This window comes from Meleagris gallopavo, chromosome 8 (assembly GCF_905368555.1).
Source record: "Meleagris gallopavo chromosome 8, MGAL_WU_HG_1.1, whole genome shotgun sequence".
Taxonomy (NCBI): domain Eukaryota; kingdom Metazoa; phylum Chordata; class Aves; order Galliformes; family Phasianidae; genus Meleagris; species Meleagris gallopavo.
This window is the reverse complement of record NC_139411.1, coordinates 25,366,092-25,613,299: the sequence shown is the minus strand read 5'-3', so window position 1 is coordinate 25,613,299 and position 247,208 is coordinate 25,366,092. Positions and strand designations below refer to the sequence as shown.

The window sequence follows — 247,208 nt, the reverse complement described above, 5'->3', positions numbered from 1 at the left end:
TGCCATTTGAAAGACAAGTGCCCTGAAAATTCCTGAACAGAAGACGTTTAGATACTATCAGGAGACACACACAAAAATCCTGCCACCAGAAAGTCAGGGAAATTTCTTAATTGAAATGTTCAGAATGATACCATAAGCTAAGACATATGAGGGAACAGAATGATAGGCAGCGCAGAGCCAAAGATAAGTGATGACTCTCTAACCACCCAGCTGCAGCTGAATAGCTGAGTACAGAAAATCACACCATATACAGTGAAAATAATGCTTCCTGATGTGCAGGAAAAATCTCTCTCCAGTGCTCTTCTGCATGTCCGGATCTCAGATGAATTCAGGTCAAATGCCCATTTCATACTACAGTCACTCCAGATCCATTCAAAGATGCTGCCCATGTGAGGGTTATTATTCAGAGAATAGCAAAGTCTGTTCCCCTAAAATGTTCCAGTACTGAGGGCTACTTGTGTTCTTTGCCTGATTCCTGGCAGAGGCCTATAGCCTCAGTATTTGGTAGAAGCTGCGATGGTGGCTTTCTGACAAAAGTTCCTACTGCTCTGCTACTGCAGGAAGGAATGGTAACACAGACACTTCTCTGGGAAGGGAGAAAATCTCACACATTCTTACTGCTAAGCTGTATATGCTGTAGCAAATTGAACTTGACACGGCCTCCTATAAATCCAACATGAAGTTCTTATCTCAGTGCATCCAGCTAGGCAATGGAATAGCTAAATGCAGAGCTGATCTTCAACTTCCTAGGGATCTGGTAGCTTAGCTGGAGAAGTAAAAGGGGAGAGCATGTGCTGTACAACGCACACATGCAATCTCCATGGCCTTTGGTCAGTACAGAAGTTTTCAGCACATTCTCTTGAGCAAAAAGTTCATGCCTATGGGGGTTCAAATACTTCAGTTTAAAGGAAGCTATATAAAGAAAACACTTGATCTCTGAAAATAATATAATCTCAACCGTTTTTGACTTAAAGGAAAAATAAAAGGGGATGGGATGGGATGGGATGGGATGGGATGGGATGGGATGGGATGGGATGGGATGGGATGGGATGGGATGGGATGGGAGAATTGCTGCCCTTCTCTCTGTTGTAAAATTCATGTATGTGGAGGGTTACACCCCACTTTTACTCCAGAGTGGCCCTTGGCCTTAGGAACAAAACTGCCTAGAAACCATGATCTTGTTGCCACAGTTTGCAGTACAGTGGTAAATGTAAATGATGAGATCTCGAGTGCTCTCTGGTGCTGAGAGACAGCTTATCTTGCTGTCCTTATCTAGTGACCCAAAAAAAAAAGAAGAAAAATAGATGTGCTGGTGGTTGTTTCATTCAGTGCAAATATTCTTGCTTGCATTTCCCTCACCTTTAAAGCATTTTATAGGCATACAAAAATCAGAAGTATTATGTCTGGATTGGGTAGACTGTTTAGGTGCTTCAACACTGTTTATATTGGACTCAGATCTTCAGCTAAAGCTCCTCATATCCTGGATGACCCAGAGAATATTATATTCCAGTTCACATTGCACAGTTGAGGAGATTGACAACAGTAATCTTTGCTCTGACCCGTACCCGTACACGGTAACCCTGATTTTTGAAGTTTCTGATTATTGTAGCTCCTCTCCTATGAAGAACAATTTGCCCTTGGAAGCATTTCAGACCACCCTCAAAAAAAGTTACTGCAAGACTAATATATACAGATACAAGGATTTTATTTGCTGCTGCACAATTTTATGAGTGTGTACCGCAGAGCCTAACTTTGTGGCAAGAAGATTTATGGTGTAATTACCTTAGTATATTATTGTACAATTTGCAACTAATGGAAAATAAATTTACCGGCTACACTTCAACTGTCAGAAAGTCTGTCTGCAGAATATTATGAGAGTGGAAGGAATAAGTGCTTCTCTTCATGAGTGGGAATGCTAAATGACAGACATCACTTAACCTGCTCAAACATTTTAAACTTGATCAGTTACCCATACCCAAATAAGCAAAGTTTGATGCAAAGAAAATTAATTATGGCTCATAAAAGAATTAGAAGCATTTGATCTTAAGAAGCAAATAAAAAACTGCCCAGAACACCCACACTCAGGAGAGTTAAGACGAGTCAATCACCTTTCAAGCCAAGTGTAAGAATTAAGAGTTCCATATCCTCTTTTAATTGCTTTAATTGACAGTGTTTCCCAGTGGACTGATGTTTCACTTGGCCTTTTCTTTTTCCAAGTCGAAAAAAATGCATCTGATAAATAATCATGTAATTAGATTTCCAGTTCACTGATTGATGTCTAACATTCAGTACTTAAGAAGAGCGAAAGCAGAGAACTTGTCTTCAATTTTGACATAAGACCTTTTGATGGAGAAAACTTCATTCCTATCGAATGTTTTGCAAATGCATTTCTCAGCAACTTGCCAGATCAGTTCAACTTAGATGTCTGGTGGTAAGCATCCCTTCCATTAGAAACAGAGAAATTAGAAGCAAGAAGTTGAATGGAGAAGGATGGAAGAGTTCAGTAATGGTTTTCAGAAGCACTAACACTTTAGCACCTTAATTAAGTAGGAACCCTAGCTCAAGTTCCTTGGAAAGCAAATGAAAGTTTCCTGTTGCAGTGGAGACGCATAAGCTGCTACAATCTGTTGGGCACCTGAGTGAATTTAATGCGTTAAAAATCAGAATGAATGTGATTTTTTTTGTTGTTTATTTTTTGAAAGGACGGATGGACTGAAACAGAGCAGACAACTCAGACTGTGCCAGTTCCTTCCCACAATTTCTACCCATAGTTCACTGTGTTTGGGCAATCCTAGTTAATAGCTCTGGAATCCTACCACACTGTTGCTAAATAATTGGTAATACAATACATCTACACCATAAAAACTTCCTCCCACCTAATAAAATTGTATCTATTAAGAAATAAAAACACAGAACAACCTATGTTCCATACTGAAAATGCAATGAAATGAAAGTAGACTTGGAAAAATGCTAAGTCAGACTCTCGTGCAGGATCATGCATAGTATTAGCATTCTCTACTTTATAGATAATACACTATACATAATAGACTAATAATAAAATGATGCTGTATCTCATATCAGTAAGACCAGTGGCAAGTTTTTCCATCCTAAATATCTAAAAAAAAAAAACATATTCAGGTCACTTTAAGTAATCAGCTATCATCTCACCCCGTGTTCAGCAAATAGAAGATAAACACTTCATATGCTAATACATCTTGAATTCAAGTGTAACGGTGACTGTCTGTTCTTTGAGAAAGTCATCACCCTATACAACAGGAATATTTGCATTGCCTTCAGTAAGTTTTCAATAAAGACCCTTCTAAAGGCAGTAAAGCATTTACCTTGGTTTCTCATTACTTGCTTACCTCTCCAGGCTTCTCAGCTCTTCATGCATGCGGACTATTAAGCAGCAATCACAGATCACAGAGCTGTAGGGGTTGGAAGAGAACTCTAGAGATTATCAAGTCCAATCCCACAGTCCTTTACCCTTACCCTAATATGAAGCGTCCCTGCATGGGATCAGCGGCAATCCTAAATACTCATCGAAGAATTCAGATATGAAATTCCCAAGCAAAACAAATTGTTATTGGATGATGATGATAGTAATAATAATCATAATAATAGTAGCAGCAACATGACTTCTATTTGTCTCTGGGCAATAGTTTGTGTATTCCTTTATTGTATCTTGTAGGTACATTTTAGTGGGATATACATAGATGACAACGCTTTTACAACTTCTTGTCTCCTCTCACTAAGTTACTTCAATTTCATGACATTTTTCGGAGAAGGGATCGTAACTCATACAGAAGAAAGCACAGCACTAAGTTCCATTACCCTGCAGTCTGAGACATGCTGGATACTAAAGCATATTTTAGCATGCACGGTATGTTACAGGGGTGCAGGAGCCTGTGACCTGAGACATTTCAAAGCTGTGTAAGACAGCCTGTTCTCTCATGCTTGGTCCTACTTCTCTGCAGCCAGAGAACTCCAGGGTGCCCAGAACATCAGTATCCAAGGCCACATCTGCCAGCATACACATCTCTCTCATTGCTACCCTACCAGAAACAAAAATAAATTATTAACCTCTTCCTTGTCTGAGTTTCCTTTCTGTTGAAAAAAGCAATGGCTTCTTGATGTCTCTTCTAAAATAAGTTTTCCATTCAAGTGTGTGCACAAAAAGAAAGGCCTTTTGTGGTAAAAATGGAAAATATTTTAGAGAGAAGGATCTTCCCTTCTGTAAGCTTATTGATGGTGATTACATCAAACACATTTTATCTATCAAGGCAACCAAAAATTACATGAGCCTAGTGCCTGAAACAGCAAGCCAACCATTTTCTAACTGATTTTTAACAGTTTTAACTGAGTTTTAACAGTTTTAGCAACAGTTACTTAAGAAAGATATTTAAGGATATGTTATAAGTCCCCATGGTTCTATAAACTTAACTATGACGAGCATGTATAAATACACGAAATTCTTGGAAGAAATAGGATTGTTAATGTGGGCACAGAGATAAAAACACACATTCAAGTTGTGAGACTTTTATGTGCTGCTTTTCTCTGAGTTAGCTTTCACAAAGTAAAGTACTTGAGTTGGGTTTCAGAGAGGGAGTGGGTCTCTTTTGTGCTCCACTGAGCTGGAGGCAAAGAAATGAAAAACAAGTGATACCTCCCAAAGGGTTAATTTCTTTTAAACTGCAGGTTGCTGTGAGGCAGCCTTTCATAAAGCAGTCTTCTCTGCTTCCTATGAATTTAAATATGGGTCTTAAAAATAAAGTGATTTTGGGGGTGAATAGATCTAAATAATCTTGCATTGCTGAAATTATTCACATAAAATTAGTCCATTCCTGAGTGTGATACTAACAAGCATCATGCTCAGATAGGGAATATTTATGTGTGCAATATTGACTTGCATGCCAAATATCTGAGCCTCCTGCTTTAACAAGCTGTACCCTAAATGAGTGCTATTATAATAATTATGTCAAATAAACCAAAGCTGACTTTGAAGATCTGATTACGAAATGAGAGCATAGAACATAAGAATTGATGAATTCTGCTGCTGCGCAGAAGCTTATTCTGTGTTAAACCCTTGTAACCATTTTATTTCTGTATTGCTTATGGGATATTGCAAATGACAAAAAATTCTGTGCTTCTTTCACAATGCAGAGCACTCCTGGCTAGGAGGTGGTCAGCTCAGTTGTAGAAATGGGGAAGCAGGTAAGAGAAAAGCTCTGCATCCTGATGTGGCTTCTGACTCAGATTTCAAGGGGACACCAACGTCTTCCCCTTTGCCCACACTTATTTTAGTGTACCATGTGTAGGTCTCCACATCCGTGCAGTGAAGAGCTCCAAAGAGCATTTCTGTATTTGCTGCCTCTTGGGCTAACCTGAGTTATAAGACTCAGTAGGGGCTTTTTCTTCCTCAGGAGAAGAAGTAAGATCCCTTTCTGCTTGAGTTTCTTCATGAGCAAGCTTGCTTGTGGAGTCCATGCAGCCCACATACAAGCTCCACGAAACGAAGCCTGGAAAGATGGAGAGTTAATAATCTCTTGACAAAAATAGCTGTATCTCTTTTGTCTAGCTATAACCCAGTAGACAATGCTGTGATCTGTGGAGATTTTATTCTGCCCAATCCCTGATCCAGACTGACTTGCTAGCTAAGGAATAAATCAGATTCACACTCAGAAAATGTTGCCTTTTTGAAGATCCCACTCAGTTCTCTCTGTATCAAATAGAAACACAGCCCAACATCACTAATCTGCATTGACAAATTTTGGCAAGAACTCTTCCACAAGCAGTGGACCTCTAGAAGACCCTTTTGTTTACTGTTATATAAATTCAAGTAATGATCCAGACTTACTGTTGCTGTGAAGGACAGTGACAGTGCCCAGTAAAGACACTAGCACTCACTCCTGCTTATGCCCTTGAAGGTGTATAATGCACTAAAGATTCCCATCTGCAGCCCTCTCCTACCCACTTCTTTGTTCTTGAAGAAGTTGCTTGCTTTGATTGCTTTTAAGGCTCACATCTTTCATTACAAAAGGGTGACCATCAGTTTTCAGTCCTGTAAATCAGTGATCGTCAGTCTTTCCTAGAACCCATAACTCAAGCTGAAGAAGCACCTCCACAAGAGCTGTCCTTGCCACCCAGTAGCTGTAAGGCAGCATTATGTAACCAGCCTGGTCTCTTGCAGGAGTGAGGAATGAAGACAAAGCACCCCTCAGAATTGTACTGGGGTGACTGAAGTAATTCACACATCAAAAAATGGGGGGTGCCAGAGAAAGACCGTGTGCTTTCTCATCCTATGTGCATCTGTATTTTCATTTCCCATCCATTATTTAATCAAGTGACTCCAGGGCAGTACATATATGCTATCCAGGAAATTCAGTTTCCCCATTAGGTGGCTGTGGCTTTACAAACAAAGGCTGTCAACTAAAAATTATCACTTTAATCCCTTTTTTATTATCATTATTTTGTTTTCCAGATTGCAATACTAAATTCCCTGCTGTTGCCTTTCTATTTTATCGGCCCAGAGTGAGTCTGGTTTACTGCAGACAGCTTTTCTCTTTCATCTCATTCATGTTAGGCAGACGCCAGTAAGTAGCAAAGGAAATTCTCGCTTTGGACAAATGCAAACCAGATCTGACTGGCTGTCTTCCATGAAGTTCCCCATGCAGATTTCTTCTCCATTACCAGCACGATAATAGGGGATGACCTACATCTCATGCACTGGAAGTTTGCTAATAGCTGGAGGGACAGCACCTCAGTAATCCGAAATAAAAATTAAAACTGCCCAAGTCTTTTGCCCAGTGTAAAAATCTGGCCTCAGAGATCTAATCAAATCACGCTTGTTATATTTCAATGGACTTTTTTTTCATCAGTATTCTCTCCTTGGTCTTCCACTCCTCCCTCAGCTGAGCATTCCTCATATTGTCAGGGCCCTGTCTGGCAGTGATCCATCAATACCTACTCTCTGTTGAGGTCAATACACCCGAGCCACACTAAACCAACAAGTTTATATTACTTGAAATGAAATCCCAAAGCCATCCTCTCCCACTTCCTTCGGGCTTATGTAAATTCCCAAAAATATTAATTAGGCTTTTTTTTAATGGATTAGTGAAACCGTACTAACAACTTGTATGAATGTTTCTGTTCAGAATCAACATACTTTTCATGCACTGAAAATATTGTTTTGGGAATGGCAGAAGCGAAGCCAAATTCAGATCTGCATAGATCTAAATTACTCAGAATTTGCATTTGCAGTCCTTTGCTTCTGCTGTAGATCAGACTCTTAATTCCCTTTCAGTTATTTTGCTGCTTTCCAAAAGAAATAGGAGCTACATGATTTTGTGCATTACCTGTACTCAGGAGAATATGATGCACTGGAATGCAAGTTAAAGTAAAGCAGAAGGAATGTTTGACTGATACTTCATCCCTTCTCTTTTATATATATATTGCTTCAATTGCAAGTCTGGATACTGCCCACTGGACTGTTAGCAGGATCCTTCCAGATTTTGCACTCTTAATTGACAGATATCTAAACAGAAAAAGAAAATATTAAACAATATGTCATTTTTCCCCAGGCCTCATACTCAGAGAAGTTATATGCCAGAGCCCAAACTGAAAATGAAGTCCTCCAAATTCCACGGTCGCTGGGTATCTGACAGCCCTTTTGCAGGAGATTACTAAGCCCTGGGGAGTGGCTGTACTCTCATTACATGCTCTCTGCTAATATCTCCCCCCTGCCAGCATCCAACAGATGCTACACTCCTCTAGCTCCAAAGAGTTGCTTCATTTGCTGTGCTCCATTAAACAGGTGCAGTCTTCCACCCCAGAACCCGCTGTATTCAGTGAATAAAGTGATCCTTGTTGATAAGCTGCAGTTCGTAAAGTCCTTTGAGAAAGCAAGATGCTACAGAGATATGACTACGTCCCCCAGTAATACAGCAGGGCTTCATGATCTCCAACTTTCTCTCTTGTTTCTGAGTCACTCCTATCCTAAATTTTTAACACCCATAAAGACCTTCTTTTTCCATAGAAAAAAACACTACCAGACACTATTATATCTTGACAAAAACATCCCCAAAACTCTCATCTCCCTCAAAATCCAAGGGTGAATGCCATCTCTTAATGAAATGAATCCTGTGATTTGTTCTTGACAAGGTAAAAAGGTCCATGACTCATCTGTTGCACGTCACCTCTTCCCACATCCTACCAAGCCATTCCTCCAAGTTACTTGAAAAGCCTGTCCCAGGAAAAGGATCACAGAGCTGCCAGAGAGGCATGAAATTGGTTTTCCAATTAAAGCGATGACTCCATGACAACTTAGCTGAAGGTCTGCTCTGGTATGTTTGCACAGCACTCTGCACAGCAGAACATGACATATTTTAACACTAGATACTAATGGGATCAAAGGGATAAGCAATAAGAGTCAAAATTACTGGTGTTGGTCCATAAGGTTTTCAGCCTGGAAATATAATCATTATCACAAGAAATCCTTTTCCTTTCTACTGGTTCCAAACTTATATGTTAAAAGTATCAGCGATATTGATTATAGCATTGCTATGAGGCATAAAGCAGGTCTTTAGCATGACACTCACCAGAAAATAGGAAAGATCTTTTTCCCAGTTCCTCTTTCCTCCAGCCTAGGTCAATTTGCATTGCTCTCTCTGATTTATTCATCATTTATTCATTGCCTTTCCATGAAACATCCCAAATGAAATTGAATTGCAACTCCTGCAAGAAGGAAAAAAGAAAAAACAGGAAGAAAAAACAAACAAACAAACAAAAAAGAAAAATAAACCTCTGGCTTTGTTCCTGCACTCACTCTACTTAATGTTACTACAGCTCCAAGACAAGATCCTTCTTCACATTGCCATGCCAATAGTTGCTCTCAGCCAAAGTCCTGTCTGCACTGAGTGGCCAACGCTGAAAGTCTCAGAAAAGGTTACAAAATTGCCATAATTGTGTAATAATTCCCCCTAAGGGAAGTCTGTTCCTAGTTACAGGATGTTAGTAGTCAGCTTAATCATTCACGTACAGGGCTAATGGAAGTAAGGACAAGAACACCCATCCGCAGTGTTTAAGTGAAGGAATCAAAGAGATGCTTAAAAAGCATCTTGCATCCCAGACACATTTTCTTGTTTTTAAGCATTCATTCTGTTCCTCTCAATAATTCATGCCAAGGTGATCAGGGTCTTCAGAATTTGCACAGCCAGAAGGCAGAAAAGCTGTGGTATGTACAATCTTAACAGCACGATGCAAGTTTGTGTTTTCTGGACCCTTATGTCCCCATAAAAGACCACGCTTTTCCCTTCCTGAAGGCATAGCTTTCTTCCAAAGAGTGATTTTTACATTGCCAGCAAAGGCTCACCCAGGTCCTCCACTTGGGAATGTCAAGGGCTCTAGACAATGCCATTGCAATCGCACTGAAGAATGAAGATACCAGTAGGCTGGTGGTTCGTTCTGAAACCAGCAATGTCTGATGAGGTGGAATCATGCTTATATTTTTTTTATCATGGATTGCAGGTTTGTCAGTAAGCCCTCAGAGTAAGCCCTCAGTGTAACTCCACGTTAGCCTAGAGTTCTTTCCAACTGCATCACAGAAAGTACAAACGAAAGCTGCCATATCCTGTTCCCTGGCCTGTCATATAGCATAGAAAATGAGCACAGCTGAACTGGGCTGGACAAGCAGTTCATCAATCGCATTGCCTGTCACCAATAGGCAGAGCCTCCAGCTGTTTGTGTCCTGCGTGCACACTGACTTCACCCAACAGCACCTTGCAGCAGGGAGTCCGACAGCAAACATGCCCTGAACTACATGACCTTTGCTTAAGGTGATGGTAAGTAACTAAGACTTCCAAGGGAAATCTGAAAGGCTCAGATTACACACAAACTATAAAATGAGTAATATGCACTTATGCATCTTAATGGGACTGCCAGTGGCCAATTTGGTGCACTTTAGACCCCTATTAATAGCCGGACTCCACAGACAGATGAATAAAACACACTTCTCTGGAGTAATAAAACAGCAAGGGAAGACTGACTGGGGATGGATCCTGTTCATCTGTGTTGCTCAGTAACACGTAACTACTCCATAAACATTGTTGTTGCTTTATCAGCTCCTTCTGGTGTTATCTGTGGCACAGAATGTTAAACATATTGACCAGGTGGTGCCTTTTGTGATACATCTATTAGTACATGTCCTTGAACTAACACCATGTTTTGCAGGTACCTCCCAAGTAAGTGACTGAAGGAGCACTTCATCAGGGAACGGGGTGGCAGGAGAGCAAGGGAGGGAGAACAGAAGGGAGGGAGGCTGAGTCTCAGTGCAGATAAGGAGCTGCAGTTCTCATACACAAAGAGTAGGAACAGAAGTGGCTCACCTTGAAGCCAATATGGTTGGACAGACTTCACCCTTCGAAACTGGGCTGGAGTTGGATCCCATTTCAAAATCTGCCTTTTCTTCCCAGGTGGACCCAGGCCTGCTCCAAGACCTGCAAAGCTCCCTCTGAGTCAGCGCTTTCTTCACCCTCTTACTCAGGTCAGACTGCCTTTCTCTCAGACCTGACTTCTTCAGCAACCCCATATGGCTTCCTCGGTTCTCTTTTCCCTGTGCTGCAAATGTAAGGGTTGTAAGGGAAACCTCAAACAGTCCCAAGAGTCATCTTTGAACTTACATTGCTGCTTTGTTGCAGAATTAGAAAACACCTTCTATTAAAAAAAAAAAACAAACATTCTCATCAGACACATATTTTAGAGGTCACTGCAATGCATCTGTAAATTGTAAATGATGTTGTCTGCACGCATAGAGACAGCTAGCAACCAGAGTGATTCGCCCCATCCATTTTCTTACTCCTTTTCCCCTTCCCAATTGCCCTCAGCAAGCCTCCTCACCCACCTCCGCTCCCATCCTTCATCAGTGTGAGGGCTCAGCTTCACATTTTTCCAGCAGAAATTAACGCTGAGCTTACACAGAGCTGCTCAGCTGGGAAACACTCTACTTCTGGTTTTGTGGCAGCTGGTGCTGTTAGAAAATGGACACAGTGACCATCAGCTCGTTTCCCATCAATCACTAAGCATCTTGATAGAAAAACAGCCTTCCCCAGCAAGTGCTCTGGAACGTGCTTTCAGCCCCTGAATGCAATCAGGGCTGAAGTTTTATGCTTATTATAAACCTAGAGCAATTAGCACACAGCAGTCATATCTGTGATCCTGCAGCATCAATATCTCCCCCGCTTTCCTTTAGTTTCTATTTTCTCTCTTCCTCCCCCTCAACACTGCTTTCCTTCCACTTCCTTCCCTTCGCCCTAGGGAAGACCCTGTTTTGTTTTTCTTTCTAGTCTTTACAAAGGATTTGCCCTCCTCCTATCAATTCTCTTCCCTGACTTCAACATGCTAGCCAAGAAATTCCTGACAGCTGCTCTCCCCATCTTGTGTTTTGCTGTAGTTGTCATTTTGTTTGTGTGCACACGAGTGTGAGAGAGAAACAGTGCCACAAGCCAGCGACATGGTTTGAATCTGACACTAACTGGAGGCAGAATGAAGCTCTCCATCTCCCCTTGCAGCAGCTGCTTCCCTGAAAGCCAGTGGCAGAGAGCAGGTTCACAGTGCTGGGAGCACCTGGGAGAGCCCTGAGCTGTGCTGTGACACATAACTCACCGCTGGATTTAGTGATGCCGTACACCTGCAATTCTATCTGCATGGCTCTGCTGTTGATCTGTGCTGGTTTTTCACCTTTGCAGTGGATTTAATGAAACTGTTGAAATTTTTCCACTTTTGCCTTTATTCCCTCTCCAGATCCACAGCACATCTCTCCCCACTACACGTACTGGTGTATGTTGCAGCTTATCTCCCTCTTGCCCTAAGATGTACAACAGCAGCTGCACAGCTGGTACAGTGCCAGGGCCAGAAGCTCTCCCACATTGACTAGAAATTTTAGGTGACAGCGATCTTAGGAAAACAAAGATGGTCATTGACATAAATCACCCGTTTTTTAATAAAAATAACTACTGAATCTTACAAACTTTATCCATAATCCATTACCTCTGAAACATCCCTCTCCTTCTTTATGACTCAGCATCTGGTAGACAGCTGAATCCAAGCTCCTATAGTATCACATTAAACCCTTCACCCAAATGATTTCTTCATGCATTTCCTAGCACTGAACAAAACCACAAAGAGTAGTTGAGTAAAAAAGGCCATAATTCAGAGTATCATAGCAACAATGGTAAAATATGTGCTTCCTGCTTGTTCATTTTCATTAAGAAAATTATTCAGAAGGCATCAGATGTTTGGAAAGAAATCCATCTTGTGGTTTGTTAATCGGAAGAACAATACACTCCAGACCATCGAGAGAAGTAGCTTTCAAAGCTGAAAGGCACTGCCAATTGCTTTCCATAGGAAGCTGATAAGACTTACAAGCACTTGTCAGCCTGACATTTCACACTGCCTATCAGTTAGTACTCACATCCAGAAAGGTCTTTAAGTATGCACTTAATTTTAAGCATGTAAGCACTAAATTTAAGATGAGTACATTGGCCTTCAAGATGAGTGCGTTTGTAATACTTTTAATATTTTTAATTGCTTTCAATTGTGGAAATCCAGCTTAGATAAGTAACAACGTGCTTACAGGTTTAGCAGACAAAGGAGGTCCATTGCCTCCCCTCAGTATCTCCCCTCTCACCACCTTGCTCTGCACCCCCACACAACCCACCCTGAGACCACCACCATCCCGTCCCTCTTTGGGCTCCTGTGCTGCTCCCACCAACTTCACAGTATTTTTTGAGATCCTACCTTCCCGTGCAGCCATCTCCCCTTAGCTCCATGTCCTTGGGTTCACTCCCATGCATCAGCACCTTGAAATGCCTCAGGAATTGTGCTTAGAAGTTTTGTATTGACTCTTGCACGTGCAGATGACATCTCAGTTGAGGAAAGGCTGCATTTTAGCTGTCTTTGCATAGTTTATCAACCTGATGTTACTCTGGGTTTCCTGGTAAAGTTGCCCCATCGATGTTAATTGTTAATAATCTAGTATAAATTACTGTTTGCACAAGAGTATCACACGTGGCAGATGTTGCTAGCTCTGCTAGCTGTCCATTTTAGCACAACAATCAGCTCAAAGCATTAAAGGCAAGTATGTTCCCGTCCTACTGCATGGCTTGATCAGAATGAGGCAGGTGCCTTTTTTCAGTATGCCTTTCTTTGGGAAACAAGACAGTTAAGGACAGGACGCAGTCATATGGGGAGGGTGAGCAGATCAGCTCAGTCTTGTTCATCGCTCAGGAGAGAGAATAACTTCAGTTCTTCTCCCAGCTTCTGGGAGATCCAGTACTGTTAGAAGGACGCATGTCTTATAAATCAGGAATGGCAGATAGAAAGCAATTGAATTAGATCCCCAAAGCTTTACTAAGATAGATGATCCCTGAAAGTACAGCTAGGATATTAAACGTAGTGAGAGTATAATTCTTAATTTCTAGGCATCTGTGAGAATAGTTACCAGCCTTTGGGGAGTATTGTAGTGACTGTAGCTGGTAGATCTCTAAATGAGACAATATTTCCTTCTGATATTGCATCATTAAGATAACTGATTCCTATACGAAGCCAAATGTTTCATATAACTCTTTCCTCCCCTTTCTTAATGTGTGCAATTGTGAAAGAGCAGCACTGGAGGGATTTAGTGGTTCTATCTCTTTATGAGTCTGAACTGTGACACGGAGAACTCAGTGAGTTTATTGATTTTAATTTCTTATATTTGGGATTTATCCTCTCAGTTTTTATTTAATGGCTGAAAATAATCACAGGGTTGATATAGGACATTGGTTACCCAAGGGCAAATTTCAGAACCTCATTTCTTCACCTGCATTTGTTTGTTTGCTTCTGGAGGATATCAGTTGCTGGGCTTTGATCCAGGCTTTGATCAAGAGTGGCTAAAGGGTGCACTGTGAGAGAGCAGTCCTCTCTCAGCCTCAATAGCCAGAGCTGAGAGTAGCAGGGCCCTTAAGTGGATTTCCCTGAGCATCAGAGTGAAAGATCAGGCATTCCCTTTGAAGATCCTTTGTTATTGAAATCTAGATTCTGATCCTTGATTTGGTCTGAAGACCCTGAGCCACAAGACACACAGTAGGGTCTCCTAGAGTGTGGAGGGATTTGAGAGACTAGGTTTGCTATCTGTGGGTGGTTGGGTATTTTCTTTTTTCTTCCCTAGGAAAACAGTTGGAATGGCCCTGAATGCAAAGAATAAAAAAGCGTGGTGAGGAAATCCACTTTCTTGGGTTGTTACAAAAATACCAGCATCCTTCCTTGTAGTAGTGAGAAAAAGCTTACAGAGTTATTGGTCTAAACCAGAGTCAGCATTTCTTGGGCTATTTCAGTGTAGTAGGGATTGCTCAGCCAGGTTGTTTCCTTCCTGGAGCATTTAAGGACTGAGCTAATAAAGTGCTTTATGACTGAGAGTTCCTGTGGCAACACAGGGAGGATGAGCTATGAAACAAGAGATGGAGAGTATCTGTCATCCTTGGAAGAAGTGTTTTCTCCTGTGGATGCAGCACTGAACTTTGGTGCCAAGAGGATTCATCTCTGCCAACAATTTGTTGTTTCCCCTTTCCCACTTAACTGTTTTCTTTCCTGTGGCACTGTTTTCATCTTCTTCAATTTTCTTAACATCTATAAGGCAAGTATTTGTACCCTGCTATGTCTCTTCTCTGCATTCCAGCATGCAGAGCTGTAGCCACAAGCTGGACACTGCTGTAAGGTATTGCTGGCAGAGAGAATTAATTGCCATAGGTTGCTAGGAGTAAGAATTCTCATAATGATTTTTGCACTTGACTGTGTTGTTCCAGTAATACAGGGATTGATGTAAATCTTTCTTTAAAGACTGCTCTCCTTCTGCCCTTCCTTGTTTCTTTGTCTTTCTATCCTCTCTTCCTTTCCCTTCTTTCTTCCTGCACCCACAGAGAGGCTTTTACAGCTTCCTCCATCTTCTTCTTAGAGACGAGATCAAAAATAGCCACTTGAAGGGCAGGGCTATGTCCAGTGCCCATTTTCAGTTTCCCCACACATGTGAAGGGCCAGCATACATTCACGAACTCATTTCTTCTTGCTGTGAGACTTCCTTGTTCGAGCACTCTGTTTTCCTTGGCTCGGGGCATAAGACAAGAAGGAATCTTTACATGGAAATCTCTCACCACATATCCTAGCAAGAGATCTACTGCATCCATAATTGCAGTCAGAACTTGGAATGTGGTGACAAATCCACATTTCATGACCAAACATAGCCTTTGCCATTGCGGAAGGATAAAGTAGACTCTAACAGCATTAAACTATGGTCTCTTATCTACTGCTTTTATCAAGCTGTCCATTTGTATGCACCTAAAGAAAAGTTGCGTTGTCTGCTTCTCATGATGCCAAGTTTCCTGGCGAAGGAGTTTGGGTGTATTTGTGGCACTTCTGCTCTTAGCCTTCCAGCTTATAATTCAGGCAGCAGCAAGTCAGTCTTTTGCTCTTTGGTTCTCAGCTTCACAGCTTTTTTAATCTTGGAGAAGACCTTCCTAAAACCCAGAGATGTCTATTGCACACTGATCCACAAGTGCTCAGTGCTTAAGCTTTGCTTTCTTCCAAGAACCATTTAAATGAAGACAAGGCACAGACTTGTCCAACGGCAGGATAATGCACATGGGGACAGTTCTGCCACATTGTCTTCCAGCCCAGATGTCACACCTGAGACCTGTGTCACCTTAAGCATCTTGTCAAAAGTGCCAGAATACTCTCTTCGAGCAGTAGCTTTGGATTAATCCTAGTATTAATTAATCCTGAAATCAACCACAGCATATTTTAATTAAACAAAGCACAAGCAGAGTAGGAGGGGAAGCGATGAGTATGATTTCATCCATCCATGTCAAATGCAGGCTATGACAGGTGGAGAAATCATGGGGAATACTAATGAAATGGGAAAGGATGAGATTGGTTCCTTCACTGCCCGGAATGCCTGACCACTTGGTTATCCTTCACCCCAGGTAGCTTTCAGGCTGTTCAACAGCACTCACTTGCTTTTGCAGCCACGACCTCAAGCAGCTCCTCCCACAAACTGGTTGCATGCTGGCTCCTATCCAGCTCAGCACTTCTCACACATTAGGATTTCCTCGGACAAAGCTGCTCTAAGTCTTCCTGCCCCTAAAAAAAATACTTCTATTTCCAGTATCAGAGTGAACATACTCATTGCCCATGGACTGAACTGTATAACTACAGTGAATACTACCTGCTTTTAAATGCAGATGTAAAGTATCCTTTTTGCTCTAGGACTACAAAAATTGCAATTATAAAACAAGAGCCTTCTCTTCACTCTTTTTTTTTTTTTTTTTTTTTTTTTTTTTTCCTTAAGACTTGTCTCTGCTGATCTGTTTCTAGTAGGGGTAAATTACCTTTAGCAGCCCCATGGTAGCTCAGCTAAACTGCTTATTGTGCTGACTAAATTCACTTACGCTTAGTTTGATAGGTCTCCGCTACACTGTGCAATGTAGATATAATTCAAGACAATGGAGCATCATTAGCCTTTATGATTGCACTTGAATCAGATCGTAGGTGGGTTCATGGGCTGAAGTCCAGGAAAAGCTGTTTGCTCCAGGTATCTCTGCAGAAAGATAAAGCAGGCAGCTGGATAGGGCAGTAGAGACACATCATTCTGGGAGGGTTCTCAGAGGGGCTTCAGGTAGAACAAAAGAAGAGGTTTGGTAGCAGAGAGGAGAAACAGCTGAGGACTGAACAAAGAGGAAACAATCACTGTCAGAAACATTCTCATGGTCCAGAAGTCAGACATCCTTCTCGCATCAAGCCCCAGTACCCTATGCCACACTTTCATGGAATCATAAAACCATGGAATGGCTTGGGTTGGAAGGGACCTCAAAGACGATTTAGTTCCAACCCCCCTGCCACGGGCAGTGTGGCCAACCACTAATTCAGGCACTAGATGAGGTGGTTGCCCAGGGAACAACCTGCTCACAAGACACACTTGAGAGAAGCAGCTGTACATGTGTACCAACAGAGATGCTTCCTTAATGTGGTCCTGCTGGAACATGCCCAGCCCTGACTCCTCCACAGGGGTTAAGCCCCACAAGAAGGCTGGGGCAGCCCAGAGCAGGCTGCAGGGAAGACATTTCCCTGCACCACCAGACCAGATCAGACCAGACCAGGCCAGCAGTTATGCAGCAAGTGTATTTCAAATGCTAAGCACTGACAAATAATTGCTTAAAGGAAAAAAAAAGAAGGAAAAAAAAAACAGATCTAGGAGATACAAATCTAAGGAGAAACAAACAGCTCCTTAGTGCATAACATGACAGAGTCAGATGCTATCAGATGCATAAAAATAACCAATTCCTTTATTTGACCACTGTTCTCTCCCCAGTATTTACAGCCGTACATTTCATTCACCTCCCAAGCAGCCTGCAGCCCAGCTCCACATCATGCTGGGAAAGAAATATTCTTCCTGTGCAAAGAAAACCAGGAGTTCTGCACGTGAACTCAGCTGAAAACTAACCACATTTTTCTTTCTGCTATGGTTGATTTTTTGGCAGATTAGTGAGTTGAATCAGCATAAAGGGAGTCCTACAGGTGCCAGAACTTGCACTGATAACTGGCAGCATATTACCAGCCACTTTAAAGATGAGGGATCAGTGAGCAGTAGTCAGCAAGAAGATGATCTTAACTCATTTTATGGCACCTTTGGCTTATAAACCTAGTAAGACAGTGGCAATACTTCAGCATTTCTTGATCTGAACCTTCATATATAGCAAACAGAATTTATACATTAGCTGTAATAAATTATGATCTATGAGACGTACAATACAGTTTCTACATAAAGGAGCACAATATAATCTATATATGTGTATAATATGCAATATATTGTATAATTGTATATATATAACCTACTGTATATTATGTATGTGTGTGTGTGAAGCAGCACATGGCCACATGGCTGATCGCATCATGAAACCCAGCCAGCAGTCCCCACGGTGCCATTAGCCCTGCTAATTAAGGAGTGAGTCACAGCCTCGGCCATGGCTTCTCTCTCTTCCAGAGAGCCCCAGTGTGGAAGTTCGATGCTTGCTCTCTGGATTCTTGGAGATTTTCTCCCTTTCTTAGTCTTTTCTTCTTTTTAACTATGCAGAGAACCATATGGTGCAACGCCATCTGATTAGCTAACAGCTTTGGAGCCTGTGGGAATTACTGTATCCAATGCTTTTATAGCAAGTGTTTGCACTACTTTGACCTGCCACTCTTCACATTGATTAATTCCTGCCCTCAGGATTTTATTTACTTTACCTTTATAAATAAATTTTTATTTACTTTTTTTCTTTTTTTTTAACTTTCAATTAACTCTACCTCCTGGATACGTGTCAGCAAGAGAAGTGTGGATTGTGTTGTGTTTTCTTTCACTTTTATTATATATTAAAAGAAGATTGATAATAATGGCTGTTTAAAATGGGGTGGTACAGCAAGAGGACTTACAGTTCACTTAAGATAACGTACTTAAGGCTACTCCCGTCATATTCTGCATTTGCTTGCTTGTTTTCTTGTCATTTTTTCCCTTCAGCAATATATCTTTCTGAAGAAGACTGCTGGGCAGCAGCTCTGGAACCTGCAGGATGATGTCTGCAGACCAGCTCTCCCTCACTTACCTCTCAGAAAGTATCCCTGCAGGAAAGCGACTGCTGACGAGTGCTATCCTGAGGAAGAAGGCAGGGTGCCTCCCCCAGGCCCTTACAATTCCTCCCACACATAGTGTCCTAAAACTTGGTCAAAACTTAGTCACCAAGAACTTGGTGACTTTACTCCAAGCCTGCTTCTCAATACTTTCTAATACTGAAATGCGTAAATTTCTCTTCAACTTTTAAAAACACTGATAAGCACAGTCATTACTACTTGGCCACTCACCATTCTAGGCAGAATGTTGCTCAGGAAGGAAGATTTAAGCATTGCAATCATGCTGGCAGGAGACATTTGTCCAAGGCGTAGGCCTTCCTGAAGCCAACAGCAATACATCTGGGATAAACTCATCTGTTGGACAAAGACTTTAACAGCCCTAGCAGGCTCTGGCAGGGAGCTCCCAAGGACTCAGCGCTGACCTAATTTTTTTCCTCTTGGTATGAGTGGCAGTAGGTTCACCAAGCATGAAGTGGGAAAGAAAGCTTTGTAAAATACCATGCCCTCCTCAAGCGGAAACATGGAAAATTGCTGGCCTGGATTCATTTCAGAATGTGTGCAAAAATCTGGTGTAAGCAAGATTTCAAATTTTGATGAGAAGCAGAATAAGCCAAAACAAAACAAAACAAAACAAAAACAAAAAAGAAAAAAAAAACAGTAAAAATAGCCTAATTTTAAAACTACATGTAAAATGTATATATGCTTAAAATTGAAGTCTTGCAGATATAGTATCTTCCAAGCCAGTTATTGCAAATAAGCTGAGTGTAATTGCCTGCGGAGTATCCAGGATATGTTGTTTTATTTGTTGATGTTAAAGAAAAAAAATCCAACAAATTGAGAGCATGGTGCAGGGAGAAACTTCCTGGGTCATAATGTCCAGACTTCTAGTATCCCAGGCACCACATAATTGACTCCTTTTCATCTGAGTTATCTCCGGTCTACTAGATGGATGTGGAAAAAATATAAAACAAGTGAAGTAATACTAGCAGTCAGAAAATAAAAAATGACATGTTCTAGTTTTGTTTTTCTTTTCTGTATCATAAACAAAGCAACATTGGCAGTGCAGAGCAGCTGTAAACACAGCAATCTGTATGGTTCCAGTAGATAAGACAAGGACTAAAGGATCGTGAAGGATCTGATTAATTTTTAAACAAGTGGTTGTAGTCCTAACTACACCTCTTTTACAGGAGGGTCTGACGGTCCCCAGGACAGAGGCACTGATGAACAGGGCTGTGGCTGGGGACTGCTGTGGTCAGGGTTTTCTATCTCCTGCCTGATACTATGTGAACATGATCTTGTGTTCAACCTACAGTGATAAAATTCCAAGTGCAATGCAACCAGAGTTACATTAATACAAATGGGAACACAGCTGTGTCCTGCAGGGTTCAACATATCTGACTTTCTGACTTATAAAGCCTTTCCAGACCTATGCTCAGGACAAGACTATTTTTAAATATACAGAATTGTTAAACAGATACTTGCCTGGAAGAAACTGAGTTTTGGAAATCATTGTTTAACTGTGGCCTGCTAGCAAGAGCATTGCTTTAGGCATTAGGAAAGCTAGAGCCCAGCCTCTCTGCAACAAACTTTCCAGGTTATCTTTGGCAAATAGAGTCATTATCGCTTTCTCTGACCCAAATATGTTGATGTGGGCACATAATGAGTGCATAGCAGAAAAATAAGGAAGGGCACTGATTTCCCTCTTCCTTAATCTGAGCTTAGTTGCATTCTCCTCACTCTGTGTGCACTGCTTGGGGCTTTTGATGAGTATTCATTTCCATAAGTTGCTCCTGTTAAGCAGGTGGGTTCACATGGGAGCTGGCTGTGTCTCTTTTCCAGCCCACGGGGGAGATGAGAATCGGCCCCATTTATTTTACAGGAAGGGAAAAGAAAGGAGAAGCAAACTGCACGAGTCAGAGAGAATTGATTGCAACCAACCAGATATAATTACATTGTGGAGGACATTTAATGTTTCATCTTGATCACTGCTGTATCAGGAGAGGAAAGAAAATCACAATATGAGGGAGAGAGGCTGCAACTTCTCTTGATTTGAATTGTAAATTCCCACAAGCAAACCCATGAGTTACTTTCAGACAATCTGAACAGAATGTATGTGACCCAGATTGCAGGGAGAATCAGAAAGCTACTCCACCTGCTTGGAGACAACGGTGGCACTAAGCCATGATGGCAGGTCCCCAGCACAGCAGGTATTTAATCCAATCATACTAATGAATTTCTCTCCTCCCTTCACTCCTGGATAGCTGCAGTCATGCTGGCATAAGGCTCTTTGGTTAACCACTGCAAGGAGGAGAGAGCTTTATATCCCACAATCTTAAATAGCTCTTTCCTCAAAGCCAGACCTTTTAAAAAGCACAGCATGGTTTTTGGTAATGATCGGTGTAATTGAGGTACACACACATATATGAAGAGACTGCCAAAAAAAAAATTTAGTGTTGAAAGGAAAAGATGGCCCAGAGGTTCTGGCCAAGGCTTTACTGAGATTTACTACACATCAGAGCAGCCCCTTATAACTCTGACCAGACCAGCTTGTCTCAAGCAGCTCAGACATCCACCTCAATCCAGACCTCATAGCAAGAAGGGAAAAATTATCCCAGCTGCTCCATGTGTTTATCCTCCTAGCCTTAAGGTGCCAAACAGCTCTCAGTTTGCCTTGATCGCTTCCACCCTCAGCCAACTGTGATCTGGCTCTACATATTAATTATCATTAAAAAAGTGGAAGATTTGCTCATTGCTCCAGATGATTAATCAGCTATTCAGACATAACACCTCCCATGCTATTGTGATTGCAGTCAAATAATGATGTTATACACGCTGTAATCATAACCACCATCAAACACCAGAGGAGTCTGGTAATACAAGCAACTTGGTCTCTTCACAGCCCATACAACTAGAAATGATCTGCAGTCAGGAACAAGGACTTAAGGACAGCTCATGAGGTGTGTCCTGCATTATTTAACAGAATTTTCCTGTTTTGCTTTACATATACACAATAAGCAAAGGCACTGTCTACCCATTAGCCTCAAACCCTCTCAGCCTCCAAGGCTGCTTTCACAGAATCATAAAGGCTGGAAGAGATCACTAAGACCACCAAGTCCAACCCCAACCCACCCCCCCTTGCCCACTAACCCCTCAGTGCCACATCTCCATGGCTGAACACCTCTGGGGATGGTGACTCTCCTCCTCCCTGGGCAGCCTGTGTCAGTACCTCACTGTTCTTTTAGAGACTAAACTTCTCAAAATATCCAACCTTAAAACACTCTGTGAACTTGTGGAAAGATTTTACACACACTGTAAGTTTGATCCAAGCCTTTGGGCTTGAACTCACCACTCAAGACCGGCTAGACAAAAAACATTTGGCTATCAGCCTCATAGTGCTAATTCCCACCTCCTAGCACTGAAGCCAAAAATGATGCGGCCAGAGCCCAGAAGAAAGGATTTAACATAGAAGCAGCATGAGAACTTACAGTCATTATGTCAGCTGTAAAAAAAGTCTTGCTTTGTTGGTTTTTTTTCCAGGATTTTACTCGATGTGGGTGATGTTCACTTGTTGAGCAGCTCTTTAGCAGCCTGTGGGAAGCTGATCAGTCTTCTCAGTGGGGCAGTTTTGGTTCAGAAGGGATAATTTAAGACAAAGGCTATCAGCCTGTTGTCTGTCCTGGGAAAAGTGGCTGAACCCTCCCAGGGGCTGCCTTCCAGTGGAATGAGGAGCTGCTTGACATAGGGATCTTTTCTCAGGTAAGTAATGAGCTATATTGATTTTCCTCAAAAAGAAAATTGGACTTTTACAAACAACGCAACGAGCTGCTTGAGTTGCTGGAGTGATCTTGTGACCACCACGGGCTCCTGTGCTTGACATGAAAGAGAAGAAAAAAAGTCAGCAGGGTTTATCTAGTGAGGGCAGGTTTCTCCAATAAAAAACACCTCCCCCTTCAGATACATTTAGCAAATATGGGACCAACGTGCCCTACAGAGGCAATAGACCCAATTGGAAAACAGCTGCACAGAAAACCCGTGTACTTGTTCTTGTGGCTGGAGGTCTGAAGTCTGCAGCAGGAGCCAACATCTCTTTCCACGTGGATTCTTTGAGGGGATCAAAGGGATGGTCTCACTGCCACCAGATGCCATTTCAGCAAGGTGCTCTAAGCTGTCCTTTGGCTACCCAAGGGCACCTGGTAGCTCACTGCTGTCACCCAGGGCAAAACAACCACAGGGCAGTCCTTCAAAATGACTCTCCTCAATCCCAATCTGACCTCCTGAGAAAGTCTCATCATGTGGCAGAGCCTTTGGGTTCTCCTGTGGGTTCTCCACTGCAGAGCTGTGGATCAAGCTCTTCAGATCTGCTTGGCAGAGGTTTAGTTCCTATGTCCTAACCCTTAAAATGATGAGATATAACCTCCATCTCAATTCCCGTACCTGCTGCACATTCTTGAAGTTGATCTGAGAGGAGAAAAATATTCAGCCTATTTCTAAGCTCTCAGTAGAATGCGATTCCTTCCCTGACACCTCTCCAGAGGTCCTGAAGTTTGGCTTTGCTGTAACTGGCTTGGAAAAGCTTCAGTCCTACCTGTCCCAGTGCAGTGGCAGAAGGACACAGCTCCTTCAGAATCTCTCACCCTGCTCTTCAAGAAGAGGAGCCTCCAGAAGCCAGGTCTAGCACCCTCACTGGCAAGGATGAGTTAACAGCAAAGGCAAATTTCCATTGTGTGGTCAAAAATGGACCATAGCAGAGCTGTGAAAGAAAGAAACCTAACCATGATGTCCCCAGAAACCCAGCCCTAGCACAGTCTGTGCTAGGTCCCAGCCCCCTGGGGGAAACCACCTCCCCAGGCAGCAGCATCATTCCCAGCTACACACTGCAAATCCCACCCGGAGCCCCACCAGCATCACAGCGGGCCCAGTGCTGGAGGGATTGCTCCCTTGATGCACCACCCCCAAGTCTTCTCCGTGCCCCAAAAGGCAGCTGACACCCACATTACCACCAGATCTCCAGCAAAGCAAGAGCATCCCAGACCTTGGACTCCAATATCCAAGAGTCTGACTGCTAAATGCTATAGCACCCCATTACTCTTGATTACTCAATTCAGAGATCAAAAGATCTGTCTCTATTTTCAGTGAGATTATGGACTCTGGTACTAAGCAGTTATGGGCAATAATTTCTCTAATCAGACATGGGCACCAGTAGGAATGCACCATGCTAGAACTCTAGCTACTGTTTGCAAAATTAGAAAACTGAAAGAAAAAAAAAATCAACAGCAGTAAGCTCAGCAGGGACAAGGGGTGTTAATTTTGTGTTGGTAAATGGGAATTATCAGAAATGGAAAATAAATAAAAATGCAAATTGAAAGTAATAAAAAAAACGCACAATTAAAAAAAGCAGCCAACATAGTTTTTTGAATCAGAAAGAAATGCAATTACAATCACAGAACAGGATTTTCTAATATTTTTCATATCAGTCATTTCTGTGTTTATTTAGTGCATTATAAAAGCAGGAGAAATATGACAATCTCTCCAGTAAGCCAATGTTTCATTATTTAACTTAAAGAGTGGTGAGGCACTGGCACAGGTTGCCCGGAAAGGTGCTGATGCCCCATCCCTGGAGACACCCAGGGTCAGACTGGAGGGGCTCTGAGCACTGATGGAGCTGTAGGTGTCCCTGTTCAGTGCAGGGGGTTGGACTTGATGGCCTTCAAAGGTCCCTTCTAAATCGAAGGATTCTATGATTTAATGATATATCTGAACTAGGTTTACACAAAATAGATTTGGGGATGAGTGTAAGAAAGAGGGGCACTCAAAGTTGCTCAGCTGACCCCAGTAAATCAGCCGGAAGTAAAGCAGCACTGAGTGAGCAAAGTGCATGCCAAGGGTAAGACTTCTGTGGCAGATAATAGGAGCAGAGAGCCTTGTTCTTTCCCTCCCAGATCCCTCAGCCCCTCAGGGGCAGGTCTGCTAGGGTCAGGGATCCCTCTCTGCATTCCCCACAGCATCTGAGATTGGCATCACTGCAAACTGCCTTGTCCAGAAAAAAAAAAAAAAGGAAAAAAAAACATCAGTGACAAATTTTACTCTGCTTGAGATCACTACCGTCACCCAGCCATGTTCACACAACATCCGACCTCCTTCCTGAAGGGGGATAAAATAAGAAAAATCTCTTCTTTTTCCCCTGCTCTCATCCCTTTAATAATTTGACAGAATTAAGCTGAATGTGCTGATTATTTTCCACGTGCATTAATCATGGGCAAATCATGTTAGAGAAGAAAAATGCACAGCCTGCTGTTCCCTCTCAGCACCCTCCTCTCACCCTGCTCCCAGAATAGCCTTCAGCCTGGAGGGCATCCTGCCGGTGCAATTAGCAGTGTGAAATGGGGAAGAGAAGATGGGAAGATGCAGGAAAAGGAACTTTTTTCAGAACTCAGACATGGCTTTTGGCTTATCAGAGCAAGCAAGAAAAAACTGGAGAGCATAACATACTTGCACACTAGAGCTCATGAAAATCCAGAGAAGTGATAAGCAATTGCTGTCATCTTCTGTGGTTTCATTCTAGTCCCTGGCCAGAGCTCCACTCCTGACCGCTCCCCCCAAAGCTGGCCAGGAGGTTCCCTTCACCACCTGCCAACACTGAGTGCTCCAAGTGATTCAGCCTGCCTTCCTGCTGACAGCTAAGGCTGAATCCCTCAAGCCCGGGATCAACCCATCACGTCACTGAGGAGGTTTCTTGCAAGAGCATCATCCACTTGGCCTGGATTCTGGAGGCAAGGTGAAACTGCATGTGTCTAATTTAGAGCTGTGAATGTCACATTTCAGGCTTGATTTGGCCATCACCAGAGGGAGGCAGCTTGTGCTACCAAGCATGGGCAGAAGCACAAGCTCTGATCTTCAGCCTACAGACTCCTCCAGAGAGAAGCCCTGCTGCTAGGGAGCTCTCCTCCCTAGCAGCTGCTACATCACAAGAAAGGATTCTGCCAGGAAGATTTTTCCTTTCCCTTTTTTTTTTTTTTTTTTTTTTTTTTTTTGTGCCAAAATCCATGAGGCTACTGTCACTTTAAAAAAAATTTCCTCCAGAAGAAAGCAGATACAAAGCAGAAATAACTTGGCAGAAGGGATTTGGTGACAAGGCCAGGAAGCAAACAGAGTTGGGCTGTTTCCAGATGCATCGTGGCCATGCCATACATTAATAATCTGTGACATGCATAAAGATGGGTGAGTATTTGCTTCTGAAGCCAGCTGCTTCATGCATAGATACAGCCATTGAGAACCTCAGGAGCATGTTTCTAGCCCCTGCCTTCGCAGAACAGAACCAGGAGAGGGGAAACCCAAAGCTCAAATAAGAAACCCCCCAAGGGTCTTACTGCAGCTGAGCACATACATTCCATATGAAAGGGCAAAAGGGTTAAGATGTCAGCACATGAGAACTGAGTACACAGCACCTACGTCCTTCCCAGGTAAGTGCAGAAGCCTCTCCTCCTGCAGGCAGTCTGAGAAAGGCCAGGCCCTGGGGATGTTTCTGCTGAAGGATGTTTCTACTCCTCCCACCTGGAAATCCATACCTCATAAGGATCAGGCCAGTATCAGGTAAGCAACAAGACCTGACATCTCAGACCTGCAGCTTTGGTTTTCTGGGCAAACAGAAGCATGCAGCAATCTGCTGTGACAGCAGGTGGCTCGAAGAGTATTTACTGAAAGATGGATTTTCCTCCCCGTCATGGCCCAAACAAGGCAGTCAGGCACAACAAAGCAATCACAAAAATTACACCCAGTGACAGGACCAAAACACGTCACAAGAAAAACGTCTTCTGGTGCTGTTTTGTTGGTTTTGTGAGGGGCAGCCCAGCTGGGCTCTGAGAGTCTCCCAGCACTCCCATTAGTTATTCAATCTGTTTAAAATGGCTTAAAGGAATATTGCAGCTTTTTCCCTATGATCAGGTGTGGTTTTGGCTGAAATGACTCTTCTCCTCAGGAATGAGATTTTCTCTGAGGACATCCAGCTCACAGGACATGGGATGTTCCAGGGTCTACTTAAGTCCCATAAAGGTGCTCCTGGGCCCGTCACCTGGGCGCCAGTACACCAGGCAATTGCACAGAGCGTGCTCTGAGCTGCCAAATGAGAACATGCTTTGCTCACCGCCCTCAGCCCAAGGAACTGAGTAGATATGGCAGTCCAACCCTCCCCATTCCACCTTACTTCTCTCTTGCTCTGATGCATGATACCAAAGGATTTGTGTAATGGTCTAACCAAGGTGAGACCCCGATAAAGCCCCTTGGGAAATACAGGTGACAACTACCGACCTCCTCCATTAGATCATGTATTACTGACTCTTGATGCCATCTGGACCTCTTGGTCCCATCATGACATCATCTACGTTCTTACACAGGCAGAAGCAGATGAACTGATTTCCATCAATCAGGACTAAGAGAACATTTTCCCTGTGGAGCCATACTCTGCTCCAAGTCACTTAGGAAAGCCCCCAGTGCCATGATGAGTGTGCTCTGTGGGCTGGTAACCTCATTTCCTCCTCGTCACCACATTCTCCTGAGGTAAAGGCAGCAGGCAGGACTTTCCTTGACACACAGAAGATGAAATGGAGCCATCAGACAGGAATGAAGAAGTGTGCACTTCGTAGGACGTGTTTTTCTGTGCTGCTTAGAGTGCTCAGTATGTTTCAAATAAAACATACTCACATTTGTCAACTCCAAAGGAAAAAAAAATCCCCTGTAAGATTTTAGGAGACCCACAGGACTTCTGGATCACTGCTTGGAAAGGGCAAAACTGTAGCAGAGATTAATATTGTATTAGTGAGAACTTCAGACAGAAGACAATCCAAACCCACTTGTACACTCTCTGAGTTAATACCAAAGGGTACCCTGCAGGTTTCAATCATTCGCAGGGCTTTAGCACCAGCATCTACGTTTGCAACCTGAATTCACTTTGAACACGGTGTTGGCAGCATTGCTGCAGCTACCGGCTTAGGAAGGAAATTGCTTGGGAAGCTAAGGCAAAGAAATATGTGAAAAGGATGAAAAAAACCCACCTTGTTGCTTCTGCGAGTCTCAGGCAGGGCACAGAGAGGGAAGGATTGCAAAAAGGAGATGAGTGGTTTGCAGAAGGACAGCTTTGCTCTCGCCTCTCTTGCAAGGATCATTCCTTCTTCTTCCGCATCCACTGATATTGCCTCTGCTTTAAAAGTAATAATAATAATAAATAAACAGAATGAACAGTGTGACTCCTCTTTTTGAGTAAGCAGACACCACTGCCTATGCGAACTCATAGCTATCCACATGCCATTCTCCTTATTCTGAGACACTCTTACATACTCCAGATGGTTCCAACTCACCAAAGTGGGAACCTGCCCTTCTGCTGCACGTAGGCAATCCCTGCTTGCCAGCATCCCTGTTTCTCTCTGAAGCTAGCAGCTATGGACTGTGCCCAGCCATGGCTCTGGGTACCCATAAGAACATCTCCTGCCACAGTGAGGTCCCCATCTCCTCCTCTTCTGAAGTGGCAGCTGTGTTAGACTGTTCGGAATCACATTTGGTTCAGTAGCAGACATTCTCTAGCAGACATTCAAGATAATATTTTTAGAAGAAGCTATACTGGTATTTGCAAAAAATAGCCTTCTTTGCTTTTATCCCGAATGGGGTCTTTTCCAACTTTCTTTTCCCACTTTAGTCATAGTTCTAAAACTGTTTGCATCAGACAACCCAATCCTGGAAGAGCATTAATCAGACTGTCCTTGGGCTCCTGTTGCACAGGGGTCAGACGGCAAAAACACAGTCAGCTCAGCCACAGCCTTCTTCTCTTACAGAGCAGATGGAGCCCCAAGCTGAGGGCCACTTATGGGTGATAGTGATCCCTTCATGGTGCCACTGAAGTCCGTGCAACAAGAGGAGCTGCCCAGTACTGCAGGGAGCCCTACCTGTCCTTTGCAGTTAAACATGGATTGACAACCTAACATGAGAAGGAAAAGTGAGCTGCAGCGCCAGGTTGTGACCTGTCCTCCTGGCTGTGTCATTCCAGGGGCACTCACAAATCTGCTTTGGGAACCATTTTCTCTGCCTGGCTGGAAGCCTGGCGGGGTGAGGTAGAAGAGAACTCTGGCGGCTATTGGGGCTCTGTTGCCTGCTGGCAACTGAACTGGAGGAGGCCCTGCAGCACGGAGGTGATCGATGGAAACAAAGACAAGGTTGGGTATTTTTTATCAGATCCCTGGAAAAAGGGCCTAGGTTTAATAAGGTGCTGCAGCAGCATCCCGCTGCAAGGGAGAAATCAGAAGAAGGGAGTTTGGCTTCTTCCCTGCATCCCTAAAGGTGCACACACACATGCTGCAGTGTGGAGATGCCTACAGGCCCATCAACTCCTCTGGTGATGTTGTAAGCCTTGGGGACATCCCTGCCAACCCAGGATGGCATTCAAAGTCCTCTTAGGAGCTCAAACAGCTCCCACAGGCTGTGCACATCCTATTACTTCTGTGCCTTGCACACTCTTTTAACATCAATCTGTGAGGATCACCGGCTATGGCATGTAAAGGGACACTTCCATGTGACATGTGATGAGGAATGAGACCTCAAAGACATCATCCAGCAAAAGGTAGGGGTGACCATTGGACATAAAACCTATATATCTTCCTCTATGTTCCAGATGGCTGAAGAGAGGCCATGGCTGCCCATCTAGCATGCTCTAACTTGCATGAAAAATTCTAAATAATTTAACTAAGTACCCTTGTGCTAACAAACGAAACCATATCTACTCCTGCAGGAACAGAATGGATTTGTCACTCTAGGTTATAAAGCAATGCCAGGCTCTTACAGATAAAGCAAGGTGTTGCAATATTTATAAGATATTTGAATTTGGTGTATGTGGAGTGTGACATGAATTCCTCTCTATTCTACAGGGAACTTCAGTCAGCATGCAGGTGGGCAGCACCTTCAGCTCCATGCAGATCTTTGGTTTGACCAAACGACGGGCTCTCTGTCAGCCTACTCTCACCAGCAGGTATATTTTGGCTTCCCTGAAGGCCTAGCAGCTGATTTCTGATAGCGGCATAGAGACCTGGGCAGGGTGAATGTAGAGGTCACAGTCCTAATCCTTCCAAAGGCAATAAAGCACTCACAGCACAAGTCAATAAATAAATAACCCAACCAGCACCAACAAACCAGCACAAAAGGTACAAGGGCACTCTCCAAGGGGCCCACGTCTAATTTACAAGACCATTCACACAGATCATAATGAATTTCCAGATACTCTGGTTTACCACTGGCCTTTTCAAACTGTGCTGCAAACAGAAAGCCAAGGGCTGAGAGCTTGGTTTTGCTGCGGTTTTCTTTCTCAGGTCTGAGAAAGAGGGAAATGCCAACTGCATTAAGTTTTATTGTTTTCTTCCCCAATTAAGCCACAGCCACCCACGCAGGGCCATTCCTGGGGACCTGCTGGCTGGCAGCAGTGCCTCCAAGAGCAGTGCAGCTGTTCACATGGCCACACTTACAGTCCTGCACTGAGACCAGTAGCCGCAGGGGGAAAAAAAGCACAGTGCATGTTGCAGGATTTTCTATCACAGGGAGAAAGCCCGTCCCCACCACAAAGCCTCTCAGCTGGTTCGAAAGGGACGTGGCAGAAGAGCAGAGAGACAGCCACTCATGTGGGATCTGAGGTCCCAGTGGGACAGACCTCCATAATAAGGAGGGTCATATTCTCATGCAGACTGATAAGGATCCCAGAGCAATGTAATTCCCATCTGCAGGTGATGCTCCCTTGCAGCTTGGGTCTTTAACACTCCCTGATGCTCAGAAGATGCCCACACAAACATCCACTGAGGCTGCAGTCCTGGGGGGAAGAGGGAGCTAAATATTTAATTTCAGGCTCTTTCATCAAATATTTAATCTATTTAATATTAATTAAATCTCGGTCTGAATAAACAACAGCTAAAAACTCACCTCTTCCTCCAAACATTTGATAACTTGAACATGACAGCTTACACCATCCCAACTGAGATGGCAATGAATAAGGGTTTTTTTTCCACCTTTAACGTCTTAACAGCAATGGCAGATAGCTGACCTCCTTGTTGGCCTCCTCCAGCCCTTTAAGACAGAATCTTTTGTGTCAATATACAGTAACATCATCTGGTTTACACCAACATTTGCACACCCTGCTTGGTAACCTCTCATCTTTGAAGGACTTCATTTGTACTCCCCACAAATGCACACACCCAGGCAATGCAGCAGGAATCCATGAAGCTCAGCTGGAGGAAGGGGAATTTCAGGGTGAGGTGGTGGTGAGGGAGGGCTAAAATAGGAACAGATCATTTCTACCCCAAAGGATTTAATCCACTAAACGCCAGGCCGTGAAGTCAGCTGCCACCATTGCACTTGCAGCCACTACTGCCCTATATTACTGAAGGAAAGCCTATTTGGATCAAGGTCCATTCACACCAGTCGCACCAACCAGAACTCATTTTCTAATTAACCCTGGTAGAGCAGTCAGCAATGAAGGATTGCCTTGCACACAGCACTGCTTACCTTGCTTTCCTCAGTGCACGGCCCGTTGAGCAGAGCAGCTTTGAGCTTCTTTTCCTCTCTGCTGCGCTGCCTTAAAGCCATCCCACTCAAATGATAGGAAACAGCAATGAAAACAATTATACTGCTGTTCAAGATGGAATGGATGCATCTCCAACTGTCCTGAGACAGCAATGCTGAAGGCCCCGATCCCAGTGGAGATAAAGCCTCCAATGTAAGCAAGTCAGGTTATTCTGCCAGTCATTTTAACTCCTCTGGCCCCACAAAATCTGAGGCTTAAAAGTCATTGAAAATAATAAGTGCAGGATTGGTTTTAAATAGCTGAATGCTTTGCAGCAACTCAGTGCATGCACATGGAAGGCAAGGCAGCCTCCAGCAGGCGTTGCTTTCTCAGAGATGGTTGTGGTGGAGAGCTCTTTCCTTTTTTTCTTGTAGAGAGTAATTGAAAAGCAAACAGGAAAAAGGCCATAAAGTCACGGCCCAGCAAATCACCACTATTTCAATCAGCAAAGGAGCAATCAATTCTCCATGTAGCACTTGATTAAAAACAAAAGTTTCTCATCTCTGGGAGCAAACTCTACAGCAAGCGAGTCTCAGAGCTCTGAAGGACTGCAGGGCTCCTCCTGCCAATGCCATGTCCCAGCTGTGCCCGAGCCAATGCAGGTCAGATGCTGCAAGAATGGCAAATGGGGAAGGAGGGATGTTTAGGTTAACTCACCTCCCAACGAGTCCCGCTTCCACTGTTACTTTTGTATTTGACTTAAAACACATTTTTGAGAGCTTTTCCTCCTGATTGGAGCAATGCTGAAGGGAAACACATGTCAGTGGAATTTCTACCTTAGCACTTCCTGGCCCCAGGAAGTCCCTGAACACCCAGCAGCTCCCGAGCTTCCTGGCAGGGGTCCTTGTTGCTCTGTGTTCCCTGACATCAAAGCCATGCAGGACTTCAGAGCCCTCCCATGAACACAGTGTCCCTTCACCTGATCAATATGGAGTTGACCACCACATGGACAAACCCATTGCCAGTTTAAGCCCTTTGAAGCCAGTAAAAGCCAGCAAGTTTATGCCTTTGCTGACAAAACCTATGCCTCTGCTCAAGTAGTGGAAAGGTCTTCTTGTTCCATTTCCAGTTTATCCTCACACTGCTTTGTAGAGTTTGGGTACCACACCCCACTCAGCTCAGCAGCCCCTGGTGTGAGATGCTGGCTTCACACACTGGTGGTCCCGTGTGGGAAATCAGCACTGCTGGGGGACTGCTCAAATGCCCAAAAAGGTCCCCTCAGAAGAAAAGGATGTTGAACAACCAGCTCACGTGTCAGCATCTCCATTCAACATCTCCTGGCATCTCCTGCCCCAAGCAGAGGTTGAGACCTGCTGCCATGAAACAAACTCAACAACAACTCAAACTTGTTCAAGCCAAGGCAGATCTGAAAAGCTGGGCATGGCACAAAGTGGGAGAAAACCCAGAAGCCATCTCTGCATTAGCAGGACACAGGATGGCAGAAGTAAAGTGCCTGGGCCCAGCTCCCTCCCCACTCAGAGAAGCCCAAAATTGGGGCTGTGCTGGGCCCCATAGCCACCTGCTGCACAGGTCCATTGGACCCTAGGACCAGCCAGGCTCAGAAGCCGCAGCCCAACCCAAGGAAGGTGTGATTAAAGGTGCTTCCCACAACTGTAAACTCATCTGTACTTCTGAGACTCAGCCCGCTGCCCTTGCAGTTCACAGAGCAGTCAGCATCTGCTCCATTTGTGAGCTGAGCTCTCTGCTGACCTGGCAGTAAGGCTCAGCAGCTGCACAGACCTGGCAACTCACAGAGCATCACCACAAACCAGCTGCACAGCAAGGTCTGCAGCAGGAGCGGTGCCACATCTGCCAGGGCACTGCCTGTAACCCAGATGCAATCTCTGTAGACTTTGAACTTTTCCAGCAGTGAAAAAGCAAGGAATATTCAGAAATAAAATAACACAAAGAGCCACAAGAAGAGCTTCCCAGGCTGCCTCCCAGCCACCCGACCCAAGAGGAACAGCATGGGGCACCAGCACCAGTGAGCCCTGGAATAGGAGATACTGTGTGGGGAGGGGCACTTCTGGCACAGCGTGGTTGAGGGACATGGGCTGAAACCCACAGGAACTTTCTCAGGCCTGAAAAATGCATGATTTGTGAGTGGAGTGACTGGGACCAAGTCCAGCTCTCCTTGGGTCACTGTGGAAAGGTTCCTCAATATGACCAGCCCCTTGTGCCTCAGCAAATAGGGGCAAAACCCCACAGCAGTAAGTGTGAGTGCCAGCAGAAAGGGGTCAGAGACAAGCTCTGGGCAGGCTGTCAGCTGGCTCTGCAGAAAAAACCTGCAGCTCACCCATAGGGACATCTTGGAGCTGAGCCTTGCCAGCTCCAATGCCTCAGACCACTCCTCATCCACCACAGCATCTTCATGACACAGCCTGCGGGGCCCTGCAGCTTGGACACATCCCCCCAGCCAACAAAAAGGGCTCAAGACAGATCTGAAAACAAATGTCCAGCAGCTCAGGGAAATGCAACACAAAAGAATCAGCAGGCAGCAGGCAAAGGCAGCAGGATGGTGGAAATTGAGACACCAGCCACAGGGATGGACAGACAGCTCTGCATGGCAGATGAAAAAGTCACTGCCTGCACCCACCACAGCTCCTGGGGCATTTTATTTGGCTGGGCTGAACCACAAGGGGTCAGGAAGAACATAACCCCAAAAGCACCTTGCTTTTGCATTTGATGGAAAACTGGGAGCAAGCTGCCATATTTAAGATGTGCACAGTGACAGCCCATCAAAGCCCTTGCCCCAAACCCACCAGAACACCAAATGTGCTAGAGACTTGGCCAGGAGGCCAGCAGGCAGAAGGATGGGGATGCGTTACTGATGGCCACTCAATTGCCAACTCCTACATCTCCCCTGGGGTCTGCTTGGGAAAACCTGCCAAAGCCAACAGGTATACCTGCAGCCAGAGGGGACAGCAGGTTACCTGCCTCCACCACACCCTCCAGGCCTGCAAAACACTCTGGCTACGTGGGCACTCCTGCATATATGCAGGAATATCTCCTTCCAGCCCAATCACTTCTAATCCCATCTGCGACCTAATTATTACAAACCTTCTCAACCAATCAGCTATAAAGCAGCCACAGCTGGGCAGCCCCAGTGAGAGGCAAAACCAGGGCCAGGCTGCATTTCTGAGGAATAAATCACACCTAAGCTCTTTTCTCTAAGAAACACATGAATGCTCTTACCATGCCATGAAAGGAGGTGGGAAGAACAAGAAACACCAAGGACTCATTTGTTGCTCTGCCCCTGCGCAATGAAGCGAGCCATTGTTCCCTACCTGCTGTCACAAAGCCTTTCAGAAAGCACCACTGCTTTTCCCAACGTGTTCTTGTAGCAGTGTCAAAAGCAAAGCTGCCTGAGAATCGGTGAGCAGCTGGAAAAAATACAACACAGCTAAACAGATTATTCAGAAGGCTTTCACGCTTGATCTGTAAACACTCCTTTATTTATTAAAAATAATCATCCATTGTAGCAACCTCTGCTTGTGATTTCTGCTTTGTTTTTACAGTCAAGCACAGTTTATTTGCTTTCCTCACCTTTTGAGGATTCAACTCTGAAAACGCAAGTGAACGTAAACACTGCTCACCAGGTCCCAGGGTGCGTCCAGGCACCCTCTGAGTGAATACAAAGTCAGAAGGGAGCAAAATCAACACAACACAACCAAAAGTAAAAAGGTGCTGCTTTAAAGTCTCTTCCTGTGCACCACACAACCCTACAGAAGGCAAATCCGTCCTATACGTAAACTTTGCTTTCTCCAAACAGTTCCTACGATCTGTCATCGCTGAAGAGCTGAATGGGTGGCATTAGGGAGGCTTGCAGACTTGTTTATTAAGAGAGATCAGGAAGTTTTTCCTTTCAGCATTCTCCAGAAATTTCTCTATGGCAGAAGGATGTGACATTTGTTCTCTTCGTGTTTTTAATTTTGAGCAGAAAAAGCTGAAAGACGTTTCAAGAGAGGAGCGTAAAGGCAGCATTAACTCCCTCTCTTGCTCCAACCTCACAATATTTACACTTTGTGTTTTTTTTTGTTTTTTTTTTTAATTAAAAAAAAAAGCTCACACTATAAAGTACAGGGGAACCTGCCGGGAAGTTCCCCCTTTCAGAGCTTTGCCATATGTAAGACTGCAAGAGGGATGCTCCAGCATTTCCTAGGGTGGATGAGAGCAGCAGATTGCAAACTTAACTCTCCCTCACTCAGGAAACACAGTGGGAGTTAAAACAGCAGAAAATCAATAGAAACAAGACAGCGTGATATACGGAGCGCTGACGTTTGCTTTGAAATGTTATCTATTTACAGTCGGGGGTGGGGGAACCGAGTTAGCATTGAACACGCTTGGTGCTTCAATAGGTGTAAAATCAGCCGAGGGGAAGTTGCTGGGAGCTTGGCTGGGTCCCAAGCTCTGCACGGCGTGAGAAAGAGCCCTCAGCAGCCCTTGGGTGCCCGCCTGCACGGCAACCGCCCCGCAGCTCTGCTCCAGCTGTAGGGACATGGAAGTTATAGCTCAGCCTTATCATACCGCGGGCAGCACCGACTTCAACAGAACCAGGTAGGACAGAGAGAAAAGGAAAAAAGAAAATAGAAAAATGAAACAAACAAACAAACAAACAAAAACTAGTCTGTTGGGGAGTGTGATCCTCAGCTCTATAGCCAAAAAAAAGAAAAAAAAAATAGAAAAAAGAATAGCAGGACATTGGAAATGCTGGTAATATTATCCACCTGTCAGGCAGGGGAAATTGCTCTAACTCTTTGTTGGTTTTGAGTAAGGAGGATTTCACGGAATGGGAAGAGAAGGAGTTTTCAAGTGTCAAACACAATTAAAGCATTCACAGTTTCAAAGCTGCTTGCCTTACAGAAATTAAGACATTCAAATGCAGAGATACAATACTGTATTTTACAAGGGGGTTAAAATTAATTACATATACAACAGGAGGGAGGGGAGGGAGGGGAAGATACAACAAAATAAAAAGCCAACACCTCTGAAGGGGCATACTCCCTCTTTGCTGTTCATCTGTTCATCTCACGGAGCTGTGCGTCATTTGTCTTTAAAGAGTCAAACTGAGCAGTCATGAAAATATCCACTGAGAGACTCTGTGGCAAAAGAAAAAAACCTCACAAAGTAAACCGAGCGAATCGAAAGTCATCCTCCCCTGGGAGCTGAGTGCCAGGCTCAGACCACCACTTGCCTGCCGCTCCTTGCTGCCGCTGTTGGGCATTTCAGTGGGCTCATCTCAGGTTTGGAAGGCTTCCTGATCACGAGCTGAAGGAAACCATCCCATGCAAGCACAGCCCAAGAAGCCCATGCCTTACTCTCTTGCAAAGTCTTGAATTATTAGTTCTGCCCACAGGTCCTTCAAACGATTCTTTTCCTCTCTATCCTGCAGAGGATCCTTTTGAAGGCCCGTCTGAAGTCGTGGTTGAAAATGGTGTAGATGACGGGGTTTAAGGAGCTATTGCAGTAACCGAACCAGAAGAAGAACTTGAAGAGGGTGGCAGGCACAGAGCAGCTCTTGCAGACTGCAGTCAGCGTGTAGGTAAAGAAGAATGGGAACCAGCAGATGACGAAGACCCCAATCACCACCGCCAGCACGAAGGTGAAACGCTTCTCCCGGTTCTGCCTGCCCCTCCACCGGGACCCTTTGGTGTTCCTCTCCTCCTCCGTCTTCCTGGGCAAAGCGTCCCCAGGTTTAATCTGGCTCAGCTTAGTCTTGGTCTTCCCCCGCAGGGGTCTCTCCGACTTCTTGGGCTGGTTGTTCTCCTGGTGCTCAGAGGAGGAGGTTTCCTCCATATCTATGCCGTTGACCTCTCCCTCCTGCCCATCTCCAGCTCCGGCCGCTTTCTCCCCATTGAGCTGGGCTGAAGCTGGCAGGTCCTCCTTGTCAGCCAAGCCGTTCTGCTTTTTCTCCGGGCGCTCCGCCCTCTTGTTCAGCGGGACCCTGGTTCGCCTCTTGGCTATCTGATAGATGCGCACGTAGACCAGGATCATGATGAGGCATGGGGTGAAGAAGGAGCCGATGCTCGACGAGATGATGTACCACTTCTCGTCATTGATCTTGCACCCTGCCGGCCACTGGTCCACCTTCTGCCCGCTCTTCTTTTCTATGGAGATGAGCGGTGGGAAGGAGATGACGGCCGAGATGACCCAGACGATGAAGATGATGCACTTGATGCGGCGCGGGGTGCGCTTGAGGTTGTACTCGATGGCTTGCGTGATGGACCAGTAGCGGTCCAGGCTGATGGCACACAAATGCACGATGGAGGAGGTGCAGAACAGCACGTCCAAGGCCAGGTAGATCTCGCACCAGACTTTGCCGAAGTACCAGTAGCCCATCACCTCGTTCGCCAGGGAGAAGGGGATGACCAGCGTGGCCACCAGGATGTCGGCCGAGGCTAAGGACACCAGGAAGAGGTTCTGGGGGGCCTTGAGCGCCCGGCTGGTGAAGACGGCAATGATGACCAGGACGTTGCCGAAGACGGTGAAGAGCATGAGCAAGCCCGCCAGGCTGATGAGGGTGACGGTGGTGTGCAGGGGGTACGGCATGCTCCATCCCAGCCCGGCCCCGCTGTCGTTGAAAGTTCCGTTGGCGCCGGGAGGGGGGTAGCCCTCCTCCTCCTCCAGCTGCCGCTGGTACTCCATGGAGGAGAAGTGGCCCCTCTCCGTGAACGGGCGCTCCGGGTTAAACATCAACTCCGCTACGCGGCCACCCCCGCCCTTCGCCCCCTGCCCCACCCGCGCCGCTCCCGGCTCTCCGCGGGGCTCCGCGCTCCTACAGCGGCGCCTCCCGGGCGGGGGCTGAGCGGCGGCGGCCGGGGGGGCGCGGACGGGCGCGGCTCATGCCGGGCGCGAAGCGGAGCGGAGCCGGGGCTGCAGCCGGCGGAGGCTGCTCTGCTTCGCTCGCCGCGGAGCCGTTTTATAGCCCCGGATCAGGCCGGGGCTGCCGCGTCAGCCCCACGTGGGGAGCTGCCCCCGGTGCGCGCACACGCACACACACACACACACACGGACGCGGGCAGACGCGCTGCGCACACACACACAGACGCACATGCACACACAGACACACACACAGACCCCGCAGCTTAGCCTCCAGCGCCGACGGGCTCAACCCGTCCTCGCCCTGCACGCTGCCCCCGGCACCCGCAGCCCCTCTCCCACCCGCAGCCCTGACTACGACCCCTCCCCCCTCCCCCCCGAACATCGCAACCTCGCGGCGCGGTGCCAACCCATCCCGCACGGGCTCCGGGCCCCGCACGGCTCCCTACCTCCTCCCCCTCCCTCCCCCCTCCCCGCACACGCGGCCGTGGGGCTGCTTCGGGCCGCCGCGAGTGGGGATAACGCGAGGCGGGGGGAAGCAGCCGGGCGGCGGCCCCAGGCAGCGCGGGGGGGCAGTGGCACCTGCTGGCCGTCGCACCGCACTGCACGCAGCGGCCCTCGTGGCCGCAGCACCCACGCGAGGTCCCGACCCGCGGCACCCGAACGCCAGCACCCGCAACCGGCCCCGGGGGCTTCCTCCTGCCTCACCCCAGCTCCCCGCAGGCTCTCGCAGTCCCCCCTCCACGCAGGAGGATGGAGGCGGGCGGCAGCCCCGTGTCTGCACCACGGAGGGGAGCAGCCTCAGATCTCCCGTGTGCTGGCTTTGCCCCCCTGGGTTGCAGCAGCATCACAGAGCTGCGTTAGCAGCAAAGAGCAGTGGTGGCACACCTGGTGGCCGCCAGGTCTCAGCACGCACAGAATGCTGACCCGTACAGCCCCAGCTTTTACACTCATGAGCTCTCTGCTCTCACTTTTAGATGTCTCTAAGGATGATCAGGGTTCAGGCAGCTCTCTGTTAATCACCATGCCAGGTGCTTGAGCCAATAAAGGTATTTCCTGTGCAGGAGGGAGAAAGCCCTGTTCCCTCATCCCCACACTGTGCTATAAGCAGTGACACAAAGTACAGCCTGGAATGTGGGAGCTGCTGGGCACAGCCTGCAGGGCTGACACGGGTGAGAAGGCAGTGGGGGAGATGCCCATTTTGCAGATGCCAGCTGCAGAGAGTGCCTTCAAGTCTGTAAAGTGAAGCCACAGTGACACACACACACACACTTTCCTGTGTTCACTGACCTCCATCAGAGTAGGTGCGATCTGTAAAATCTGACCTCACACCACGGGGCACATGGAGACAGAGGGTGCAGGGACTTACCTGGGGCTGCAGCGAGGCTGGGAGTGCTGTGCTGGGACCTCATGCCTTTCTGGAGCACACATCGCATCCTCATGAGCCAAATTCCTCAACCTGGGCAGAATGTAGATGTAAATGATGAAACCACAACAGCTGCTTCAATTTTCTCTCTCCTTTTGTAGCTGGAAACCCCTCAGTCCCCCCTGAAGCTCAACCCAGCCACATCCACTCTGAACCGTGTCATCGAGAAAGCAGAGTTGGAGCCCCAGCAGCACCTGTAAGCAGCTCAGTAGCATCACATCTCCCTTTCAGCCTCTGTCCAGGTCATCTCACAGCTCTGCCACGATGGTGGGAAGCACCAGGGCTGGTGCAGACCCCCAGGATAGCCCCCAAGCACACCCACTCCTGCAGGAGGGCTGTGGTAGGAGTTCATCCCACGTTATGGTAATTATAACCTCCTCAGCACTCGGAGTCCTGGGATTTGGTGCATTTGTAGTCTGTGGAAGACTGTAGAGAAAAAGCTTAGGGAGGGGGGGAGGGAGAGGGGGGATAACAGTAAATAAAATTTTGATGTCAGTCCCCCGACATCCAGCTGCTCAGCGTTTGGATACATGCTGCTAACAAGGCTGATGAGAGCAGGCAGGGCTCTGCAACCCTGACTCCGTCAGCATGTGCCAGTGGGACAGCCCAGGAAGCTGTTCAAGCACCGAGAGCTGCAGACTCAGGGCACAGCAGAGCCATGCCAGAACGAACACTGTTTTTCCCTTTTTCTTTTGCTCTTATACCTCAGAAGGTGCTGTGGAAGAGGCACAGACCTCCAGCACTCAGACCTGGCCCCAATAGGTGTATTGTTGCCCAACAGCACCATCAGCCAAAGCACTGCCCATTTCCAGGAGGGCGGTGTGAGTGCTGTGATTCATCTTCTTTCAAAGGAAAAACAGAACACACTTCAAAATGAAAAAATCATCACAAGTGCGGCAGGCCTGGCCACCCCCTGTTCATCCCTACCAGCTGCTCGGGCACTTTGCCCTGCACACACGTACAGCCCCACAGTCCTCCCCTTCCCCACCCACTGCTATGCCGCAGATGTGCATTTTGCTTCTTTCCCTCCACCTCCCAGCAGTGCCTTCTGCAGAGCTTTGCAACAGGGTTTGCTCAGCCTTGGCTGTTGGCTGTGTTTCCCTGAGTTATTTGAACAAATGTATATGGAAGGAGCCGCAGGGACGGCACCCTGCTGCTGGCTGTGCAGAGCAGTACGCTGAGTATCACCAACCGTGGCAGATCCTCACAGCTAGCTCACAGCGTGAGACAGTCCCCATGCAACCACCAGCTCCTTCCATACTGTTTTGCAAACAGCTTTAAAGCCTTGCTCGTGTTTCCCCATGGGCCACACTCAGGTTGCCAGCCCTGTCGGGCAGGATTCTAAGCAGCAGGTTGGGTTGCGCAGCCCAATGCTGACAGCCAAGACAAACACTGCCGTGCTACCAGCTGCAGCGTGGTGGAGCTTGGGGCACAGGCACAGCGCTCATGTGAGCGTCACGTTTGTCCACTGCTTTACCTCCCTGTAAAGTGCCACTCAGGCACTTCATGCTGAGTGGGGAAAGTGAAGAAGAGAGGCTGGGTGCTGCCAGCTTTCCCTGCAGCCTTCCCTCAATGGGAGCAATCCCGTCCCAGCAGGTCACCTTCCACCAGCAGAGCCAGCCCGTGTTTCAGGCAACATTGAGGCTTCCTCTCTATAAAGCTTTTTGTTTCACACCTGGGACAGGTTAGCATTCAATTACTCAGCTGAGAAGCCATAACTCATTCCATCAAGTTGCTCTCCCTTGGGTCCCAGCCACATCTTTACCCTTTCCCTCCCTGCTCTTCACCATCTCCATCCAAAGCCATGTCAGCCATGCTCTAAGGCTGCAGCCAGCAGCACCCCGAGGCTGCATTGCCAACCTGGCAGGTCCCTGTCTCTGGTTGCTGTGGGGAGGGAACTGCATCCTCCACCCCTTCACACCCCAGGCGAGAGTTCAGCACCAGCGTTCCGTGCACGCCCACAGCAGGCAGGTTTGCTCAGTTTAACCCAGCTTGGCCAAAATGAACCCAGCATGGCAGTGCTGCAGGCGGGGATCAAAGCACTCCGGGTGGCAGCAGCACTTCTCGAAGGCTGAGCTGCACTGAGCATAATTGCCTGGAATTGCCGGGTTCCCAGAAAGCAGAGCACATTGGCGCAGCTCCACGAGGAGGGAGGCCACCAGGGAACACGGCGAGACTTGAGGTGCTTTCGTTTATTACTTATTTCACCATCTAGTGGCAAAAGCAAATAGCGCTGAGATATCATGCAGGAGCTGCAGCTGGACCTGCAGGGAAGCATCTCTCTGCGCCCCTGTCTGTCTCCCACCCTCCTGTAGCAGAGGATGGGGACGAGGATGCAGGGCAGCATCCAGAGCTGTATCGTTCCCCCAGTCCTAAACCACAGCCCTGCACAAGGCCCCTCTGACAGCCACCCCAGGACACGGTTCGGTGGGCACAGTGGTGATGGGCTGATGGTTGGACTAGATGATCTCAGTGGGCTTAACCAACCCCGACTCTTCTCTCCAGAGGTGGGGCTTCCATCCTTGTGCTTGGTTTGCAGATCCTGCGTGCAGGAGGGGAATCCATCATCCTTACTGAGCCTGTTTCCTCCTTGGCTACAATACAATTAACCCTGTACAGATTGCAAGGTACAACATTTTTTTCCTGTGAGGCTCAAATTAAGTTTAAACACCAGCATGTGATTTATTTGCTTATTCAGTACTATGACCTGCTTTTCAGCTACACGAAATCTCTCTCTCCCCAGGAAACATTTATCCTACCTGGGAACTGTATACTGAGGGCAATAATGTGTAACCAGGATAAAGCTCTCAGAGAAGGCAGGCTGGTACACAAGATACTGAGAGAAGAGGTATAGTGCATCCACACTTGTGCCTTTTTGATTCCAGTTTTCTTTTTCCCCACGAACACCAAAGGCAGCAAGGTAAGCTGCCACACAGAACGAAAGAGCAAAATAATCCATGTCTTGCTCTGAAGCATCACAGGAAACTAAGCGCATACACGCAAACATGAATCTCTGCTGCTACAAACACTCTTCCCTGCTTCGCTGAGAAGACAGAGCAAAGGGGAGAGGGAAAAGAGACATGAGCCGTTCAGCCTTCAGCACGAATTAATGAAGGGCAGGGTCATAGAAACAGAATACCCCGAGTTGGAAGGGACCCAACAAGGAACATCAAAAGTCCAACACTCGGCCCCACACAGGACCACCCAAAAATCAGACCATACGCCTGAGAGTGTTGCCCAGATGCCTCCTGAACTCCAGCAGCTCAGTGCCACGACCATTTCCTTGGGGAGCCTGTCCTGTGCCCACCTGATACTCAACCTGACCCTCCTCATCACAGCTTCATGCCACTGGATAGAAAGGGAAAACAAATTTGAAGAGATGCTCGATCTCTCAAGAGATGGGGAATACCAAACTTTCCTAACTCCAGTTTCCTTTCATTAAGCCCAAGCAGTTTGCTGGTTCACACCCACAAAGAAGTAGAAATTGCCACACAGTGCCTGAGCATTACATGAGGCATATCCCAACTGCACTGACAGGAAAACTGCAACCGGAATCAGGACTTCACCTCACCCTTCCAGTTCAGCCAGGTTAGAGGCAGCCCCCAAAACCCCAGAAAGCTCACAGTACATTTCAGCCGCTTTAACCAACAGCCCTGCAAACCTTTCTTGGCCTCACAGCCAGGAACTGAGCCTGGGCCACCCCAGAAAGCTCTCAGGTCTCCGAGCACCTCGCCAGCACAGCCCAGCAGGCCTCAGCAGCTAAAAACCACCTCTGATCCATCGGTACCACCTGGTGTGAATTGTCCTTCAGCTGAGCTAGGAACACGAGTGATAAGCAATGCTTTCATACATATCTTGAGAAAATCTAATTTTTGAAAAATAAATATTTATGGAGAATTAAATGTCTCTATGAAATGAGAATGACATTTTCTCATTAATATTTCACTAACCATTTAATTGTGGGAGCATGTGGGTTTTCCCAAAGCAAAAGCGATGAGCTTTAAGCATCACACATATTCCAGACCTCCGAGTACTGCTTAGTGCTGTGTCATCTCATGAACTAAGCCATTCTTCCTAAAAGGTTTGGACCACAGAATTTCTGAATTCAAACACATTCCTATCTGAGCTTCAATAGACAAACCATCCATCCTGTAGGTGTTCATGCACCAAAACCTTCCAACACACGGCACAGGGGAGGGCTGGCTGCACGGACCCACTCACCACTTGGCCCAACTTTTTTCTAGGAGATTTCCTCCAGCTACCCCTTCTAGGCAAACTTCCAGCTGCCTGAGGCCACTGGGAAGTGCACTGGTCCCCACACCAGCACCATGTGGGACTCCACATCCTGGCAGGCTGGCACAGCTCAGCAGACCCAAAAAGCGCTTTACTTGCAGACTAAGCCTGACATCAGAGCTGCCTCTTACCAGCAGCTCCCTGCCCAGCTGAACTTCTTGCCCTTTGCTTTGCTTGCTGGCAAGGGCAGATGACTCAAACTTCTTAGTTGTAACTCCCCACCCAGTTAAAATACTTGGCAAGGACAAAAAATGAAAATAAATTGAAGGGCATCTAACAAAGCTTAGGTCATAAAGAGGGAAGAGTTTTGCAGTGCTGTTCGTACCATGCTGCTTTCAAGCAGTGTTTTGAGATTTTCTTGAAAAAAAGACGTTTCCATTAAAATCGCACATGCTAAGTTTGGAAATCACTTCACATAGCCAGCTGTAACAACACAGGACAAAAAGCAAAGCAGCCAATGGGTCAACTAAAGAAACTATCAAAGGACAGCAAATTAAGGATTCGTTATGAGCTTTAACAAAGAAATACTTTACCAACAGAAAGAAAAGGATGGTGTTGTGGAAAGAGCTTTTAAAACGGAACACTTGTGTGCAATTTTGCAGATAGCATCTTACTCAGAGGGAGTGGGGTAGATTGATCTCTAAAGACTCTTAAAAGGTTTTGCAGTGGAAAAATAGTTGCAAGGCATACAGTCAGATAATTAACTGTGCAGCCCAGGCTGCCAGCTGCTCACTCAAATACTCCAGATGGCTCCTCCTCTAAAACATCATCATTTGATCTTGGTAATCAAATTATCTCCCACTCTTACAATCCTAAGTGAGGCAAGGCTCGTATAAAGAGATGATATATTTTATTTGACTGAGACGGTTTGCAAAAGCAATATAAATGAGCTTTCAAGGCACTCTGTCTCTTCTAATTGTATCAAAGCTCACCATCTCCAGCCCTTTAACACCTTTTCTCTTCCTGGCATAGGCTGCTGTTGCCACCACATCCAACCCAAAAGCACTGTCTGTGCTTGCACACCAAACACCAAGGCACAGAAATCCATAACTTCCCAGTGGGAGATGGGACATGCCACCGGACAGCAGCACTGGGAGACTCAGTATCCTCAAGCATGTAGGCTGGATTCATTACACCAAAACGCAATCCATTTGTCTCAGCAGAGTTGCCCAAAGTGACCGCCTGCGTGCTTTTTGAGGCCTTAATACAAACCTTAGGATACAGCGTGCCAGAAACAGAAATTTTCTTCTCTTTTCACTCATCTGGAGCTCTTCTGAGGCCAGGCTCATCTGTAGATGCATTTGAATAGAAACTGATCATGGCTGGCAAGGTCTCATCCTGGGAAAATGGAACCCAACCAGTGCAGTGCCAATCTACAACTGAAAAGGAAAATTAAACAACGATACCAGAAATTTCTCAATGCTTTCAGAAAACGTTGAGCTTGGACAGTTTAAAAAAGCCAGCTGAAACACTCAAAGTCACATCTTCCCAAACCATGCACTCTTGCTGCTATGAATACAGTTTTAAACTCTGGCAATATTTAAATCAACATCCTCGCATAAAGTTTGGTATCAATTTTGCTTCTCAAACCTACTCACAAGAGACGATAAAATCAGCGCTACCGCTGATCAGAGGAAACCATTTATTATTGCAGTGGGTGGTTGGCATCTGAAATCTAAACCCCAATCGGATCATTCTGTAGTAGGATTATTCCCCACCGAAATTTTGCACTAAACTTTATCACCCACTCAATTCCAGTTTTTCGTAACAGCTGCACTTTCATGTTACAGACTGGAGTGCAAAGAACAAAGCAGCTTGCTAAAGACTATGAATGGGGAAAAGGAGTCGGACCTGGGCTGGAAAACTATGGAGAAAATTAACAAGAATTATCCCAGAATGGATGAGTGTTTGTTTGAGCATTAAAAAACCTAGAACATGGCTTGATGGAAAGCCACTCTCCTTCATGAAAAATTGTGAAGAACAGTAAAAAAGCAAATGAAGAAGAAAGATCCTTCATAAATTTCTCACAATACAAGAACTGGGGATTCTCCAGATGAAATCAGGTGGTGTGGTTTGAAACAAACAGAAGGAAGCACTTTTTCACCCAGCATATAATTATATTGTACCATTATTAGACACAGGATGTTGTAGAGGCTAGAAGTAAATAGATTTAGGGAAAAGAAAAAAAAAAAAAAGAAAAAAGCACTTCTGTGAATTTGCCAAATTTATCAAGGGCTACTGGAGCTGATTCACTCTTGGCAAGCTCAACAGGCTCTGGCTGGCAAGATCTCAGTGGTATTCTAGAGGTGCAAGAGAGTGCCCTCACAGACCTAACCACCACCCAGTGTTGTTAGATGGGGAGAGGTGGGACACGGCCATCACCATGGCACAGGACAGCCACTGCTGGGGTGCACTAGGGAGCCCTCTGGATTCACCGAGCTCAGATCCCTACATCACAGCAAGAGGGATGTCCTCCACTTGGACACGGACTGCTGGGCAGCTGGATCTGATTCCATGCTACCATAGCAAGTACTTTGGTGTACAAGTACAAGTACTTTGGTGTCGTCCTCATCAAGGCCACATCTAAAAAGCTGAAGCCTTTATACTCTGATTTCAAAAGATGACAACCTATTTCTTTGTTCACAGGACATGACATAACCATGGCCTTCTTGAAACAGCACCTATCTCAGTGAGTTGTACGGAGCAAAAAAAATGCATTTCAGGTCTCTGTCATGTCATCTTTGACATACCTCCTTTTATTAAGCCAGAAGTTTAAATGCAGGTGGCTGCCTTGTAGGCAGCAATTTTACACTTACCTCAATTTTGTCATTGCTCAAGTGCATTTTGCACTAAAACCTGAGATTTATTTCCCTTTTCAGAGAAAGTTCTGTAGTTATTTTGCTTTATGCCTTCCTGTACTGTAGAAGAGTAAAAGATTCTACCAACATCTGCTTTATAAGGGTGTGTAATTTATCTCTTATGAATAGTTACTGTGAAGCAATCCATTAAGTTTCCTCTAATTGCTATGCACGAAAAAAAAAAAAAAAACCTCTATTATATTTGAAAAACCATCTTGTGAAGAGTTACCAGTATATAATGAGGAAGCATTTCTTGATCACTTGGGGCACTGCAAAAAGACAACATCCATCCAGCTCACGTTGGACTAGAAATACTAGAAAACTTCCAAAAGACTCAGCAGCAGCTCATTTACAAATATACTATTTATAATGAATGCATTGATACAGAATGACTCTTATAAAAAAGCAAGGCAATCTTTTATATAGACATAACAATCAACATTACAATAATTCAGATTAAAAGTACATTTTTGTAGACTGTTTACACTCTTGTTTAGCTTTTTAACCACAAAATTAGCGTGGTCTGGTATTTTTCCACAGTAAAAGTCCTGTGCAGTCCTGGTTAAGACCTAAACATCAGAATATTAAACATCATTTTCTGACCTTCGTCAGCATAAAAACAAAAACGACTTGTAGATACTATCGGTTGTTTGTAATTGTCCTCACCGTGCCTTGAAGTTTGTGTTGTGCAAATTACTGCCAACTGCACATCTAATTAGAAGCTATTCTCAGCATGCCAATTGGATACAACTGAGGTGTGATTTGACCATACGAAAGTTCTTAGTTGAATCCAGATATGAAGATTCTCCAGCTAAGTCTGTACTGATTCAGAAATTTAAATTCAAAACAAAACAAAACAAAAAACACTCTGATAAAGCTCTGTGATTTTTAAATAAAAGCTATTTTTCCAACTCCCAGGATCAGAGATGATACTTGAATTTCACGTGATACAACGGGTTTAAGTGCTAACCAGCCAGACAGTTTGAGTACTACTTTACTAAATCATGTACAAACACGACCTTCAAGAAGTCTGAACATGCACTTTCTCACACAACATCAGCAAAAGATGGACAAACTGCAGGGAAAACCTAAACCAAAAAGAGGCACTGAAGCAAATATTTTACAGCATAAATCTCTTTCCAAAAAGAGGCGTATGAATTTAGAAGTCTCCAATAGCATCTGACAAACTACAAAGTGCCAATCATACAGCTTCGTGGCCCAGCTTTACACGCAGCCCTTCTGCTGCATTTAGACTAGAAAATTTGTTTAGGAAGTTAAATACGGGACAAGAAGAGACAGAACTGTAATGGTTCTATGTAATACTATCTGAACTTAAAGAAAACATTTTTGCAGGGAATAACAGCTTTCTATTTAGCAAATTTAAATGCAATGCAACCAAAATGAGTCATAATGGCAATAAAACCCTCTCTTTGTTATTTAACACATCCCTAATCTGTTTTATGCCTTACCAAATTTCCATAACACTGTGTAGTCTGTAAGTACAGCAATTCAGCTTCTGCTATGTCAAGGCATGATTCAGGACAGTGTCTTTATAGAGCATATGTATATGCACATATTTTTATGTACATTGCAGGGAGACATTCAAAACAGATATAAAGGTCATTATTTTCACCCAAAGCAAAGATTGTCACGTTTTACCCCTGTAAATTATTTGGGAGATAACAGTAGGACAAGGCAGACAAAAATATGAGTATTTGGGAATGACCTGTTTCTGCGTTCTGCTTTGGAAGAAGCCCTAAGAGTTCATTTCACCACTCTGTCAATGCTTTCACACAAACATAGATACATATATACATGTATGTATGCATACATACACTTGTCAGGATGAAGTTATTTCCGTTCATATTTTAATTGATTAGGCCCAACAAAATATTTAAACACGTTGAAATAAACCAGCATGTGCCCAGTGTCATCAGGCATTAAATGCCATTTAGAAACCACACCAGTTAACAAGCCAGCATCGTGGCAAATGTAGAAGTCTGTTATGATCAGAACAGCTGGATCTGTATGGCTCTATCAATAGATCTGGAAATAAATCCATGTGTGCACATATGGAGACTTATGTGTGCCTACTCCCAATCCATTCCATATGGTTAATGTTTAAACTTTGGGACAATTTTAAAGAACATTTCAAATTTTCCCTTCAGAATGCATAAAATTAAACTTCTAAAACAGGGCTCGGGATTATCTGGCGTTGCAACAACCATACTGATACAAAGAGTTTGAAAAAATATCCTGTTTTTAATATAGTAATGAATTAAAACATAGCTTTATTTATCCCTATAAGTGTAATGAAAAGAATACTTTGTTTTTAAGCGAGTGTAACGAGCACTATTTCGGTAGCCAACCCATCCACAAGAATTTATGTGAAAGAGGGTGAGCTGCAATCATACAGTCATGAACCATGTACCTTAACAAGGTGAATAACTGACGTATTTACAAACTAAGCAAATTTAATCCTGTCAGCTCTTATAAAAATGAGATTGAGGAGCAGACATGGAATGAGACCAAGATGCCTGACAACACAAGGGGTCGCCACTTTTGTTTCAAAGAACCATATTCATCAATCCATTTTCCCCCAGTGACCCGAGGGCACAAATGTGGGTTTAGAAGTATATTCCAAAGTTAGATTACAGTCTTGAAATTATGCATCTCGCAGCATCTTCATATTTTAACACCTTAATGCTGAGAAAGATTAACTTCAGGCAGAACTGTACGAAAATAGCCTTTTATAAACTAAATTCTAAACTGAAAAGCTACAGTAGATGTAAAAAAGAAACAAGGGGGAAGAGGGGAAGAGGTGGGGGCAGAGAGTGATTGTGTGAGAAAGAAAAGAATATTACTTAGTAAAATCCAGTGACATCTACAATAGTTTTACAGCACATTTAAGCCCTCTAAGGTTTTATATCTCCACCTGCCTTCCATTTAAAACTTACTCCTTGTTAATGAAAAGACATAAGACAAAACAGAATGCAGTGCTGGGGAAAAAAAAAAAAAAAAAAAAGCAAAACTAGATCAAGGCAATACATGTAAGTAAGCATGCCTGAAAGCCAGAAATAACATTCCCCCAAGCTTCTGCGCATGAAATACATTTCTCATAGCATCAGCTGATTTGATTTTGTTCAAAGTCCTCTAAACCACACTACCCCAGCAGCAACTCCAGCGAGTACGAACTGGACAGCTCTTTACTAAACGTGGAATGGTGGAATGCAACCGCCTCGAGCTCCTGCCCTCCTGGAAAAGGGCAACTGGCCCTGCAAGTGCAGCAACAGCATACGTTTCCCTGAAGTGTCTTCTGCCCTGTGAGCAACCAAGGAAGTTGCAGTAAAACTGAATGTCTACTACTCACAGTGTTTCTCTCGAGCTATCGACAGCGATGCACAAATGAAAAAGGTGCCTCTTTTTTAATAGATCGGTTTAATACTGAAACAGATAGGATGAAGTTAAAAAAAAAAAAAAAAAAAAAAGAATCATCAAGATACTGAACTGAATATTTTGAAGCAAGTGCCCCAGCTGTGGGGAAAAGTGCATTTAGTTCAGCAGCAAAACAGCACAGTGTGAAGATATTGTGCTTGGACACAGAAGTTCCATAATGGAAGGAGGTACAAGGCAAGTCAAGATATAAAACCATAGTACATTGTTACCAACTTTAAAACTTACATATATTGCAGTGTTCAAAAGTAAGACACATTCATTTATTGTACAAGGACTATAAGGAATCCTTAAAATTGCCTGTTGTAGTTTATGACTCAACACTGTAATAAAAGTGTACATATATATTATTTTTGCCACTTAACTGTACTGTTAGACCTCGTGGAGTCGTTACTTCACAAAAAAGAAAACCGCTTCTCGCTGAGTACACTCCGTGTTTTCACCAATCTGAAAAGGTTTACTTGTGCTAGAAAAGACCAATCGCAAAAGGCTCAGTTCAGATATGTTATGCCTGCAACTGATAATTCAGGGAAGCAAGACTTAAAAGAATTCAAGCTTTTTTTTTTTTTTTTTTTTTTTCTCCTTTTGTTTTGACTGCATCCTTTTCACCTGCCAGTTGTTCTGATGAGTATGTCTTTACTATACAAACCGGTTGATAAAAATTCATCAGCAGAGGCATATAAATTCTAGATATGATTGATTAAAACAGAGCAAATCAAAATAAAACAAAATCCAGTGATTTACTCTGACTGTAAACAATATAAAAACACCATTTGCTTCAAATCTCAAAATAAGTTAAAAGAAAATCCCAACCTCAGGACACGTGACCCTTTCAGGTTTTGACACACACAAAAAAAAAAAGAGGGATTAAAACAGAAAAGTTCATTATATAAAGGTTATATGTTTCTCTTAACTGAAAGTAAATCTAAGCAAAACTATCTTTGTCCCTTAAATTTAACTTTGAGTTCATTGGCAATTGCTTTAAATGAACTGGCATGTCCAGGTTACTCAACTTCCATCAAATTCAGCAAAGAAAACTTAGACAAGCATTTTTACAGATAAAAAAAAAAATCTAAATGGCTATGATTCCTCTATTAGCAGAAACACATAATGCAGTCTTAAATTTGCCGTTTTATATTATTTATATATTTATATATATATAATATAATATAAACCACATATATTATATTATATATACATATGCAGACAATTAAAACATTAATGCAGTTTGTATTTTTGTACAGTGTATTGGACAATCCGATTAGCATCAGACCATGGCACGGTATGGTCCCTGCATCTTTAGGAACTGAATGATGAAAGAGGGTCCTCCTGCAACAATCTGAGGCGGAAGGTGGCTGAGTGGGCAGTTCTCAATACTCATTATTGACAGTTTGCTGCAAAGAGCCAGCTCAAAGGGGAGGCTGTGCAGATTGGGGTTGTCATTCAAATACAGTTCTTCCAGATTCTCCAGTGTACCTGGTTAAAATAAAATAATACAGAGAAGAATGTTTTGGTTCACGCACTGTTAGAAGCTTTAAGTCCACTTGGAAACTTCACAATGTAAAATCTAGAGTCAGTTACTCATCTAAAGTCCTATTTTCAAGCCCAGTAAGTTCTCTGTTCGCAAGCATTCGAACGAGAGCCATATCTGCTTTAGTTTTCCTGTGAAAAGGGCCATTAAAATATCTCCTGTAGACAGCAATTGAAAATATGCAGAGTAACAGAGCAGATAGGGATTTTTACCTTAACTGTTCAGCCCAGCACTTTGCAAATGCAGGCAATGGTGAAGAGCTACCAAATTAGAAGGGTCTAGAAAACATTCATACTACATAGTAGCTACCATTGCTAATAAAATATCTATATCATAGCTATCACATTTATTAGAAGCTTAAGATATAATTGTGATGTGCCACAGGAAGAAAGCAGGAGAGATCACAGCAGTAGATTTACTAAATGCAAGAAACCCATGTGTGAAATTCCTTCTGAATCCAAATTTTACAACATCTCTACTACAGATACTGTAATACAGATTAACCAGATGTTTGAACATGGAGTAAAGTTTCTGAAGATTTCAATTACCACCACGGCAATCGATTATAAAAATAAACATACAACTTTGAAGTACACTGCAAACATACAAGTTTGCACACACACAATCCTCCCCCCATCTTACACCTATCACACCATATATGTCTTCTATGCCCTGATAATCTATTTCATTTCCCATAAGAGAAAGAGCAGAAGCCAGGGCTTGATGGCTGACTGAATAAAACAATCCCGTTTCTCCCCTTCTTTCCTTAGATCTCTTCCATTCCTACTCTTATCTCCTCAAGACAAAAAAAAAAGCAGTATGATGCTTTACAAACAGAATTATGTGCAGAGAGACTATCAGCAGAAATGTTTGCTTCAGTTGTCTACAACTTGCACAAGATTTTTGTCTAAACCACAGATTTAGAATATGACTTATACATTTCTTTTTAACGCTGACTTCTTTCCAAGAATAAGAGTAGGCCTTTGACGTGATCAATACTATGTAGAAAAATGGCATCTCACCATTCCAAGTTAGGTGTGTGTTTGGCAGCTCTTTGCGGAGCAGCTGAAAAAAGCTAGACCATTTATTTCAGTACAGTTCAGAGAGATAAAGATCACACATTTATAGTGCTGTTTCAGTGGCACATATTTCATGTCAGGTTGTGTATATCTGGAAGTTTCACATGAATTTTGCGGTCTCTACTTGTGAGTACAATAGATGTCTATCTTCTGTGTTAGTAACTGCTTTGGTTCAGCCACACTACACAAAAAGAAAAGGAACATTATTAAAGAAGAAAAAAAAAAAAAAACTTACCAATTTCCTCAGGAAGGTGTGTGAGAAGATTCTCTCCAAGCCCAAGGTGAGTCAGATTGGTAAGGTGACCGATACCTCTGGGAAGGGTGGTCAACTGATTATTAGTCAGAACCAATTTCTAAGGGAAAAAAACCCACATTTAAAAAAATTAACTTAACTTGTGTCTTCAAATAACAGCAAATAACAAGATATATAGCTTATCAAGTGACGAATTCTACCCTCCTGCATTTGAACCAAAAAAATCTTCTGCTCTGCAACATTTCAAACCTTTACTAAACATAAAAATAAAATAGTGCACAGTAAAACATACGCCTTCTATCTTAAATATGAAAGGTTCATGAACATGACTGAAACCACAGAAGCTATTCCTGTGGTAGAAGTGTACTCATAGGTTAAGCTCTTGAAAATTTGTTTGTTCAAAATTAACGGATTAATCTGTGGAAAGAATTAGTGGGGACAGACTGCAGAGGAAGTCACACAAGATTCTTAACTCTTGGTTCTATATCCAGTCCCATATAGTTTCCCTCATTAAACTAGCTGTAATTAAGTTAGTATGGTGTAAACTAAGGACATAAAATGTTAATCTCTGTCAATTATTGTTTCACCTGCAGATCCTTGAGGTAAGCTATTTCATTTGGCAAGGATTCCAGTTTGTTTTCCTCTAGGTCTAGCTCTCGGAGTTTCCGGAGATTTCCAATTCCATGGGGAAGTTTTTTTAGGAGATTATTTGACAATATAAGAACCTTAAAAAAGAGACAGAATTTCAGCAATGCAATAAGTAAATAAGAAGTCAGGATGTGTAACAAGATAGGATCTTTCTGAATTTTCAAGTAGTGAAGTCCAAGACTAGCCTACACTCAAATTATGTAAAAGATGTAAATACACACACACACACTTTTTAAATCTTACTGTTACAAATACATAATTCTATTATATAATTATTACAAATATTATTTTACATAACAATAATAAATGTAAGCCAAAAACAAAGCACACCTTATTTGTTCAAGGAAAGTAAAACTACTTTTTCCTGTACTTCCCTATCACTTTGATACCCTTTCTCACAGCTATTTCAAAGCCATACTTTACACACTTTGTTGTAATTTCCAGGTCCTCCTTGAAAAGCAACATGCTTCCTTTTTTTCCCTGCGTCTCTTTGGGTTGGAATAGCAGCAAGTAAATGCAAGGATCAGAGCACCTGAGCAGCACATTGCAAAGATATTCACTGGTCTGCTACTACACACTCACTTTTCCCTAAGTGTTATCTTCTTTTATTTCTCCTTTCTAAATTGGAAATCCTGCATTCAGGAAATGTATTCTTATTTGCAATGTCAATTAACAGAGTTACTCATTAAGCCACAACTCATACTAGTGTATTGTTTTTCACCAAAGAAGTCCAGTAGTCCTTAGAAGAAAAAAAAAAAAATCAAGCTTCATAACAACACAGCAAGAAGAAATGTAATCAATCACTGTCTAAACAATAGTATTATCTAGTGATTTAACAAGGCACACCAAGACACCAGTGTGTGAAAGTGCACCAGTGCAGACACTCATCCTGGCTAAGCCAGCCAGGGTTACAGATGCTGAGGATCTAACTATCCCAGTTTTCACTACTTCATGGAGACTGGAAAAACTGAGGGCAGGAAAGAATAAAAAACAAGGCCAAAATGAAAGTGAAAATCAAAGTGAATAAAAATAAAAAATTTAGCATTAGCACGAGCAGTGTTATGGTGGCTTTCCTTTATGTGCTAAGACACATAATGGTTAGAATAATAATGCTATATTCGCAAATCAAGAAACAAAGGCAGGAACAAAAAATATTACCTACATGCAGCACAGCTGACTTAGCACTGCTGTGGGAACCTTAACTTTAGAGTAAACACTGCCTAAATAGCTTTTCGCATTTATTCCTTAATTACAGAGAAAGCTAGCAGTAATGGCTTTGTGGACAGCCCAGCTCTCCAGCTTCAGCAGCCGGCAGAGCACTTGCAAATCCAGCTGTCAGGTGTTAACACCTTCCCCATCAAATCAGCCAGAGCCTTAAAGAAAGCTGAACTGCTTAATAGCTACTGCTCTGTCATATCCTTTTGCCACGACTCTGGGAATTATTAATCACTCAGAGCAGCCATCGCACTGGAAATCATTGTTTTCAAACATGATATTTGCTACTGTCCTTTAACAGACTTTTTCCAGTGACTCTCAGAGGCTGTGAAGTCACCTAATGACATGTCAGAGCTACCTGAACAAGGACCTCTGTCCTTACATCCCTCCAAGATGATTATGTTTGACTGTCTCTGCTGATGTTACCTTGGGAAACAGGACTAAGAGACAAGACAGGTCTAGTTCATGACTTCCAAGCTCTTCTCCCTTCAGGGTTGAGGCGATTTCCCACCCAGCTGCTTACAGGGTTCACAGTGCAGCCATCTCTGACTGCAGACCATTTCACTACGTTTTTCTGACCCCTTTGTTTCCATGCTGGTGTCCCCAGGAATCAAACCCAGCCCAGTGCCATTTCATTTCCAGCACTTTCTGTTGAAAATATTTTTCTTTCCACACAGTTGAAAATACATCTGCACTTAACCCTTTGTGCACATTCACCTAGAGCCTGAAGAAGAACATTCAAAAAGCCATACACAACAACCACAGACAGATTAAAAACAGCTATTCAAATTATTCAAATAGCATACCTGTACATACTTATTTGGTCTTATTTGACCAAAAAAAAAAAAACAAAAAAAAAAAAACATTACTTAAACCTGGAGTAGAAAATGTCTATTGGTAGGGATTCAAGTAGTCGTTCATATTCTTCTCACCTCAAGAGAAACAAGCCCAGACACATCCTCAGGGATCTTTGTGAGTTGGTTGGTTGCTAAGTTCAGTTCTACCATACTAGTCCAAGTCCCAAAGTCCAAGGGGAGAGAGGTCAGCTGATTGTCCTGAGATTTAACACAGCGAACAATTAAGGTCTGCATTTGCAAGAGACCAACAAGGCATTTGAGTCATTAAACTTCAAAAGAAAATAGCAGCTAATTACATTAGAATAAAATGGTAACAATTGGTCAAATAACTTTTAATTCCTCAGAATGTAATAAGCAGTCCGAATTTACAGTTGCAGAATTGATTGTGTGTTACCAACAAGAACTGAAATGGAAAACTTAGAAGTACATAATTCAAAACATTTCATGCTCCAGTAGTTAAAACATTTTTCATTTTGTTACAGAATACAATGGAGAGAAAAAAGAACTGCAAATTCACCGTAATGTACAAAGCTGTTATCAGCAATGCTGAAATACAAAGAATACACAGAGCTTGCTAGGAAAAAAAAAATTACAAAAAGTCCTCCTCTTTCAATCTGTTCAAAAAATAAGAAGTCGATAAACAACATAAGCAAAAACATTACTCAAGGCTCTGACTTGGCTGAGCTGGGGCACAAGGAGCAGCCAGCAATGCTTCATAGCTCAGTCTGGAAACAATAGATACATGGGGCTTAGGAGAGTAAAGAGAGAGGGGAGTAAAGAGAAAAAAAAAACACAGGGGAAATATACCTTAATGGCTCAGAATAAAAGCATCTTAAACTAAACATCTTTGTGCTCAAAATGCTGCTATATTTGATCTACATCAGACACCATGAAGTAATATATCTGCATGTATGTATGTATATATGTATGTCATACAAAGTACTGGTAAATGTGAAATTACAGATGGCTAAATGATTTAAAAAATGGTAATAAGGCAAATTGAGAATCCATGTGTGCCAAAAAATATTTAAAAAAAATAGTTGCTGAGCATAACTACTGCTCAAACATACCTTTTTAATAAGTTGTTTTAAAAACTTAAAACAAGCCCATTCATTGAAAGATGTCACCTCTTTTCCCAGGTTCTCATCACTCTGTGTGTACATAGCATACACATAAAGGTCCTCTTTCCTATGTGCTCTACAGCTACTGCCAAAATTCTCCGAATTTAGACTTTGAAATAAAATATTCCAAAGATATTTTACGTAATTTTGTTTTTAGCCTGAACTGCAACAGTGCAGAGAGGAGGAAAGAAGTGTGTTACTCTGCATGCTCATGCCCTATTTGAACATTAAAGAACTTTGCAGCCCACTTCATTGCTGTTCATATTCCTGCAAACATGATAACCGTGTAAGCAACAAAAATGAAGACAGATCAATAACAGTGTGACAGTACATTTTTTAAACTAATCCAGAATTGCTTCTATATCTAAGGGCAGCAGTATCTACTCAATCATGATAAATTCATTCCTTAAATCATTATGCTTGCCAGAATTAATGGAATAGGAAACAGTGCTCCTCATTGATTTTACAAACTGTAGCATGTTTCTGTGCCTCACCTTCATGTTCAGCTTACTTAATACTTTAGCTCTAGAGAAAATTCCAAAGGGGATTTTATTGATGCGGTTGTGCTCCATGTTGAGAGAGTAGATTGTGGAGAACTGGGACGGGCCACCCACAGGATAGGACTGGAAGCAGTTCCTGGCCAGCGTTAAACTAGTCAGCTTGACAAGGCTGGATAAAAGACCCTGTAGAGAGAAGAAAACCACCCAGGATCTTAGGACAGATTTATTTGAATACATCTCTTTTTCCTCATGGGTCTAACTAGAAATGCTATCCCCCAAGTCTAAATGAGCATTGCAACACTCAAACCACTGTTAAATCTGATAAAACTTCCAAGAGCAGCAAACTCCCCTTGCAGTTGTTAGCCTTCACCTTGTTTCCTCTGTTCTGCTTATATACTTCCATATATAAAAAAAGCAAACATATCACACCTGAAAGCTCAGGAGGTTTTGTAACTTTCTTGTCCTCCAAACGGAATTTTCTAATAACACACTGCTACCTCTTGGGCATCTCTGGCAGCGGTGTGCCCATCCTCATGTCCGGGCTCTGAAGGAGCGCGGCCTACACTGCCGAGCTGAGCTTCCCTTAACCTTGCTCACAGATGACGGCGAGGCCCAAAGAACCACCAAATCCAAGCACGACTTCTCAAAGGTGTATTTGATACTTCGAATTCCAACCTTTGTAATTTAATAACAACTCATACTGTGAATGCAGTATGGGCTGAGATAGAGGTTTCTTTTTAGGCCACAGCAGTTTCAGATACCTGGACAGACCAGAGAAGAATGCAAAGCTTTTGGAAATTCCCTTTTTTTTTTTTTTTTTCTTTCCTGTTTCAAAAATATCCCTAAATAGTTATTGCTCCACCTGTCTTGTCTTCAAAAATAAAAGCAAAACCCCAGAGCCAATTTGGTAGCAATGGTTGCCCAATGAGTCCACAGGCTCATTGTGCCCCTTCATAATCCAAGCACACTCTGAAATTTCAGCAGCAAAGATCAGAGTTTATGTTAGATACGTGCCAAGCACGCTGCTGGAACCATAGGGATGAATAATGAGAGCTAAATTACTGCTGAAGTGTCACCTTGGCTTATTACTATGCCAATTTGAATTCAGCTCCATTTGCTTAAGTATTACAGAAATTGGAGATTTATGCATGGCATTACATACCATAAATAATGCAACATCTGCAATCAGGAAAGAGCGGTAACAAGATAATGATTCCAACCCTATTTCCAATATCAGTATTTCTGAACTGCTCTACGTGCACTGTAAGAACTTTAAGAATATGGTTTTGTTGCCTTGATCAGGGAAGACTGGGTAATTTTTCTGTTCTAAGTTTATTAACATTACTGTTAGTAAAACGGGATTTAATAGGAATTTTCTACATGTCATGGCTAAAACATTTTAGCACTGAAATATAATTCTGGGGGCATCTCAGTAAGTGTCAATGAAGCAGTTCTGCCCCAAAGACAAAATAAACGATTGTTAAATCAGTATTAGTCATTCAAATCTAATAATTAACAACTACAATCTTTGATTAGGAAATACTCCTTCCAGCTGTACTTTCTTAATTAACTGATATTCTTTGTCCTAGGATTAAGCAGTCCCTGAGCTCCGTCACAAAAACACTTTATGGCTTCAGATGGATCTTGGCATTTCCAGAAGCCATTTTTTAAAGCCTGCATCCATGCAAAAAATATTAGAAATATGTTAGCTAATACACTCTAACAGCCTAGAGTAATTAACCACATTTGAAGGAAAGTAAGAAAGCTTTGGCAGTGCAAAAAGACAATGCTCTTATGTCTACGAAATCTGTAGCAATGCTGCCTTCTCCCAGTCCATCCTTTTAAGATAAAATATTTATTAGGCGTTTTGTCAGCAACCTCAGTTATGTTTGGAAATTCCAAAGTTTCTTTTACAAACGCAGTTCTTTATATTATAAGCAAGGAATGTTTTATTTTAAACAGATTACAGTATGAATTATACACTTCTGCAAGTTAGCAGCTTAAATGTTAACATATTGTTGGCAAATATGTGAAGAAGGCAGCATAGTCTCTAAGAGTTTTGTATTAGGATTGAACACATTTCAAAGCAAGTAATCACTCCCACATTATCTTTCTGTGATTACACTGTAGTTGCTTTTATAGTATGTATGGGTGGGATGGGCTAGCTTAGCTCTGATATTGAAAGCAGCCTGGTGGCTCTCACTTATTTGCATTTTACTAAATGACAGATATATCCAAACACTTATTAAATTCTCTGTTTCTTAGGGCTGTGTTTCAGGGAATTCCTGAGGAATAAAGAGGAACAAAGATGCACTCTCCACCTCAGAGTAAATGTGTTGCCTGAACGGACAGAAAATGTGGCTCCACAACCTCTAAATCTATGGTCTTTTTCTTTGCTCATGCACTAAAGCAAGAGAATAGGTAAAATAACCAAGGACAGCAATCATGAAACGAAAAGCACAAAAACTGATTCTCTTCCCCTTTCTCCTGAGATCCTTGCAGAGTCACTGCAAACTGTAAAAAAAAAAAAAAAAAAAAAAAAAAAAAAAAACACCACCACAAAAAAATACCTGTACAATTTTTTTATTTTTCATAGCTCATTAAATGAGCATCAGTTAGTTGCTGGATGATATCAGATGCATGTCAACAGCATACTTTTTTTCCAGGTTAAATGAGAATGCTAAGGCAAAGTATCTTTAGCAGGTTTTATCCATTCTTTCAAAGGTCATTCTTGACTTAACTAGATGCTGATAGAGATATCCCTTTTACTTTATTCTGCATCTTCCCCACCTCCATGAAACACTTTGTATCCATGATGGGAAGCTCTGCTCCTTATTTAAGGTTTCCTGAAGAGACTCAGGACAGCAAATACAATCACACATGCTAGTCCCACTTCTGACAGAAGCTGTGTAACATATATTCTTCCACAAAAGTTAGATATATCTAACGTGTACAGAATTGTTTTTTTTCATGTAACACATGTAGATTTAGGTGGAAGTTTTTCCACACAGAGGGTGGTGAAGTACTGGAACAGGTTGCCCAAGGAAGTCGTGGATGCCTCATCCCTGGCTGCATTCAAGGCCAGGTTGGATGTGGCTCTGGGCAGCCTGGTCTGATGGTTGGCGACCCTACTCAGGGCAGGGGGATAGAAACTAGATCATCATCATTATGGTCATTTTCAACCCAGGCCATTTTACGATTCTATGATTAAAACACATGGTGTTCCTCAGAATTGCAAGGAAAGATGAAATTATTTTATACGTTCCAATGTCTCTAAAAACAAAGACCCCTTCCAATACATTCTCTCCCAAATCCACTGCATCTCTCACCTCTGGTAAAGTAGAAATATTGTTGTTCTCCAGGTTCAGTTCATCAAGTTCACTGCATTTTGCTAAAGACTTCGGAATTGCTGACAGCCTATTGTACCTCAGGCCAAGACGACTTAAACTGGATAGATTTCCTACAGGGAGGAAGTAGTGATTAATACATTAATACATTAACACCAAAGAACAGAACAAGGTTTGATTTCTGATTCTTCTGTTGTCTCACACTCCACACTTCGCAGCTTTTCAAAAGGTGTAATGGGGCTATCATTCCCAAACAGGATGCACTTTAAAAAGTGATAGGAAAAAAAATTCTTCCAAGTTTTTCAAATCATTTAAGGAAAAGTCTGGAGGATGTCCTCGAATATCTGGACAATAGGACATTTTTTTAAATATATTTTTTGAATATTGCCAGGCCTGCAGTTCCTGTTGACATATATGTGAGTTAAAAAAAAAAAAAAAATCTAAAGAAGCTTTCAACTTAAGGATGTCTTCAGCCTTTCTAGCACTGGAGCATTTGGTACTCTTCTGCAGGTAAGAAGGTAATGAATTTCACTGAAATGTCAACTAGTACATAGTATGAAGAACAATGCAAAGTTTTCTGACTCAGTCATATATTTAGAAAGCATTTGTACACAAGTGCATGTTTGAGTAGCAGAAGGTTCTAAACAAATCCACATAATCAGTCCTTGCAAAACATTCCCTTTTATATTTTTACAGCCACTCATGGAACAATGTATTTCTTCCACAGACTGAAATACCAGAAAGATAATATTAGGAAAGAAATAGAAGGTTTAACAGCAGCAAGAATAATCAGAAGATTTTTTGCAAAAATGTGAAGGGAGCTTTATATGTATAGTTTAAGTAGTTATGCATTAACTGAAGGATAAATTAACATCCATACTTGTGTACTTGTACAGAGGTTACTGGAACACAGCAAAGAAACAAATGTAGTGTATCAAACTTGGAAGCAGCACATTAAACTAACTATATGGGGAATAGAGAATGAAAAGTAATACAAATGATGTGATGAGGTCCACTAGACAAGGGAAGAATCTCAGCAAAGGAACTGGCAAAATATCTTTCCTGAACTTCTGTGGACCGGTCAAACTATACTGTAAAAACGACCCTGCATCACTGAGTAGCTACATTGGGTGCATACCTAATAAGAACTGAACTTTGGGAGTTTGATGGTTTCAGAGCTACTAAAATGGAGATTCACAAGAACAGTGGAAAGGAAAAAAACATCAAAAAAAAAACCTCCAGGTCTTACAAATCAAGAGAGAAGAGAGGATAAGTTTTCAGTACATATCTGATAGCAACCTAACAAGCTTAGCAACAAATTTCACTTGCTATTGTCAATAATGAAACCAAAACTCAAACAGGTACCACATGAGCTGCTTACCCAGTTCTATCTCCCACTGGGATTTTTATTTTTAAGTGCTTTCTTTCCAAGTAAGTACGTAATTTGCTTTTGCAGAAGCAGCAAAGTATTCCCTTAATCAAAAAAGGCATTTAAAATCTAAGGCTATCAATATTGCTCTCCAGTACACAAATATTCATCTTCTGATGTTAAATCCTAGAGTACATACACATACAAGAGTAATTAAGAGCTGCTTTGATCCTATAATTCACCAATATCGATACGCGTATTTGTATGTAAAGTGGGATATTTCATGCCATATTCAGTACAATCTGTTTGCATAGGAACCTGTCCTCACCTCGAGAGATTCACATTCTATTGTAAGGAATGGAGAGCACCAGGATTCACTGATCTAGGGATGAACAAAGCATACCCTGACTGCACTCCTCTGAATTAGCATCTAACACACACTTCTCTTAGTAAACAAGTGACAAGCTTTACACAAATAAGATAATAATTTATTCTTTTTCAGCACATAAACCTTGAGCTAGGCTCCTGTATTGATTTTTCAGGCTCCCCCCAGGAGCACAAGCAGGGCACGGCTCTAGCAGTCAGCATGCTGCCAACTGTTGCTTAGCAATACGACGTCGCTGTGCCGACTCCAGATTGCGAGCACAGGTTGCATGGCTACAGCTCTGCTCTGTTCCTACAGCAATGTGGCATTTCAGAAAAATGCAACGAGGCAGCCATCGTGGAGTCAGACCCTTCACTCCTCACTGGGAACATACCACAGTGAGCAATCCTTTCATTGCCAGGCATTCACTTTTGCTGCCCAAAATTGCACTGTTGCTAGAAGGGGCCCCAGAGGAGCTGAAGAATGCTGCCACGTCCCTCAGCCAGCCCTGCAGTCACCTCATTGCCCCTCTGCCTTCTCCAGTTTGGTTACTGATGCCTTATACGGAGCCACATTAAGCTTTCCACTGACACGCAGTCAAGTTGCATATTCTGCAGGGTTGGTAACAGCTGATCATGATCCGTTCAGTCAGATGAGGATCTTCTGCAGTTGCGTTTTTGCTGCTGAAATTGTACCTCAGTGGTTGCTCTTCAGCAAGGTGGCAGGTAGGGTGACTCAGAAGAAGCAGAACTAGATGTTCACAAATGTGACAGTCTGATAACCACTTTTTTTTTTCCAGCCACTGGCAGAAAAAAATGCAACTAAAATCTCTTCCAATTTGTTTTTTTAGGAAACCCACTTAGAAAAAAGCTCTTCTAAATTGAATTGCCCCATGAAAAGATACTTCTAAAGTATCATGCTATAGACTAACTAGACCCTAAAATCAAGCCAGGCATAAGCAAGTATAAACAGCTGCCCTTGGGAGTCCCATTTCACATCACCACCTCTGCAGCAGCTCTGTTGGACTTGATCACAATTAAGGCACACAACATCCAGCAGCAGGCCTTGCATCACCCAGCACAACTCCTTGCCTCTCAGTGTTCAGCTCTGTCATTTCATTCGAGAGAAGACTAAATTGAAGCAGAACACCATGCTTATCCACACACTTTTTAGAAAGACCACCCAAAGCAGTTTCCTAATTAGGAGCAACACATCTCTTTCTTGAATATTTCAGAATCAAAGAGAAATGGGCTGTGTTGGATCAAATAAGATAAAGAAATCCAAATTCCTATTCCCAAATCCTACTACCACCTTTAAAGGAGTTGAAACATGCTCTCTTATTTGAAATTCATCATTCTTCTCTTCCTCCCTTATTTAAAATAATCCTTCAGATCCCCTGTCCTCAGATAAAGGGTCACTACTTAGTGCAAAATACTACTGCACCATTACTGAAAGATGGAGCCATTACTCTGATTTATGCAACTTAGTTTGCATCAAGCTAACTTGCTAGTTGCTTTTGCCCAAACATACAGATCAATTTAAAACCTGTTCAATAGAAAAAAAACACATTTTGCAGGTAACATTAACACACAGATTGGACTGACAAGAGCTTGCACCTCAAAAACCCTTAAGATTATGATAAAAGGCATACACAAAGTTCTTCATGGAGCAGATATTCACAAGAACATACTACAAACATGACATTAGTAAGTACTTTTCTACTCTGATAAATATTCTTAGATTTTTATTTGACTAAACCCCGCAAACAGCAGGTAACCACCTGAGAAAGATCTTACTTTCTATTACTACCTATCATTTCATAGGGCTCAGTTCACTTGATTCCTTGAGGAGTTTTTCTTCTCGGGAAAATGAATTCTCTTGCATACAAAAGGTACCAGATGTCACTGATTAACCTTAAAACATCACATTGAATTAATTTTGCATAAAATAACTACAATGGCAGTACAGAAGAAAAAGCCACAAGAGGTTCAGTGAGCACGTTAAAAATTATTGTAATACCCAAAGCAGGTGGGAACAAGGGCCATAGAAGAACTGAAAACTTCACAGGAGAGATTGGGCAAGCTAGAGATGGCCAACTAAAGACAGAGATTAAACACTGTGTTCAAATGTTTCAGCAGTGTTTGGAATCTAAAATAGATGCAAGACAGGCTAGAAGATGCCTGTGTCACATGTATTAGTTTTTCCAGATGTCAGCCATACTCCACAACAAATGTTGAACAGTTTCACAGATTTTTAAGTGAAAGGAGCTGTTGACATGTTTAATCTAATCTCTTGTCAAAAAGCAAAACATTTCTCCTGATAGCTACAGAGTAAAATAAAAGGCTACAGCTAAAACATTTCAATCTCCACTTTACTCCACAAGCAAAGGCTATGCCACTCAATGTCCAGCACTGCTCCAGCAAGAAGCTGGGCAGGCATGATGCCCTGGATGCGAGCTCAGTAAGCTCACTGCAGAGGAACGCAGAACACAACCCCATAGTTGTTCTCATCTGATCTGTGGGCAACTCCTCCCTAAACCAAAGCCCATAGATCTGTATGAATGTAGACGCACTTTACCCAAGAAAGGTCAAATCCTTTCTCTAACCTGCAGGGTTGGAACGTTCCTCACGTTTAAGATATCTTCTGCCTAATTATTGGTGCTTTAAGAAAACTGCAGATGGGCAACAAAAGTGATTTAAAGGGTGGGGACGTTAGGGTAGCAGTAGAACCCTTCCTAACCACTGCTACCAACTATCAAAGCCAAAGCAAGAAATATAGATGCATTTTTCAAAATGAAAAGGTACAGTGAGTTTAAGACCACTGAACAACACACAGTTTGACTTACAGACTCTGGATTTTACTGCCTTGATAGCAACATGATTTCAATGTATTGCTATTTTTCTTTCTGGCCACCAATGCCTCGTGATGCACGAGGACAGTGTAGGAGGCAGATTCAGGCTTCCAACTTATAAAGTCGACAAGGTCCACTGTTTCTTGTTCTGTTCAAACCAAAGCTTATTATCCTATTTACAGGAAGCCTAGAAATTCTCTAAAAAAACATCCATCTATTAAAAAACTACCTAACATCACTTTAAAATGCATCTCTACCATCCTTATCGAGTTAAATGCCATTTGGAGAGAGCAAAGAGATTCCTGCCTACTTTCAATCTGACAGTATCAACCAAAGACAAGTCTCCTCATTATTTCAAAAGTAAGACAAAAGCACGATCACATCACCAGATGTTTTTAAACTGTGATTCAATACCATAATCATTGCAAACTGCTTGTGTGAAAATGCTGGCAAGAATCAAGTGACAAAGGCTGAAGTACTGACATGTACCATACACAGCACCAGTGTAAGGCAGAAGAGCACAAATTTAGTGATGTGCTTCTGAAAATTCAGCTTTCTTAGCACGTGTTCAAAATGCACTTAGCTAATAGACCTGCTTGTCTCTGTTCTGATACGTTCCTTTGAAGCACTATTCCCTCACGCCTGCTTCTTACATATAAGATTATGGGCTTTTTTTCCCTACACTATACAAATCACTCTGAAAATGCTGAGCTGCAGTTATAACCCATCTCTGCATACTGGTTTCTGCATCTAGCTGCTGTGTGATGGCACATGCATTCACCAAAATAAGCAGTCTCATCCTAGTCCTAACAGAAAATCTAAAATACAATAAGAAACATTTTCATAAATATAGATCAAATCTATAATCTCAGAATTAATAAGCCAAAAGAAGCAAGTTTTTTTTTTTTAAACAGAATAGTATGTATGTATTCAACTGTATCTTTGTAACTTATCTCTAATTTCACGAAAAACGAAGATCACCAAGAACAATTTATACCCAGATCACAAATATCTTCTCTCTTAGAAAGAAGTACCCAACAGCCAACGCCAACAGAAGCAGCTGAGGAAAGGGAAAGCACCTCCTGACAGCGCTGCAGGAGCCTGGGACGATTCAGCAGCACGTGGCTCGATGACTGCCTGCATTTAGCAGCAACTGATACAGTTTTCTTCTGCAGAATTGTCAAGCTGTCCTTCGAGCTTTGGCATCCACCCCAAGCTGTGCAAACACTGATGCCCAGGCATTACCTGCGCTGCATTAAGGGAGCCTTAATGCCCAAACAAAGACGTTTGGAGGCTGCCAACTCCCGGCTCTGCCCCGTACCCTCTGGCTGTGCTGTGAGAGGACGCAGTGAGCTGTCACGTCCCACCTACCACCTCAGTGCTACCCAGGATTTTCTGAGCAGTTTCACTACTTTTTATTGACTAAACCTAGAAGCGAAGCTAACAAGAACCAGAAGCTCCATTCTCTTCATGAGAACGCTATGAAATCCAAAAAAGACATACAACAACTCAAAAACTAGAACAAAAGAGTGGGAGCCATTGCTTTCAAGGAGGTAAAGAAGGGGCAAAAAGGTTACTGTGATTGCCAAATAGTAACAGGATCCAATTAAAAATACATTAACAGCACAGCACAAGAAGAGTGAAATCTGACCAGACCTCTCATTCTGAGACTGGAAACAGGCTTGATCCTACAGAGCACCAAATGCTCAGACCTCGCCTGAGCGAAGCACCAGGTCAACACGCTTATATTTTAAGAACACAAACACTGCCATCAAAGCTGGAGTCTATACACGGCTCCATCGGGTTTTCATTAAGACCAGCACGTTTTTCTGAAAATTCAGAGCAAGACCTCTCAAGCTTTTGCTAAGCCTGCTATGCTTAAAAGCCCATTTACAAGTAGTTCCACTTTCTACAGAAAAATCTTTACGAGGACTTGTGGGGACTTTAAGCTTTCAGCAACAGTTTGTATAACCTAAGCTGTGCGAGTCACTGATGTCCAGCCCTGCTCAAAAGGGTTCCCATTTTATCAAGTATATGGCATAGAACTGCAACGGTGCTCTGAAAGGTGAATGAAGCTAAAGCAGCCAGCAGCACAGTTTGTGGTGCAATGTCGACCAACGCAAATGGCAAAGCTTCCCCAGAGAACATTTGCTTTCATGCAAGTTGTCATTTCAGTTTCTGAGCTCTTCAGTTGAAGCGAAGGGCATGAATTGTAGGCTCTGAATGTGCCTCTCATTTTCCTAACCATCTTTTAGGAACGGTGCCATGGCAGATACTGGAAAGCGCGTCCAGTGACAGAATTTTTTGTGCTTTTAAAGCATCATTTTGGAACATTTACAACTGACTATTCTTTTTCTTATTAAAACGTCTGTTGCCTTAAATGTCTACGAATATGCCACATTTGACTATAATCAAGCTGCAGACGTAAACACACAGAAGTGGAAAATTACAAAATAGGTGAAGAATCTGATTTTTTTAAAGTCGAAGTTCTGTTTTTGTTGAACTTCTCTCTCAAAAAAATCACTGCTGAGCTTTTAAATAAGAAATTACAAACACATTTATAGAGAGTGCTAAAATAAAATTTTCAAACGAGAGAGCACTCAACGTGCAATTTGCAGCACATTTTCTAAGCTAGCTTGTGATCCAATGAGCAGTTAACAGAAACACTTTACTCCACCCAAAATTTCCTCTCTTTCAGAAGTCCAATTACTAATTTTAATAATTTATCTCCTTTTATATATCTTCTGGATTTTTCCTCTTATTAGTGTCCCAGGTAAGCATATAGAGATAAGACACCAAAAACACAAGCGTACCGTAATTCACACACACACAGCAATCTGCAATGACACCACTGAGAAGTTAAGATCCCACTACGATTTTGATTCTAGACCTGAGACTCTTGGAATGTACTAAGCTGTTCCACAAAGCTCATTTTTCTTACAGGAAGTGACCTAATATACAAAGTACTTCACGGTTTTCAATCAAGAGAAATACAGATATGAATGCATTAAGCCAATATCTATAAAGCAAGACATGAGGTCACTTCCTGACAACTAATATCTAAAATTGACATTTGTTACTGCAAGAAGGCGTGCTTATGAAGTGTTAGTTGAAACAAGAACTTTGTATTTTTACAGAGTGAATATGTTGGCTGTGCTACCTCTGTAATCATTGCTGATGCATAATCCCTTCCCTGCCACTCCCCTGCATGTCACCCGCCAACGTCCCTGCCTTCCAATGCCACCTCGTTCCAGTACAGAGCTGGGAATTAGAAAACAAGGTTTAAAAAAAAAAAAAAAAAAAAAAACCTTAAAAGAATATTGGCACATTCAGAAATCTTTCAGTGGGAAAACCAAAACTTAATTAGACAGCGCAGCAGTAAATTTAAGCATCCTGCAAGTTTGGGTGCTTTTTTTTTTTTTTTTTTTTTTTTCCTTCCATCAGTTGGGAAGGAAGGAGCTGCTGGGTTTTCACAGCACTGTGACAAAACCCCCTTCACAAGCTGAAGCTGGCCTCCAGCAAAGGTATTGGTGCAGGAGGAGGGACAGCTCTGGCGGTAATGGAAAGTCTTCTCCATTGCAGGAGGCTCATAGGCTCAGAGTATTAAATATTTACAACGTGCAAAAGAGTTTGGTCTTTTTTGTAACAAGCGTGCAACCTCCACAGCACTTTCAGTAAACTGGTGAAACACTGATAGAGCTTCTACATGCAGCACTGTGAAAACTGACAGTGCTAAGTGTAGTGAGCAACGCCGAGCGCCAGGCCCATCTCGGTAAGGAAAGGAAAGGCCAAAACCTTTGGGAGTGTGAGGCTGGAAGACATGCCAGCCCAGCCCAGCCCCACACAGCAGCAGCACCCATGCCCTGGGTGTTTTTCTCAGTGCTCGCATTCTCTCACTGAACAATCGTAACCACAAAGTAAGCTGTAATACAGAAATCAAGCCACAACTTGCTTTAATGTTGAACCAAAACTGTGATGACTAAGAAATAAAGCCAACGTTGCTGAACTGGCTACAGCTGCCTTTTCTGTAAGAGGCAGAAATGTAGGTTGATCGTTATCATTTACGCTGGAGTTGAACATTTTTCCCTTTAAGTTTCCAAGTCTGGCTGCTCGGGAGCTATTTGTGGCACAAGTACTGATTTCTGACTTTAAGATTTACACTACAGTGTTCAGCTCCTAGACACGTTCCTCAGTGCAATAGGGGTTCTCCAGTGGCACACACTTAGCCGGTGCGCAGAGACAGGAGAGTGTGCTGTAATTATTCATCTGCCTTCGGTAGCTTGCTGAGCTGCACAGCAGTGATGTTCAGCTCTGATAAGCAACGTAAAGAGACAGTGTATACATTTAAAAATAATTGACTTCAAAACCTTATGAAAACACTGTGATGAGAAAATAAAACAAAGAAAACATGCAGAAATCCAGTTTGACTAGGTACAAACTCAACTCAGTGCAAACAATCTAGGCTTACAGTAACTTCCTAGAGAAACAGAAGAGTCCAAACTTGAGAGTCAGCAATCTCCTATGTATCACAAACAGCTCAACTGCTTAAGTAACTCTGTCTCTCTTACCCAGAAATCCTTCCTGTAAGCACAGTCACACAGCACATTATAAGTAAGATCTTTCAAGTCCTCTGAAAAGCTCAGTGACTGCTAGTACTGGCAGCTGGGTACATCTTCCTACTAAGAAGCAACAACAGTGGTCTATAAGCACTGATGATGGAAATCAACTTGCTCACAGAATTTTTTCCCATAATTAGCACTTTATCCAGAGAACTCTATTCCTAAATATGAAACTGATAATACACACAAGTGTTTTTAAAACAGTTTTCAGTAAGATTTACAAAATTGATACAAAAATAAAGGCTGTGCTTACAAAGTATGTAAGTTAAATGCAAACTCCAGATGGAATAAGACCTCCAGAGAATAAAAATATCATCAAACCAGGAAGGAAATCTAGCTACATTGGATAGTTCATCAATGTAAGTTCTGGTCAGGTCAAACTTTCTAAACCAGAAACCAGATCAACTCCACACCAAAATTTCTATACATAAAAGAAAACATTCAACAAAATTCAATATTAAATATTGTCTAAGTGATAAGGTACATTCTTTTGAGTATGCTGTGACAAATAAGGGCTTAAAATTGTAACTGTTTTGGTTTTTGTCTTTTCAAAACCACAACCTACATGAGATTCTGAAAATGACCAGGAAAGCAATTATTTCAGTCTGTTACTCCCAACCTATGTTGCAAACACTCTACTGTATTGCAGCAGGATTACTTTATGGATCAGGAGGGTTTTTAATTGTTTTAAAGTAAGATTGTTTAAAGACGCAAGCCTTCTTTGCAATTTCAAGCGTGAAGGCGCCTTGAGCAGAACGCCAGTCATTCGACAGCCACCAATCAACTTCTTATTCTTAAATTTATTCCTCTTACCAGACATTTTGAATAAGTCATCTATTTTCCCTTCCCCAACCTCTTGACATACCTATGGTTTCTGGCAGGTCCAAGAGCTCATTGTGCTGCAAGTCAAGGTTGGTGATCTGCGTGCAACTTCCAATCTCTTCTGGAAGATGTTCAAGCTGATTGTGCGCTACATCCAGCGTTATGAGGTTACACAGCTCACCTGAAAGCACACAGGAAAATCCAAACATCAAGATCTCCAACATACAGGCCTAGTTTCATACATGAATTGATAGTAGCAGAAGGATTTCATTATAATAATAAAAAAAAAAAAATCACCTATTGCTACCATAAATTTATAAAATAAGGCCTTAGGGAGTTGTAATTTTATCAGTCAGCTCTAAAACCTGATTAGCAATTTTTAAAAACTTGGATAAAGCTTTTCTTAGTCTCTGAAGAAACTTTATTTACTGGTTTTCTTTAGACAGTTCAAGCTGTAGAATATAGGAATATAAAATCTATACTGCACACCTGTTTCACGCTGACCAGAAATGTAGAACCTCAGAGTAAGTGGCTGTACTGAATTACAAGAAATCAAGATCTGCTTGTACAGCATATATTACTTTCAGACAGAAAATCAATACTTAAGAGATAGCAAAATTATTTGGCTGACATTTTTCATCATTTCTGGTCATCAGAAAAGGCAACAGTAAAACCGACCATGTAGATAATTACACAACATATATGTAAGCATAGGTATAGCTGGTGAAAGTTTGAAACAAAAGACATCTGTTAAGCCTTAAAAAGGACTGGACTTGCTTAGAGCTCAGAGCTGCTTCACACTGAACTGTTTCACCTCTGACTTTTACATACCAATCTAAAAGTACAACTAAGCACAGCTCCCAAAGCACAGTATTTCCACCTGTTTTAATGACAAACACACTGCGTTCTGAGCAACTGTTTGTTGGCTTTAAGAAAATGTGTACATGCACGAACAAAGGTGCAGACATCTGTATTTTCTGGAGCTGACAGATGTGAAATTAATGGAAATGGTTTGAATGACTTCAACTTTATCCAGTAAAGACCAGGTCACTGTTTCTGCGTTCTAGAGCATCACTCAGACAGTAGCAAACTTGGAAGAGCAGTAAATTCCTTTTGAGGGGCCAATGTCTATTTTTAAGTTTGATATCTTTAGCACAATCCTCTAAGGATTTTCCCACAAGCCTGCAAGTCCTGATGCATGGACTGTTCACCCAATAGGTCAGTGTGGGATCACAAACATTGATTTATTAAACCATAACAGATTTACGAACTCAGACTCTGTTTCTGAGCTGCAAGTGGCATTTATCCACAATACTTATTATGTATCTTAGAACAGTTGTTAAAGGCCAGCCAAAAAAAATTTTTTGCATAAACTGATCCTATTTCCTGTATTTATTGATCCAAACTGAAACATTTTTTCTAGAAGTCAGGCACATGGAAATGTAAAGGTGACACTTAACTGCCACCTCCATCACTGCTTGTGCTCACCTCTCAGGTGAGCATTCAAGTGGATTTCAGGTCAGCCATAGAGTCAAAAGTCAATCCTGCTGCACCCACAAATATGCAAATATAAGAAAAAGGCTGAGCAAGATTTAACATTCTGTGGTAGCAGCATCTGCTTGATAGTCATGAAAACAAGTGGGCAAAGCGTAGAAGGAGGAGAAAAAACTAGAGGAAGACTTTAACTCCTCTTTACACAAACCAAAAAGAACCCATACATCTTTAATAACATAACCCAAACATTTTCAAAGCACATTCAGGCAGTAGCTTCCACATCACGACTGCTGAATTTCAGTCCCGGTGATACTGGTTTCATTTGTTTTCACTGCAAATCTAAAGTAATGATGTCAAACTCAAGATGTGACACAAACTTCATTTCATCACACCGATTTCTCATTTACTTGACTCTTCCCACTCTACATCTGTTGAAGAAAGACGTGGATTTTTGCAGCACCATTTGCTGCACTTCCCTTTGGCACTTGCTGAAAACTTTGACAGTGAGATACGCATTGCCACAAACATCTCATAGCTAATGTTGGGAAGGAGGAAAAAGAAGTAAAGAGACACCTGTGGTTATTTAGTCAGCTACGGGTCAGCTAGTATTTTGGCTTGATTTGGACAGGCACACTTTACTGTTTCCATATTGAAGATGTAGGCATGGCAAACATATTTAATAAAAGTATTAAATGTTAAAATAGTTTGGAGATTGCCCAACAAATTTTAGATTTTAAAACGGAAACCAGGCAAAAGTTGAGGCCAGATCACATTCAAGTGATATTGTACTATTCAGCTTTTACTTCACAATGCTCTGTAAGGAATCTTGCTCTTGGACGCAGTGATATTTGTGGTTTGACAGCATCTCACCAAAATGTCCTTCTTAGCCTACAGGCAGGAGAGTAGGGAGGAAGCAAAATTCTTAACAATACTTTATCTGAGATTGCTGAGACAAAACTGATAATGTACAAGATAATAGAAAGCATGCAAAGTGAATGTACCCCGTGATATGAGTTCTTACATCAGATATGCTTCTCTTAGCAAGGGTAAAAATATTTAGGCAATGTGCTAGAGGCTCACCTGCATACATAAAGGCACATAGAGCTCCAGCACTGGAGGGGGAACCCTCGTGGTGCTCTGACACTTACCATGGATGCAAGGAAGAGCACCTGGGGACTGCAAGACTTACCGTGAGATCTCTAGGGGTGGGAAAAGGGAGGAGTCAGTCTGGGAAAAGTAAGAGTGGGAAAGAAGAAGGATAAGGAAAAAGGATTCACTCCTTTATAAACCAACACCAGCCATGCCCTCCACCCAACAAGGAGAACCTGGCCTGCCTTCTTGCTAACTTTGCTTCACTCTCTAGTTATGTCAGGAATCAAAACTAAAGTTTTACTAAGAAAAGATTGCACAGGGACAAAAAAAAAAAAAAAGAAAACAAAAATTGCTAATGAGAAGGGCACTCAAGACCTCATTCATATTAAGAGAACCAAAAAATTGTTCCATTCTACTTTACAACACTGATAAACTTTGCTGAAACATGTTTGTCTCTCAACTCAGTTAAGAAAAGAAGTGCACTGCCCACAACTGGAAAGAAGCCTCACCTTACCCATTCCCTGCCCCACTGCAAGTAATATCCAAAATACATGGATTTTAACATAAGAGTAGTAAGAAAGGATTCTCTATTGACCACTTGCAACTACATTGTAGAATTGGGAAACAAGCTAGACACAGTGTTGGGGTTGGACTGTTTGTTTTTAAGTACTAGACTTTGGTGCAATTGACTTGAAAAAAAGAAAAGCTATCTAAATAAAGTCTGCCAAGACAGCAGGCAGAAACTGCACGTACTAGTTGGTTTAGTAATGAGAAGTTTTAAATTAGGAGTAATGCCCATGTGAAACACATAAAAGAGATTGCCCATAAATAGTCTTCACAGAATGGTTAATTACACCACATTCTGTAGTTCTTAAAATCTTACAAATGGCAGACAATTCACACGCACTTTTAAGAGAACGTTTTTGTAGTCTTCCAACTAACTTCTGGTTAAAAACATGCCTAAAAATACAGCTAAGTGTGCAGCTCAAAAAAACCCTCAGCAAGGTGTTATGAGCAATCACCTCACTACTACTGAGAGGTACACAGAGACGAAATGTTACAGCATGACACAGCTAAATATACCTCCTGGAAAAACACAGCCTGATGAAGAGACAGCCTGGTGTTTTCCACCCAGTGAGGCAGAACAGCAGCCCCATAACACGGCCAGCCTCAAAAGCCTGTTGTGACAAGAGGACCAAGCTACTTGCCCTGCCTTACGTAACCCAGTGCTCCTCACAGCCATTTAAAACCAGCGTAAAGCTGCATTAAAAAAAATATCAAAGAACTCACAAATTAATAATAACGTAGGCAGGCAGTATAGGGCAATATCAAACAGGCTTCGGTGCCTCCAACCACCAACTCACCCAGTAGGCAATTCTCCTGGATGGCAAACGCAATTTGTAACAGAACCTGTTTTCCAGAGGATTAACTCCATGCCTGCCCATGCTTAAGCAGATTGAAAATTGTGAAATCCTTCGCAACATGACAAATCCTGGGCCAGACAGCAAGAGGATAAAGACTTGCAGAAAGCGCGAGGAAGAGGAGGATGCGGGCAGTAATGGAGGTGCACGCTGGTGTGCCGGTGCTCTGCCTGCAAGCTGGTCTGGAAGGGCAATCATCTGCAATCAGCTGCACTGTGAACTAATTTCAAATATTTCCCATTGCTGTGATAATCGTTCATCTCTCACTAGGCTCCCTGATCTGGGCAAAAAAGCAAAAGATTTTCTTAGCCTGTCTATAAATCTATTTGAAGGGTTCTGATTTTAGAAACAAAAGGATTACAATTTCAGAGCTTTCTGCCTCACTACAAGGGTTGAGTGCATCATTATAACTGACAGAATGGATTTTTTGCTGCACACAACCAACTGCCCAACAGTTAGGAAGTCACAGTTATTTTGAATTATTATTGACAACATATATCTTACAAGGAGGAATTAGGGAGTAGACAGAATGAAATCTTAACAAGGTCAGAAATCACATATCAAAGTTAAAATACTCATATAAATCAGTAATAAGTACGGTGCAATATTTACAATTTGCAGAATGCGTAACAGAATCTCGCTGTAGGAATCAAACAGACAGAAGCTAAGCTGAACCCAAGAGAAACCCTATAAATCTGGTTTAAAACAAGCCCTGACAAGACAACAGCAAAACCACTTCTTATTACTTTCAGTTATAAATAAAGAAATACAAACGAAAACGTGTTCAAACACCATTATGAGCGCATGAAACACGCAAGAGGGCTACAGATGGGCTTTGGGATGGGCAGTGTGGAGCAGCCCAGGATGCTCAGAACAGCCCCAGCCCTGCAAAGCAGAGCAGCCATGGAGGAGCCGGGGTCCCACGGAGGCTGAGCCCTGGGGTGTTGGGCATTCAGAGCGAGGAGCAGCAGGGTGCTCTGACATTTGGTAAGGGCTAACCACGTAGCACTGCAATAGCAAGGGCAGGCACAGAGAAGTTGAATGTTCCCCCTCTGGTCGGCACTTAAGAAGCATTCAAGAAGTTTAAATAATTGCAGCACTGATATTAAAAAATTGCTGGACTTCTAACAAGCTATTAGCGTTCACTGGAATAACATCCAGGGCATCGACCCAGTAAAGATCAAAGAGGCAGGACTACTTAATCATTATCATAAAGCCAGTCCAAAAATAAAAATAAATAAATAAAAAATAAAAAATAAAAAAAATGGCAAGGACAAATCTGACCAGCTGACAACACAACACCAAGGCCCCACAAGGGTCTGACAGGAATTGGAACCCAGACTCTAAAGCTGAAGCTAGCCAAAAGCAAGTGGTTCACCATTCCTGCAGCTCAAGAAAGCAACCAGAACCGCATCAGTCATTTTCTGACTCCTTGGGTACACGTAGCAGTGCCTCTATTTATTACACTCCAGTTCACAGCTCCAGGCTTTAACCACATTAGAATACAAACATATGAAAACACTCTCAACCACTGTGTTTGCAGGTATTAGCATGGCAGGCAAACCCAGGAACACAGCTGGGCATCTTTCAAATTGCTGAAACCAAAGAAGGGGCTTTTAGATAAAACCACAATAATTTTTTCTCAATATTGTTAGATCTGCTAAAAAAAAAAAAGGGAAATGAAATTAAAAGCATCACTGAGAAGCTTTGCAACTAACCAGCCATTGAATAAGGTAGCACTACTCTCAGTGTGAGATAAATACGAAGTAATGCAACTGCACACATCTGGTTTGCTTCCTATGCTACTGAGAACAGGTGCAAGTCTTGTGAAAACGTTTCAAAGTAGGGAAGAAACCACAAATGATCTAAATAATCGGTAGATGGGGGAAGGGAAGAACAGAAGAGAGCCTTAAGAGACATTCCAAGTCTGGTGTAGGCAGATTCCCTGAATTACAATCTAAAAATATTTCCCTTGCAGAACAGCCCTGGCCAGATTCTCCATAGAATAAAAGTTGCATTCACAGGCAGAAAACACAATATTTAGAGTGTTAAGAAACTTCCAGAAGCTGTGTAGATGCATTTCAACTGTGTCGACAACAGTAATTTTATTTGATTTCTACGTAAAAAAAGGAAAAAAAAAGTCAAACACTTGTACAAGATGCAACGGTCTTTGCAAAGAAAATATCAACTTGATTATGCAAAACAAGTCTTTCAATATAGCGTGGGGGAATGCAATAAAATCTAGATACAAGAAATGCAAAAGGGAAGCTGAAGTAACAGCCTGCAGATTGAAGCATTTGCTTGGCTTCAGCCCAAAGCAGTTCCTCTGGCTTTCATCCTTCTCATGCTCACTGCCTGACTCACAATAGCATTCACATTCTTCCATTCTAAACTTCAACTTTTGATCTCCCTGGAAAGGACAATTTACCAGATATGGTGATGAAGGCAGAGTCCACCTTGTGACCTCACTTCCACATTTATTCTTGGAGATTGTTTTGGCAAAGCTTCCACGTGGAATCCTTCCTGTTAACACTTTTTCCTATGGATGCGACCAGAGATTCAACAGCAAAGTGAACAGGTAAGTTCTTTTGCACTTGGAACATACACATGTTCAACAAGTGTAAGGCTGAGCAGCAGAGTTAATACCAAATTATTCAAGACTATAAGGACAAGCGCAAGGTCAAACACTTTAGAACTTCAAAAGACAAAGTCACTGAGCAACAAAATGACATACTGCTTTAGCAGGGGGCTCCAGAGGTCCCTTCCAACCCCTACAAATTCTGTGATTCTGTGAATTCAACCAACGTGACATGAAGTGATGCATATGGGGGACCAGGAGAAAGACAAATTTAGCTTCACGCGTGGAGTGATCAGCTTCAAACAATCCATTCATGGTCAGAAGCAGAACTTGGAAGGCCGATTTACACACTGTAAATGGCATGGAGATAAGGATGACAGCTGAGCACCTCTGAATGCAAGAGCTGGAGTTCATTAAATGTAGCAATCAAAAGCTGTGTCCAAAGCAAACTCGTGGACTTTGCCAAGGATGAGAAGAGTTTAAAGGAAAAAACGGTCAAGCCCCTGGACAAGGAGTCTATTGAGAATTCCTAAATAGAAAAGCTGCACCAGACTCAGGAAATCCCCAATATGAAAATAGTTTGGATCCGGGAAAGGGGTCAGGTTAAGTCTTGTATGTACAGTTGTCCTGGTTTTATGCAGACATTTTATTAGAGCCACAATTGGAGCAGGATGCACTCTTACAAGAATAAATAGGTACACAAAGAGAAAGGTAGAGCAGCTTTGCCATTAATAAACTTGCGTAAATAAATTCTCATTGCTAAGAACAAAAAAATATAAAAACACAAACACAACAAAAATTCCTTCAGGAAGGTGAAGTATAGCTATTGCTACCAGGACTCCTAGTGTCACACAGGATTTTCTGGACAGCAGGGATGAAAAGGAGAAGATTCTGAAATGATAAACTGGTGCATTTTCAATGGTTCTGTAGGCAGTAACTCATCTTTCCTCAAGCCACGTGCAGTGCATTTCACCTGCTGTCATCTAACCCGTGCAATCCTACCTGTAAGATTTCCCAAGCTGATCTAGCAGCTGAGTGCCAACAACAGCAGTGGTCCTGCTCTCCTGCTCCATGCCACTGGCCCTCTGCTCCTACACTAGTTCCACTTTGAGTAAAAACTTCCTTGTACTCAGCTAACTAAAGCAACAGAAAATAAAAGTAGAGAAATCACAAATGTTTCTGTTGGTTTAGTGAGATAAATCAGCTGACAAGGGAATCGTTCAGATGAAAGAGGCAGGATTGAGCATTGGTTCAGTCGCTCTTCAACACAGCTTTTAGCTAAACCTGCAAAACAGAATGAGTTAAAAAGGATGTTCCAAATGCTTTCAGTCAAACTCATTTTTAAGCATTTTTAGCTCTCATTCAAACAAATCCATTTATATTTTAAAGATAAAACGGTGCATATCAAGACCTCAGTTACCATGCAGCCTACTTAAAATCGCTTGCTTTAAAAACGTGGAGGCAATATATATGTTGCTGGAAAAGTGGTAAGGGAAGTCCAACAAATAACTGGTAGCAATGACTCGCTATGTACCTAGAGCCTGAATTTGCTGAGTTAAAAAAAAAAATCTTTTTCCAAATTACAGAGAATATTTTTACCATTTACTGGTTTACTGTGTGAGTGAGTACAGTAAGCTATTATTTGGAGTTAAGAAATCTTCTGAATACTGGAAAGACTGGAAAACCTAAATCATCATCCTCTCTATTACAAAGCAATTGGATGCAAGGGACCAAGCTGGTACTACATTCTGAACAGAAAAAAAGACCAGAAATGCACACATTTGTACACTAACTATAGATAATAACAATTCCTCTTTCATATAAAGACATTCTGAATGCAAAGCAACTTTTCCGCCTGCTGGAGTCACCTCATCTGAGTTTGTACTGCCTAATAACTAAGGACACCTTGAAGTCCCAAACAGAACCAAATACTAGATTGTACCCCAACAGCTCCATTTTTGAAGGTTCATCCCTTATAGATCCTTATCAAAACACTACTACACTAACAAACAATTGTTTCATAGCAGAGTCCACTTCAAATCTGATGGATTACATGCTTTACGAACGTTTTATAAAATATTTTACCTTCACTCGAGCTTTTAAGAAATGCTTTAGCATTATCTTTAGGTTTCCCTGAAAAGAATCTCCTAACAAATACTAGCACTTGCCAGCAGATAAGCATTTTTAGAACCTTATTTTGAAATCACACAACCAGCAGCACACTGTCAACGAGACATTTATCAAAGAAGGAACGCTACCGTAAGATCAAAGAGAAGATCAATTCAAAGTTTAAGAAAGGAGAAAAAACAAGAGGAGATTCTGAAGGGCACCTGAGTGCTATGCAGAGCATTGAGCCTCAGCTCTCTGAAAGCACTTCTCACTACCGAACAGTCACAGCAGGCCTCAACCTTGGGCTTTTTTTTTTTTTTTCCCCCCCAGAGCAACCTTTTGCATCAGATCTACCAGCAAAAGCAAACCATGGGTTCTTTGCACACTTGCCCACCAGGGTTGCTAAACCAGCACATCACAGCTAGGTGCTGCAAGACTTTTTGCAGAATCACAGAATGGCCCAGGTTGGAAGAGACCTCAAAGATCATGAATCTCCAACCCCCGACAAGTCAGCAGGTCACATAATCTGTGAGTTTTCAAAAACACAAAGAAGTGGACGAGCTTACCATCAGATATGTGAGCCTCAGGCCATAGAACAATGGGGTATTTTTGAAAAGAATTGGAAATGTTCCTCGTGATATTGCTTTATAAAAGATAATGGCCTCATTTTACTTCCTGCTTTGGAGCAATGAGAATTTCTGTGTTATTTACAAGTTGATAACACAAGAATGTTTACTGTTAAGTTCAGCTTGGCATGTAATATTTAGGCACTGTGCTATAAATGTAGAGATCAACATTGTTGGGACCAAAAAGACCAGCAGCTTTTAAAGCATTCACACAAAATGTAGAGAACTAAGAAGCATTTAAGGAAACAGAGAAATTCCATTGGAAAGTAAGAAATACATTTCTCAGCTGTGTCCAACTCAAACATTTCATCTTTGTACCAGAACAAAGACACATGAAAGCGAAAATCATAGAAGTGAAACCATCTTATCTGTTTTCACCACTTGAGGTTTTCAAACAGTTATTTTGTATGTTTGGCAACTGTAACTGTGTTACTTAAGCTTAACAATTCTTTAATTTTTCAACCAGTTTAATTACAGGCAACCTCATCAGAGAAGTGTGCTCTGCATCAAGTCTGCAGTTGAACATGGGAGCACCCCACTGAAGCTTAGCAGAGTGACAGCCTCCTTGTATTTGTGCTTCTAAAACACCTTCCATGCTGAGCTGCTGACCTGTAGCAATAAAAAGTAACACAGACATGCATTCATGGTTCACTTATCTAAGTTTCTCCACAAAATTGTTACATATCACCTCTTTCAAGACTCCTGTGAACAAGTACATACAAAAAGGACATACCTAAATGGAAACTTAACAGATAAACTCAGCAAACAAAACAGCTGAGAGACAAAGCACTCCCAGCAGCAACAATATCTGCAGTATCAAACACACCTACAAAAGGTTTTCAGAGGGCAACACCAAGCACTGGAATGCATCATAGAAAGGCTTTTTCCTCACACACTGCTAATTTAAACTTCTGCAGAACTATCCCCAGCTGAACTTCACAGCTGACTCTTTGCTGGATTTAATAACTGAGCCACAAAATAGAGATGGGTAAAACACTGACAAATGCATAACATAACTTAAGAAGCTAAGTCAGTCACAGTTTCTCCAATGGATGTAAGAACACACAGCATGTTTTGGTTGCAAACAGCAGCTCCATGGTTTCCAGTATGATTCTTCAATTAGTGAAAGATTCAGAGGCCGTGAGGTTTAAAGTGAAGTGTCAAATAATAGGTCAAAATTACCATTCCTTAGTTCTCTCAGGGGGAATTCCTAAAACTGCTGAAATGCCAGTGCCAACTGAGAAATCATTTCATCAGAAAACATAACACATTAACTATTTAATTTCTGCTTAGTAAAATCCTGCTTCTGTGGCTATGATAGAATCCATTCCAACAGCACCTGCAGGGAGCCAAAGACTGACTCCAGCAACATTACACTTCTTCCTTCATGCTGTACACGTTGTCTGTAGTGCACATAGCTGTAATTTGACAGGTGTTTAAGAAGTTCCAGGAGTTCCCACTATCCAGAAGAAGTGATATCCTCCAGATCAAAGTGCAGGAGGAGACAAATACTGCTGGCTTGAAAAAGATCAAAACAAAAACATTTCCCAACCTTTGTAAAAGTTGGTAAACATAGCAACCAACTTCAGTAACGTGTACCCAAGCCAGTGCAGAAGTGTTAACAGGAAGAAGTCCCACACCCACTTTAGAAATAAATAAACAAATAATGGTACAGGAATTTACTCGCATTGTTACAAGGGCTAAGCATATTGCAGGAGTTTTTTCTACCCACTTAAAGCTGCTTCAACTTTCTTCCATGCATGAAGTTCTGTGCCCCCTCCCTAACAGCACTAACCAGTGCTTGTATTGTAAAAACTGGAGCCACACAAGAAAAAAAAGAAAAAAAAAAAAAGCTTATCATACACTCTCCCTTTTATGAAGCACTTAAGATACTGAAATACTGCTTGAAAACAGTCTGATGAAGAGACGTATCCCACAGATCTGAAGCTATTAGGAACAATTTAGCAGTTATTGAAATACAGCCATTCCAGCACACTTTCTGTCATGGACTATTTAAATCAATACACCACTTGTATATCATTTCACGTAGCCATCTCTCATCGTTCTGTAACAACATTTGGAAAAAGCAAATATCATCCATTAAAAAGTCATAAGAATCAACAACCATGCATACAACATTTGGCCGTATTATACTGAGCTTCCACACATTAATATATTCAGAACTTGGAGAAAGGAGAGGCTTTCACAAATCATTAACCTGCATTATTAACTGTTATGGCATCCAACAGCTTGCTCATAGTAATAGCATGTGGCACCTTTTCTACCTTCTCTTACCATGGTCATATCCCTCTGTAACATGCCCATAATGTGTTTATAACTTGCAACAGCTCATAAATGATTTATAAAGAAATCTGAAAGTAAGATGTGCCCTTGTATCTTCTCTTTTTCTTTCAAACCATCTGGGCTCCAAAGACACAATATGTGGAAGCACAAGGCAAAGATGAAAACAAGATCTAGCTGGTTTTAAGATGATAGATGTAGAAAAAGGACGGTTGCTTTGTATGAAAAATTGTGTGCAGGATATTGATTACTCTCACTATAAGCCAACATTGCGACAGTATGATCAAGACAACAATTTTATGTACACTTTCAATGGAGCAGAGCACCTGAAAAAGGGGTAGTTTCCATATACCTAACTGAACTGCAAGATCAACTTCAGCACGGAATTAAGCCTTTAATCAGTGCAATCACTTACCAATTTCAGCAGGTAGTTGCTTGATTTTGTTCTCTCGTATGCTAAGCATGGTGAGTTTTGACAAGTTTTTGATATCCTTTTCCACAGTAGTTATACGATTAAAGCGTAGGTAAAGAGTGGCGAGAGAAGTCAGTCTGTACACCACCGAAGGAATCTCTCTCAGTTTGTTATGCCGCAGGTCAAGCATGCGCAGTTTCTTCAAGTTATCAAGAGAGTCAGGCAAACTGGTGAGTGAATTCTCACTCAGGGCCAGTGTCATCAGGTTCACAAGACAGCCCACCTCTGCCGGTAGAGACTGCAGTTTGTTACTGTATAAATAAAGTTCTGTTAACTGCGTTAACTCTTTGACAGCTGATGGAAGCATGTGTATAGACCTCTTGGACAAGTCCAAGCGCATTGAATTCTCTTCCCGGCATTTATTTAGCTCTTTGATCACTTCAGCATTGCTGGATTTTTTGCGGGTACCTGTGGCTGGATTAGGTCTTTTTATCGTATTGTCCACTGAAAAAGCCACCCCAGGCTGCGTGCTACTGGAGTCTTTCTTTCCATCTTTGGCATCTTTCCCTTTGGTCTTGGGCTCCTTCTCTTTGCTTTCTTTCCCAAATCCTCCAGAGGCTTTGGCCTCCTTCTCCCTTTCTTTTGACGACGGGACTTTTGGATCCTTCTCTTTACAGTCCTTTTCTTTTCCTAGATTACTACTCATGGTGATTCAACACTTAGCAAGCACCACATGAAATCCACTTCTGAAGTTAACAAGAGCAATTCACTGTTGTGGCTACAAGGATCCTTAAAACATGCAAGTGTTGAACCAAGGGAGGAGCTTCAGAGGTGCGATACCCATTTGCTACATATTGGTTCCGAAGGCACTCTTTTCCTAATCCTGGTCTCAGGAGATTCAGCTGCTAGAGATTAGAAGGTCAAGCGCTCCGTATTAGTACTTCTGTAACACAGGAGAGAAAAGAAGCCAAAGTTAGCATAAATATAAAATCTCTTCCAGTTAAGAGTTGAATGTTTCTACTTCAAGCCAGAGCTTTTTCAGGTTAATATTTGTCCATCACTTAAAGATCAGCAAAAAAACTGAAAAGCTCAGTGTTAATATAAAAATACTACATCCATGGCTCTGAAGACCCACTGCAGAAGACCTATAGTAATTAGTATACGTGAAAAAAAAAAACAAAACAACATAATTCTTAAACATAATACAGCCTTATGTATTTGTGTACAGTAGTACATTTCACTCATGAGCCACCCTCTGACGTCATCGCTAGTTCTCAACACAACACCCTGGTCATAAACATGAATGTTCTTTATTGACCTGATGGAAGAGAGATCTGCATTAATTTTAAGCACCTGTCTCTTCAAACAAACCTATGCAGCCTCATTCTTTCAGCACAAGAGAGCCTCGATTCAATCCGCAGTGAAATCTAACGCCGCGCTGCAACGCAGCACTGTGCTTTGAGATCTGCCTTCCGACCTGCTGAGCCACGAGCTGTGCTCTGCTTCCAGCACGGGACAGCATGCGGTCAGCACTCACCTGCAGAGCTGGAACATTGGAAAAAAAACAAAAAACAAAAAAAAACCTGAAGTTCATTTTCAAATAAACCTACTGAGAAGTCAACTGAGAGCTCTGCAGGAATAGATCATGTTATCCTTCCAGACAAGCAAAATTAGGAAGGAATTTCTCATAAGGATAGGTTATAGCACGTCTTTTAATGGTACCTTGACCTTTTCCACCAATGGCTATAATGCAGACTAACTGAAGAGATGTCTGAAACCTGCAGAGCTCCTTTTACCTTTCTACAAAATCATCATCACGTGTCACAGACAGTAGCACAGACTCACGTATGAATTCAGAACACCAGGCACCCCCCAAGGGCTTCACAATTCTGAATACTCCCAAGAGGTTTTTGAATTTATCTCCATGGAAGAAAATAAAAGGACAATCAACAGCAGCAAGAATTTCATGTTCCCACATCAGCCCACCATTTAACCTGGAAATAACTTTTCTTTGCAGGGCAGCATTCACTGACAGAGTTCTGCTGGCAATCCCCTTGCTTTTCCCAGGCACAGGAGCTGCTAGAATCTCCTTAAGGCCACTACAGGAGCTCTGCCTCTTCCCTGACATTCCATCCTCTGCATAAGTTCATAAAGCTGATAACCAAAATCAATTAAAGAATATTTTGCATGCTTGAACCATTAGCAAGAACTAGAACTACAAAACCTTTCCCAGCCCTCCACCCTCATTCATTCCTGTGGCAGCATCACAGACTGTGCTACAAAGCCCACAGCAAAACCCTGCTGCTCCCAGTGACCATATTCTGGAGCACTCTGCTGTAAAGGGCTACAGCAACCTGGGAGCAGCAGCTTTTAACTTCTCTCTAGCATGGAGATCCCCAAAGCAGAGGAAGCTGGTTCCTTACTACATACTTAAGATTTTATACCCAGCTTTTAAACCAGCCATTAACCTGTCCTAATCTCGAGATTACCAGCCTCACTACATTCTATTTTAAAACTTCTCTGTGCTGTATAATCTACATGCTTGCAAACCTCCAGCAATAGGAAATGCAATGGCTACATGCAAAAACCCAGCTGGCAGCAGGGTAAGAGCCTCCAGTGGCTGTCAGCTGGTCTTCAGCAATAACACACTCTGTTTCTAAATGTTTGTAAACTCGGCTCATGTAGCAGTGATCAACAGCTACAACACAGATCAGTGTTGTAAAGTGACAAAAAAAAAAAAAAAAAAAAAAAAAGAGAATATTTTTAAAGATAAAAAATAAACTTTAAAAAGGCTGCTGTTTTCAGTTCAATTGAATCTAAGAGACAACAGCGGAGACTCACAGTGAATGTCTCACGGGCAATGCAGAGCAGGTTTTGAAGGAGACTGAGAAAGGAGAGAGCTGGAGATAGGTGCTGGTGCAAGGAGCTCAGTGGAGCAAACAGGTCGCAGCATTTCACTGCCTTTACCAGCAAGGACATGTAGTTGTATCTGGGGAAAAAAAGCATGTGTGGTGCTCCCTGTTACAACATGCTGGCTTAATGTTTCATTTTCTATTAGAAAACAAACACTTTTGCCTATACAAAAGCATAAAAATTGAGAAAGAAGGATTGAAATCATCATCCAGAAGACGAAGACAATTCCTGGCACAAAATGGCAGCCATACAAAGACAGCTCAACCTTCCCTCCACATTCAGGATGCCAGGAGGCAGCTCGCAAGCAAGCAGCAGGCAGCTGTGGCTCTGTAGCAGAACCAGGAGCAGCGTGCAGAGTGCAGCACACCTCCAAAGCACCATGCCAAAGCCATGGCAGCAGGCTGACAGCTAAATGGACTGCACCTGCAGCATTTCTCTTCCTTTTCCAAGGATTCCAACTATCACCTAAGACCACAGAACACATCCCAAAACTTTCTGGATGGTCACATGTGGAGGCAGGAGATGAACTCGATGATGCTCTCAGGTCCCTTCCATCTCAGGGTATTCACACAGGCATCACCACACAACTTCACTGCTGCTGCCAACCCCTCAAGCCCATAGAGTGACACGTGCACCGAAGGTAAGCACCTATGTAAGGTGCTATGTAAGCTTACCCATGTGAGCTCCTGGAGGACACGAGCACAGCCATGAACTGCACAGAGGAAGCCGAGTGTTTTTCAAAAGGTTATTCATATTTTTCAAGCCCTTTTCATTAAAGGACAAGAGTCACCATCAATTCCAAACTACAGCCAAACAAGCACTCATTGTATTGCCAAAGGAGGGCTTCTTTTAAAGATATTTTTAGCAAAAGGAAACTCAGTGAAATTAGCCAGTTCTGCCAACCACTTCCATTTTCCAATGTTGCTCAAACTGACTTCCTGTCAATATTAATTGACATAAAGCCATTCAATTGACATAAAGCCATTCAACTATGATGCGCTGGAGAACTTGGAAAATGGAGTAAGGCTCCTGCGTGGTGCAGCACATAAAGGAAAATGCAGCTTTTAGAGAATATAATCCCTTTCCTGTCCCGAATATCTTTTTTTACTGTACAAATCTTTGTAAACAGATACAAATAACCAGCCCCAGAATTTTGATTCATCCCTTCTGGGGCCGGGCACACAGAACCAAAGTGCTCCTATTCTCCTGACAGCTGTAACTGCTGAAGTTACAGAAACAACTGATTGTAGCCTAAACTGCATCACCCTCCTCAGCTGCCTGAAACAGTAACACATCTGCCTTGCACATACTGAAATATGCAACTAACTGAAACAGATTTCTGTATCCCTGAAAAACACAACTTGAAACATTCAAGCAATAATTGATTTATAAGAAGCACACTGAAGGAGGAACAGTAACATTTGCAACCTTAGGAAGACTAAATCTGCAATCACCTGCAACCTGGTAAATAAATACTGTTTCCTGGATGTTATCTCATACAATATGATGCCTGAGCTAAAGGATCTCATCCAGCTGCTATTCAGAGAAGGCTGTAGAACTGTGTCCTACCTGCCACTGCAGAGCAATTTTACCTCCCTACCCACACCAGTATATACATATACATACATACATACATATATGTATGTATGTATGTATACACTGCTAATATCACCTCCCAGGTCAGCAAAGATTTCCCTCCATCTTTTAAATTTGTCTTTATGTGAATAACGAAAAGGAATTTCTAGTTTTAACAAGGTATTTAAAAGCAAAGCTCTGGTCCTAAAAGCTAACAGCAGACCTCTCACCAATTCCTTAGGTTTTCCCAGATCTCTAGTAGGCTTCATTCATACAGTATGAAAGCCAAGACTTCCAGAGGAAGAAATAGAGAGAAGTGAGAATATATATATATATATATATAAATAAGAGAAATTATTCTCATTGTAATAATGAATTTATCTCATGGAACAGGAATGATTTTTCTTTGTTCCAGCTGTACTCAACCAAACCCAACGAGGCACACGCCACAGCTCTGGCTTTTCAATCCAAATCTCAAAGATCACCAAATATTAAACGTGCCAAAGAAATAAGGAAACAGCAAACAGAGTTGGCAAACAGTGACTGCATTACACAGCAATTAAAAAAGAAATAAAAAATAAATTTGAGGTGGCAACTCTGCTCTAGGAAATGTTGATCAGCCAGAATGCGTGGCTTTTACCAACAAGGCAGAGTTCCCATGCTACTGAGTTATTGCAGCAACACCTGCTAACTCGCAAAGCATTGAAGAAAACCTATTTCTTCAGGTACTTTTTCTCTTAGAAAGCATATCAGAAACATTGCATCGCGTGCTACGCCACAAGCACAAATAAGCCATGGATGAAACTTCAAGTTTAGCCAAAGTGGCTACAAAGACTTTCCATTCCCCACACCGCATATGCAAAAAATGATGGCCACTACTTTCATTTCTAAACCCCAAAAGCCGAAGCCAACTGGTCCCTTGCAAACAAAGCAAATTCCCTCCTATGATTTATGAGCTTCAAACATCTGACCTACAGAGTTTTCATCTGTGTCAGTGCATTTGAGCTCTGCTGCTGCAGCCGCACAGATCAGCCGGGAGCAAAGTGCTGACTCAGTCAGCAAGCGGTTGCACTGCTCCTTGCACACAAAACCTCATTTCGAGGTACACAGACAGCAGAACAACGAGCCAGCATGCAGCCACAGATCAGAGAGCAGCCCAATCCGTATCGACGAAAGGAGCGCTCTTGAGAGATGCTGGCCAGACACTGCTTTGTTTTTCTTCTTCAGATAGAAATCTCCTTTATGTCAGAGCACGGGACTGTCAACAGCAGCAGCACAACACTGCAATGGTTGCCTTATCCTACAGAGAAAGGAAACTATTAAACTCGCCTCCATCCTGTAAGCAAACAGCTAGCAGATGGTAGCTTGCTGCCTATCCGTCTCTCCTGCTTTCAGTACACCTGCAGGTGATCCCACGTCCCCCCCAGTCCCTTCCACAGGCAGCCCAGGGACAGGCACGGACCACAGCTGCCCACCAAGCCCTTTGGGATATCCTAACTGCTAAAGGACCACAGCCAAGTCCATTCTGCCTGCCTGCACCTTCCATGCACACGGAGCAGCTGAGCAAACTTGAGTTTGCACTTGAAAAAAACCTGCAGGTATGGGGGAATAACCACACCAGCGTCACGGCAGAGCAGGGACGACAGACCATTTACAAAGGTTTCCTTATATCTTACTCATGGTTCTTAAATCTGTATATAAATCTGTAACCGTGGGCACATAATCACAAATCAATTTGCAATTAGAGCCAAAGGTACTGTGAATGAGCGACTCAGCTTCGCCAGGTGCTCAGATGCCAATCGCTTTGTACTGCAAGAAGGAGGCACATCTCCCAGGACATCCCACCCCAGAGTCTTACCCAGCCCAGCTCTGCAGCAAGCACCCAGGCACACGGATGGTGGTGTCGCTTACAAAGCTCCTGAGCTCACCTGCTCACTCACTGTGTGCTTGCACTCAGTGCCATGTCACATACCAAAGTCCAGATCTACCACAACAAAAAAAGCCACCTGCTAACAGATCAAAAAACCATCCACACCTTATGTTCCCAGGGATAATTTTTTGTGCCCTGCCTTTGAACACATCTAACTAGTACAAAAATATACATACCGTGATTCATGCTGCATGCTCCAACACTACTTTTAATGAAGCATTTGCTCTTTTTCTCCTTTACAGGAAAGAAAAAAAACCACTAGTTGTTAGCCAAGTTATAAAACGCCATTTCATGTTTGCAGAAATAGATTCCAAGAACAAGTACAAAGCATTCTGCTAACGCCATGAAGCAGCTTATTTTAAAAAGCAAAGAGTGCCAGTTCCCCCTCACAGACCTTTGGGGCTGCATGTCCCATTTTCAGGGGAACTCGTGGTGCCAGCAGGCAGTGCAACCCTGCATAGGATGTAGAATATGAACGTCTGAACTTGCTCAATAAAGCACGCTTCCTGGTCTTAGCACATGCCCTGAAAACTAGACGTGCCTAAAAAGTTATCCAAAATGGTCATCAGACTAGGAAAATCCAGAGAGCAAAACAGGAATGAATTCAGTTAATATAAACTAGGACTGAGATATGTGTAAGAATAAGCAATAAGCAGCATCTCCTTTACCTGCAGGTTATTTCATTTCTGCACCTATGATCACACACTACCTTCCATAAAAGCGAATGGTACAATCCGCCCACTACACTCATTTGATCAAAGGTTACTTTGTTGTGGCAAGAGCCAACATCTCCCCACAAAAAGCTCTGCTGTCACCATCACGCAGCACACAGATGCTATCGTTTCTCATCGGCAATTGGTGGTCCTTAGAAGGCAGAAGAGGTCCATCGCAGCTCCTCATCAAGTCCTACAAACAGGACAAAGTCACTCACTGCTTCGTTACAAACAGCACAGAAAATGTCATTGGTGTCTCCAGAGAGGACGGTGCAAGCTTTAAGCCAGCATCAAGGATCTTCTTTCCTATTCATCATCTCCTCTTTGCAATCAAGACAACACATCAAAATAAAACCAAACAGGAGACAAAACAAGAATGATGGGCAGCAGAGAAAGTAAACACATGATGCAACAATGGAGTGATGTATGAACTTACATTACGTTATCTTACAGAAATAGGAAGAAACCACAAATCTCAGCTCAGCTAAGTCAGCATTTCTCTATTACTACCTAGGGTAGCATCCTACCCAACTTTCTACCAGCAACACAATTACCTTACAAAAAAGCTAAATTATTGGTTTTGTTACCATTTCTCCTCATTTCTTTGCCTCTGAATTTGATCCAGTAAGTTTGCTCATCTTTTTCAACATGCTTTTATGTAATAATTATGACCATTTTGCAAAGTTCAGTGCTGGATGACTCTCAGTCCTTGCATTTTCTGACCATAATTAGTGACTGTGCAAGTCACAAGATCCCTTTGCAGAGGGTTACCATGCTAGGAAAAGAGCCTATCTGAAAATCTACTTAAAAGGCGCTTTTAACGTAATCCTGAAGATGAAAAGGAATGAAGTCTGCAAGAACACAGAACATGAAAAGCCAAAGCCACAATAAGTACATATGGCAGTTTGTTACTGCACACTGTCTGGCCCTCGTTAAATTTTTTTCCAGCTAAGATAATTTGCAGTTCTTGATGTTCAACTAAGAGAAAAGCCTGGATTTGTTTGAACACCTTGTATAAATATAACTCGGGTAGAGAAAAGGACATACGCAGTACGATTCACTTTCCAACCAACATACATGAGTTTGGAAGACAAGCAAGTCTCTGGTAGAGTCCAAAAAGTACATATTTACCTACAAGTTTCCAATTATAAATCTCCTTGCTTTTAAAAGTCAGTAGCACATTTTGCAGCTAACTTGCTCTCAGAAAATAGAACTCTTTGAAAAGATCTGCATTCTTGCCATAGAAAAGGGAACAACCATAACTGGAAACAAATTCACTCCCATTTAAATGTACATTTCCACTTCATTTACAACCAAATGAAATAAAAATTATTTGAAAACTGCTTAATCATGAGCTGGAGTTGTTTCCTTCAGAATGACATTTTTCAAAAGTTCATGCTATTTAAAACCACGGGGAAAAAAAAAAAAAGTAGAAAAAGTTTAAATGAAAAAGATCTACCCATATTCCCCCACTCCTGTTTAACCAATGTCTTTGCAGTGAGATTTTTCTGGTTGTTTTTGTTATCTGACCATGTCAGACAAATGCATTGGTCAAAGCAAAGTGATTCAGGCTAACTATTGTACTCTCCTATCTACATTGTAAGAGAGTGCTGTGCCTCAAACATCATTTGTAATACTCTCCTCTCTTTTTCCGGCAAACACTCGCCCTGCCATGATATGAGGGACCACTTCTACTTTCCAAGTATTCACACTGAGATGTAAGAACCACTGATGCCAAAAAGAGACATGGCATTTTTTCCCTGTTGTACGTGTGCCTGCTCCAGCTAAGTTGTCACTTGCTCTCTGTATTTCCATCACTTGTATTCTGCTCACCTGGACTCCCCACAGCCTCAGCCGGATGCTGCACTATGCCCCTCCTGTCCTCACCCCATGCTGCACAGCTCCAGGACTACAGGACTTCCACATTCCAAGGGACAGCCTGGCATCCTGTGACACCTCTGGGAATGGAACTCAGCCACAGCTGCAGAAACACAGCAACTCTAAGATACCTTGGGGAACCTGGTAAATTAGCAGCACCACACAAACGTAGGCTCATTATACACCATGATAAGGTGACGCAGAATAAAATTGCTCCCAAGGCTTTTCCAAAGCTTTCAAATGTTTCCCTCCCCCCAAGAGCAAAGCAAAATTAAATATAATGGCATAAAGCAGTGAAAGACTATTTAAGCAAATTGATGTATATCATAGGTGGTTCAGGTAGCACTGTGTGGAGCTACACACAGCAGTGCTCTCTGTGGTGAAAGCTCTTTTAAGTGTACTGACCTTCTTTAGACTTCACTCCTCAAAGCAGATGCTTACCTGTAGCTGCCTGCCAATCCTTGAGGCTTTAGGCTGATTGTTTTACAGTTTTTTTCACTGTTTGGAGGAAAAGACAGCAGTGGGACATTACTCGGTTCAGGGGGTTATGAGACCAAGGGCTGCTAAAAGCATGGTGTTCATATTGAACATAATGTTAAAATGATTTCACAAAACCCTATGGCGTACTCTTGTTTTACACCAGAGACTGGCAATCTGCTAAGAAGTCGCCTTGTGCAGTGCTGAATTTCACCACGTTCACTTCGGGCCACCTCAAAACCTGTAATAAGAAAGCTGCAAGGAATTCCTCTGGCAACAAAGGACTGAATATTTCATAAACCTCGAGCCTGTTTCACCTCCTCAACTCCTACACACCTATTTCTTTTGATATAAGGCATTCCCACAGAGCAAGTCAAAGGCACAGTGGCTGAACAGACCCTTCCTATATGGCTGAGAAGTGCTCTCCTACAGCCCTCCAGGCTTCCTGTGGGGTCACAGCAGCTGCGTCAAGGAAAAAAGCACCAACAACTTGCCTGGAGAGGCAGAACGAAAGGTAACAGCCTTAAGCTGAGACAGGGGAGGTTCAGGTTGGATATTAGGAACAATTTATTCTCAGAAAGAGCAGTGAGGCACTGTCAGAGGCTGCCCAGGGAAGGGGGGAGTCATCATTCCTGGGGCTCTTCAAGAACTGCAGGGATGTGACACTGAGGGACGTGAGCTAGTGGGCACGATGGGGGTGGGCTGATGGTTGGACTGGATGACCTTAGTGGTCTTTTCCAACCCTAATGATTCTCTGACTCTGCGGAGCAGGAGCATGCTGTAAAATATAGGCCTGGAAGCAGCACATGGGGCAGGAACGGGAACGGGGCATGGAAGGGACCAGAAACCATACCTAGGAGGGTATCACAAATGTAAAATTATCAAGACAGCAACCATCCCACAAGTGTCAATCCTGCACAACACTCAATGAAGGGGTCTTACAGAAGGCAGGTGCATGCAGTAACTGAAGAGCATTAAACAGTCCAACAAGCTCAGGCACCTAAAGCACCATCGTGCTCACACCTGGCTAATTTTAAGTGTACTTCACACTGCCAACCTAACTGTCATAATTTCTGTCATAACAATAATTTTATTCAGTTTTTACTTAAAAAAAAAAAAATCAACACTTAACACTAGCATCATAAAAACAAAGACAACATCTGAATTTCTTATATATGTATATACTTCATACAAAGTATAAAGTGGGTTTCCCAAGACTTAGGTTTTAGCTGCTATTTTTTGCCTGATGATCAGGACATCTATCAGCTAATGAGCTGAATGCTGTTTTTCTCATAACAAGCAGCCTGATTAAAAGATTATTTCATGCACTATCAATTCTGGAAAACATGATAAATTGGGTATCTTCACAGGAACAAGATGTTTTCCTTCAAAAGGAAACAAAAAAGAAAGAAAGGGAGAGAGGAGTAAACCATTGCAATCCCTTCCAAACAGATTCTTCAAAATCTGTTCAGATGAGGCATCCTTTCTTTTTTTTTTTTTAAATGACATTTTTATTAGAAATAGTGAAAAACATGATTTCTGCTTGCCAGAAATCAACTGCATGACACTGTCTTTAGCATGCTTGAAAGCTCTGTCTACTGCAAAAGCAGAAAGTAGCAGCAATGTTCATCTAAAAAAAGTCATGGGAAAAAAAAGCCAGACAAACTGAATTCATACTACAGGTATTATGCAATAATAAGCTTCATCACTTTCTAATGAATTAAATAAAATAACGGAAATTAGAAAAACTGATGAAAAGACAGCCAGGCTGAGAGCTGCATGGAAACTGAGAGCTGCTACAGCAGAACAGAAAGCACAAACCTTGTTCTGCATGCCTATTTATACCAGATAACATCCTTGCACCTTATTGCCCTTCATAATAGCAAACAGATGTCATTGACAGAGGTCTAAATAACTCACCAAGGAATCACCTGATCTGTCTGTGAGCATCTTAAAGTTGTAAAGCAAAGGAGTAAGGCAAATGCAACCTTTACAGCTCCTCAGGCACAACGCAGCATCCCCAAACATGCTTGTCTCTGCCATCCACATCCCAGGAACACAATGAGGATGCAAGCAGAACACCTGGAGATGCGAAAAAGAGCTCCTTGACAGAAAGACAAAGGACCTGAACCTCAATATATATTAATTATATTGATTGATTTTAACAAATACTTGATGTCTGCGTGTTCTTTTTTTACTTAACCATTCCTCAAATAGTGGGAACAGAAGAGGAAAGGACACAGAATGCCACTTCCAAGGAAGGAGAGAACAGGTCCCTATGGCAAGAAAGATACTTATCTGGGTTTCCCCACTGGAATCAGAAGTAATTGCAAATAGTAATTGTGTTTGATTACTGTTGGGGGACCCAATTTCAGGTGCTGAATGAAAGGGCGGAGAAAATGAGCAACTTAACAAATAGTGATTACTTGAGTGTAGTGACAATAAGGTAAAACAGAAGTGCAACATTTGAGTATTTCATGGAAGTTACACAGCACCTTTTTCCAAGATCAAAAATGCGTGTGCATCCTTGCACTCAAATGAAAAGCAAGCACAAAGCAGTCTGAGCTCTTTAACTGAACTTCAGTAGGAAGAACAGCCATTCACCATGGTTAATTCCAAGAAAAAAAATACTGAAGTCTGAGAATACTGCAAGAAAATGCAATTGTGCTTGGTTAAGGGGTTATTTCAAGCCACGAAATGCTGTGATTTAACTGAAATTTAACTATTAATAATCTAGTAGCTACAACATTTTCTAAGGAAAACTAAAGCAAGTAGAAGCTGCAGCCATAACCCAACACCTACCCAACATCCCCTGGAGCTTCCTTTTCATTTTTCAAGCACCTGGACGACAGCAGAGTGCTTAGCTTAAGGGATGGATTAAGCACAGAGCAAAACTGAGCGGAACTAAAAAAATGCCTTTTGTTTCAACTATAATTTCCCTTCTTAGAAGCTTTCGTTTCATTAGTCGTTATTTCCAGATATTTCTTCAAATATTAAAAGACCTGCTTAAAAGGCACCTTACTTCTTCAGAAATCACTATGTTCCACCATTAAAGAAATCAGGAAGCAACCCACAAGTGAATTCGACAGGCATCACAGCCCAGCACGTTGCAAAATCACCTTCTTTCCTCCCCTCCTTGTCTTTCTTTTTTAATTACGACAGCGTCAGCATACGAGAACACCTCACACTAAAGAACAAACCTTACAGACAAATGAAAAGCTGATTTGAAAGAACCAAATCAAACTCCTAATAACTCCGCCCTGTGATCACATGGTTAAGACTGAAAAAAATTCTATTATTTTTCAAGGTTAGGCATTTTATTTACACCAGGCTGTGAGCACTACACAGTGCTTCAAACTGTGTACTGCTAACACCCAAAGCCAGACAGTACTCTCAGATATACAGTGCCCTGAACACAGCAGATGAAGGATCACACAGCTTCCCCTTGATCTGATTGATAAAAGAATGCAGAGCTCAGGAGCTGCTACTTACTTTGACAGCAAGAAAAATCAGAGTTTGAATGAATGCTACATGTTGGAGCTGAGGAATTACCATTCAATTATGGTAAACCTCTTATGAGAGCAGCCACCTTAAAAAATCTGAGCAAAAAGGAACGTTTCCAGTGTTAAACTCTGACCATTTGCTTCTGGTAAGTGCAAACCAGCACATTTGTAGTGAATGAACACATACACACACCTGCAGCACACATGGAACAGCCAACAAAGCGCAACTGCAAAAATGTAAACTTGTTAACAAGTTCTGTAGTCTCTCATCTAGTCCATAAAACAGTTTATACAACACCAAGTTTAAATTAAAATCATAACAAAAATAGATAGGCAAGGCTGTCACCCTCCCCATCCCGCACTGCTTGAACAACGTGCTCAGATGGTAAGCATCCTGCTGACAGGGACACAAAGGTCTGAGCGCTCACTTTGCACTCCGTGCCGAAACAGGCAGCAACCTGAAAGTCAGCCCTTGAACTCCTTCAGCCACACACAGCCTGTGCACAACTCCGCAGCATCCTTGCTCGCCACCTCCGACTGTGGCAAAGTCACAGCTTTGCCGGTGAAAGAGCATGAAAGAGAAGCTCACATCGTTACTTAATGCCTTCTCTAAACAGCAGGCTAATTAATCAGCAGTATTTTGAAGCTAGAATTGGAGCACAAACCCTCTCCTTACTTCTGTTTGAAAACTCTACCCGCCCAATAGGCTCACAGACAACAACTTCATGGCTGAAGGCTCCAGCACTCCAGTTACCTGCAGAAAGTGGGAGCACACAACCACTCACTCCTGGTCAAGGTGCACACAGGCTGCACGCCTCGTGTTGTCCTGAGACATGGGAACACAGACAAGCAGCTGCAACTGCTTTCCTGCTCTAAATTCACACCGTCTGATCTTGCATTAACTCATCATAAGATCAGACATTTTCAACAAAGATTACACCAATTTGCTTTGGAGCATTTCTTATTTGTTGGAACTCTGTCTGCTGTATTTAAACTGTTGGTTAAGGGTCTTTAGAAACAAAGAGAGGCCAGAAATGAAAATGAACAAAACACAGTGGGAAGGTCAGTGGATACAACATAAAGCGTGCCTTAAATCAGCACAGCACACAACTGAATATATTCCATATTTCTGAAACTAACATGAAACACTTTTGTGTTAAGAAAAAAAAAAAAAATTCCATAGAAATTGAATTCACAGGGGTGAGAGCTGAGACAGGTTTCTGATTATGAGACTTTACAGATTGAGAACAACACAGATATGTCAGCCTAGAGACAGGAGTTGTACGTCCACATACAAATACATGTTTATGTACACTTTTAAACTGAGATGCCAGCTGATTCTTAGAGCACTTTTAAAAGAGGATTATCCCCTCAGATTCAAGCAGTTAGGAAGAAAAAAAATACTTCCAAAGAAGATGAGGTGGGTCGTGTTTGAGGGCAGCCAATCTTGGCAGGAAGCATTCTGGGCTACGATGAGAGTGAAGTACAAGAAACAGAAAGAGCCTTTCCCAGACACGCTAAAGGAACAAGAGGTCACTTACACACACGCACTACAACCACTTCAGGATCCTTGCAGCCAACACGACCACTTGTTATCCACACCACGCGCTGGGAGAGCCAGCACGTCACTGCATGGCTTTAATTGCTGATAAGATTTGGCAGCAGTAACTGCTGTGCACCCACCAGCTTTGCTCTGAGGCCGCAGCAGGAGCTGGGGGCAACCCGCCTTCGCTCCCTGCTCACCAGGACACAGCTGCACCCCGGCACTCGGCTCCACCAGCTCTCAGCAGGGAAACCACAGCATCCCATCTCCATTTCTGCCTGGCAGAAGCTTCCCTCTGATTGCCGTGCCTTCTTAGCGCCAGAGGGACAGCACGTATCACCAAAGGGCCAGAAGGTTAAGTCAAAGCTCTGAAAGTCTACAAGATGCCTTCGAATCTATAACAGCAAGTTTAGAAAGTACTTTGATATTTTTAGTGCCTTTGACACAGAAGGCTTCACCAAAACAAGTGTGTATCTTGAGAGATGAGAGAAGCTGCTACAGAAAAAAACAAACCAGTTCCTTATTCTCATCTCTTTTTCTTTCTTATTTTTACACGACGTGATTTTGAGCAAAGCCTTCGTGCTTTCATTGCCACAGGAGGGCAGGAGCATGGAATGCAGCTCCCGATTTCTCTGAGCAGAGCAAACAGCGGCAGCACGAGCGCAGGAAGAGCCAAGGCAGAGCGGAACACAGGGAGCCGCAGCCCCAGCAGCAGGGCAAACTGCTCACTAACGAAGGCGTGTGCACCCCATCTGCTTGCTGCAGAGGAGCTGGAATTGGTTCAGAAACATTCCAACAGAGGCATGCCTTCAGATGGGCGATGCAAGCGTGTGATCTGCGCTCAGAAGCGTACCCCGATGGCTTCATGAGAACCGGGCGCACGTACGGCGCGGCTGCGGGATGCGAGCCGTATCCCTGTCACACGCTGTCACTGTCTGTTAAGAGAAACCATTCCAGTCTAATTTGTTTATCCATTAACTCTGATTTCAGGAGAAAGTTCTGGCCTGCACCCAGCAGGTTAATTGGTTCAATACAGAGAATCTTGGTTTAGAAGAAGAAAGCCTGCAGTCGGAGCGTGCGGCTGAAACCCCTCTGCCTGCTGGGATGGGAGCAGGGCTGCTCCCAAGAGCCAGACACAGAACTGCACTTCTGAGAGGGAAGGCAGCAGACAGCCTGAGTGCAGGGAATGGCTCTGATACTTCTGTGAAGACTTCTTTTAGGGATGGGCTGAGAAATTGCTGTTGTAAAGATGTACTTAATAACAGCCTAAAGCACAGAAAATAAATTCGTGGATGAAGTCATGAAAAAAAATAAATAGGTCGTTGTATCTAGTATGTGAATTTCAACTCATGGTTCTAATATTTAAACTTCTGTTTCCTTCCTAACAAGGCCTGCCATACACAATATGCTGTCAAGAAAGCTGCCAAACAATTGTTTGAATATTCCAAAAAAGCAAACATGGAGCTCACCACAGCAAAACAAATCCGATAGCCTGAGATCTGCCCCAAGCTGCACTGCACAGGAGTTCAAAGGCGTCGGGGGGGACTTACCAGAACAAAACTCTGCTGCACAACCACAAGTTCCCATGCATCATAATTCGTATTTTTGAGCAATAAATTTCCCTCTTTAGGAAAACCGACCGCCAAACATCTTAAATTCACTGTAATCCATGTGACTGACGGTGTTAAAAAAGTCTCTTTAATAAGAAATGGTTTAGGTTTTGCAAACACTGTGCAATACGCATAGCCATTAGAATGTTTAAATTTATTAGGAAGGTAATTGCCACGGATGAAGTCTGTTAACATTTGAGCTAAGGCTTCCTTTAACCCATTCATCCCTTCAACAAGAAAACTACGCAGATCACTTCAAGCTATGCATAGGATTTTTTCTTGGCTTTAAAGCCTCTGATTGTACCATCACTGGTACAAGGAACCATGAAGACAGAAACCCCACATCCTAACTGCAGTGTCAGAAGCAAGCAACAGCAGGATGGGTTCCCATTACAAGTCCTTCATATTTCGCCACTATCAGCACTTTGCAGGACTACACAGATGGATTCTCCAGTTGACTTCCTCGATTAGGAGATCACTTCTTTGCACTGTTTCTTTTTGTAAGGACCCATGTCAGATCATTGTGTAATTGTGTTTACACATTCAGCCACCTGATGCCTCCAGGAGTTTGCCTGCAGTCATTTTCTCTCTGCTACACTCAGTGACTCCATGCAACTCAACACTTCTGAACAGAAGTCAGCATTTACAGAATACTGAAGAAGAATCCTCTGCATGGTTATCACTTAGAATTAAAAGAAAGGCACAGTTCTGCTTTTCTGCAGCAGCTGACTCAAGGCAGGGGGCAGGGAATACAAGAGCACCATCCAGAAAGCACACAACTACCATTGCAAGTTCAGAAATACAACTGTTCATCAAATGAGGAGAGCAAGGATTATTCACCCACTGCTGAGCTGGGGAGAGAGGAGGGACAGTTTACAGGCTTAGAGTTTTTATTATTACTTTGTTTTAAATGAAGATGAAATAAACTCCAGTATTTCAGGCTGGACCAGGCTCTGAGCAATCTGATGGGGTTGTAGCTGACCCTGCTCCTTACAGGGGAGCTGGATCAGATGACCTTTAAAGGTCACTTCCAACTCAAATGATTCTGTGATAGCAATGCAATAGATACAATATGATAATAAAGCAGGACCGGAGCTCAGAGAAGAATCTGAATGTTCCCACAGCACAGCACACCACTTGGTACCTCCAGCTGCACTGTATGCCAACTATTGACAAATTTACTAAGACTTTCGCTGTGGTGCTATACAAACTTTAAACCATAGCGACATACTGAATCTTCCTCTTTTGTTCAACTATATATGTATGTATATATGCATATACACACATATAAACACACATGTAATAGTTAAAGCAGAGAATATTTGTTTTTGCTTCAAATGTTTTGATACAACACGAATATTTCCACTCGAGACAATGATCAATAAACACAATGAATGCTGTGTACTACAAAACAGATCATAACCAAACTTTCAGCAACAAAAAAAGCACAGCAGCGACCGTCTCATTACCCAGCAGACCAGACAGCTCACGTGCTGTGGCACACAGGCTGCCATCAGTGCCAGGCACTGCAGAGAAGCCTTGCAGAGAGCCAAACCCTGCCTGCCAACGCCGAGACGACAGGACACAGATGAGAGGAAGGAAAAGGAAAAAGTTTGAGTCTCCATGACCACTGCTGCACCTTGCGTATGAATAAATATCAGGCCTCAGTCTTCTTGGCTGCCAGTCAAGTAATTCTTCACAAAAGTAATAAATATGCTTATTTTTGCTTCCTCATCAACACGCGACATCCCGATGGCTTCTTCTGGCCATTTAAGCAGTCATGAACCACCCCTTCAATTTCTTGGTTTATTACTAATTCCTATTAGAATGGAGACAGTGGAAGTGTAGATCTAAACTCACATCTGCATAATACTTCTAAACTTGAAGCAGACAAAGCACGAGCTCTTGGCGGTGTGTTAAAATTGCCGTGTTGCAGTAATGCTGTTTGCAGCACTACGTAGTGACACCTAAGAAGTGGAGGAGATCTGTGGTTTCTTGCAATAATATCACTGCTTCAGAAAACTGCATTTTCTTAACTATAGTTCCAACAAGGTCACTCATCATATCATTGCTGCTTCATTATGTGCTAACTGGAAACAAACTAACATCAGAGCCACACACACACACAAGGCACAACCACGTCTGATTTGAACACATCTCACTGCAGTTATCACAAACTACATCACACCAGGTAGCTGTCACTGGTTCACTCTGGCTAGCCAAAGACACAAACAGTAGCATAAAACTCTGCCCTTCCCTACATTTGACACCTAATGCATTAACAACCAGGTGGTAGAGACACAAAGTGAATCTGAACCTTTACAAGATGGTGTTGAACAAGGATAACAACATCTCTAGGCAACTACTGATCAGTAGGAGTTAGGTAAGTGTCACTAATCACTGCCCTGTTTAACAACTCTGTAAGGCAAAGTCATGAGGGAGAGGTGATGGCAATTTGCCACCAGTTCCCAAAACCAGACTCTGGTTGCAGTCACATCACTCTGTCGACACTTTCCAAGGAAATTCGGACTGGTTTTGGTGAAGTTACTCATAAGCCACCGAATGTTTCAGCACCAAAACAACGATGGCACAACATTTTGTATTCCTTACACGTAAAATATTCCCACAGACATCCAGAGGAGTTCTGCAGATAGAACACACGCAAAACCAAGTCTCAAGCAAGCGTGCTTTGTAACCCCAAATACAGTCCGTTTAGAAATAGTTGGTGAAAAGCGGCTCAACTGCTCGAGGTTACGCTTTGTTGGCAGTGGGTTTTTGCCTCCCAGTGCCTGTCCCAGCCTGCGGGCTGCACGAGTGGGAGACCAGAACACGAGCAAGTGAAAACCGCATCTCATCGCAAACGCATTTCGGCATTTAGGAAAGATGCGCTTCGGAACCTCTCTGCAAAGCAATCCCAGCCACAAACAAGATCCAGGCTCCAGAAAGAGCCTATTTTAAACCCCAGCAGTCAAAGCAGAGAGCGAACCGAGACGTGCTGCAGTACTTACGCAGCCATTCTAATGCAAATACGGAAGGTATTAGAAAGGCCATTTGCATTGGTGCCCAGCCCTTCAGCGCAGCACAACGCCAACAGAAGAACAATTAGGATGCATGCCTAACACAAAGCCTCCGACCACAGGGGAGGCAGGTCCGGATACAGTATCTACGGCATCACCGGGCTCCATTCCTCCCCCCCACACACACACCGTTAGGTTCAAGTCCCTCAAGTCTTCTTGGTTTATTTTATACGACCACCTCAACAGCAAAGCAGCACTAACGGAACCAAGAACAAACACGTGTCAGGTTGGTTTAAGAAGTTCTCTGGCCTCTCATAGCAGCGTGTGCCTGCACCAACCCACAGCCCCTCACCACACCACTATCAGCGCGGCCACCGTCTGTCACACTCCGTATTTCTCCTGTACAGCAACACAGACCAAGGGCTTCAGCTGCACAGAGCTTCGAACATGCCAACATCAACCACGTGCTACTGAACTATTAGAAAAGAAATCAACACTGCACAATTACAAAGCGTATCCATTACCTAGAGGTTAAGGATGGAAAAATTTGTAGTAATTAAAGTCCCCTTTCTACCAGGGGATCATTGTTTCACTGTACCCAAACTGCCTTTACTGAACAAAACTTTGTGTCAGGCAACGCTCAGATTTAATAGCACATTATTTGCATTTCACAATACAGTCAAGCCCAAGCAATGCAGCAAAAACAAAAGCCAAACAAATTAAGGTCAATGGCTAATACTGCAAACATTACTTTCTTGCTATACGTTTTATCTGGGTGGGTTTTGTAACATACCAGAACTACTGTATCAAACAAACTAAAATATGTCAGCAGTAGGATTTTAGTGTAAACAAGGGCTCTTCTTATCTCCACAATCTAGCTACAACTGGCTGCTTAATCTTCACTGCTGTGTCCTCCCCAGCCCTCTCTCATACAAACAAACCCACCAGGGAAAAAAAAAGAAAAGAAAAAAAAAAGGCAGAAATATCTCCGCCAATATGCAGAGCTGCATTCAATACAAATAAACAAGAGATATTACAGCAACAGAGGAGAACACGAAGCACTTCCATTAAAAGAGTATCTAAAAAGCTCTGCCATAAAAAAATACGTAGATATATATAAATATATATAATAATAAAAAGCAAGGAATGAGCCTCGGAGCACTGTGAGTGGAAGGGAAAGCTGAGCAGTGGGGCTAGCCACGGGCTGGGGGGCTGCCTGAGCACCAGCCCTCACCGGCGGAACTTCAGCCCACCCGAAGCCCACTGGGGAGCTCACAGTGATCCCCGAGTGCTGGAGGCAGAGCTGGGCCCAGGAGCACAGCACAGTGCCTGAGCTGAGGGCGAGCTGCAGGGCAGAGCGGGGCGAGGCAGCTCCTGTCCTCCGTGCACACTGCAATATAGGAGTTTTCTTCTTCAGACACCACTGGAAGAAAAAAGTGGCTTGTGTTTAGCACCTACCCAAATTCCGTACAGCGACGCGATAGAAACACGTGAAATCGTTTCGTTCAGTTTCATCTCCTCATCGCCCAGCAAAATCCTCCCAAAAGGGAGTGCAGTTATTTCCACAGCTTCCTCAGCCTTGTCAAGTGCAGATCACTCCGATCCCTCGCAGCAGAACAAACAGGGGATACTTTTACACAATTAACATGCACGAGCATTACGTATGCATCAAAGCACATGCATCCACCTATTTCACTGGCACTACACGGCACTGGGAGCAGCTGGCCACGGTGACAAGCAACGATCACTATGCAGAAACACACATTTCTAGAAAGCCACAGCCAAGGAACAATGAATCCAAGGCTTTCCTAAAAGGAACACACACAGGAATCTTCAGAGGAAATCATTTCTGTGTATGAACTAGGAGCACGTGAAGAGAAAACATCCATAGGCTGAAGGAATCCCCTGTGCCACGCACAATTCCTTGAGCAGAATGCGCTGTCAGGGCGATCTCTGTGTCACACAACAAAGAACGTCCCCTCCTGCATCTCCCGCCCCAGACGAGGCACACGGGGAAGGGAAGCTCCCAGCAGACTCTGCCTGCATCACCCCAGGATCACTCTGTGTTTCCAGAAAGAGCAGAAGAGGGACACAGCAGAAGGCAGCATCCTCACTGGGGATGTGTTCCTCAAAGGCTGCTGGTACAAGGAGAGCTTTGTCTGGAAGCATCGTGCTGTGCTACAAGGTTAGATAACAAATTAGTTCTGCCTGATGTACACGTTTTGCCTTGCCACAAGTACTCAAGTGCTGATGGCCGGCAAATATTAGCCTAAAATTTAAAAGGTAACCAGCCTCACGTTACGAAAATAGCCTTCCACTCTCCTTACCCAGAACAAAGAATAATCGCACAGAAAACCAAAATAGTCAAGCTCAAATCATTCAAAAGGAACTAAGAGGATAAGGGTACTACTAAATTTAAAACGTATGCACAACAGCGTATTAATAAATTCATAGCATACAGCAAATCTTCCCCAAAACCAGCCTAGGATTATATCGAGATCACCATACAACATATGTCTGAGATACGGCTGTAAATAAGTGTGACTTAATTTGAACACTTCCTACTTTAAGATCTCGATTTTATAAATAGAAGCATCCAATAATGCCTAGTGATTTAAAAGAAAACAGTTCAGAAGGCAAAAAGAAAACAGTAAGTAGAAAGTCAAACGTGAAAACAAGTAGACAGGGGAAAACCGAGAGCCTGAATCTAATTATTAAAGGCAACAGTCCAAAAAACGAAGACTGAGTGCCGCAGCAATGACACCACACATAATCACAACTCCTTATCAGCAACGCTCTGCCTTAGAAGTGCCTTTGTGTACGCACATGTGCACGCTGCACACCACGCAGAGCTTCCACAGCCCCATCCCAAACACATCCATCAAAAAATCACCGCTGACACTCCGGCATTCGGTGACGGCTTTGTCACACGCCGCGATTTTCGTTTCATTCCCACACCTACTGCTCCATCAGCAGCACTCGGCGGAACTTCAGCCCAGCGGATCTCCGCACCGCACCGCCGGGCGCTGCCACGGCCCTTCGCCTTCCCCGAGGCTCCCGCAGCTCCGCGCCCGCGTCGCACAGAGCCGCCGGGCAAAAACGCGCTCCGAACGCCGCGGAAAGCCGTCGGCGCGCCCTCGGTGCCAGCCGTACGTAGTGCGCTGTGCGCGCCGCCCGGCCACACGGGAGGGCGAGGACTTCAGAGGGACGCCGGCCGGCCGGAGCCGCCACGAGCAACAGCCGAGCGCGTGAAGCACGAGGAGAACCCCGCGCCCGTCCTGGGGCGGCACCCGGCCCGAAGCCCCGAGTTCCTCCCTGCCCGCAGCCCCCGGTACCGAGCAGGAGCAGAGGTGAGGCTGCGGAGCTTGGCTTCCTCCTTTCTTTCTTCTTTCTATGCCGCCTTTGGGGCGATGCCACCCCTCGGCGGCACGGCACGGCGCGGCGGAGCACCTCCTGCCCAACACCCCTTGCCCAACACCCCCAGGCTGCCCGCCCCCGCCCGGCCCGGTACCCGCCGCCCGGGCCCTCCCTCCCCGCCTTTGTGCCCGCGGCCTCCCGCCGCCAGGCCCGCCCCGCCCGCTGTCAGCCCCCACCGCCTCGGCGCGGCCCCACGGCCCCGCCGCGAGAGCCCCGGCCCCGCCGCCCGCCTACCGTGCGGCTCCGCCATCCTCCTAGCGGCTCGCTCGCTCGTTCGCTCGGCCCCCCCCTCCCCGCCCGACCCGGCCGCCCCTGCCGGCCACCGTCTGTGCGCACCGAGCCGTCACGGGACTCCCCGCCCACGGCCCTCCCGCGGCACCGTGGAGGCGGGCCCGCTGAGGCACGGGGCGCCCATCTACTTCCGGGTCGCGACGCCGCCGCCATCTTGGCCGCGGGCGGAAGTGGTCCCGTCGCCCCTGGCGACGCTGAGGCGCTGGCGGCCATCCGGTGGCTCCTTGAACCGCGCCCCGAGCCGGCCCGGTGCCTCACGGAGCGTTCCCGTTCCCGGGGAGCTCCGGCTGTGTTTTACCTGCGGGACCAGAGAGGTGGAGTTCGGGCGCCGTGCCCGCAGCACACAGCCCCGGCCCGCCCGGGCTCAGCAGGGCTGTGCACCCGGCTTACCTGCGGTCTGCCCGCTCCCCTCGGCTCGTTTCTCAGTTCAGTATGCGTGCACGCTCTTTTACTAATAAATGCTGGGCAGAGTTAGAAGCAGGATTGGCCCTTCTGTATCATGGGGCACAGGGCTGAAAACAGGTGAAACGTAAAACTGAAAATCTGAAATAAAGCGTGGCAGGACAACGGTCAGCCGGCAGGGAATCAGCCAACAAATGTACACTGTTAGCTCCACCCTTCTGCTGCAATTCCTTAAATATGTACTATGAGATTAGACTGATACTACAGTACTGCTTGTGCCAACAATCAAAACTAACAGATATTTCTGCAAAGGCAGAGTTCGTACACGCAAGATTTGTTTTTAATCTGCACAAATGGAGTAGTTAATTTTATACCCTCCCACTGGATGCTGGGTAGCTGAGCTCCAGCTCAATTTCAGCCTCTAGCAGCACCATTTCTTCCCAAATCTTCATTGACGCAGACATGAGCCAGGGGAGAAAACGAGTAGGGGAGGTCAGCATCCTAAGCAGTGTTAATTAGTCCCTTAGCATCAGATTACACCAGCTGGCCCATATTTTGAATCTCGTAGTGTTTACCTCTGAGTACCTCTCTGTAAGACAGATCCACAGACAGCAAGTCAAAGACTGCTCAGTCTCCATTTCTATAGGAAAAACCTATAGAACTGGGAGAGGCTCTTGAATTACTGCCATTCATGCTGAAATGAACAGCATGGCAAATATAATTAACAAGCATTTCATAACTGCATGTGTACACAGACTGAATTAAGGTTTCAGAGGCATTTCATTTGGACATTGCCTAACTTGTAAATGCCTGACTTTGCAACCATAATAATGTTCTTTTAAAGCATGTAGCATTCCCCATGTTCCTAAAAGGACTGCTGTGGTGCAGATCACACAGCATCACGGCACTTCCCTGGATACCCAGCAGTGCTGGTACCTCCTCATGTCTGACACAGACCTCTGCCCCCCCGCCTCAAAAAGAAGCAGATGACAGTGACTGTTATCCTATATCTAGATCAGCAGTGGAGGGGGAGGGTGCTGGAATTTGGATTATTCTGTGGATTCATAAGACCATTCCTAAGGCTATTTAGTATTTACACAGTTGTCTCAAGCATGTTTCTACAAAGCACTGTGATTTATTAGCTAGCTCTTACACAATGAACTAAAATACTGTAATTAATTTGTTAAGCTTGCTTAAGCTGACCACAAGATCAATCCAGCAACTTCAGAATCATCTTTGACTGAATTCAGATACCTCTGATATTATAGACCCCCCGCTGCCTTTTCTTAATTTAGTGGCTGTCGGGACTGATGAATCGACCTTTTCTCTCTTGTTCATGTGGCCTTTTCACTACCTCCTCCCAACTGTAATTTTATTTTTTCATCTAACTACAAGCAAGTCCTCTCCTCCCCCAGCAGGCAGCTGCTGTCGCCTCATCCCAGGACACTAAATTCTCGCTGTCTGGGGCAAACCAACAAGAGGCAAATTCTTCGCTGGCTGAGCCACAGTGAAGGCCAGCCTCGGGTAAGCTGTTTGGCTGCCAGCCTGGAGAGCAGAGATGGCCCAACAAGCACATCCCCCCATCCCGCAGCCTTCCCCGCTGCCCAGCCCGCAGCTCTCCCCAGTACTCCACTCCCTTCCCCTCTGCCTGTGCCCAGCTAACACCTTCAGATGTCCACCACCCGCCTCTCCTTTCTTAGCATCCAACAGCGCTTCCAGCTTCAGTTCCCTATGCCAGCTCTTCACTCAATCTCTTCTGTCCAGTTCTTCTTCTAACTTCTATCCCCTGTGACTTTCTCTGCACCGACAAACAATTCTGCTGACTGCTGACCCTCCCCTGCTACTGGTTCCTTGCACAGATGGTCTCAGCATAAAACTCCTCAAATTTCTGATTACACTTTCTTTGTGAATTTCAGCCTCCCTCCATCTCATCTCAAACCTCCAACTTCCCAGTTTAAGGTTTTACCTTCCTCTCATCTACACCTCACTCTGCCCAGACCTTCCCATCCTATCCTATTCCTATTCCTTTTCCTGAATTGTCAGTTTATGAGAAATTTGGCCTCAGTCTTTCAGCCGAGAGTTGCAGCGTGTTCATTTGTTCTGTGGGAAAGAAGAAAGCTTTGAAGGCTGATGGCACAACAACCACCTTTTCATTTTTGTGAGCATCACATCCATCATGAAAATAGCATAAGCCTTCATCATGGTTTTCCTGTCTTCACCTTAGATGTAATCCTGGCTGTACAGCCATGGTCATGGATATACAGAAAGTGGGGAGGCTGGGAGAGCTGGCACAGCCTAAAGGGGGAGAGAGGCAGAGTATGAGGCACAGAAAACGTACCTGGGGGATGCACATACAAATCCAGAACCACTGGCAATGCTAGGAACCAGCACTGGGACGAGATCCACCACACTGAAGAGAAAGACTGCCCACCAGAGCGAAAGCTTCTGTTGCAATATAAAAGACACAAAGAAGGGGAACCTCAAAATGTGGTTCTCTGCTGAGGGACGAGTACAGCAAGATGTTACTATTTTTTACCCTGTTCCTTCTCTGTGCTCAGTCAGGTCTGCTCAATTGAGAGACAAGAAATTCTTTCTATTTTTTCTTGCTGATGGTTCTACAAAGCAAACACATAAGAAAAAAAGGATGGAGTTTGTTCAACATGCCTGTGCCCTCAAAACCAAGCTTCATGGTTTGGGGTTGCAAAACTTCCACGTAAAAACAGTTCTGGGCCTGTCAGCTTCAACTTTAAACTCGTTAGCACTTATGTATGTTTGTCAGTTTCAGACACACATTCTAGGTCCTACAGGGGTTCTTCCAAATGGATCAATCCTGAAGCATCCAGGATGTCATGCATGAGATTATTTTCTCTGATTTACTAGTAAAAGTGACAATTTTTTTCAAGTATGTGCTGTGTCCTAACTGCCCCAGGACTGGCAGTTCTGCAGCTTATTTAGTGCAAGGGGAAACTGCAGATCCATCAGGCTACCAAGCAAGCTAATCTTCAGTTACACAAATGGAGAGTCAACCAGTTCAAACAATTTATCTTTCAAAGTCAACACTACAAATGAGAGAAACGAGCAAGAGCTTTTTCATTCATAATAGACAATACATTGTATATTTTTTTAGCATAGATTTTCTAGGTGGGATAGTATCAGCTGACAGAAACTTCTAATTTTCTCTACAGTAAAAGACAGGGCAAATTAAAGGCTTCGGTTGTCTGTACTTTGAAAAGGGAAAAAGGCTGGAATGAAAACTCATTTAAACTGAAACAGATGCTGATTATTCCAGCCCAGTCGGGCTATCCAGAAAGAAACCAACATTTCCTGACTCATTTCATTTCCCTGGTACCTGCTAACCTATTCCAGGATAAGCCAAAAGAATGAAGCAAGATGCAAAAGGACACGCTGTGCACTGGTAGACAAGCTTCTCTCAGCTTGGGTCTGCAGCACCTCAACCACAGTAAGCAATGTGCCTACCAGGGACAGCATAACTCTCAAAGCTAAGGAGGAGGAGGAGTTTGGTACTCACAAAAGTGGCTTTAAAACTACAGAGGTTAAATTTGCCTAAATTTGACTCCATAGTCAAAATGATAAGCATTTGTCAAGGCATTCTGGAACATATTCTGATTAAATCACTTTTTCCACTGATCTCATAGGGACCCTAGGGAGTTGAGCTTTTCAAGGGAAAAGCCACTTCCTCCCAAGGAAAGTGCATTCAAGTCGAATGTGGCCTTGGGTTCACCAGCTTCTTGCATGCCACACATTGCGGTTGGACTTGGATGCTGTAGCAGCACTGCAGATCTACATGCCTGCAGGTGATACATGGCATCTCCTGCCACGGTACCTGCTCCACCTGACTCTCACGTCAGACTACTAAAGTTGGCTGGCACCAGTGCTCTGGTGCAGCAAGGCTTAGATTTCATTCACACTGCATGTTGTTTCTTGCCTTCAAAGGTCCAGGAACATTAGTACTAGGCTGACTGGTATGGCACGGTGTGCAGCCCAACTTTTTCTTTGCTGAACTTCATAAAAGGCTGTATTCCTGCCCCTGCACTGTGTACAAGAGGGAACAGCCTTCCATCTCCCCCTCGTCCTTTGTGATCTTCCATTCCTCAGTAGGCACAAGCATAGCCTGTCCTGCAAAAAAGAAAGCCTGAAGCCAACCAATTCTGTAGTTTATCATTTCTAGCTGATAAAGGTCAGCAAAGCCAAAGGAAAGAAGCTATTGCAGAAGCCAAAAGGGGGAAAGGTCTCTGGGAGTGGTGGCCCCAGGAAGGCTGAACAGTTTTATTACATGTTTTTCTTAAGATTAATGGGTACAGTAATCTCAAGAAAAACAACTCGACTGTGTCCTAAAAGTTACTGGGAGTGGCAGCACATCCATGCTGAGTTGTGTGAAAAGCCAGTTGCCCCATGCCCAGGCAAGCACCATTGCCAACAGGTTAACCAAGGCCAGAAGTAGCAGCAGCTTTCCTTGGGATAACATCCTGTCACTGCTGAGCCTGCTGCCTGAAATGTGGAAGATGGAGATCAGCAAGAACAGGAGAGTCCTATGAAATAACATCGACAACAAACCATCACCACCAAAACAACCCCCCGCCCCCTCCCAAAAAAACACCAGTACCCACAACCTTCCTTCACGTTCTCTCAAACAAAAATATTTTCTTCAAAAGGCATTTGGGAATGGAAAATTGAGTTGGAATAAAACATGTGCCTGTTGGTCTTAATAGCTGCAGCTCTGCTATCTATTTTCTCTCCCCCTTTCAGACTGTCAGCAGGGACTGAGTGTTCTTCTGGAGCCAGAGATGGATTTCCTGAACGGTGACAAATAGCAGTAAAGCCTGAAGTCAATTCCACAGTGAAATCATTATATAAATTGCTCTTTCCTGCAGGAAAGAGATGGATGAAAAATAAAACAAATCAAAAAATAGTATGAAATGAATAATCTTACAGTTACGGGAAGCCGGAAAGTACAACCCCAAAAATGATGCTGGCTCAATCAAGGAGCCGAGCATTATAAGGAGCACACCTGCAAATGAAAATCTCAGTTGAGGATTTATGAAAAAATAAAATAGGATCCTGAAAGCTAGATCTGTTCAGATGTACAGTGATCTTCCAGGAGGACGTCATGAAACTCCTGCCAGGAGAGAGGCAAACTAGGCCAGAGTGAGTGCCAGCAACCCTAATATTTTGTGTTGGTGTAGGAGCACACAGCTGCCTTGATACTGATCTGGTGTGCTAGGTGCTGCACAAAGTGTTGTTCTGGCTCAGGGACTGAAAGCTGAACTGAAGACCAGAAAAACAATGTGCATTTGTCACTGACACAGGGAAGGGGAGAAAAGAAAAGCAGCCGACACACTGCCAAGTCTTTTACAGGCCAGACAGACAAGGAGAGTGTTGGAGAGATCTCAGAAAGATTTTTTTCTACACATTAATATTTGGTTAGTTGCAAGCTTGGTATAGAAGCATAGAGCTGTCTGAAATGGTGGTGGAACTGCCATGGGGGTGTTGCAGGGTGATCTTGGGACGGAACTGACATCTGGTACAGCACTAAAACAGATCCATAGGAATGGGCTGGGGAAAGAAGGCTTCTGGAGCTGAATGCATTCAATGTGGAAGAAAACAGAGCTGAGAGACAGAAAAGGAAGAAGTGGCACAGACAAAGCGACAGACTGAGAACAGTCCTGCACTGTGAGGACAAGGGCTTGGTTATTCGAGAGTTTTCTTTCCCTTTCTTGTTTCTCAGGGGCAGAGCCAAGTTTCAAAGGATAATAATACAATCATTGGACTGTGTTAAGAGCTTTATGGCCAGAGTTTACCATATGTTAAAATATTGATTCTATTTCTAACATACGCTTTTGACATGGACGTTATTTTTTCTGTATAGAAGACTGACTTCTGCATACAAAAGCTGGGACTTCAAAGCAGGATCCAGTGATGCTGGATAAATACAAAGTGACGTAAGTGAAGCACAAGTCTCAGACTTTTTCCACTCAATTAAATAAAGATAGCAGGAGAGACACTAAGCAGTGCGTGGCGGTGAGAAGCTGGAATAATTAAACAATGATATGACAGAAGGTGCGTTTACGGGCAATTACAGCATGTCTCTGCTGGCACTTCAAGGCACAAGGCCAAAGACTTAAGCGATTGAAACCTCACAAGTGGAGCAGTAACCTCCTAGAAATGCCATTCTGGAGCACCTAGCCTGGGAGCCCAGAGCGGGACTCTTACACAGCCACAGGACAGCAGTTAGCCTCTGCTTTCCCTGGATGTTATTGGTAGGGATAGAACAGAGAGAGCAGCTGGTCAGAAAGCTGTCTGTGCACCCTGAGGAGCGTATGGCCAGGCACTTGTACTTGCATCCATAGCAGGGAGAGACAGAACCTTTGAGCTGAGGAAGGATGTCTCCTCCTTGTCTTGATGTGTACAGCTTGAGAACAGCGCTGCAACAAACAGCAACGAATTTAAAATGAGTATATTCAGCAGCCTGAACTAGAAGAAATCATTTATACGTTAACAGCATTCCAAAAACAAGCATAGGATTAAACATCAGGCTACCAAGCTTAAGGCCTTGAAGGCATTTATGATTTCCTCAGGGAATCACAGAGGTTTTCTGCTCCTCCCAGGATGCCAGCCCACCTCCTCCTGCTGCCCTGAGGACGGCTCTGCACCCTCCCTACTGCTCAGCAGCTTAAGGGAACAACTGCATGAAATCTGTGCATGCATTTCTGAAAGCATTTGTATGCATTATTCAACACACGTTAGTCATGCTGGTACACTACGTTTCTGACTTCATCAGCACATATAGAGGTGAAACAAGCTCTAAATGTTCATAAAAGTAGGAAAGAGACCTCCCTGAAAAGCAAACAGAGATAGGTGTTGTTAAAAGCTTCTTAAACTGTCAACAAAGTATTTACTTAAATTACTTAAACTCAGAGCTGAAAACTGCTCTCAAGGTGAGCAATTCTCATCTTGAGTGTTTTTTTTTTTAAAACACCCTTTGTCTGGGGTTGCATGGTTATATGGGACGCTCAACCAGATTTTCCTTTTTAAAGGACTCAATCCAGACTTTCTTGTTGCATGGAAAGAAAAAAAAAAGAAAAAAAAAAGGAAAACACGATCTTGAAAGGCTCAAAAAATCAGAATACAAATGAAAAGCATTTAAAATGTATGAAGGCAAAAACCAAGACTTGTAAACAAATGGGACTGGCTTCACCTAAATGCTTTTTTCTTCTACTTAGAATGTTTCTCAGTACTTAAAATAAATGTTGTCTTATGTATGCAGTGGCACATGCAGCAAGTGACTGCCACATTATGAAACTCTGTATTCCAGCAATGCACATCTCTGCTGTCTGTCGCACTCAGAATATCTGGGTAGAGGAGGAGGAAAACAAGCTTATCATTTATACAATAATTGCTGGTTTTGTGGTCGTGAGGCTTTCTGCAGAGTACAAGAATAACTTGTTTGCAACACCAGTAAAAAAGGATGGAACCTAGAGTGCGTTGTCTCCCTCTGGAAGCCTACTCACGCAGTGTCAGACACCATCTGGCTTCACCCCAAGGCCAGCTCTCAGCACATAGTGAGGGCACAACTTCAGACCTGGGTGCCCCCCAAGGTCACAACCGATCGTGCCATCCCACTGCAAGCACGTCTTGCTACCATAAGAAAAAGAGTATGTATCAGAGTACAACAACCCCCAGATCCATAGGAAATGGAATAAACAAACTTAAACCAATATAACTATGCTTTCCTTAGCAGAACAAAAACAGAGTCCTTCATATATAACTGGAATATCGGTTAATTGCAGCTAATATCACTCTAGTGGATGAACACTAGTGTTATTCAAAGCAAAAACCATCACTGCTTTTCAGGCACCTTGAAAAATATGACCCTGAGCACCCAGCAATGCCCGTGCCTCTCTCTCATGCAGTTCTTCCAATCCTGAAGAACTGCATTTTCCTTAAAGAAAGAAGTTTCTTAAAAGCAGACTTACCAGAGACCGCCGAAAACAATCCTCATAATCACTCTGTCTCAGTGCTACCAGCTTTCCAGACAGGCTGCCAAGTCGGCATTTGACTAAGAAAATAGGTTTAGCACAAATCTAGATTCCTCTTCTCAAGCACTAAAATGCTTAAGTAGCACATCGAGTTGACCATTGTTTCTTATCACCAAGCAAACAAACCTCGTTGGCAGGAAAACTGCATTTACAAAGCGACTCCCTGCACGACTGAGATGGGCTCTGGTTGCTACAGATGCCGATCCTCATGGTCATCCGCAACGTCAAAAAACCTATCCCACAATTTGATTTCAACGTCTTGCTTTCAGTTCGTTTTCTGTTTCTCCACAGACCATATTTGTTACCACAGGAGTAACTGTTGGTTTCACAGCACACAATTTTCATTCATAACAGGCTGTCTTTTCCACTCATTTTTAACCAGAGTTAAGATGTTAGATGGATCTGTTAAAGCAAACTACCAAGTCACTGATCTACAAATTGTATGTGATGTGCAAAACGGCGTGGGCTGCAAACATTCACAATTTTCATAAATTAGACCCCAGTCCCTCATCCTTTCCCTTCCAATCAGTAGGAAATACTAATTGGCACACCAGAGAGCCTGCTTTTCCCACTGAAATCAGTGAGAACACTTCTGCGCACTTCAAAGGGTACAGAAGGATGTCCAAAGCAAGCACATCCATTTTGCAGTCTCACCAATGCCAATCTTTTGACCTGCAAGTGGAACGCATGAATCACAACAGAAGCGGCCCGCTTCTGGGCCGTCTGAAACCAAACCAAAAGTGTTATCTTTGGCTGACTCCACAAAAGCCAGGAAGTCGGGGACCCATTTTCAGCCTCTGCAGGTTGCTCTGCTGGCCCCAAATGCAACGAGCAGGCAAGACTTCAAGAGAAGTGAAAGCTGGCTACCTGAGGGACCGTCAGTTTCCTACTGTAGGTTGCCTTAGAGGAAAAAGGAAATAGTTCTGGAACAATGCAGACAGGCTTTAAATAACTGTCAGAGAATTCTGCTTACTGGAAGTTAAAGGTTTATCCCAGGTCTTACCGTAGACCCTAGAGTGCCTTAGGTTCCATAGCAGACAGCAGAGGGAAGCACACGGCCAGCACAGAAATCATCACAGAATCGTAAGAAGCTGGATTTGGAAGGGAGCTTTAAAGGCCATCGGGTCCAGCCCCCTGCACTGAACAGGGACACCTACAGCTCCATCAGTGCACAGAGCCCCATCCAGCCCGACCCTGGCCGTCTGCACGGGTGGGACACGCCGCCTCTTCGGGCAACCTGTGCCACTGCCTCACCGCCTTAATTGTGAAAACTTTGTTACCTGCAGACCCTCGAGGTAACCCACGGCCAACACAAACAGCGCGTGTGGGAACACAGGCAACCTCACTAGCGAGAGCTGGGGTACAGCAGCTCCGGAAGGTGGGCCGGGCCCGTCCGGCTGTGAGCCGAACGGCTGTGCGCCGAGCTGCTGCAGAGCAGCGGGAGGGAGCCTCGGAAATGCAAATCCGCGCTCTGCTGGGGGATCCCGGCGCACCGGCCGGGCTGGTTTGGCTGCATTTATGCCCTCAACCTTCGAGGCTTTTACCGGCGTTTACCTTCTAACCAGCAGCATGATTCACCCCACGAACCCTGAGGCGCTGCCCGGAGACGAACTCGGGAACGCGTCAGACCGGACAGAGCCCACCCGTCGATCGGTACCCGCTGGCTTTTTATGAAAAGCAGCGATCCCCGTGCCTCGCGGCCACGCCAAGTGCACGCACTCAGGCAGGCCGGCCGCAGCCGAGCCAGCCGGCATGGCGCCGCACTGCAGAACCACCTGCTTCCCCCTCCAGCGCCCACCGCGGAGGTGGGCGGCCGACGCCTTTCTCTCCCCTGTAAGAACTACAAGCCCCAGCATGCCCTGCGTGCGGGCGCGGCGCATGACGGGATTTGTGGCTTTCCGGGCAGCCCGGCGCATGTGCGGGCGGGCGGAAGCCGCCATGCCGGAGGGTAAGGGCCCGTTCCGGGAGGTGCTGCCCAAACAAGGTACGGCCGGCGGGCGGGATGCGGCCACGGGCACCGCCGCGAGGCGGCTGACGCGCTGCTCTGTCTCCTTCGCAGGGCAGCTGTCGGTGGAGGACACGGCCGGCATGGTGCTGTGCAAGCCGAAGGTGCTGCCCCTCAAATCGGTGTCGCTGGAGAGGCTGGAGCAGCTGCAGCGCGCGGCCATGGAGGCGTCGCGGCCGCCCGAGGGCACTGCGGGCCCCCAGCCGCAGCCCTAGGCGGGGCGCCAGGTACCGGCCGAGCGGCCCGGAGCCTCCTTTCGTCTCGTTCTTCCCTCACGGTTGCACTGCGAACGGACGCGCGGGGCCCGAGGAGGCGGCTTTCCTCCCGCAGAGGCGCAGCTGCGCCCCGGCGGCTTCAACGGCCTGAGGCCGCGGTGCAGCACCGAGAGGGAACAGCGGCACTGCGATAAAAGGCTTGTTAATAGCGCACCGTACGTTCGTACCGTTAGTTTAACTACTTCAGCCTTCAGCTGCTCCCAGGGAGCGGAGGGGCAGCGCCGAGCTCTGCTGCTCTGCGACGGCAGCGACAGAGCCCCAGGGAACGGCACAGAGCTGCGGCCGGGCAGGGGCGGGTAGAGAGAGGCTCTGCCTCCAGGGCAGCGGGCACGGCATGGCACAGCACGGAGCTGCTCTTAGAAACGCGGCTTGAACGTGGCGTGATCGCCTGCAGAGCCAGCAGTCGGACTCACCTTGTGGTCCCCCTCAGGACTGTCCGTCATTCTGTACTCACTACCTATTGTAATATACAAAAGGTTGGTGATAGAAGTGCTGTGCAGTGCACACACTTCAGAGATTTGAACACAGTAAAAGCAAAAGGCAGGAAGGAGAGCTTCACAAAAAATATTTTTAATATGTTTTTACCAGAATTTTTCACTTTTCCAGTTACATAGAAAAAAGGACTGGTTTGGTACGTGCTGGCTGGAACACCTAAAACCGACCAGTGGAACAGGTGAACTTGTCCAATGACCCAGCTCTCTTTTCTTGGGCTCTTTAAGACAAAGAAACAGCTATTTTTCCTCCCAAAGCACAATATTTCAGCAGCAGCAACGAAGGGGATCACAGCGGCTTAACCTGACCCTTCTAGAAAGCTCTGTATAAATCAGGGATTTTACAATGAAAACACTGTCCTTGAAAGAAACAGCGGCAGTCAGACGTGGATGCAAACATGGAATGATAGGTCATAAACATGGCACTTACAAAAAGATAGCTTATCTGAAGGCACCACCACAACAGAGTGGCCAGTTGGTCTACTGGATGCCCAAAGAAAGAACTTTTCTTTCTGAAATTTATAAAACTATTTTTAAAAAAAATGATCTGTACCCAAAACACGTGCTCTTAAAAAAATATGAACTGTGCTAAGCAACTCTTAGAAATTTGGTATATAATATATGCATATACATACATACATGCACACGTGCCAAAGAGGCCTGTGTGTTTGTATATATATATATAGATACCTATCTTTTTTCCCTTTCAACTTCTAAGGCTTCAGCAGTTGGTTCCAACATTCAGTAGCTTTCTAGTTTAAGCTGGCCTCCATCTCCTTCACTCACAAAACGCTTCCTGCCCCTGTAAAAAAAGTAGAAAGTATTTTTTCAGCAAGTGTACAGTAGCATCACCTCTTTTGCTCATCTGTCATTGTGAAGTCATCTGTCATCTTCTCTTGGTCCTGAGAGTCAAGTGTGAGGTGTATAAGATTGAGCAAAATGACAGTCTTGATCACTAGTAAACTAAGGCATCTGAATCCTACATCTAAAGTTATCAGGCTTTTCAAATTTCTATTTCCCTTACCTTTTAACGTTTAACATTACCATTCACACTTCCAAAAGCTGCTAGCTTGAAAGCCTGCAAATGACATTTTTCTTCCCCAAACTGAAATACAAGCTCAAAATACCTCAATATATTGATGAAAGTTGCAGTATAATCCAGTTTTTGTCGCAGCAACGACTTTCAGCCCTACCAAACCCTGCTGATAGTGAGGTACAGACAAACTGGAAAATATCTGACAGCATTTCTGATCCGTGAAATCATGAATAGTTTTAGCATCAAGTTTAAACTTTTACAAATTCCCCATAAGAAATGAAACTTACAGGTTTTATTCTGACTGAAAATACAGAATACTGATTAGTTACAGTAAAACAATAATAAAGCAGAGAACACTACAGTATGTGTGCATCTCATGGTTGTCTTTTTTTCTTTCTTTTAAATTGGGTATGTAGAGATTTTGCCACATAAATGCCTTGTTGCTTTGTGACAAAAACATTACAATTGGTTGTCTAATCCTGGAACTCAATTCAGTTTACAGTGTTTAAACTGTTTTAAAACGTTTGTTTTTTTTCCCCTCCAGGTTTGTCTGCATGGATCATTAAAACACCTGCATCTTCCAGCTCAGTACTGCGCTGACCTCTGCCAAGCAAATGAGCAAAACTGAGAGCAGAGGCAGGCCTTCATCTGCTGCAGCACATAAGCACACTGCCGGGGATTCCAGCAGAGGCTTACTTCCCTCAGATACGTATCCACCCTGCTCTTTTTATTCCTCCACCTTCCCTAGTCTCTGTACCAGCCTGTCATACCCAGGTTGTAAGATCCTGCTTTCAAACTGAGTGCCAGCACCTCTTTGTAATAAAACAAGTACCTTGAAGGACAGACGTCTCTCAGTGGTTTGGAGATGATTCCAGCCTGAAAACATTCCTCTACAAACCGCTCAAGCACAGAATAGGAGTGTGGCACATCCAGGTTAATGTCTGGTATTTCACAGTAAACTCGTTCATAGCCCTGTAGTTTAAGAATGCAAATAACGATTTGGTTGGTCTAGAATTACAATTTTCTAAACATCTTTTTGCATGTTTAGATGACTTCTTTTTAATGCAATTTCATGTATTCTTTAAGCAGTTTCAACAAACTGAAAGCAGAATACCTGCAAATTAGTGGCAAAGCAAGGTGTAATACCAGCCAGTTCCAAGAGCTGGTGTTACACAACGACGTATCTATATGAATACGCTAGCTGAGTATTTCAGCTTCTGAAAAAGTCAGAAATCCAGACAGTGCAGACTGCATACGATAGCCTAGCTGCTAGTAACACGAGGAAGAAGGATTAATTGCTCTGCCCTGTAGACAGAGTGAAGGCCACACATCTCAATGAGAGATGCAATAAATTACAAATAGCATTTAAAAGAAAATAGAAGCTACTTGAAGATCTTGCCCAGCGTTCTTTAAATGCCATTCTTACTCTTTTCATTTGGTCCATAGTAATGACAGAAGACCTCGAGAGAGATTTCAGCAAATCCAGCATCATTTTAAAGGTCTTTTCTCCAGTTGACTCCAAAACCATCACAATTGCCTAAAACAAATAATGCAAGGTTTTTTAACTAAAAAGAAAATAGTGGTACGAGTACATGTTGTGTAAGCACACCAAAGTGCAAAAAAGAGTGAATGCAATACTGTGTGTTTTCTGGGAGAAAGCCCATTTGCTACAAGCAGTCCCAATTCCAGGATATTATTATTTGAAAGGAAAGCCTGATAAAAAGTTATTTGCATAAAGATAAAAGGTATGAAAAAAGAGAAAGGACTAGACAGTAAAGAGCACTGCCTAGTTTGAGGGGTATATAGCTGTATCTGCATGGTTGCTGCAGCACTGATGACAATTAATTTTGTATCTAGGATTTTAGAAAAAGGACTCCTAAGTTTAAAATGTACCAGTCTCCACAAACCCCATCAACAAAAGGTGTCTGCTTTCTATTCTAGAATACTTTCTATCCTAGAATAAGGAGTCAATTTATTGAAAAGATAATTTTATAGACTTTGAGTGTTTGGCTTTCTTGGTAAACAACCATTTCAACTACTAGATACAGCAGAGTTCTTTCTCATATAGTGTGGTTCTGAATTATCTCAACCTTCTACATGTACTTAGATGGAACAGTTCCACACTGAAAAGGAAACTATAACTTATCAAAAACAGGTAACACCTGTTAGCATACCCAGATGTCTGAAATCTGTTGTAATGTGTATTTAAAAGGAAATAAACTCCAATACAACCTGGGGCTTTTGCTGGTATTCCTCAGCAGAAAGCAAGCTAGGCTCTTATTTGTCAGATGTCTGTCTGAACCCAACAAAGAAAAAGTAATTCTGGATCTTCCCAGAGGGACCAGCAGCTTGTTGCACTACGCACAAGTGAGCACATAAACTTTACATGAAACAATTTATTTAAATAACATCAAAACTTGCAACGGAGCTTCAAATTCCAGCTGCATGCATACCCACATCAAAACAAAACCTGTTGGTGTTACTGGCAGTCATTAAAGGGACTCGTTTCTCCTTACCTCATATACAAGTTCGTGGTGAAAATGGGGTACTTCCAGTTCCTGAAGGCAACGTTCAGCTTCCAGCAGGTCTCCAGAAAGCAAGTACTCTTTCAGCAGCATATCAATCTATTGCATTTTAAAACAAACAAAAAACCCATCACTAGTTAGGTACAAGATTTAAAAGCTGTCAACTGGTTTGGTGATCTGTGATCAACCTAGTAGCAAGCCAGCTCCTGAAACCTGCAGCTAGAGTTCTAGTAAATGTAATTAAGTTGAGGCATGAACAGCAACCTGAAACACAATGTAAGCCAAATACCTCTCTCTGTAGCATAATATAGATGTGCTAGCACTAAAAACTTTGCTGTAAGTGATGTCAGTTTATCTTAATGCCTGAATTCTTTATCATCTGCTACACTCACAAAAGAGATTACATCATGACTATTTTAAACCTTCCGCCTACTTCATAGAACAAATCTCTAAGTGTTCACAATCCTTCCAGCCTCGTTTATTTTCAAGTCATTGGTGCTTTTTGTCACTGACACCAAAAAATATACTTATTTTGTAATCTAAAATTACCTCACCATTTTGTACTATAAACTCTAATAAACCAAGAATAGCTGTGCACTTGCAATGCAGAATATGAGCCAGTATGTTTCCACCACTGGTCACTAAGGATAGCCACGTCTACCTACAAAATGATCATCAATTTTCAAAACCTACTTTGTATAAAACAAACTGAAATAAGAACATTTTTTTAATAAATGACACCAAACATCATTTAGCTGCAGGATATGTGTATTTCTCTGCTCCATCCCAAACAAGATAAGCTTTAAGAATAAACTCTGGAGAGAAGAGATTTGTAGAAGTCAGCTACCTCTTTAACAAGGTGTTTCACAGACTGCTGGCCACCTCCTGAGCCCCACACGTTGTCTATGCGATTTCCACCCTTTGTCACACTCAGCAACACGGTAGCTCGGTCCAGTGCAGCTCTAGAAAGTAAAGGTAGTGTTTTAGGAAGTTAGGAAACTTCAGTGAAAGACACCTGTAACATCCACAGCAACCCCCCCCCCACCACATCTATCACTTCTCTTCAGTCAAAGTGATCCTGTCTGGGAAGAGGTCACACCACCTTTACACTGTTGGTTATACTGAACTCAGGACAGCGGAGAATCCTGCAAAGGCAGTAAGGCTGAATCATGAATGCAGAACCTGAAGTGCTCCAAAGGAAAGAACAGTTTCTTTTCCAGAGATGAATTGTAGCTGGACTGCTCCAAGGATGCAGCTTGGCAGCTACATCTCAAAACAGAAGTGACTTTCATGCTGAAATGGATTTGCTATCTATGAAATTGTGGAACTTTAGAGTTCAAGCCAAAACAGTACTTCAGAAGGCAAATATGTAGTTGCAAAGAGATGAAAAACTAAAGTAGGTGAGCAAAAGAAGAAATGGCAGATCCAGTTAAGCACTATCCAGCTAAAGAAGGTCCAGTTATCTCCCAATGCTCATATTAATGCTAGTGAAAAAACAGCTATTCACTGAGATTTAACAGGCAGCAAAGACTGGCCAAAAAATGGCAGTGGCAGCAAAACATCCCAGATGTGGAATATACAGGCTAAAATCCTTCATGCCACAAGAGAAACTTGTGTAACATGTATCAATTTTCACAACTTTAACCCCCAAATTAGGCAACTCAGCACTGGCCTTCTTCCTAGAAGTATGCAGCATAACAAATGGAACTTTTCTAAGTTTTAGGAGCTCAGCACCTCATTATCCAAGTCTGAAACACTTATGGGAGAACAAACAATAAAAAAAAAACCATGGTTAATTATTACAGCGTCTCTACTCTCTGATGTTCCTTGAAACATCTCACCCTGGAACTGAAAACATTTATTGATGAATAAAGTGCCACATTCTAGGAAAACATACTGCACAAACTTGAAACCTTTATGAGGCAAAACACTTCATCCCTTGTGTGTTTCACAACATCTTTAAAGCAGCTGCGCTGACGCTGTGACTCATTAGCCACATTAAAACTTTTCCTAAAGGCAAAACCTTTTATAACCACTTCTTGTTTCAGCTCAGGCTCCCCATTCAAACTTCAGTGGGACAACAAACCCAACAAACTGACCTAAAACGTATCAATAAGTTTTCAAGGCGCTTCCAGCGTTTCTTAGCTGACCTGAGCAAATCTGGGCTTTGTTGTTATTGCAGACTGTGCGTTTTTGATCGCTTAAAATTAGAAATGAACTCTGAGAACCAAATGGTTTGTCCCCAAGTCCCAAATTCCTGATTTTCTTAGGCACTTGAAATAGAAAACCACAGCTATAGACCTCAAGAAACTTACCGAGCTTGGATGCAATCCACAGTGCCTTTGTAGCCATCTATGTAAGTACTGCTCAGAATCCCATCTCCAACAGCTCTAGCAATAAACTGGCCCACCAACTACAACAAAACAGAAGCATTTTTAAGTAAAAGTTGAACCTGAAAACAGTTTTAAGTAGACAAGTGTAATATGCTTGGTTTTCAGATTTTATTTATTTTTATCTCAAAGCATAGCCTGGGAAACTGGATACAGGGATTACAAACTGGAAGATTCTCCATAGCTATGTTTCAAAATACAGTCTTACTTCATTTTGCTTGATTAATTTTAGGACAATTTAAAAAGAAAAACTTTTGATGACCAACATAAAAATCTGTCAATATACCTGTGGTGCCCTGGGAGAATCCAACACTAATTCAGGCAGATCTTTAAGCAGTCTGTCAAATGACTTTTCCACATCAGTTTTGCTTACTACTGTCCCACAAAGGTCGGAGATAAGCTTAGATGTCATCTCCCTGTGACTGGCCTTCCCCTCTAGTGCCAAGGAAACAGCCAGCACTGGCACACTGTATTTCATTTCACCGAGGTTTAAATCCTTCAGCATCTCCTAAAATAAAATTTGTAAAACAGAACAGATTAAGATCTCACCATTATAGAAATGTACGTTATTAACAGATATTTCCACAATTACATACGTGCTTCTACCTATGTAATGAATTAACTGCTAAGGCATTCCTATGCACTTTTCTGGCAAACATTCATTTACAGCTAGCACTCGGGACTCACTTGTGCACTGTGAGTTTGCCCCTTAAAATAAGTGTAAAGCACATGACATACCGAAACCTCATTAGTATCTCCATGTTCAAAATATTCCTGTATGATCGGTGTTAAAGTTTTTTCAAATGCTCTTTCATCCAGAGGTAAAACTACTGTTTCATAGACACAATTCTCCTATTTCAAAAGGAAACAAAAACAAAGATTTTTATAAAGTGCTAACAGCATCAAAACACAATCTACACCTCTAATGCTTTAGTCCTCATAGCCAGTGTTCCACCAGAAAATATCAGATTATGTCTCTATGGTTGAAGTGTGGACAATGCTGGCTAAAAGTCATACTTCTTGTACTTTGAGTTTAGTGTTAACTGAATTCACTGTTAAATGACAGTAAATACTCCACAATCTGTTCCTAGCATTCTTCTGACACCATGTGAACACAGAATCAAGTACTCTGGTACTCAAGGGAGGGTGACAGAAACTCCTACCCCAGCCCCACAGGTATCAGGTCCACAAGATTAAACTTCTGGCAACCCTCCCTGCAACTGACACTTCTGTCCCTGCCAGCCTGCTTGTTTGCCCTCTTCCCCAGAGGGCCTTCGTGATCAGACAGGTGATAGCATGGTACAGATCTGGCAGACAGAGAAAAGCACTTCCAGAACATCTATAAGTCAAGTTATTCCCTAAGAGGAAAATGTTATGCAGCAACAGGTCCTGAAGAGTTCTAGCACTGCCAGGACTCCCCACTATGATTCAGTTCCTCACAGACTACAGAACATTCAGAGCAATATTACAGATTGCTGACGTTTCAAAGAAATTTCCAACTGATACTTAAGAAATATTCTAGGACCAAGAATTACAGCAGAAATCCAAAAGCCTACTCTTCTATCATATCATTTGTTTACAATCTTAGAAAAGCTAAGCAGGAGTTTAATGCAATTCTCAATTTTCATACAAATTTATTTTATGCAATCATCAACTTCATTTTCAATAGCTACCAGCTCATCTGTGATGAATTGGTGGAAGAAGTGATTCTAACATACCCACAGAGCATCTCAGCAGTTACGGCTACAGCAAAAAGCTACAGCTCAAAGTTCACCACCATCACTCTGCTGTTGTTACACAGGCTTTATTTATGGTCTCACAAATGCATCTGTCACAGAGACATCACTAATCTGTGCCTGTAATCTCAGAGATTTAATCTGATAAAAAAATTAGTGAGGAAATTGCTTTCTTTTTGTTGGTGTTTACATAGCTGTAAAGCAGAATCTTCCACAACATATCCTAAATAAATATATGTAAATAAACAGAAAATCCAGGTCCTCAACTTCACACTCCTTTAAGTGTTTGTACCAAGAAGATACAAGATATTGTATCCCCAGTGTTGGAGATACAAAGAAGAGAGAAATCCCTAGAAAATAACATCATGAGCTAAACTCCCAGCTGCAGTCCGTGTTGCACTTTAACACAGTGCCTGCTTGCAACTCGGAGCAGCACTGCAACATTCACCTCCATGAAAACCTGCAAGAGAAGAACACACCTGGGAAAAACACACTGTCTAGTCAGGCACAGAAGGAGGGTTTGGGTGTAAGATCTGTGCATACTAAATACTGCAACACTTCTACACCAGTCTTCTTTAAGTCAATAATCCATTCTCAAACAAACAAACAAACAAGAGTATTAAGCCAGCCAAACATCCATATAACTTAGGAGGTTAAGCATTTATTAATATGAGCATCACAGTAATTTTAATTAATATAAAATCAAAACAAGCACTGAGCAAAGAAGTTTGTTTGCCTACCTGGTCATCATCGTAATTAGGATCCTTAATATCTACTTCTTCCACATCATACACTTGACCTGGTGTTCCCCAGACTCCCTTACCACCTGCTCCACCTGGCAAAATGCAGAACAGTAAGAAATGAAGCCAGGACAGACAGTTTACAAACAAGACTTGGAACACAACCCAACATTCTTTCACTCACAGGTGTGCTTGTAGCCATTGACTCTGGCAACATATGCTGAAAGTGGCAGAAGCATTTGTATGACATGTTCAGCAACTAGTCTTTTCATTACTTTCCACTAAGATATTAAAAGCAGTGCACACAGAAGTGCACAAGAATTACTGAAGGTTGAAACAACCGTACTTTTAAATACGGTCAAGCCCTCAGTTTACACTGTTAACAGTTCTGTGAACCACTTGACCACAACAGTATTCAGTTTACTAATAAAAGATACTTAAAGTCTGAAGTTATTTAACAATACACACATTTTTTTCCTGGTAAGATTCCACCTACAACTAACTCCTATTGCCACTACCTAACAAAGAACCAAGTGCCTGCACAAAGACCGTGTGTTCTGAATACAATTCTCAATAAAACCACCACCACTACATTCTGGACAGAATCTTTATCCTGGTACTCTCATCAACAAACCACACCAACCTTTCTTTGGAAGACCTCTTCCTTTCCCAGAGCGGGAGCGTCTGTCCAGCACTTTCCCCTTAGGGCTTGTTGGTACAACCAGCCCAGCCTTCTGCGTCTCTCCATTCTCACTAACAGAGTCTCCTCTCCCAGAATCTCTTGAAGAATTCTTCCTCAACCGCCTCTTTGCTTTAGCATTTATTTTGGCTTCAGTAATTGAAGTTGCAGGAATCCAATTGCCATTGATTTCAGTCTTTCGTTCCTCAGACCCACCATTTTCTTCATCACCGGAGAACAGAGCATCACTCAGATTCTCCACTTCTTAAAAAGAAAACAAAGTGAAAAATCTGTTATTGTTTAGAACTGGTTTATGTTAAGATACCATAACACGCTGCATTTAAAATGGACTACATCATTATATAGTACTCTTACTTCCAACAGATAAATGGTGATGTTTTATTTAGACGTGTCCACACATCACAGTAATAAAGAGTTCCTTATCCCCCTACACTACCCACAATCTAAACAGAGCTTGTGTTAATAGCTGGAAAGCAAACGAATAAACCATTTATAAATAGATAAACCACAGAAAACTCCACCCTTGTTAAACTATTTATCAGAATTCCACAGTGCATAAGATCTATGTGACTGGTTATCACTCCACCCACTCAGTGCTTGTTTTGGAAAAAAACAACTGTCCATGCAGTGAATTTTGTAAGAACTCAGTGCCATTAACTGAATGGCCACCACAAATCATCAACCAACATTCCTCTCATTCGAGGAACTTCAAACATAGCTCACCGTCTGCAAAATCAATGACAGACACACAAGAGCCTGTGTATGAGACTGCTTTAATTTCTGTTTTTGAAGAAAGAAAAAAAAGCAGTTTAATACAAAACTTGGAGAGTTTGAAAACAAAGACTCCGAATAAATGTTCTGAAACAGCATGATCTCACTTCCCTAGAGATTGTTCCTTATTGTCTGCTAAGTGAAGACTGTTTCTAAAAGTCACCATGTTTTATTCCTCACTGCAGTCATATGTAACAGTTAACTAACTAGCTTGGTCTCCTTTTAAAACACCCTCTGTAGAATGAAAAAATCCCTCTTACAACACCCATAAATGTTTCAGAGCAACTGAAGTGCAATAATGTCACTCCTTTGTGAAGTCAGATCCAAATTTTATACGTGTATTAAGGTCTTAATTCACAAAGAATCTTCCCACACAAACTCTATGGATCAGTAGAACGTTTTAAGTGCCAAAGTCTTTGTAATTTCTTCATCTTCCTCAACTCATGAAGATGAATAATACATAATAATAAAGAAAAGCAATTGAAGACCTGCTTTATATTCCAGTGTGAATTAGAAGACACACACAAAGGCAACAACCTAAGCTGTTACGCAGCCTCCTTTTCTTGCAATCAGAAGACTCACAGATATAACTTCCAGCCACAGCCCAAGGATGCACACTGATGAGGCACACAGGAGCTGCTTTTCCAGCTGCGCCAAACCTGCTTCACAGAAACGTTCACAGCCATAAACCCACAATATGGAGAATATTTTAAACTGTGATTTGAACGTAGCTGAATATATTATTTTACCATTCCAATCCATTCTAATTAAAAATGTCCACTTGACAATAGCTCCAGAATTCTATTTTCTCATTTCAAAATAGGCTCATGACAATGGATTTTGAAAGCAAAGTACACTAATAAAATACTTCTAAGCTCAGAGTGCATATCCATATCAAAGAGGATGCTGCACTACAAAATGATGACAGCGTGATGCAACTGCCTCCTTCACGAGCAAAGAACCACCGCTCAGGAGCACACAGCTGTGAATGCTACAGCCGAACAGTAATGCAGGCACTCTTGTATAAGCTTCTACTCCCACCAAGTATTCCCTTTAAGCTTGCAGCAAGCTAAAAAGAGAAAAACCACGCACCCTGTACAGAAAAACATTCCCACAACAAGCATTCTCAGTTTGTCTCATATTTTAATACTACAATGAGAGATTTGCATAAAGCTAGCACAGGGCAAAAAAGCAAAACTGAAGAGAACAGGTTTCCTTCCGTGAATTCCCCAGGGAGCCCTCCTCAGAACCAGCTCATCTCAGATAATTGAACCGTAAACCCAGCCCAGCCTCCCATTCCTTTCTCCGGTTTAGACCCCACGCTTCACTGATCACTTCATTCTCCCTCAGTTTTCAAAGGAAATGGTCACCAATTAATGAAAACAAGTCACTCCTTGCTCTGACTCCTAAGGAAAGAAGTGAGGCTACAGGACAGTCTCCACACACCCTCCTGATCTCACATTTGAGACTAAATGCAATCCTTTGCAGCCTACGTGACTTAAAATTGCACACTGTATTATATTTCTTATTTAATATAGCAGTATACAACTTGGAGCTGCAGCCTCTTTCTCTACAACACTGTGACCTACTGCCCCTCACTATTAGTTACCTCATTACTCTGGAGAAAACAGATTAAACTTATACTAATTTTGAATACTTTTATTTTTAAAAAATCATTTTTTATAAAATGTATACATCAAATGATGTGCATTTTTTCAACTTCTCATTGTGGCATGATATCATCTATACACAGACATACAAGCAACAACATGTCCTGCACACTTTAAGGCTTTGCTTGCCATGTACTAAAAAGTTATCCAAATTGTTCTTGTTAATCTGCTATTAAACCATTTAAAATCTGAGGTACTCTGCAGCAAGAAGTATCAAAAAGAACACTCAGCAAATATTTCCCTACCCACAAGTTTCATCTGACCAAATTAGATCAGTTCAGATATCTCACAGCTTCTTCTCTACCACCCAAATATAATTCTAAAATGCTGAAAAGCAACCTACTACAGCGAACTGATTCTGGTTTAAAGTAGGAGTTCATAGGAAAAACGATGCAACTTCAGCTGTGTCACATATCATCTTAACCTATATGTATTTTTTTCTAAAAATCATTTAAAACCTACAAAAACTCATTGGTATAGAAAGATCAGTGCAGATCATCACAACTTGAAATTGCATTAATTGGACTAAGCATAATATAGCACTTTTTATATGGACAAAGTCATCAATTTCAAGACAGAGTAACATGCGTTCAGTAACGTTTTCCCACTGCAGCTCACTTTAGCCAAGCCTTTCTTCTAATCTTAAGCTAGACAGAAAGGTAAGGCTGAACCTGCACCTCTTAAATGTACCTTCATATTGCACATTTGAATTTACTTTTGTCTTCAAATTTGCACGACTGAAATATCATACAAGTAGTCCAGAGTCACTATCCAGCAACTTATTAGAGATATGTTAAATGTCTGATTGCTTTTAAAGAAGGTTCAAAATGAACATCATCAAGCAGGATATTGTAATACACAGGTGAAATAACAGTTCTGTAAATATGTGATGAAGATATATATATATAAGTAGTATTATTAAAAAATTAACAAGAAATGCAATTTACAACAGAGAACAGCTCAGATCAGATAAGCAATTTTAGGTAGAAAGAATACTGAATACATTACTTACCTACTGTGCTAACGTAAGCATGCTGCTTTTCTATTTCCATAGCTGCTGAACAGAACTGGCAATGAAATGTAGTCTTAACGATTTCCCTTCAAGGCCTAAGCAAAAATGGAGAAGCTTAGGGGGAAGAAAAGCACTAGACTAACTTCTGAAGGAATAAAGAGCTGCGAAAGCTTCACCTACAAAAATAAATGTTTTTTAAGTTATAATTAACTACCAGTATCCACTGAAAAATTCCTGGGAAGGTAGAAGATGTAACATGAGAAAGCACCACCCTTAAACACGTCTATTTAAGCCTTGATGTCTTAGCACTTGTCAGTTCTGCTGCTTACAGAGGTGGAACCAGGATAAAAGCCATTACGTTTAGGATAAAAACCCTCCATATGCAGCTTTCTTAAGTTGATAAGTCATCTCTATCAACTCGAGACTGTTCACTTCTGCAGAGCAGTTATCTATATTAGCATACAACATTAATGTTGTAATTGCATCTATAAGACAAACAGACCCCAGGTTGAAGTACAGTGATAAAATGATACCACTTTATCAAGTTCAGACAAACCTTTAGAAAACAAGACATTTTTAATTGCTCCTTTCAGGAACACAGTTTTCACATTTTACACTATGTTGATGTACAGCTATCAAATTTTCACAAGCTTCTGTGCCAATCAGCAAGGGATGCAGCCCAACACTTCTCTTTTTTCTGTTACTCTCTCTTCCTAGCAGCTGCTATTCAACAAATCACCACAGGTAACTGTGAAAAGGATCACCATCCATCTTTACATACACAAAATTAGTGAATCCCCACACACCTTTTTACCTGCAAGATTTTCACTAATCACCATTTAGCACTGCAAATAGCATTGGCACGTGTCCATCTCCCAAGAATTCAGATGCACTTCTTTCCCTTTCTTACCTTTTGCTACCCTAAAAACTGCTTACAGTTGAGCCATCAGAATGTGACACCAAATGACATCCCTCCCTTCCGCTTTTCTTTCCTTGTTTTCCCCCTCGTGCCCACTTTCCTACCACAGAACTATTAACTGCTCATGATTCAGCCCAGACCGTTGAAAATAAAGTAACCGTTTTAGAGCACAGCGCTGAGCTCTTGTGATCTGGTTATTTCTCAACATCTGTCTCAACAGTTATCAACTTAATGGACTATGAAGTCCTCCCCAGCCCACAGTTTTTTAAGTAAATACGCTCCCAACTTACCTCAGTTGATCACTCAGGAGTTCCCAGCGTTCCCAGTCACTGCTGACCGCAAGCCTCCTTGAGCAGACTTCAATCTAACCGGAGCAAATTACCTCGTAAGAACAGTTTTGTCCCTCCTAGTGGAATGTTCCATCTGTTGGTCCACCTCTTGTAAAAAGCAGACAAGACACAAAGCCTGCATTAAACAACCATCAAGAGGAAGGCATTCACCGTTAGTAACAACGCTCTACCTTCGAGGCAGAGGCATACTTTTTCCTCACGGAGCCCTAACTGAAATCCTCCCCATATGGTAGCATAACAGTCAGCATAGCCCCCGTACGCCGTGCCGCCGGGACGCAGCACCCCGCTTTGTCTGTAACTAGGACGTGGAATAACCGAGCTCCACCATCCCCGTTGCCATGCCGACCGCCCTCAGCCCCGCAACGCCTCCTCCCAGCCCGGGCTCTGTCCCGCTCCAATTTCAGCACGTCGGTTTTATCACCGTACGGATAAAATCCGTCTGTATCTCGCCGCGTTACGCCACGCGGAGCTGCTCAGCACCTCCCTCCCGCGCAAACCGCCCTCACAGCACTCACAGCCTCCGGCCGCTGCCGGACCGCCCCGCGCCGCAGGCCCAGCGCCGCCTCACGGCCTCCCGCCGCCCCCTTAGCGAGGGGTTACCTCAGTGGGGAGCCGCTCCTCACCGCGGCACCGGATACCCGGCGGGCAGCCTGCCGAGCCCCCTCACGCCGAGGAGGAACCGTTACCGCCAGCGGCTCGGCTCGGTTCGGCGGCACTCGGCTCGGCTCGGCTCGGCTCGGCCCGGCCCCGCCCCCAGGCCGCGCGCGCCCCGTCTCTACTTGTTTTTGTTTTCTTCCCCCCAGCGACACGGCGGAGAGCGGCGCCGCCGATTGGCTGACTCCCGCCCGCCGCCGCAGCCAATCGGCGAGCAGAAAAGGAGGCGAGTGGGTGGAGCATCGGCACACTGGAAAGGAAACGGACGGCGCGCGGGGGGAGCCATCTCGGCCGCGTCGGTGTGGGGGCGGGAAGGGAAGGGCCGCTCGTATGGAGAGCGGGATGGGGGGGGTGTGCTCAGCGGGGTTCCCTGTGCAACTGCCCTGCTTGCACAGAGCTTAGCCGCTCGGTAGCGTGTGCTCCTACTGTGAAAAATCAATATTTGCTAAATTTTAAACAAAACCACGAGAAAATCGGTGTATCGCCTCGTCTCCGGGTTGCTAACGGGGGAGGGGGAAGATTCGGGCCCTTTCCAGTCACACAGCACCTCTCTGCCCATCCTCTATGCGGGCGTCACAGGGGCTGCCCAGGAGCACCACGGCTGCCCCAGAGCCGATGGCTTTTTTGTGGGATCTGTCAGGAAAAGCTGCTAACACACGCTGATAACCAAACCGTGCGTACCATCCACCGCTCACAGATTTTCTACCTCAGATTAATTTGCAGTAACCTTCTTTATTCTATACACAGTGCCTAAGGCAAGGCACCTGATTACAGGTGACAGCCTGTTTTATTATCAAGTGCTCTTTATTGCCTCTGCTCGGCCCCTCCTAACGACTCCGTCAGCCGTTGTTCTCCCTTTGCAGTCCTGGGAGCCCTGAGCAGCCATTCTCCCTCAGTGCACAACACCACAGGGTTCTTCAGCTGCCAGCGAGGGAATTGCAACATTACGATTTGACTTTTGTTGGTTTTGGTGGTTTTTTTTTTTTTTTTAACATATCATTCCAATGTATTTCTACCCCAAATCAGTCTGAACTGCAGCCAAACTTCCCTTGTGTAAGAGCTGCTGAGTTCACTTATTGGCCCCGCTCGGCATGAATCATCAGAAGGAAGTTTAAGAACCAAAACAACAGTGATCTTTTAAAGGACTGTGCAGCATGATTGCTGTATTTTTAGTGATAAACACTTCCCCCACCAGACATGATAGAAAGAAAATCTTTCTTGTTCATGATAACTCTGGGTTCCAGCCATGTTCCAGGCAGGACAGTTTGGCATGCTCACATAAGCCTTTCTTCATATAAGGGGCAGCCTGAAAATATATTGTTTCTCTCATCAATCAAAAAATAATTCCTACTTTTCTCTTTGCACATTCGCTGCCTAGCGGGTGATGCTACAGCATCATCATTGAGATGTGGAAAATAGAATCTATCCATTAACAAAGATAGTGGAATTCAGCTTCCCCACAGCAAGACAGCAGATGAACTGAAAGATTCTGCAGCCAGGAGAGATGACAGAGAGATGATACTGTAACAGGAACCCGCGCAAGAGAAGATGCCACAAAATAACACTTCAGTGCATCCTGCCCGTTGCTACTACCTGTTTTAAAGCATTCAGTAAAATTGCAGGAGGATTTTCTTGTAATATTTAGGGCTGGATCACTTCCAAAGGCCCCAAAGCTATTTGATTAAATCAAAAGAGGAAAACTCCTGAACCAACCAGCACTTTTCCAGACAAGGAAACAGCGTTTTTCCTTTCTTCTGCTGCATGTCTCTATTAGCAGCCTGGTTATCAAACACTAAAAATCTTGTCTAGTTTTGACAGTACGAACTTTCTGATTTCTAAAACACTATGACCTGAAAAAGGACTGATGTGCATGCAAGATTACTTGCATCTTCCTGTTGTATCAAGCAGACTACTCGAAGATATCTCCATTTTGCCTTTTTTGCCTCAAAACCTTACTATTTAAAAGACATAGTCCATTGCATACTAATCTCCAGGCTGTCGGGAGCAGCTTGCTCCTTCCCTGCTTCCCTCCCTGGTGGTATGAGCAGCACTCAATGCCCATAAAAACAAGAGGCAGAATCCCACTCCCCCCTTTCCCATCTATCACTCAAACTCAGGGAAAAAAAAAAAAAAAAGAAAGAAAGAAAAAGAAAAAAAAAAACAAAACGAAAAAACCAAACCAGACCCAGTTCCTGACCAGTGCTGAGCTCCCACACAAGCTGTGGTGTGTCCGCCTGCAGCCCACGTTTACCTGAACTGCGAGCTCCACTGTGCCACGCCGTGCCTCGCCACGCAGGAACTGCAGGGATTCCTTCCCCTCCTGCCCTCCCACCTGGAGCAAACTGCTGGGAGAGAGGCGAGCAGGTCACTTCCCAGCTCTCTTCCTCCCTTAGCGCTGGCTGGGTTGTTTTCAAACTCTCCCCTCCCTTTCTCACATGTTGGCCAAGCCCTCCCAGAACACCCAGGGGAGGGATCCGTTGGCTGCAGTTCCTCAAAACACGTGGAGAACCCTTCCGCCAGCCCGGGGTCGGGGGCACACACACCCTGCATCCGCCTGCTGCCAGCCTTTGCTTTTCAGCCCACTTCAGCAAGATTCACGCTGTTTATCTGCCCTCCAGCACCCAGAGAGCAGTGAAAAGCAGAGAGGCTGTGTTTACTTAAAAACATCACCCAGCATTTTCTTTGTACTCCTCAATGTGGGTTTTTTCAGAGTTTTGCTTTCTGTTTTGGTTGTTTTCAAAAGCCAGCACCTGTGATGTTGACACCTCAGCAGTTCTGTTTCATTACAATCTACTCTGCTGCAGTGACAGAATATAGATTTCCACACAAAATGCAGACAGCAAATGCACACCAAGTCTGCTAAATCCATCTGCTCTGTTCACTTGCCTGTCTCTTGGCCTTCTGGTTTCTTTTCCCTCTTTGCACTTTCATTTGCATCTTTTGCACTGGCTTCAAGGTGCCTTCTTCAAACGAACTGCAAACACAGCAATCCCATTCCTCACCAGTCAGCATCAGCTTCAGGTTGAAAGGATACTGAAACACACCTTCGCTTTTTTAATGCTCATTAATTAGAGTTGCTTCTGAACATCCTCCTACAGCTCTATACATGAGGTGGCAACAGTGCTGCAGCTGCATCCTGCGTCTGCAGCCCCTGCCCAGGATGGGCAAACAGGGGAAATGCAGGTCATATCTGTCTGGATGTGGAAGCTCAAGTGTCACTTGCTGAGATGTTTCTGGACAAATGTTTTCATGAAACAGACTATCTCTGCCGTGGCTTTCCAGGACTTGCCCCTGACATTGCACAAAAACCTTTTCCCCTTTGTGTTTCTGAGTGCACCTCCCTGTCAGGCAATTTGGACTTGGGTTTGCTCTTTAAAACCGTTTCAGGCATGTCTCCTCTGTGTTACATTTGTCATCTGTTTATTCTTGCCTTAACAAAGACAATCATGCCTCTGAAAAGACATTTTACTGGGAAGGGCTGAATTTGTGAAATGTGCAAAGAAATGGAGCATTTGATTGGCCGTTAAGTGTTCCAGATAGTGAGTACAAGCTAGCAACAAGAAACATGTAATAGTGTAATACTTCAGAATAATTGTCCTTTTCTTACTGGTTTACTGTGGGAGAAAATCTTCAGGAGCCACTTGTAACAAACAAGCTGTGTTATTGCCTTGTAATTATTATTTGACAAACTGAGGTACTGTGATTAATAAATCACGTGCCTGCTTTTTGTGTGTGTATAATCACATGCTCCATACTTATATTGACAGAAGCTTACAAAATATTTACTTATGTGCATAGGACTGGCAGGAACTTTTGGGCCACTAGGTCTCCTATCACGGCAACACATGATGTAATTCCTTTAATAAGTTTGTCCTCAAAGCGATTCAATACTTTGCATGCATGACTGCAACTGGGAGGCTGTTCCTCCCAGATTATCAGATGGTTAGCAGCAGTCAAAATCTCTAATGCATCTTTTTGCTCATTTACTCTTTACCAGCACCGGCCTTTAGCACCACTAAGTCTTTCCTCACTCTCCCTGGGAGACACTTCCACGATGCATTTACAGAGAGAAATCCACCTGGTTGCAAAATCAAGCAGGAGAGCCTCTCCTTGGGTACACCCAGCTTTCACTGCAGCCTGGGCTGCACTTTTCCCATTGTTCTACAATTTCATTGCTTTTCTCATGCTTCCATGCTGTTGGCAGCTTAGTTATTCTGTGATTGAAGTATAAGCTGCCAGTTTGCATGTAGGTCATACCTATGACCTTCCCTTTCTGTTGATTGTTCTCCTTGCAGCTGGCTTTTTTTTTTTTTTTCCTACATATAACATTTCAAGTTTCCTTTAATCTGAGGTCACTTTGTATTTTCTGTCATTAGCAATTTTCACCAGTTCTCCAGAAGTGTTTGTGCCAGGCTCATTCCCAGGAGTGGTGCCTAATAGCCCCCAGTAGCCTCCTGCTAGGCTAGCAGCCTCCCACCCCTCCCACAGCAAGTTTCACTGCATTTACACCTTGTCCTAAATCTCTTCTCCCTGTTCCTAAGAACTTTCCATGTTGTACCATATGGAATCTAAATCCAGAGGGGTGAGATCCACCCCGGTTCTCTCACTAAGTAAATGCTTTTCCTCACCTAAGAAAGATAAACAGGTTTGGTAAATGCATTTAATCTCATGCTGTTTATCCCCCTTTCTTTAGCTATCCTTTCCTTCGCAGTTTGTGCTGGAGCTTTCCATACACCATTAAGCTGCAGTGTTCATGCCCGTTCTTGCCCACATCAGTTTGCTAGGTGCGCATAGGCCGTGTGCTCTGCTCCGGTCCCTGGCTGCAGGGATGTGCTGGAGATGCTGGGGCCAGTTCTGCAGGAGCTCTGGCATGTGGGTGAGCCCGTTCCTCTGCCTGCAGTGCATGAAGGATCCCTGGGATTTGCTTCTGTCCTGCCTGTGAACATTTCCCTTGCCCGTCCCACCAGCATGCTCATCTGCAGCCACATGATTAACATCCTCACCCTCAGTAAAAGCTAAAAGAATTTGGGTTTTGCACATCCCTAATGTACGTTCACCTCTATACCATTCTTCCTGGAGAGCAATCTCTCTCTTTTTTCTCCTTCCCTGTTTTCCTCAGCCATATGCAACTGGGAAAAATGTTTTCCCCTTTTCATTAATGCCATTTAGAAGAGCAAACTGCCTAACTTGTGAAACATAGGTTTTATGACCGATCAGTTATTTTGCTTTTATAAAATAACTCCTTGCAATGACTGCTTATTCTCAATAGCATTTCTACATTTGAAATTGATTTAACTGCAGCCTGTGCTTTCCACTTTTTCCCCTTGCTGGGTTTTATCTGCAGTGAGGTAATGCATAATGAACACTAGTCCTGGAGCTTCATCCCACCAGCGCTGAGACACGAAAATCCCCAGGCTCCTAGAACAGCTGATAAAATGGATTAGTTCTTGCTATTTACTTAAATATGTCCCTTGGAAAACTGAAGCTGTACCAGCGATGCCCATCTTCATCACAGAGATATAGTATTTAAGCAGAGCTTTGTTTATTATTAAAAAACCTGAAGCATTCTGAGTCTTCCATTAAAAAAAAAAAAAACAGAACAAAACAAAAAAAAACACAACTTGACAGAAGTAGATATTTCTGATATTTCTAGGGTGAATATCAGCAAGACAGAATGGAAGAGCAGATGTAGATTTGCTGCTCCTTTTGGAAATCAATTTTAACCTTAAAATATAGCTGCGTAGGTGGCCCTTTGTGGTAGTTCACAAAGTTCTTTGTGGTATTTTACTTCTGCAAGGCCTGGAGCTCAGCTGAAGCTCACCTGTCTCATCACTCTTCCTCTCCTCACCAGCCTTTCCTTTTTGGTCCCACCACGCTGCCCCAGAGTCTCAGCATGGAATGGGAAGATAGAGAAGGGACCGTGTACAAAGGCTTGGCTTTCTCAACTCATTTGCTGCAAGGCACACAAGTTTGGCACCTGATACTCCCTCTCTGCACAGCTGCAGTCAGTGCAGTGCTGATGTAAGCAGAACCACTCCTGCTCCCCTCCAGTTCCCGCACGACTTGTTCTGGGCTATCCAGCTCCAGGGGGCTCTGGAAAAGACATCCATGAAGGAAGATCCAGTGGGCTGAAGGGAGTGTGTTGGAGACAGGGCCACACCACATCTTGCCCATCTGCAGTGCTTCAAGCTGTGGCTGCTGCTGATGTAACAGTGATCTGGGCAACAGCCTCAGGCACAACAGGCCCCATGGTGTGGAGCAGATTTTGTCATGGCAGTACTGCCCCAGCCTCCCGAGGCCCCCAGGCTGGTGCCCTCATGACAAGGCCTGGCACAGCACAGTCAGCACCACAGGGCCAGGTTCCCATCTCTGACACTGACTTACTGCATGACCTAGGGCAAGTCACTTAGTTGCTCCCCTTCATTTCCTGACTCTGCTAAACGCCAGGGATAATAAGTAACTTTGCATGAGCGCTATGAAGCTTTGAAATCTTCAGATGAAAAGACGCTGTATAATTGCAAAGCATTTTTAATAATGCTCATCATTCGCTTCCCTCTGAGCTACCCGTCGGTCTCAGGCTGGAGCACTGCAGAAGCCACGAGCATGCAGCTACCAGCAGCAGGCTTTGGGGGAGTGCAGGATTCTCCCACATCCAGCTCCACCTGGGAATCTGACCTGAGCCTGGGTCCAACAAAAAGCCAAAAGCTCAGAGCTCCTTGCAGACAGAAGCTTTCTGGAAAGCATGGGGATTTGGGGGAAGGGATTTAAACAGCTGTGTTGACAACACAGACAATAGGGATCTGATTCAAGCTGAGGGGGACTACGTGAAAGGCAGCAGGGAGCCACAATTAAAGCAGTGATGAGGAGGAAGGAGAGGGAAGAAGGGAAGATTACTTGGGCTGAAATGCTCCCAGACTGCAAGCAGCCACAGCCACGTGTCCAGCTGGCACCCACCTGCATCCTCCTGTGCTCTGCATGTCCAGTGTGCTCCCCAGTGCAGTCTGCCAGGGTGGCAGGGGCCTTCCGGGGCCTTTCAGTATGAAAATTAATGTGGAGTTTTACAAAGGGAGCTGTTTTGTGCGGCACTGCAGATAAAAAGAGATGAGGTTGTCTTTGTAGCCAGGCCTGCAGAGCTTGCACTTAGCCAAGGGGTTCTTTCTATTTGACTCACTAACACAGCAGTAGCTGGAGCCGATGCCTGCAGCTCACTGCAGCCCAACACCTTTCCCAAACAGAGGAGACTCTGTGCACTGCTGGCAGCTCCTGTGATTTTATCACAGTTTTTGAGCTTTGGGGATTGTATCATAAAATCCCAGCTTCTTGAAGCAAGGGAACTGTAGCTTTCATTTATAAACGAGTTATGTTCCTAGCCCTCAAGGATGAAAGATTTGAAAATATGAAACTAGTGTAACTTAAAAAATTGGGAACTGAATAAAGAGATCCTGCATTACACTGGCTAATAAGATTTTTTTTTTGATTTTTTTTTAAGTTGGGAAAAGAAGTAGCTGGCAAATAACTTCTTGGGAAATGGGGCAGGGCTTGGGCTGACTCTGGCTTCTCAGGATTTGGAGGTTGCCAATCTGCCTTTGAAGTCTGCAGCCATTCATAAATCCTTACATAACAGCAGCAGCCACAGTGCAGTGGAGCTCCAGAAATGCTGACAAGAGGAAAGTGGTGGGAAAAAGATTATTTTAGCAACCTGTGACAACGCACACTGTGGCATTAATATTTAAAGACAAAAGACCTTGAGCATTAGCACCCTAGATCCTCTTAGAAAGGAGTGCTTTTTTGCTCTAGGTACTCATTCTGCCCTTGGTAAACCTCTTGTAGGCAGAGAGGAATTGAGAGGCTCCCCAAGATTACAGAAGGACATTTAATGTAACTAGATATATCTTGGTCCTTTGTATTTTAGGAAAGCAATTCTTTTCATTACAGTGGGTGGCCACGGCTGAAAGCCGCCAGGACCCAACAGGAACAGATGTGAGCTTCAAACGCCTCATGACCACTGCTGTGCTTTGTCCCAGCTGCATCTCCAGGTGCTTTCACACAGTCACAAGCAACCAAGATACAACAGCAGGGCAAGTGCTCGTGTGTCAGCTGCCCCATGTCAGCCCACGGTACACACCTCTCACCCCCTCTTCAGGGGTAACACTCACTTGTTCAGACCACCTGCATGCTGGTTTAAGCAAACACATTTTGCTTCTCACTTTGCTTGGCTGAGAAGTAATTCATGAAAGCGAGTTTGTGAGCATGCCCAGAGTGCCAAAAGATAGAGCAGCTCTCTAGAGGAAACATACCCAAATGGCATTTCTGACAGGTTTCTTTCACTTCATGTTTTTTATTATCATCTCACCGGGCTCTGCACTTTCTCATGCTGCGAGGCACTCCTTGCATTTGATGCTGCATTAAATGGGTACTTACTTAACCTCAAGCCTTCAGTGGCTCTCACTTCATCCAGACTTGCTCTAGTTTGGGGCTCAGAGCCTGTGTAGGAGGTTTGGGAAGAGGCAACAGTATATGCCTCTGCAGGAAGATGAAAGCAGAAGAGCAGGTGATACACAGCCTGTGAACACACAGCCACAGCCACCAGCCCGCTCCTGGGAAATGCCCATGAGCATGGGTCCTACTGGCCTCATTCAGAGCTCTTGGGTCCACACACAGCTCAGCAACAGTCACACAAGGAAAGAGATTATTTACAGCCTCTTGTTGTTCAGTTGGCAGGCTAATATCCAGCATATTGTGCTTGAGTTAACTTGTCCCACTTTCAGTCAGCTGGAAGCAGGCCCTGGAACAGCCCAGACAGAGCAGCGCTGATTGCCCTTAGTATCAGGACAGACTTGGGCTGACCCTCCTGTTTGTCTCAGTGCATTTTCCTTCTGTGGGCATGCCAGGTTAAGATCTGCCTTGTTTCTGAAGATCCCACACTTTTCAGTGGGGGCACCTTGGGAAACACAGGCACTGCTCCCCTCATATACTTCAGTGCACACACTGCTCTCCACGGCAGTGGATCCCTGCGTCAGGGAAGTAGCAGCCAACAGGGTAGATAGGGACGTTAGAAACACAATTTGGGCATGCACCAGAATATGACTTGCTATTGTAATACTGGCAAAGTGTGAGCCAAGTGCTTAATGCTAAAGTCCAGGCAAAGCAGTGCAAGCCTTGCTCTTGCACACACATGCACACACACATAGGTGCACCCCCATGCCCTGCAGTGTACCCATGCCTAGGGAGCTGGTGAGTGCTGCTAAGCACTCACTAATAGCACTGCTGTGAAACTGGTTTTAGCATCACAGCAGTGGTACAAGCAGGCAAATTTCTCCTAATTTCCCAGCACAGGTGTGCACAGCATTGCCTGGCTACACCCCCTGAGCACAAGGTGAAAGTTTGCTGCCAAGAACACGCTGCTCTGTGCTGAAGATAACCCAACTGCAATGCAAACACAAGCAAGCCGGAGTAGAAACCCACAAACAAAACAGGCTTCCTGTGCCCTCTTAAAGACACAAAGGCTTTGTTTGAGGAAGGTGGAACTCATATACATGTCCTCAAACAACATTATTGCAGCTTACAAACAGGATCCCTCACCGCTAAGGCACTGGTAAGAAACCAGGCTGGAAAAGCTGCCTCCAACCAGGGCTGCACCACCGGTGCTGTCTTACCTGGAGGGATATTGGCCAGTGCTCTGCCTAGCACTGATCTAAGAGGCTGGATACAGCCTGCCCTATGGGGCTTTCTAATACGCAAAAAGCTTTTGGACATGCCCATTCATTTAGATCTGACCCATTTAATTAAAAATTGACGTATGCTGCTATTTCAGCTTAAATGAAGCTTACTTCTGGTAGCTAAACACTGCTCCTGACAGAGGGCTGCTTAAGCAGAGTCAGCCTGATACAAACTGAAATGAGAGCTCCTCAGCTTTTTAATCATGGGTATCTGATCAGAAATCTCACCCTGCAGTAGGCTGATGCAATTGTGTGCAGATGAGCCCTAACAAGAAACCTTCGTGCATGGAAAATGGGTTCTGCTGGGCCTGCAGCTCTGATGCCTGCTACCCAGCTTGAGGTTGATTGATGCCTGTGGGTATTTCTTTAGTGCAAGGGAAAAGGATTCCACCACTGCACTACCCCATCCCACCGAGGATGGTCCAAAGAGGGCAGGGAAGATCCCTGGGTTTGCACAGTTCCCATCTTTTCCACAACACCTCTAGGTGCACACTTGCACAGCACAGCATTGCATCAGACAAGCCAAACACATGGGGAGCGCTCAGCATATTGACACAGATAAGCAGAGTTTGGTGGAGGGAGAGGTAGAAAAGCAAGCAAAGGCAAACCTGTTCTTCGGGGCTGTCCCACTGCCACCTGCACAAACACGGCAGGGTTCCTGCCACACTAACACTGATGTCCTCAGCGGCCTGCGCCCTGCAGTTTGGATTTCTGTTAGCTAAGGACATGTGATGCCAAATAAACACTTATAAAATTGACTTTCCTGATTTTTAGAGAGAGATTCATAGTTGTGAAGAGATGATACCACAATCACATGTATGAAGGTTTCAGTACATCCACAGCAGAAGAACCGAAACCATTTGTACTTAAAATACATTACACGTGTGCTTTGGCTGCAAAACACTTACTTAGAAAACATTAAAGTTCTGATTTAATGAACTGGAGAGTCAGAAAACCAGAGTGGCAGCCTTTTTGCCAATGACCCATTTCCCCAGCTGTTCAATGGCAGTGTGCCGAAAGAGGGAGTTTCAGCAAAAGGAGAGCACAGGAGAGAGGGGAAACAGGCAAACGGAGGGACTTAGGCTGCGATCGGGTAGGGAATGCTTAAGGCATGCTTAGCTTTGTTTGGGACAGTTATTTTCTATGGTACTTTCAGAAGGATGAAAAAACAGTCTGGGTGGAAACAGAGAAAAGCCAGTGGGGACAGCCAGTCTGCCAAATTTATTTTGAGAAAATAAAGAGAAAAGGGAAATGAGTGCATATCTGGAGGGACAGCAGGTAGTAACAGGTAGTAGGTATTAGAGCAGGTAGTAACAATTAAAAATAATTATGGAGTGCAATGCCAAGATGTGTTCACTTCAACTTCAGCACCTGATGACTGCAGTCACTCGTGGTGTGTGGCAAGAACCACCTGGTAAGAATCACAACTTCTAGAAATTATACTGAACAGCAAACACTTTGGTCTCCTATTTTCACTTTACTCCCCAGACTAGCTTTTATTCGTTTTGATTTGCAACAGATTTCCTGGAAAGCCAGAAGCACATTGTTGCTGGGACACTGCCCACCACTACTTACGCTTTTTCATTCTCTTTATTAAAATCTTTCTTTTTAGGAAACACAAATTGCAATCAGTTACACAGATCAGTTAATATTGATGACATTCCTACATAATTAAACAAGTACTAACAAATTCCAACTGTTTACAAGCCAAAACTTAAATTAACAAGATTATATAAGCTCAATAAATAATACATCTGGTCCAGTTCAAGTATAATTCAACAAATCACAGCCTTAATCCTTAGAGAATAGAAAAGCCCTGAATATAACCAGCCTAACACTAATTTAGTGTTAAAGCCAATGTGAAACTTTGTCTAATCTTATGGGGCAAATTTTTAATTGTTTTATTTTATACTTAAAGGAAAGTAAGTTGCAGATTGACATTAAAGACTACTTGAAATCAATACAGATTTCACAGAGATGAAAAGCACAGTCCCTATTCAAAAAGTGCAATCTTTGGTTAAGATGTGTTGAAATGGTTTGTATATATTAAGGAAGCTCTTTTTTGTTTTTTTAAATATCAATATATTTTTGGCTAGACCTAGCCTGCTTTGTGCTATATATATAAAATGTATATATATATATATATTTATGTATTAATAAACAGCGTGGATTATAGTGATGATGAATTCTGCCAACAAAAAAAGTAAAGATTTAAAATATAACAAACAAAAAAACCCCACATTTTTACATAAGCTGAGAAAGGCAAGCAACTGCCTACAGCGGCCTTCTTCCTCAGCAGAATAGGTAGTAGAAATTGAGTTGAGTGCCTGTCAGCACTGCATGATGGCCGTTTGGGGAGGGAAGAGATTATCTCTGAGATCTCAAGGTGAATCAGGCTGAAAAGTGATCGTAGGGATCAGCAGGAGTTAATTGAGACTTGAGATTGCTTTAAAGTGTTGAGTTCTAGGGTGAGAAAGGAGCTCCTCAGAAAGAAAACTGTCCCTTTGGCTGTACCTAAGATGTTACAGATTGCTGTTGTGTGGGACAATGCTCAGAGGAACGGGGCCACCAAACCATTTCTATAAATGTCTGGTTAGGTCCCATCTGTGGGGCTGGGCATGGCTCCTGCACCTCTCACTTGAGACACTTCCAGGAGAGGAAACTAAGTAGGGTAGAGATGCCACAGGGAGTGTCCTCCTCCTACTTCCTTCAGCTGCAAAACAGTAGCCTGGGCCCTGACCTAAACAAAGGACCTGGAGCCATGACAGGCCTTGGTGATCTTTGGTCAAGATTCTTGCTCCTGGAGTCCTGGATGGAGACCAAAACTTAAATGAGCACATCTTGATCAAGGACTGAAAGATACTGAAGTCTACTCTATCAAGAAGGAATTCTGCATATCTAATGCAACCAGACAGGAAAAAGGTTAAATATACAAGCTATGAATAATGAGAGTGATCCTGATTAAGAATTTGAGGAGGGGTGAAATATAACCTGATGGGCAAGCCCTCACTTTAGTATTTCTGCTGCTGCCAGTCAAAATCTTATTGCTTGCCTATTGCTTTCCCTGCCTGCCTGTATCCACCTGTTGTCTGTTTTCTGAAAGTTGGGTTTAAAGCTCCTTGGCCTGGGAAAGTCTTTGTTGTGGATTTGTGTCATGCCTATAATAAAGGCAGTGGACCTGTAGCTTCTGCTGCAATACAAATAAAGAATAATAACAGTGATACTTTTCTCATTTGAGGTTACCTGGGGATAAAGTTGCTGGAGGCATATGACTTTGATATACAGTCAGCTGTGTCTCACATCCAATTAAACTTAACCACATGGTCTAACAAGCTGCCATTAGAGCAGTGAGAGCTCTAGTTTGAGAGCAGGGTTAGCTTCAAAAATCTAGTGCTTGCATTTGGAGTGACTTCCTTCCCTCGTACCCAGATTGTGCTGAAGGGCATAAGGGGAGCTTCACATTCAGATGATACACGACCAGCCTGAGAGCTGTGCTTTAGAAGATGGTTGCACAATCTCTGCTGCCATTTTTGTAATCTTATAGCTTGCAATATAAGCTTTTGCCCTAACAGCTCTGTGCTCAAATTTCACTGCTATGTGAAAAACAAACAGCCAAAGGAAAGCTCAACCTTTGAAGGAAAAATTCTTTGTTTGCATTTTTTTCCCCTTTTATTTATTTATTTTACTTAGGGAAAAACAAAGGCTGTTTTAAATGACAGATGGACCCAAATCTTAAAAATACTTCAAGTGTGGATAAAGAAGGATTTATGCTGCAATGTTTTTCATTTCCCCTTGTCTTTTGGATAGGCCACATCTGAATCTGGGATGCAAAGAATCCCTCAGCTTGTAACAGGAATTCCAAATATGAAACCTGAACCCACTTCTGGTAAAAACGAGTGGAAAGCACAGGCCATGAAATGGAAGAGGGCTTCAGGCAACAACGCCAGACACCTCTAAGACACGCTGCCTGGCCACAGGATACTGCAGAGAACAAGCATGATTGCTGGCACAAGAAATAATGGAACGAATAATTTGGTGGAAGCGGTTTTGGCATTTTAGTCACTCTGTAATAGTTTGCAATGTCCATGCCATTCTTAGGGATGACGGGAACCTTCTGGGAAACTATTTCCACTTACAACATCTAAACAGGACATCTTGCACCAGCAATTTTTACAGAACATACTCTGATGAGTATGAGAGTCAGGCAAAGAACAGAATCACATCTGCAAATCCCCATCTGCCTAGATTACGTGGTGCACTTTATAAAAGCATAACTCTGGGATCAATTCTGGCAATGGTTTGCATACGCATTCACTATACAACACAAAAGCCCCATTGAAATGAACCAGAAACTTGTACAGCGCATTTCAAAGGGACTGAGCAAAATACTAAGTAACAACTGCACAGAAACAATAGCTCGTAATAATGCCAGAGCTGCTGGTGCATCCTGTGTTTTCAGGGCAGCCCTGTGAGCCATGAGTTGTGACATTCACCTTAAAAAAGTCAGGGAAATAAAATACGAAAACAATATTAAAAGTCTGGCATCTTTCCATGAAAACCAGGAAGATTCAACATCGCCAAGCCAAGGAAAAGCAGCTCTGAAAAGAAAACATACGACTCCAAAAGCAAGAGTCTCAAGTAAAATGTCTAAAAGCAACATGGTCCAAACACATGGCACTTTAAAAAGCTTCCCATGAGAGTTTCAAGTCTGTAAGACTCAAAGTTGGCACTCTTTAGAATCGTCAAAGAGAAGAGTTTTAAACAGAACAGTAGCTGGAGAACACCCTGATCACGCCATAGAAAATGCTGAAATCCAGAGCTGCCAGCACGTGTGTTTGAATTACTCTCGCTGTGCTGGGCTCAGGCTGTAAGGTCCCTGGGCAGAGACTGTGGCTCCCTCTGCATTCATACAACACTGTCAGTGCTTAACAACATAAATATCTATCATTTCACCCAGCTCCAAGGCACATGGAGATGGATGCTGATGGGGTTTACACGATGCCATCTACAGATTAGTTTTAGCACAATGGCTTTAGATGTCCGATGCAAATCCTACTCACTAATCCTACTCACTGGGGTAATGAGCAAAATGACTGCAGACACTTTAAGCAACATTAAAGCCTATTTATAGTCGCATCTCCTTTCCTTCCAGCGTCCACTGGAGGATGCTGAGTGCTTCTAAATACTCTGCCTGACCTGATGTGTCACATCAGAATTAAAACCTGAAGAATCCCTGAGAATTCTGATTTAATCTAGGAAACCACTCCCAACGTGCAGAGTGTGAGAAAGAATTGCTCCACTTGGTACAGATATGCCAGCTTTGCTTCACCGTGGGAAACAGTTTCAGGCATTTTGGTTTTTAATGGCACTCTGGGCATAGGTGCATGGAAGATGCTCTTTATTTCCCCTCCTCTGTACAGTGCAAATTGACAGTTATGTCAGAGAAAATAAAATTAAAAAATATATCAGCATTCACTCATTATGGCTCTTCCTGCTCATACGCATCATATTTTTTTCTTTGTAAAGTGAGGAACAATTCCAGTGTCATCCTGAAGCAGGTGGCTGTCTTCTTCCTTCATTTTCAGGCTCTCTTCTGCAAGCTGGGACAGATATTTCTGCAATCACAACAAAAACAAACCATCTCTATTAAAACTGAAAATACTCAACACAGAATGCTCCACTCCTTGTCAGAGCTCTTACACGATCCCAGCACCTCAGAATGGAAGAATATACATAGAACTCTGGTCAAAATTCAAGCCAGGTAAAATGCTTAATCCATGAATTTGAAAGTTCTGTTATTTACTCTTGTGCAAGAAGGGGAATTGCTGTCAGAATCAGAAAGATCACAACTCCCCATCAGTCTGTGTAACCACACCTCACTTCTCTTTGCAAGCAAACTCACAGCTCCTGTATGATACAGCACAGGAACTAACCCCACTGAGTCAACTAAATTATACCAGGGTAAGACTGCTGTGTTAGAAAGTAGATACAGATTCTGAGTCATAATTTAAAGCATATATATTTCATTTTCAGCACTTCCAGTTCAGACATGTATCTTGTGCACAAGAATATCTATATTAAGAGACAAATCAAACTCAATAATAGAGTATTTGTGTGTATTGTGTTACTCTAAGAAAAAGCATTTCAGTGTGATTTGAAAATACAGACATGGCTAGCGAGGCTTCCAATCTTCTGAAAACACTGTTAGTAGAAATGGAAGATAAATAATTGAATGTAGTTTGGAAAATGGTGCTCTAAGTATTTATTCATGGTCAACAGATTTAGAAATAGATGGAAAGAAGCTGCTTCTTCAGCAGCTAGTCTACACAAATACCCACACAGTAATGTAGAGGTAGTCATACTAACATTATCTATTGCAGGATTCCTACAGAGTAGAGTTTGATCTCCTCTTTGACCTCTAGAGTTTGACCTCTTTGACCTCCATGAGGAACAGGAGGAATGGGAAATGAATATAAAGAAATGAGGGGCTATGTTCTGACTGTCAGGCTGTATCACAGTTGTGGATGTAAAAGGTACGTCTGAAACAGACTCAGTAAATGTAAGAGTAGGTGTAACTGCAAGAAAATGATGACTGTACCCCCATTAACCTGACTTGGGAGTAGAAATTACACAACTCTTGATTGTGGCTCCCAGGTACAAAATTCCATGTGGCAGGAGGCCCACGTTACAGGAGTACAGAGATATAGAATCCATAAAGATTACAAGTGGTCTGTACATCATGAACTGTAACAAATCCCTAACACTTGTTGGATCAAATAACCCATACATGTCTGGGTTTTAATAATTACCCACCAAAATAAGACTGAGGTTTATCCATCACCTTTAGCTGATGTTAATGCCAGCTGTCACCATTTTTGAAGTTCACACAACAGACATTCACATTCATTTATAGGAAAATGAAAGTCTAGGAAAAAAAGGTTTCTTTTTTCCTTTAAATACAAGTTTTGATTAATACTGTATAAAGCCAGGGGTAAACAGGATAAAATGCTGCACTGAATTGCCAAAGGTAGCTTAAACCAGATGAATCTGACAGCTTGGTGTGATACTTGTAGGAGGTAAGGCCGAATGATAGATCTTTTGGACATGGAAAATGCAATGGATTGCAAATATAAATATCACTTGGGAAATTATGTATTAAGCCAAAGAGAATGGAAAAGTACAAAAAGGGTACAAGGCTGACAAGAAACAGCTGAAATTTGTTCACCGGTTGCTGTTCTTCAAGGGCAAGACAGAGATAAAGAGGTAAAGGTGACTCATTTACTCAACACTTAAGTGAGGTTTCTGGAAGAAAAAAACAAGACTGTTCAGTTTTGTGTTAAAATCCAAACACTGAATATATATTCTGGATATGGCTCCCAGAGGGTTGTGCAAAAGATAACATGTGGCAAATCAACTGGAAAAGACTCATATTCATGAAAGCATTTGGGACAGTGATGCTGGCATCAGACAGTGGCATTTGGCACATGGGCAAGACAACAGAATGACAGTCTGTAGGGCAGTCCCATAGCTTCACATACAGCTAGAGTCCACAGTTCTTATGTTGCTGGATACACTAAATTGCACCACCCTAAAAGATTGATGTTTCTTGCAAAGTACATAATTAATATGGATCTAGAAATACAAAGAAAAAAACTTGCTGAACTTCTATTTGAGTAGGTAAAAGTTGGATGGTTATTTATCAGATGTATACTTCCTCCATTTAAGAAGATAAGGTTCTACAGAACATTATGTTTTCATTGCCATATTTGACAGATTTAATTTTAACAGCTTTTGCCGTCTTTGTGCTTTCATCTCAAATCAGTGTTACATATCTACTACAGTGTTCCTGGGAAATATATCACAGGAGAAAAAGATCTTTTTCCACGATCTCCCAGTTTTATTTGGACTTTTTTTTTTTTCTATGACTTTGACAAAATAACTTAGAAAGTGAGAATTGCCTCTTCTTCCCATAGGACTGGTTACATGGGGCTGGAGTTGCAACCTTTGCTTAAGCAAAGTTTCTTTGGGACACACCTGCATGGGATACAGGGCAAGTACTGAGTGGAGCTACCTCTGGTCCATTTCTCTGGATTTTCTTGAAAGAAGCAAAAAAAGATATGTGAACTGGGCGCCCGCTCTTTGAGATTACATTTACAGGAACCATCATTAGCAAGGACAGCAGCTCTGCAGGCAGAGTCTTTGACAGTCAGAGGCCTGAAAAGAAAATTCTTCCAGAGAAACCACATGTCTCATTAAAAAAACTATTTTCAGAAAGGCTAGTGCCTACCAGCCAGCTAGGGAAAAATGGCTATTACCTGAAGAAAAGCAGAACTCCAGCATTTGCTATGGGCAGAGGGAAGGAACAGAGAAAGAAAGGACAGTCATATTCTCTCACGCTTTTTTTTTTTGTGAGCATGTGAATTCCAATAAAAGTGTCTAATAAGAACTCAACTGTCTGAAAGCATCCTAAATAAAAGTGTCTTCTGCAGTGTACACACCCTATACATGGGCATGGCCTCAAGGAGATGTGATGCAAGGCTGGCTCCTCCAGTGAGTCCTTAGCATTAGGCACGATGCTTGTGCTGTCATGACTGATACTATCAACTGTACATCTGAAAAGTGATAAAGGCAGGAAATTTTACTTAAAGGCAAGTGCCCGTGGTCTCTTCATGCTATTATCAAGGGCTGGTGGTATACACCTATGGAAACCACACGAGTGATTACGTGCCTCTGCATATCCTTACAGAAATTATTCAGTGGTGGTGTTCTCTGTGGCTGAACTGCCATGCTGTTCTGCAGCACAGGGAGGTGATTTCAGCAGGTCACAGCAGGAGAGCCTGTGCATCACAGAGTACTGCGTGCCGAAACATGCTGCAGGAGTTTATGCTCATACAAAGCAAGAATAGCAAATTTATTAAACAAGTGGCATGTTCTTCTCCTGAAACTAAGAAATAATAGAGACTGTTGCTGGGCTCACTCTCAACAACGCAAACATCTGGGACCATTAACAGTGGCTAATTAAACGTCTGAGTTGCTTGCTGAGCTGGTGACAAGGATCCAGGCTGTATGAGAAGATACAATTACCAGCTGGCCCCATTTTACTTATGATCCATAAGCAGGGACCTGGCAGTCAAAAATTAGGGTGTTAAAATTTGGAACTACTGAAAAGTTTTGTTTACTTAAATTTCACTTTGAATTCTGTCCTTGGCACAAAAACTGATTTTTGCTAGCATCTCTATCTTATACCCAGACCACCCCAAAATGTAGTTATTGGCTATTTTCACGTGTGCTTTTACCTGAAGATTTTTGTAGTGGACAGTACTTCTGCAGTGATTTGTCTTTGCCGTCTCTTCATTTGTGTAGAAGAGCCCGCAGAGCTTGCAGTAAAACCCAGTTCTAGGCACCACGAATTCCACGCCTATTGAGAAATTCAACATGTCAGTTGAAAACCTTCTCCTCCAAAACAAGCTTGTAAAATGGCATAGATATGAAGACTGATCCTAGATTCATAGAATGGCTTAGGTTGAAAGCTATCTTAAATATCACCAACCTCCAACGCTGTGCCATAGGCAGGGCAGCCAGGTGCCCATGGCCCCATCCTGCCTGGCTTTCAACTCCTTAGGTGCAGTATAAAATCCTGTGCATTGCAAATACACCTTGACTTCTCTGGCAGATATCACACACATGGACCTTCTCTCACATAATATTGACTAGAAATCTCACTGTGTAACTTCAAGGGCCAGAACAGCTACTGTAGTTATTAGCAGCAAATTCACACTGGCATCATGCAAATTACTCTTAAAAGATGCATTCTCCCAAGTGTTATACTTATGATCAGTGTTTACACAGTAAAGCAAATACTTCTTGTAATACTGAGAGTATAATCAACACTTTTATGACAGGCACTTTTTAAAATTACTAAGTATTTTTCATACCATACGTCTTAAGAATTCAACTCTCTAATTCCTAAAGAATTTCCTGGATGATCTTTCTGCCCTCAAGATCCCTTGACTTTGATCAGAGTATCTATCACAGCCTCACCATGAATGCAATGTGCCTGTGGGGTACACAAGGCTAAACCACACTAGTTTACTCTTCTTTCTGATTACTCCAGAGATCCCTTGCATCAGGCTCAGGTTTGAGACAAAGAAGCCCAAAGGAACTGATTTCATCAGCGACATTAACATCTTTTGCTATTCATCTGGAAAGAAATCGACAAAGATCTACAATGAAAAGCTTGTTTCTTTCAACAGCTCCCCTTCTGTCCTATGCGCTGCTCCCTCACTCTCCTCACATCTGTTCTGAGAAATAAATATAGCAAGTAGCCTTAAAGTGACATCTTGTTGTAAGCTCCAGGAACTGCAGTGGGAGCCATCTCAGCCACCTCGGCCTGAATGTCCCAACGTACCCAGGGGAATGCTGAGTTCAGTGAAGACATCTTCTTGTTCCCAGCCTGCCGGAGAGTGCCTCCTCCTAGGCTCTACTTCTGGGTATTCCAGAGATCTCATTTCCAGGTACCTAGAATTTGCTTAACAAATGAACAAATGTATTGAATGAAAACAGTTTATTAGTTTAAACAGACATCTGTAGAATTCTTAGAAGACTTTCTAGGTGGAGCTATGAGTGAAGCCCTTCTGTTCAAGCAAGATCCAACTCAGTGCTACTTCAAAGGCTGACACAGTTAATCCTATTTCTTCCAGATTATTTTTCTGTTTTTCATATCATGCTTGCAATGTTTTTTTAAAGTTAATATTTTAAATTCTAAACAGATCCATAATATTACACATGCCTCCAGCCCAGGCACAGTTGAATTGCAGCCCCACAGCCACCTATGGCATTGCGTGACGAGGGCTGGAGCTGGGCTGCACATGGGCAGCAGCACTGGCTGCGAGCAGCTCCCCTGCTGCAAACTCTCCACAGCAGGACTCCCATGGCATTGCTGCCATCTTCTTCCTGGAGCCACTCTTCTCCCATCCTCAGCTCCCCAAGGGATGGATTCTGCTTTATGGCTTTTGGCTGTTGGAATGTTTTGGCTTCTGGCCAGGAAGGAGAGATTTGATTCCTACTGATCAACATAAGTGGACTCAGACAAGATTTTTTTTTTTTTCTTTTTCCACAGAGCAACAGAATTACTGATAAATTGGTATCATTCCTACTCTTTGGTTCTTACATCAAGGAACCAGTTCCCTTAACCTAATGGAATTTCCACTGCATTGCAAATTTCACCTAGATAAGGGCTACATTTTCTTATAAAACAAATAAATTTCTGCCCAAACCAAGCCCTTCCTGCCTTTCAAGTCTGCAGTTCAAGGTTCTGCAATTTCTGACTATGAAAATGAATTCTCCCTCATAATTTTAAATGTGCGCATCACATGATTTAAAAGAAAATAATAAAAAAACCTGACTGATTGGCTTTCAAGTTAACTGTTAAGACCATTCCAAGTTTCCAAATGTGCTGAAGACATCCTGAAAAACTCAAGAGCTTCAGTTGGGTGTTCTTAAAACACCCAGGGCCTTTCTAGCAACTTAAGTCTCACTTAGGTTGATTTCTGGGCTTTTGAGCTGGCAGCTGCATTTGCACAGAGCCTAGAGCTTTGCACAGCAGCTACCACATCCATGGCAGACACCCGGGACACATGCTCTCCTGGAGTTTCCAGGCTCCCTGCTGGCAAGTTGAGAAACATCAAAAGCCTCTGTTACTGGAGCTCGATGCCTGTGAAGCAGGCAGTCAGGGGAACCAAGCTTGCCATCTCCAGTTGCAGGGCATGGCATGGCAGATTATCTCCAAACACACAAAGCCTATAAAGCTGTCTTCAGGCCAGGAGGCAAGTACTAAAAGGTGAACGAGTTTCAAGTCTATTCAGGAGGGAAAAGTCAGCTCAAGATCAGATATCCACACCAAATGTTCCGCAAGAAAATGGTATTCATAAAACTTTCAGCAACTTCTGCTTATAAACCCCTCTCCAACACACGGGCTCCAGTAGCAACCAAAGAAGAGCATTCCTGACCTATATGGTTCTATTTTGTTTTTCACTTCCACTCCTTATGCACTACGCATTTGCTCAAATTCCATTTGAAGGCCTGACAAGGAACCAACTTCAATTTCAGACATTCAAGATCTTTTTTTTTTCCCTGACAGTAAAATATTAATAGACAGCTATGATTACATTTATTGGCACTATCTCACAACATGTCTTATCAGATATATGAAAGGCAGCACGCAGTAGATAAGAGGAGATGATAAGGCAAGTCCTGACAAAAGGCATGTATTTGTATGAACAGGGACTAAGAAGCAACAATCTGCAGATGATTTCTATCTTACTAATGCCACAGTACAGTGTGTAAGAATACCCACCTTGTCCAGGAGCCAGCCAGACGTTACAGATACTTTTCTGTTGACCTTCAGTGACTGTCACTCATTTCATTGACAATTCAAAATAAATTTAGCAGAGCACTGAAAGCGTTCAGTTAAACTCATGTGAACCTTGACATGACAATTATAGCAGCTTATGCCTTTCAGAAAGCTTGCAAGCTGCTTATCATGTTTCATTTACACTATTCAGCTAAGAGCCTCTAATGGCTTAGCTTGGCAAAAGGCACCGGAGTTCTTTTACTGAGCCGCTCCAAGGACAAGTCTTGATACTATTAGCAACATTTACTCTTGTTAGCAATAAATTTCAGCCTACTGTCAGAGAAAACATGCAAGGCTCCCTGCAGGCCGAAAAGAAAAAAAACATAGTTACCCTCTGGACACTCTTGGCTTTCACGTCTTGTTTCTTCACTAACATTTTTAACAAGCATTTCCATAACTTCTCTGCTTTCAGCTCCTTGTGATCCCATCTGTTTGTAATCATCTATAAATGCATCAGGGAGCTGGAGAGCCTCTTCTTTTAGTTGAACAGAAGGTGCATGCTGATCTTCAGGTTCTAAATGAGTGTCAGAGCCTTTATCATTTTTTATTTCCTTCTGCTGGTGATAAGACTCCTTAGCAGTCTGGTCTTGCGACTCCTCTGGCTTCTGCTCAGGTTCCAGATTTAGGCTTGATGCTTCAGTTACAGCATCATCATTATCATCTTCCTCGTCATCCTGACAGATGCTAGAAGCTACACTGCCCTTTGCTGACCTGAAGTTTGTTTCTAAAGGTTTATGGGTAAATTTCTCTTCATTCCTGGTTAGGTGGCTATGATCATTTTCCAGTTCTAATATGGTTGTCATACAGGAACACATTTCTGTAGCAGCTTTACTTTTTTGATCAACTGGTACAATTTCTTCAAGCTCAGTTATATCTGGCTCCATAATTAGGTCATCTTCTCCCACTTCATCTACTGTCACTAATTCCTCCATGTTAGCAGGATACCAGGTCTCACCTTCTATCTCACTTCCACTCTCCCAGTCTTGGTCCTGTCACAAAGATGCAAAAAAAATGAGAGATCAGTGGGCTTTGAACATCAGTAACCAGGAAAAATTTTGATCTGGCCATGCCTAACCCCTCTCGTGTTTTAGTTTCAATGGATGACATGGCTTGATGCTATGATTTTAAACCTTATGCACACATTCAACTAGCATTTTTATAATAATAATATGAACTTCACTTTTGGGAGCTTCTAAAACTGCCTTGGAGATTGCAGTCACTCCAGTCTCCCACTCCTTGCTTTTCTGTAAGCAGAAGAACAATGCACAGCCTGTCATACATCTTATTACATGACTGACTCTGCTACGTGATCCCCAAGGAAACTAACCTCTCTCTCTCCTCTACTTCTGTTCCAGAGCGATCAGAAATAGCAATCACAATGAGAATACACTGAACACCACTCTAGCCCCTGGCTTTGACTTTTCTAGATTGGATCCTTTAAATTCTTGTGGTGACTGAGAAAATGCAGCTACCATGTGTAGCCATTTCCTTCCACCTGCAAGAGCCCTCTGCCAGAGACTGTGTTGGTAGAGATTGGCCTAGACTTTAAGAAAAATCAGTTTTACAGTTATACTCCAAGATTTACAATCTGATGTACTTCACATAGGAAATTATAGACATGTAGGATGCTCAGATTCTAGTACTGGACTTAGGAAGTATCAGAATGTTAATGTACATGCTTCCTTTTCATACATAGTTGGTGCACTTTAAATTTCAGCTCTCAGAATCATTATGAGCACATAATCTGTTAATAATCTGTATTCTCCTCCTGTTCAGCCATTTGCACACTTCTCTTCCTAGAATCCTAAAACAGCAAGAAAACTCTAGGAGTTGACACTGTTCTTGCCAGGAGATCAGTTTTCTACAGCAAGAGATATCAATAGCTTCCATATCTGATCATCAACCCATGACCCTACAGATATGAAGCTGGAGGAATTCCAAGGACATTGCTGTTCCCAACTGTGATGCTGCAGAAGGGTTGTTGTGAAAACACTATTTAATTAAAACCAGAAGCAATCAGAAGAGGCTACTATCTGTAGACCATCTGAAGCCAACGTTCTGAAAAGTTTTCATCATTATTCCCCCCCACCCTCCCCTTCTCCACTAACTGACTGCATCTCCTATTTTTGGGCACGGTTCACAAAGTTACATGGTTCGCTCAGGCATACATTACAGTTGTCAGTGCCAAGGGCTATGCATGCAAAGCAATGTACATTGGCAAAGAGCAACTAAAAAAAGAGTTCTGGAGACTTCGAGAAAAGGTCAAGATAAGGCAAGTTAAATTAGACATCTCCCTTCTGTTGCCCCTCTACACACCCTTCCAGAGATCTTCAATATTTCAGTTGGAAGAATGTACTACCAAACTTGGGTTTTCACTTATTTTATCATGGAAGCTGTATCAACTATGTGTCACCAACCTTCTCTTTTCTTGTGTTTTCCAGAGTCTCTCCAGATTCTCCTCCTTGTTTATCAGCTGAAGGTGAGCTCTTCTCTGGACCTTGCTCCTCTTTACTAAGCTAAAATAGATACAACATATACACATATAGCAATACACAGCATCGCTCTATTATGTTTCTATTTTGGGTTTAGGGAAGCAAAGTCACTCACAAGGTCACATTCTTTATTTCTAATGATTATGCAAGTCAACTGGACTGTGGGAAAAGACCCAAGAATAGGATTCCATTGGAAAAGCAGCACAAATAAGAATGATAAAGAAGAAATCGAAACAAAACTAAAGACATGTGATTTATATCATAGAAATGATAGAAGAGAGGCTAGAAGACAGGCGGAGAACAAGCTTTGCTAGATCAGGATCCCACACATACGTATGTATACTTTTGTTGAATTTTCCAGAGGAAGAATGTGAATTCATTAAAATTTCCAGCCTCCATTCCCCATTCTTTACCCACGTCAGATATGGTAAAGAGACCAGCAATATTGAAATTCTACAAAAGACATTAAATATTTTGTTTATTGATGCAGGATCAGCTGAGAATGTAACTACTTACACTGCTGATACTTTGGAAGAACAAAGCCACAATATTATCTGGCACTTATTAGAAGAGGAGTGAAACATGAGTATGATGAGTTCAAGAACAGACAAACCTATTTCTGCCCTTTAAAATACATTATTAGCAGTAGTCCCCGGGGAGGTGTGCCTTTTACCAAGCTAGCTTAAAATGACTTGAAAACATGCAGAAGGGTGTGCAACACTGATGATTCAGGAAGCTGCCTGACCTTTCTTTAAATGAAAGCAGTCTCCCAAGGAACCATCTGTCACAGTGAAATATCGGCAACAGGAGAAAGATGACAAAAGGTGGTTACAGAAGCACATTTCTATGGCATGAGCTAGTGCTGCTGCCCATTACAGAGGCTAGCTGAGTTACAAATTCAGATATTTCCACCAACCTTGCCCCCACACAAGAAGAACAAATGTAAAGGTCAATTAAAACCAGCCAAAGACTGCTCAAGCAGCACAAAAGCTGTTTGCTAGAGATGGACCCCTGGTCAGTGAGGCAGCTCTGCAGCCTCCTGCACTGCATCCCAGTGCGTGGAGGCCACGAAGCACTCAGGGGCTGGGGAAGGCAAGGTTGTCACAAGCCAATAATCATAATCCTGTAGGGAGGGAATATAATCATGGGCTGTACTGGGACAAACGCCGTATCCTGATCTGTTGTTCCTGGCCACTCTTTCCTAGTGGAGAATTAAACCCACAAACACCACCACTTCACTGACTGGGAATATTTCTGCAGAGATCCCATAACTTTTCAGATAAGCTGATTCAGTGGTTCTACCATGTGAAGACACTCCTCCAGCACACCGAAGTGAGCAGTGTGAATTATCCCTGCTGCAGATGACCTCACATTTAATAGACACCAATTGCTCTACTGAGCTGACCAAAAGAAAATGTTCCTTATTGACAGTTCATTCCCCATTTTAGCAGTATAACAACCTATAGCAATAGCAGCATAATTATATATATTGTGCATCCCTCTAAAATTTCTAGACAACTTAATTCCTAGATAACTTGATTCTTATTCCGCAGGCAGCGGAAGAAGGTAACAATGCAAAGGGAGCAGCCATGGGGGGTTTAGCACAGATTTGGAAGACAGAACAGCAGACCGACTGCCTCTGCATAGGCAACCCACATGCAAACAGTGGATGTTCATTTGGTTTTGTTTTCAGTTGTCTCTTCCCTTCCCCTCATTGTTTACCCAAAAGGTCTGCAGTGGCAGTGGAAGGTGATATCCAGGTACTTAACGCTAGAATGGGGTAACAGATTTGCATAGGTCTGGGCAAAGACCTGGATGAGGTGACCTCCCAGGATCTACTCTAAGAATATATTCCCCAACCCCATCATGGCAAAACATTGCATATTACTAGCACCATGCCCCAAAACAACTAACCTAAAATACTTCAGAAAAGATATTACATCAGCATTTACCTATTCCTTACGTACAGTTTGGGATCTCTATTTACCTTATTCTCAGGAGGTTTGGTTTCCTTCACATCACTGCCTTCAGCAACAGCATCTTCTTGGTCTTTTTCAGCTTTCTTCACTTTATTCTTATCGCTTTGTTTCTGCCTGGAGCTCTCAGAGATCTTGCTATGCTTCTGTTCAGCCGTCTCCTCCCTTACAGCATCCTCACTGTAAGAATGCCTGTGTTCCCTGAACTTTGCCTCTTCCTTTCTCTTGGATCTCCCAGAAAACTCCTGCCTCTGAAATTTGTCAGATTTTGACTTAGAGGCTTTTCGGTAATAGTCATCTTCTCTGCTCTTGTAGCCAGACAAAGGGTGGAGGGAGCCAGGGGAAACACTCCTTACATATTTTTCTCTGTGCCCTCTGCCTCCTTCAATCCGTTCATCCAAGTCAAATTTGTCTAGCTGTCGGGAATAATGTTTCCTCTCGTGTACCCACATGTCAGTCCTGTCTCTCTTCTCATCCCCATTCTCTCGCCATTCTCTGCTTTCTCTTTCTTCTTCCCGTCGAGAATATGGGGACTGATCCCATGACTCTCTTCCATTTCCCCAGTCGGTCCTGCTGGTCCCCATCGGGCTGCGGGGTGAACTGCAGGAGGTAAAGCTGGGAGTGTGGGATCGGGGAGACAAGGAACGGCTTATGGGGCTGCGAGAGCGGGGCCTCTCTGTGCCATACCTGCTGCAGAGGGAAAAGGCAGCTGTAACTGGCTGTAACAGCAGGCTGCTGAGAGGTCTTGAGCACTGCAAACACTCTGGCACTATCCTGATGCCTGCACCCCTGAGATCCCAGGCCTGTCACAGACATGCACTGCACAGATCTGTCTGGAATATATTCATTTGTTCTTAAAAACGTCTCCTAGGTGTTCAACATTGAAAGTGTATATGTTAATACCCTTAGGGTAACTCTAGCATTAGCTAGGCTCTAGTTAGCTAGACAAAAGTGAAAATATAAACTATTTAAAATAGATGTTTTAAGACTCTGATTCTTCTCCAACTTTGCTGGGAGGTCCAGAAAGTACAAATGAAGCCAGATAGATCAGAAATACAACAAATACATTTCCTCCTCTCCAGTGTTACCACAGCTCCAGCCTTTATGCTTTTCACTATGGAGGCTGGAGAGGGAAATGGCTTCATTTCTGTGTTCTTCACGTGTCAGGTATTTTTTCTGAGTCATCATCATCAGTAGTAATGAGATCATTTGTCTTCTTAACAAGTACAGTTCTTCCATCTGAACTCATTACATAGGTTCTGCACTTACTATTGTACCAAATTACATTTTTTACAGTGATTTGGAATGCAATCCAACATCAGAAGATGAGATACACAAGGGAAGCACACAGACTATGCTCACTACACTTTACCTGTCTGCCTCACGCAGCAGGTCCCTCTCCCTCTGTGAGTGGATGTCCTGGATGATAGCAGCCACGTTCTTACCTGGTTTCTACATCAGACAAAGACACTGTTAGCATGCTGCACTGCTCTCCAAGCCATTATACAAGATTTGCCCTTTAAGAAACAGCATGCATGCATCATTTCATTACACTAATGAGAAATATTTGGTTTCAGTGTTCTAGTTATAGTCTTTTCTGCAACTGGTATCTCAATAGTGTGATCAAAGCAGTAAAATGATACAAATGGAAAATTTGCTTGTAGCACTGTCTGCTCATAACCGGCTTCTGGAAACTTGGCTTCGAAAAGCAGCTTGTACTTCCTTGATACACACTCACTGCAGAGTATATAACTGGATATATTATGACACAAATCAGACCCTTTTTCTAATACTTGAACTAAATAGATGTATCAGCTTATTCTTTCTTACCCTAGGGAGGAGCTGCCTTAATTCCGTACTACAATATGGCTCTAAAAGACTATGTTCAGACATAGGAGTTAAAGAAAACTTAAGTGCAAGAAAAATGAGTGCAAGAACTGTTGATTACTTGAGGTTCAAGATCACCTCCAAAAGATGCACGACTCCAGGCTGGAGTGTGTGCAATCCATCAGCCACATGGAGCATGCACAACTGAGCAACGTAATCATGCAGGAACTCAGAGCAGTTCAGAGTGATAAGTAACTCATGCATGTTCCCCTCTCATCACTGTACTTTTCATTTGTTTGTTTTTAACAATGGAAAGAGTTTTTACTCGTGAAGAGAAAACCAATTCCATGATCTGAGAAACTGCCAATAGAACTGCTGAAAATCTTCCTGAAATCCCACTCTCCTGAGCAAGTTCAGCTCAGCCTTCATGTTAAGACGTGCAGTCTCCACCACCTTACTCTGCAGTGCCTCAGTAGCACAGTAAGAAAGAATATCCTGATTCATGGAGTAGCAATTCCTTAAAGTCTCCTCTTATTTGTCCTCCCTTAATTCTCGTAAAATGCCTCTTAACTTGGAACACTACAAAGTGATTTTATAGAATTACTGTGCTGTGTTGGGATAATATAAGGCTTCTCAGCTCTTCACTGCTGGTTCCAGTCCAAGTCTACATTCAGAAAGCCTATTCCTTTAGCATTACGTACAGCAGAACAGAAGCTGCCATAAATATGCTCTCGAGAGTACTGGTTTTTAGAGATCACTCAGATGTCCACATCAGAAGAGTCAGATAAAGTCTACAGAAAGTCCGAAGAACAAATATTGATCTGTTCTGATTCCATGTGCACACACATATACATATATATATATATATATATATATACATACATAAATATCTATATATTAGGTTAGGTCACTGTCAAGAAAGGAAAGCTAATCAAGATGATGCTTAGTCCTGCCATCGCTGCTCAGCTCAGAGACTGTATTATGTCTTGAGTGTGCAAGCAGCGAAAAGCAGTGCCCTAGGTTCAATGCTTGTCCAAAAGGATGGCACTCCCTTATTTTTGCTGACATGTGTTATCTTACACATTGTTCAACTGAGCAGCATGGGCTGCTTAGTTCAGTCTTAGTTCAACCAAGCCGCCTACTGGAGAAGAAGCTTGGAAGGGATTTTTGAAGCAGTGATATGAGAGAACCAGAGAATGGGATCTCATCTAAGAATTAAAATTAAGTATAAAAGATCATTAACATACATTTGTTAGTTTATCTTTCTTCATTTCTTTTCCCACAATATTAAAACATTAACTAGAAAACAGCAATCAGAAAGACATTTAGATGTATTCTCATGGACAAGGTATAGAAACTCATGAATTCTTATCAGGAATCTGATCTTACCTTCAGCTGCAACTCCTTGTATCTTTTAGACATCCTAATAAGTAACTTGTCATCGTTTATCATAGCGGGTTTTTCTTTGTAGTACTGCACCATGGCTTGTGCTGCTTCACTGTAAGCCATTTCCAGAAAGGCCTAGCACAGATGGGGAGAGCTTTAAAATCTACTACATCATTACAAAACAAAGTATCAGAGAAATAGGGATACTAAGGTGATTGCTCAGCCTTTTGTTAACTAAAAATAATGGTTACAGTCCAGATATTAAAGCTGATATGCAGCTTTAGTAACTGGTTTAAAAAACAAATAACTAGAATCCAATCTTTCCTGATATACAAAAAAACACCTTTTCCTCACTTCCTCATTGGGGCTTCTACAGGAAAAGTAGAATGTGAGCAGCCAGAACAAAGCAAAGAACTACTAATAATAAAACAACTATATTAACTAGCATTTCTACTTGCATGAAAAATGCCACTTGATGTAACTAGGGCTTAACTGTCCAAGGGAAAAAAAAAACTGTGTACTGATTGCATTTTGAAACATTAACATTGCTCACTGGTGTGGATTCTACTTCCCTCTGCACTGTCTGCTATGGATACATGAGAGATTTTCCAGTCTACCATGCTTACCACTGGTAGACATAACCCTGAAGACAAGAGTTCTGCTACAGTGTGATGCAGGTTAAAAGGCACAGGCACTGTCTCACTGAGCATGTCAATATGCCTTTCTGCCTACTTACATCAACACTGGTGGCTCCACAAGCACAATACCTGATTAGTGGATTTCATGAGGATATAGTTGGTGACCTTCCCAAACGGAAGGCCCAGGTTAATGACATCATTCTCTGTGCAGCTTCCCTCGGGGAGGTTGCAGATGTGAACAACTCGACCCAATGTAGATTTCCTTTGGGGAAACTGGAAAAAAAGTCCGACTCAAAACCATGTTTTTATCTTAAATATTCCAACCACTAGATAAGATCTTACATTTCTGCAAAAGAAAAAAAAAACTGAAATGATCTGTTCTACACACCTGTTTTTAAGGACAAATATCCTTAATTAAAAACATCCTGATTAAAAATTTTCTTTCCCACTCATATTTTTAACTGAACTGTGGCTTGCAGTGGAGTCCCCATCCGTAGATTACTAGGAGAGGATTACTAGGAGAGATGCTCTAGTTCAAACAGGAACAGTGATATGGCTGCAGAAGGTAACTTGCCATGTGAAATCTAAGAGAGTAAGGAACTTCAGGGCCCTGGCACATTCCAGCAGAGGGCTGGGCACTCAGCACCGGAGGGAGTTGGAGACCCCTCAGTTCTCAGAGGTGTTTCTGCAATGGGGAGGTGCCAATAAGCTCACTGCAGGCACGGTATCTGTCTGGTACCCCAGCCAGCTCCAAGGCTCTTCTGCCAAGTCACGCAGCCTTCACTCTGTCCTTCTGCATCTGCCTGTCCCACTGATGGCCTTGCGCCTTCCCCACACATGAGGGCACCACATATTACTGAGTAAAACACCCTTAACAAATACTTTGCCAGCAATGCATACACACACAAATAAAGAAGAGTATTTTCAAGCAGAGTTCACTGCAGTCCCTGCAGGATTTATGGATGTTAAAAAACAGTTTAAATGACTACAGAGGTGTTCAGGATAGCAGGGATTGAATTCAAACCCTCATCATGCTCTCACGGAACAGATTGGGCTGGGGGTAAAAACAACAGCATTCATTCTGCAAGAGGACATCCCAACTGCACCTGAGGTTGAAATACCTGCTGCTTTCCCCTCTCTCTGCAACACCACATAGTCAGAGACACATTCCTCTTGAGAGCATGCTGACCACAGGGGGCATGCAGAGGCAAAGGCCCCAAACTAGACTGGCACAGGCACAGGCACATGCTGTTGGTGCAGCAGTCACTTCCCAAAGGTGGAGGTCTGTTCTGGGGTCTGGGGCAGTTCCCAAAGAGCTGCCCATCTCCCTGATGTGGAAAGCAGTCTCTGCTCTCCTCATGCAAACAGACATCAGAGTATACTGAGAGAGAAATATAATTTACCTCAGCTAATGACATGCAAACCTTGCTCACACAAGATTAAGTCTTCCCAGAATACTTCCCTGTTTATGACTTCCGCTGTTAGGGTTTTATTGAAGAAGTAACTCTACCTTCAGTTAAAATTGTGCCATTCAAGGAAAGATGCAAATCATGTAATCTTGTGGGATCAAATTCACCAGAGCCATCACAGATGTTTGGCTTGTCAGCAAGTTCACAAGTTACAGAGCTAATGTTATCTTATTTGCACCTTCATCCCATTACCTTCCCTCCAGACTTTATCCCTTAACTGCTGGTGTGTTTTTGCTGCAGTATGAGCCTGCCTCACACAGCAGTCTGCTATTCAGTTCACAGAGACTGCCCAGGTGCATAAAGCAAATCAAACAAGTGTCATAATCCAAAAGGAAAGTGTTTTCTCTATCACAAAAATAACAAAAACCTCACCCTGGAGAAAGATGGGAGCAACCCAGCTCCACCTGAATAGAAAAGCAGTGAGGCTGAGTGCATCTGGCAAGGCAGCATGTAGCACACAACAGAAGAACACAACATGCAGCTGGCAGGGAAAAAGGAAACCTTCCTGGCAGCACAAGAACACCTCATGTCACCTGGCACCTTCTGTTTGTTTTGTCAGATCTGTTAAGAGATGGTGTGTTAAGCATATATAGGACTAGAAAGACAGCTGTTCCCTCCCTAGGCTCCAGGCTCAGACATGAACTCAGCAGTACATTAAATCAGATGACTCTAAGACGTTACCACCTCCCCAAAATTGGCAATGGCTTGAATTGAAATGTCATGTCATAAATCTGCTATAATTCACGACTAAAAAGTGGTCAGACACTCATACTGGGATCAGATGAGGCTGTATCAGACAATATTCTTGTCAGCTGATTGAAGTTAAATTCATTCACTAAATGAGCTGTAAAACACAGCCAGAAAAGGAATACACAACTTCTATATCCACACTCAGGAAGTTAAAGGAGTCGTGGTCTGTCCAGTGCTGAATGTGATTTTCAGTAAGACTTCACATTCACTTTCTTTGATGTCTACAGGGATCTACCAGCGCAGTTGGACCACTATTAAAAAAATAGTTTGTTCAAAAAATAAATGGTCGAATAAATTATTTGCTGCATAACAGTGAAGGGCATCTCATGCAATTTGCCATATTCTTTCATCAACCTAATTAAGATATTTTTAATTGCATCTTTTTTTCCTCCCCATTTTTTTGGGATCTCTTACTTTTCAAATCCTTTATCCATTTGTTGAGCTTTTCATAACTCTTTCCTAAAGATAATAAGAAACCAACAGTCCCATTCCTTCACTGCCAGTGGCTTTCCATGTCTGAGGGAAGGCTCGCAGCGCTCTATTTGCCTTTAGAAGAAGGACTGAGTTATTTGCAGACAGAGAGCATGTATCAAGCTCTCCCAGAAATCTGAACACTTTGTTTATGATTACATGCAGGGTCAAGTATAATCTCCCACTGCTCAGTTAAATGGCAGCAGCTTAGCTGAAAGTGAATACTGCTGTGCAAAGGTGTAATAAATTATAAACCACCTGGGTTGCGGGGGGAATGACAGCTGGTAAACTCTAATTTAACATCTCTAATATAGCTCCCTGACCACCTCCTGAGCTTCTGAAGAAAAAGGGGATTTGTAGTGTCCAGGAAAGCCAAAGTTATTGGTTCTTTTATCTCTCTTAGCACTGCAGGTCATTCAGAAGGACTTCTGCAGGCAGCTTAGATGATAAATAGTGACAGATTCTGAGGAGAAATGATACTGGTATTAGCAGTAATATCATTTGTTGTGAGGTTGACAGACATGATGAAAAGGAACATTCCTCCACAGCCGCCGCGACTCCAACCTCTGACCTTGGAGGCAGCCATCACAAGCAGCTCTGCTCTTTGCTGCCCTGCACACGTGGTGTCTGTGACAGACAGAAGCCAAAATCCCTTCCAACAACCCCTGTCATAGCAAAACCCCAGAGAACAAAATTGATTGGATTACACAAATCTGGGTGATGTTTTTGTAAGCAATGCCGATGTGAACTGGAGTGGCACAGGGACACAGCTCAGCCTGTCCTTCTGGAGTGCCTGAGCTGACATCAGGATGTGTACATAAAAGCTAACAAGGTGAAAACTTGAACCCCCGGATTACTGCTGCTATTCTATGAACAACCTAGCATTACTCCTTGATGCTTCCGACTCTAATAATAGCTTTCTCATATATGTTGAGCTTCAGTTTAACCCTAACATCTTTGTATTTTTATTCTGCATATGATTTGCAGTTTCTTGCTTTTTTTCCCCTTCTTTTACCCTTTGTTTTCTCAGTGTAAAAGCCATACTTAATGTCAGATTTTTTGTGTGACTGGGATGGTAATTCAAGTGCACACTAGAGGAACACAACTGGGACCTGTCCTGAGTACTGGGAGGATAATAAACTGAAACCACAGAAGGTTTATGTATACTGAAGCAAACTTGTTGAAAGGTTACCAGTGGCAGCAGGCGATATAAATAGTACACTCAAATAAACTAAGAAAAATCTAGTCCAGTATAATTAGTTGAACTGGGATGCCCACGCAAATAAGCATTAGTGGAGTTGCAGCCACTGTCTTTACACCACTGCTACCTGGGAGGAGGTCCCCAGCAGAGAGTGATTGCTACAGATAAATAACTGAAGAGATGCAGGCTTCTCACTGGGATCGATACTTAAAGTAAGTAAAACTTAATCCAGTTTTTCAGCTGATTTTCCTGCATCAGTAAGGCTCAGAATATGGGGGGGAAAGCCACAAGATACACACAAAACAACCTGCCAAATCCCTCTAACAAGCAAACAATTTCAGCACTGAAGGAAAAAAAAAAAAAAAAAAAAACAGAACAAAAAAAAAAAACACCAAAAGAACTACATCTACATTTGTTTTAATCAAAATCAAAAGCATAAAAGAGCTGCAGGTAAATTTAAATGACGGACTGAGTGTTCCCATCATTGCCTAAAAGGAAGTCTTAAAATGACAGATTTTTAATTCCAGTAAGTAGAAGTGGTTTCTACAAGAATCTCTGCAAGGAAACCAATTTCTTAAATACTCACTCTTACCCCTGATGGAAGAGAAGGAAATGTAGCACCTGGCTGGCCAAAGGATCTTGCTGACGTAGTGATAAAAGATGAGCCGACATTTGGTGGATAATCTAAATAATGGATTACACAATTTTGTGAAAATCTTGATTCATATTATTATCTTGACTCAGTAAGCAATGCCCCATTTATGTAACAATTAATTTCATTATTTCAACACCATTGCTTCATTGTACTGTGGAAACAACTACTTGTTGGAAAGAAAAATAAACTCCTATTTTGAAAGGCAGGCTGCTTTTTAAGCCTTTCTGCATACGATGCCTAAAAACTATTTTCCCTGGAAACCTGTATCATATGTCATTTGAAATGCCCACTTCTCCCCGAAGACCGGAATCCCCTTTCATTAAAAATAGTTTTTTAACTATTGTACATGCAACCATTCACCTTCAATACTAGATGGATTGAAAACTGCTGCATTATTTGGTGATAAATGCAATGTTCCATCTGCTGAACTTAACACACACCGGATACCAGTGCTGGAAAAGAAAGAAACAACTTTAGGAGTATGCATAACATGTCGTAAATATTAAGGCCTAATTATTAGATTGTAAATTCCTGGTATAAAGCCATTGAAGTAAGGGATGCTTTATTAGAAATTCAGTTGGAAAAGCATCTCTGAAATAATACTTACTTATCTGAAAAAGCCATACATTTTTGGATGTGAAGAGTTCCCTTTACGTGCTGATCCCAGTCCTATGTTGAAACAAAGAGATGATGAGCACGGGAAAAATCCTAAGACAAATTTCTGAAAGATTGCTTCTCTGTTCAGTTTACCTTAATCTAAAGCTAATACTGAAGATCTAACTGTGTGATACTGGAGCCAAGCATACTTTTCTCCAAAGCATTTACTCATTTGTAGACTCAGTTACCAGTTACTTAACACACAGATAGCTTCTCTGTATTGTTTTTTAAATTCTATACGTTTATTTCTATTAAATCAGGTAATTCATTTTGAAAAGCTCATCCTGAAAGGCTCTGAGCATCCTCAGCTCCTGCAATTTCTATAACAAGGGTGCTCATCAAACATGGCAGCAAAGATAGCGATCGTTCACTTCAGTAGATGAACACCTTTGTAAGAGAAGTGCATTCAGCCTTTTACATTTCTAAGGACCAAATAGGGCAGTATATTAAATACTAATAAACAGACCAACTGAAGCTCACCATTATTACAATTACACCATTATTATGTTTAATGAAAAACACACATGCCCAGCATGCCCTAGGTGGGGGTGAGTTCAGACCACTCCTGTAGTTGCAGTAGCCGTAGAGAAGCCTCTAGCAAGCAGCTGCTCAAAGAATAAAAAGGAAACATGAAAGAGCAAATATATTCAAATCTCCTAAAGCCACAGGGCATGTATGTATCAGGTACTATTTCAGTTGCTGACTACCTTCTTTTGTATAGTCATGCTGTTGCAATATTTTTGTCAGGCCACCACTGGCATGAAAACACGTGCCTTTGCAGTGAGGTGCTGGTCCTGCAATGTGATGGAAATGGCACAAGGACCAGTGGGACAGAGCTCACCTAGAGGGCAGAACAACCCCAGGCAAGGCCCACGGATGGCAGTGGCTGTCTCCAGAGCTGACTTATATACCATGATCTTGAAACACAGGATTTCTGTACAACAGGCAAGTTTCTGCTCAAGGTTGAGTTTGAATTTCAGGGTCTTTTGACAGTATGAATGTGGTCAAGAAAAGCTATTAGGGCCCACAACAGATAAGATCTGGGAGCTTGGTCTGCACCCCTTACGCTGGGTAGCATCTTTCTTCCAGGCCAAAGCCACTAAGACAGTGAGTCCTAATTCTTTTCTTCGAGTTACTGGAAGGTGGAAGACATCCCAACAAAGAAATTATCAAAGTCATTTTATGGAGAAGTGCTATTTTGTTCAAGCAACTTTCCACAAAGCTTCTATCAGGAAGGCTTTAGGATAGAAACAAAGACAGCTAAACGAAACTGCAGATGTGCAATTACAATACTGGCTGGAGGAGGGGGGGATCAGGTTCAAGCTCCTCCTCCTCCCCCTGATTCACACCCATCAGACATGGGAATGACACGTGTCTGGATCTGGCATTTCTCACACCAGGACCACAGCCTCCCAGTGGCAGATTGCTGTGCACACACACTGCTCTCCACATTTTCACAGCGCAATGCAGAACAAAAACAGATCTTGAAAACCCAGCAGTTTCCACAGAACAGATTTACAGTGCTACAAGCCCTACGAAACTCTGTTTCTGTGATAGAGGTTGACCTGGCTGACAGACTATGCTAGGACAGGCAGACAGATAAATCAACTGACAGACGGACAGGGAAACCCCTTTGAACGCCACAGCTGCCCCTGGGCGCGTTAAAATCACTCACCTTCAGATCAAAGATCTTCTTGTCACAAAGGGAGCAGACGTGGGGGAAATGGAGAGGAGCTACACCATGAAGGTCGTTCAGCTCGTGGGGCTGCAGTGACCTCATGGACAGATCGGGTGTGCCGGCGCTCAGCTCCTCATTCTGCCTCAGCCGGGGGCTGCTGAAGTTCTGCTTGCTATTGTTGAGCCTGCCGAATGCTGGGGCAGCGGCCGTGCTAAACTTTGTGTCAGGTGTCGGTTCTTCGGGGTTGTACAGCTCGTTTCTTATTTCATACGGCTGCTGGCTTGCTGATGGCCACATGCTGTCACTGGGCAGGAGGTCAGACTTGTTTTGGCTGGAGAAATTCGGGATATTTTCCCACTGGTTGCTTGTACCAGTGCCATGTAAGATGGGGCTGGGATCTCCTTTTGGATGAGCACCGGCGTGCGGATCGCCGGGGAAGGCAGGCGCTGCCCCATAGGCATCTTTCTGGAACCCTGCTGGAGAGTCGTGCTTCAGCGGGCCGGTGGGGCCAAAAGGCCCCTCGTAGCGAGCCCCAACTGCTGAAGAGAAGCCGGGCTGATCCCCTTCCGAGGTGTAGGCCTGCGGGGCGGTGACATTTTGCTTGCTGTACTCATAAAAGCCCCCGGCGGCGGCAGAGGCGGAGGGGCCCACCTTGTTGAGTCCAACGACCACAGGCTGCTGGCTGGAGGTGGGAGCCATGACACCTCCAAAGGGACTCATGACGATGGCGTTGGGGGTCTGGGCCTGCATGGGCCCCAGGCTGCCACCCGCGCTCTGTGCAGGAAAGGCGATGCCGCCAGAGGAGAATCTTGTGCTAGCAATGCCAGGCCCTGGCGGAGGGCCACCTGCAGAGTGTCCCGGAGAAGCACCCATCACAGAGGGGTGCCTCAGCTGATTGAAGAGCGGCTGGGACATGGCCACTTTGGAGAGCACCTGGTTGAGGACTGTGGCGGCAGCCGGGTTGTTGGTGACGGCGGTCTGAGCCAACTTCAGCCTGTGCAGTGTGAGCTGTGCCTGGAGCTGGGCCAGCTGCAGGCTGGCCGGAGAGGGGAGCAGGGGGCTCGGGGCACTGACGGAGAACGGGCTCTTCTCCAGGAGCTTGGCAGCGCTGCAAAGTATCGGGATCGGGTTAGCTAAATTCACTCAAAATCTGACTGCGCTCACCTCCTGCCGAGCATGAGACAAGCTGTCACTGTGATAGATTTACTCATCTAAACCCAGAGGGAACAAGGCAGTGGTCAGCAATGCAGTCATAATCCAACACCTTTGCTTAAAACTCTGCTGCTATACCATTTTCAATCAAAAAGGTGCTTGTCTCCTTCATAAATCAGATACCTCTCTTGAATATCTTCATTTCATCCCTCACAGACCCCCTGGATCAGGCCTTCAGCTCATTTTAAGTTTCCATATAATATATATTCATAAAGGAGACCAGGAGAAGAGGCAACACAAGAGCATCCCCCAAATATCTGTTTTTTCATTGTTTTATGCAACCTTTGCCCTTTCTGCTCTGGCACACGTTGTGGTGTTACTGTTATGTTTGGTGGGACCAGCACCACCTTTTCCTACAGAGCAGGAGGAAGTGAAAAAAGGGACATCAGATGGAACTGTAAAACCAACCTGGTAAGAACTTCACAACTGGAACGTAAGGCAAAATTTCTGCAGTGTAATCTGCTGAAAATCAAGGTCTTTATACTATCTAGAAATTACAGGTGCATTGAGTGTTCTCTATTAAGTCTTACACGTGGGGTAAATACACAGTAACTAAGCTGCCTGCTCGAATTCCAAAACTAAGAATATAGGAGATGACACACTGAGGTGTACGGCGGGTCCTGGCATTGGAAAGCACCTTTGGGAGATCTCCTCTGCTCTCACCACCACCCCTGCTCTCATCATAAGCAAGTGAAATGTTATAAAGGAAAATATCAGGCAATACTGTGCCCACCCTGCTTTTCCTGTCCCCTGCATCCTTCTACTTCCAGCATCACCAATGGTAGAGCCAGCCTAGTGCACGTGTACATACATTACCCTATGGCTGTGCTCTTTCTGCATGTCATGCTGGATACCAGCAGCCATTTTCATGCCCTCATCAGAAAAATGTTAGCCATCGCTTCTTCCACCCACAGGAGCCTTTGCTCATAGATGGCACAACAACTCAACATATTACAGATGGCTGCTGGCCCTGAAAATGAGAGCAGAGAGCACTCGAGTAGAAGGGATGCAGTCCAAAGCTCAATTAATTTATATTGTAAAACTGTATTTAGAGTTTTGATTTAGGCCTTTCAAAGCAGCAGGGGCTACACATCAACCGCAATGCAGCGCTCACTGTTAATAATCAGCCAATTTGCACAAATGCATGGATGAAGTTGTAGCTAATGATAAATGTCTTGTCAGCATGCTACATTCGAAAACCACAAATTAGGAAAACATCTGCTTAAATCCAAAGTATGACTAAGAGAAAATGAATGGGTTTCGTGTTTAACATTTCACTTCCACCAGCAACTGCAAGGCACATCTGTCTCCAAAAATACAAAATGCCGTTTGGATAAGTGCATCGTTATGTAATGACGAGACTAGCTGTCAGCACAAGCTGACACCAGCATGCTTCTGCACTGAGGTGCCTTTTGTTTTCCTGCATGGCTTCCATCCCTATCTCTGAATCACATTTATAGTAAGGTTTCCTATAAATCTGACCACAGATGAAAGACGGGGTGGAAGTACAGCCAAAACAAGAGGGAGGCTGGGGGAATCCCAGCATGCAGGGTGCTGAGGGCCCCCCAAAAGTGCTCAGGAGCTCCATAGAGTGCAAGGGGCTTAGCAAGCAGAGGATCCCACGTCAGCACAGCATGCACACTGCTGTCACTGCCTGGGAACACAGAGTGACCCTGTACTGAGCCACCAGCATCTGCACCACATGGGACTCACCACGCTCACAGCTACTGTTTAATTTTATAGCTGCTTGTAAGTTCTGTACATTAAGCAAGCTGTAAAACTGTTTTTAAAAGCTTTATAGAGCATACAAATATGAACTGCCTGGTGGCCCTAAAATAAAAGGAGAAGTCGGCAGACAGCATGTAATGCTTTCAGGCTCAGAAGCTGCAGAGGACTGCTTTCCCAGCAACCTAATTGTGCTGTGGTGCAAGACCGTGGGGCAGCCTGCACATCCCTGCTCTGCTGGCTGCCTGCTGGATGTGGGCATGGGTCCCTCCCTGTGAATCCAATCCAATACTCCTGCAAGCCCCTGAGCTCCCTTAGACTTGCTGCACAGCTTGTACTTTGTCTGACCCCAGCATGCACGCAGTCACTGCCAGAGTACCCTGGCTTACAAGCTTCTGCCCCAACTCCGCAGGCTGGTGGTGGGCAGCTGGGGGCTGTCAGGAGCTACCTCACCTGGGAGAAAAATAATGTTGAAAGGAGAAGCTCCAGTTCCCCCAGCCTCTCACAGAGGAACGGAGTTAGCAAGAAGGGTCATTCCCATGCACTCCTAGTTTTGGGAATGGCCCTGGCTTCAGCTGTCTGGTTTGCATTTCCAGATTTCAGGGTACTTCAGTTGCACACTTTATCCTCCCACAGCAGAAACAGAATATTTTAGCATCTAATCAAGACAAAGAAGGAAGGGCATGGTTGTGGGGCAGTGGGAAAAGCAAATGTGCAGATGAGAGGTCAGGAAGACAGTTGTGTATAGAGCATCTCTTAGAGCAGCGCCCAAATTTAAGGATTTCTGTTACATTACAAAATACAGGCTGTAAGAGGCGTGCAGGACTGCCACACACAGTTTTTAAAATTTCTTCTCCTCTTTCTATTATAGAATTATTGTATTTACACACTCAATAACACCACTTGGCAAATCATCCCACTGCAGTTTTACTAACTCACCAAAAACTGCAAACCCGATGTGAAGATGGTGTTTGGCTTTGGCATTTCATGGGGCCATTCGCCTCTCGTACACACGCAGCTCCCACCCCGGCTCATCCTCAGGTTACTGACACGCAGCCCCTGGCTGCTCGAGTGGGGGCTACTACTAAACAAACCTCGCTCCTCACTAAGCCTGCAGTGGCCAAAGTCAGCTCTATCCTTGCAAAACGTTCCTCTTTCTAAGGTCAGCAATGTAAAAGGTTAACAGAAGTGGTTCCCTTCGTTAATCGAAAGCCACGCACCAAGTGAGTTCCTGCCCGGCTCTGGGAGCTGGGAGTTGAAGATGTGCATCACCTGCTGCAAAAGTCATAACAAAATTGCAAGCATTGGTAAGGCCATATTGCTATAAATCAATTCTATCCATCTGCTACCCTCATAATCCTTATTATGCTTTTAGCATCCAAGAGCTCTGAGCAGCACACAGGGTTGGAGGTAAAGCATCCAGAGTGCTGGATTATTGGAGTAATCCCGTCTGCGAGAGCAATGAAAAGGCTGAGCCCAGAATACATTGATCACAACAGGCTGGCCTCGTTCCCAAGTGACAAAATTCAGGGTTTTTAAGTGCTACGGGGCACCTCTAAGAACTAGGAAATAAATTAAAAAAAACAAACACCAAACAAAACTACTGAAGTTATGATCTCAGCTTCTTATTTAGAAATTATTTCTATCCAGAAATATTTGAAGTGCTGAATAGAGAATTAATTTGAAGCCTTCCAAAACAGATTAATTCATTGCTGTGAATCTTGCACAACTTCTAAGATTTTGTATCCCTTGCCCCACAAACCTTCTGCCTTTATGTATAGCTATACTGAGACATCAAAATCTCTGAAAGAAATTTATTTTCACTACAAAATGTTTTGAAACATGTATTTTTCCCAAGGCCTTCATACTACTGTGCCTATTTCAGAACTAAAGTAACCAAGGATCCGAAGACATCCAAGGAGGCCAGATGTATGACTGCTCTTCAACCTGTACTACATTTCTGACCACTTGCAACAACATGCTGTTTTTCATCCTTTTAAAGTGTTTCTGAATCAATTTTCCTAACAGAAAACTTAGAATTTTTAATTCAGTACCCTTGAACACAGGAAGGAGAACCATTTTCTGATTATCCGAGCACAAAAGCAACAATACACTGTTATGCAGAAGCGTGAATATCCCTTCCCTGTAATGTATCATTTATTCAAGCAGCACAGGACTGCCTTCTTGAAACTCATCCAAAGCAATTGCTGCTGCACTAAAAGTGAAACAAAAAAACTGAAGATAAACAAATCACATTCTACGTAGATGAAGCTGAAAAGACATTATGGGTACAACCACCTTCAAATAAAAAAGGCGCTCTTTGTCAGTACCTCAGGGAGAGTATGTGTTTGTACCCCAGGACAGAATTTGGCTGCCTGAATTCAACGGAACTGCAAAGCTGCATTTCAAATGCTGGAAGAGGAAAAGACCAAGCTCAGCCATCTCAAAAGCATACGGTAGTAATCAGAATAAATAATTATTATAGCAATGTTTTACATCACGTTGTTTTGCTGATCTCATTAAGAAAACGGGTTTTACGTTCATTTTTGCTTGTTGAACAAAAGCAGCACTTATAGCCCAATGAAGGCTGTTGCACTGGTTAAAAATGGCCACAACCCTTTTCCTGTATTACAGATTGCAGCTGGCTGGTAGCAAATGACTGTTTTCTTTCTCTGAATTTCCACAAGAAATATTTATTTTGGTTTCTAGTGAAACCAAACGATGAAAGCCCTCCTCTTTCATCGTTTGAGCTCCGTCACCATCTGCAGCAGAACTTATTTTTTGGCTAAGTTTTGGTTAGAACTGATCAAAAAAAAAAAAAAAAGATCATATTTTGGAGTAAGTTCAGCTAATGACGAGAAGCACTAAAAGCTTAAGCCACTTTAATATGTTTATAAGCTGCAAGTAAAACCGTTCTTATCCCAAATAACGATATTTAAAGCCCTCTATTATACTACTGACGGACTGAGTAAAACTCCAGCCAAAGTATACATGTACTTTGCCAAGAGAGTTTTGCATATTTTTGGCAATAGTAAACTCTATTATCTGGACAAACACCCAAACCAACAGTTAGCTGGAAGATGAAATATAAAATGTTTTTGCAGAGCTGCTATGCTCGAGGTTTACGAAAGTGATGGGAATTAAATGCCCGACTCCTACCAAGAGTCCTTTATGCTCATTTGAAACTTGCACACAACATGTTATTTGCCTTTGTTTATACGCAGAAAAATCAGTTTCACTGGCAAAGCAACAAGACCTGGGGGCAAACACAGCAGCTACCTCTCAGATAACGACAGCGATCACAGACGCAAAGCTGGAAATGATGCTCGGAGGATGGCTGGACTAACTCCGAGGTGGCATCAAGCTGAACTCAGCGACTCCTGATGTACTCATTTAATCTGCTCTTAGGAACCTGCCTTGCTAGGACTTCTCCAACCTCCTTTTTCTGCTCATCTCACACACTGCACTTGTTTGTAATGCCCAACTGCTTTCCTTCTCAGCAGCGCAACCCAACCCCTTTCCTGAAGCTGTTGCTCCCCTGCAAACCAGAGATATTGGTTGGGAAGAATCCCTCACACCACACTGCTCTGACTTTCCACGGGGATGGCCAGCTCAGACCCTTCCATTTTTGATCATCCAATGGATTTTTTGTCACCATTTCACGTTGCCCTCATCAATATTGTATGCAGGTTATGCCAGATCCAGTTTGTCAGGATTACTCTGGATTCCTATGCTGCCTCCAAAGCACTTGCAAATCCTCTCCTCTTGGCACTAGCTGTAGATTTAACGGGTGCCTTTTTCACCCAAGTCATCAATGAAAGTGTCAAAAGTTCTTCCCAAGAAGGGACCCATGATGCACCTTTCCATTTTTCCTCTGAACACTATTACTCTAAGGACATCTCCTCCACCTTGCTAATCTGCTTGTGTGCTGAAGAGACCACACTCTTTTCTGTTAAAAATAAATCTAAAACAACAACAACAACAAAAACACTGTTCTGTCTTATTTAGAGCTGTGAGAGTGAAAGTCTGGATCAATCCACAGTGAGATTTCTTATTATCGATTCCTGCAGTTCTGGCAGAGATATTTTGTACTGTTGATTAAAACACACGTTTTTTGTTTTCTTTTCAGTAACATTTGCTTTTATTGGCTTAGCCATTTCCAAATGCCAAAGTCAATGCCATAGACAGCAATTCTCACTTGCAGCATTAGAAGAATCAAGTATCCTTGAATTTTGTAGCGGTCTTTGCACTTCTCCTCCTTGTTACTGTGTACTGTTTTTCAGTATACTTTTTACAATGGAAAGACATTTCTTATTTGCATGGAAGTCCAGATTGTTTATTACACTTCTTTCTGCTTTCCCTCTTGCAATGCACGTCTCTGTAAATATTTAATTAAGCAAAGTTCAACTGTTTTCAAATAAAGGATGTAACCAGCAAATACACCGCATGAACCCAAGGTTATGGGGAAGGATTTTCAGATGCTGAAGTTGCTGTTTAAATGTCCTGTTCCAGGACATTTAAGTGCTGTTTGGTTCTGATGACATGTCAAGGTCTCTAAGGATTAGCGCGCACACAGCAGCACTGCTTTGTATTTTAAACTCCTGTACATTGCCAGACAAATTCATGCAGCTGTACTGCAGCCATCTATTTACAAATGCTTCCCAAGGAAACAATTCTTCATTTACTGAACTTAAAGGAACATACTAAAAAATTGTATTTTAAATGCGCACTAGAAATTGCCAGAAATAGCCTTAGCACCAGATCAGAGCTCCAAATCCCCCAATAGAGCAAGGTCCCTGGGCCAGATAGATGCTCTCAGCTGTGCTCCCGTAAGGAGGGGCTCTAAGAGTCCCCATAATGTTGCTGTGCCAGCACTTGTGCCATGCCCAAGGGAAGAGATGAGCAGAGTCTGGGGCTTGCTAGAGACCAGGGGTCAGGGAGTTTGAAAAACAAACAAACAAACAAGAAAAGGTGGTTATGTGAAGCCACAGGGATAGCAGGGAGGTTGGGACAGGCATTACAGCGAAGGCAGAGCCTGGTATCGGGGTGAGCGGCCCCAGCAGAAGCGCCTGAGCTAGGGGCAACAGCTCTGCTGCAGCTCAGTGCTCCCAGCCAGCTCTGCAAACAGCAGAAATGACGTGAAAAACTCATAATAAATAAAAGGAAAAAAGGAAAATGCAGCCTAAAAACAAAATAAGTTACTACAATTAAAGTCAGAAACCCTTCAAAGGTTTTTTTTGTTTTTTGTCTTGTTTTTTTACACAAGGACAAATGCCTAACTGGAAGATAGTTCTTGACATACAGTAGTTCCTAGAAAAGATATTACAGTAATATCTCACCACACTTTCTGCCAATGTAACAGCATTGTTAACCACTATGGAAATGATGATTCTGAGCGTCTCACTATCTTGCAGTGCTTGGAAGCACAGCAGTTTCCATTTGTATGTAGAAAATAGAAAGCGTACCGTGGTAGACAGATAATTCCTCATCTGAATAAAGCCAATCTATTTCACAGTAATAGAAGACAATATAAAAGCCCTTCTACAGAAGTAATACCTTCAGTCTGTAGACAGGAAAATGAAATACAGCTGCAAAATGCTGAAGTTCTAAGAACGACTTTATTTCTACGTAGTTTCATTTGTGCTCGGGAAAAGGACTGTCATATGTGGCAAAAAACAGAATATTATAAGTTACCTGTTTTATCTACTGCAGCATTAACTCCAATGACATATTTGAGAAGTTCAATGAAATACTGTGTTAGTAAATTAATCCTCACTCCCAATGCTAGCAATGCGGGCGGCAGAAGCCACGCACGCATCTGAGCTCCTCTCCTCGCACCCCGGGCCAGCTGAGAAGCACTGCCTGTGACTGGAAGTCATCAGGAACATAATTAACTAAGTCATCATTTTGTAATTAATCGATATCACCGCCTCCTCTGAGAGCTGTTACATGGCATGTGTCACTGAGCACGTCGGCAAGGAGCGCGCAGGTCGGGCAATGCACACCTCACCCAGCTTGACCGAGCGGGCTGCAAAGCCTTGCCGATCTCCGTACAGTAAGAGCACTGCTCCCACATTCTTTTCAGTTATATTTAATTTAAACACAAAACACCGAAGAAAAATGTTCTTTTTTTCTTGAGGCCTTTGAAATCAGATTTCAATACTAGGCCATAATATTCATACCATTACACACGAGGAACACGCAGCACATTTTGGCCTAGAAGCTTTCACTATCAGTTTTTCTATGGACATCACTCGCTTTGACATCACTCGCTTTTTCTTCAACACATCCACATTTCTATGCTAGAGAAATTTGAACAAGAATCTTGAAAGATACGTGGAAGGTTTTATTTATTTCCTTGTATTAAAACACAACAGTTGGTATGAATCTGACCTGAGCGCGTCCCTCCTGGCAGATGCAGCCCGTGCCAGAGCTGCTGGAGCCCTTTGGCTTTGAAAAGTTAAATTTATTGTCTTGAATAATAAATTGCCACTCAAACCTTCAGTGGGGACCAAAAGAGCTTCTCACAAAGGAAACAAAATTGGGTTAGGCATTTTATGTTAAGTAATGTCACTTGCTCTATTCTCTCTTTTTGCCTGCCTTCAGCATTAATTAGCAGTAACTGACATTTAATGCGTCTCGAGCCCTACACGGTAAAATTGATTAGTACACTAAGAAGGAAAATAAGAATAATTTTTTGATGAAAACTATCAGGTTTCAGAGCAGCACATGCGGCAGCTGTGAAGACAGAAAAACTGTGAAGATATTAACTCGTCCTTTCCATTCAGTTGGCTATTTGTCCAGCACTGTTGACCAAAGTGTCGGTGCAGATGCGCAGCCACTGCTCTCTTGCTCAGCAGAGCATTATTTCCATTCATTTTTGCTTGCTCTTTTTTCTGTTTTCTTTTCTTTTTTTTTTTTTTTTTAAACCATAATGCACGTGCCCTGCTCAGAGTTGTGATCTGTACGCGTAGGACTAAGGTTTTAATTCATCCTGCTGCCCTGCATAGTCTACATTACAGCGTGTGCTACCCATTATCTTTTAATCTCATAACCCTCAGACTCAGGTTCAGTTTTGTTTCCAGGTGAAGATGTCCATGAAAGCTGTGATTGCTGCTGGCTTAAAAACAAAACACACCAAAGTAGTGCTGATTTTCATTAAAATTTCCTTATTTTATGTCCCATGTTTTATTTCTGAAAATACAAATCTGTCTCAGCATACTAATCAATTATTAATATTTGTTATTAAACATATATATATAAAGTTATTAAAATATATAAAACCGTTAATAATACCATTAATAACGCAGTTCCAATTCTTTCCTTCTTTCTATTCTAAGGAACTCCATTCACAGGCTAATGAACACACTTCTAAACTCAACCCTTGAAATATTTTGGTGTTTTGACCCCTTTTAACTTTCAGAAATAATCCTCTGCCTACTGGCTGTAAATAACATCACTATAATTTTGCTTCTGGTCTCCTCACAGAGATTTTGAAGCTTATTACAGGGTGGTTAACCATGGAAAATCAATAGGATACAATTAGGTATGGAATGCCTCTTAAAGTGTGAGAGCCCCGGTATTAGAAAAAGCAAAGCCGTGTAAGAAGCTACTGTAGAAAACAGATCGGATCATTGAGTTGAAATCCAAGTTAGCTGTCACGGCCAGGGCAGCAGCGCACGCCTGTTTCACTTTGCTACGGAAAGCGCTGTGCCTTAAAATCAAATTTTTAAGATGATCAAGAGCCCTCACTCATAGCACGCATCACTGGTGGAGCCGGGAGCGTTTTGGGGTGCCGCATGGTCTTACCTTTCTGCAACATGTAGGGCTGCGGGCAGCCGCGAGCGGGTGCGCAGGAAGCGGGGCCGGGTGCCGATGTCTGCGTTACGCACATGCCTCCCCGTAACATCCCATTGACATTCTACCTGCTGTCTGCACGCCAGCTATTTACGAGCTTCCTTCCACAAAGTCACAACTTTAGGAATGAGGAGAAAAAAAAAAAAGGCAAGGCAACCCAGCCCAAATGAAGGAGTGGAAGGCGGTCACGTGGCTGCCGGGAGCCATTCTTGTTGCATTACACACAGCAAATGCGGATGGCGAACAATATCAGTTGATGTTTATGCCATATGGTCCCAGTCTCTTCACATATCAGCACCAAAATCCCACTTTTGCACAGTGTAATTCCATGGGATCCTATGGGGGACAGGGTCACAGCCTAATTAGGCGAGCTGTGGAAAACAAGAGCCATGCTAACGAAGACTGAAAGACGGGGAGGGATGGACTGACACAGAACAAGCCCTTGCTCTGGAAGGCAAAAAGCGTTACCCAGATAAAATTATAACAATTTCACTCAACACTTCATGTTTTAGCCATTAAGTGGTTGGAGGCTACCTGCCACCCAAGGGTGGCTGAGGAAAGACTGCAGCAGTATTTGTGATAATGTTACTGCTACACCAGTACCACAGAAACAATCAACATAAATTCAGGAAAGGAAATCCATTGTCCAGTGTTAATCCAGTGCCCCAGACACATGAATGCGGAGCCATGCCTGCGCTCCACAGTGACTGAAGCAAAGCAATGGCAGTGCTGAACCCGCACAACCCATGCTTCTCAAGCTTTTCAAGACCAAGTCTTGCACCTCCCTAACATAAAATATGCTATAATTTATATCTGGATGTCAAAATTATTGATCCTTCCCATATTTCATATTATTCAAGGATTAGTTAAAAAAAAAAATAGCATTTTCAGGACAAATTTTTTGCTATTGTTCTGCCTCTACTTATCACATTCCACAGTGCACCCTTCAATCAAGAAACAAACTAGCTGTTCTCCCATGTCTGGAGACCCAAACAAGTCATATATTCTGTTTTTTGCCTGGGGTACATGGCCCCATTAGCCAGAGCTCTCTTCACAGCAACTAATCTTGTGGGACACGGCAGCAGCTCATTAACCCTGCATGTTGCAATTAATAGCATTAGTCTTGGGAACATTTCACAGTAGCAGGGCACTTTGTACGTGACACGATCCTTCTATGGAAGATGTCATTTCCAAAATTACTTTGCACTAAAGCAAACAGCAAACTGAATGGGCTTGTGAATGCACACATCTTACCTTTAAAAAAACGTAATTCTGCAATGATTCACACACACACAAAAAGGAACCCAAAGGGAGCTCTGCCCAGTTTTTCTGACCTCCTTTCTTGCCCTTTCTTTATTTCTTCAAGTGCTGTGTCTGTGCTCTTCCCACGTCTCCAAATGACAGAACCACTGCCCAACTCTCTGCCTTTCTCCAAACAAAAAAAAATAATAATGTTTTTCAGAGATGAAAAAGACTGTGAGTGGGGGAGGGCACTTAACAGGTGGCCCAAGGGTGTCCCCTCACACGACTCCCATCATGAAGCAGCGGAAAATTCTAGGGAAGAAGGCGGCATTAGTAAAACCTACAGGGCTTTACTAAAGCCTGCTGCATCTCTGCTCTGCAACAGACGCCCTCACTCAGTCCTCTGCATCTGTGTTGCATTAACCAGAATGTAGAAACACAAACCACTTGCACATGAAGCTGAACTCTCCATTTCACGTAACCGTCAGGACAGCCACGTGAAGCACATATGGCAAGCTCAGCCTGGGAACCGTGCGGGACCTTCCCATCCAGGAGCAGAGCTAATTCTTACTGCTGCCACACGTGGCTTGGACTGGGCTGCAGGCTGCAGTGCAAAGCGACAGACACAGCCGTGCTCACCCCAGCAGCAGACAGGCTGGCATTTTTTCCACCGTGTCGGAGCAGGAAGGAAAGCGAGGAGAGCAATGCAGGCAGTCTGCTTTCAGAAAAAGCCACCTAGCACACAGGCTGCACACTGTTGGGTCTCTCCAGAAGGGGAAAAAGTTCCCTCTGTCTGGTCTCTGCTTTTCCCTAACCTGCATTTTCATCTGTCATCAGATACTCGTGTTTCTCTCCACACCCAGGGGAAGAACTTGCCCCAAAACAACGGCATTGCAGTCTAGCACATCTCATCCCTGTGGCATATTCTTGTCTCATCTATCTGATGAGCTGGAGGGGGGAAAAAAAGGGGGGGAAAAAGGGGGGAAAAAGAGGGGAAAAAGGGGGGAAAAAGAGGGGAAAAAGGGGGGGGAAAAGGAAAAAAAAAGGAAAAGGAAAAAAAAAAAGGAAAAGGAAAAAAAAAGAAAAGAAAAAAGGAAAAAGGAAAAAAAAAAAAAAGGAAAAGGAAAAAAAAAAGGAAAAGGAAAAAAAAAAAAAAAAAAAAAAAAAAAAGGAAAAAAAGGAAAAAAAAAGAAAAAAAAAAGGAAAAAAAAAAGAAAAAGAAAAAAAAAAGGAAAAAAAAAGTAAACCAGAGGCCATCCCTCCTTTCCACTGCAGAAAGACCTACCATCAGGAATAAATCAGCCAATGTTAATTCTAACGTGCCTTTCCTGCCTTTTTGCTACCTTAACTAAAAATGACCAAAAATAAAAGTTACTTGTAGAATTAAATCCCACTGAGAGAGATCAGAGGTGGTGAAGGCTCTCAGCTGGTTACGCTTCAGCAGAGGGCCCCTTGTTCTGGGATAGGAACAACATGCTCCTCTCAATGCCCACATTGTAGGCACTCGCATGGGCTCCCAACCACCTGATGCCTTCTGCTGAGGTAATTCAATGCTCCCACGGTCTAGTGAGACCAAAAAGGCTCCTTGGCTATCTCAGAATATTAGAGGAGAGATGAAAAGATCATTCAGACCATTTGTATCATGAAAAAAAAAAATACACAAATGAAGTAACACAGCTGAGAACAAATTCTCACTGAGCAGATGGCACACAGAAAGAAAAATCATCAAGTCCATGGCAATAATAGCTCAGAAGATGAGCTGTTCGTACTGTAGAGCAGCTTTTCAGGAAATTTTATTCACTAACACTCCACTCAGGGGATTGTTTTTGGCACAACTTTCTAATTGAGAGGTCAGCCTCTTCACATAAATCCTGTAGCATAATCTCTAGACTCTAGGTATCTTAATGCATTTAAAAATATCTTTTTAAAAGAGAAAGCGAGCATTAAAAAATAAATAGACTTTGTTCTCTGTCTGTGGAGTTTCTGGATCACAGTATTACCATTACAAAGCAACACCAGTGCGTCATTTGGAAAACATCCTGAAAAGTCAGATGCGTTGATGCAAGCCAAGCAGCGATGTGTCAGATCAATTTGAATATTTAAACAGCAGAATTCTAAAAATCTGGACAGAGATCTCTAGCTTTGGGAGCAACCCCACTCAGAGAAGATTATTCAGTAAACATTACATCCTGAAATCCAGATGGAACTTGAGTCTGAAAACCTGTCAGCAGAAACCCCACCCGCAGTGTGAGGGGAGGAAGAGGCTTCTCTGTACTCCACAACAGTGAGCTTTGTGGACACGTTTCCTGTGACACTTCACGGAGCGGGATGCTGGCAAACACTACTGTGGTTGGTTTCACCATTGGATCCACTATAACAACCCAATAAGTTCTTTTAAAGGAGCTTAAATCCAGCGTAAGATTTACGGTTAAACATGCAGCAATAGAGGAGCATTTTCTCCTCTCAAGAAAGCAGGGGTGGAACACAAAGTCTGTCTTACAGATCCATACCTCACCTAACACAGACTATGAATACTCCACAGAAGTACAGTGACTCCAGAATTTTGGGGTGCCTGAATATCAACTTTTTAGGTGAACCACAAAGAAGCCACCCAAAATTCATAAATACTTTTCAATAAGATCAAGAAACAGTGACCAACCTCATGAGTCATCTAGGATTATGGCTGCAACTACTATTAGTAGAAAGTAAAACAGGCCATATCAGAATTTCTAACTTAAAAATAAGTTAGATGCTTGAATATCTGCAAAGGGGAAGGCTTCAGAAGCTGGCAGCATCCAAGGACAGCTGCTACAACTGCCCAGACTGCACCGTGTGGCTCTCAGGACCACCCACTGCTTTGTTTTAGGGCTATGAAACCCAGCTTTGTGAGCATCAAACCATCCCCTAAGTGTAGCTGGATGACACCTCAGTGTCACACTGCTCTACTGACATCTTGCTCCCATCTGCAGGCAGAGGACAGTGAACTGCTTCAACGCTTGTTTTCCTTCTTTTCTCTCATTTCTAGTGGGTTTCACATTGCAGCCTGCAGTGAATACACAGGTTCGTTATCACACAGGGAAGCAATCTGGTGCATGGATGAAGTGAGAACAGGTGTTGAGCACAACAGCGCACAGATCTGGAGTACCTTCTGCAGGGCCTGGTACTTGAATTACCTAAAATCCTCCAGCACTACAGATTTGTCCTGAAGTTTCATCCTGTCCAAATTATTAAGCCTTAGGTCAAGCACTATGGCTCTGATTCATCCTCTGGTCTTTGTGTCAGCAACGCTCCTCTCATCCTGATTTGTCTATGGACGCCAAATCGAGCATCTCTGGTCCTGGAGTTCCTTCCTTCACATCACCATCTGAAATACAGTGATTTACACAACCACCTCTGCTAGCCACTCCGATGTTAGGGCAGGCTACCTCAACACCACTAAGAAAACCTCATTAAAGAAGTAGTTAGCTGGCTTTTGTCCCACATGGCCAAGCATCTGGAAAAGACGACAGTGCTCAGCCAGGTTCTCACTAACATAGGAAAGTATACAGCGAGACCTCTTTCCCTGCTCAGCCACTTCCACCAACACAAAGCACGGATTTCATACAAACTAAGAGTAAGTATTGCAGAGCCACTGTTAATTTGCAGAACAAGGTAGACTCAATTTTCTCCCCTAGGAATGAGCATGGCTGAACATACAGTATCACTACTGCTCAGCCCCTCGGCAGCCCTGCTGGCTGTGCAGAGGTGCACTAAAAAGGTCTTCCCCTGTCCTGTATGTCCGTGCCAAGGGTGTGATGGAGACAGCCAGTCCCGAGGGCCGTCTGCCACACTACATGTGAGCATCACATTCTGCTGCCCCTCTGCATGCCTGGCTGGATTAGCTGATGTCAACAAGAGAGTGCCACCCTTCCTTACATGGGCACCGTGGGCGGCCAGTTCCATATGCATCATGGGGAGGGAAGGGGGCATGGGATGGGCACCGAAAACGCTGTAGGGCTTGGGAAGCAGCACTGACCAGCTTCTGAACTGGACCTGACCCTAGGAACAGATCCAGCACCTTGCCCTGAGGCGGAGTGGAAAGACAACAGCCCACTGTCTTGAATGGCACATTGTTTTGAACAGCCAAGACAATGGCTTGGGTGCTGCCAGCCTTTGGGGCTCCCTATCTCTTGACCTACCCAGGGTTCGTGCAGCTGGCATGGTGAATGCTGCAGCATCATCGAGTGATGCTGAAGAAGACAGACTCAAAGCCATGCCCCGCTGGGGCATCTCTAGGTTGTGTGTGCTGTGCATTCATCACAGGCACACGAAGGCAGGAGGGAACACAGAGGCTGTAATGGTGCTTCTCCCACCTTAGGCACACCATAACCACCCAGGGAAGGCTGGTTAGAATGTACGTTCTTCCATCTGAAAGACATACCTTAAAGGAAAACAAACTGTACTACAACATTTTCACATAAATCAGCACAACAGACACGTGAAAAGTCACACAAAAAGCCCAGGAAAAGGGTAAGGTTTGAAGACTGATCCTAACATAAAGGGTGAGCCATTTAATAACATCTTTGCCCCCGTTCTCTCCAGGAAAACACGCTGATATAGGCCAGGAAACCTGAGGAGCAGCTCATGTGATGTGGACTCCTGACATTCGCCCAGACGTGACTAAGCTGAAACAAGTGGCATTATCTGGTGCGCTTGAAAGCAAGGCAGGAACAACACGATCATGTGGCTTTTTTTGGTACCACGCAAAATGTTCCCGTTTGGATGGTGGTTGTGAAGTGGAGGATATTAGGAATAAGTCAAAACGTGCCCATGGCTTTTATAGCCTTGCCAGACAGAATTTAGAATGAGTGTGCTGAGAGTTAATGAGAACCCAAAGTACAGCAGTTTTGTGAAAACGTCTATAACTGAGCTGCCACAGTAGCCCACTACAGAAATAATCATTGCAGAAAATAAAATTCTAGCTAGAAATATAGAGTCTGAAGGCCAATTTTAAAACTTTTACATCATTATGAATATAGTGATACTCTAAAGCTCCTGCTTCTAAGCGTAGAATTAAATTGCAGGTCATCACTAATCACACTATTCAATCATGGAGCTGAACTCATGCGTGAGCACTGCAGTATGAAAAATGGATGCAAGGGAAGTGAATACAAAGCTGCAATGCACTGAAGGCTGACAACAAAGCACACAGCTCTACTGCAGCAGCTCCTCTTATCCTCAGCACTGCTTACTCCTGTACTCCATTTGCAGGGCCTTGGGAAAAACAAAATATCTCGGGATTACAAATGAAAACTTCTACTTCTGAAGAAGCTTGAGCAAGAAGGTCACCATCTGAAAGCAGAAAGCCAGGTCTGAGCTCTAGATGCAGAATAATTCCTCTAACAACACCACAGCAGTGACACTGGCTGACTGCTTACTGCCGAGTCCTTTTACGCTGTTTTTTCTTTGAACATACTCACAATATGCATCTGAACTTAAAGTCTCTTAAATACAAACTGATTCAGTCTTCGGTAGAAAGAAACTTGTCCTTTCCAATCTTTTTTCAACCATCAGCCCAGCAGCTGACTGGCTATTCACTGGCTGATGCTGCCACCCGATGGCTTCTTGGTTGCCAACAGCTTAAAGGGGAAAAGAAAAGAAAGCAGAATAGAAAAAAGAAACAAGAAAAAAAAAATAACAATAAAGTGGACACTCAGCAGCGTGGAACCAGTTCTGCTTCTGCTGTGGGAACAGAAAGTGCCTGGGTAGGACACTTCCACTAAAAAGAGCTTATGAAAAATGAATATGCCCAAAACACTCTTTTGAGGAAGGCAGAACTGCAGCAAGTTCTCAGAAATTTCACCCAAATATCTGTACTGAGAAGCAGCACGGCTGGGGGGGGGGGGAAATGACTGACAGCCAGCACAGCTGCTGCAGCCGGTGCACGTGCAGACATTCAAAACCAAGCGAGGCGGTCAGATGAAGCAACTCGGCGCTCAGCTTACGCAGCACGAGAGCATTGCAGGTGCACAACAGGCCCTGAGTGCAGGAAGCTGTGTGCCCAATGGTTCCCCAGCGTGCTGGGCAGCACACGCTGCCTGCCCAAAGAAGGCTTTAATGCAAGGGAGGGAGAGCTCTCAGACAATGTCATGTCTGAAAACGCATTTACACAGGGAAATTCTTCAAGAGGAGAAGCAAAAGGACCAGAAAGACAGACACAGCAATCCAAAAGCCTGGCTCTGTTCCTGCTATCAGTCCCACATGGGAGGCATCTTTGCCCACAGGACCAGCGCCTGCAATGTAGCTCTGCTCACACAGATGCAATTGCATTTCTGTATGAGTCAGTTAGAGGGAAATTAATTACTTAGAGACTGAAAATCCTAGCTCTGCTTCCACGGATTTTATCATCAAGGCAAGAGTGCCCAACGGGAGGGCTGACAGCAGAGAGAGGAGCAGGAAGAGCTCCTAGAAGGGTGGGACCTTCCAGGGGCAAATGAGGACAAACTGTCATCATGTACCACAAACAGTGGTAAAATAATTCCCTTCAATATAGCAACCATTTATTTTCTGAATAGAAGAAAGAAAAAGGCTGATCTTCTCTTTGGGAAATCCTTCTGCCCAAGAAGCACCTTGTGACTGAGGACAGAGCACCACTAGATGGGGATATCCTACCTCACAACGTCATTGCAGCAGGAACCTCGGCCACATCCTCGGCTATCAGACTTCCTCAGAAGTACTGAAATGAACAAGTAATGCCTATTTGCATTCTTCAATCTGTCTGAGGATCAAGCAAAAGACAGATGAACCGACTGAGCCTGTGCAAGGCATAAGATAAAGATACGGCAGTACAAGAGAAAACAGGTAGAAAATTGCATCAGGTCAACGTATGTATTCCCAAACTGAGCTGAAAAAAAGTTTCAGTAAATATCCAGGGCAGACTGCTGAGCTCCAGACAGGTGCCCACACCTTGCAGCCTCCATCTCCCTTCCCCTTTCATGCCTCCCTCAAGTCTGCTTGCTCTCTCCTCTGCCCTGCAGTCCTCATGTATTCTCTCCATTACTGCTCAGCATCTGGAAGCAACATTTTCCTCCATCTCTATCAACATTTCCTTTCAGGCTACAGCTAGAATGTCAACATACATCTCCTGACTCAATTAATGGGACATCCACCCCTTTGTACCCTCTGCATGGTGTCTTCCCTTTTCTAACAGCTCAGCAGTTCCCAAGGCACGAAGGATACGCTCTTAGTCTTCACCTTCAAACCTTTCACAGTGCTGGCAGTGCTCTTTTCCTTCCCACTCAATCAGCTGCGGATCCCACCTGCTCCTCCCAAGGGCAATGATCCTCGCATTGAAAGTGAAGGACTCTTTTTCCTCCATCTTCACAAACACCGATGAATATGAGAGTAAAAAATGTTTAAGAAGAAGAGGAAAAATGGTTTTAAATCAGCCTAAGGTGCAAAATGTAAGCTTTATTTCTAAAGCTATCTTTTTGTTCAAAGTTAACGTTCAATATGTTTTGCTGTGGCCTTTAGCTTAATTAGAAAATCAAGGCAAATACAGAAAGCACTGCTGGCTGAATCCTGATCCACCATCTATTTTTGCCAAAGATGGAATATTTAGTGGTTTCAGCAGAACAAGGCTCAAATGCTGTTGGGAATTTGCTGCCATGCATCTGAGAGCTGAGGAGATGCCATGTATGTACACACAGTGCACGTATAATACAAGATTTAGTCCAAAATTTGCATATGAGCAAGCATACAGTGATAGACTAAAACCAAATAAAGCTGTTGTGATTCTTCAGGAATAACACACAGAACTGATTCAGGCTCATCTTCTGATTTATTACTTATTTGAACATATTTGAAACACATACATACATAACCAATGACTTCCTCACTGCAATTAGCTCCTAAGATATGCCTCCAATACCCACTATGAGAGCAGGTCACTTGCTCACAGCTCCTGCCGTGCCTCTGGCTGGAGAGGGGTGTTCTGCCGTGAGCACTGGGCTGGTTCTGCCCAGCCCTCCCTGCAGCCACCTCTGTTGTAGAATTCCTTCCTATCAGGTATGAAGGAAATAATTCAGCACATTATGCTCGAGTGTTCCAGCTTCTGGGTGGGCACTCCAGCTTACTAGAAGAACTGTATGTGAGCAGAGGGGGCTTTAACTCCATGAAAGATCCCACACAGAGATCTCCTGAGGTGCCATGGACAATACTCCCAAAAGGAAACCTGAGACCATCCTCGGAATTACAACATCATCCACTACAGCAAGGAAGCATAAAACAGCTCATTAGCAGCCCTATCAAGTGACGGACCTAAAGCCAGTTCTGAAGTGCCCACACCTGTCTGCACACAGCGCCTGCCAAAAGGCTGGATCCCACCAAGGAAAGAATCCTTATCCCAGCTCTACACCTGGATGTGGCACACCCGCAGAGCTTCAGGGCACCGCAGGTACATTTGGGGCACACAGCCTGGGCTGCAGGGACAGCAGAAGGGCTCTTACCGTGGGAGAACCCCTCCAAAATGATTGTTTCACACAGCTGTTTCAAAGAAGAAAATTTAAATGCCGTTAAAAATATCAAGGACAAGGAATAATCCAGTGAAAGTTATACAATGTCCCAGAACATGCATTTCCAGTGTATCTTGTTCACTTGCAACCTGAATAGCTTTCCTATTATTTTGAGAGCTTACTGTTGGCACTCTGACTTGTTCCTTTGACAGAGCAAACTATTGCAATAATGTGACAGTTGCTGTATAAACTGTATAATTCCCACCTAAACTCAATACCACAGCAAAAGGCCTTAATGATGACAAAGCTGAGCAGAATTCTTAGCAGTGAGCCAGAAAATCCGGCTTTTCACACACCATCCTTCATGATGATTTGAACCTTTCATTAATCTCTCAGGATCTGTTTTGTAGACATAGTGGGATTTCTGTTAAGATGCCTTACGTATGGTTTCTCTGAACTACAAATAGCACAGCTACATCACATGGCACTATAAAAGGTGGGCACAGCCTCAGTTAGAAAACAGACGTTTAATTACTGTGGAAATGCTCCCTAAAGGCAGAGAACTGCTGGACAAAGGATAGTATGAGAGTACTGAAAAGGCAAAAAGAGAAACGCAATGGATTACTGCAGCTTTAGTGTAAGAGAAGCGAAACTGATGTAACATACGGTTGTACAGAGCACCACAGATCCTGTGTGGCAGAAAATTCAAACGTCCCACTGCAAGGCACCACACTGAGCCACGCACAAGTCTATGTGTAAGAATTTTTCGGAAGAAACTACTGTATTGGAAAAAAACAAAAGGCAGAAGTGGCCTTTCTCATCCTTCCCTAAGCGATTCTTACCCTTCCAATGCAAGAATACAAAGCTAGGCTATGTTTTCTCTGCATAAAACTAGCCTTTAATTTCTGATCTCAAATCACATTGCACCTAAACAGCTGAAGACACATGGGAAGCAGGCTGGGGGGTCTCCTCCATCACTTCACTGCCTAGAACAGCCCTTAAGCCAACTATGCATGGTTTTGACGTAAAGATGCGTGAACACTGGAGGATCACTTTCTCTCTCTCAGATTACAAGGCCTCATTGAGCAAAAGTTCAAACAAAGGAACCCAGAAGGAAAGCTGGGGCGGCAGCACCCACATCTGAGCATTCTCCTGCTTCCCTTTGCCCCTCCAGCACTCAGCCAGCAGCACAGTCATCCCACCCAGACAGTACCTCACTGGAAGAAGCCTAGGGCTGGCTCTTGATCACACCTGCAGCCCTCCATGCAGGATGCAGGTGCTCAGAAACCCCATCAACTATAGGCTAAGGAATGGATGTTGCAGGAACAAGTCACAGATCGTGGCTCCTTTGTGTGTGTAGGAGGGCAGGTGCAGGCAGGAACCTACTATCCAGGTTTTCCCTCCTTGCTTCAGCATTCCAATGCTTTTTCACCATTTCCCACTCAGTGTTTTACCATTTATTGTAACAAACAGAAAATTTAAGGTCTTCTCACTTCTTAGAAAAATGCTATTTAGTAAAGAAATCCGCTAAAAGATTGCACCTGCAGCTGTCTCTTTAATATAATAATAACCACTAGCAGCATCTGCACATTACTGCAGCAGTTTCTTGTAGGACCACAGCCTTAAGGAAACCCACAGATGTGCACCTCTAACACTGTGCAGAAGAGCACAGGGCTGCACCCACCTGGCCATGCACTAGCTCTGACCCTGCATATCATGTGCCCATCACAGAACCTGACAATCCCAATGGCTCTTTGACATAACAACTTAAATCCTAACCTAATAACCTCCTTCGAAGCAATATATATTAACCCGACCTTTGGCTTGGTTTTGGGTTGTTTTCTTTTGTGATATAGAACCAGTGTCCAGTTGTACAGTAGATGGCAGTAAATCTTTATCTGGACACAGCTACAGACCCTCCGGCTTCCCACCACAACTGAAAACATTTGGGAATGCATTTGTGGCTCACCAGTCACTTTCTCGTCAACCTTTTCCTTAGGTGTGCACAAATATGGCTTTATTATTTCACACCTGGCTCATTCTTAAAGCTCTTCTATTTAGAAAAAGCACTGTGATGCTCAATGCAGTTGAGCACTATCAGATGAGGACCAGCTTGTTTCAATGTAATATAATCCAAAAACGTATGAAACTTAAAACAGAGGATTCTTAATCACAGCTGTAAATGTGTTGACACATCCAGGGCGAAGAAGGGAAAAAACTTACTTGGTGTTGCTGACAGTATGTCAAACAGCACTACCAGAACGAGAAGTTGCAGCATGTGACTTGGACAACACTTTGGGACACAGAATTTTATCTCAATTTAGATTTTCTACTGCAAAAAAACAATCCCTTGCTGCCAAGCCTGTGCAGAGCTCTCAGTCTCACTTAAGCTCTGGAACGCTCACGTCTGCACATTAAGAAAGATGCTGTTTTAAAAAGTTTAAAACAGTCCCCACCCCAGTGCTTGCAAGGTACATTGCAAAGTCATGTTACATCAATGGACATCAGCTCCCAGCCACTTTATAGGCCGCACGCAGCCCTAACAAGCTAATGGAGTTATTTTCATAAAGGGCTTGATCCAGAACACCAACTGGAATAAGTATTTCCAGTTCCCTGACCAGTGCTTGGATCAGGTCTGAAGTGAATGATGTGCTAAAGCAGCATTTTGAGCAGGTTTACCATCATTTAAGTGGCTGTAATTTCAATGAAGTTGTGTCATCCACACATGAAGGAGTCAGCCCTGCCAAGTGCCTTCTCCTCACTATCAACCGCATGAGCAAAGCTCCTCTCCAAACACAGCTATGTTTCAGAGACTCATAAAAAGAAGTGCAGAAGCACAGACCAATCTCCTTCTATATTAGGTGATACTAATTACATTAGATGAATATTTTTCTATCTAGTAACAGCACATGGAAATCTGCTTCATATCACATCTTTCTTTCAGACAGCATTCCAAAATAATTTTGCTGCCAGCTCTCACACTCCAAAAAGGGCTTTACAAACCACCCTGCAACCATCTGTAGGAGTCTCGTAACTTCCATCCTGCACTCGAGCACCAGCCCTTTGGGAATTCTGGGCCAGCATTCCGGATCAGAATCCTGGCATCTGCCGTGTGCAGTGTGGAAGTGTGAAATCATCAGGACTCAAAGCCTGACCAGAAATGTCTTCTGACCACGCTTCAATTATATAAAAGTCAATCAAACCGCTACCACAGTTCTGTTTCTCATGAGCAGCAGCTGAACGGCTAGCAAAGAGCAATTTGCCTACAGCGCTGCAATTGCCTCTCCATTGCTCCAGGGTGTCGGATCATTAAGGGCAGTGATTTACACCACAACCAACAAATAGCACTGCTCTTGTAGCCACTCTCTTCAAGCGCAGGACTTGCATACAGTGAGTGAAAATGTTTCCACACAGTGCAACTTCTCCTTAGCTCAATTACGTTCTAGACTTGCTTTTGCTTTCTCAAGTTTTGAGGTATTCCGTACACATACATGACTTCTACTTTTGAGAAGCCCCCACAGGAAGATCTACCAGCAATTTACTGCAGAAAGGGAAGGGAAAGACACAGCTATCTACTAACAGCAAAATATTAGCTGCCATGAAGATGGGCCAATGTAATATCTGGTCAGGTTGGACTTGTTTGAGCCTATAAAAAAGGCCAAGAAGAAATTGTTAAGAGGCAGCAAAAAACCATACTTTCTGACAATCCGAGGGCAGCCAGGGCAACAACCACTAAAGGTCCCATAACAAGAGGTCTATCTTTGGAATGGTGAAAAGAGCTGAGCCCACTTCAAGTAGATAAGAAGAGCATGCATGAAGATAAAGTGAGCACGAGGAATGTTGTACATAGAAAACGTTAGAGATTTTCTTTATCGTTATACTTTCCAATGTATGCAGAAGCAAGCAACTGAAATCAGGACGAGTACTAAGAAACTGTAGAAGTGGAATGGAAATTGCAAAGAAGTACCTGCAATGAAAAATATACATATGTGTGGCTGTCTTTACATAAATTTAAACTACAGATACAATATACGCATTAGATATGGACTACAAAATACATTAAAAAGACTGTATTCTGAAAATGATGCTTGTGTATGTAGAACACACGGCGTAGCTGTGGACAACACAATGCTGACTACCTACAAAAGCTTCACCCCTTCTGAGGGACAATGCTTTGTAAAACCGTGATGTTCCCTGAAGGTCAGGGGATTTGCACCTTCACCGCCTAAGCCTGCTCAACCTCGGATTTAAGCCTCCTGTTACCACTGTGTTAGACACCCATATCTTCTTCTTTTCCTTCAGATGTTTGCAGCATTGACACAAGGAAGAAGAGCAGCTTGCCTGAAGCCTGCAAATTAATTCTTTATGAAAAAGGGGAGCATACTAAAGATTTTTATGTTTTCAAGAAGCCAAATGAGAGCAGTGAGCTTGCACTTGTGAGAGGTCTCAGAGATCTGAATTGCAGTTCACCCACTAGGCTGACTTAGAGGCAGTGCTTTAAGTCTCATCCCCTGAGCCAAGCCACCACCTTCACACTGCTTCCCAGTGCCTATATCCTTGACAAAAGCTCAAACCACCCTATACCACTGCATCAGTTTCAGCCTAAAGACCCCACTCAGCTCAATTCAACTTGGTATTTCTCTTCACAAATACTAAAATGAAAGCCTAATTAGACAGGCAAATTTAAGAGTTCACTGTTGTTGTTTTATAAAATCCCCTCACAAGATGTTCCTTTATCTTCCAAGCAGCATTATCACCTTTGGTTTGAGCTGAAAACTTGCCAAAGGAAAAGTTGTGATACATTTAAACAGAAAACCTTGTGGTTATTTGCTTCCCCTCTTATTTACCCTGGGCCACCGAAGCCCGTATTTACTGTTCAGTGGGCTAATGATGGGTTTAAGCCAGTGGAATAACAACCATTTCTACTGCTTCCAATACAAGCTACACTAGCATTCTGTGGCGGATTTAGGCCCTTGCCTCTACACGTCAATGAAGCTTTGTAGTACAGTACTACATTTACACACCTCCCCCTGAGCAGTGTTTGCTCCACTCTCACTGTAGGATAAAGTGTTCAAGGAAAGAAAGCAGGAATCCCAGCGGTGACATGCACACACACTCAGTTTAGAGGAGCTAACCTAACAAAAATGAGCCAGATAAGCATCTCTTCACACTCCATTAAGTTATGAGCTTCCTCAATATTAAAGACAACATACAACAGCTGAGTCGTATGCAGTATTTATGTGATATCCCCTTGTCCAATGCAAATGCTCATAGAGAGCCCAAAGACCTTGGTCCCGAGAGAAAGCAATAGAGAAGCCTGCGATCCTCAGGCGGCCAACACGCATGATTCAGACAAACTAACAAACCAGTGACCTTTCTAATTGCACCTCATGGCGGGCAGCTTGCTAGCATGCGGACAGTTCTATTTTGGGCATTGCTGCAAGTTAGCCCCTGTCGGAGAGCCTGGAAGCTAGCATATCTGAACCGTCAAATATCACTGCTCTCCTCACCTAGTGCTCGCTTTGCTCTAGCAAGACAGACAAACCAGAGTCACGCCCAACCTGCCTGGGTTTTAATTACGACACAGGTATTGGCAACGCAAAAGGGCACTACAGAATGGCACGAAGAGACAGCATTCAGTTCTGACTATCAGTGATTTAGCTGTTCCAATGACTTCAAAAGGAAATGAAGAAGGAGAGAGCCTTTGCTCATGAACAGTAATTCAAAATAGGGAATGGAGGAAAGCAGTGAGGAATAACAAGACATTTACGTCATACTTCTCCCATTCTAAACCTTTCACTGCCTCCCCAGCTGGATAAACACAATTTAAGTTTCTCACCTCTCTCTAGAAATCGCTTACCCAAACCTTTTCTGCTCCTTGCAAGCTTTGGCTCAGCCCCAACCCACTACCTCATCCACTTTTTTTCATTCCTTTCCTGACGTTGCACAAAAATCCCTTTTGTGAGGTTCATAGCTGGGAAGAACCACTGGGTTACAGTGCAAGAACCCGTGCCACTGCCTGGGATGTGCACCCAGCTGCCCTACCCATACGCTTTGCCTACGTGCAAGGCAGCCAAACAGTGCTGCTGTCTTGATCTAAGTTAGTCAAGAGGTGGAGAATTAATTGTGTTATCTCCATTTGATTTGCTGCAGCGGCTAATTACCCTTACTATTAGCATTTAATGGTATTCCAATTTAAATATCCACTTTCAAACTTATTACTGTGGACTTGGTGCTAAAACGTGTCATGTAACAAGGACTCAATTACTATACAAACATAAGTTGAAGTTCTACTGTTATTTAAAATGGCCATATTCTTTGTCACTATCCACTGACCTTTATTAAACACCACAAAAAATCTGAGAAAAAAATTCAGGAAACTCCTTTAAACAGATGATTTCAAAGATTAAAATATTCAGCAAATGCCTTTTAACAGAAGATTATGCTGACCAAAATAATTACACTTCTACTCTGAAGCTGTTTTTTGTTTTCATCCTTACCAACTGTATTTCCTTTAAACATCTTTGCTATTTGCCCCATACTGGCATCGAAGTATCTGCATTACAGTTACACAGACCATCTCAGTCTCAGTTTTCCAGCGGTTTGCATTTCCTCAGCAGTTTGAATTTCCTCCCATACTCTATGGTTTTTGAAACTAATAAGAGGACAAAAATCTTGGGGGACTTCAGGATCCAACTCTCTGGATTCTTCAGTGCAGCTAACCAGCCTGGCTCATTTTTAGTGCAGTTCTACTAAGATAAACATTATCCTCATTAAACACTGACTTCAAAGCACTGTATCAGCTTCATGTGATACAACTAGGTCATCCTGCCCCTTTTCAAACAGACAGAAAAATTGAATTAAAAGGATCTAATAAACAGTTGTGGTTTTCCAAAAAAAAAAAAAATTCTAGCCACTTTACATTCTTTACCTGATAGTGGATCCTACTCCTCACAGGAATTATTTTGCTCCATTTAAATTCTACCATCTACCATGGATTCTCTTCTTCTATTTCTACCTTCCCAATCAGAATGCTCCTGTTGATTTTTCAGTGATACTTTGCAAGACAATCCTAACTTATTTTTATATTTCTATTTTCCCCTCTCGACCAACTTTGCTCTAAAATTTTCCCCAGAATGACAAAAATCTCACCCTTCTGAAATGCCAAATCAGTGTTACCCACATAAACCAGCCTCTGCAAAGGGAAGTAGGTCATGCTCACCAGTCCCTAGGCAACCACCAAACCTCATTCCCTTGATCAATTCATCTGTATCCCTGTTCATGACGTCTGAAATAGATTCAGCTGGTATTGTGCGCACTGGTTTTTGTATTAAAAGATTATTATCCATTTTTAGCAATGCTAAGTGTCTATTGGCTGCATCAGACCCGCAGAATATTGAATGGCCCATTTTTAAATATTCCATACCCATTTCTCTCTTCCTCCCACGCACTGTCACACAATGGACTAGTTCCCACTTGTCTCTGGTTTTATTTAATGGTCTTCAATGGATTATTTTCCAGAAATTGGATACCAAAATAATCCTTATGCAGTCAAAACTCAGTAGATACGAGTTACACATTCATCCCTTAATAACATAATGTATAGCATTTTTTTTTTTATGCTTGTCTTTTAAAAAAGTATGAAAGACCATGTGAGCAGAAATAGAAGTTACAGAAGGTACCCTGCAGCAAACTGCATTGCCTCACACATTAACAACAACTGAGCTTGAAAGTACGAGAAGAGAATGGACCCCCTGTTGAAAGGCAACAAGCATGGTGGCAGAGCCCTCACGAGGGCAGATGTACATTTCCCACCATAAGGGCTGGGTAAGCTTCCTTGTAGAACTTGCACCTGGTGCTCAAATCCACTGCTCAGCCAAGGTAACGGGGCTCAGCACTAATTCAACTTTTAAAGTATCCTATGAGCATTATGACCTCAGTCATGCAAACAGTTTTTGCAAGGTTTCAGCAGTATACAGCATTTCTTGAAGTTCCTTAGAGTATCAGATCCCTCGTGCTCATCATCCACAAGCCCATCAGTGCTACATAAGGAATTTATCTCTCAATTATTTTGTAATAAGGGATGCATTTAAGCACAGCAAGACTAACTCAGCTTGCAATGGGACACAGCCTTGTAAATTAAGTGTTGGTTCTATGCCTTCTTCATATTTACTTCTTGCAACACCCAAACAGGGAGTGCATCCCAGTTCCTGAGGTATCTGCAGAGAGCTCTGCAGCTTAGTGATCTTTCCTCTAAATGCCTGTCCACAGTTTTCTGCACGCATCTACAAAGCCTGAACAACGTCCCAGGGACTGGTTTGTGTTTTCCTTTTACTATTTATCACAGAATGAGTTTTAGTAGCTTAAGAGAAAACGGCTTATAAACTGCCTCATATTGTTCTTCCCTCTTCCTGACAATTATCTTATGGTCATAGACGGAAAGAACAACAGACTGCTGTTAGCTACTTCTACAGACAACTCATGCAAACAGGAGTAGAAAGAGTAAAACCTGCAAACCTAACATTAGATGATGATGATGGAGAGACTTAACAGGCTGATAGCATGAGATGGCTACTCACTGTACCTATACATCATATAAATGGATGCTAGTATACAGAAGTTAATCATATGTTTTCCTGCTGACCCAACTCATATTTTGATTTAAAATTTGTGGAAAAGCAGGAACTGAACAAAATACATGAAACGTAATAAGAATGATGTATTTTTAAAATATGCTCTTGGAGATGAGTGATGGGTATGAAACAAATCTTCTCCTCTTCTTGAACGGAGAAAAGACTCTCTTATAGGTACCTGCGTTAAAAGAAACAGGAATAAGGGAAAGCTTCTTCATATTGATTAAAATCAAAGAGAAGAGCACAGTACTGCCATCTTAACATGTTTGTGTAGGTCACACAGCACGTGTTCTGCAATACCTTAGATTAAAAATGCTAGGAGCAAGTCTTGTGCTGAGCAGTGGACAAAATGGAGAGTACCCTGGCAATCAGCAGGAGCGCTGGCTTGGGATGACAGGACACTGATGGCATCCAGCTCTCAGAGCCTCAGAAAAGGGCTGTGACCCACAAGCAGCCCCAGCCCACCTCGTGGGATGAGGTGACAGACAAGCAGCACCATGTGACAACAGATTATAGTTTCACGTACTCTACAACACAGCCAACAAGAGGTGAGCTAGATGCAACAAAGCCTAAGCAACAAAGTCAAGAGACCTCACAATAACAGGCATATAGGAAAAGCTGTATTTGTTCCTCCATGCCCCACCATTTCCAGGGACCAGGAGTTTGGGGTCTTGCCTCTGTTGCATGCCTCGTGTTAACATAGCTGCAGCCTTAAAACCTGCTGGGCATGACTGCCTGCAGACACAGCAGATTTCCATCTGTCTTCATCATCAAGCTGTGGCTGTCAATCCCACCAGCTTCACGGGAAACCCTGGTGTTACCAATCAGCTTAGCCTACTGTGCACACGCCACGCAGCTATAAACCATAAAATTATTGTTTTTACAAGGGCAGAGGATTTAAAACTGCCCTCCCCCCAGTTCAGGAAGCGTGAGGCCATTGGACAAAACAAAATAAATATGCAGATGCATGAAATGATGTGCGCCAGTGCCTTGGGAGGAATCCAACCCCTGAACCTACAACAATTACAAGAGCAGAAAAAGGGCATTCTGTATTTCTTGCAGCCTGGGACACACAGCAACTGTCCTTGGAGGAGCAGTTTGCAAAAGGGTCTGTGAAGCCAGCAATGGCAGCAGCATCGTCTGCGTACGGGGAGACAACAGGTGGGAGAAGCAGACGAGACGAGTTTTCTTTTAGGTGTATGAAGTTTGTATTTCATTCATGCTATTTGTGAAATGGAATAACATCAGCAAGTAGTCATGAGGCCACAAGTTAGGAAATTACATCATATATTTGGCAATAACTGCAGGATATAAATAACCTGGAACATCAAACCTTTCACAGAAACAGATGCAAAAAGGGATTTGCTTGCCCCTGGGCAATTCGCAGTGTGTAACATTTACACATGGATGGGCAAACTGTTTTTAGCTATCCAGGAGTAAAAAACTAGCAGAACTGGACAGCACATTCCCACAAGAAGGGCAGCAGGTGATCGTTACATGCTGCAGAGCATAGCAAAGGGCATAATTTGTAATGCTCCAAAAGCATAAATCCAAGCAAGAATGTGAGGAACCTATTTCTTTCTCTTCTTTCCCCTGCTCACAGTAGTTATAAGAACGTAAATTATCCGAGCACTGCAACAGAGTACAAGCAACCCCTTTCAGAAATTCTCTATAGCCAAATTTACAATAGAAACAGTATAAAAATATGCAGTATATCATTTAGATTATTTTACACCAATTTGCAAACAACTTCCACAGGCAACATCTACAGCCTGATCCTGCAGAGGTAAAAGCACGAGAATCATTTTATTCATGCCACTTGTCTTATTTAAGGTCCTTGGCTGGAGCAGATGTGCATATATGGTATCAGAACAGCACATGGTAGAGCATATATAACCCACATTAAATTAACTCTGCACAAACTAACATTTATTGTGTCGTTTGCTTTTATGACATAATGACATAGCTCTGTGGACACAGGCAAGCAAGGATTACTGAAATCCACAGGGCATTGGACCACACACTTGTCAAGAGTGACTGGCATCCAATTTCGTTCATTAAATGGGACAGCATGGATACATTTTTCCTGGGCTCTGGAATGACAGCGGCGTAAATCTCGCAGCTACAGAATCTCCAGAATAAGGCACTGCTAGTAAACAAATCTGCCTTTGGACCAGACACTCAGGCAAGCTTTAATGCACAACAAACTTCTTGCTGTACTGCTCCTGTCTGCCTTGCTGTGTCATTAGAGGTCGAGCAGTCAGTTCAGTCTGCAGCTCCCACAATTAAAGATCAGCATTACTGGCTCCTGAAGTTATCTACAAAGATTTTTATTTGATAATTTCGCAGCGCCTTATTAATTTTGCTTAATTGCACTTCACAGTTTGGGACTGCACAGTACTGGTGTAAAGCAATTTTAACAGGTGAGCAAAGAAAGGGACGATAGAGAAACGGAGGCATCCACCACGAGCAGAACCACAACACTGCCACGTTAGGTGAGCTGACTCGTTAAACCAGCAGGACAAGTTTCTGAAAAGCTTTTTTTAACATAAAACCATAGTGCTCTGTGCAGAAGTGTTCCACTACAGATAGAGGCTTCTTGAGGTTTTAACTGGAGTAAGCGCACACAGCAGGAAACTGCAGCTTCTAGAAACATCCCTGCTTGTTTATTCCAGCACTGGCTGCGTTTCTTTGTCTCTCATCTACAAAGAATAACCATATGCAGAAGCTCTAAGACTTCGAGTAGTTAAATGAAATCACAATCACATAATCATCCTGAAGTATAAAAATAATTTACCGAGGAGCAATTTAAACTAGATGACAGCCTCTGATTGAGGGGAAGTGAACTGCTTCCTTGCTCCCAGCACTGCCATCATTTTAAGATACAAATATAAACAAATGTTTATAGTGTTACCCATCAGCCTTCGCACACGGCTGCCGCAATCACTCTCTGCCAGGCTTTCCCTATTTTCCACGATCACTTGGCTTATTTTGATCTTCCTCTCTTACCCATTCCCTGCTCACAGTGCAGACAGAGAACCATAAATGCTATTTAAGTACAGAAATCCTTAAAGTAGATTTCTCTGGTGTTAGTGGCTATTTTTAGCTGCACTAGCCCAGAGATGCACTGAAGTGTTTACTAGCTTGAACATAGGTCATAAAGCCTGCATTTGTCATTACCAGAGACCACCTGCAGTTCAGATAAATTATTATCAGTGACAACTGTTTATCACTGTTCAGCAGACAAATAAACTTAACCCCTTCCTATCCGACACAGAGTTCTGAGCACACTGCACAGCACTGACCCTCGTGGTGCCTCCCAGCCCTGCCAATCAGTGCTTTCTCCACACAGAAACATACAGCAGCAATGCTGGCCCCGCATTTACAATCTCCCCAGGCTCCTCCAAGCAGGATTACACATAGAGCCCGAGGGAACTCCCAGAGATGCTCTGTAAGTTGTCCCATCAGCGGAAGATGAAAGGAAGAAAAGAAAGCAGACCTGAGGACAGAATACCCACCATTTCACATTCTAGCCACTTTCAATATTATTCTTCTTAAATTAACCCCACAGATAATTTCAAATTCCTGCAAAACATCCAAATATTAAACACAAAGCCATTTATTTTGCATGCTATATTCAAATATTACTTTTCGTCACCTTTATTACCCTTCATGCCTGTGTTAGTTTCTCATTGCCCATCACTATCACCCCACATCGCTACTGCAAACCCCTATATTTCCAAAAGACATCTCCTGCCCATTGCTCACGCTTTGAGCAGCAGACTGAGGGCAGCAAGGGCAACCAACCCTGAACTCACGGGGTTGGGCAAACATGAGAGTTTGACCATAATTAAGTATGGTCAGGGCACACCTGCATGACGGTGGGTTTTCTCTGTTCTGTCAGATGGTGACTGCACATCAGCCCAGAAAAGCTGTTCTATGGGTCAGCCAGTAATGACACGAAGGACAGAGAAAAGAATTGTGTGTTTTGTCAAACCAAGATAATTCTCCTTGGGAATAATGTTTTATTGCCCACTATGCTACAAATATAAGGAGGACATATTCAAAGCACAGATTAAACCTGGTCAAACTGTACATGTTTCAGTTCATTACTGGGGAGTTGGAACAAATAACCTTTAAGGGTCCATTCCAACTCAAATGATCTATGATTTTATAAAGTCACCTTTGTTTTCCTTTGTAATCCATACATAAACTGGGCATCAACAAATAAAGACAAGTGAAGGGTACAATTTAGATTTTGGATTGCCTAGAGTGAGAGAAACATCATTTCTCCGTGACTTGTTACTGCTAGAAATAAAAACAAAGTTCGTGCACTCTTTGTAAGCCTCATGCAGAGCAGAGCAGATTCCTTTTCTCTACTCATCATAAAGAATTCATACCAAATAAAACACAGATCATCTTGTACCAATATCAGGCAAACAGCCTCACCTGGAATCCGTTCTCTAAGCACAGAAGACAAATCTGAAATCTGACTTCCAAAGCAAAACAATCACCTCCTTTCTCAACAATTCCAATTCAGCATACAAGTCACTCTTGATTACCTCTTTTTTTATTTTGGTAGACATAATTGTTCAGCAATTAGTGTCTAGAGAACCCTAGTTTAGTACATACGTACCACTTGTTATCCTTAAATGAATACTACTCTAAATAATTTTATCTGCTAAATTGATTTCTGCTATGGAAGTAAGTATCTGTTTTTAATTGAGTATTATAAGGAGTTGAAGCAAGCATGATATCTTCACATTGTTCCAAAACCTGCTAGAGTCAAGAAGAAAATTCCAGATTATTTCTATGAAAAATAATTACTTTATTTATTTATTTAAATGTGTATTTTAATCACATATTCATGTCTTCAAAAGTGTTGCCTGGTACCTCTCAGTCTTCCTTTTCAATCACAACATTGTGTGCAGAATTACCAAGCATGCCAGCACGGTCCCCAGGAGCAAAACGCGTGACCTCCTCAGCCCTGAGCTCAGGGACAAACAACTCAAGAGTTTCTGCAGCACTGCAGTGATAGATGCACATCTCCAAGCAGAAGGCTCCCACTATGGATCATTTGCAAGGAAAAAATGACCAGTCAGAAATTTTATATCTGAAATGCTTGCAAGCAAAATTCCAGTTAGTTCAGATCACATAATACAGGCTGCAGTTTTTCATAGATGGGCACTGCTTAAAAAAGCAAGCTGACACATTCTGCGCTGGCTGTACCTTCCAAATGAATTCAGGTTCTGCGCCAAATCCAGCACATTACATTAATCTTGCCCTGGAACACAACATGGGAGAAATTATATATTGAATATATTCACATATGCACACACCACCCAAAATGACCTGCTGTTTGTGGATATCAGTAGCTGGGACAATAAATACCTTAACAGCTCGCTGTCTCCAATTTCTATAAAGATTATTGTTCTCTACTCTTTGGAAAGCACTTTGGATAGCACAAAAACAACTATGCATCATTCTCACATAAGTTTGTCCTATGGAGGTCTTGTGCCACTTCTTGAAATTGTTAAAAATCCTTGAAGTGAGTGAAGTTTTAGGGTGTCACATTCTACTGCTTATTGACAAAGTTAAATACCTTCAAAATCCACATTCCAGTCAAGTTGGCTTGAAGAGGACTTTGAAAAAGCAAGATTTTCTTTGTTAATAATTCTGGAATTAACTTGTGCAATTGGAACACAAGTTCAGCATGCTCATAAACATGATTGAGAAAAATACACAGCATTGAAATGAGGATGCCAGATTTACTGCTGCACTTCACCTGAATTACTTCAGAGAGAAGCTCAAGATCACTTTGCATTCCAAAACACCCAAAGAAGAGCCATAGTCTCAAGAAGTCTTCCAAACACTGAGCAGAGCACATGGAAGGTGAACAACAATAAGATGTAGCATTGCCCTGAAGGATGCCTCTGCAAAAACAGAAGAGGTAACTCACAAAAGCTAAAATGCTTTCAAAGCTCAGATCTATTAAAAGATGAAATAACACATTATGTGTTACTTTTGTTAGAATTTGCTGGTTAGTGTAACTTTCACTTAATGAACATAGTGACTTCAATTTATTGCAATAACAGTTCACTTTCTGACAGAATGGAGATCTCCAGCCCAAATGCAGCAGATCGTTCCCCAGTGGAAATGTGCAGGGAGCAAGCAGACAACTTACAGCCCTCTTACTGAAGATCAGTACAAAATTTCCATCTTAGCTAATGTAACCACAAGTCAGTCTCATCTCTTCCAGTCATCAATATCTTTTTGCACCATTGTTAATAAATCCCTAATTCTACGAGTCCTGGGGAAAGCATCTCATTCAGTTTCAGTGTATCCTTGTTAGCCCACACAGGCTCATTGTGTAACTTGCTGGCTAATTTATCCAACAGGGAATGAAAGGCATAATTTATCCAGCGTTCCTGCGTTACTGCCCTGGGGCAGACACTCCAGCACAGAAGATTTTCAGATTATCAAGAGGGGATAAGAGGAATGTCACAGCCTCCGCTAGTCTATGTAGGGTCATTTATCAAAAAGACAGCTGGGATTACATTGCTATGCTCCCTTCTTCTAAAATAAGAAAAGGTACTTCAGAAATATTTTTAAGAAGTCATGTTTATTTTTCAAAATTCAACCCAGTTTGAGCATGCCATTGCCCCAGCTGATTAAGCCATTCTCTTCAGGCTGAAATAGCCTCAGAAGCATACTGCTATCCCCACACACACCAGCAGACATCTGCAGGATGTACAATGAGGTGTGCTCTTCATGGAGTGCTCTGACAAAGGCCAGAATCGAGGATTATTGCTCCACCACAACACTGGGTTGATCCTTAAGAGAAACTAGAGTCCGTTCCCTTGTGATGAAGGAGACTCCAGTTCTGCCATGGGGAGACATCTGGGCCATCTCATGAGCAACACAACAGATAAACGCTGAAGGAGAAGAGTAAACCATTGACTTGAGGAGCAAAGGAGTTCCCAGCTCTGTATCTCAAAAATGCAAGGGGCAGACAGCTGCAGAAACAGGAATGGAACTTCAGACTGCAGCCCTCTGTCACTAACAAAGACTTTCAGCTCCTACCCAAAGGTGAACAAATACAACTCTTACAAGAAAGAAAAAAGAAGTCTACATTAGAAAACAAGAAGCAAGGAAGATTAGTTTTTCAAGGTCTCACTCCTAAGATCTTATGCACCTGAACACAGGTAAGCACCAGAAAAGACACATGAAGGAGGATGGCTGTGAGGAACATCCACATCAGCACGGCTCCAGAATGAACGCTGCAAGGAACACTTAAAGAAATCCCCAGTGGGACCTGCAAGATCCACATGGCACCGTGCACACATGGTGCACAGTGCAGCATTATCCCAGCAGCCATCTGAACAGGGAAAACATCTGCATTTCCTCCTGTTTACATAGCTACAATTTCTCCTCCGTGAGGGAATTAGGTGCCCCATCCGCATCAGCGCTGGCCAGTGCAGAGCTCTCCTCAGGAAGGCATTTTTCTCTAAGAACAAAAGCTGCTTTGAGAGCTGAACTTGAAGCCATTCTGCCCACAGCGTACTTCAGTGAGGTTTAAAAAAAAAAAAAAAGAAAAAAAGAAAAAAGTCTGCTCTGCTACAGCTTTGTTTTCTTATTTTAAAGCAATGTTTACAGATTGGTGCACACACACCAGAGGGTGAACAAAGCGGAGTGCCCAGCTCTAAGTACAGCTCAACACCACAAAAATAATGGTAAGCCAATGTTTAGGCACTCGCAGCACCAACACGCATTACACGTGGGTTCATCCCTTCTGCTGTGCATGACTTGGCCCCACAACGCATATTTCGCATCAGCTCTGCCCTGACTTTGTTCACACTGAGCCCTTGTAAGAAGATCAACAAGTTCTTAGTAGGATACAAACTTGCTGACACAACAGAGCCCACGCAAGCCACAATTTAACTCTGTGTCCTCAGCTGGCCACATTTTTCTAGAGGAATTCCAGCTCCCGCAAGCCTTCAGAAAAGCAGGAGACTAACAGTAAGAGTCTGCAACAGCTCTCTTGGTCACGCTATTTTCTTCTATTTATTCTTTTTTCCCCCTGAAAGGTTTCCATGTGACAGAATAGTTATTCTGCAACTGACACCACTGAAATACACAACTTTGCATACATTACCCGCTATGGTACAGCACGGAGATATTTCAGGCCAGCTTAAAATAAACTGGCTGGAGCACAAGCAATGGGGCTGGATGGAACAAGGCAGAGCTCTGCCACAGCTCCATCACTCCAGCAGAGACCAGCAGCACCTGGCACAGCCCGCAGGACTGGCAGGTTGGACCCATGCCCTCCTCTGAATCCTGCATCACTGCTGCACTGGCCGTGGGTGCAGCAGAATAAGGTCTTAATGTACCTAAAAGGGTGATTTACTGCTACTGGGGGGAAGAAGAAAAATGTGTTTCTCCACATCGTTCCAGCCCAGGAAATTTCACTCTCAGGACAGTCCACCCTTCTAGGATACAAAAATTGCAACAACTGGGAAAACAGGAAGATGAGATGAGAATCAAATTAGGCATCTGTGAGAGAAAAGGGCTTTAGAGTTGTGGCAATAGCTTTGAATTTTAGCAACTGTTTTGCAAAACATTCTACATCCTCAGCTCTTTAGCCAGAGTGAATATATGCAAAACATCCTTAAAACTGCAAAAATTAGAGAGGGTTGGGGATGAAACCCCAGACAATGCAGGCAATATCTGAGCTCCAGAGAGTTAAAAGCCTGAACGTAGAGTTTAGTTCCAAAGCAGCAGCCCACGCTCAATTCCTGACCGCACCAAGCTCTCCCCAGATGCAGGGCTCAGCTCTTTCTGGTTGTAAAGCACTTCCTAAGCATTGCCTTCACACCACCACCTAAACAACTCATACACTCGTGTGCTCAGTGCATGTTTTCTGATCCGCAAGACCAGGATTTCCTGAAGTGTGCTCAGAAAAGAGACCATATGGGAGAGGATTTCTTTCCACACGCCTGACCTAATTTAATTTTCAGTTGCTTCTGTATTTTAATAATTTTTATGCTTCAGTTCAATTTTTAATTCTGCTCCCTTCCCCACTCAAGAAAGGAATCTAGGAAGGGTAAGTCCAGCAAAGACTCACAATTTATTACAGAGGCTTACTTAAAAGAAAAAACAGCCACAATGGATTAATGTATTTCCTTTCCCACAGCTTTTCCATTTAAACCATAACTGTGCATATTTACCGCAGCGTTGCCATCTGCCATTGGCAGTGAGCTGATGCATCGTGCACGGGGACAGCAGCCAGGCGGGACACCCATCCTCCTCAACATGGTGAAAAGGCACTGCTGACCAGCAGAGGAACTCAAGTCTTGGTTGTCCCTGCCATTTATCCCAATCATCAGTCACATTTCAACAGAAAATGCTTAGGAATTAAAACCCTAGTGGCTCATCGTCAAAAGGTTTAGTCAAGCACCATGGGCAGATTTGCTCTCTTCTTAGAAGCTCTTCATAGCCGACGCAGTGGGAAAAGAAATGGCCTTGTATGAAAGGCTGTACAACCAACCAACAAAAGTGGAGGGACCCGCTTTTGGCAAGGTCAAACTGAGTCCACATAGCTGTTAGAGTTTATCTTTTGAATCCAGTCCTTTCAGCAGAAGTATATATAAACATGCACATTTGACAAGACGGGAAGTGTTACTGATAGGTAAGTTGAGTAAATGACACTGTATTCACCTTTAACTTAAACTTGGAGTCCAGAGATTCCTGGAAGGAATCAGCTTGCCACACTGTCACACCAAAGTGACAAACTCATCCACTGCAGCCGTATCAGTTCACCCAATAGCTTGATGACTTCTTTGTAACCTTATCTCCAGCCTGAGCAAACCAGTCCAAACTGAAGAAAGCTCCTGCCCAAACTGAAGAAAGGACATAAAAGCTGTAAGTTGCTTCCACAGTTAACTCGCAGAAAAGGAGATGCTTCTCTCCTTTTTTGGGTCTACTTTTTTTTTTTTCCTTAAATGTCATTCTACTAGTAGCAAGCCAAGACTGCAATTTCGACACTGACACCAGAAGTTCACTAGTTTCAATAGAGTTTCACTCCTTGTAGCTCTTCCTCATTTCCTTTCTAGCGCTTTCTGCAGAATTAGGAAGAGCCTCCAAATGAGCACGCAACAGGCTGAGACGTGCAGCATCAAAACAAGACACAGCTGTCTGAACATCTTAAGGAGGCCACTGACATCCTGATGGCCCTGAAAGGCTGAAACAGGTCTTCAGTCTACTGGGAAATAGGGCTGCTGCCACATCAAACAGCAGCAATATAGCCAGAAAGGGATAACAGAATTCCCAGTGAAATCCACACAAAGTGGAATGTTGACTTCTAGAGGTTTGGGTGACTTGGTCACCTGCTTCAAAGGCCAACAGCCAAGCTTTGTGAGGCAGATGCTTATACACTAGGAAACTCAACTAAACCTATCAGTTTGCAGTGCAGGAACCACCAAAAGCACGCAACCCCAGATACCATCAACAAGGCTTTGCACTCAAAGCTGTAGCTTGAACATAAGAAGTCCTTCCCTACCCCCAGCACCACGAGACATCCAGACAGGTGACTTTTCCTTGGAGCTTTTCCCATCAATGACCCATATCGATTCTCTCCATGCTCATTTAGAAGGAAAATAAACGAAAGAGTAAGCCTTCTTAACCCTCTGCAATAAAGCTCATTCATTCCCATCTCACACTGAGATTCCCACGTGCAGCACACTAGTCTCATCTGTCATCAAGCTGCAAGAAAAGTCCGCTGTTCTCCACAGGCTAGGAGGTAAGAAAATGACTTTTGGTCAAGAGGGTCAGATGATACAGCAATCTCATCCTGGAATTTCATAAGAAATATCAGCCATTGCTGTTCATAAACACAAGCCTGATGTGGCTATATTCAGTTACAGGCAGAGCAGGATAATTAAATAGCTCACAATATGGAAGAGCTAAAGCATGTGCAATCTTATTTATGTTCTCTGCACCTGTGTTTTCTATGGTTTAAATTCTAATATGATCTTTTAAACTGCACTCAGGGAGTATCCCAGTTCATTCAATGAGAGAGAGAGTAAGAAGTTCTATTTTTAAGCAACATGCAAACGAAAAAGGGGTGCATCATACTGCAGAGCTTTTCCAGTAGCCAAATATACATCGGGAAATTGCTATTGAATAGTTTACAATTTAAATCATTTAAATGGTCTGGAGGCAATCAGAGTATTCCCAAGCTGCTGTGCACGGCTGTTTGGCTTGGCTGTGAGACTCCTTTCCTTTGTTCTCCCCACGTTTGTTGTCCCTTCCGTCGTGCTTCAACTCGCATTACTCAGTTCGCAGCACTACGGAAACCTCCCGTGCTCATCTTTCAAACCAGACTCCAAACCCTCCCGGAGAAAAGAAACCACACAATCCTTGTTAAAGCTCTCTAATCCTTAGCAAAGTCTTTGAGGTAAAGGCAAACCCTCCCGCTCCATCTGCACGGCAGCACCGAGACTTCTCAGCTGCGGCACAACCCAGCGACAGCGGCACCGATAGCACAGCAGGACGGCTGCACCGTGCCCCATCAGGGACACCCAGAGCACGCAGCAAGGTGGGTACACAGAGGGATCAAGGCAGCAGCCATCCTTCTTCCCTGTGTCGACAGATTGCTCCTGCCCTAAATACTGTGCGGGAGAGCACTGGCGGCCTCGCGCCATCACTTAGCTCTCCTTTCACTTTCTGCGCGCATTTTAACGGCATCCAGTAACAATTATTGCATTATCTGTAATTTCAGCCCTTATTTTCTTATCCTTCACAAATCTTATAGGAGTTAATGGGTACTTCCCAGCTATTTTTGCTTTATATATCCCTGAGAAAAAAAAAAAAAAAAGCATCTATAATCAGTTTGGATATAGAACTCAAACTTCTCAGAAAGATAGGTTCAAGTCTATAGCTCCAAAAATCTTAGTCTACAAAAAAAAAAAAAAAAAAGATCTATAGAAGGAAGATGAGACTGAATGATCTGTGTCCACACAGGGATTCCTGAGGTATGTAACCGTTCTGTTTTACCATTCAGTTTTAAAGGGCATGTAGGACACAGCCCTGCTTGTGTTGAGAATGCTTTCCCCTAAACTTAAAGGGCATACCTGGCTCTGTGAGAGGACAGATTTACAAAGAGTCCTTTCCAGATAACTCATCCAAAGGGAAACAAAAAGTTTCAATCGCTGTTTACAATTTTCACAGAGTTGAATGAGACCTTTAAATGTTATCTACTCCAATTTCTTTAATTTGTAAATGCAACACCAAAATCACTATAAGAATTCAAGCCAATCACCAGTTGACTTGTGCATTATAATACGTGGCCTGATGATTGTTAATGTTATTTAGGTATTATTCATTCTATATATTCCCTCAACACTCTAAAAATGCATATACATTAAATAATTATTTGACATGAAAGGCACATATTTTTCAACTGCTGTACTACGCTGATATTTAACTACAACATCAAAATGCTTTTGCATTTGTTACCTGTATCATTTAGACAAGATTGAAGACAGTGAGGATTTCAATTTACGCCAGCATAAATACACTTCACTTCAAAGAAACAGCAGTCACGTCTCAGCATAACTCCCCACAGCCTCATGAACCCCTCATCCCATTAATTCCTTGGAATGCCTTCCCCCACCCCCGGGCTGTCATCTTGCCCTGAGCCTCACAGAACAGAAATACACGACAGTTACTTAAAAATGTACTTTGAAAATATTTGACTGAAAAAGGACAAAAGCCTGCTGGTTCATGCTTAGTTACTGTTGTTTCAAAATCAAGTTGCCGCTTTTGCAATTTTGGGTTTGTTTCGTTTTGTTTGGTTGGTTTTTTAACAGAAACCACTAATTTACTTCCACAGAAGTAACCCACGGAGGGTGACACAGCATGAAGACAGTCAGAAGTGAAGACAAGCTGCCATTCAGATTAACACAACTGTTCTCGTCACCAGGACTTCCCTCCCACCAGCTGATTTCAAAGCCTTCTCCATCGAAAATATACTCTGCCTCTTGAGAAGCAGCCCTCTAGCAGTCCTCTCTCTACTCAGGATGATGGAGTTTCAGCATTTGCAGATTGCTGTTAGCTGCAGCCAGCCCAGCCGACACATCAACTCTACTTCAGTTTGTTACAATTTTAAGATTCCCTGTGTAGGAGACTTAATGCAAGAGAGGAAACTGAAGGTTCCTTTGTAGGAATTGCAGATTTCTTCCATAAGAATCACAGTTTAAAAGTTCTGAGCACATCATCCAAAGCTGTACTCCTGAACAAGCAGAGGAATCTCGCTGACCACAAAAAGCCCCAAACCACAAATATCCTTAATGCTTGGGATTTGCCATAAAAATGAAACAAGAGCTAAAGCACTCCACTGCCTCCTGCTCGGCACGGCACCTCCCCAGCACACGCTTCATTTCCACATTGAGAACATGCAATGCCTCAGAAAGCTTTACACGCCTTACACACCAGAAGTGCATACACAAAGCTCACCTACGAGTTTCAAGAACGTATCATTACAACTGCAGCTGTCACCTTCCCATCCGACACCCTTCCTCCAAGATTTAATGTTCCAGAAGCACAGATGGCTGTAATCATTTTTTTTTTTTCATTAGGACTACATCATAAAAAACATTGCAAAACACATTCTGAACAAGGGTATTTATTTCTATATTAAAAATACTGCACACATTAATACGCAGTTAGCTGGGTGCTCATTTAAATGAAACTTGAAGGCAGAACTGTGTAACACGCTTTTATTACTATTGCTCCTAATGTCTAGAAACATGAGAGTCAGTGCATGGCATCTCACTGCCAACAAAACCAAAGAGATAAAGCAATAACAGATGCCCAACAAATCTTCCTGACAGGATTTGCAGATACGTAAGAAAGCTTTAATCAAATTAAGCATCGCTACTTTTTGGGAATTAATGATTGAATTCACTAACTAGCAGCATTTTTAGCTGAAAATAAAGGTGAATAATCAATGAGAAAGTCTAGAGAAAGAATTCCTTTTGCAATCTGTCCACCAAAGTCCAAATTTTACATTCTCCATTCACCAGCAATCTGCACAACTCTGGCACTGCACTCTGCTAAGGGTTGGTTGGTACAGTGATGCACCTGAGCTACTCTCAGTGCACATTGCAAGAGGAATGCACAGCTGTTTCAGGCACAACTTGTTTCTGTTACATACACTCTGTCTCACCAAAATCAGCTCAACCAGAAGTCAGCAAACCAAATTAAAGGCTTAAGCATAATGCACCCACTTACAAAATTCTGACTGGATACTGGAAGGAACTGAAAATTACAAGACTTTTGAGACTACAAATACAAAAACCAGGCTAAGTAACATCCCAGAATTATTAAACGTGTTTTTACAAAGGAGAACTACTCTGTTCCGCCTTTAGGGTGCAGAACCCAGAACCTTCCACAGATAATCAGCCCTAACACCAGGCTCCCACGCTACTCAGAAGCCCTGACAGCACAGCGCCCACCAAAAACCAGCCCAGAGAGCAGCTCCCAGTGCCTGGAACTCCCAGGTGCTCCCCCAGCCATGTCAGCCACACAGATGTGCTGCATTTTTACCCCTCCCCACATCCTGTTCTCTAAAGCAGATGCGGGGGGCTCCTGGGACTCTGACAGACAAACCTTTGTTCACTCTTGATTGGAGGGCGTCCAAGCATTCTTCTAAAGAAAATGGGGTTTCTATATTTCAATTGTGCTGCAAAGGAAGAAAATCACCAATTCCCCTGGTTTTTCCAGCTGCCGGCATTACCAGCACCTACCCAGGTCCAGCACTTGGTATGTTTTCAGGTTAGTTTTGTTGGTTTTCTCTTTTAACACCTATACATTAAATATAAACAAACTTCCATCAATATAACAGCTCCAGGGTTTAAGGTCTGTTGATGAGAACTACTTGTGGAACAGCGTGAAAAGCCCATTGCTGGAAGAGGTCATGCACCTTGCAACTGTTTGGAGTAGTAAGAATGAATACATTTATTGCTTTAACAGGATTTCTGAAACTGCACACTTTGTTTACTTATGAGTCTATGTTATTTACAGTCAACTTCTTTCCACTGCATATACTGCTCCAAAGCACATGATTCTCAAGAAAGGTCGCTGTTTCCCATTTACACTAGTATCCCCTGAAGCCACTGTTGAGACTTAACATGTAGATAAACTTCCTTGTCCCAACAAGGAGATATTTGAACTCTTGTGAAAAGGAATAATGTACAGCTGAAACGCCTTGCCAGGCTTGCAGATGAGCTGCCTGCAGCAGTCATGGCAGAACTGGGAGGTTCATCTCACAGCGCAGTCACTCCAGGCTTTTGGCACAAAATGCTGCACCAGCAACAAGGCTGGGGCATTCTCTTTGCCACTCCACTTATAGGGAAACATTATCTTTAAAATTCAGAGCAAATATGAGCAGTAAAACCTGCTTAAAAAAAATAATACAAAGCCACAGCTGGTATAGCTTTCAGTCCAGATGAAAAAAAAAAAGATAGAAAAACATGTATCTTAGTAAAGAACAGCAAAGTGCCCTTAAGGAATCAACGCATTCAGCACTGTTCCTGTGCTCTGCTGTGTCACCCAGGTGATAAACAAAGAGCAGAAAGCCAGGTTTTGGTATGATTAAAAGTCACCACGACAAGCAATAACATATGGAACACAGGATGCTGTAGGGGCTAAGCTGTACCTATTCCCGAACATTCTGGCTGAGGATAGGTTGCTTAAGAAAGAAATCCCAGCTCTCTGGTGGAAATGCCCAGAGAATCTGATGGGGACCAAAGGATCTCATTGTGCCATGTATTTCTTTTCTTTTTTGCTTTTCCCCTGTGTGTGCATGACATGTTCAAGAGAGGTGAACAGCACTAAGAAAAGCTAAATTCCCTCTGTACGGCAATTTGGCATATCCTTAACCAAATACAAGCCAGTGTACAAACAGACAGTACACTTTTTAGCAGGTAAATGTTTCCACATTTATGTATGCAGCCCTAGGAGTCACCAGGAATTAATCTGCAACTGAAATCCACAGAATCAGTGTTTCAGAGCACTAGTCTCTGCTGCTAGATTCATACGCTTTTATAGGAACATTTAAGAAATCCACATAGGAAGAACCATAAACAGTCATGACAAGGGCTGGCCGGGTTGTGCGATTGTTTTATTATTGTTTACTTTAAAAAAAGTAGAATTGCGTGCACCTAATACAGGAGTAATGCTCCTGGAAATGACTGCAACAACAAATAATGGTAATAAACAAAATACAACAACATTTTCAACATCGTCACTCCAGGAACAGAGGGATTGTCAGATTGAGATTTATTTTGAGTTTTTAATAATATCCCTGTTTTTCAAGCAAATCTGTAACAGACAAATTATCTCTTCAGGTTTAAATTGAGGAACATCATCAGCTCCCCTTACTAAATTTTAATAGTCAGTAGAAAAATGCATAAATTCACACAGTAAGTCCTGCTGAAGTTCTGCAAGTAGGTCTTTAGGGGACCACATACAGGTTAAACACTTGTATTGGGTATAATGATTCCTTTCCTTTGCTACCTCCCTGCCCAGCAAAAAAAAAAAAAAAAAAAATGCTGTTACCATACCAAGGAGACCAAAGGCAGAGGGAAAACGGCTGTTCTGCCAAAACCATCCATCAGATTTACCCAAAGTCTTACACACAACCCCTTAAAAGATTTTTAAAGTTGATTCTCCTGATTTGCTGTACAAAATTGAAGACTGTTTATTGCTGTTGATTTGTTTGCATTATTTTGCTCAGCTTTTAAATTCCAACATAAAAAAGCCAATTAGAACCCACAGTTTTTCAGTTATGCAGATGTGAGATGTGTATTACTAACAGACCAGCACAAACAAAACAACTCTGCAGTTAAGCTGCTCTGCTCTTCCAGCACTGCAGCATCCAGGAATAAGGGGCAATGCCACACTGAGACATTAAGAAGTTAACAAAAAGTTGATTGAACAACGTGAACAATAAACCCCACTTGATTAAAATATTCCGAAATGAACCCAAAAAAAAAAAACACACACTTAACCTGAAAGTTGACTTTAGAAAAACAGATAAAAGAACAAGCATGCATAATATTTAATACTTGCAAATTGTTTCTTATTATTTAACTCATGCATTTAGCACATCCCTGTTTAACAAAGCCAGGTGAAAGTGACAGGCTTTTCCATGATCTGCTGTTCCCCCTGGCAGAGCTATCATCTTGCACCCCCAAACTGCCTAAGCCTTGTTAGGAACTTTAATGAGCATCCTTAAAAATAGAAAGAATTTACATAACTTCTCCTATCTAAGCATTTTAAATAGCAGCACTATCATGCAGCCATCCCAGGTCCCAGGAGGGACAAAGATATGTTGTCAACAAAGAAAAGACAGAGATAACGTCTTCAGAGCTCACCCCCTGACCTGACAAAATCCAGGGCCTGAGATTGGCCTCCATGTTGAAGATAGACCATCTGAAAGCAGCAGCAAACACTCCCGCCGTTATCTCGCACTTCCTTGTTTTGCAGACCGCACGGAGCACTTCATACAATGGCATCTGAATCTGCCGTAACCCATTTGAGAATGACTTCTGTGAAGCGCATGTGATATAAAGCACATTTCTCAAGGGCAACAGGAACAATGAAGAGAAACAAACTCTGCCGTGAACCCTTTCTGCTGGAAGCATAATGCACAGGCACAAGGGAAGCATAGATGTTGTCTTTACAAAGGCCACCACCACTCCGTTCACAAGAATTAAAAATCAAACACACATCTGCCTTTTGCTAGTCCACACAATACTATCACCCTCTGGAAGCAGAGATACCTCTTACCAACCAGCTAGCAGCCGCACACAGCAGTAACATATCCTACCGCTCTTTGTTTTTATGGACGTACAAAAGTATTATTAATTTCTAACCGCAACTCAAAATAATTGCAACAAACCACCACCCCTGAATTAAATACACTACCTTTTTTGATCCATTATCTTTGCCGTTTCTCCTCGTGCTGACTGAAGCTCAGCGGTTCCCCATGTCCTTGCTGAGCACCCACTGAAGTCTGCAGGGTTCTACTGAGCGCTGACCGAGCCGGGGCAGCTTTAGCCTCCGCCAGCAGGAAGCCCGGAGATAAGCGCTGCCCTATGGAAAGTTTATCTTTTGAAAGGGAACAAGAGGCTGGAACTGAAGGCTGAGACAGTAAGTAAGGTAACTATTTAGTAAAGCCTGTAGATGAATTATGTAGTACGTGCGTTGACAGAGACAGTCACTAGATGCCACCAATTACTAATAAATTCATTTCAACGAACAGGTTTTAGACCCAAACTTCTCCACTGCAGATTTTTAGTATTTTGTAACAAAACTAAGGATACCAGCTTCTGATGTACTCAGTTTTGTTAATAGAAAGCAGGTATCTGCTGTTGCTGAGATGACAGCCTTCTTTGCAAAACAGTAGAACAAATACTTTTCCTTTTTAAGGCTGCCTTACATAAGAAATTTTTTTTCTTCCCCAAGAAAAATCTCTGATTTCATTTAAAAATAGCACATTCTATCTCTGGATTCTATAAGCTGAGCACATACTAGTCTTTTTCCAAGATTATTCCATAAAGAATCTCCAAGATGTTTCTGAAATTCACATTCTGAAGCCAGGCTCTACAGACACCCCTGAAGTTGCAGCTCGTTTAGGAATTGTGCGCTGTGACAAGAGCGCGTGGCTGTGTGAAGACCTTCTCACCCTAAGGAGTGTTGAAGGATGGCTTTAAAAATTGCACACGAGGAACAAAAAGTTAAACTCATCCCCTTGCATTTTACTCTTCCCAAAATGAAATACTGATATTTAATAGAAAACTTTAGAAATAACTAATATTTATCTTTAAAAACCTTCAGGTTCAGTAAAATTCTAAGGGATTAAACAGAGAGAAAAAAGTCCTTAAATCCCAGGCTAAACACCATCCACCTACAGTTAATGAAAGGAGAGGTATTACTTAGCAGCAACTCGCTACTCACAACTGACAACGTCTCAGTGAAAAGTATAACACAACTTAATAAAGCAGCAGCTGAAATCAGTGTTTTCCCACAAAATCTGTTCCCCAGTGCACGTTCCCTCTTAATTAAAATATCTTCACAAATTTTCTAAGCCTGGTTTACCAAATAAAAAACGCTCAACGTGAAACACTACAAAAAAAAAAACAACACTGTTTTTCCTGCAAGCGCTCTGAAAAAATAATTCCAATGAGCACTGTGGAGATTCAGAGACGGCTGAACAGCTTTGTCTCATGTATGTTCAGCTTGCAGCAGTGACAAGTTTGACCTACCAGTCTCCCATCTGGAGACTTCATTTGCCACAAAAGCAAATTCCCGCTTTAGCAACACAGTTTATGTTTTGAGGTTGGCTTTGTTTGTTTGTTCCCTCTGCCATACGATCTTCTTGATGATATACAGAGGAAAATGTGCTTTCCTTCTATATACGTACATATAAGCAACAACGTAAAAGAGCAATTTAAAATAAGAATAATCCAATATTTCTCAGAAGATAACAGCTACTTGAATTTGTATTTCTGTTTAACACATCAGAAGAACGAATGCACATTTTTCAAGAGCAGAAATACAGTTAAGGGAGCTACAATATGCACTAACATGAGACTTGTGCTTAACGCTCAGCACCAAAACAGAAAATATCCAGTTACAGCAAAGTTTCCTGCCACGCAACATGTTGTTGCTGGCTGACAGAGAACCGCACAGCTTCACCCATACCATCCCCACCAGCTCTTCCCGCAGCTCTCCTTCCCACCCAACCACCCTACTGGAGCTCTGCACACAGCAGTGCAGCTCAGCTACTGCCACACAGCAGCTCAGCAGCACCGCTCGGTAATCCCATCTATGATTTCTGCCAATAATTACATTTCTCTCTGCAAGATGCACGAGCAATTAAGCAGACTGTGGATTGTGTTTTGGTTTTGTTCTGCTTTTTAACCCTGAAACCCTACGCATTCTGTGCACTGTGAGTTTGTTCCCACTCCTCCCTGCTACAATTTGGATCTCTGTCAAAGTAAACACGTAGAGGGATATCAGATAATTTATCTATTTGTCACATGACATCTTCATAAAAGCTTCCACCTTTAAACAGAAAAAGTGATGGAGCAAAGCAAGCAATTTATGCAGAACTGCTTTGTAGTTTTCTGTGTATCCTTCCAACAGAAGTTACTGATTGACATAACTAATTTAAACACACGCAGTCCCAAGGAGACAACCATTGCATGCACTCCAGCGCTGTCGATGAACAAAAAATTACCTAGCAGGGACTTATTAGAAACTGGGGGCTGACATGAGAGGAACAACATAATTAAGAATTTTAAATGAATATTTGCAACATTAAAAAATACATATCTTCCTGTACCTGAATAATTTTTAATCTAACATCATTATACAATCACCTCGTACTACTATTGTAACCAGACAGTGACATGAAGAGATATTAACCATAAAGAACTTACTTTAAACAGCCAGATTTACCCCCCAAAGATATATTTCTCTTAAAATTAGGAGGAGTGTAAATACCACAAAAACCACGAGGAGTCACATCTCTCCAGCACTACTTTGAGTGGCATTCATGCCGGCTCTGCCACCTGAAGCCGTGACAGATTTAAAAGCTGTTCTGATACATCAAAAATTGAACTCAGAACATCTTAATAAACATCTCAAGTTTCTACAACGAATAGCGTCTCACGGGCTCAATAGTTATGGGCTGAGTGTAACTTGGCACTTAAGGCTGTGAGACACACAGTGTGCTGAGTGCTCTGCTGCACAAATATCCTTCAGGACACGATTTCAGCTGGTCTTATATAAGCTCTTTAAAGTATAGGAAAGGGTCACTTCTCCCTGGAAAGTAATGTCTTTCACAGCCTCTCTCCCCTTTATCAACAGAATACTGTAAAAATATAAGAGACCGCATCAGGCTAGAAAGCTGTTCTTAATAACACTTTTCAGGCCTTTGATAAGTGTTACATTCCCAGAATAAAAAGTTCTCTAGGCTCTTTTAGGCTGAATTTCCATTCCCACCTCCTTAACCCATGGCAACATGTCAGATTTCTGAGCAGAAACCTGCCCAGGTGCGAAAGCTGCTGTGACTGCATGGCATTTCCTGCCAATGAGTCAAAGTAATGGATATTTCTTCCTTATATTCCATCTGTAGGGTATCGTTGGCGAGTTCTTACACGAAAAGGTGAAAACCTCTGCTCACTTGGTGAGAAACTAGGGATCTGGGAGATTGTGATGGGAAGGAAAAGCTGTGCAGTAGAGGAGGAATGAGAGAAGAGCTGGAAGAGAAGTGTAGAAGTGTCATCCCTTTTCCCCTCCTTTGTCCCCATCACTGCAGAGCCTGTTTTCTACACACTCGTTATAGAAGACAACAAAAGAGACAAAGAGGCTGCATAATGCTGAGCAACACAGCCACCCCAAGGACTTGGAAGAGCAATGAATTAGGAGAGAGCTCATTACAGTTTCTATCTTCAGTTTCCAAAAGCTGCAGTCATGAATTCTGTTTTACACATCAAGCCTTACAAATCAGACTGGCAAAGCACATTATCACCACCAGTATCTCAGCGAGCAAAGACAGCCTGAGTCAATGCACAGGACTGGGCTGCACAACTGTGAGCAGCCACTGGTAACTGTAAAATGAGAAATGCACCATGTAAACCTCTCCTCTTTCCTTCCTTCCATACAAGAGGATGTTTTGAGGCTCAACTGTGGAACTCTCCAGAGACATGATAAAGGGAAAGCACAAAAAGAGCCCAGCAACACCATGCAGGATAAAAACATATGAAGCCACTCAGTAAAACAGTATCACAGGCAAGCATGGCATAACCACTGAAACAATGACTGCATTAGAAGCTGCTCTTCTTTGCAGAACACTATTCAGCTCCAGTTCTAAGCCTCTCCATCCAAGAGGAGCCTTCTCAGTGACCAACCACACCCACGGCAGCCTACAGCAGCTGCTCCATGGATGATGAGACCATTGCAAGACATTCAACCTATTTCAGAAAGTTTTCTCATCCTTTCCAAAAGCTAGTTAATACCATATATTTCTGTCTTACTTCTCCCTCCATCCCATTTTCCTAGGCTTAACTAAAGGGTAGGAGAGCTTAAAGTAGTGCCTAGAAAACCTACTCTTTAGGACAACTGCCAGTGGACTGAAACTTCCCACCACAGCCCTAATCTCCCTTAAAGACTTCTTGGATACGAGTTCAAGTAAGAAGTCCTACACAGCTGGATGCCGGGATGTACCAGGAGCTTTTACTCCCCAAATCCTGCCTCTGCACGGCAAGGCTGCACCTGTCCCAGTGCAGCACCCCGGCGCCTTCGATTAATGCTGAGAAAATCCTGAGCTAAGAACCTACTTAAATTTGATGGGTTTGCCATTCAAATCATGGTGTGCAAGCCTAGTAAGAGCACCAGTTAGTAAACAACAGCATTGCACAAACATTAAATGAGTAGAATTATGAGCAACCACAAGCTGCAATCAAGTTGAACTTTATCACCGTGCCCACACAACTAGTGGCGCTGGTTTTATTTTAGATCATTGCAAACAACAACAAATAAACATTCCTCCTGCTTCTCCAAAGAGCAGGAAAGGAATTATGGAGTGCTACAAGAGAAACTCACAACTGAACAGATGTAAAGTACATTACAGCCCTTACAAAAATGGATTTAATTTCCCAAAGCGTAGCTTGGGGTAGCTAATTCAAGTTGCATACCTAGTTCTCCAAGAGCTTCGAGAAGCAATTAATCTTCTTGCATTCACCAATGAGCTTTCTGGTAATCTGCAGTTTTCATAATGTAATAAAGAACATTTGAATTAACCAGCCATTGTCATAATAGCCTGTTGATCCTGTAATGGTCTCTTGGTTACTTATTGGGTACGGACAGAGCAAAACCAGATAGCGCTGACTGCATCACATTCTGCCATCTGGAAAATATTACAAGATAATCACTAACACTGTGAAGTCTCCTGAATCCATTCTTCATATACAGTACAGCCATCTGAGCTCCAGAAAGAGCATCTGAAGAGTGATTTGCAAAATATGTTACTGAAATCCTAAGCAGGATATTCTTTTAAATAAAACCCATATCTAAGTACAGATTTAAATTTCAGCTTAAATCCTTAACCAGATACGTACTGATGTAAATCTCTGCTGATAAATTGTCCTGCTAAATCCATTCTTGTGGTGGATTACTTAGCTCAGAGAAACAATAATGGGAATCTAGTTTTTCAGTACTAAAGGCGATTTGAAGATTCCTCAGTGACTGGTTAGCAACTTCTATTTGGTATGAAGTGGGATTCATGAGCATCTGAAAGCAATGCAGGAATTTAAGCCAACGTTCCCAATCATCCAGTGAGTGGTGGGAGATGGCAGCAAATGGAGCTCCAGGGGCTCAGGCTTGCCACAGGGCTGATAGGTGCAGGAACAGTCGCTCACAGGCAGCTGCTGAAGACAAATACTGCCTAAAGAACCCACCAGAAAACTGTGCAACAGCCCAACATTGTGTTTTGCACAATCAGAGTTGCCTTTAATATGGCCCACCTTCCCTGCCAGAAACGCCCAGCACTGCCCGTTATTTGGGCCCACGCTGAGCACGCATCAGAGGAGAGGCCGACGTGCTCCTGCCAGCAGGCAGCCAGCACCACTTCTGTCATGTGCAGCACAGTTCACACAGCAGCACCTTGATCCACTTCTGTGAGCCTCGCTGCAGGGCTGAAAGCCAGTGTAGGTGAGCAATATGCAGCTGAGAAGATCCCTCACACTCCACGCAGTGCTGTTTTGGTGTTTCCCTCCCCCCCCCCACGCCTCCCCCCAGACAACACCAAGCCCTGACAAGGCAATCTATACAGAGCTCAAGAAACAATCTCTCTGAACTGGCTTTCCCATACAGCCATTCCCATCTTACTCTCAAGCATTTGGTATTCAAGCGGATACACGACAAGGGTATTATCACATCAAGAAAATATCTACATACATACGTAAATACAAGCACTCTATATAAAGCCATGAATCATAGAAACATTAAGGTTGGAAAGACCTCTAGAATCACAAAGCTCAACTGTTGTCAACCCACCCCCACCATGCCCACTGACCACATTCCTCTACACTTCTTTAACACCTCCAGGGACAGCAACCCCCCTCACTGGGCAGCCTCTGCCAGTGTCTCGCTGCTCTTATGGAGAATAAACTTCTCCTAACACCCAACCTGAGCCTCCCCTGGCACTTCATTACTTCTTGTCCTACTGATGTTCTCAGCAGCTGAACTCTTCTATAGTCCTCAATATTCAAATGATCAGGTCATGATAATCTAATCACAAATTTATTACCAATGTGGTAAAATCCATAGAGGGAATATGTGATGGCAATTACACAGTGCAATGGGTCATGCAATGATCTGAAATCTCAACCAACAGAAAAGCCAAAGAACGGGGGGAATTTTGAACAGTTTGACTTTGGCCATTTTTGAAACGTCTTAAAAAATATAAGAACAGTTACTATGATATTAACATCTGTGCTGTCATCAAATGATAGAATCATTAAGGTTGAAGAAGACTACCAAAAATCATTCTTTGATCCACACTGCCCCCCAGGATATGTTAAGAAACCACTGGGCCTTTTGGACAATATAATTTGCTGTTTAATAACAATAATTGCATATTATAATATACGTAATAATTATAACATTACAACGTTATTGTAATGCAGCTCACAAACAGTGGGAGAACAATTTTTGGAGGACACAGCAGCTATGTAGGAAAGCACTCAAGTACTTGTATGTTGGAAGAAGATTAGCAACATAAATATCTATAGTGAATGTTCGCTGAAACAGGAGTTACTTAAAATAAAACTGCATAGAAGTACACAAACACACCCATAGCAAAAAAAACATGTACATTAGAAATATACATTTAAGTATTACATATCTATCAGTAATGTTGAGATGCTTTCAATTCCATCCATGCAATACACAACACAACCAAGTTCTTCAGTTTGTTTTTCCTCTGGCACTGCTATCAGATGATATGACAGGACTCTGTGTTATTTTTTGTACACTCCAGTTAACACCACTTTTACGAGCTGGCTCTTCAGTTTTATTATCCACTAAATTTCACATACCATAGTTTGAAGCAAAAAAAAAAAAAAAGGATTATTCTTTGAATAAAGTCTACTATTCAAACTACTTAAAGCAACAGTACAAAGTAAACAAGAACTTATTTTCCCCTAAATTCAAAATAACTGTTTTGCTCAACGAATATACCTGTCAGAGTTTTGTCTGCAGCCTTCAAACAAACACGCAAGTCCTCAAACTACTAAAAAAAAAGAAATACAGCCCTGCGCTCCCCAGTAATTTAATCCAATCTATTGAAAAGGATGCTAGTAAATTTAGTGTCTGCTTTAAAATGAGATAAAGGTTGCAAGATATTTTTAAGCAGATGTAACAATCACATAATTGTTCACTTGGTCCTGTTGACAAATGTACTTTTCAGACTGTTTAAAGGTATGATCAGCAATTCTACCAGACTCACACTATATTCATACATTTCTCTTTCCCTTTCAATACTCTTCAATTTTAAAGGTAGCAGTTTACATTTAACAGATGAGTGCTACTAAATCAAAAGCTTTCCAAATTTCCTACTGTGGATAAACATACATATAATGGCTGCTTGCCCAAAACTGGAAGCCATGAGCGTTTATTGTTGTCAAATGTTTCCTTTCCAATGACAAAAACAATGTTCCAGAGGACAAATTTTGCAGACTCTATTTCAAGTGCAGAAATACATGTACACAGCTAAAAACTCACTGACACTGTCAGGATTTAGGCACTTCTGAAGCAATGGGGCTTCAGTAAATCAGCACAAGAAGGGGCATTTACAAAAACAAAACAAAAGAACAGAATACTGAAAACTGAGCAGAAGATGACATAGACAAAGATGACAGCAGTAAGAATTTTGTGGATATTGCCAATGCAGCATTTGTAGTACTGGAAATACTGGACTGCAGCCTACAGTGGGTGAGCAAAAAAAAGAACTATGACTTTAATTAGTCATTTAATTAGACAACAATTCTCATCATTGCTTAGGTGAATGTCATGTCTATATTTAACTCTTAAAACACAACTTTTCATTTCTCAAATAATCATGCAACTTGCCTGTAGGTTAGAGGTATATACATTTCTTTACAAGATGATCAATCAGAAGTCAAGAACAGGCAACAGGACAGGATGGAGCAAGAAGGGTAATGGCTAGAAGGATTTACAAAAGAGATGGTTCTCCAAGAGTTTTATGGAGGGTGGGTGGAAGCTTAGAACAAGCTGGTGGGCCAGCTGTTCCAACACAGAGATTGGTATGGGAAGATGAGTCCAACAGACCAGACTGGCTCCAGATCTGCATTACTTAACATCAGTGTCTAGCTATCCAACTCTACTGCCACCAAGCACATGAATAGCTTGTTTCTCCAAACTATTGCATCACGAATAGAATGTTTCTCACCAGCAACACAAACACACTGTCATCCAACAATCACGCATGTGAAATCTCAGGTATTTTCTGGTCAGTAAAGAGGGAGATACAGAGAAAAATGTCAACCAGATGAACAGCATGTGGGGTTTGACTGGAGAGATGTAACCAACCTTACTGCTGTCCCCAGGCACCAGCTGCCCTGAAGGCAGCCTGCAGCCAATGGTCTACTCATCTGTCAGAGGTAAGGCTCAATAGAGATTCCCACATCCAAAACCCTGGAGTATTTGGACACCAAAGGTAACACTGCTCAGAGCTTACCAGCTCATCCAGCTTTGGATCACTACTGACATGACAGAGTGGTGCCTGATGACTGCTTGACCATCACATAGGATGTCTGATGACACAGCTGCTCCACTGACAAAAGCAAAGAAATGAGGCTGAGAAAGACAAATCATACGTCTCTCCATTTTGAACTCTGCTTGCTATTAATGGTCCCAAAAAGAGGATGCAGAGAAACAAACGCTCTCAAGCGTCCCTCTCATCATGAAAGAGGCTGGTTCTGAAGAAGTAACACTACTCTGGGTACAAGAGAAACCCACACGTACAGCCTGCACACATCAAATATCTGACAGACCGAGAAATTCAGGAACAGACAGCACAGGGACAGACAGACGCCCTTTTCCTATGTACCACTAAGTGCAGTGACAGATTCTTAGCATAGCAGGATGGTGCATTACGGGTAACACAGGGAATGCCTTGGAGGAGGAAAGCACACCCTCTGCAGGCTGAAACGAGTCTGGAGAATGTGATTTCTGCGAGCAAAGAACACCCGATCTCATTATAAAGGCATTTGTGATAGAGTCACTGAAACAAAGGAAGATGAATTCCACATACCCAACTTAGTGCAAAAGTGTGTCAAATCCATGATTCATGAGAGGCTCCACTGCTCGTCCTGCACTGGGGTCACATCACCCCTTCCCCCCAAACACAAAAGAAAAAGCATATAAACAAAGTTGATAGAAGTAGTTGATAGAAGTTATATAGAACAGAAGATGAAAGAACAAAAGTGTAACAAAATATTTGCAGCAGTCACATCATTTATTATTAAGATCAAATAAAAATTATTAATTTGAGGTATGTAGTTGTTTTTTTTCAAGCTGGGCTTCTCTGTGATATTCCCCCCCCCCCAAAAAAAAAAAAAAATCAAAGAACAGACACAGAAAAGCATTATTTATTTGCTATTCTTTCTAACACATCCAAATAGATCTCCAGCATTTACCATAAGGCCTCCATTGCCATAAAAGCTACAGAACTACAAATTGAGCACAACATTAACAAGCACCCACCACCTAAAGAAAAAGATGCACTTTTCCAGCACATCCACAGAAAAGATGAATATAATTATAGCTCAGCAATTTGAGAAAAGGATATTTTGAATAAGTAGGTAATTAAGTTAAGAGAGGTCTAAAGAAAGATTTCACACTCACATTCATACGTTGAAGCAGTTTAAAAATAGAGAGCAAGAACTGCCTGACTTCACCTTTTAATTTTAGCTGGGTGATGAGCTGGGCCCAAAGACAGAAATGCACAGCAGGATTTTTTCTCAGCAAAGTGCCCTTCGTATCTTTATGTGAAGGAAGTGCAGTATGCTCTATTAATAACCAGCCATAGCCCGAGATAAGTCTAGGCAGCTCTTCAATCAGGAAAACATTCTGTTTTGTTTCTCCAAACCATTCATACTCTCAAAGACGTACACACAAGCTGAGAACCTCCCAGCTACCCTGGTCGCTTCGCAGTTCAATCCCACTTGGGAAAAGACACTGTTTTCCTATCAGTCATCTTTTGCAATGATTAAAATAGTAAATGGGCCACTTTTTCTCCCATGAGGATAAAAGAGAGGCTGAGTTTGCACCTGGAGATCATTTTAAATTTATTTTTATTTTAATTAATAGCTGGAAAAGAAAATGTCAATACCAACTAGACAAAAGCTACACTGAAGGGGGCAGGAGGGGAAGAGGCTGCTTGACGTAATGCCAGCATAATGCCCAGACTCCTCCAAGGAGTTGAGAGAAGTACGTAGGCTTTCCACCACATAAAGATGGATTCTTCTTTGAGATATGCCTCCCTCACACCTCTCACTTTCCCAGTATCAGCTATTAGCCTACCTCACACAGTGGTGCTCCCCAGTAGCAGCCCATACAACGCTGCTTGAGCCTGGCAAATCATCATGATGAGGCAGGGCTGAAAGCCCTTTTCTGATCAGTAGCATCACACAAAACTTCTCTGACCTTCAGGGAATGGTGGAAATGGTACTGGAGGATAACCAGCACTTAAATTATTTTGTCAGTGTGTTCTTGCCAAAGTGACAGCTATCTCAGCAGAGGGTAGATGATTGTCTTACAGCTAAAAACCTAAGTAAAAGCCTGAGTTGACGCTGCAGGGAAAACAAGTCTCCTAAACTCTCCTCTTGCCTTCCATGGTTGCATTCACTCACTTGTATTTTAGACCAACAATCAGCAGCAGGACTCCAGATGTCTCTGGACCTCACACAATTATGCTTATCCTTTTAATTATAATTTCCTGTTTACAGGTGAAGCCTAACTTGTTATAGTGTCAGTGCTGGTCTCTGATTCACACCAGACAGCTCTCCAAGTAAGCACTTCCAAAATTTACTTGCCATGCAGATGAACTGCAAGCTGGTTGAAGTTTGCAACAACACCCTGCAGGCCAGTCACTAAGTGAGCACACCCCACCATCCTTATCTACAGCCCGTTATCTCAGCAAGCTGCCCAAACGCACACTTGCTGCCCGCTGACCGCTGCTCATTCATTCTGTTCTTGATACAAGACAGAGCACACTTACGTAGGTGAGCCTAAGACACAGCATTCTTTTACCCATATTCCTAGTATCTCGTTTCCAATCCTAAAATCGCTGTATTCTTTTTCCACATGCCTACATCAGTCCTCATCCAGCCACATTAGATGTTCCACATTGTTTCAGAAACTTTTTCCATTATGAGATACAGCTGAAAGGCACCGTCTTTCCTCCTGGCTGAAGCATGCTCTGAATTTCATTTCTACAGATGTAATGAGCTCATTTATCACTCTTAGCATTTCTAGTTTAGGTGTCGAATACCAGAACTGTCCCAGGCATCAACAGCAATCCCCACCACAGAACACCTCCCACTCGGCATCTTGCATCAAATGCACTGGAAAGTAAGGACTGAAGAGATGACCAACTCTGTTTCTTTTATTGAAGACCTCTGATCAGGAATGCCTCCTTGCAGGAAAGCTGTCACCTGATATTCTTACTGCTTCTTGTGTGAGCTCAACACGAAGTTTATATAACAAGATCATCACTTGTGTATCAGGACTTATAGTTGCTTACTCTACACTTATCCTAACAAGACCCCAGTCAACAAAGCCTCTGCTTTCTTGCTCAAAGGAGCTTTTAATGTAAATGAAATTTCTTCTTTTCTTGCTCTAACAAAAATCATTTGAAAATTCATTTAAAAGACCGACACTAATTCTTCCTTCTCCCCTTTTCATATATAACTCAGATAATGCCTCTCTGACAGCCCTCTATGCAAAGAAATCAATTACAGGTTTTAGGTATGATTGAATGATCCATCATTTAAGAATGATTGATTTTACATTGCAGATGATCAAGAGATTCACGATCATCCACTAACTAATTTGTATCAGGCTTTTCTAGAAAAGGAAGCAGCTGCCGTTTGGAAGAGTTTGCCTACAGCGATCATCCCCTTCTCCCTTCAGAAAGGTAACACACCAGACTCCACCAAGAGACTAGCACATCCCTGGCAAATGGAGATTTCCAAAAGAAACATACACAGTTTTCATTACTTGCCCAAACACTCAGCCAAACTAGAGCTTATTGCCAGAGCGCATGCAGCTGTATCCAAATCCAAAGCAACAGAAACCCCTCCTCTGGTTTTATTAGGCTGCATAAGAGGCATCCTCCAGAGCATCATAGAGACAGAATTTAGTCCCCGCAGCACTGTTTTTATTACGTGGTCATAGAGCAACGAGCCTGAAGTGGATGTGGTTTCCAAGTCAGCCTCCAGCTGCTACACTGACATCATTACCACAAGTCCCATTACACAAAAGAAACACTGCTGCTGCCCATGTTGGAGAAAAGAGTTCTTTTCTTAGGAGTTCATTCTGGTCACTCCCAGAACTGCCAGCTTTGCTGCAGCTAAGTAAGTAAAATTACCTCAGAGATCTTAATTTAAGAGCTGTCTGCATCAGAGCTACATACAACTCCATCATGGATCAGCTTGAAGAAACACCACTTTCCTGACCCCTTGCTCCCTCCAATGAGCAGGAGCAAGAGGCATGAGTGAGAAGTGATGTGCTCCATGCCTCCTCCAATTCCTGAAATGTCTCAGCTGGGGGTCTGCGTGCCACGACTCACATCCCTGGATGCTCTCTGCCTCGTCCATGAGCAGCAAGCCCTCCTCCCACACTGGGCTCTGCACAAGCTGCCAGCTTGGAATACAACATGGACTGTAGTGTTTGCTTCTAGAGAGGGCTCCCTGGCATCCTGCTAGGAGGTGAGAAAACTAAATATAACAGACTTAAAACTACAATTACTGTAGGGGAGCTTGCCAGAGCTGCTCTGAAGCTCCTAATGGTCTGCTGGGGATTTATGGATCAGCTGTGAAAATGTACTCGCAGCTAAAACTTGCCAATCAAGTCCTCAGCGTCAGATCACTGCTACCAACATTCAGACAATACAGCTTGAAACGGTAGAAGCACCAGAGCCAAAGAGTAGGTCTAAAGTTTTGAAGAAGGGCATAAGAAAAAAAAAAAAATCTATTCTACTACACAGATCAGTAAGAAACATGGGAGGACTCTCCTCCCTTCTGCATGTTTCTTGGTACAAAAGGGCCTTCTGTTCCACAGAGCCAGAGGAGATGACAAAGCAGTGCCAAGTACTGGAACATGCACAGGAGGCAGCACGTTGCACAGACACAGCTACAAATGGCCCTGCCAGGGTCTTGAAAGGGGCTGAGCAGCCACCACTGAGTGGTTTTACACTCCAGAACTCACATCACTAATACATAATATACTAATACACTGCAAACAGGAGGGCAGACCAATACTCCACAGCTCCATGCTCTTTCAGAAGGAAAGCTCCAATGCTGAAACACAAAGACTCTATTATTTTCTTAAATTTCTAACGTATTGGGTGTTTCCTATCAATACTCATTGTGCTAATTGAGTCCATGGAAATTCCCAGTGACCTGGCAAAGAAAAACGAGGCAGTAAATAGTCACGGAGACTTGGGTGATAGGATCTGATCCTCTAAAGCCTTATGCACAAAAATAATCCTCATGCGTATGAATAAGGCTTTGCAAGATCAGTCTCATACTACGTACACTATCAAAGTATGTACACTATATCCAAAGAGCAATTTAAGTCTTACTTACCCAACAAGCAAAATGGATAGAAAAATGGATAGGCCACTTAGGATATTAAATACATTACAAGACAGGTGTTGCCTTGCATAAATAACAAAGTAAAATTAATTATTTCTAGTCCTTGAAAAATTCTATTTTACTTTTTTTTTCCCCTCCCTTCAAGGAAATTGAATCCTTTACTACTTCGTAAAGCAAAAAAAAAACCTCTAAAACATAGGCTATAGGAACAACACCCAGTCTTCTGGAGTTCTACCATAGGTAATGCATTTACATTTCATCGTTAGTCAGTGCTTCTTCATGAGCTGGGAAAAAAAGGTAATATGCAAGTAATATCCAACATGGAACAAAAAATACAAAAGCTGACTTGGATGCAATTACGACAGAGCTTGTATTGCTGTGTTTATATCACTTCAGACCCTACAGATCCATTCATCCACTGCAACGACTGAGGTATCTACAAGCACCATCCCACCAACCGTTGTTTTCCTGCATTACTTATAAATATGTTCACCCCCAGACACATCAGGGACACCCCAAGCACAACACACATCAGAACAGCCTGATGCAAACCTCTCAGGCCATCAAGAGAGAGGCAGTGTTGCTACAAGCTAGAGCAGTGACCTTGAATGAAGAAGTCAATAAAGAGAAGAGCCCAATGGTTGGCTGTTGGTTGGTAGGACAGAAGAAAGCTGTAGGTGACCTTACAAGAATGTGCCATAGTGGGGTACAAATGGATGGTGCAGAGCACACAGCTAACAAGGGTGTGAATATTAGGATGTGTTAGTGGAAGACCTTGGGAGATAAGAGGAGCTTAGGGCAGAAAAATGCTTCACTCCACTTTGCTCATAGTTCTCCCCAGTATTTTAGGAGGGAGGTGCCACCTTTTCTTGAGATCCCCTCCTCACACTGAGTTGTGTATAATCTGCAACAAAGACTTCCTGCGGGGAAGCAGAGGAAATGCAGAACTGCAAACAATGCAAACAGAAGAGAGAGCCATAAGACTCAGTGCAATAAGCTGTACACACCACCAACCTAACAAATCTTCCCCTAAGGGAAAAACACATGAACTGGCAGAGACAGAACCAACATCTCTTACTACAGACGTACTGTGGTCAATTTACTGTTATTTTCCAACTATACAATACACAAAAGCCCACTGAAAAGTATTTATTATCTCTACAAAAGAAACTTCAGCTGTCATGCCACTTCTTGCAGAAATGCTTAGTCTGTTCTGTATTTTGCAAATATAGAGCCACAAGCAAAGATGTGAGAGCAAGTCCTGCACATCTGCAAGGTTCTGTGTGAAGCAGCCCTGCCTCACAGACCCCACCAACCTCTGCATCTCCCTGCTGCAAGAAAAGAGCTGCAATGCACAGAACAGTACTGGACAGCATCACCAACACTCAGTGCAACAAAAGCACAGCTCAATGCCACCCCAGTCCCGCTCACCTCTCATCTGGCCATGCAAAAAGTGAGCATACTGGTTTTCCTGCAGTTCCTCAGATGCACAAGACAAAATATATCATTTGTGGTGCAATTAAGATATATTACATTTCATAAGTTTGCATTAAAAAAAATAAAAGCAGTAAGCTTGCAACAAAAATAATTGCTTTTCTGCAGTCATCATGAAATCCTGATCCCTTAACGAAGCAAACCTTTGCCCCCTTCATGTCACAGAACATGTAGGGCTTTTATTTTGCACTTGTTCTAAACAGGCAAGAGGCATTAGTAAGACAGGCTAGGCTCAACCTGTCAGAATGGGACACATATTAAACGTCTCCAAAACGCAAGAGGCCAGGTTTTCTGCTTTCACCCACTGTGCAAATTGACAGCTTCACAGTGACAGGTCATTAGTGTGACAAAGAGAAAGCAGCTGGGTGTGGAGGGGCAGAGGCTAACAGAGCGATTACATCCTCACACCAACTATAAAATGGTACAAAGAATGGGGGGGGTGTAGGGGAGGGGGTGGAATTCAGGGGAATAAAGCCAGTCTGATAAAGCATCCAGCTGCAAATCTGATTGAAAGATTTAGTTTAAAAATAAATCAAAACAGCACGCTCCTCAGAAACAGCAGATTCCATCCAAAAGGGTATTTTAAAGCAACCAAAATTACTTCACACAAAAACCCAATTCTTGCCCTCTTGAAGGAATTTCCACAGCCCTCTCCAAAGCATAAATGTACTTCTCAAGATCCAATTCCCCCCATTCTGACAGTCCCTGGAAAGTAGATCTGCACCCACCTCTTCTTCCCTTTCTTCCAAGTGGGGCTGGAAAGACTTCAGCACATCCCCACGCCGCAGCCATACCTCAGCTGGATGCACACAGGTTAGCATCAACAAATGCTGATGCAAGGGCCCCAAAAGAACACATTTCCCAGTTTCCCATTGATGGGAACAGCAGGATTAAGTTTTCAATAAGAGAGCAAGATCCAGGCAACTCAGTGACAGCAAAGAGTTCCTCTGCCATATGCTGCATCCCATAAACCACTTACTACATGGTCTCATAGAAGTGGGTTATTTTCATTTTGACCAAAGTTGGCACCACTGCTATCATCTCTGCCCTCACTTAAATATCTAAAATTATTTTGACATTTCTGGGCAACTGTGAGTTTATTGATAACAGACGATAAAAGCCAGACTGCATAGAGATAACAGCACACGTGATGGCACTTCTAAATTATTTTTTCTGATCCATTCCTTTTTTCACCTCTGTAGCCCCTCTTCAACCCCTGAATGCATTTTACTGAGCTTCTGTCCCAACAGGCTGTTGGGTTAAAATAAAGAACAACAACAAAAAAAAATTCCATAAAAATTATTTTAAAAAAGAATAAAGAAACCTGACACTTTCAGTCATTGTGATTTAAAATAAAATACCCATAGAATTAATTTGTCACTGATCTTTAGATAATGCCTTATCTAAGGGACGAGTTATATGTAAATAGATGAGTTTTCAGGGCTCTGTCAGGTGGGGAAAGCAACTCAGGCTGTGGAGATGTACTTTAAAAGGCAAACGAGTAGGGAAAGGCTGGGTCAGTAATACTGAGGAGAGAAACAGTGAAAGCAGTGTTTCTCCCATCATCCCTTTGTTAAGTATCTGCTTTGCCTTTGCCATATATGCCAAACTATTTGCCATGACTAATGTATACAAGGGGAGTACATTCATATTTTATCTCTCCTGAGAGACCTCGTGTTGAGAGAAAAAAAAAAAAAAGAAAATGAAAAACCCACGATTTCACACAAAATGGATGTGCTTAAAATAAATAAAATCCCAAGGCACCTGCTTCAACATTACAGATTTAAATTAAAGAAATAACAAATAATTAACAATGGGCCGTTATTTTTCCCCCAACATCTTCCCCCAAAGCAGGAAAGCAGAGCTCAGAGTGCTGCCCCCAGACCTGGCACAGGATGATGACGACTCGGGCGCAGATGTTGCAAATTCCATCTTCCTTCCAGAGCAGCTCAGAATCTCTGGGGCAAAACCCCTTGGAAAAAAAAAATAATGGCTTCACTTTTTTTCCCCTCCACTGCTTCAGGATGCCTTACTCCACGTGTAAAACAAATACATTGCCCTGTATCAACACAGGCAGTGAAGAAGTGCTCCATCTCCATTGGGCACGTATTACCCATGACAAATTATTAGAACTGAAAGCAGGCAGCTAGCCATTAAAACATACAAAGGGATTGCATTTCAGTGCAATCAGGTCTCCTGTAATTATGGAGTTGGCTTGCAGCACATTTGCAGAGAGTACTCCTCACATAAAGTCCCTATTGCCGTGCCCAGCCCTCGTTCCCCTCCTAGGTGCTTCCAGCCCATTGCCTCACTGCACAGCAATGAATCACACCTAAAAAAAAAAATAAAAAAAAAATCACACCAATAGCAGTCTCCTCTCTCCCATGGGTGCACACACTCCAAACACCACCACAACAGGTGATAAATTTGCCATACACTGAGATGTTGCATTTACTAAAGCCACCTCCCACCAGCGAGCGAAGAGCAGGAGCAGGTTATGAACGTTCACCAACACCACTCCCACTGTCATCCCCTTCTTCTCTGCCTTCTGCTTTATTTCTTATGCTGGCATATGTTTTCAGCAGTCAGCCCCTAAAGGGCACAATCCCAGCTTTTCCATAACAGCTCCGACTGCAGTAAGGCTTTAATGTCTGGAAAACATTCAGTATTTTCCCATCCAACACCACAACCCTCTCAGAAAGTTCTGCCTGCTCCTCACCTCACACCTGCAACAATTTCTAAGCAGAGGAAGAAGGGCCATCCAGAGGGCTCTGGAAGTTTGAATGGTGCAAAGCAAAACTGTGCCAACTGCTTGTTTAAAAATAATAAGTAAGAGGTCAATATTTTCTTTTCCAGTTACAGAATCACAACTTCATCTCGTGCTGAGACAGACAGATCGCTGCCCTCAGCCTCCTAAAGTACCTTATTTCACTGGGCACGGACACTGTACCCGTCCCAGCGTCCCACAAATACATTCACACCAGCACTTTAAGATAAGCCCTAATATACGCCTTCCTAATAATGATCAAACGCACCAAATATCCAACTCAGATATATGGAATGCCAAACTTATATCAAGTAAAGCAAAAAACAGTCTGCCTGCCTTCATAATTAAAAACTGGAGATGTATGAATGTTAATGAAAACACAGTGGTGCAAGCAAGATTATGTCACATAGTTTGAAAATGGCACGATCAAGTTGCAGGGCCTTAGATGGACACAGCCCTCATTCACTGCCCAGCACTGCATTGCCATGGCAAAGGGCACTTGGAGCATGGGAGCTCCCTTACAACTTTCCCTTCAAGAGAGGCCCAAAAAGAAACTGATTTCAAGTTTTCCTACCTAGTGTTTGATAGCATGCTCAGTTGGCAGAAACGGGATGGCTCTGTGTATAGCGTGCTCGTTATAAAATTAATCATGAGTCAGACCTGAGCACATTATGCAGCCCTGCAAAGCCTCGGTAACCATTAAGGAGTAACAGCCAGTACTGGAGCCCACGTTTGGGCTTTTCCACTAAGGATGGACCAGAAGCACCATCCTGCTCTGCTGCCATTTCCCATGGAGCTCCTCAGCCTCCCAGTGCTACTCACCCACGTTTCGGTTTCAGTGCAAGCTCCCCAGTCTGTATATATGACTTTGGAATAAGAATGTGGATATAAACATGCCCGTAAAGGCACAGACAACAAGAATGGCTAACATACAGACAGGACAAGCTACAACACCAGAAAAGCAAAGAAGAATATGAGGAAACAAACATCACACACCATATGGGCCACACTCCACAGCGACCTTAAAACTCCTGTTTCATAAATACCTATAAATGATAACGTAACTCCCAACTCAAAATAATACTCCGCAAAGCTAAAGCAGACCAGAATATTTACACGGATGCGTGCCGAAAACAGGGCCGGGACTGAAAGCATTTCCTCTCTAAGGCTGTTTTTGTTGTCAAACCGATACAGGCGATGCCCAAAGCCGCGCTCTCACGGCCGGCTGCGGCCGGAGGGAAGCGCAGGGCCGGCCGAGCGCCGACGGCGGGCATGAGGACACGGGGACAGCCGGAGCGCCGCAAGGCTGCGATCCTTACAGCAGTAGGGCACGGCAGCCCGGCGCTCACCCACGGGTTTGCTGCTTGGTGGGAGCCCCTCTCTTTCAGGGCATTCTGACTATTAGGCACAGCTCAACTCGTGCGTCACACGGAACCACGGAGCGCACAGCCGGTCTCTCGTTTACCCACATCGGTGCCACTCGCGTCACCGCACCGTATGGCAAAAGCGCTTTCCTTTTTCTCTCTTCGGTCAGAAAACGAAACGGCAAAACGCCGGCAGGACCCACCGCTCGCTGCCCCCTCGGTACCGCTCCCCGCACACAGGCCGGCTTCGGGGACGGCCGCGCAGAGATGCCAGCGCTGCAGGCCCGGCAAGGACGCGCTGCCCGCGGCCCCAGCACGGCGCAGGGAACTTCCCCGAGCGGCGCCGAGCCCCGGAGCCCGGCAGCAGCGGCCTGGGGGAAACGGAGCTCAAACAGAACCCGGGGAAAAACGGAGCTTAGGGACGAACGGAGCTTATCCCAGTAGGGGAGCGGTGCCGGCTGCAGAGCGCGGTTGCGCTGCCCGCCCGGGCTGTCGGTGCGGACTCCGGGGGGCACCGGCGGCGGGGAGGAAGCGACCCTCCGCCCTGCCCTGCCCGGCGCTGCCCTCCCGGCCCGGCGGATCGCGGGGCGGCTCTTACTTGTGGAGGAGCTGGGGCAGGCTGGGCGGCGGCGGCATCCCTCTGCCGGGGCCCCGGCTGGGGGCTCCGCTGCGGGCATCGCTCTCCGGCCGGTCGGAGCCGCGGGGGGCCGGGGCCTGGCTCATGGCAGCGGCGGGGACCATGCGGGGAGGCCGCTGCGGCGGGCGGGAGGAGCGGGTCACCGAGCGGGAGGAGGGAGGGAGGGACGGTGGCCGAGGACCGGCCCCGCAGGCGACCGCGCTCTCCCCGCCGCTCCCCCCCCAACCCACCCCCGCCGGGCTGGCGACGGCGGGACAGGAGCCCTACGGCTGTGCCCGCCCTGCGGAAGGGTGCCGCTACCGGCCGGGGGCGGCCGGCGCCGCGCGGAGCCGCAGTGGCGCTGGGGGGGCCGCGGGGGCGGTCGCGGCAACGCCCGGGGAAGGGACCCCCACCACCCGCCCCACCTGGGCGCCGCGCCCGGCCCACGCCTCCCTCCGTCGGCCGCACCTGCCGGGAGACGAGCGGCCCCGCAGCCGGGCACCGAGCTTTTACCTGCGCGTGCTTTGGACGAGCATCGCGGGTGACCCGCGGAGCGGAGGTTGCGCTGCTCGTAGCGGACTCTGGAAACGTTCCTTCCAGGGCTTCGCGCTTCCTCCGTAAGGTGTCTGCGTGTCGGAGAGCGCTGCGTTAAGGACCGCGCGGCGCGGCGCTCCTTCCCCCGCTTACGAAGGGATGCGGGCACGGCCGGGCTGATTTCAAAATTCACCTTCATAAGGGAGAAGGAGCGGCGCTGAACGGGTCGGAGTTTCTCTCCGTACTGGGCAGAGCCGCTTAAATGGGTACAAAAAGCCACCACCTGTGACGGGAAAACGTGACTCGCGTTTAACGCGTACTTTGCAATTCGTGCGCAGATGGGAGCGCTGACCAGGTGCGAGGCAGTGGGAATCAACTGTTCGGTTATTGAATAGTTACACAACACCGAAAGACCCTTTCGAGATTCCTGGCCATCAGCACGGGTTACTGGGCTTCACTTTGCACGCGCACGGTTCCGACAAATGCATTCTGAGAGATGCTGCGGTGTCTGCTGAGCGGGACCCAGGGGAGCGCCGGTCAGAGCCCGCAGGCAGTGAGGTGATGCACGGAAACAATGTTTTAGCAAGCGACGCTGTTGTTGCGTGATGTTTAAGGTCTCCATTTCCCCGATCATCCACTAAAAAAAATGGACTTCGTGCGAATTTTCTCCTTGTCACAGCAGCACAGAGAGCCCTTAGGAGAGGCAGCGACAGCCACCTTCAGCTGCCGGCAATAATTGAGGAGGTGAAAGGCAGTGCTTTGTGGTTCGCAGGGCAGCGGAAGCGCACCCACGGCACCGGTGTACGGCCGTGGGTAGGCACAAGAATGTGTTGCTTTGCACACAGTTGGATCACATCCCTTGTAAAAATGGATCAAGTGCGTTTGATGCGTACAGTGAAGAGCTCAGCAGGGAGATCTCAGTGCTGGGTTCGGAAACTTCGCAAAAATTTGCTCTGTTCACTCTTCTTGCAGGCGTGATCCTCATTCCTGTGTCAAGCCTGTGCTTCTTGTTCTGACGTACCGTGGTATTTGGCACACCTGGCCTCTGCTTTACCTGAGGCTTGTCCCAGCCTCGCAGTATTGCTGCAGCAGTGCCAAAAGAGAGAGGAGGAACAGCGGCTGGGCAGTAGAACTGAACAAGGGCAGGCTGCTGTACAAGAGGTTCATACCCTCCTGATGTGCAATGTGGTTATTTCTGCCCATGGAGAAAACCTATCTGTAGGTTTTTACCCTCAGCAAGAGGCATGCTCTGTATTAGTGAAGTGGTCTCCAAATGGTGATTTTGGATGAACTGACTGTCCTGTTGCTGCTAATTTATGAAAATAAAATCTAGGATAATTTTGTCAGACCATCTATGCCGTGGGTGTTGGTAAGTGCTCGTGAAAATCGTTGCTAGCTATTAAACTGGATTGAGATTAAGATGCTCACTGTATCTCCAAATGTGATGAAAATCAAACCCCGCTCCTTTACAATGCCTTTGGGGGAGGGTTCACACACAGAAGTTTGTGCACTAAAACTGATATCCTGACCTAAGTGCTGTTCTAGCTCGCCTTACTATAAATCAGAAGCAGCTCTCTGGTGCACATGAACTCACAGTCAGAGCATTTATTTGTTAGGAGGGTAGATTAACAAAGGCGTGGGCAGAACCCAGGAAAGAGAAAGGGGCCACAGAGCAGAAAAGTGATGGAGCCAGGCACACACAGGATACTGTGTCCCCAAATAGTTCGGCGTCAAATAACAAAAATAGCTATAACTTCATTCCCTTAATGTGCCCATTAGTCTAAGTAAGACCTTTCTTTGGTTCGTGCCTGAACCTGGCTGTTTCTCTGCAACCTGCAATTTAATCCTCTGTGAATGTAATCCCCTAAATGTAATCGTCTGTGAAATTAAAACATAATCAGTTCTCCATTATTAGGGGAAGTGGGGAGCTGCAAAATCGAAAGAAGGAAAACCTGGCTAATGGAAGTGCTTCTGGGCCCCAGCTGGCCCTGGAAGATTCCCAGTCCTTTCCAGAAGCAATGAGCTCTGGCAGGAGAGTCCTCTCAATCAGGCTGGGAGGTGCAGAACTGGTGCAGGCATTGCTACATGCATAGCATGGCTTATTCACGACGTGGGTAACAAACACAGAAATAATGGAGAATAAATCCTGCTTTGTTTCTTTGTTTGTTTTGCTGTAACTGAAACAAAAATAGGTGTTTAAATTAATGTTAATGAAATGATTTGAAGTTAGAGCGTTACGGAGGTACTGCAAGCAGCAATAAAATCACCATGAAATTACAAACATGATTTCATGAAGAATAAGACATCAGCTCTGAAATAGGATTAAAGCAGCAGAAGTATCCAGTTGCAGGAATAAAAGACTTCATCTAGCAAGAATGGTAACACCGCACTCCTTAACGCACGGTGGAGGCAGGCAGGAAAGCACTCTCTCACTTCACTTCCAAAACTAATGAAGAAAAGTACCCACAAACTCCAGGGGAGGGAAAAAAGGATGAAAAACGGGCAGATTCAGACAATTAAGACATTAGTTTTTCTTAAATGACATCAAACCCTATTTCCAGAGCTGGTTGTTCATGTCTGCCTGTTCTCTCCAGTCATGGTTTGGATAGAGGAGCTGGAGGCTGAAGCAGAACTTTCCACTGCTGAGTACATGCAGTCTGCCTTTCAGGTAAGTCTCTCTTTGCTTCTATGAGCTTTCACTATCAGCTTCTTCTGAAAAAGATTTCAGCCAGTGCCACTGCTCACTAGTTCCTTTTCAGTGATTTTCTTCTCACTGTGGCTCAGGGCTGCAAGCTGCTAAATAGGCAAACAAGTAAACAAAAGTCATCTGCTATTTGGAAGCACCCAAACCAGTTTCCTTATAATTTCAAAGGAAAATATCAAGGAGATCTCATGCTTAAAAATATGGGGCTATGGGGCTGATAGGAGGACAGCATCCCCTGTCTAAAGAATTTGCCTAAAGATATTAGATTAGGAGCAGAATGATCACCCTCTGAGCAATCAGAAAATGAATGTGTTGTTTGTAAATGACACACTGAGAAAGACAGCCTTGTCCTAGAGCTGCAAAGTGAGAAAGAGGAGACTCTCATGCTGGACTGACTGCTGCAGTGGTGGCCACGTGCCTGCAATGCACAAGCAGATCAAGGTGCAAAAATACAACCTTTGGAGACAAGCTGGGTACAGTCAGCCTTGGGTAGCTGAGACTTCCCAACACTCCGGAGCAGCCAGCTGACCAAAGGTAAATGCTGTAGCATTTCAGCCCTGCTGCAGTGACATTCGATAAATAAATGCTGTAATAAAATGTCATTTGCTGTGAAATGCTGCATTCCGCCTCGTCACCTCAAGCCAGTGACAGCATAATCCTCAATTCACATCTTGTAAATTTAGAAAAGATGAAAATGTGCAAGTGATCATGCCTAGGATGTTTACACATGCTGTTTGATCCCAAAATACTGGCTTATGTCATTGATGGTTTGTGTCATGCTTCTTTCTAGCTTCAGAAATGGCAAATGTTTGCCATCTGAACTTTGTTAGCCCGCTACTTAAAGAAAATGAAAAGCAAACAAAGAAAAAAATCCCTTCTGTTAGTCTTGGCTTGAAGTAACCAAAACATGCAAATGAATAACCCAGTTTATCTTTCCATGCCTTCACTATTGCTTGTTCCATTTCCTGTCATGACATAACCGCTCTGTTTGCAGTCATCCTCACTTCTGGCTCCTAAGCTTCACAACCCCAGAAACAAAGAGAATTTACAGTGATTGTGTATTTATTTGTGAACCCCAACCCATTTTAATGCATGGGTGATCGCACTGTGGATTTGTTCCTCTCATCCTCAAATGTGCAGACAATAATTAACTGCTAGCAGGCCTGTATTATTAGTGAATATAGTCATAATTAATATACATTAAAAATTACTTCTGTAATTGTATGGGTTTTGTGCATTAGATTAGAAGTAGTTTGAAGCCTTTAAAATAAACTAAATTTTCAAGCCTTAAAATACACAATCTTCACTGTGTTGAGTGCAAATTCAATTGATACACGCAAAAATGGAGACAAAGTCTATTCCTTAATAGTCACCTTCTTCTACATGGAAAAATAGGGATTTTCACAGGAGCAATGAGTACCATCCAGTAGGTACTGACACTCAGCATAATTTATAAAGCAAAGTAGGGCCTTTTAAAAGGTTATATGAAGACAACTAATTTGTAAGTTAAAAATACACTGAAGTAGTTCCACATCAGAACATGGCACATCTCACGTGTCTGTGGCTGCTGTCTGGCCATGCTGACAATATCAGTGCCTGAAATTGGACCTTTACTAACCAAGGAAAATATTTGTCATCGTAAGAGCCCTGAATAAATTGTGCTGCAAGTCATCTTAGTATCCCAACCAAACTAAATTATTTTCTGATGAAAACTGTCTCCATCTCCATGGATAAGAAACATCTGGTGACTGATGGAGTTGTGCCTTGGTGTCCTTAGAGCTGGGCATGCGATGGGCAATGGGAAAAGGTCTGTATCACTGAAGGTAGCAGAGGTAAGAGACCTGTCCCTGTCAGGAAGGCTGGTCTGGACTAAATGACTGACACCCTCTGTCCTGGTCTACGGCAGGTATCTATTTCTGGGACTTCTCACTTGCAAAGGATGCTCTGCAGAGCTGATTTCTGACAGCCCTGGTGCAAGGCCTGGCCGGTGCCAGCCCTGGGGCTGCAGTGCCTCCTGACGGAGCAAGACAGCTCACGGCCTCTCCTCTGCTGACAAATTGCACAGCTGTGGTGTTACATGTCAGCACTTGCGTTGCGGATCTCCAGAGACAAACCGGGAATGTTCTGTATGCCGGGCAGTGGCCTGGAGCCATTGCGTTGAGACAACCTTCTTGAGGGAGCCATGGTGAACAAGATGAGTGGGGAATCCACCTGCAGCCATGTAAAGATAGGCATCCTACTGCAGCAAGGCCAGCTGTACAGCTTAAGGAGGAGACCTCAAAAAATGCACTAAATACTTGCAGTGTTTGATGTGTGGATACTACACTGTCTTCAAACAGCATTGGTTGAAAAGCAAGGTAGGTGGGACTGTATGTCCCTGAAATCTAAGGTGCTCTTTCATCAGCATTTGCGGTGAGTCTGAAGTTGTTTGATGGTATTTATCGTCATCTGGAACATTTCCAGTGGAAAACATGATCTTGCTGACCTGGAATCTAACTCAGCTCCTGCAACCCATATAATCAGAGTAAGAGTCCAGAGAGACATTTGGATTGATACTCAGTACAGAGAAGCAAAGAACTGGAGCTACCTGAAATGAGCTGCTCATCTCCTGAGGTCACCTAAAATTAGCCTTTCATCAAGATATTGATGACTTCTTTCACTGCATTATCACAGCTGTTAACCTATTGCCAGCAAATTCCACTTTAGAAAAGATAAAAGGTCTTTTGAAGTCGCGTCCTCCTGGGCATCTGCAGAATCTCTGTGAGATTATGGAAATACGTTTTGTAGGTGATTAGCATAGGGATGGAAAAATCAAAAAGCAGTCTTGAGAGACAGACAATTATGGTGGAAAAAATAGCCATCATGAACTTTAATTGACAAAGTAATTTACTAAGACTCCCGAAATGGGTGAATAATAACAAATGATTTTTTTCTTTTTTTGGTCTGCATCATACGAGAGAGGATATAGAAAAGAATCAGCAAGGACAACTATTGGGATAAAGGGAAACATTAAGACAAAGAACTCATGGTCACAGATAACAGCTTTACTGCCTCAGAAGATATTTTCAAAAGAAAACTAGTGGAAGACTGCAGATGAGGCTATATGAAGATGGAAGAATAACTTCTTAGAAAACTTCACTCACAGATCTGTCAGTGGTTTGCTGTCAAATTATAATGGCATATTATTTGTGAATCTGTAAGGGTTAAGTCCTGATTGCACTATTCATCTTTTTTTTTTTTTCCTCAGTGTCACAGTAGTATCCTTACCCTCTCCATTTCAAAAGAAAATATTAGAGATTAATTTTTCTTTCTCTTCATGTTGGAACGAGTATTTAAGTGTAAAGCAACTTGCTTCAACTCAAACAATATTCTCCTACTGCTGTGTTTGCTTCCAGCTCACCTTTTGGAAAGACTGCAGCTAAAATGTCTGTCCTTTCCTAGACATGATTACAGGACAGTAAGTTACCTGATGCACATTATGAAAAAGTTTTCTGAACTCATCTTTAAGAAATTTGAGCAGTTCCACACTGTGGAAAAGAGCTATGAAGAACACAGGAAATCCATTTTATTTTGGGGAGTTGGATTCAGTTTTTCCAGGGCTTGTAATGGACGGAGAGGAACAAATTAATGATTATGATGATAACAAAAGTAATAATGTTCTTCAGTATGAAACCAAGCAGACCTCTTCAGTATGAAGAGTTGAGAGACATCTACAAAGCGTGGCTTACATTACATGCCCTATCTGCTTCTGCCTCAACAGCAGGACGACAAGCCAGCCATGGACCCTTCCTAGAAGGCCCAGTGCCCAAAAGATGCATGAGATTTGTAGGCAGCATCAACTAAGGCTGTTCATCTAGCACACGATGCTGCAGATATCTTGTATCCCAGAGAGCTGGTATGAGGCAGAGAGATAAAATCATTGAATATTTTTCCTGGCCTGAGTTTCACTGGAGTCTTCACCAAAGACACATCCAAGTCGGGCAGTCAGCTCCATAGAAGTACTGCCTCACGGGCACAGATCACGGTGCTCAAACTGTCTGTTAAACATTGCTGTCTGATAATAGAGGTTTATTTCCTTCTCCTTGACCGCATTAAGAAATCTCCCATTCTCTTGTTGCAGGCAGGACAAGCCAAAAGCCCTACTTTTGACTGAACTTTGAGTGACTTAAATGTCTTGGACTTGCAGCCATTGACACAAACTGGAAGACAGAGCTTGTTGCATATGTTAAAGTAAGTTGGTATCAAACTCACTAGAAAGCCTCAGCAACCTATGAAAATATCAATAAATTTTACCAAGCAACAAAATCTTCTCTAAAGAGGAAACAGAAATTTTCAGAAACTGAAGGCTCCTTCTCCCTGTCCTCTGGGGCTGAAAGCTTGGAAAACATTGCAATCCCTATGTAGCATCTCCTTAAAAGCTTTTTTTACCTGACAGTTCTTCTGCATTATTAGTGCTACCTGAGTCATCTGAATGATCTCCTGCTTTTTTCACATATAACTTGACTGAGCAAACAGTGATTTGGCTGGTAGTGGTCAACACTCAGGAAGACACATCTTGTGCTGCTGGTTTTCATCCCGGAGCTGCTAATATTCTGGAGAGGGTCTCCTGGGTACCTCGTGGCAAAGCAGTGGCAATCTGTAGGCAGGGAATCTCAAGTCTTCCCAGGCTCAAGATGATTAGCTCTCATCCCCAACACCCCTGCAATGAAGCACTGTGACAGAAATGCTGCCCCAAATGTGGGATTCAGCAAGGGCAGGCAAGGACAGCAAAAGGCCCCGGAGAGAATAGAAAGAGAGACCTCCTTTCTTTGTTTGAGGCACTCAGGTCCAGATTGGATGAGGCCCTGGACAACCTGATCTGGTGGGTGGGCAACCAGCCCATGGCAAGATTGGAACTGGGTGGCCTTTAAGGTCCTTTCCAACCCAACCATTCTGTGACTCTGCGATGCTGTGATTCTATTCTTGGGGGGCATCCACAGAAAGGTATGGCTGCATGACAGCTCATAGTAAATGATATTGTAAATTGCTTAACAGTAACACATTGTTCCACTGAGGTATCTGCTTCATTATTCCAGCTGGTGGTAAGTTTGTGCTCCGAAACACGAGGATTGGTGGCTCTTGACATTTTATCCAAGCTAGTCTGACCACAGATGCTGTTCTAAGTGCTCCATCCTCGTTTTCAAAGTATTTTTAAATTGTCTTGATATCATCCTACAACTGTAAGTGCCACAGGCTAAATGTAAGTTTTTCTTTGGTTTGTATTAGCAGCTCATAACCCACTCCTGAAAAGAGCCCTGCAGCATACACAGCCTTTCATGCTTTCCTCCCTTGGAGCCATCTCCTTACAATATCTGGCCCTTGTTCTGGATACGGCCCTGAGCGACTTCCCTTGAGCCATTCAAGACATTTGTGGCAAATCTGAGTATTGAAAGCAGCTCTCCCAAGGGCTCATCCAAAGCTTATTTAAGTCAACAGAAGTCTTTCCAATTGATTTCAATTAACTTTTGAGCAGGTTCCGAGTCTCGGGGCACTGCCTTTGCTGTGACAGCATGCTTTTTATACCGCTCATTTTATACACCTATCAGATTTCTTCCAACAATTCTTTCCAAATTAAATTGCCTTAGGGTGTAAGGGAACATTTCAGAGAGATGAGGGACTGTAAGCTATCACATACTCATTGAAAATCAATGCGGCTTGGATACCTCACAGAAATCTGTGACATTTGAAATTTTCCCTTTAATCAATCCAGCCCTTTCTGTGCAGCCTTTCCCCATTTTCTCTCTGCTCTGTGGATCGTTTTTTCAGTAATGCAGAATGGGAAGACGAGAGGAGATCCTGGCACAGGTGGACATTAGGCATCTCCAAGAGTCCAGTGCAAAAGAAATATATCTCAAAGACTGTGATCCAAAAAAGGGTGTATTAAAAATGGATGAAATTGAGTATTAGTTTAGTTGAGATCTCCTCCTCCATTTTTATTCTCTGATTTCAGTAGTACATAAAAAAACTGGAGTGCTGCCATGACAAACTAGGCCTATCATTTTCAAGTGCCTTTAATATGGGTTAAAACATTTAATCAACATGTATTAATTTGTTTTAGTGTTCTTTGGGGAGTCCCAGGGTGACTTTAGCACAGAGCTCCTTCTAGCTGCTTTAACAAAGAAGAAAAAGTGGAAGGACATCCACAGTGATTTATTTTCTCTGGATGATCAGTGGGGAAATTGGATACGCATGACACACATTCATTTAGTCCTCACTTCCCTTTGATGATTAGGGCTGAATTTTCATTCTGGTGTATGGGGATTTGTGTGTGTCACTCCAAACAACAAGTGTCATACATGTAAGTCCAAACGTAACTTTCCAAGAGTGAAATTCAGAGATACAAATCTCGTGTAAGTAGTAAAAATAAAATATTGCAATAGCAAGCAAGAAATATTTGTGGTACAAAATTGAAGCCTCAGCCTCGTAGAGGCTCAGTTGAGTTTGCAATTAAGATGTTTGCCCCAGATTTTATATAAAGTGTATACATTGGAAAGATGTGCAGGCATCAATTAAGTCAGTAATAATTGAGCAGCCCTTTCAAAACATCTGTTAGTCAGTCCTTTGTACACAATCATGGATAACCACCATAAGGAGGTGTGACCAATTCTTTTATTGTGCCAGCATTGCAGCCTCGGCAGAGAGAGGCTGAAGAAGGATAGCTGTATCTTGAACAAATCCCAGTGAACTGCTTGGTCTGTGTAGCCAAGCTGTGGAATTTCATTTGTTTTTAATGATCATTTGTTTATTAATGTAACCTTTTTACAGACCATAGAATCAGACTAAAATGTGAGCAACTGTTTTTCAGAAAAAGCCCCTTTCTTATTACAAGACGACCTGACATTCACTAGAAGAAAGACATTCCCCAAGTAAAGGCCAATGGAAGGATGAAATAATACTCTATAATGGATTATGAAGCTTTGTAATTGCTGCTGGCAACCCCGGCAGTGATTTGAAAGGCTCTACTATGGCATAATATTTTCCAGTTTTCATGTCTCCCAATGTTAAATGATACAAGTAATAAAGCTCTCCATTCCCTTCCCCTGTAAGACTATTCCATACATCACATTGTGAACAAGTTTTATTTTTGGACTGTGATGAACATCTCACAGGACCGGGCCGGTGGCGAGGCCCGGAGCACGTGGTAGTGATGGCATCACATGGAGCAAGGAATAACTGCCTTCCATCACACAGCACTGAGAGTGCTACGGAAATGAGCACAGAATTAAAAGCAAAGCAGTGCCATCGGAGCAAACCCAGTGTAACCTTGGCTAAATAATTGCATCGCACCCAAATGCTAAACAGCTAGTGGGTCTGTTTTGAAAATAATCGTCTGCCACCCCCTTGCACAGGTCTCAGCAGCAGAGCAGGGATTCAGCCCCAAGGAATTAGATAGGAGTGGTCACATCCATATGCACGCATTGGGAGAATGGGACAGGCTGACCTTGGATGCACTGTGCTGTACTGAGCAAAGGCGGATGGTAGCAGCGAGCATCTGAGGCTCTGCTTCCAGGAGGCAGCAGCTCCACAGCTGCTTCTGCTTTGTTTGCAGAGAACCGTCCTTGATCCAGCTCAGGAAAGGTGCCAGTACGCTCAGCATCTGAAACGCATCAGTCATCTAGGTACGTACATTTTACATGTAAATCTGGGAAAAGATTAAAAGAAATTGAGATTAAGTATTTTTTATTCAAGGTTTATGTCTGTCCACTTAAGAAAACAAGCTACTAAGCTGGAACAACACTATGGCTCTGGTTCAGCTGGGCAGCTTTGAACAGAGTGCTTGAGGGAAGCGAGAGAAGAACAACGGTTTTAATAGGCAGAAGGAGTGGTACAGAAAACAGTCTCTGCTGCTATGCCTCAGCAGAGAGCTCAGATTTCCTCATTTCAG

At 43.2% G+C, this 247,208-nt stretch overlaps 5 protein-coding genes and 3 long non-coding RNA genes across 28 annotated transcripts; 4 read left to right on the top strand and 4 right to left on the bottom strand.

The window, feature by feature from the left end:
* Positions 1 to 34,712: 34,712 nt before the first annotated feature.
* ADRA2A (adrenoceptor alpha 2A) lies at positions 34,713 to 38,194 on the bottom strand. Its single transcript, XM_010714708.4, has one exon. The coding sequence runs from the start codon at positions 37,970 to 37,972 to the stop codon at positions 36,641 to 36,643; it is 1,332 nt and encodes a 443-aa protein (XP_010713010.1). The 5' UTR covers positions 37,973 to 38,194; the 3' UTR covers positions 34,713 to 36,640.
* A 3,181-nt stretch (positions 38,195 to 41,375) lies between these two features.
* Positions 41,376 to 49,706, top strand: LOC146543883 (uncharacterized). Of its 2 annotated transcripts, none has more exons than XR_014884875.1 (3): positions 41,376 to 41,706; positions 42,030 to 42,151; positions 42,268 to 49,706. It is a non-coding gene; the product is annotated as an uncharacterized LOC146543883 (long non-coding RNA). The 2 variants fall into 2 exon arrangements; XR_014884874.1 differs by having other exon boundaries at positions 41,381 to 41,706; positions 42,064 to 42,151.
* On the bottom strand, positions 47,065 to 115,756 carry SHOC2 (SHOC2 leucine rich repeat scaffold protein). 9 transcript variants are annotated; one of them, XM_085229845.1, is made up of 10 exons: positions 114,001 to 114,132; positions 108,345 to 108,451; positions 82,741 to 83,680; positions 70,748 to 70,885; positions 60,662 to 60,792; positions 57,327 to 57,515; positions 55,787 to 55,909; positions 53,579 to 53,716; positions 52,974 to 53,091; positions 47,065 to 51,604 (listed from the first exon to the last, which is right to left on the bottom strand). In XM_085229845.1, exons 3-10 carry the CDS (start codon positions 83,441 to 83,443, stop codon positions 51,396 to 51,398), a joined length of 1,749 nt encoding a protein of 582 aa, XP_085085971.1. In that variant the 5' UTR covers positions 83,444 to 83,680; positions 108,345 to 108,451; positions 114,001 to 114,132; the 3' UTR covers positions 47,065 to 51,395. The 9 variants fall into 9 exon arrangements, with proteins under 9 accessions (XP_085085971.1, XP_085085969.1, XP_085085970.1 ...); XM_085229843.1 differs by lacking the exon at positions 114,001 to 114,132 and adding an exon at positions 108,543 to 110,648; XM_085229844.1 differs by lacking the exons at positions 108,345 to 108,451; positions 114,001 to 114,132 and adding exons at positions 84,109 to 84,282; positions 105,232 to 105,368.
* A 59-nt stretch (positions 115,757 to 115,815) lies between these two features.
* BBIP1 (BBSome interacting protein 1) lies at positions 115,816 to 118,713 on the top strand. 3 transcript variants are annotated; one of them, XR_014884873.1, is made up of 4 exons: positions 115,816 to 116,047; positions 116,123 to 116,295; positions 116,950 to 117,016; positions 118,415 to 118,713. XR_014884873.1 is itself a non-coding variant. In XM_085229850.1 (3 exons), exons 1-2 carry the CDS (start codon positions 115,816 to 115,818, stop codon positions 116,281 to 116,283), a joined length of 393 nt encoding a protein of 130 aa, XP_085085976.1. In that variant the 3' UTR covers positions 116,284 to 116,295; positions 116,950 to 117,536. The 3 variants fall into 3 exon arrangements, 2 of the variants coding, with proteins under 2 accessions (XP_085085976.1, XP_010713060.3); XM_085229850.1 differs by lacking the exon at positions 118,415 to 118,713 and having other exon boundaries at positions 116,950 to 117,536; XM_010714758.3 differs by lacking the exon at positions 116,950 to 117,016 and having other exon boundaries at positions 115,893 to 116,047.
* On the bottom strand, positions 116,898 to 133,774 carry PDCD4 (programmed cell death 4). 3 transcript variants are annotated; one of them, XM_010714704.4, is made up of 13 exons: positions 133,589 to 133,774; positions 130,624 to 130,770; positions 129,415 to 129,509; positions 125,905 to 126,204; positions 125,262 to 125,356; positions 123,524 to 123,637; positions 123,072 to 123,293; positions 122,711 to 122,808; positions 121,243 to 121,357; positions 120,387 to 120,494; positions 119,297 to 119,407; positions 118,703 to 118,842; positions 116,898 to 117,636 (listed from the first exon to the last, which is right to left on the bottom strand). In XM_010714704.4, exons 3-13 carry the CDS (start codon positions 129,452 to 129,454, stop codon positions 117,576 to 117,578), a joined length of 1,404 nt encoding a protein of 467 aa, XP_010713006.1. In that variant the 5' UTR covers positions 129,455 to 129,509; positions 130,624 to 130,770; positions 133,589 to 133,774; the 3' UTR covers positions 116,898 to 117,575. The 3 variants fall into 3 exon arrangements, with proteins under 3 accessions (XP_010713006.1, XP_085085974.1, XP_085085975.1); XM_085229848.1 differs by lacking the exon at positions 133,589 to 133,774 and adding an exon at positions 131,199 to 131,478; XM_085229849.1 differs by lacking the exon at positions 133,589 to 133,774 and adding an exon at positions 131,284 to 131,478 and having other exon boundaries at positions 130,624 to 130,768.
* Positions 133,775 to 142,627: 8,853 nt separating this feature from the next.
* On the bottom strand, positions 142,628 to 236,688 carry RBM20 (RNA binding motif protein 20). Of its 8 annotated transcripts, none has more exons than XM_010714695.4 (14): positions 236,560 to 236,688; positions 168,666 to 169,776; positions 166,941 to 167,002; positions 166,694 to 166,785; positions 166,265 to 166,362; positions 161,917 to 162,060; positions 161,153 to 161,284; positions 159,309 to 159,388; positions 157,948 to 158,626; positions 155,886 to 155,984; positions 153,800 to 154,457; positions 151,465 to 151,584; positions 150,353 to 150,474; positions 142,628 to 146,671 (listed from the first exon to the last, which is right to left on the bottom strand). In XM_010714695.4, exons 1-14 carry the CDS (start codon positions 236,580 to 236,582, stop codon positions 146,561 to 146,563), a joined length of 3,531 nt encoding a protein of 1,176 aa, XP_010712997.2. In that variant the 5' UTR covers positions 236,583 to 236,688; the 3' UTR covers positions 142,628 to 146,560. The 8 variants fall into 8 exon arrangements, with proteins under 8 accessions (XP_010712997.2, XP_085086331.1, XP_085086332.1 ...); XM_085230205.1 differs by lacking the exon at positions 236,560 to 236,688 and adding an exon at positions 236,029 to 236,267; XM_085230206.1 differs by lacking the exon at positions 236,560 to 236,688 and adding an exon at positions 236,029 to 236,267 and having other exon boundaries at positions 157,948 to 158,623.
* On the top strand, positions 208,454 to 215,841 carry LOC104912006 (uncharacterized). The gene is made up of 4 exons (XR_014884910.1): positions 208,454 to 208,627; positions 209,166 to 209,425; positions 210,722 to 212,664; positions 215,380 to 215,841. It is a non-coding gene; the product is annotated as an uncharacterized LOC104912006 (long non-coding RNA).
* A 1,267-nt stretch (positions 236,689 to 237,955) lies between the features above and the next one.
* LOC104912007 (uncharacterized) lies at positions 237,956 to 246,621 on the top strand. Its single transcript, XR_014884909.1, has 3 exons — positions 237,956 to 239,248; positions 239,639 to 239,818; positions 241,191 to 246,621. It is a non-coding gene; the product is annotated as an uncharacterized LOC104912007 (long non-coding RNA).
* Positions 246,622 to 247,208: the final 587 nt, after the last annotated feature.

What these genes read in the sequence shown, in the direction of transcription:
- ADRA2A (XM_010714708.4), bottom strand. Translation starts at nt 37,972, where the DNA reads ATGTTTAACCCGGAGCGCCCGTTCACGGAGAGGGGCCACTTCTCCTCC.
- SHOC2 (XM_085229847.1), bottom strand. Translation starts at nt 83,443, where the DNA reads ATGAGTAGTAATCTAGGAAAAGAAAAGGACTGTAAAGAGAAGGATCCA. An exon ending in GGACCTGCCAGAAACCATAG is followed by an intron (nt 60,793 to 70,747) that starts GTATGTCAAGAG and finishes TCCTCCCTGTAG; the next exon opens with GAAATCTATCCAGTTTAAGT. An exon ending in ACACCTTCCTGAGGAAATTG is followed by an intron (nt 51,605 to 52,973) that starts GTAAGTTTTTTT and finishes TATTTTAACCAG; the next exon opens with GTACACTGGAGAATCTGGAA.
- BBIP1 (XM_085229850.1), top strand. Translation starts at nt 115,816, where the DNA reads ATGGCGCCGCACTGCAGAACCACCTGCTTCCCCCTCCAGCGCCCACCG. An exon ending in GGAGGTGCTGCCCAAACAAG is followed by an intron (nt 116,048 to 116,122) that starts GTACGGCCGGCG and finishes TCTCCTTCGCAG; the next exon opens with GGCAGCTGTCGGTGGAGGAC.
- PDCD4 (XM_010714704.4), bottom strand. Translation starts at nt 129,454, where the DNA reads ATGGAAATAGAAAAGCAGCATGCTTACGTTAGCACAGTAG. An exon ending in TGAAACACCTTGTTAAAGAG is followed by an intron (nt 120,495 to 121,242) that starts GTAGCTGACTTC and finishes AAAATGCAATAG; the next exon opens with ATTGATATGCTGCTGAAAGA. An exon ending in AGAGACGTCTGTCCTTCAAG is followed by an intron (nt 117,637 to 118,702) that starts GTACTTGTTTTA and finishes CTTTTTTTACAG; the next exon opens with GGGCAGGAAGCGTTTTGTGA.
- RBM20 (XM_085230205.1), bottom strand. Translation starts at nt 236,171, where the DNA reads ATGGTCCCCGCCGCTGCCATGAGCCAGGCCCCGGCCCCCCGCGGCTCC. An exon ending in CAATCCATCTAGTATTGAAG is followed by an intron (nt 166,363 to 166,693) that starts GTGAATGGTTGC and finishes TCCATTATTTAG; the next exon opens with ATTATCCACCAAATGTCGGC. An exon ending in AAGCCAAGAGTGTCCAGAGG is followed by an intron (nt 151,585 to 153,799) that starts GTAACTATGTTT and finishes TCATTTGTTAAG; the next exon opens with CAAATTCTAGGTACCTGGAA.